At 37.8% G+C, this 249944-nt stretch overlaps 6 protein-coding genes, 1 long non-coding RNA gene and 1 pseudogene across 14 annotated transcripts in view; 5 read left to right on the top strand and 3 right to left on the bottom strand.

Annotated features, from left to right (window-relative positions):
• Nucleotides 1-6719: 6719 nt before the first annotated feature.
• Nucleotides 6720-21785, top strand: LOC117420420 (uncharacterized). The gene is made up of 14 exons (XM_059032659.1): nt 6720-6824; nt 10811-10900; nt 11968-12089; nt 12258-12398; nt 12500-12597; nt 12840-12988; nt 13436-13587; nt 14163-14262; nt 15402-15488; nt 19108-19226; nt 19470-19562; nt 19917-20082; nt 20508-20745; nt 20978-21785. The coding sequence occupies exons 2-14, from the start codon at nt 10825-10827 to the stop codon at nt 21075-21077; spliced, it is 1641 nt and encodes a 546-aa protein (XP_058888642.1). The 5' UTR covers nt 6720-6824; nt 10811-10824; the 3' UTR covers nt 21078-21785.
• LOC131739071 (uncharacterized) lies at nt 10638-12362 on the bottom strand. The gene is made up of 3 exons (XR_009330243.1): nt 12242-12362; nt 11073-11108; nt 10638-10760 (listed from the first exon to the last, which is right to left on the bottom strand). It is a non-coding gene; the product is annotated as an uncharacterized LOC131739071 (long non-coding RNA).
• A 335-nt stretch (nt 21786-22120) lies between the features above and the next one.
• Nucleotides 22121-31958, top strand: LOC117420421 (cyclic nucleotide-gated channel rod photoreceptor subunit alpha-like). 2 transcript variants are annotated; one of them, XM_034033873.3, is made up of 8 exons: nt 22121-22383; nt 24812-24942; nt 25622-25684; nt 27295-27330; nt 27434-27541; nt 27987-28094; nt 29224-29330; nt 29816-31952. In XM_034033873.3, the coding sequence occupies exons 2-8, from the start codon at nt 24839-24841 to the stop codon at nt 31222-31224; spliced, it is 1935 nt and encodes a 644-aa protein (XP_033889764.1). In that variant the 5' UTR covers nt 22121-22383; nt 24812-24838; the 3' UTR covers nt 31225-31952. The 2 variants fall into 2 exon arrangements, with proteins under 2 accessions (XP_033889764.1, XP_058888641.1); XM_059032658.1 differs by lacking the exon at nt 22121-22383 and adding an exon at nt 22866-23085 and having other exon boundaries at nt 29816-31958.
• Nucleotides 31959-36642: 4684 nt separating this feature from the next.
• On the top strand, nt 36643-53538 carry LOC117420422 (NF-X1-type zinc finger protein NFXL1-like; annotated as a pseudogene).
• A 38622-nt stretch (nt 53539-92160) lies between these two features.
• On the top strand, nt 92161-145181 carry LOC117421188 (atrial natriuretic peptide-converting enzyme-like). Its single transcript, XM_034035260.3, has 22 exons — nt 92161-92309; nt 96954-97098; nt 99302-99712; nt 108447-108657; nt 113902-114083; nt 119008-119121; nt 120397-120504; nt 121025-121135; nt 126405-126527; nt 127594-127701; nt 128724-128955; nt 129158-129303; nt 130038-130145; nt 136606-136719; nt 137160-137270; nt 138850-138973; nt 140524-140649; nt 142061-142110; nt 142463-142637; nt 143150-143421; nt 143515-143648; nt 144036-145181. Exons 1-22 carry the CDS (start codon nt 92238-92240, stop codon nt 144213-144215), a joined length of 3357 nt encoding a protein of 1118 aa, XP_033891151.2. The 5' UTR covers nt 92161-92237; the 3' UTR covers nt 144216-145181.
• Nucleotides 145117-177127, bottom strand: LOC117421187 (phospholipid-transporting ATPase VD-like). 6 transcript variants are annotated; one of them, XR_004547463.3, is made up of 23 exons: nt 176859-177127; nt 168687-169021; nt 168032-168226; nt 157906-158110; nt 157442-157527; nt 156948-157054; nt 156723-156854; nt 155791-156171; nt 155215-155441; nt 154364-154549; nt 153548-154175; nt 153132-153238; nt 152861-152987; nt 151682-151866; nt 150892-151156; nt 150654-150730; nt 150422-150547; nt 149867-150067; nt 149613-149693; nt 149170-149274; nt 148623-148810; nt 147852-148190; nt 145117-145667 (listed from the first exon to the last, which is right to left on the bottom strand). XR_004547463.3 is itself a non-coding variant. In XM_059032656.1 (22 exons), exons 2-22 carry the CDS (start codon nt 168962-168964, stop codon nt 148082-148084), a joined length of 3996 nt encoding a protein of 1331 aa, XP_058888639.1. In that variant the 5' UTR covers nt 168965-169021; nt 176678-176754; the 3' UTR covers nt 146328-148081. The 6 variants fall into 6 exon arrangements, 5 of the variants coding, with proteins under 5 accessions (XP_058888639.1, XP_058888640.1, XP_033891147.2 ...); XM_059032656.1 differs by lacking the exons at nt 145117-145667; nt 176859-177127 and adding an exon at nt 176678-176754 and having other exon boundaries at nt 146328-148190; XM_059032657.1 differs by lacking the exons at nt 145117-145667; nt 176859-177127 and adding an exon at nt 176674-176726 and having other exon boundaries at nt 146328-148190.
• Nucleotides 177128-180017: 2890 nt separating this feature from the next.
• On the top strand, nt 180018-212268 carry LOC117420964 (COMM domain-containing protein 8-like). Of its 2 annotated transcripts, XM_059032655.1 has the most exons (6): nt 180018-180160; nt 195195-195350; nt 200776-200928; nt 204783-204938; nt 211669-211696; nt 211776-211804. In XM_059032655.1, the coding sequence occupies exons 1-5, from the start codon at nt 180116-180118 to the stop codon at nt 211672-211674; spliced, it is 516 nt and encodes a 171-aa protein (XP_058888638.1). In that variant the 5' UTR covers nt 180018-180115; the 3' UTR covers nt 211675-211696; nt 211776-211804. The 2 variants fall into 2 exon arrangements, with proteins under 2 accessions (XP_058888638.1, XP_033890665.1); XM_034034774.2 differs by lacking the exon at nt 211669-211696 and having other exon boundaries at nt 211789-212268.
• Nucleotides 212269-245639: 33371 nt separating this feature from the next.
• Nucleotides 245640-249944, bottom strand: part of LOC117421383 (gamma-aminobutyric acid receptor subunit beta-1-like) — a 124509-nt gene continuing 120204 nt past the window's right edge. The window contains exon 9 of the mRNA XM_034035726.3: nt 245640-246412. Coding sequence (XP_033891617.2) covers nt 246065-246412 — 348 coding nt within the window. The 3' untranslated portion in view covers nt 245640-246064. The remainder of the gene's footprint in view (nt 246413-249944) is intronic.

Here is a 249944-nt window from a genome sequence, read left to right as displayed (position 1 = left end):
GTTGATTGTCTATGTTGTAACATGTAGCACTTCCAATACACACAGAATAATTATTATTATTATTATTATTATTATTATTATTATTTATTTCTTAGCTGACGCCCTTATCCAGGGCGACTTACAATTGTTACAAGATATCACATTATTTACATACAATTACCCATTTGTACAGTTGGGTTTTTACTGGAGCAATCTAGTTAAAGTACCTTGCTCAAGGGTACAGCAGCAGTGTCCCCACCGGGCATTGAACCCACAGCCTTCCGGTCAAGAGTCCAGAGCCCTAACCACTACTCCACACTGCTGCCCTAATAATGTACAGTATATTGACTTAAACGTCCAATTGTGACACTGGTAAACATACATAGTAATTTTGCAGTTTTCCTAAGCTTATGCTAAGCACTTAGCACAGTTTTTAATGTGTTACCACATATATATATTAATTCTCAGCACTTACACTTACCAAGTGTGCAAAGGTTCAAAACCTATAGATGGAAGACTAGGGCCCAGGTATTTGAAGCGATGCGCAATCCTCTCACAAAATGTGTGCCTCGCAAAAATTAGTGCTTTTGCACAAAAAATAATATTTTCCAACACGACACGTAACAGTTGCGCAAAGTTTGAAAATAGCAGTTTTTTGCTCAATTCGCAAATGTGTTTGTGCCTCACAAAACCAACTGCGCATTCATTACCAATATAGCAGAAATGCACAAGAGCTGCGTGTGAATGCGCAGAATTGGAATACTACACGACAATGGACTGTTAACAATACCCTGCCAAGCAGCTATCATAGGTGTACAGTCCGTACCAATATTCCTGAGACGAGTCTACACTCAAATGTAACCTGCACATGGAATGCAGAATCAAAGCTCAACAATCATCGGTAGCATTGACACCCCCGAAGTTGCATGCCCACCCCCACAAATATATATATAAGTTACTAAATGGAGAAATGAAACAATGGATCACAGGATAGTGTAAGCTATTCAACATATAACTTAAATAAAAAAATATATTGTACCGACTTGCTAACTGAATAAGTGTCAACATCAAGAAGACAGACAAAATATCTCTCTAACATCAAACTCGTCTCTTTATTTTACAGAAACATAGCCTGTCAGCCGGTGTGCTGAGTAGCTCCGACCCGTGCTCCTTACGCTATACATAACCATATTTATAGAAGTGTGGACAGTAAAGCAAACCCACAATGCTGAAAACACTAATATATAAGGAAGCCCTGAAGACGGGACTCTCAGCATGGAGCCGGCCAAGAACGCTGCCTGTGGATGCAGCCTGCACATGTGTATCCCTTACTCACACACGCACCCTGCTCCTACCACACCTGTATGGCATAGTCAATAGCATGGAATGCAGATCGTGGGTGTCAAAGTACGCTTCTGAAATCAATGAGAAATAAATAACAATACTTAAAAAAAAGAGTCAGCTGTGTCCTTAGTGTGGAATTACCATGTGAGTGGCATGAGAAGGAAAGGGAGCCTTTGGAGAATGCAACTACAGGGATATTTGACAGATTGAGCCCTTGGGCACTGCGGCCCTTTACCAATGTTGCTGAGTATAGGGCACTTAGCTAAACGCATGAAATGGAAACATTCTGCGCATTGCAAGAAAAGGGCTTGTAACCAGGAGGTCCCCGGTTCAAATCCCACCTCAGCCACTGACTCATTGTGTGACCCTGAACAAGTCACTTAACCTCCTTGTGCTCCGTCTTTCGGGTGAGACGTAGTTGTAAGTGACTCTGCAGCTGATGCATAGTTCACACATCCTAGTCTCTGTAAGTCGCCTTGGATAAAGGCGTCTGCTAAATAAATAAACAACAAATAAACAAGCCTGTCACGCTTATCGCAAAACTTAGCCATTTCCATTCAAATTTGGCCTTTGGAGCAATTCAAATCATTTTGTACTTAAGCATATTAAATTTGTGCACATGCATACATTTGTATCTAATGTTTATCATTATCACAGGTATTAGCATGGCTAATAAGCTAAATATTTAAAGGGCCATCACAGATTCTACGGAATTCAAACAGGTGTGTCTCCATAATTTTGACAGGTGTCACACAAATATGAGTACATGTTACCTATTCTAATTCATTTCCATTTTTTGATTTTACGAGGTGTCCGCTGGGCTGTGAGGATAGAGCAGAGGAAGCGGAAATGAGCTGTTAGTAAGACGGGCCGAGTGAGTGATGGTCGGCCAAGGATAGAGGCTCGATCCTGTAGCTCGGATTAGATGGGCCAGATAGGGACCGCTTAAATTAGGATAGAAAGAGATCCCGACCTCTCCTTTTGCCGAGTATGGAGCTTGGTCGAAGGTAGTGTTCCTGAGGATCTGAAAACATATAAAAGTTGCTCTGCTCGGCAGAGACGCCTCTCGGGGTGATAGGAATAGCCCGATCGTAGGGCTGAAAGGAGACTAGAAAAGGATTCCTTGACTGGTCTGGTGCTGCCCTAGCATGAGGTGAGGCTTGGTTCTCCAACGCAGGGAAAAATCTGCAAAAAAATATGGGTTAGTCTGGGACTGTGCACTAAGAAATTAAAGTGGGCCATGTCCCTAGAGAAGGAAGGACAGCGCCTCACATGGCGAGGTAGAAAAGTGCATGAGCTGCAAAAGAATAGTGTGGACGGGGGTCCTCTCTGACTCACTCAGTGATAACTCCCCTAGAGCGAGGTCAAGGTATCGTAGCAACCTGAGGTCGGGGGAGTGAATCCGCACTTACCTCCCCAAAGGATGGACCCCTGGCTCCCCGCAGAGACTCTCACCGTGAGACAAACAATAGAGTCGCGCCAGTGCATAACATAAAAGAAACAGCTAGGAAAGATGGGAAAGGAAGGGACATACGTGACAAACTGGAGAGGTTAAAATAGTGTTAGTGTGGTATGGTTATGTGATTACCTGCCGCTCAGTGGAGAGGACAAAATCCCTTCCTAGAAAGGGAAAACCTCTGGTGGCCCTGGCAGTCAGGTAGCCCCCACTCCAGGCATGCTAGCCAGTCTTTGGTGAGCTGCTGTTATGTCTGTAGGGGATGAACGGATGTAAGAGTTGACTGCTGAGGAGGACCAGCGTCCCATGTTTTTGATTACGTGGTATAACAGGGCAAGGAGCCCTGTACAGTTATGATTTGTTTATTTTTAGAACAGGGTCTCCCCCTCCGCCCCTGTGTTATTTTGTAATTTGTGTTTTATGATTTATTATTGTATTTATATATGACGGCAAAGCGCTGCTGCTTTTGTTGTTTTGTTTTTATTTTTAAAACGTGTTCTGGCAGAGGCGAGATTGGTGCTCGTCCTCTGCCAGGAATAATTTAAAAACCTCATGCAGAAGGTGACCTTCTCCCGAGTTTAATTAAGTGATTAATGTGTTGCTAATCGGGAGATGGTTACCTCCATAAAAGCCTGCAGCTCTCTGCACTCGGGGTGGGTGTATGAGGAGTGAGAGCGGAGAGAGCGAGTAGAGAGAAAATGAAACTTTAAAATTAAACTTGTACGGTCAGTGAAGGCTATTGCTCAGCATGACCTGGGTTTTGTTTATTTTGTGTTCGTGATTTTTTTTATTTAAAATATTTATTTTGCTCTGCGAGCACAGTTTTTTTTCTGTTTGAACTTTTTATTTATTTTTGTTATTTAAAAATAAAACGGTGCGCCTCGTCATTTATTTTGAACTGCAGTACTGCTTGGTGTCAGTTTCCTTCCTGCATCTGGCCTGACGTCACTGCTCAGCCAGCCTGCCACATGTGGATATTAATATTTGCTTTGGCTGCGGAGGTTGCTGCTCTGATCCGGAATGAATGGGGGGTATAGGATTGGGGGGAAAGGCTGATTCTGAGGACAAGAGTGATGAGATGGGAAGCGAACCATTGGCAGGTTATGACTGAGCAAGATGCATTGATAAATAGCTGGTCTGATGGAAGTATGGGTTGTTTCCGAGAAATGTACCTGGCCTTGGAGGAGTAGGGGCATATTGGAGAGTCAATTTTAGATAGCTGGATGGAATGGCCTTGATGGAGTTGATCAGTTTTGGAGGTCTGGAGCCAAATGAGGAAGTTTGAGTCTGGAAACTGAAGAAGGTTGCAAGAACGAATGCCGGATGTGGGAAACCTGGAAATTGATAGAACTGTAAATTCTGTACATCTTAGGAAGCCGAAGAAAGCAGATAGGCATACTTCCATACCGAGGTCCTCGAAAGGGGAAAAACAGCCTTTCCGAAGGGTCGTAATTAATGAGAGCAATATGTCTGTTGAGATAGGTAGTCGAGGGGAGATGATGGGAGGGGAGGTTTTGAGGATTCCTCAAAGTGTTAGGCAGACTGAGAGTATTAAAAGGAGAGTTGGGGAGGGGACTGAATTTAAACGATATGAATATTGAATGCCAGCGATATATGATTTAATTGTAGAGGGAGTTCGATGAACAGAGTCTCTTGCGTGAACGATGAAGGCTAAGATGTAGTCTTGATTGAAGGGGATAGGTTGCACGTGATTTTGAGCGCAGAACATTGAGAATGTTGTCCAAGCAGTGGTGTATGAAGATCTGGTAGATGGGGATAGAGCGGCTGTGATGTAGTGTCGGTCAGATTGCAAGAGATTGGAAATGTTTGCGGTCAGTCAAACAGGAGCAGATGGTGAGATAGAGTTTCCAGTGGAGATGGGGATGCTGAAGGGGCCAGTTGGTGGAAGCGAGGTATCTGTAAGCGAGAGAGAAAGTCGGCCGCGTTATTATGGGTACCAGGGAGATGGCGAGCTTGTATTTTGAAATATAGAGACCGAAATCCAGATTAGCCTTCGAAGTAGCTGCATAATAAGAGAGGACGAGGTGCATCCTTTGTTGATTATTTGGACTGTGGGTTTATTATCGGAATAGAAGAGAATTGACTTTCTGGACCACTGGTGCCCCCAGAGGTGGGCAGCTGCAACAACAGGATATATTTCGAGAGCTGTAGATTTGAGATGATTCTGAATTTTGTGGAGCCATTTGCTGGCGAACCACTGGGAGGCTAGAAAGCCACCGAATCCTATTAGAGAAGCGTCTGCAAAGAGAGAGAGATTGTGGGATGCTGAGATGTCGTAAAACAGAGAGAGACCATTCCAGTGGGAGAGTAATATAGTCCACATTTCCGAGCATCAGATGAAATGTTAATGTGAGAATTTAAAGTCTTGGCTGTAGTAGAGAGTGCGAGGAGATGAAAGATGAAGGTCCTGCCCTTGGGAATGATGCATAAAGTGAAGTTGAAATGGCCGAGCAGAGATAAAAGGTCTTGTTTCTTAATGGAAGAAGAGAGCTGGAATGCCGTGATGAGGGAGCGAATGTGTTGTAGTTTGGCAGGTGGAAGTCTGGCTTCAAACTTTGATGTATCGAGTGTTATGCCCAGGAATTCCAGAGAATGGACGGGACCGATGGTTTTGTCTTCGGAGAGCGGGACACAGAGGGAAGCGAATAGGTTTTTCAATTGGTTGACTGCTTGTAGGAAGGAAGTCATCCATTAAATTGAGCAGAAAGGGGACATGGCAGGAATTGAGGAGGATCCAACAGAAAGTATTTATTGTTCCAGCTAATTCCAAACATGTGGTGTAATTTGTGGTGAATGGGCATGACCTTGAATGCATCTGATATGTATGCTTTGGCTAGCCATGAACCTTGACCTAAGAGTTTAATGGCATCTGATATTTTGATATAGTGTAGTGAAAATTGATCATGAGGAATTAGAGAAATTATGCTGCTTGTGAGGCTTCCTGGAGGGGCTGAGAGGTCGATAATGAGGCACTTTTGTATTTGCAGGTGGTGATGCTATAGGGTTGATGCGAAAAGTGGGAATGGAGGGGCTGGAAATGGACTGCCCAGAAAACCTTTGTCGATTTCTGTTTGTATGAGAGAACTGACTATATTAGGTTCTATCAGAGCAGAGTGCAAATTTTTGCAGGTAAATGATGATGAAGGGATTTCAGAAAGTCCTGTGGAGAATCCATGTGAGAGCCCATTGATGAGATATGAGGTGAATGCTTTGTCTGGGTGAAGTTGAAGCGCTTGTGATAGAGCTGGAATTTTGTTTGGAGTGGAAACTATGAGCATCTTTGAATGTCATTTGGGACATACTGGACGGATAGACTTGGGGTGGGCGTCGCCACAAAAACTGCTGATGTGTAAGAATTTGCATGATGGTTGATAGCAAACTGAGGAGTTGAAGTTATTGCAAACCTGTTTGTTATCACGAGTTGAGGAATGATTTGGTGGAAATGTTGCGTGGATGGGATTTGGAACTGATGATCTAGAAGTGAAGTGTGGTGGGAAGGATCATGAGCGTGGTCTGAATGAAGTTGATGGCGCTTTTGGACAAAGGGAGGTAGAGTGAGCTGTAGATGCACAGACTCCGCAGGCGTTGGCTCTCATGCCGCTGAAGAGATCCAGATCTGGAGAAGACCAGTCAGTGATGTGATTGTTAGCTGATAGGATTGCGGCGGCTTTAGCTGAGAAAGCCTTGTGATATTCATAAAACATGGTCCCCCCATAGCGAACAGAGAGCTCTACTATGTAGAACAGATACTTATTCCATTCTGCACTATTTGCTAAAGTGTTCAGTACTGATACTGGCATTCTGCACTATTTGCTAAAGTGTTTGGTACTGGTACTGTTACTGGTACTGGTCCTGGAATCCGTAAAGTTGCTGGCAACTCTAGTTATAAATGAACTTGTTATAAATGAAAGAGCTATACAACAAAGTCGCAGCTGAGCTACTGTATTTTACTTTTAGTTGCCATGGTGCATTTTGTCAACAGAAAGTTTAAGAGTCAACAGTGAAGACATTTCAACTGAACACAGTGAGTACCTCTGATCTAAATAATGTTATATTCAGGTAAATGTAATATATATATATTATAATTCATGGATATATATATATATATATATATATATATATATATATATATATATATATATATATATATATATATCCATGAATTATAAAGAGAAATTTAGTTTAGCCAACAGTTTATGACACAGCCGTAACTTGCACTACCAGGTAACTATTTAAACTACCTTTAACATATGATCACATTTTCTTATTGTTCTGAAACAAATCTTTTCTTCAATCTGCCATAAAAACAAAAACATATTAGCTAATGGACATGATTTCTCACTGAACAGTGAACTTTACACATGACTGATATTAGCACAGATGACATCATAATTACAGAAAGAGAGGCCTTTGGAAATATTTAAGGTGAGGCAGACAAGAGAAAGAATAGTTTTCTAATGTCAGAATGTATGCTGCGGTACTGCTTTTGTCACAGGATTAACTTTGTTCAAATAAAAGTATATTACAGTACATTCCTGAAGCAGTTGGCATGTATGGATGTAGTGCATGGTGATCACAATTTATTGATGTTACTGTACAGTATGCACCAACTACAGTATGCATTCAGAAATATTTCACTGGGTCATCTTGCACTTACATCTGTTTAATTTATTTTATATTTAATTTAATCCTATTTTGAACATGTTATCACAGCCAGTGATGACTAATCATATATCTTCAAACTTGTGCATAATCTAGCTCTGGGAACCAGTAATACTAATGACGCTGCATCATATTATTATTATTATTATTATTATTATTATTATTATTATTATTATTATTATTATTATTATTTATTTCTTAGCAGACGCCCTTATCCAGGGTGACTTACAATCATAAGCAAATACATTTCAAGTGTTACAATACAAGTAATACAATAAGAGCGAGATAAATACAATAACTTTTGTTCAAGCAAAGTACAAGTGTGACAAAATACAATTCAATAATACAGCAGATAATAGTGATAGTTACATCAGGATATGATTAAATACAAAATACTACAGGTTAAACACTTGGCAGATTACAGTATTCTGAAGTACAGGATTAAATGCAGTAAAATACGGGGCAGATAAGAGCAAATAAAGCGCATTTAAATGAAGGGTGATAGTGTCCCAGGATAAAAACAGAGGAGTTCTACAGGTGCTGTTTGAAAAGGTGAGTCTTAAGGAGGTGCCGGAATGTGGTCAGGGACTGGGCAGTCCTGACATCTGTGGGAAGGTCATTCCACCACTGCGGAGCAAGGGTGGAGAAGGAGCGGGCTCTGGAGGCAGGGGAGCGTAGCGGAGGTTGAACTCTGGAAGCAATTAGGATTATAAAGGATATACAAATGGCCTAGGTCATTACAGACTTGTAATATAACTAAAATCATCTGGTACATAACATGAAACCATTTAAACAAGTAATTAAATGATGAGGTAGCACTTTAAGAACCTAAGGGGCATATTTTTAATTTACTCCAGTCTATGCCTCCAAACAGTTTAACGTGGAAAAACTGTGTCAACCTGGATAACAATTTTCAAATACGGCCCTGTGGAAGGGTGGTGGGCAATTCACTGACACACACGGGAGACAGAAGTTTTATTTGCAACACCGCACTGGTGCCCAGTTTTATTATTTTGCTGTTGTCTGTGGCCTGAATACCAACAACAGTAGTCAGGTCCACAGTAATACCAATACAGGTACTGGCAGGCGCACTCACAGGTGCTCAAAAATAATAATGAAAACCAAAGGCGAAACTAAAAAAGGGAAAATAAAACACAGTAATAAAACTACAAAACAAAGAGTACACTGGGGTGGCCAGAGTTCACCGTATAACTACGCACGTTCCCTCGGGTACGTAATTATTTCTTTTACTTTTTAGTTTATTTTAAGGCAGGTTGACTCCCTCAGCCGTGCTTGCCTGGTCTTTGTTTACACTGGCGTCTTCCGCCAGCGTCACTGTGTATTCCCAAACACGGCCACCCGTGCAGTACTTATGGGCTGAGCAATCCCCCAAGGCCCGCCTCTCAGCCACTCAGAGAGAGGGAAAGCCAACACACCCTCTTCCCCACCTCTCCGTGTCACTGCCATGACTGACAGGCGGATCTACAAGGCTGCTGCCCCCTTCCTGCAGTACCACGCATGCGCCAGATAGTCAGCACATATCTCCCCTGTTACAGGCCCCTTTTATGAACCCATTCAGAATCCAAGCATTAACAGAACATCAATAAAGCATTGTGCTGTCAGGGATACTTTAAATGATTAGTTCCATATCCCTACCCTTGGCATCCCCATCCTATCATAACTTTTAGCTATCATTTTTTAAATTCCATTCCTTATATTATTCCATCCAGGTACATTTCTTCATAACATCAAGAAAGCAGTTCACCTTAAGTTTAAATACATAGACTTATCATTAGCATAGTTGACACAATAGTATAACCCCGAGGTTCGGTGTATGATGGAGAAAGGGCTAGCTGTACTAATCTTCTATTCAAAACCATATACAAATAAGTGTCAATGTGTAATTAGACATATATTTCTCGTGTTAGTTAATTTGTTTATTGTACTATGGGCCCAATTGTGTTTTTGTGTACGGTAACATATACAAAATGCTAAATTTGGTTCCTCCAGGTAATATAATGCAGGCCAGCATGGATCAGAGAGCTTTTTTGTTTCCTTGTACCCAACATTTGTAATGTGTTTTCTTTTTCTAATATGCAATTGTGTATTGATTTATATGTAAACCTGTTGTACAACTCCTGCAATGGCTGGTATCATTGTAGCTGTCTCTGCTATTATATGCTTTCAAGCAGTACAAAAGTAGCACACATCTAATCTCAAGCTTACTATCATGTGACAAGATGTATAGAACAGCCATCCAAATGAGTAGCTTTAGCCACCCACAGTAGCTTTAGCCACCCACAATAGTTCATACTCGGGTACTCAAAACTTACAGTTTAAACTGCAACAATATGTCCTTGTCTGTAATGGTATTTCTTCATTACTCACATCAAGGTACACTATTGTATTATCTAGGGTTCACAAATAAAGACAACATTGACCTCCAGCAGAAAAATGGACCTCAGAGGATTTAGAATATTATGGGCAGCTTTATGAAGACTTAATGAAATCTAATTAAAAGAACTATGAGGCCTCATGCTAGGTACACCAATCAAGAGCAAAAACAAAGTTGGAGAAAGTCCTGTGAATTCTGAATGCAGTTTACACATTAAAAACTGTCGACAAGCTTTGTTTTGGTTCATTTGGTTAATCTCGACCAAAAAAAAAAAAAATCAAAATCCTTATACTGTATTTAAATAGACCAAGAACTGAACTAAATATTCTTGGTTAAACATTTTAGAATTTGTGTATTAAAGTTATGAAAATCAAATGCATAACAGTGCATGTGAGTCTGTAAAAATATGTAAAATGCAGAAAGGGTCTTATTTAAAGGACAATAGTATTAAGATCAACCATTAATGAACATATGCTGATTAAGATCATATTACTGCCACTCTAAACTGTATAGAACTGACAAACTTTGTTTCACAGCATTTTTAGTATAGTAATTTAATGTAGTAATGTAGCTAGTCAGTAAATCACACTGGGGGAAAGCCCCAGTTGGATTAATATACAATAAATAGAAGCAATATTTAAATAACACTTAAAAATACAGTAGACTATATCTACAGTTTTCTACAGTAGAAAATATATATGTTACTGATTCAAACAGAGATTAGGTTGGCATTTCTACTACAATGTGTATATGGTACACACCCTTTGAACCTCTACCATGTACAGTGAATTCCAGAAATGCTGAATGGTGGGTTGATACCACCCTATTATGCTCGCAAGTCAGGGTAGCCAGGCCAACCTCTACCAGTCTCTTTGAAACTTCACAAGGGCCACAAAGAGCATACTGTTGGAAAACAGAATTGAATTACATTTTAACCTTTTCTTTGTTATTAGTATTTCAGTGAAAAATGAAGAAAAGAGTTTTGATTGGTGATGGTGAAAGAGCTGTGTGCAGATGGGAGGTTGATGGATTTTACTATCCAGGTACAGATTGTCTTTAGAAAGTCCATGTGTACATGACACACTACACAGCATAGCATATTTTATTAATTTATTTCAAACTGGACCCTCTCACTTACTGAAGTAAACCACAATAAATACTGTACTGTAATCATATTAAAAGCATGTGAACTACAAAATTACTGTGTAAATTTACCTCTGAATTTTGCCGTGTTCTGTAGACAGATATTTTCTATAAAAACGATAAAAACATGTCAGATCATGTCATAGGTTTATTTGTAAAAGAAACTTGTTGCAAACATGTTTTGTTTTACATATAGTTACAACTGAATATACTGTACCAACAATTCCAAAATTATTATTATTATTATTATTTATTTCTTAGCAGACGCCCTTATCCAGGGCGACTTACAATCGCAAGCAAATACAAATACATTCAAGTGTTACAATATAAGTCATACAATAAGAACAAGAAATACAATAATTCTCAAGTGTGACAAACCACAATTCAATAATACAGCAGATAATAGTGAAAGTTACATCAGGATATGATTAAGTAGTGATAGTTACATCAGGATATGATTAAGTACAAAATACTACAGATTAAACACTTGGGAGATTACAATATTCTGAGGTACAGGATTAAATGCAGTAAAATAGGGGGCAGATAAGAGCAAAATAAAGCATATTTAAATGAAGGGTGATAGTGTCCCAGGATACAACAGAGGAGTTCTACAGGTGCTGTTTGAAGAGGTGAGTCTTAAGGAGGCGCCGGAATGTGGTCAGGGACTGGGCAGTCCTGACATCTGTAGGAAGGTCGTTCCACCACTGCGGAGCAAGGGTGGAGAAGGAGCGGGCTCGGGAGGCAGGGGAGCGTAGCGGAGGTAGAGCCAGTCTTCTAGTGCAGGCGGAGCGGAGAGGTCGAGTGGGGGTGTAGGGAGAGATGAGGGTCTGGAGGTAGCTGGGTGCAGTCTGATCAAGGCATCTGTAGGCTAGTACAAGAGTCTTGAACTGGGAGAGAAACAGCTTTTACATGAAATTCAGCAACTCCACTTAAAATGATAAAATGATTTAGTGAATTTGTTTTGTAGCAACGGTAACAACTCTAAACCAGCATGAAGTGTCTGTCTGCTTCAACATGGGAGTCAAGCAAGATACAGCAGTGTGCTTTGTCATTCCAGAGAGAGCGTGTCATCCATCTCCTCGTCTCAAGGCTGGTATTCATTTTATAACCAAAAAAATATTGTCTGTTTACATTTCATCTACCTGTGCATTGTGTTTAATTATTGCATTCTGTTAATGCATTATATAGCATAGTATATGTTATGTATTGGATATTATAACTGTGCTAAAATGATCACCTACCTATAATTTCCTGAAGGTTGGTGATTTTGTGCTTGTAAAAGAGATCTTTGGGACAAGACTGCAACACTTGCGTTTCATCCCTGGGTTTATTGTTGGAAAGAAGTTCAAAAGTGCATTGTCAGTCCTGTACCCTGTTATGACATACAATTACAAAAAGGTACCGTTATCTAAAACAATACATTTTAACACACTGTTAATAAAAATGCACGCACTGCACTATGATTTGTGTTGGCTGATTCTTTCTGCTATTATTTTCAGTACCATGTGGCTTGCAGTGACATCATTAAAATCAGTCAGAAATCATACAGATTTATTCTGAAACATATGAATGAAGCTCAAAAGCTGGATCATGAAATGTAAGTTGGCAGTGATGGTATGGCTTGCAGTCACCTACTATTTTATTGATACAAAAATGTATTATTCATTTAATCTTTCAGTAATAGGATCTTTCATTTCTTTTGTAAGATTAAAAGTGTCACCCCTGTATCTACTATACAGCTGTAGGTTAAGTTACCAACAAATTTCAAGTTATAAATTGTTGCCAATAATGTTTAAATTCTCAACTATAATTAACTTTTCTTTCTTAAAAAAACTACAGAATGTTTGGACCAACGCAATATATAGACAGACACGAGAGTAAAGCAAATAAAGGGAATGTGGAGCATGATGATGACTCTGAATTCAATGCTTACCCATCAGACAGTTGTGAAAACACGCCTCAGATGTCACAGACAACGGCTTTATCTGGTTAGTAAATTGGATTGCATGGAGATATGTTTGTATATAACGAAAAATAGAAATGAATACAAAACCGATGAAGACAAAAAATGAGCAAGAACTGTTTTAATTATTAAAGTCGTTTTTTTTATAAACATTCATTAATTTAAACAGTCCTTTGAAAAATAATAAAAAAGACAATAAACCTCTAAAAAAGTTGCTAAAGGTTTGCAATAAATCTCCTTCTTGCAGCTGATGAATTAATAATACAAACATCAGCATAAGAACTATACTTACCTCTCGTCTAGAGAGCTTGCTCTTCAGTTGAATGATAAGAATTTGAACCATATGGTTTGCAGTTTGTGTTCAGCCTCTGCCTCTTCATGCAGTTCAATTGGCTGAGATCCTAATGTATTACCAGTTTCATGAACTATATATATAACTATATTGCAAGACATATCTTTCTTTAATTTTCAGGTACCATTTATAGTGTTGAGAGTTCACCGGATTATGAAACAAGCTATTTTCCAACACCCTTACCCTCACCACCATCTTCACCTCCTCCTACACAAGATGGACCCACAGGATGTGAGCCACAAGACCATGAAGACTCTAAAGCTGAGATAAGGGTACTGCCCCATCTATTCAGAACAGTTGAAATGATTTAGGATTTAGCCAAGGTACACCAGGGTTAATATCTATCATCTAAAAAAAAAACTAATCTTAGCTTCTGATAGTAAATGAGATATGGCTGCAAAGTGACATGGCAATAAAACTATTTAATAAGCAACGAGGAGAAAGCTAAAATATGAATTCAAAACTGATTGCACATTCAAACTGTTTTTTTCTTTACTTCCTGCTTGAATTCGTCCACTGATTAATGGTTATTGATGTTAAATGTAGTTTCAATGAAAAAAGTACAGTATGTCACATCCTGATGCGACTGTATAGATTAAATTAGTATCAAACAGTTTTATTGATTATAACATTTTACATTGTACATTGTGGGCAGAGGTATCCATAAAGCCCTGATAGTAAGCAATGAAATAGACAATACCTTTTGCGGACTGACTACTATTGTTGCCAATTATGTTTACTGTTTAAAATAATAACACATTTTGTGGGAATTCCGCCCATTCATTTACTCCAAAGATAATTATTGTTTTTCATATTTGTGGATGACCTACTTATGATGACTCAACAGAACTATCTGCTAAATGTATTAGAAGAACAGAAGAAACTAGTGGAAGCACAGAAAGAAATGCTTAACAGACTGGAACAAGAAACCAGTCTCTGCCAAGCAGGTCAGACGTGTTGAGATGTCAACTGACTAGAAACTAATGAATAATGCTTTTTGTGCCCAATGACATCTTAGCAACCTCCTTTATATAGGGTGAATATTTCTGGATGAACAGAAATGAATACTATATTGTATTTGTAGACGTCATTGATGTGTGTTGTCATGAACCTTCTACATTGAAATTCTAAAGAAAGGCTCAAAATTCCAAATCTATTTCCACGTTATGTTTGTTCCACCCAATGCCTTTGAAGACATGTGGGTAATTGATTAATTGTTTGCTGCACCAGAGCAGATTTAAGATCTTTTAAGCATACTTTATTTACTTAAATGTATGGTTGTGGCAAAGTGGTTAACAGTGTGCAGGTGCAGGTGATCAATGAACAGACAGACAATTATAATCCAGGTGCAAAGTTGTTTAATGATTTGTATGTCCAGTGCCTGACGGCAAAACAAACAGTAAACAATAAATGATGCTAAGTAATACAGCGGCATGTATTACTTAGATTGTAATCCCTGGGTTTGTCCCGAAATAATAGTCCTGTTTATTATACACCCTCACAAAACACAAAACACATACACAAGTCCGGTTAGTGCATGAATTAGTGCTCGTGGTGCAAATACAGTTACTTCATGATACAAGTGCAGTGCTGTTCCGGGTTGGTGCTGGCCCTTGGCGACAGCTCCGGAACGTGTTAGCCGTCTACTAATAACAAGACACAATTAGACAAACAAACAAAACACTCACAATACGTATACACAAATCCCCAGGTCCTTCCTGGTTCTTTTTCGCTTCGACCCCTACTTATACCGTCACACATGACCCCTTGGTAAACAATTGCAGCTGCTCCTCCAATCCGCCGCTGCCACATCATTTCCCTTCCGGGTCGATGAGTTAACATACCGAAGCTCCACCCCTTTTCTAAATGACTGACTTCCTTTTAACCCTAGGAACGAAGTGTCAGGCTATGTAGTCCAGGGTACTCTGTACCCGTTACTTAGCGCCCTCATAGTTCGGGAGGGAGATTACCACCAAGAATCATTGTCTTTCTGTTACAATGGTGTAAGTCATATTAGTTACTTCAGGATTGTTTGTCATCGCTGCCATTCCACCAGTTAGGTAACGTCTCTTTAATATTTGCACAGGTCTGACTTTGGATCAACATACATTTCCACTTAGTCCTGGGATGCAAGTTCTGGTACAAAACCCTGAAGATGGCTGGTATTTAAAAGGTACATATAGGATGTATGCTTTGAATAAGTGTCTATAGTGGTCTTAAAGAGAAACTTGTTATCGGAATGCATTATCAGAGTTATCTTCTTTAATGCAACCTTGTAGTTTTAATTCACTTCATATTCTCTTTCAGTCATCACATCTTGGCTACTTTAAAAAAAAAACATTTTACAGCATTATTAAAAAAGAATGGGACTGTGACTGTATTGTTGATAACACTGTATATAATAGCCTGCCGTACTGGAATCTGAAAAATTGGAAAATAATGAGAAAAAAATAATGTCACAATGTCACAAATTTGACACTGCCCCTCTAGTATGTATATATATTTTTTAAAATATGTAACCATGTGGTTAAACACCCAGAAACCCACTGCCTTGTTTAACCCTGTGATTCCCTTTGAGAACATTTCCAAGGGCTATCTTTAATAGGATTAAGGAGAATTACAGAGAGCTGACATAGCAGTATGGGAGAAAAGATTAGAACTGGCCTAGTAAGAATAATCCATGCCGTTACACTGCTCAGCACTCAAGGTTACCCTGCTTAGAGATGGGGAACCATTAGAAACACCAACGAAGATAAAGCTAATGGGGGTGTGAGGATCTCTTATAAATGCTAGGGGATACTTTTCAGAAACATGCTAAACAGTCTTTGCAGCCCAATGGTCTGTGAATGATATGAAATACTGGGCCTTATTAACAAAGCTTTAAAGAATGTGTTCTTTTGTGAATAAAATACAGATTGATAGGGCAGCAGTGTGGAGTAGTGGTTAGGGCTCTGGACTCTAGACCGGAGGGTCGTGGGTTCAATCCCAAGTGGGGACACTGCTGCTGTACCCTTGAGCAAGGTACTTTACCTAGATTGCTCCAGTAAAAACCCAACTGCATAAATCGGTAATTGTATGTAAAAATAATGTGATATCTTGTAACAATTGTAAGTCGCCCTGGATAAGGGCGTCAGCTAAGAAATAAATAATAATAATAATAATAATTAGTCTGTGTGTATTGGAAGTGCTACATGTTACAACATAGACAATCAACCTGCCATCCATCACCACACCATATATACTAAAAAGCCTAGCCTGGTGTCTTTTTGCAGTCTCCTATGAACACATGTAGCATTTAAAACTTTTGTTGTATCTGGTAATAAGTTTGGTCTTTCTTCAGGAGTAATTTTATTGCAGCAGATATGTACAGGGGTATTTCTTTTTAGTACTGGGTGGTTAAATCATAATTACATTTTTGGTTTTGCACATTCCCAGAAGTAATTAATCTGTTCATTTTGAAATACGAGTATCCAGTTTAATGTTGCCTGACACTACAAAACATGTTTATCAACTTTGGTTATATTCTACTAATTTAAAGAGTAAGTAGCAGGGTTTTGAAACATTTAGACCTGCATGTCCCCACGTGTTGCTACAACTGTTTAAATAATGTACCTGTATTTTTTTTTCTTTTCATTGTTAACATCCTGACAACTTTTAACAAAATGGCCACACTAGTACACTGATAGTGTAAGGGTTATTGCCCACATTGTCAAACAGGTAACACAGCAGTAATGATCCATGATTATTATTATTATTATTATTTATTTCTTAGCAGATGCCCTTATCCAGGGCGACTTACAATTGTTACAAGATCGCCTGGACAAGGGCGTCTGCTAAGAAATAAATAATAATAATAATAATATTCCCAGACTGTCCTGTTGACGGCTTCTAACATCAATCTAGAGCTTTTTAATAGTTATGAAATTGTATTTTATTTATAGAAAGGACTTTGAAAAAAAACCCTGCTTTTGTTAAGATTTATTTTGGTTAGTTAATATATAACTTATGTATGTCTGTATTTATTTAAACTCTGCTTATCAGTTCTGTGAGTTGTGTATTTATAAACTATAAAAAAGTGCTGTTTTTAAAAATACCCATTTCACTAATAGTTCGGAATCATTAGGCAAAACGCCATTTTGTGCTTTACAAGTCACCAGGGGTCGGCAACTTGTCTGCACACGGACACGCACGTCTGTGGCAGTGAATACGTCTAACACACACACACACATGTAATTGTATAGGACTTACATTTTGTTTTTCCGTGGCCAAGCTGTTGTTGTTTTTTTTTTTTTAAATGTCCGTCACTACTCGACATATATATATATATATAGTCACTATATATTGTAGTGTGCAAATGTATTAGAACACACCAATGGTTACCATTGTTACCCTTTATATACCTCCTGTATGGAAACCTCAGGGTGTGAGACGTTACCATTTTACCATTGGTGGCTATCTGTACCTTTTTGCCAACTATTTTAAATTAATGTGACCTATTAAAGTCATCAGTTAAATTAGACCATCTTTAATTTGTCTATTTTAACAAATTATCCAAGATTTTCAGTTACAGTGGTTTGAATTTTTCTCATTCTGAGACTTCCATAACATTAAACATTCCCTTAAGTAATACGAAAAGAAAAGTCCTTATTCTGAGCTGTGATCAGCTGGAATAATGAGATCAGTGCTCACAGAACTCTTCTGTTCATACCTGTGGTGACTCATCTGAATTACGATCCGTTTAGATGGAGAGGTATCGCCACTAATTGACAGTTACAGAGCTGGGGGAGAGGGTGTTATATTGACAATATCAGCAGCTGTGGCCTTTTCTTATGCTTTTTTCAGGACACAGAACAATATTATTAGTAAGAATGTATTAGCTGAAACATGTTTTGGTCTGGTTTGTTAAGTAAAATTGTCTACAGATCAACAAAAAAGAAAAACATAATTCAACTAATAAACAGGCTGTTTTTTGTTTTAATAGTAATATACTTAAAGAGTTTGAGAGAGGTTAAACAGTGTTTTAAATCCATCTTTTGAAACAGCTTATTTGCAAAATTTCTTCAAAACAGGATGTTTTTTAAAGTATGAGCACAATGTAACAGTTGTGATGAGGTGACCCCGTGGTGCGGTATATCTTGTAATAAACACAGCCAGGAGACTTCAATTACAGTACAACAACACTTGTGGTGTTCTTTATTCCATTCATGGACGTTGTAATAAAACAAAATAAACAAAACAAAAAAGCTTATCTTCCTTAGAAGGTGCTAGCTATACTTTGTCACGCAGCACTAACTAAACATGGGAAGACTAAGCCATTTATCCGTAACAAAAACATTAATGTGTTCAAGTTCACACAGAACATAAACCGTCACACAGGCTACATATAACTTCTTCACAGTTTGGTGGTATCTTAAACATCTCTCTCTCTCTCTCTCTCGCTCTCGCTCTCTCTCTCTCTCTCTCTCTCTCTCTTTCTCTCTCTCCAGCCACATGTACTCTCCTTCTGTACCCCTTCCCTGATGGGTTCACCCCAATCACAATCAACCCAATTGTAGACACCTGTCAAAACAGTTAAACAATTAGGCCATCTAAGCTGGTCACGAAACCCAAGGCCTTCTGGGCAATGGCGTTCTCTTTCTGACTACCCTGTAGTCAGACTGATCCTTCCAGAGGAAGGAAGGTGAAGTACAGGGCATAAGGCTCTCTGCATTCTCAGGCTTACATAGTAGTCCTGACTGACTTTATTACATTATCTTTATAATTGAATACATTAGATTTGTTTTATGTTGTAGGAGCCATCATCAGTGAATTCAAACATGGTGAATATCTGGTAGAATGTAATGATAATACGACCATAAAAACATCCCGAGTGCATATAGAAATGGGCCAAAAGGAAGAAAATAATATAAAGGTAAGCTGCTTCAGGGAAGGTGTCTTTCAGAACAGAAACAAATTGGTTGAAACCCATCCACTGTGCAGTACAGGAAAATATGTACTGCCTGGTATTGTAGACCAGTGTGTTGTGAACATTAATTCACTTAACATGTTGTTGTGAGCTTGCTAAAGTCTATTTTGTTTTTAGCTTCCAGACCATGTTGGTCCTCACACATTTTTTTCATTCATAAATTGACTGGAAGTTTCTGTCCATATTCAGGAATGGGATCATGTGCTTTGTCTCTATCCCAGGGGTAGTGGAAGATATTGCCCTGCAGTTGTGCTCAAAGTCCTTTCACAGACAGAGGCTCAGGTAAACAATGCATATATACCAGCTACATACTGTATATGTGTATGGAACACCTGGATTTGTCTCTTTGGCTGAGCTGTAATCCTAAAAAAAATGGTCACAGCAGTATTGCAGTTAAAATTTGCATGTTCACTGTTCTGCACAGCTTGTTCACCGCCTGGTTGTTGATGCCTTTCAGTTGTCACAGACCTCTGGGTAGTTGTTTTCTGGGAGGTTTGCCATTGAGTAAAAACAGATGACACTACAGTACTGTAAGGCTTCATATCCCAGTTGCAGCCTGATAAAGACGCTATATTTGGGATTAATAGCATTAATATTTAATGAACAGACCTGATACTCCCTGTTGCTGTTTTTAAGGTTCTGTTTTATGATAAAACAGAGGGACTTATCCCTCAAGAGGAGATTTATAGAATTGATAACAAACAAATGGAGCGGACCGTGAGAGAAATCACTTCTCACGAGTGTGGAATGTTTGGTCGTACTGTAGTTGCAAGAAAGGACAGCTGTGGGGTGTACAATATAGGTAAGACATTACTTTTTGTGTTAAATTGCTGAAATTCTGTGCCAAGTCGAATGACTTGTTTGTACAAAAGTGAGTGTCCCAGAAAATAAACCAAGTTGTTTTATTCCTTAAATTAATTGTTGTTTTATTGCCAGGTGTTGTAGACAGCATCCACCATTACACAATCCATCACTGAGCTTATTGATGGACACATTTTGATCCAAATGGACAAGAGACAACTCCATATAACCAATGCAACAATGCACTTCCCATTAAGTATTTTGGGGGTGCAGGTACATCAATAAAGTTCATTGCTTAGGTCCTCAGACTGAGAACTGGAAATTGTCCAATCACTTTCAGGATAAAACTATTTCTTACAGCCCAGATTGCTGAATTGGTTTAAAAAAGGAATTGCCTTTAATACATTTTTTCTTTTCTTACTTCAGGTAAGATTGTCAGGAGTGACTGGCATGGCCCGCGATATCATCTAGAATGGACAGATGGATCTCAATCCATACAGGAAGCAGTCCATATCTTTGGTCAGTTTTCTCGACAACAAGAATTAAAACCAGGGAGCCATGTCCTGGCTCTGGCCAGTGCTGAACCGACATCTTTCACTTACCTGCCTGGAATGGTCATTGACAGGGGTGATAGGTTACTTGTCCAGTTTTGCAATGGTAAAAGGTATGTATAAAGTAACTTTTATTGGTTTCTGATTTTTTTTTACTAAATGTTGAGCCTAATGACTATAGGGGTCTAGTACCTTCATTTCACAATTTTCAGCCTATGCATCTCTGCATTTCCTCAGTACTTATAGTACACATTCTATATAATGAGTTGGCACAAACATATGAGGACATTACATTGGTGATAAAAGTAACTGTATGCTTGTTTTTTGTGTTTGTTTTGGTTTTAGATCTTTTCTGAACAACACCAAACTTTGCTACTGGCTATCTGAAGACTATTACAAATCCTCTGTTGATTTTTATAAAAGAAAGCAACACAAAATCCTTTGAGATCTCAATAGTTACTGCAAACTACACTGTTATATTGAATTGTATTTATTTTTGAAGAATTTGAAAGCGAAAAGGATTGTACATGAAATCTGTTTGAAATAGTATAAAGAATTTTTATTAGAATCATTTTGTCTGATGGATGTATCAACCAGCCTTCTTTATCTTGGGTTCTGGGGCCCAAGGACCCCATACAATATTGCAGTTGTGTGATTAATGTTAGAACTTATGGATTTGTTGTCTCGTGTCGTGCCATGTAGAGCACTTCAGCAAAATTCGACAACAACACCTTTTATGTAGAATAGCAAATCATAGTTTTTTTTTGTTATTTTGTCTCCTATGATTAGATATTTCATTTACCATAATTATTTTGGCATGGCTTGAACAGTCAGAGCTCTTCAGCTTTGCTGTGCAGTTCTCTTACCCAAACTGCACAAGATGATATCTGTTAAACAATCAGAGAAACTTTGCTGCACGCGGCATATTAAGTTATATAACTGGTCGTGTTATCTTGTTGTTTCGTGATTCAATAACTGTTGAAATTCAAGTTAATTTACTGTTAGGCCATGTTTCATTGTCTATAAAACTATTTATAACCCACAGTCTCCCTAAACTGAAGTGTTTTTTCATTTAAATTAAACTGCATTGTTAAAATTAATGGAAAGCTGTATAAACATGTTGATTAATTCTACACTCAAACAAATTAGGTAAATCCACTATATATATATATATATATATATATATATATATATATATATATATATATATATATATATATATAGTCCTTCCCGCTTTGAAAAGACAAACTTAAAAAGATATGTTTTTACAGCACTCGTGGCAAAAAAAGCTGCTGTTACATCCACAACAAGCAAGGTATGTACAGATGCACATAGCAAGTTGTAATAAACTTTATAATTATGAAACCCTGGAAGTGACTTCCTCTTCTTTGGCACACACAGCGAGTTAAATAGCAGTAATAAATCTCATTCATATTTATGAGCCTCTACTCAGGTAAGGGATAACAGTGACTTTGCCACTGTCATTTACATCAATCCCCAAATCCCCCAATCCTTTCACAGGGTCAAGGAAATCCTCAAACAGACAGGCAGAGCCATGCTGAAACCCAGGAACATTATGCTAAATTAGTAACAATTGACAATATTTGGGGTTGATTGTTAATGATTTGGAGGGCTGTGTGATTTTTGTCTGTGACAATGACATCTGCCCACAGTTGTTCTTGCCATTTGGAAATGGTTCTCAAGTCCTTGAATTACTAGGAGCAGTCGATAACACTGATTACTAACATTAGGTAAGTGAATTGTACTCTCTTTCTTTATTGTTTATTGTTCCAATTGCCATCAATTTGTTTGTGTATCTGGTTTTTAAATGCATTATCACATGTTTTTTCAACTAAATGTTAAAAATGATTAACACAATTTATACCACCATTCAATTAAAATTTTGTAAATTGTAACTTCAGTATAATATAAAAAGTTTTAATAACTCAGTTTTGAATTTCCAATTATTATACTAGAAAATTGAGACTTCATTTATTATATACTGCCTGTAATAAAAGTGACCAGATGGATCTTTAGAAGCCAGACACTAATCTTTAATACATTATCCCAGCATGTAATAAGACTCTCCTTTCATATCATACTTTGTACAGCATTATTCCAAAAGACCTTTGTGTTCCAGAAGACAATGCAACATAAAGAACAATATTTTATATGACATGCAGATTTTATATGACGTGCATTCTTTTCAGGGGGTGCCAGTCTTGCTAATAGGGTTCCCACCTACTCAAGATTCCACGCTTGCTTGATCTTGGATTTTCTAGGTTGACAATGAATTCCCTATTCCCTGTGCAAAACCTATTTTTACATTTTGAAAGGAGTAATACTGGAAGGAAATATAAAAATGCAATGTTTCTGATTTAAAGGTCTAAAACAGAATGAGTCCAAATAGCATGATTCCTAAAGACAATCCACATTTGTGAAACACTTTTTAGGTACGTTTTGTTTTTTCATAAACATCTTACTAGAATTGAATGTGCTTTGGCATGTAGGTAAATGGTGAAATCCCATTTGAAAATACCAGGATGGGTGTTGCATAGTTACCCAGTTCATTACCAATATTAGTGGCACTGTAAATTCCAGTCAAGTATAAATAGAACATAGATGTGTTTTCATTACAGTTACTATGGGGGTATCAGCACTTCAAAGAAACTCAAGCTCAAAGAAGTTCAAAGAAACAATTGCTCTGTCCGTATTAAATATTTAAACCAATGTTTAAAATCGGTTTAATTAATTTGTATGCATTGTATTTATGTGAATCTTTTCAATTATTAAACAAGGGTGTTAAGCTTTTTTTTTTTTACAGAGTAGGGGCTGTAGCTGTCTCCAATCATGTTATTCTTTAAGGACAGAGGAAGAAGTTACCAGGTTATGCTGTAGGATAATAACAAGTTGTTGGAAAAAGCTTTCTAAAATATACTATGTAAACGGCATGGTTCCAGTGTTTACATTTTAACCATTTAAAAAACTATTAGTTAGCTATATTAAAAAAAAACAAAAAACTAAAGTACATTTTTTGTTGACCAGTTACCTATACTGCAACCTACTGATTTGAATATTCAAAGTTGAAAATTTGCATCACACCTACACTGTAGGTTGCAATGATATCACACTGCAGTAAAAAGTACACATTTGGATTGTTATGAGTTTAAACAGACAACTCTGCATCTCTTTACCCTGGACACATGCTGCAGTGTTTTAGTTATCAAACTAATTACATTTAGTCTATTGTATATCCCCCTACTGGCAAGAATTTTACATTACCATGTACCATTATATATATATATATATATATATATATATATATATATATATATATATATATATATATATATATATATATACACTTTGACCCCACCTACTGGGCATTTAACACATTACACCTTAATTAAAACTTTTACCTTGAGTGGCCTTATAGTAACTAAACAGCTTTTGGTGATGTATATTCTCTGCATATAGTACCAAAAAGAAGCATAGTGAATTGTTTGCCAGATGCTTCAATGAGAAGTCTTTATCAATGTCTGCATGTTATATACAGTAGTGCTACAGTTCCATGTGACAAATGCCTTTTTATTAAATCTAAAAGTTTGTAACATGTTCTATCCACACCCTTAAATTTTAAAAGCTATTAAACTAAATTATGGAATTCCTTCATCGTTGCTGTCTATAACACCCCCATTATCTAAATAAAAACAATGTTAAGAAGTGGCAAATCACACCACTGTGTGAACACACATGATTATGCTCGTAGTCTATAAATAGCCAATGGGTGGGTTTTTAGGATGTTTGAGGGAAAGATGTAGCATAAGAATCTGTCTTTCTGTTTCGTTCCCCCATGATTATGAAGCTGTATGCAAATTATTAAATGAATCTCAACAAGGCATTTAGAAACTTTACACTTTCTTAGAAACAAACATCCAGACATGAATACATTTAAAAGAGTAATGATGATACACATTAGGTAACGTGTGCAGTAAAAACAAATTGCTATTAACACTGAAAAAACAAAACAGTACCAGTTAAAATAAAGCACAAAAAAAATAAAAATAGCATCTTCATTGTCTAAGTGTCAGGTCCGATCACAAGATGATCTAGTTCTGTGAACTGTACCTCAGCTGCTTCCCCTCTCATACAATACCACTGATGGTAAATTTGCTTTAGGACAGGACATTGGATACAGCCAGCAGAATGACCTCAGTAATTAACACCCATCAAACTTATCTGAGGCCTCCCAGGATAGTCCTACCAGGCATGGACGAGGAGCTGGAAAGGATGGAAAGTGGGGAATCCAGGTAGGCCTGAAGTTTACATCTTGGTAACAGAGGGTGGAAAATTAAGAATATATCAACAACACCCATGATAGGTCAGGACAGTACTGGTTCATCTGGAAATGTCTGGAAGGTGGTTCAGTCGGTTGTTCTGGAGGGATAACTGGCCCTTCCTCAGTGAGTTTACTCCAGCATGATCCACGTGAAAAATAAAAAATCTTAGATACATCTGCCACTGAGGTCCTACTATTAACAGTCTGACAGATCTGGAAAAAAAAATGTACCAGGTCTAATTTCATCCGTGAAATTTATGGGTCTATTTGAATCACTTGGAAGATTGTGTATTTGAGTGGGCGAGTTTTTGTGTGTCATCATCAAATCAGCAGAAAACATACCAAATACATTCACGGTATACAGATGCAGCTCATTTGTGGTGAGAATAGCATTGCAGAGCTGAGAGAAAAACAAATAGAGGTTTTTATTTTTATATAGTTGCTCAAATAATTTATTATTATTATTATTATTATTATTATTATTATTATTATTATTATTATTATTATTATTATTATTAATCTTTTGAATGAACTTCATTATTTCATCATTACTCTTACCGATACCTAGAAACTAGTTATATATTTATTATATATAAGACTATAAAGTATTTATTGTTTAATAAAGTGTATTTATATTTGTTATTTAACAGGGATCAATACCTACCTGGTTCGGTGGCTCAATATAACACTAACCGCAGCAATAACAAAGATGAGTAAGTACAATAAACAAAACCCATTGCTAAGTAATATAGGGAGCTTCAATAGCAGTGTTGTATTTTTCAGATGTACCTGTATCTGAATTTGTTTCAGTTTTAGTGCCTCTTAATTACAACTGGGGATACTGTTGGTCCCTACTTGAAATCAATTAAAAAAAAAAAAAAAATATATATATATATATATATATATATATATATATATATATATATATATATATATATATACATATATATATATCATATCGTTATGTGTTGAAAATACAAATACAATCCAGAAATGTTTCTGTTTATCATAATATTTTACATAACTATAGTGCAATTACATAAGTTACATTGTAAATACATAACCACATATGTAAATTGTGTAATTACAAAAGAAGCTAACTAGCAACCTTATTCATTTAGTAAGTAAACATGTTGCTACACAACCAAATGTCTGTTATGACAGTGTATTTTGAGATACCTAATGATTGTGTTACCAGTTTAACTGCGTAATCGTGCAGATTCTATGTAGTTAACTTGCGAGTATGTATTGATCTTTAGCTGTGTCAGCTAGAACCAAGCCACTCCCCAATAATAATCGATGGAACTGATCTTTATTTTGTCAGAGATTATTTGGATCATTGCTTCGTTGCCCTGTACATATGTAGTAAATTAGCTAGTGTTGTAAAGAAAGCAGACATAGTGAAAAGTAGCCACCACACAAAGCTGTGGCAATTCAGTGCGCAGGTGTAGGGGCGATGCAGTGCTTTAGACAAGGACAAACAACAAAGTACTGGTGAAATGATGATTTATTTATAATCCAAAGTCTGATGACAACAGTAAACAATAAAGAGAACAGGCAATACACAGCGATGCGTATGGCTCTGTTAAATCCACAGGTTGAGTCCTCAACTACTATACGCAGTATTTTTTTAAACACACACTAATACACAAAACACGGTCACAAGTCCAGAGTGAGTTCTGTAGTGCTTGTGGTGCAAATACAACTCATCGGGATCAAGGTGCAGTGTTGACCGGGTTTGTGCTGACCTGTAGCGACAGGTCCGGGTTGTGTTAGCCCTCTAATAATAACAAACAAGTAGATTTTAGACAAACAAAACACTCACGATATATATTTTACGTTCTCCTTCCGGTTCAGCATTTAATCATACAAAGGAACAGATCACCTCGCTATGTCCCCTTATATACCGTCAATCATGCCCCCTTGGTTAACAATTGCAACCGCTCCTCCAATGTGCGGCTGCCACATCGTTTCCCTTCCAGGTCGATGAATTTAGTGTACCGTAGCGCCACCTCCTTTCTAGATGGTCGGCTTCCGCCTAACCCGGAATTAATTGTCTGGCCATCCAGTCCAGGGCACTCTGTTCCCTTTACACAGCGCCCTCACAGGTCGGGTCTGTCTCTGTCACATGCTCATGTTTGATTCTGGAACTGTTTTCAACTGTTGTTAAGAAGTCAATAGCAGTCTGGAAAAGCTTCATAAATATCAAACTTTATTCATATAAACTGAACTCAATAAATTAAAGCATTACCGTACCTCTTAATACTTATATTGCATTTTTTGTTAATGAGAAGTGATCTATAACATGTTCTTTCTTCCTCAGAGAGGAGAAAAAGAAAAAGAAAAAAGATAAAAAGAGGTAAGCAAGTTCAGACCTTCTGGAATCACACATTTTCTCCATTACAAAAACCTTAATTCAAATACATTGCTGTGAGAATGTGAATTTGGTGTTTTGTTTTCAGAAAATTGGAAGGGAAAAAGGAAAAGAAAAAGGAAAAGAAAGATAAGAAAGAAAAGGAGGGGAAGGAAAAAGAGAAGGAGAAAGAAAAAGAGAAGGAGAAAAAGGAGGAGTAAGTGTTTTTTTTCTTTTTTTTAACCAAACTTCAATTGAGAGACATCACTGTGTTGTCTCTTAATCAAACCCTTTTAGTAGTGTTGGTAATATTTTCACTCACAATAATTTTCTAATGTGTCAAAAGTGACCTTGTTTCAAGCAAGTTTAAGTAAAGAATCTTTAATCTAGGGATGAGTGTGCGTTAACTCAATCAGTTCTTACTGTGCTTAAAATGCAAACTTAAACAATATTGTAACTTACACTTACAACAACCGAAATAACAATACCACAGTCGTTTGTTTTTTCTAATGATCTAGAAGGAAGAGGTTTTTGAAATTGTTTTATGAACATAAGTAAACACTCAATAGAAAGATTACATTTGACCTTGCTTCAGCACTATTGGAGTTATGTATTTGTATTATTACTCTTTATTTATGTTTTATCTTGTGTACATCTGGCAGGCCTAAGAAGGAAGTTTTCGTTATTGATCCAGCAGGAAATATATACTACAACTGGTTATTTGTTATAACAGTGCCTGTGATGTACAACTGGACCATGATCATAGCCAGGTAATGTAGCATGATATTGGGCAGGATTCCGGAATTAGCCTGGGAGAAAAGGGCCCTTTATTTAACAAAAAGTAAGAAAAAAATGATTTAAACACAACAGTTATATTGAAGGGTTCACATAACTGGTACACCAATAAAATAAAATGCAGACTTCCATGTTGTTTTTAAGATGCGCATGTGTACCGTCAGTCCATTTTTAACAGGAAAGCATTTTTCATAAAGGCAGCAAGGGTGCATATTATCTGGCTGTGAACCATACCTGCCTGTCCTCCCGATTTTCCATTGAGTCTCAAGACCATAATTAAATACCAGTCCCCATATTGCTAGCGCTATCATTGGCTGCTTCAAGGTTTTATAAAAAATAAATGGAACGATAGGTGGAAACTCCAGTTCGTAACATCAATGGTTTTCTTTTATTGGACACTTGAAGCTACCAATGATAGCAGTGATCTCAGTTTAGCTGTCCATTCATTGAAGAGGGATATGTAGTTACAGGGAGTGGCAGTGTGAAAGCTTGCTAATGCTTCGCTTTCCAAAATAAGCGCTGATGAGAGGAGGTGTCGAGACCCATTATATTTCAACTTGACTTTTTTTAAAACATTTACTTAAAGCATTTTACAAAAAATGATATTTCGCTTCCCACAGTAATATCCTTTTATAAATACCGTTATGCCGTCACGCTAACGTGTTCAACAACACTAATAAAGTAAAGACGTTTTTTGAATCCCCGGGGCTGTAATTTGGTGGTAGGCTATTGAAGTAAACAGAGAATGCGTGATGTTTGTTCGTTGTAATAACTAGCAATCCGGACCCATACTTAAACATCCATAAACTATTGTTGTTGTCTCTGACACAGTCATTAACCTTGAAGTCGTTTCCCAGTTCATCAGCCAGAAAACCTAATTCTTTACAGCTTGCTGAAAATGATTAAATGAAGGGCATTTGTAATCCAGTAGTCTCAAGAATTAAAGTCTTATCAGAAAAAAAAGAAAATCACATTGCATCCTAATATTTTTGTGGTTGGTGCATAATGTAGGCTTCCCAGCTAGCTGGCTTCTGTCAATCAGTCTTAATAGATGCCTTCTTAGACAATGGTATGTTTTGTTTTTGTTTTTTATTTTGTTTGCAGAGCATGTTTTGAGGAGCTACAGCATGACTACATAACCACTTGGTTCATAATAGACTATGTATCAGATGTCATTTACCTGGCTGATATGTTTTTCAGGACAAGAACAGGTGAGTGCATCCTCATAAGTTATTGTTTCAATCCTGTTATCAGCATGTCAAAAGAGCTTACAGTAAAACATAGAACGTTTAATAAATGACACGTAAGCCTGAGGGAAAAGTAGGACCTATTTAGATGTGTCTTGGTCAGATAAATATAGCTTTAACTTGTCATGTCATCACTAGTTGTAATTGCTACTGTATATGATTTATATCCGTGGTCCTCCTTTTATAAAATTGTGGAAGGACACATTAGTAAGTACAGAATAATTCCCCGGTTTATTGGTAATTGGGTTCAGCGGTAATGCAACATTATCCAAATTGAGCAGCGAAAGAAATAAAAATAAACAAATAAGAATTAAAACAAAAATGTACTTTAATAATCATATTTGCAAGTATAAGCTAATGCCTGATTTGTGCTCAATCAGTAGAGAAGAATAAGATATATTTAGCATTAAAACTAATTTTACTGTCTTCATGTATTTCTTTTGAAATAGGTTATCTGGAGCAAGGTTTGCTGGTCAAAGATGAGCAAAAGCTACGTCAGCGATACGTGACAAGTGTACAATTTAGACTGGATTTGGTGTCAATGATACCAACTGATTTTCTGTTCTTCAAAACTGGACTAAACTACCCGGAACTGAGATTAAATAAGCTCTTTCGAGTTCCCCGCATGTTTGAGTTCTTCTCAAGAACAGAAACGAGAACCAACTATCCCAACATCTTCAGAATCTCCAACCTGGTCATGTATATTGTGATTATCATTCACTGGAACGCGTGCCTTTACTTCTCCTTTTCCAAAGCTATCGGCTTTGGAGAAGATACCTGGGTCTACCCAAATGTGTCGGATCCAGAGTTTGGCCGACTTGTCCGGAAATATGCTTACAGCCTTTACTGGTCCACTCTGACCCTTACCACCATTGGAGAAACCCCTCCTCCAGTCCAAGACTCTGAGTACTTCTTTGTAGTCATTGACTTCTTGGTTGGAGTGTTGATTTTCGCTACCATTGTCGGCAATGTGGGTTCCATGATTTCCAACATGAACGCTGCCAGAGCAGATTTCCAGGCCAGGATTGATGCCATCAAGCAGTACATGCACTTTCGAAAGGTCGACAAAGATCTGGAAAAGAGAGTCATCAAATGGTTTGATTATTTGTGGACAAACAAGAAAGCAGTGGATGAAAGAGATGTCCTGAAATATCTCCCAGACAAGCTGCGTGCAGAGATCGCCATCAATGTCCACCTTGACACGCTAAAGAAAGTGCGTATCTTTGCAGATTGTGAGGCCGGACTACTGGTTGAGCTGGTGTTGAAGCTAAGGCCACAGGTCTTTAGCCCGAGTGATTACATCTGTCGCAAAGGGGACATTGGCAGGGAAATGTACATCATCAAGGAAGGAAAGCTTGCTGTTGTGGCAGATGATGGAATTACACAGTTTGTGGTCCTTAGTGATGGAAGCTACTTTGGGGAGATCAGTATCCTAAACATCAAGGGAAGTAAAGCTGGAAACCGCAGAACAGCTAACATTCGAAGTATAGGGTACTCTGACTTGTTCTGCCTGTCCAAGGATGACCTCATGGAAGCTCTCACAGAGTACCCAGATGCGAAGGCAATGCTGGAGGAGAAAGGAAGGCAGATTCTTATGAAGGATGGACTGTTAGATCTAGATGTGGCTGCACTCGGTCCTGACCCGAAAGATATGGAGGAAAAAGTCACCCGAATGTATTCATCCTTAGAGCTCATGCAGACTAAGTTTGCCAGGCTGTTGGCTGAGTATGATGTAAGCCAACAGAAGCTGAAGCAGAGAATCACCGGTATTGAGAAGAAGCTAACATTAAGTAGGGAATTCGTACTTTCTGAATTGGTGGATCCAGAAGCTGCCACAGCTGAAGGTGAAAAGGAGTAAAATAGTGCTGACAGCTATTTTCAGCACGACAATGAACATTTTGTGCTGCACTTTACAAAATATTTCAGAGTTTTTACTATGAATACATCTTCTTTTCATTATGTTTTTGAAACCCTCTCCTCCGTCAGAGACCCTATTTCACCGAAGAACTACACTCATAAATCTCTACAAGACTAATAATAATTTTACAAGAAATTCGCTAATGCAACTTAATTCCTGTCGTCAAACTTTTGCTTTCTTCATCTAGGTTCTATATTGTGTTGAGTCAAAATCCAACCTAAAATGAACAGGTTTCAGTTATTTCTGTAAAACCAAAAAAATTCTGTAAAACTTTGTATAATATTTCTTCAAAGTAATATTTTTGTAAATATTTACAAAGGGATATAGAATTGTTTAAATTGTAAGGTAGAAAGAAAGAGTGTGTTTTCAATGAAACCAGCACATGTTTTCTTTGGTATTTGGGGCTGTATGCATATTAAAGCATTTATGGGAGATAGTGCAGTTCCAATGAAAGAAATTTATTCCACTGTCTTGGTTGAGAAACAACAATCTAAGGGTAAAGTAATAATGTCTGAGGTCCTACTACAGGGTATGTCAAAATTAAAAAAAAATAAAATAAAATTATCTGTGCTTTTATCTTACAGCGCCGCTTCATAACCCATGCAGTTTCTTTTTTGTCCATTGGCATGTATTCAATTAAGGACTAATTGAGTGTTAAAGAGTAAGTAGCTTCAAATGTCCTTATTATTTCCTTTACTTTGCACTTTATATGATGTTTACATTCATTGTGAGTGGTTCTGAGTCCTGTTGCCTTGTAAACACCATAAAAAGGCAAGGTGGACACAAATAAAATGACATTTGCAGCTATTTACTAGCTACTTTTTAGCAGAAAGATGGCTCAGTCTTACATTATTGTGTTTGGGGCATATGTTCCTTAATATGAAAGCTGTAGGGATTGAAACCATCGTAAATGCATTATAGTCCTCTGCATTTGCTTAATGCCTACTTATGGACCTTGCTCTTGGTTAGTGTGGCATAGCGTCCCGGGCAAGGCTGGTCTGCACCCTTTGAAAACAGTAGACCCAGACACGGAAACTGCAGTTTAGCGCTATTCAAGCACTTTTATTAAATCAAAACAAACAAACACAGGAACAAAATAAAAGTTTGAACAAAACACTGCAAACACTACCAAAACGGAAACTCTTCAAATGAAACAAAATACCACACACAAGCTAATGGCTATCACAGTTCTCCGTCTCAGTGTCCGTGTCCGTGTCCGTGTCCTTGTCCTTGTCCTTGTCCTACACACAAACATCCTTTCTCTCCTTTTATAATATGTGGCCAGGGATTAATTGACAAATAGTTATTCAATAAATCACCACCTGGCCACATACCACACTTCTCATGCACTCTCAATCAAACAATGAATCATTAAATCTAACAATCAAAACCATGTGGCTGTGCAAATGGTGGCCAACTTGGTTCCAGGCTGTGCCTTCACCAAGATGGCCACCAGCCACCAGACTCTCACACACTCACACACATGACGTTCAAGCATTCCAAGAATTTAGAAATTGCAGAATGTACTGTAGTTGAAAAAAAGTCCAGTGCAAACAAACATCCCAGTATATTCAAATACATTTGTGTAGTGTTTGTGTTATGGGCTAAGTAACGTGTGTTGGAATTATTTTACTTAGAAGATACTTTTTTTTTTTTTTAAACTTGTAAAACTTTAAACATGAATTTACTAACTCAGATAGCATCAATGAGAAAAAAAGGTTCATAGCTACGACACAGTCAGTATGATGACTGAGAAAATGATATTTGAATGGAATGAGTAAGTAAACAATATACAAAGTCCTTTCTTTACATTTTTTTTACTGAATGCTTGCAGGGATTTAGGGGCCGTCCAAAATGTGCAGTGTACAGAGCGTGCTGTGCGGGGTTGTTTGAGGGCAGTGTTGACTTTCTGCTAAAAAAAAAGAGCTTCAAATATTCACATACCTACCTGCAAACGTACTACAGCCACCAGAAATGTAATTTTATTTTTTCCTTTCTTTTCTTTCTCTAGTTTCTTTTTTTTTTCTTCAAACCTGCAGTTCCTGGTCTGAGTCTCTAGGGGCGCTATGCTGCTGCTCACACCACGTGACAGGGTAGCGTCACTGGCAAGGCTGTTTCTACCACGAAGCAGATTCAGAGACAAGAAAGCTGCAGTGATGCGTTTTCGTGCACTTTAATCTTAAATAATAAAACAAACAAAACACTATAAACACTTTACGCACCCTGGTTTAACATTAAATCTAATCCACTAACATCCATGATCACCCTATTTATAGAGCACATCCCCATGTGTTTTTGTCACTGGATACTCCCCCCCCCCCCAACACACCCGTGTTTGGCCTCTCAAGTTCCTTTCTGATAAAATGTGTTTAGCAGTGTCAGTGTATACCATACCTTACCTATTTAATTTATATTACATCCTTCATGTGCAAGCATCCCAGCGCACTTTACAAAAAATCATTTGAATGGCAAATGGTACAGAAAGACAGCACCACACCATTAAATGAAATTGCAATTCATTGTTTAATGGCGGAAAATAATGTGTTCTTATTTGTTACTGTAGTCTCCTAGTATGCAAATGCATGCACAATTAATTGAAATACATGCAGTACAATAATATATCTAAAAGCACGACATCTTCAAAATGTTGATGAAATGACACAGTACACACCATACCATACAAAAAAAAGCTTCTGTAAACCAAAAATAAATACAAGTTGATTGGAAGATTCTGCCTGTCACACAATACTACTACTGGAAAGTAATAACATATAATTTACTTAAAATGACTTGAGCTGCCTAGATGGAATCATAAAAATACAAAAAATAATTTTTACCACTTTGGAAATCCGTGAGCCATAGAGAGAAAAAGATAATGATCACATTTTGGTACTGAAATTCTACAATGCCCAAGGGTTTGTAGGAAACAGTAAACCAGTCAAAGGTGTGTATTTTAACTTTCATTATAGTGAGTAATAATTACATTTTGGAAATCTAGGGCCAGCTTCTGAGGTCAGCATGTTCATGTACACTTTTGGGAGAGGGGGGGTCATGAATAAAGAGCAGGCTGTGAAATAAGTAATGATACTTTTGGACCCCTACAAAGGCTAGAAGTTGTTTTTTTCACCAATTAACACAAATATATAGGCCAATCAAGAATGCTGACACATACATCAAATAATAAACTAGTTTTAGTGCAATACAAGGCTATATAATGTTTAATGTACTGTGCTACTGATGTAGAGAAACAGTCAATACAACAGTTAATAACATGTACAGCTAATGGAAGCAATTCACAGCTAATCAACTGCTTTTCATCCTTTTTATTTTAATGTTTAATACAATTAAAAGAAAATGAAGGGCCTTGGCTAGATTTAAAAGTACATATATCTGTAATAGAGGAGAGTACTTTCAATATATATATATATATATATATATATATATATATATATATATATATATATATATATATATATATATATATATATCTGCAGGAATGCCAAGCTGTTGTAACAAATGCATCTAAAAAAAAATTACTTGCTGTATATAAATATTTATTTGACAACATGGCAAATACACATACACTTTTGATCATTGACAAACTGGGGAGAGCTTTCAGTTGGACTTGACTGAAAATACCTTTTCATTGAGCTCATTAGGATGCAGCAGCAAAGTTAGGTTTTGATTGATAGTCTTTTTTAAAAAAGGATATGGATTCAAATCCTTCCACACTTCAACCTTAGTTTTATGAATTCTATACTGAATATCTGAGAACAAATACATTTTTCACCATTGTTAATACCATGTTAACTAACTGCACTGCTTCATTGTCTTCTGCAGGTATCTTTACTGCTATTTCTAAAAACAATTCCTTACAAATAATTTGTATTAAAATACAGTAGCACCAACCTTTTGAAGAACATTTGTCTAACTCAATAGTAGTACGCTCTGAGCCCATTCATTGCAATACACTTTTGAGACAGGATTTATGTTAAACAAAGTGTATAGAACTAAAGATATTTTATTTGTCAGTGTCTCCATTCTGTCCTGGGAAAGAAATGCAGAAAAAGTACTGCATGAAGACAGTGTAAGTATATGTGCTGAAGTAGCATTACAAAAAACACTAACTGTATTAATGAACATAGAACACAGGAATGTACACCGTACACCTATAACTTAAACACTGTTGAACAGATAAACAAATACTTTTTTTTTTTTTTTTTTTTTTACTGTTTCCCAAGGAAAAATATCTAAAAGTAGAGGTTGTTTTGTTTCATTTCCTTTGGAAATTCAGAGGATACAATTATAGAACAAATAATGCAAAACAAGAAAGGCTTGATTAAAATAATGCAGATTAAGCTATGTATTTAAAATTAACTACAGTACCATCTAGTGGTTGACTACAAGAAATTAACATTTTATGAGGGAGCACAGTTTTAATTGTGCTGAGCTTTTACTACTGTATATCTATTCATTTTTCAGAAAATGTCATTCATTAAATTCCAGCTTACTCTGACACGTTGCATAAGTAGATGGAAAGCAGTGGTGCGTTGTAGTGCATGACGGGAGCTGTAAAAAAAAAAAAAAAAAAAGCAAATATATTAAATGATTACTTTTCACAAGTTTTAACAAAGGCGGATACGGACAACATGTCCCACATGTCGACCTGTTCCTATCCAGTTTTAAATAACTTTAGCATAACAGGCAGAAGTGTTAAAGGGACCAGGAACTCTTAAAATAAACAAATCCCCTGGACCGGATGAGATGCCCTTAATAGTACTCAAAGAAATGAAAGAAGTTATTTACAAACCGCTAACCAAGATCATGCAACAGTCTCTTGACACGGGTTCTACCGACAGACTGGAGAATTGCAAACGTAATACCGATCCACAAAAAGAGAGACAAAACCGAACCAGGTAACTACAGACCAATAAGCCTGACTTCTATTATATGTAAACTTATGGATATAATAAGATCCAAAATGGAAAATTACCTATGTGGTAACAGTTTCCTGGGAGACAGTCAGCATAGCTTTAGGAAAAGGAGATCCTGTCTAACTAACCTGCTTGATTTTTTTGAGGCTGCAACATCGACAATGGATAATTGCAAAGCATATGACATGGTTTATTTAGATTTCCAGAAAGCTTTTGACAAAGTGCAGCATAAAAAATTAATTCTCAAACTGAATGCAGTGAAGATTCAAAGAAATGCATGCACATGGATTAGGGAGTGGTTAACATGTAGAAAACTAGGGGCTCCCGAGTGGCGCATCCAGTAAAGGCATTCCACGTGGAGTGCAGGATGCGCTCTATAGTCTGGACGTCACGAGTTCAAGTCCAGGCTATTTCACAACCAACCATGGACGGGAGCTTCCAGGGCGCGGTACACAATTTGCTGAGCGTTGCCCTGGGGGAGGGAGGGTTAGGTCGGCCAGGGTGTCCTCGGCTCACCACGCACCAGCGACCCCTGTAGTCTGGCCAGGCGCCTGCGGTCTTGCCTGTAAGCTGCCCGAGAGCTGCGTTGTCCTCCGACGCTGTAGCTCTTGGGTGGCTGCATAGTGTGTCTGCAGTGTGAAATAAAGCGGTCGGCTGATGGCACACGCTTTGGAGTCAGCACAGGGGTGGTAGCGGTGAGTTGAGCTTAAAAAATAATTTGGCCATTCTAAAATTGGGAGAAAATAATAAAAATAATTGGCAAAGACTAAAATAAAAAAAAAATATATATGATAAAAAAAGAAAACAGAAAGTACTGATTAGAGGAGAAACCTCAAAATGGAGCGAGGTAACCAGTGGTGTGCCACAGGGATCAGTTTTAGGTCATCTGCTATTCCTAATCTACATTAATGATTTAGATTCTGGTATAGTAAGCAAACTTGTTAAATTTGCAGACAACAAAACTTAGAATAATACAAAAGTTTGCCCAAATGTATCATTAGGTAAGAATCAGAATTCTTAGAGCATTGCTGACATTGATTTACAGAACTTGCTGATCATGTCACGGAATTACATTAGGCTAATTATTTATTTATTTATTTATTTATTTTTAATTGGTGGGGTAGCAATTCAGCTTCCTTAGTTTAGGACATTGACATAGTGTATAATAATATAATGTATTCATCCAGAAGGTTAAACAGTAAATAATTGGAGCCTGCTTGGCGGCAAGCAGGCAAAGGAAGAGGCAGGGGGCGAGCCGGAGCAGGAAGTGGGCCACCAGAGCCTCCAGTTCTGCGGCCAGCGAGAGACAACCGGACCCCTGCTGCTGGTAGAGGTGGCGGTGGAAAGGGTAGAGGGGACGGGGATGTTGCCAGCTCAGGAGCAGTGGAAGAGCAGCAGTGTGGAGTAGTGGTTAGGGCTCTGGACTCTTGACCGGAGGGTTGGGGGTTCAATCCCAGGTGGGGACACTGCTGCTGTACCCTTGAGCAAGGTACTTTGCCTAGATTGCTCTAGTAAAAACCCAACTGTATAAATGGGTAATTGTATGTAAAAATAATGTGATATCTTGTAATAATTGTAAGTCGCCCTGGATAAGGGCGTCTGCTAAGAAATAAATAATAAAAGAATCAGATTGAAATAAATGTTTTGTTAAATTGTTTTTAGAGCAAGAAAAAGCTGTTGCTGTTTCATGTAACGTACCAGGAGATTGAGAATCTGTCATGTTCTTCAAGAGGTAAACTCGGAGTCCTGGAACCTACGGTATTTGCAGATAGGCTTGTTGTTAATTAGACTTTTAATATTACCCCACAAATTACAACATTTCACCTGTTTTTTTTTGTCTTTTTAAATTGCTAAATTGAAAGCAATGATTAAAGATGTTAAGCAATTAAGTGCCCCATAACAGGAAAGAAGAGTTACTTTAAAGCAAGCTGCCACAGTGTATGTGTATGTTTATGTAATTGCAGAAGGCATGTACACATTTGCTGCAAAAGAAGAACGGCTAGTGTACACGAGCAACACAAGCTAACACTGAGAAAGTGTTTCATTCCATTTAAAGGTGTGATTTATCCCAGCAATCATCTCAGAATAAGTCTGAAGAAATTTGAAAAGCCAATCAGGCCGCAGCTCCGAAATTCACAGACGTTCAGTACAGCTCTTCAGAAGAGGAGGAAGAAGGAGAAGACATTGATGGGAAACATGGGAAGACTTTGACTTCTACATTTACAGCATACACTGATCAGACAGCTATGCGCTTGGCTTTCGGAAATGCTTTTGGAGTGAATTGTGGTTGAAAAAGAACAAGCACTTAAAGAAGTGGGGATCATATTTTGAAGCTCTTTGAAGGCTGTACATTTTTCCATGCTTGTTAATCCCCTCAGGCTGTGTATTGATGTTACAGTTACTTGTATTACTGTAGTGGGCATTTATTATGTTGATTTTCTAATAAAAATCGACATTTAAATTGAGACATTTTTAACCCTGACTTTTCTTTGCCAATTTTTGCAGGAGGAGATGCCACAGGACTGGAACGTACCAGACAATACCTGAATGATGCATTTCAATCAGAGGCTATAAAATGCTTGATTTGTATTGCTTCTGTCCAAAGGAATCAGGCGGTAAAGCATTTAAATTACTTGAGTCACTAATACTCACCATAGGCATTGATGAGTAAAGTTAATTGTGACATGTTTCTTTTAATTTTGAACAAAGAAAATTTAATAAAGCACAGAAAATGTAATACATTTCTTTGTGTCTTTTACTGAAAAAATGTGATTAGTTTTCGGATCATATGTTTTAAGTGGAGTTATCTTTTGTAGACCTGTATACAGGTCTGTAATCAATACTGAGTTTATGCACAATTTTGTCTTGTTGGCATAATTTCATTTTAGCAGCTGACACTTGTTTATTTGTGTTTCCTTCAGATTTGGAGTTGTTCAGGGTGCTACTGTATGTTTCACAGGCCCTGTATTCAGAAATGGGCAAAGGACAGCATTTTTCTAGTATTTTCAATAACTGATGAAGACTTTGGTTAAAAAAAAATGTATTAGTTTAGCTTTTATATGCGCACTAGTTTTTTTAGGCATTTCATATTTTAACTATATTATTATTATTATTATTATTATTATTATTATTATTATTATTATTATTATTATTATTTTGTTTTATATTTGTATTCTTTTTCATTGCTTAGTCTAAAATGTCGGTATGAATACAAACAGTCTCAGATACTGAACTGATATAACTTCTATCCAAGTTATAGCAGTCTGTGGTAGAGATTTCATGCCTTCTGTGGACACAGGTGTTTGCTGTTGTGTCATCCAAGTTCTGTGTCAGCTGGAATCATATATCTCATATATTATTGCAGGGATGTGTAACAGATGGCTCTTGGGGCCAATATTGCTCTTTGAGCTCTAAAATAGAGCGCTTTTGATTTGAAAGGGAAGTACTGTGTCTCATTTCAGACTGTTAATGGGTATGAAAAGAATTCAAGGTCAAAGGTCTTTTGTAGAAGATACAGTGAAAACCCAGCAAAACAAACATGCTAATTACAAAAATACTAAAGCAGTGTTTTAGTTTAATCTGCTAAAACTGTGTTATTATTATTATTGGCTTCTGTTTGCGCAAGGTTTTAGTGATAGAAAGCTTAGTTCTTTAAGCAAAAAAGGCTGGCCAGCTCTGTATTATGGTAACTGCAGCTATTACCTTGCACAGACAACATGTTTTAGCGTCTGCGCTGTGTCTTGCAAAAGGTAGTGGTGAAAACCTCCATCCATCCAACATATTTCCTTGAAAATAGGAACCAAGTGGTTACTGTGACATGCTTCTGTAAAAAAGCTAAAGCTGTTCCCAGGCGGTGCGGTGCCAAAGCCTGGTCATGCCAGCAGTCATGTGGAGGGATGCTGCCTTGTGTACAAGTGCAATATTTTTTTTGTGAATGTCATGAAATACTACCTTTTTGTTCCTCGCTTTCCTTTTTTAGGGTATTGTCAACCTTGCCCTTGTGTGATCAAGCAGTGGTGCCTTTGTGGAAAGTGTCGGAAAGACTTTGTGCTAGCCCAGTTTGTCAATGCGAGAAGGTGCTTTTTATTTTGTTACATAACGTATATGGAAAATACAGTGCCTTGCAAAAGTATTCAAACCCGACCAATTCTCTCGTATTACTGAATTACAAATGGTACACTGAAATTTCGTTCTGTTTGATATTTTATTTTAAAACACTGAAACTCAAAATCAATTATTGTAAGGTGACATTGGTTTATGTTGGGAAATATTTTTAAGAAAAATAAAAAACTGAAATATCTTGCTTGCATAAGTATTCAACCCCTGTGCTGTGGAAGATCCCAGTTTACACCGATGAAAGAAATTGCCCTAATGAGGACACAATTACCTTACCATTGGCCTCCACCTGTGAACCATTAAAGTTGCTGTCACATTTTCTGGATAAAAACCCCACTGAATACATATGCAAACAAGATATTTCAGTTTTATATTTTTCTTAAAAATATTTCCCAACATAAAACCAATGTCACCTTACAATAATTGATTTTGAGTTTCAGTGTTTTAAAATAAAATATCAAACAGAACGAAATTTCAATGTACCATTTGTAATTCAGTAATACGAGAGAATTGGTCAGGGGTCTGAATACTTTTGCAAGGCACTGTATATATTGGGAACAAAACTGAAGTATTAGCATAGTTCTAAGAATGAAATGATGTGAATTGGCCTATCAAAACAGTTGAAGAAATCCAGAAATCTGAAAAAAAGCCATAATACCTACGTAGTGATGTCAAAATGTCATAATTCCTCTAGAGGAAAATATACTTGAACTTTGACCCATTCGACTCCTCGAGACCACTCTCAATTCAAACACAAAATGTCTTGTTTTCAATCACTCGACAACACCCACAGTAGAGAAATGTTCATTAATGATCAACAAAATGAGAATATGTTAAAAAAATAATAATAAATTGATGTAAAGCTGGTACATTCATACTTAATGTACGTTATTATTATTTAATCAATTCACTTGCAATTTGAACCCGTTTGTTGTCCTTTTTTTATTACAGATACTAATATCCATGTATTATAAAAAATAATAGATAGACTTCAGTGAGTTACATACAGTTAAAGGAAAATAATTCATCCCAGGTTTCTGTGACAGTTTATAAACTACACCTGTAACTCACTGAAACCCATCTATTCATTCTCTCTCTCTCTCTCTCTCTCTCTCTCTCTCTCTTTCTCTCTCTCTCTCTCTCTTTCTCTCTCACTATATATATTTATTTATTTATTTATTTGATTTTATTTTTCCCCAAGGTTTGTTTTGTGGAAGAACCCTGTCTTGTGGGAATCACACATGTGAGATAGTGTGCCATTCAGGTCACTGTGGAGGGTGCCCCCGATCAGGAAACAGGGCCCATGCAACAAATCCAGTGAGTAGATTTCAGCTTTGAATAATGTACTACTTTTAAAATCCAGTTTTAAATCAATTTTATTACCTTTTGTTAGGTTTTGTATTATATACTGGCTGAGAATGCTTTGGTTCTTCACTTGGTGCTTTTAAGCAAATATTTCAACATCAGTGATAAAGTGCTGAATCCTGGGAGCTTTGCTGTAGAAGATACAGTATGATTGCAGCTGGACCATTAGAGTGAGTTTGAACTACAATTTATACATGTTTTGGTATTCAGCAAACATATATGTGCTTGGCTTTCAACCGTAGGAAAATAGCTCACATCATACGTTTACTACTGAGTGGGCAATTTACTGGACCTGCAGTTTCCTCACAGTGGAAAATACTGACATCAACATGTCATCGTTTTGATTTCAGGGTACTCTCCCCTGCACTGAGGATTGCCAACACGTGGAGAGACCTGTGAGAAAGTGATGGAGCGCGGGCTTCACAAATGCTCAATGTACTGCCATCGAGGGCCCTGTAATGCAAATAATCACGAATCAGTTCTTCAGCTTAAACCTGAAGAAACCTGTTTCCTGTATCTTGTAATGTTCACAAATTGATTTTCCTCTATATCTCCACTAGAGGGAGATACAGCACTAAGCTGCAAATGTAAAATCACATGTTTGTGCAATGTAAAAGCACAATGGCATTTTTTGCATGTTATGTACATCATAGAGGCTTGAATAAAATTGATATTTTTCCCGAGGACATAACAGTTCAGAACTTTATTAAATACATTGGTACATTGGGCTAAATAGAACTTTCAGACAATTTTTATACAAACACAAAATAGACACAACATTTTTATTTTTTTACACAGACAGCATGCTTACTGACAGTCAATAAATACATTTTTTTGTCTTCAAATAAATACTGCTCATTGGCTGTAAAGATGCATAACAGACGAGCTTCCACTTGTTTACAATTCACGCATGGGATCGGGTGCACGCAGGTGACCGCAAAAGCACGTCGGGTCAGGTTGGAATGTGAACTTTTTCGCGGTTTGCGGTTCGGGTGCCGGTCAAAAAATGTAATTTTTGGGTCAGGCTCGGGTCTGAATTTGAATCACCAAAAATGTTTCTGTCCTTTCAGCGTACTCATCTGTAACCCTTTTCCCAAATAATGTACATTAGAAGGTAAATGTACCGGTATTTCCTGCACTAAAGCAGGAGGCGGTTAGGGAGGAGTCAGCTGACTAAGCAGTTTCTCGGTTTGTATTGCCGCTTGTTTGATACGTCGCAAGATCCTTTTATCATGTCTGCTTGGTGATATTAAAAATGTCTGTGGACGAGGTGAAACAAAGGATAGCGCAGGGTTTATATCATGTAGTGGATAATACTTTGAGAGGTAAATCAGAAGTGTGAAATTCTTTTGGAATCATACTAGCGAATTTAAATAATGAACATGTGACTGGATTCGTTGCTTGTAAAACCTGTCGCTATGTTTTTGATTTGTAGCTCCCTTTCAACTGGCGGCACGAAAGGAATAGACGGTTTGCGGGTTTGGGTTGGGTCCTGTAGTAGCGGGTCCGGGTCAGAAGCGGGTCAAAAAAATACGACCCAAGCAGGACTCTGACACTCATCAAAAATGAATTACACCACTAGCGTTTTCAAGCAGTACTGCAACTGGAGGACCAAGATCAAGCAAGGTACTGTAACATTTGTGAGCGAAATCATAAAAAAAAGAGGTTTATCATTAGAAAAAAAGCAGGACTTATTGATAAAAAATAGTTTAAAAAGACAAAAACAAAGAACACTAGGTATAACCTAGGTTCAAAACCCAATAGAAAGCTAGGTCACAAGTTTCTAAGTTGTTCAAAATTAGAGTCACTGTTAGTCGAGTACATATCTTGTAGGGTTTCTTTTTTCACACAGTATCACATTGTGACAGGATAGTGTCACGGCCCAGGCTGGCTACCAGCTGGAGACCCAGAGACAGAAAGTTTACATTTTAAAAGGGCATATGCACACGTTTATTTAACAAAATAACACAAAAAGCAGAAACAAAACGAACACGGCACAAGGGCCAAAATAAAGGTTCAAACAAAAGACTAACCAACTGTAGGCTGGGCAATCACCTTCACTACTCGTAGTCAAAATAATACGTCAAAACACTCCCCTAACTCCCTCCAAAACAAATATTTATACATGTGGCCTTTCCCCAATCAGCATCAATTACCTAATTGGGGAATGGCCACACATGTGATTGCTAGCAGGGACAGATTTAACTCCATCCCTGCCAACCTTACATTCCCCCACACAAACTATTTACACAGCAGGGCTTCTGCTGTGCCACAGATATTATTATTTCTTTCTTAGCAGACGCCCTTATCCAGGGCAACTTACAATTGTTACAAGATATCACATTATTTTTACATACAATTACATTATTTTTTCCATACAATTACCCATTTATACAGTTGGGTTTTTACTGGAGCAATCTAGGTAAAGTACCTTGCTCAAGGGTACAGCAGCAGTGTCTCCCACCTGGGATTGAACCCACAATCCACCTGGGATTGAACCCAAAGAGTCCAGAGCCCTAACCACTACTCCAGATATACAGGACATCATGGGTTTTAAATGTCTGTTTTATTCTGGTGTCTTGGCAGGAGGTGGAGAAGCATTGTCGCTGTGGGAAGTACACCATGCTCATGCCCTGTCACAAGGAGTACCTGTGTGAATCAAAGTATCCTAAAACAAAGAAACTGCCAGAGGCACCAGTGTAAAAGAAGGGTGAGCTTTTAGCATGAATGGCCAGTAGCTGTCATGGTTATGTATTTACTTTTTATTCTATAAGTTTGATGTGACACAATGGAATTTTCAACAATAAGGTTTACATCTACAGATCTTTTTTTATCCACCATAGTCTATTGTAGGATCTAACAACCATGGTAACTGAATTAAAAAAAATATGTTATCTACTTACTAAAAGCAGATTCCTTTTGCTTTGACAATTGTCAAACAAAGACAGTGGGCTTGTGTCCCTACTGCTAAACTACCATTAGGCAATGCAAACAAAGATTGTCTTTGAGGTCTGCTCACTGATAAAGTAGTGTAGAGAAGACCAAACTGTAGAAACAGACAGAGGAATTCAAATTTTGCTTGATCTGAATATTATTGAGAAACGACAGCTTTTAAATTCTATATTCCAAATTGAAGACTAATGTTTTAGTCAGAAAGGAGACAAAACTATGAAGCAAGGCTAAGAGAGGAATTGTATTTAACATGTATGTATTTCAGGGTTCTCACCAGGCGTCTTGCAGATGCTACTGTGCCTTTAACGATAAGGATGGATTGCGCTGCTAGCAGACTAGATCACGTGCATGCGCTGGGTTATGTCTCAACACTACATTTATCTATCAGAGCTGAAGCGGTGGGTTTTTCCGTTTTAAGCACTTAGAGAGTCTGAAACATTAAAATGACTGCTAAAAAAATAACCGATTTATTTTCGAAGCAAAAATAGTGACAATAAATGTGGAAATTACCAAATTGAAATGGATGATGAAAAAGAAAATGAAAAAGAGCAACCCGATACAGTCAATGAGAGCAACTTGTAGAAAGCAAATTGGAAGAACCGCAAGAGTGGCCAGTGTGTAAAAAAAGTAACATCGTGATAGTGGGTATGATGCTATGTGGGGTAACAAATGGAAATGGCTTTTTTACAGCAAGGAATTCGGTGGTATGGCGTGCAAGCTCCAAGTGATACAACACCCATCGACATGGAAACTAAAATTATTTTGTAAATAATTGGAATATATAAAACATATGTTAAAATGTAAACAATTTAAAATCACTAAAATCATAATTACAAACACTGGCATTTTTAGCTTGTGATGGGGGTTTGTTATACACATGGGTCATCACTAAAAAAGACTGAGGCAGACTCAGCATTGGGTGTTGACACGCTGCACAGGCGTATATATATATATATATATATATATATATATATATATATATATATATATATATATATATATATATATAATTATAAAAATTGCAAATCTAATACCGATCCACAAAAAGGGAGACAAAACTGAACCAGGTAACTACAGACCAATAAGCCTGACTTCTATTATATGTAAACTTATGGAAACTATAATAAGATCCAAAATGGAAAATTACCTATATGGTAACAATATCCTGGGAGACAGTCAGCATGGTTTTAGGAAAGGGAGATTGTGTCTAACTAACCTGCTTGATTTTTTTGAGGATGCAACATCGACAATGGATAATTGCAAAGCATACGACATGGTTTATTTAGTTTCCAGAAAGCTTTTGATAAAGTCCCGCATAAAAGATTAATTCTCAAACTGAACACAGTAGGGATTCAAGGAAATGCATGCACATGGATTAGGGAGTGGTTAACATGTAGAAATCGAAAGTACTGATTAGAGGAGAAACCTCAAAATGGAGCGAGGTAACCAGTGGTGTACCACAGGGATCAGTATTAGGTCCTCTGCTTTTCCTAATCTACATTAATGATTTAGATTCTGGTATAGTAAGCAAACTCGTTAAATTTGCAGATGACACAAAAATAGGAGGAGTGGCAAACACTGTTGCAGCAGCAAAGGTCATTCAAAATGATGTAGGCAGCATTCAGAACTGGGCAGACACATGGCTGTGGCAATGTGCCCCGTCCCTGTGTGCATTTGTGTGTATGCGTGCGTGTGTAAATGTTGGTGTATAGATTGGTACACGGGATATAAACGGGTCTGTGTTTCACGTGTATTTAAAAAGTGTAGATTTGTATTTAGGCACGAGGAGAGCACAAATCACTTCACGTGCTGGTTAAATGTAATATGTGAGCACGGGGTTGCACAGAATTAATTCACGTGCTGGGATTCAAGTGAATAATTAATTAGTAATTGAATCCCAGCACAACAGTATAAATAGGCACATTTTTAGTCAGTCAGGGTTAGGTGTTCGGGAGTGGAGAACGGGTGAGAGAGAGAGGAGTAATTGAAAGTAAGATCGTAAATATAATAGTTGTTTGTACTCACCGTGTTTGTTTGTCTCCGTGCACCGTTTGTTAAGTGTTTAGTCCGTTTTGTTTATATGTTTCTTTTGGCTACCAGTGCCGTGTCCTGTTTTTGTACTGTTAAACCTTTTTATTTGTTAATAAACGCTGAGTGCAGCCATTGCACTCAGCTCATCATCACCACCGTCTCTGTCTGTGTATTCCTTTTCTGGTCTGACGCCACCCACTCTGGCCGTCTTTGTGACAATGGCAAATGACATTTAATAGAGAAAAGTGTAAAGTATTGCACGCAGGCAATAAAAATGTGCATTATAAATGTCATATGGGAGATACTGAAATTGATGAAGGGATCTATGAAAAAGACCTAGGAATTTATGTTGACTCAGAAATGTCTTCATCTAGACAATGTGGGGAAGCTATAAATAAGGCCAACAAGATGCTCAGATATATTGTGAGAAGTGTTGAAAATAAATCAAGGGAAGTAATGTTAAAACTTTACAATGCATTAGTAAGACCTCACCTAGAATATTGTGTTCAGTTCTGGTCACCTCGTTACAAAAAGGATATTGCTGCTGTAGAAAGTGTGCAAAGAAGAGCAACCAGAATTATCCCAGGTTTAAAAGGCATGTCATATGCAGACAGGCTAAAATAATTGAATCTATTCAGTCTTGAATAAAGAAGACTACGTGGTGATCTGATTCAAGCATTCAAAATCCTAAAAGGTATAGACAGTGTCGACCCAGGGGACTTTCTTTTTTGACCTGAAAAAAGAAACAAGGACCAGGGGTCACAAATGGAGATTAGATAAAAGGGCATTCAGAACAGATAATAGGAGGCACTTTTTTACACAGAGAATTGTGAGGGTCTGGAACCAACTCCACAGTAATGTTGTTGAAGCTGACACCCTGGGATCCTTCAAGAAGCTGCTTGATGAGATTCTGGGATCAATAAGGTACTAACAACCAAATGAGCAAGATGGGCTGAATGGCCTCCTCTCATATGTAAACTTTCTTATGTTCTTATGTTTGCAATTCTCCAGTCTGTCGGTACAACCCCTGTGTCAAGAGACTGTTGCATGATCTTGGTTAGCGGTTTGTAAATAACTTCTTTCATTTCTTTGAGTACTATTGGGAGGATCTCATCCGGCCCATGGGATTTGTTTATTTTAAGAGCTCCTCGTCCCTTTAACACTTCTGCCTCTGTTATGCTAAAGTTATTTAAAACTGGATAGGAACAGGTCGACATGTAGGGCATGTGGGTCCGTATCCTCCTTTGTTAAAACCTCTGAAAAGTAATCATTTAATATATTTGTTGTTTTTTTTTTCTTCGTCTATGATTTTGCCATTTGTATCTCTTAGACATTTAACCTCCTCTTTGAATGTTCTCTTGCTGTCATAATATTGGAAAAACATTTTGGAATTGGTTTTAGCCCCCTTAGCAGTGTTCATTTCTATCTCTCTCTTGGCCTTTCTAACTTCCTTTTTGACTTGCGTTTGCAGTTCGAAGTACCCTTTCTGTGTACTTTGTTTTTGGCACCTTTTGAACGCTCTGTAAAGTGCCTTTTATTCACTGAATTTTTTTTTTTATTGATCTATTAAACCATTTTGGCCATTTTGTTTTAGATTTAGATTTGTCTTCATTTGGGATGTAATTGTTTTGCACCTCTAGTACTACATTTTTAAAAAACAGCCATCCTTTCTCCGTGGATGTTTTCTCTATTTTACTCCAATCTACTTCTGTTAGTCTCTGTTTCATACCTTCATAGTTTGCGTTTCTAAAATTGTAAACCTCAGCTTTAGTCATTACTTTTGGGGTTTAAAAAATCAATTCAAATAAGACCATGTTGTGGTCTGAGTTTGCCGATGGTTCTCTAACCTTTGTTTTAGTTATTCTGTCTTCTTTATTTGAAAAGACTAAATCAAGGCATGCCTCCCCTCTAGTCGTTTTCAAGACAAATTGCGTTAGGAAGCAGTCATTTGTCATTTCCACCATTTCAATTTCATCCGTCGTGCTCCCCACCTGGTTTTCCCATTTTATATGGGGGAAGTTGAAATCCCCCATTAGTATGACTTCTCCTTTGCTACACGCATGTCTAATGTCATTGTATAACAGATTATTTTGCTCAGCGTTTGAGTTTGGCGGTCTATAGCGTGCTCCTATTATTATGCACTTTTAATTTTTGTCCATTATTCTGACCCATATTGATTCAGCGTTGTTTTCTTCGTCCAGATTTAACACCTGGGCTTCAAGACTAATTCTTATGTATAGCGCTACCCCTCCACCTCTTCTGTCCTGCCTGTCTTTCCTATACAGTGTGTACCCACTAATATTATATTTGTCTCCATCACTCTCAGACAACCAAGCTTCTGTAACACCTATCACATCGTAGTTACTTGTTAGTGCAGTAGCTTCAAGTTCTAACATTTAGTTTCTGAGACTTCTAGCATTTAGATAAATACATTTAATGGCTGTCATTCCTGAGTTGTTACTAAATGTATAGGAAGTGGGACGTTGCATCATGTGATGCATTCTACCAATAAGCACTTGCCAGCATCCCCTAGTAATCCTATGATATTAACAAGCATTTTGTTAGTAGCTATTCAGAAATATTTACGATAGGTGTGTCAGTTGTAGATAGGCAGGTGATTATTCTGGAGTTTATGAAAATACTTAATCATATTGAAAGCAGAACTCATGATGTGTTAGTAGCCAATCAATGGCTTTTAACTCAATTTACATCACCAAAATCTATGCAGTAAAAATATTGAAGGTTTCTTCAAGCCTAGAGCTCAATATCAATGCTACAGCTCAGCTGGTTTGAAGTTAGTACAGCACTTCCTCTTTTGTGGTTTACAAGCTCTTGCAAAAAGGAGGGAACTGCAAGGCACTGCTTAACTGTGTATTTGCAAATGCTACATGGTTCACAAATTTGGGATTTACATTACACAAGAAAATCACACAATTTTTAGAGTCAGTCTCTCAATGATTTCTCACTCCTTCACCAAATAGGCACATAAGCAAAGGTGGCGTATTGGAAAGGAACACATGGCTTGTGCCATTTAACTGAAACAGAACCATGTGTACACTGCCCCACACAGGGTGTGTGTTTATCAAAAAAAGCCCACATGTTCAATTTTTATAGTGTGTTATTATTTCTTACAATACACTTTTTTAAAATTTTAATTTTTTGTACAATATTACCCAAAAATAATCGTAATATTTTTTAATAAAAGGAGCTAGCACAAATTTCCTTTTAGACGATGGGTCGCGCCGGTCGCCATCTTATTTTGAAAACCCTGAGTATCTGCTTCAACAACTCTGTCTGGGATTTTAAAAAATGGTTAACTGAAAATGTCATTATCGCCCAACCGTATCCAATATGTTTTATGTTATTTTTTCCTCTGTTTCCCAGGTATGACAGTGTATGGAATATACTGTATCACTACCAGTAATCTTGTCCTAGTTATTTATGAGGAGTAACGCATTTGTCTCATATAGTAAATGCTGTGTTAATCTAAAGGGGGAAAATAAATGTATATTTATAGCAAGTGATTTTAACCACCAAATAAACCTGTTTCACTGCTCTATATGTTAGTCTTGTAAATGGTTATATACTGTATGTAGGCTCAAGGAAGATATTTATAAGTATAATCGTTTTACATAACAGGTGCTATAGCTGAAATGGTAGCATCACCACTACGTTGAATGATTTGTATCTAATGTTTCAAAAAATTCTATCAAAACATAATGCCATAAGCAGGTTTCAATCTAGTTAAAATCTCTCTATTAAATTTGATCAAAAATACAAAGTCCAAGTGTATACAATACAACTGTATACAACTACAGTCATTGGCCTCTGTATTTAATTAATGGATGTTGTTTTAGAACATGTGGTATATGAGAAAACTCCCAGGTGAACTGTGTCAGGTGTCTGTTCCTGCTTCAATCCACAGTGCTGTTCAGGAAACTGCCCACCATGTGACCAGAGCTGCGGTCGAACCATGGGATACAGGAAACACAAGTGTCCTTCTGTCTGCCACAGAAGTAAAGTCAACTAGCAGACAGTGTCAGTGAAAGTGTATTGAAGAAATGGAGATCACATGTGGTATATCTTTTTACATGGAAAAGATAATTATTTTGTTTTAGCCACAGGACAGAAAACCTGGAAAAGTTAAACCTGGAAAAATGATACTCTTGTTTTATAGAGGCTTCAGAGAAAGTTAAAAAAATAATAATCCTGCCAACACAGGATCTATTGAGTCAAGAGTACAAGCCCTGCCAACACGCTGTGTAACAGGAACAGGCAATTCCAGCAGTGTGGACCGTCTCGAGGGCTGCTGTATTTTAAGTGTACATGTTCACAACGTCTTGTCCCTTTTATTAATCAGTTGACATGAAGTCGATGTGACTGGAGCATGTGTTGTTTTGTCATTATTTTAATAACACTGCTGCTATCTATGCATGTGTTGTTTTGAAAGTGACGTGACAGCAACTGATATCATTAGCTATGGGTGGGCTCACATATCCGATGCAGACATATGCTATATTTACTGGATACGACTTGCCTGCTTACCACTCTGATTGGCTGAATGGATTTTTGAGTTTTATACAGTGTTTGACACTCACCTTGTACCCTTAGAGCAGGAGTCTCCTGCCCTGGTCCTGGAGAGCTACAGGGTCTTCTGGTTTTCGTTTCAATCAAGCTCTCAGTTACTTAATTGAACCAATTATTGGCTTAATTAATCAAGATTAACATGTTCCAGATCTTTAGCCATTGATGACATAACGACACCTATAAAACCTGCAGGACTGGGGCTGTCCAGGACCAGGGTTGGAGACCATTCCTTAGAGTAAAGAAAAGTATGCATAGAGTGAAAACCCTGGTATTTGTTATATTAAAATCAAATGAAAGCATACATTTTCTCATGCCTAAATCATATTTAAATCAACATATTAATCCATACTGCAGATGAGAATGCAGAAGGGAACATGCAGCTGAATGTAATTATTGAATTATTTGTTACAGTATATCCACTGTACATCAATTTTCTAACTACATGTGTATAAAACTAGAGAAACTGGGATGTGTTATTTTACAGTTCTGTAGTAAAAGATATCAAAACATATTTATAGTGGATCACAGGGATATCTTTAAAAATCTATTGAACTACATAATTTGTATTTTTCAGTTTAACATGCAAATTAATGTAAACCTGATTTCAATACAAGTATACCTGCTTTATTCTTATTTGCTGTGATTTTTTCATTCGGTGACCTTTTCAATGTAGATTTCAGATTTTGATACCCAGGCGAGAGTGAAAAGGTTGTTTAGTACGGAGCTTTCTAGGTTATCAGTATTATGGAATTTGTTTAACAAGTCTGAATAATTTTAAATACAGCACAAAGATAGCAAAACTTTCAAATGGCATCTGTACTAAATGTCACCTTGACCTTCCCCTTTGAGCAAGTCTGTGAAAACCATTGGATTATAAAATGCCTTGTTGTTGTACACGACAAGCTGCATGGGTATGGTGATGCTTTAAGGAAATTAATGTCAGGAGAAAGTAAATGTTATCTGAATTAACCCTTGCTGTCTGAAATAGCCCTTCCTTATATTTTTACAGGAGACAAGAATCTTTTATGGAAAATAATGGAAGCATGATCAAGTAACCTCAAGTAACTGAATGACAATTCAATATAGTCACTCGCAGCGATTCAGCAAGTTTTTTACATTGGGTTTTCTGTATTCTAACTTCTTGGGTATTGTAACCCTGTAAGTAAGACTAGTGAACTTAATCCTGTTCTATACTGAAACACCTCTATAAAGGAGATTTAAAGTACTTGTTGGCTGGTGTAGAGAAATCCAGCATTTTATATACTGCACACGGGCTTTCAGACTAAGTTGGGTGCCTCTCATTTTTTTTTATTTCAGTGTTTTCAACATTTTACACTTTCACTTTGTAGATGTACTGTATATAACCACTTGATTGGATTGAAGGCTGTGTTTTTGTATCCATACCAACTTGTCCCTCTTTCCCTTTAAAATAACATCTTGGAGTTGCAGTTTTTACAGGCTTCATTGTAGAGATTGAAACTGGAAATTCAAATCAATCAAATATTTTTGGAACGGGATGTTGAATAATAAAAATATGAAGTTGTTACCATGTAGTTTGTCGTAGTTTCAAGGCTTTCATTTGCATTTTTTTTAAATATTATATTTAAAATAAAAAAATGAAATGTTATATTTGGATTGCCGGCAGTTGCTATCCATGTCCTGAGACAGTAGATTTGAAATGTAATTGCAGCACCACTTGTATAAAATACCTTGCGGAAGGGAGGAGACAACTGAACTACCTGTGCAAAGAGTCATATTTTTGAGCCCTAATGTCAGATACAATAAGCACTTAAAAAAAAAAAAAAAAAAAGTATTGCACTTTAAGTACTGCACATTAACTTTTGTGACGTGCAAGTCCTCTCATTCTTGTTCCACTGCTACGTGCTTTGACCAAAAGAAATGTTTGACTGTGGTTGATGTGTTTTTGATTGTCATATCTTTTTCATATTTATGGTGTCCAAGCTTAGAGTTGTTCAAGGACTTTAGTAGTCTTGTCGTCCTTAGCCCTGATTTGAGAAAGCTTTAGTACTGGCCTAAATTAGATAGTTCCAGCGCTGTTCTTGGATAACAGAAAATAAAAACACATTGGAAATGTCAGAAGCATTATTTTCAGAAGCCTGTATCTGTTTATGTCTAGGAATGCGCCGACAAGTCATCACACAAGTCGAGAGAGACATCGCTGCCACTTTGGCGCCTGCCCATTGTGCTGACAGCCTTGCCGGGGAGTGCTGAAGACATGCAGACACGTCTGTCCAGCTCCATGCCATGAAGAAGTGATGGTCAAACAGGCTGACAAAGCACAGAAACAGAAACACCATTTTGTATTTGGCAGCCATGCTACATTCTTGAATGTTTTTTCTCTCTCTTCTCTCTTTTTATATTCATTCACCCCCTCGATACATTGTGTATTTGACTTCTATTTAATTCATTCCATAAATATAACCAATTATCAATTTTCATATTTCTGGCATACATGTATTTGACAAATAGATACATAAATACTTTAATAATAGTGTTGTGATTGATATTTATTGAAAACATCCAGGGGCCCTATGTGCCACAGACCCATAGATCTTTGTTTGAGTCCCTTCAGTGTTTTTAACTATGGACTGTTTTTATATATGTGTACTTCAAGAAAATGTGAAAAACAGATTTGTTTTATAAATATGACTGAACTGTTCTATTAGGAAATACAAACACTAAATCTTAAAAAGCAACTTGGTATTTGCAGTAATTTCAGAGTTATATTAAATATTATATTATTCTTGTTGTTTCGATTCTCTTTGTATCCTTTCCTTTCTTCCACCACACCCCTGTGAATTTTTAAAACTAAGAAGTATAAAGCACAGTTGTGGCCTTAATAAAGGTGTCATGTCTAAGTACATGTGTCTCACCAGAGTGTAACCATTAACCTGTCCCCCAGTGAATGTAAGAAGTACCACATTTGTTCTATGTTATATTTCTTACTGGTGTATTGTATTGTATCTACTAGAGGCAGATTGTTGCAGAGGGACTGGTTAATGATTACATTGTGGTTGCGCCTTAAAGTGCTCATTTATCAAAGGATTAGCATATAAATTATAATTAGGGTTTCTGGTACTAAATGGGCTTTTTCATTTAAAAGGAGAAGCGACTAATCTTTATTAATGTAAATAGAGGTACGCATAGTGATTGTAATAACGTGTGTCCAGCATAATATTTTTTATTATAAATTTAATAAAAATGAGTCACTAATTAAAATGTTGCAATCTCGTTTGTACGTTCTGCTTGTAAATGAATAACTAAAGCTTGGCCGATTTTAAGACAATTTAGTTGTTTCAAAGCATAAACCCATAAATTAAAACAATTTTGCTAATACATTCCTCAGTTGTATTTGAGATACACAAATGTCTCAACAGGGAGCAATTACATTTTTAAAGGAGTGCAGAAAAGTTGGGGTAAAACACAGAAAACCACAAACCCTAATTATAATATACAAGTCTTATAGGTTTTTTTTTTTTTTTTTCTTTTTTTTTAATAAATGTGTTTAATTTTGTGTTTTAGCATCAGCTTGCAGGTCCTTGGGAACAGCCTTTTGACCCGGCCTTTGTTGAGACTGCTTATGCAGACCCTCGTATGCATATCTTTAAGTTTAATTTATCTAAAGAACTATACAGTAATCCTGCATTCACTTAACTTTTTAAACAACCTTGGATCACAATCATGGCTTAAAGTGCTGCATGATAATCATAGCCTCAGTCAATAAAGTGTCGGGTAAAATCTGCCAATCTCATTTAGACATTGCCAGAACTGTATAGATACTGTGTTCTTAAATAGTGCATTTAGTATTATTTTTATTATTTGTTTTGCAAAACAGAAACGTTATGTTTCACTTTCTTTGCATTTGCACTTTTATTAAGTCTGTAATACAATGATGCATTTACGAGGTTGTGCTTCAGTTCATTTGATTTCAGATCATGTATTTTTTTTTTAATTTTCTCTTTTACACAAAACCAGATTTGTGTAGGTTCATAATGGAATAAAAGAAAATGACGTTCACACAGATTTCTAGGTTGACGCTGCACAGCATATTGATATGTTTTTCCTGCGTCCATAATACATTTTCATTTTGGTAAATTTAAGTGGTATTAAGAAACAGAAAACTCTACAGTGCTTAAAAAACTTAGAACACGGCTTAAAGTAGTAAAGAGAAAGGCTTGTTAAAAGACAAATAATTACTTGTTTACCATGCTGACATTATTTATTCCTTATAGACTTAATGCAAAAGAAGAAGAAAAAAAAACTTGGTCTGCGATGGTTGCAGTTGGATTTGTGTGGGAGTGTGTTTACATTACAACCTAACTCGCTTCCAATTTCGTATTTTTACTATGATTGGCTGCAAAGACAACAGGGCTAACCAGTGACCCAATAATGTTTTGTTGGGTGGAAGTTTATTGTGCAATGTTCGAGTCCGAGTCCTCACACAAGGTCAAGTCTGAATAATATGCGGCCGTGACTCGAGTTCGAGTCATGAAAAATGCGACTTGAGCCCTACAAGTCTGATTTTTTTTATATATATATAAACGGCAAACGGGCCAAAACAAAACAAACAGAACACAGACAGAACGCAGAACAACTTAAATGAATAACCTTAAGGATGATGAACAGGCAGGTAGGATAGCAATCGTTACAGTCAGTCAGTCAGTCAGTCTCTCAGTCTCTCAGTCTCTCTCTCTCTCTCTCTCTCTCTCTCTCTCTCTCGACAGACAGACAGACAGACAGACAGACAGACAGACAGACAGACAGACAGACAGACAGACAGACAGACAGACAGACAGATCTCGGTTCTCCACTTCTGATACTCTCTACCCGCTCTGGTAGAGCCGGGTTTTTTTATATCCTGTGGCTAAGAGTTAATTTGATAATTAATTGATTAACTCCTAGCCACATTCTACCTGACTTTTAAATTAGTTTTTGTGACTGTCAGCTACTAATAACTACTTAGCTGACAGCTACACATTCTCACGAAAGGTACAATCACATATAATACAATATAATTGTTGACAGGTTTCTGCCCGTCATACATAAATCATAACACTAAAACAAATACAAAATAATATAGCGCACATCATATAAATGGGCAAGGCACCCCATCATATAAATATAATATTTACACCATACATTTAGTCCTCTGTGACTGGCAGTATTATAGCTCTCCAAATTCTTGTCTTTTAGTGTATTTCCTCTACAGTAGGTAAATGTTAAGAAGGGCTTGTCTATTCTAAAACATTTGATTATTCTTGCATGAAAGTATAGTTACCTTCATTTTATTTGATATTACAATTGAGGGGTTACAAGAGTGTAATGTAATGTAATGTAATTGCACAATTTCAAATTCAACCCATTTCCCTTAATATTACCACATATAATTATTTTCTGGAAAATTAAAAAAATGATGTGGTGGAACAACTTTACAACCCACACACATTTTAGTTTTCAGAATATTGCATTTGGTTGGTAAATTGAAGCAAGGATTATCTAATGAAAATGCAGGTGTGGGTTCTCAAGTTGTTCATTGCCCTGTTACAGTGCCTTGCATAAGTATTCACCCTGCTTGGACTTTTCCACATTTTGTAGTTGTTACAACCTGGAATTAAAATGGATTTAATTAGGATTTTTTGTCACTGATCTACATAAAATAGTCCATAATGTCGAAGTGGGGAAAAAAATCTACATATTTTTCAAAATTATTTACAAATAAAAAACTGAAAAGTCTTGATTGCATAAGTATTCACCCCCTTTGCTGTGACACCCCTAAATAAGCTCTGGTGCAACCAATTGCCTTCAGAAGTCACATAATTAGTTGAATGGAGTCCACCTGTGTGCAGTGAAAGTGTCACATGATCTCAGATTAAATACACCTGTGTCTGGAAGGCCCCAGAGTTTGTTAGAGAGCATATCTAAACAAACAGCATCATGAAGACCAAGGAGCTATCAAAACAAGTCCAGGATAAAGTTCTGGAGAAGCACCAATCAGGGTTGGGTTATAAAAAAATACCCCAAACTTTGAATATCCCCCAGAGCACTGTTAAATCCATTATTAAAAAATGGACAGAATATGGCACAACCGCGACTGCCTAGAGAAGGCCGTCCACCAAAACTCAGTGATCATGTAAGGAGGGCATTAGTCAGAGAAGCAACCAAGAGGCCAATGGTAACTCTGAAGGAGCTGGAGAGATCCACAGCTGAGATGGGAGAAACCGTCCATGGGACAACTATAACCCAGATGCTCCACAAAGCTGGGCTTTATGGAAGAGTGGCGAGAAGAAAGCCATTGCTGAAAAATACCCATATCAAATCCTGTTTGGATTTTGCCAAAAGGCATGTGGGAGATACAGCAAACATGTGGAGAAAGATTCTCTGGTCTTATGAGACCAAAATTGAACTTTTTGGCCTTGGCGCAAAACGCTATGTGTGGCGCAAAGCCAATACTGCTCATCACCCTGAGAACACCATCCCTACGGTGAAGCATGGTGGTGGCAGCATCATGTTATGGGGATGCTTTTCATCGGCAGGAACTGGGAAACGTCAGGATTGAAGGCAAGATGGATGGAGCCAAATACAGGGAAATTATAGAGGAAAACCTGTTTCAGTCTGCAAGAGACCTGGGACTGGGGCGGAGGTTCACCTTCCAGCAGGATAATGACCCTAAACACACAGCCAAAGCTACACTGGAGTGGTTTAAAAACAAGAACCTGAATGTCTTAGAATGGCCCAGTCAAAGCCCAGACCTCAATCCGATTGAGAATCTGTGGCAAGACTTGAAAATTGCTGTTCACCAACGGTCCCCATCCAACTTGACAGAGCTTGAGCAATTTTGCCAAGAAGAATGGGCAAAAATTGCAGGATCCAGATGTGCAAAGCTGATAGAGACTTACCCAAAAAGTCTCACAGCTGTAATTGCTGCCAAAGGTGCTTCTACCAAGTATTGACTCAGGGGGGTGAATACTTATGCAACCAACAAATGTCTTTTTTTTGTTTAATTAACTTTTGTGTCACAATAAAAAAGATTTTGCACCTTCAAAGTGTTAAATATGTTGTGTAAATCAAATGGTAAAAATCCCAATTAAATCCATTTTAATTCCAGGTTGTAACACTACAAAATGTGGAAAAGTCCAAGGGGGGTGAATTCTTATGCAAGGCAAGGCATAAGTCCTAATTATGGACCCCGACAACAGCATTATAACGTGGTAGCACTGTATATAGTACATAATCACCCCGGCCTAATACTTGAAATATCATTCTCTGTAAACTGTTTCTTGCATGCCTTAAATACCCTCCTCATTTGGGCAATGTGTGTCATCCAGAAGGATTATAAAAAGGCTGGATGGCTTAATGTATCTGAGTGGTGCCATGATGCACACGTCTGGCTCTCTGAATACTGCAGCTTGCATAGTAAAACTAAAAGTATAAGTGCTACATATCTCATTTGCTATTTCTTAGGGCACAGCAGACAAGAGTTGACTAGTTAATGTATGTTGTTGTTTAGTATTTTGAATACAAAATAAATAATATGGATAGAATTAAACTTTTCAAACTGATTAAAACCCATCAAGATTTGGCCTTTAAATACAAACAGATGATTGCAATGTAAGCACCAAAAGATACTTTATGAATGTAAATGTGTTATTGTGTATGTGTAGTGCAAATAAAAAGAGGTAGAAACATTCTAATAATAATAAGGTGTGCATCATAATAATGATAATACATGTATTGAAAATGTATTTTACATCAGATGTTTTCTGGCAGCTCAGATTAGGATCAACATCTCTTCCAGTTAAAATAGAATATGTGCTATTTTTTCTTATCCAGGATTGCCTGATTAAAGCATGAGCCAAAAGAATTTGGCTGAGGGCCTCCTACATGCTAGCAGATTATCAGTAGATACATGGATCCTCAAAGCAGAATACCCTTTTAAACTTTAATTCCACGGTTCCTCAGCTGTCGTGCCCGGTTTTCTGCCCAGACAAATTTTCCACCTAGTAAATGAAAGCGATATTTAGTAGCCATCTAAGTTTGATAGATTACATTACATGTTGCCTGTATGGAACTTTATTGGGCTGTTGTTAAAAAAAAAAAACTAAGAACATACTAGAAGCTTTTTAATAAATATCAACCTTTATACAACAAGCGTTAAGAGATCCAGCATCAAACAACTTTAATATTCAATGATGCTGTGTGAATATTTTTTCTTACTGGATTCTATTTTAGAATTAGTCTTGCATTCATTCAAAGCCATCCCTTATAAATGTTTAGCATTGTAAAGCCATAGCATGGTGTAATAAACCATAGTGGAAGTATAGTAAATCATACAGTTGGTAAGCATTGTAAAGAGTAGCGAGATGTGGTAAGCATATTAATAAACAAAACTGGGTGTGGTAAATGCATGGCAAAACTGAAAACATTCCATGGACAGCTTTTATAAAGGAAAAATAAACTGACCAGGCAAATCACACTTTTCCCAATCCTGCCACATTACTAAGCAGATGTGGAGCTTGATATAAGGAAAGTAATTCTCCAAATTAATCAATTTAAACATTTAGTTCTATATAATAAACAGAATACTCCATGAACATTCATAGTGTGTGTTTATTTCACTCATGAGGAGAGCCTTGACCGTGGAAGAGCTACAGTAGTCTGCACACATTTAAGGTATATCTTACCTCCTCTATGTATTCCATAAAAGTATATCGGTGACTCTTGATTATCAGTGCTGCTGGAAGAAAACAATGTAACCTTGGTTTCTACAATTTCTGGAACTTCTACCTGTTGATTTCCTGTAAGGGTATCTGACCCAGTAGTTTATGTTTAGTTGTTGTATTTCTATTGTATTTTATTGTGTTGTGTGTATTGCATTATACGTAGGGGTCCTGATTTATTAGATTTTTTTGGTTTTGTTAAATTAGGCATTCATTTTATGCACAGAAAAGCTTTACATTTTAGTAAACTTTAGTTAAACTTAATGAAAGGTAAACATGTCCATTAAACATACATTATAAAAGCTCTGTATACAAAATAATGAGATTAAATAAACACTTCCATCTGGCTGCCCTTTCCTATTAGGCCTACTTATTCTTGTATATGTTGAATATTCAGAGATATGTAGAACTAAAGGGGAGAGAGCAGTGCCCCATTGTTTCATTTTAATTTGCGGGAGACCTTTTATACCATAATAGACAAGGTGAAAGGTACAGCTTTGTGTGTCTTGCACATCGCTTTGATAGGAGAAAGGTCATCTTTTGTGCCATTGTTGAACAGTATTTAATGTCTGCAGTTGCTGTGATTTTTAATTAGCTTTTTTTGTTAAAAATGTCAGCTCCAAATGCTTTCCTGAAGAGGAACCCTGAAGTAGAGGTAGAAACAGCTTTTTGATGTATGTTGTTTTTATTCTGATTGAAACTCAAAAAGGTGTCTGTAGTCATATGGGGTTACAGTGAAGATGCTAATATCTTAAATAATATGAAATTACTGGTAATGATGGTTGACCGAAATTGAATCTCCATTCAACAGATAATAGATTTGTGTTAAAATTGAGGACAGTGAGAACGTTTACTTTTCCCCTAGTGCTAGATAACTTGTGAAAAAAGTAAAGATTAGGAAGTAGTTAGTATTTTCAGATAATAACAAAAAGCAGCGTGGTGTAATGGCGGGCGGTCAAGGCTGGTCCCTGGCAGAAATAGCAAACCCAGACATGGAATTGCAGTTAAAACGCCTTGGCGCACTTTTATTCAACAAAACAAATCAAACACAGGAACAAACAAAAAGTTTAAACAAAAACCTTACAAATCTCTTCAAATATATAAACCCCAAAACAACACCCAAACCAACACGGCTATCCTGGTGTTCTCTTACTTTCTTATGCTTTTTCCACGCTCTCTTCTTCCTCCGCTCTCTTCTCTCTCCTACACACTCTCTCCAAACAAACACTCCTTTGTTCCCTTTTATACGATGTGGCCAGGGGCTTGATTGATTCAATTAATCATCCAATCACCACCTGGCCACATTCCGGACTTTTCCATTCAAACATCAATCAAACAAGCAAACAATCAATGCCATGTGGTTGTGCAACTCTCCAGCTTCCTTCACCAAGATGGCCGCCAGCCACCAAACTCACACACACATGTGCAGAGCCTCTGCTTGGTCATATATCCTCCCCCTTGCGTTTTACACGCATGGCCATCCCAAGGCCAACTCTTCACCCCCCCCCCCCTTAAAACCCAACTACTTTTCCACAAGTCCAAAGTCTCCATCCTTTGACCTTGTTGCGGGTGGGTTGGAGGGTGGGTCAGTCTATATCCCTCCAGTAAGGGACTGAGAACCAGCGACAGGGGACCCAGGCGAAGTGGATAGGGCGCCGGGAGTGCAGGACGGTGACCGGGCGGCTGCAGCAGCTGGCAGAAGCGAAAGCCCCAACCACTGTGCAACAGGAGACCAGGCGAACGACTGTGCCTGGTGGTGCAGCAACCTGGGAAATTGGCCCAGTGACCAGAGGTCGAGACACAAAGGTTGGGTGTCTGGGAGCCCAGGTCGAGGGACCGTATTCACAGGGGTGGGGTCAGGGCTGTGGTGGAGATGGTCTCTTCACCTCCTCCTCCATTTCTGTATACAGGGTTGGCAACTCTTTTACTGGAGATGGAACCGGTTGCTCCCCCTTTGGCTCTGGAGATGGTAGCGGCTCCTCCCCCTGTGGCTCTGGCAATGACAGTGGTCCCTCCCTCTTTAGCTCTGGAGAAGACAGCGGCTCCTCCCCCTTTGGCTCTGTAGAAGACAGCAGCTCCTCCCTCTAGCTCTGGAGACGACTGTGGTGCTTCTCCCTCTGGTCCTGGAGACAGCAGTGCTTCTCCCTCTGGTTCTGGACATGGGCATCCTTGTCATCTGTGCCCAAACATTTCACAGCATCCACACCAGTCTGGCGGAACACTGGGGCAGTCTCTCCAGAGTTGGGCCTGTTCCCCACAATATTCACACCAGGGTGATCTGTGGAGAGGTGCTTTGGGCTGCTAGTGCTTCTCTTCCTGCAGCAGCCTCTGGTTTCGGCAGTGGCAACAACTCTGGTTCCAACGTAGGAAACTGTGGTTCTGTTTCTGGCACTGGAAGCAGTTCAGGGTGCTGGTAGTCAGGCCTCCAAAGTTGCCATCAGATGACGAGGCCGCTGATGCCTAATCTTGGCTTGCTTATGGATGGGCAGGCTAGAAAAGTCTAACACCATTCCCATATCTGTGGATGCAGGGAACACACAGTGGGCCCAGTCACTCTCCATTTTTGAGTTCCGAGCTGGGTCAGTAGGGGGCGCTATCCCACCACTGCCACCATATGCCCAAAATAACAAACCCAGACACGAACTGCAGTTAAAGTGCCTTGGCACACTTTTATTAAACAAAAGAAATCAAACACAGGAACAAACAACAGGTTCAAATAAAACCCTTACAAAACTTCAAATAAACAAACCCCAAAACAACACCCAAACTTCGGCTATCCCGGTGTTCTCTTACTTTTTCTCCACGCTCTTCTTTCTCCACGCTGTTCTCTCTCCACGCTCTCTTCTCTCTTCTCTCTTCTCTCTTCTACGCTCTCTTCTTTCTCCTTCACACTGTCTCCAAACAAACACTCCTTTGTTCCATTTTATACCACGTGGCTAGAGGTTTGATTGATTCAATCAATCATCCAATCACCACCTGGCCACATTCCACACTTTTCCATTCAATCATCAATCAAACAATTAAGCAAACAACCAATTCCATGTGGCTGTGCAAAGGATGGCCATCTTGGTTCCAGATTCCCTCAGATGGCTGCCATCCACCAAACTCTCACACACACCCACACACCCGTGCACACATGTGCAGAGGCTCTGCTCTGTCACAGCAGTTAACAAACCAATTAGTGTTGGATTGATATCAGCTAGATTTTTGTTTTACCAATCGTTGCACCTTTAGTTGAACAAGTTTAATTTAAATTCACCAGATGTGTTCTGATAAATTAAGAGAAATGTGACTATATAAAGATGGTGGTTGTGAGTGACAGAGCTTGAAATTGCACTCAAATTACAGAGAATTACTCAAATTCCCCTTCCCCTGGTCTGAAAGCAACACTTGCCTTTTAATTGGTCACTTGCTACTAGACTAGGTATAATGTTGCATCAGCAGGCACTGTGAACTTTGCTGCCATATTTGAAAGGCCAAGAACACAAAAGGTTCATATTGACTTTGCTTATGGGCATAAATAGTGCTGTTCTTGTGCATGAGAGATACCATAGTGGTGATGGTGACCGGTTGAGACTGTTCAAAGACTGTGCAGTCAGCAGGAACAATTGGCAAGGCTAAAGGCATCATAGATAGCCTAGCTGTAAATAACTTTCAGCCTTAAGCCAATCTAGATTTACTGCCAGATCATGTTTTCAGCAGAATTTGACACTGAATCTTGGAAGAAAAAAAATATATATGGTGCATCTATTCCTGAAGCCGTTTGCCTTTTCAACCTTGATTTGAGAAATATATGGACATTCCTTGCAAGTGATGTGGCGCGCAGATTAATTTGATAAAGTTAACTTCAGAAATAGATTAGCAATATGTGGCCATTTTCTTGCATTAGGGAATAATATCAGGACTCACTTTTGTAAGGTTCACCTTTTTTCATTCTTTCTGTTGGTACCGAAAAATATTCCCATAGTCTTATCCTAGCATTTCTAACTCAATTGAGAGAATGGTGGCTAAAGTATTTTTAAAAGTTAATAAAGTACAGCAGATTCAGTGTTTTGCTTCTTGGGAGGAATTTAATTATTCAAAGATAACAGCGAAAGGCAGTTACAGGAAAAGACAAATAAGTTGTTGGCATAATGGGATGAATTATGCACTTTTTGTTTATTTGAATCCCCCAAAAAAATGATTTATCTGTCAAAAGCAATAAGGTTCAACAGTAATAAATAATTGTCATGATAAAAACATTTGTTCTTGTACTTGTAACTGTTTGTTGACCTAATGTTTGGTTGGTATGCTGAGTTAATAAACCCTTGTATTTCTATTTCACTTTCACTGCACATGAATGAAAGACGATCCTGGCCTGAAATGCATTAATTTCCAAAGCTATGTTAAAACTATCCTGACAGATCAAGACCAGACTGAGAATTTGATAAATCTGGGATTAGGCCACCCTTAAAAAAAAAACTCATGTTCTTTAACCTTATCCAGGTTTCTAAAGTTGCTCAACAACTAATGTACAACAAAACAGTTTGCTGTTATAGAGATATTGGGGTTTATGTATTGAAAACTGTTCTTGAAGACTGTGATTGTAATAAAAACTTGGGGAAAATCTGTATATACTGCATGACTGACAGTTGGTGAATCATAGTGTGTATATACAGAAAGCCATTGTTTTTATCAGGTATTGTGCTCTCTGAAAACTTTTTAAATTAAATTGAGATATCGGTGAACCCTGTTTAATATTTTTAGGTAGGCTTTTTTTCTTTTTTTCCAATAAAAAAAGGAACCCATGGTTATGCATCATCCTTTGTATTTATATGCGGTTATAAGGTATAGCAAACACTAAGACGTATGCTATTAGATTTATGTCTGTAGTTTAAAGGACACTGCAAAAGTAAGCTTCCAGTGTTGTTACAAAATATTATGACACATCTGTACAAAAAAAATCACTTGGCTAAAAATATAGATACGTTTTTTAAACAAAAAACATGAAGCTATTTTAGTTTTTACTGGTTATGTAGTAGCCATAAGGAATATTGTCATGACGTAAAAGGAATGAGAGACTGAGGTAAATGCTACCCGCGTAGTGTCTCATATCCCCGTCACCGGGGACTTTATTTGCTGCAAGGGATAATAATAATATAATATCTTTATTTTTTTATATAGCGCCTTTCATAGTGGACCACTGTGGCAAAGTGGTAAGTGGTACGTGCAGGTGCAGGGGTGATGCAGTGCAGTAATGAAACACAGAGAGTTATAATCCGGTTTGGAAATAGTTTTTATTTATATCCAGGTCTGGTGACCAAATAATAATCCCCGGCAATACACAACAATGTGTAGTGCACAGAGTATAAAACAACAGGGTTGCAGTCCTAAATAATAAACATAAATATCCGTCCCACAATATACTAACACGGTCACCAGCCCTGGGTGCATGCAGTAGTGCTCGTGGTGGGTGATACAAGTTTATTTAGTGACAGTGGTGAAGTGATATTCCGGTTCACAGCTGGACCTTGGCGACAGCTCCGGAAACATGTTTTAGCCGTCTAACAATGTACAAGACAAGACGATTACAAACAAACAAAACACAACACTATTTATATAGTATTATTTTACTGTCCTTCTCGGTTCTACTCACAAAACTAAGCGAAGGAACTGATTCTCCATCCCCCTTTTATGCTGTCACTGCGGATGCTACATTATTTTCCTTACGGGTCAATACGTTCCTACAACGGAGTCTCGCCTTCTTCCAGGCTGACTGGCTTCCCGACCCAGGGAAAGAACTGTCAGGTCAGCCCGTCCAAAGAACTCGGTCCTCGTTGCTTAGCGCCCTCACAGGTCGGGAGGGAGATTTACAACCAAGATTCATTATATTTCTGTCACAACCACCATGTCACAGACGGTTCTGGCATGTCCCTTTTTTGCTATAAGTCATTAGATCCTTTTGCTTCGAAGGCCTCGGTTGTAAGGGTGTGCTTTTATTTGATGGACCCAGATTCAGTTAAAATGTGTTTGCACACTGACTATGGGAATAACAATATAGAGATGGGAGCCCAGCTAACAAAATTTAAGTTTTTGCAGGTATCAGGCTTTTAAAGACTGTCGTCCTCACCTGTGAGCGGAAACTGACCCAAGACTGTCACAGTTTCTGGAAGCAGGCTGATCTTAGGGATAAAAATTGAACATTTGTGAAACAGCAACAAATATTGTAATGACTGTAATGTGTTTTGAAGAATATACAACCATTAGAAAATATTATTAGCAGATCTGTGTAAGGCCTGTGAGAAGGAGTTCATTGCATTGAAAGTCAGACTGACCTGCTGAGTTCCAAACCTCTCTTATCAGGCAAAAGCATCTTTTTTGATTAAAGCAGAATGGTAGAATCTATGGAGCACAGTTAATATGCTAGAAGCAATCGAACTAGGTTTGATTATATTATGAAAAAACTAAAGTATTTAAATAAATAAGAAACCTAATATAATAACATTAAGTAAATGTATGAGCAGTTCTAAGTTTAAATATTCAATTAATATTAATATTAATATTAATAATAAAAAAAATAGCTTCTTGCCTTCTGTGTATATCAAAGAAGTAAAATAGAATTGCAGTTTATAAGAGATTGCTATATTGACATATCTGAATTAGAACTACGTTATAAAATCATTTAAAGTATAAACTGTAACTCTAACAGTAAACTTGCTGAAGGAATACAACTAGGAATGGGCAGCAGTGTGGCGTAGTGGTTAGGGCTCTGGACTCTTGACCGGAGGGTTGTGGGTTCAATCCCAGGTGGGGGACACTGCTGTTGTACCCTTGAGCAAGGTACTTTACCTAGATTGCTCCAGTAAAAACCCAACTGTATAAATGGGTAATTGTATGTAAAAATAATGTGATATCTGTATAATGTGAAATAATGTATAATGTGATATCTTGTAACAATTGTAAGTCGCCCTGGATAAGGGCGTCTGCTAAGAAATTAATAATAATAATAACTAATGTTGTAACCTCATTCTCACCTGCTTGTGGTACAGGCAGTGTTGAAGATGACTCATTGGTGTTAGCGGATGAAGCAAGGATTTTTGATGGTAAGCAATTTAAAAGCCAAGATCCTCTCTATAGTGAGCGATCTCATTAATATTAACGAATGGAAATAGCTTTCAGATAACAGAAGATAGGAGTTTATCTTACAATAATCATTTTCTATATATAACAGAAATGAATTAGAAACTAGCAGGAAGAGATGGGAATGGAAAGCGTAGGACGTGTTAATACATAAAGTTAGTTATTGGTTTGAAATAATGAGTATTGAAAAATGTTTGCGATAGTGTTTCATATTAATCAACCCTAAAGTTGGCAAAAAGCAAAGGTTGTCTTAAAACCTGCTTTGACTGGAATTTGTATGAACAGTGAAGAAGGTCAGACTTGGTTCAGTCACTGTAGCACAATGGCATTCTGGTATATTAATGGTAGCCTGCTGTGACGGGGGTGTAATAGGGTCCCACTGTAAACCGCACGGTCGCCGGGCTCGCTTTCTGCAGTCAGCTGTGCTGTGTCCGCCGGTTGGCTGAGGCGGGGGCATTAGCTGATTGCAGAGGTGGGGTTGGGCAGTATTTAGGCTGCGCTGTTTCTGCATTCGGGCTCTCTGTCCTGGGTTAGTAACAGGAGTTCGCTGGGCTGTTGTGTGTGTGTGGTGCTACTTTTCTCTGCTCCTATTCCAGACCCCTGAACAGTTCTTCTTCTCTTCTCGAGTGTGTGCTTTGGAAGTACCCGGAAGTCACATTTCCACTCAGGGCAGTGAGTGCTGGAGTATGCCGCAGCTAGTGTGGGAAGGAGCCAACTGCAGACACAGCGCCACCACCACTAACGTGGCCATTTAAAGAACGACAGCTACTATCTTTTGGGAGTACTACGTTATTATTGTGTGGGACTTGCTTGTTTACTCTTTTTATTTTAACCCGGTTCTACCATAGTTGATACTACCGGGGGTTGTTGTGTTTGTTTTTGTAATACCTGCTACTCTGCCTGGGTGCTGACTGTGGCTTTGGCCATGTTGCTTTCTTTATTAATCAATAAACCTCTACTCAGTCGCCAGGTGGCACTGAGGTTTGCCCACAAGCTTCCTGTGTGTGTGACGTCCTTTCTGGTCCTCCCAAAGACTACACCTACTACCCTCTAACACTTGCATTTAGACATCAATAACTGGGCCTTCCATTAAAATCTTGAAAGATTTATCAATGGAGTAAAATAATATTACAATTTCTAGGAGCAACTGTTATACTGAAGTAACTTAATTAGAAATACATCTTTTAAAGCCATTTAAAGATAAACTGTTGAAAGAACATAGTAGAAGTTTATTATAACAGAAGCATGGCGTTGAAAATATTGTAAATATATTAAGACACATTAGAGATAATGTTCCATTTAATTTAATTAATTTAAGAATTAGTTCAGTTTCTCCAATTAAACAAAAAGTCTATTAGACATTACAATATCAATTAAACTAAAGAATATAAATGTTTAGCTTATATAAAGGTTTTACTGCAGTAATAAACAGAGGTATTTATTTACCGGGAAACTGAAGAATCTAAAAGTGAAAGAATTCAATGTTTGTCTCAGACACACAGTATAATTCTGGAAGGGCATTAGACCTTCAAAAAATAAAGTTTAGTCTTTGGCATCTCAAAGCAGGATTCAGTGTTGACTCTTAAAAGCGGGATTTGCCAACCTTGAATGATAACCAACGGAAGGTGCTTTAAGAAAGACAGGAGTATGTATCTCATTATATTATAAGAAAATAATGAGAGCTGAGTTATAAAAATTAGGATGTAAGCGTTTTTTTGTATTATCTGAAAAGATACCTGTCCAGGTGTCTCTTGAATCGGCCAAAAAATGACTTAATGTGGTAAATTTGGAAAAGTGCTTACAGTGGAGTTTCATATTAATTAAAACACTAGCCTTGGCAAGTAAACAGGGTGTCTGAAACCTGCTTGTACAGGGGAATTTTAGAAACAGAGAGAGAGGTCAGACTTGGTCCAAGCATGGTGCCAGTTAATACAAGGCTATTATATTGAACATGATTTATTATATCTTGAATTTAAATGAAAATAACTGGACTTGCCACTGTATGCTTAGTGGTCTTATTCAAAGGTTTATGATAAAACCTTACACTCTTTGTCAAATACTTTGTTAACACACATTTGTATATGAAGTTAAACTGACCCATTGACAACACACTGAAAAGGTACCATAATATGCGGCTTGGAGGGTGTGGAAGGGTGGTGGGCAATTCACTGACACACACGGGGAGACATAAGTTTTATTTGAAAACACCGCACTGGTGCCCAGTTTTATTATTTTTGCTGTTTTGTCTTTTAGCCCGCAGAGGGCGCTGTTGTCCATGTCCTGAGTACCGACTATGGTGCACAGGACCACAGGAATACCAATACTGGTAAAAAGTAAAAACACTGATGCACTCACAGGTGCTCAAAATAATCATGAAAACAAAAGGCGAAATGAAAAGGGAAAATAAAATACTGTAATAAAACTACAAAATAAAGGTGCTGCTTACGCAGTGCCCCCACTGCCGCTAAGCCGGTCAGTACAGGCCTCCGACCTACGCTCAGCTATTTCTATACACTGGGCTGGCCAGAGTTCCCCATATACCTACACATGTCCCCTCGGGTATGTAATTATTTCTTTTTTATTTTTTAAATTATTTTAAGGCAGGCTGTCTCCCATAGCCGGGCTTGCCTGGTCCTTGTTTTACACTGGCGTCTTCTGTCAGCGTCATTGTATATTCTCGAACATGGCCACCCGAATGAACAACCAAGCGCAGTTCTTATGGACCGAGCAATCTCCCAAGGCCCGCCTCTCAGCCAGTCAGAAAGAGGGGAAGCCAACACACCCTCTTCCCCACCTCTCCGTGTCATTGCCATGACTGACAGGCGGATCTTACGAGACTGCTGCCCTCTTCGTGCAGTACCACGCATGTGCCAGATAGTCAGTCCAGATCTCCCCTGTTACAGAGGGACATATATTTTTTTGACCCAGGCTAATATCATTAAATAGATCTGGTGTTACATATTAAAATCACCTCTCATATATACATATATACTTGTATTGTATTTGGTAGCAGGGACCCTGTGGACTCCAGTTCACCTATTTTTTTAGGGAAAGGAGGGGGTGGAAGATAGTGAACCATGAGCTCACATTCAGTTAATTTTGAAAACAGACTTAACTGGATCCTTCTAGAATATATCATTAACTCAACAAGATCCTTCCTTATGGGAAATTAGATGGAACGTGTTTGTCACACAGACTAGTGTGTTTCCACGCGGAGGTAATATAGCTTATACAACGCTTCATTGGGCATGTGCCAGTAAATCTGACAGTACACACGGAAGTCAAGTTTATTGGCTCAGAAGAGATGCTCGAGAACAGTGATTTTGGACATAGCAGTGCGGCATTATGCAAATGTTTGGTCGCATACGGATTATTATACAATGACCAAATACATTCAGAACAGCAAAGTGGGATAGTTTATGTTTTATTTTTCATGTAGTGCTGATGTACCCTTTAAAGAAGCCCTTTTTTCTTGGTGAAGATACAATGTACCAGATAACTCTAGCCTTCTGCATGAGGTGTTACTACCACTTGACTTCTTCTTGCAGTACACAGTTTTTTCTTTGACATATCTGTAGTAATAATCTGAAACATGACTAAAAATAAAAAAGAAAAAAGGCTCCAGAGTGGCTCATCCGATAAAGGCGCTCCGCGTGGACTGCAGGATGCGCTCTATAGCCTGGACGTCGCCGGTTCAAGTCCAGGCTATTCCACTGCCGACCGTGGATGGAAGTTCCCAGGGGTGGCGCACAATTGGCCAAGCACTGCCCGGTGAGGTGAGGGTTTAGGTCGGCCAGGGTGTCCTCGGCTCACCGTGCACCAGTGATGCCTGTAGTCTGGCTGGATGCCCACGGGCTTGCTGTAAGCTGCCCGGAGATGCGTTGTCTTCCGACGAGGAGGCTGCACGGTGACTCCGCAGTGTGAAAAGAAGCGATCGGCTGATGACACACGGTTAGGAGGACATCGTGTGTTCCTCTTTGCCGCGCCCGAGTCAGCGCAGGGGTGGTAGCGGTGAGCCAAGCTTAAATAATAATTGGATATTTTAAATTGGGAAAAAATACTAAAAAATAATTGGCGACTACTAAATAAAAAAAAAAAATTCTGGGTTCCTGTAAAAACCAGTGTCCCAAACTGGTAAGTTTCACCTTCTTTAACATTTTAACAACCTATGCTTGTTAAAATGTTCAGGTTAGTTGAATTTCGCATCAATTCAAATATATTAAGTCTGCCACTGTTTTTTGAATTTATATTTAAGAACCTTAATTGGATTTTTAAAGAGATTATTGTATAAATGATTGCATAATTTACATTCACTGGAATGCAGTCTATACCCCCTTCAGTCATGACTTTTTAATTACATTTTTAGAAATTTTAAAACAGTTTGAAAAAAGAAATGATGCATTATAAATAGATGGTGCAATGAATACAACGAATTAAATAAGAATGATAGATAAAATACAAAATTTAGCAGATAAAAAGAGGTACCAGCAACTCTAAATTAGGCTAAAGAAGCTAATCTATAAAAGTGAGTCTTTTAATCTGGATTTAAACATGCCGACCGAAGCAGCGCCTCTAATAGAGGAAGGCAAAGAGTTCCACAGTCTGGGTGCATTAAAGCGAAACACACTTTCTCCTCTCCTTTTCAATTTGAATGTTGTTGTGTGGTGTCGTGCACAGTGCATTTCTATATGTCATGCTTCATTCCCCTTTTCAGAATCTGGGTAGGGTTTTTTTTCAGGACAGATATAGGGTGATATTATCAACCGACTGCAGCAAGTTACAGGAGCTGTGGTTACTTTCACTGTGAAAGGGTAGCTGGAGGTCATGGTGGCAGGAATAGCACACCCAGGAGTCAGGTACGTGCAGTTCAAAGCACTTTTTCTGTGCACTTTTATTTCACAGTACAAAATGAACAATTAAATGCACACGATAAAAGCAGCACAATCTAATGAGTACAACCTGCTGCTCCCTGTCCTTTCCCAAACTAATTCACCCTGGAGCTGTCTCCCAGGTCCTCGTTTATACCACGCGGCCAGGTCTAATTGACAGTCAGTAGTTCAATAAGAACCTGGCCATATTCTGGACATGCTTTTGCAATTATGGGATTTTAACCCCATCACAGCCAAATTTAAATTAAATTATAAAATAAAATACTGTTTGTTTGTTTACTGTCAAATTGTTGATATAGCAAAAATAAATTGGATATACTTTAGTCAGTCTTTTTGTGAAATGTAAGATTTCTGCCATCTTAGCTAACCCAACATTGCTCTCCTTTTCCATCTACTTTATATAGTTTACTCTTTTCAGCGTTATACCATTTTGCCAATGAAAATGTCAGAGCTCTGACTTAAGCCCTGGCCTGTTGGGGATTTGTCCTAGAACAGTGGTATTTATGTGTTTTAGCTAACAAAATTGAAAGTTATTACCTTTTTCCTCCAGAGCCATGGCAAGTGGGTTTATTGCATGAGGAAAGCAGAAAACAGAAAGACACAGAGCAATAGTAAATATTACTGGGTCATTTGTTTTCCTATAAGATTTTCACTGTTGCCAGTAAGGATATACTACTTTACTTTACCTTCCTTTTTTGAAATATATACAGTGCCTCTTAAAAGTATTCACCCTCCTTGGACTTTTCCACATTGTATTGTGTTACAACATGGAATCAAAATGGATTTAATTAGGACTTTTTGCCACTGATCAACTGGTCACTGATCATAAGGTTCTTCAAAAGCACCAATCAGGGGTAGGATATAAGAACATTTCCAAGGCATTGAATATCCCCCGGAGCACAGTAAAGTCCATTTGTAAGAAATGGAGAGAATATGACACAACTGTGAATCTGTCTAGAACAGGCCGTCCTCAAATACTGAGTATCTGGGCGAGAAGGGCACTAGTCAGGGACGCCACCAAGAGGCTTATGGCAACTCTAAAGGAGTTACAGTCTTCCACGGCTGAGCTGGGTGCTTCACAAAACTGGCCTTTATGGGAGAGTGGCAAAAATAAAGCCATTGTTGAAAAAAACTCACATCAAATCTCGGCTAGTTTGCCAGAAGGCATGTGGCAGACTCTGAGACCAAGTGGATTCTATGGTCTGATGAGACCAAAATAGAGCTTTATGTCCTCAACGCTAAGCGCTATGTTTGGCACAAGCCTAACACCGCACATCATCCTGAGAACACCATCCCTACTGTGAAGCATGGCGGTGGCAGCGTCATGCTATGGGGATGCTTCTCTGCATCAGGGCCTGGAATGCTCGTGACGATAGAGGGCAAAATGGATGCAGCAAAGTACAAAGAAATCCTGGAGGAAAACCTGCTGAAGTCTGCAAGAGACCTGGGACTTGGGAGAAGATTCATCTTCCAGCAGGACAATGACCCCAAACATACAGCCAAAGCCACACTGGAGTGGCTTAAAAGCAAAAAGGTCAGTGTCCCAGTCAAAGCCCGGACCTCAATCCAATTGAGAATATGTGGAAAGAGTTAAAAATTGCTGTTCACCAAAGGTCCCTGTGGAAATGTGGGGGTATTCACTGACACGGGAGACAGAAGATTTTATTTGCAAACACCGCACTTATACTTACTTATTTATTTTTTTATTTAGTTTAGCCTGCAGAGGGCGCTGTTGTCCGTGGTCTGGATACTGCCGACAGTAAACCAGGACCACGGGGTTACCAACACAGGTGTCCCAATCCGGGCACCTTCAAGTGCTCAAAAATAATAATGAAAACAGAAGGCGAAAGAAAAAGGGAAAATAAAACACAGTAATAAAACTACAAACAAAAGTGCTGCTTATGCAGTGACCCCACTGCCGCTAAGCCGGTCAGCACGGGTCTCTGTCCTACACTCAGCTGTGCCTATACACTGGGGTTGGCCAGGGTTCCCCATACCTCTACACACGTCCCCTCGGGTATGTATTTATTTATATTGCTCTGTGAAAATTAGTTTTTTTTTTTTTATGAAAGGCTGTCCCCTCAGCCGGGTTCGCCTGCTCCTTGTTTCACGCTGGCCTCTTCTGCCAGCGACACTGTATTTCCCCCAACACGGCCACCCGAGTGCACAACCAAGCCAGTTCTTATGGGCCGAGCAGTCTCCCAAGGCCGCCCCTCAGCCACTCAGAGAGAGGGAAAGCACACACACACTCTTCCCCACCTCTCCGTGTCATCGCCATGGCCGACAGGCGGATCCCACGAGACTGCTGCCCTCTACCTGCAGTAATACGAATGTGCCAGACAGTCAGTCCAGATCTCCCCTGTTACAGTCCTTGACGGAGCTTGAGCAATTTTGCAAAGAAGAATGGGCAAAAATTGCAGTGTCCAGATGTGCAAAGCTGGTAGAGACTTATCCAAATAGACTCATGGCTGTAATTGCTGCCAAAGGTGCTTCTACCAAATATTGACTCAAGGGGGTGAATACTTATGCAATCAATTATTTTCTGTTTTGTATTTGTAATTAATTCAGAACAATTTATAGGTTTTATTTTTCACTTTGACATTATGGACTTTTTTGTGTTGATCAGTGGCAAAAACTCCTAATTAAATCCATTTTGATTCCATGTTGTAATACAATAAAATGTGGAAAAGTCCAAGGGGGTGAATACTGATTAATAGTGTAGAATTTTATTTTTGTATAAAAAATAAAATCAACCAATAGAAGATCTGCATTTTCATCTCCATGGCAGTCCAATCATAAGTGAGCGGAGGTGGGACATAAACAGTTGAAAGTCTTTAGTAGGTTTAACCAATGGTAGAGTCAAAGATCTGCCTCTTGTTATACCAGTGTCCAATCATGTGTGAGCAGAGGCGTGACATAATTTGGAGTTTAACCAATGGAAAAGTCAAAGATCTGCTCTGTTTTTTAGTGAGCAGAGGCGGGACATAAATTTGCTAGGTTAGGATGTAAGAATAGCTGAATTTCGCGCAATATTGCTTATTACTTCAAAGCAATATTCTGAATTGCTTTTTACAAATTAAATAAGACAACAGAGACACTGGTTACAAATCAATTTTCAAGAAGAACTTTCTCAGATAAAATGGAGGTATACACCACAAATACCTGAACTGACACAGGAAGGGAAGGAATATACTCGCCACTTCCAAAAGGTATCTGTGGCTTACTGGTAGCTGTCAATTGATTCTGTTGTTACCTTGGCAAGCAAAAGCTGGCATTCATAGAGCACGATGAAGGCATCAATTCCTCAAATAGCGGTAATCATGTTGAATTACTTTCTCTGATTAGTGACTACGACAGCATATTAAGCAATCGCTTGTCAATAGCCACTATATTCTCGGGTACCTGTAACAAGATTCCAAATGGCTTCATTTCTTCGGTGCCTCAGGTGCTGCTAGATACAGAAGTACAGGAAGGAAGCCATTTACGTAGCTGTAATGGTAGATTAAACAACTGATGTTGGAAACGCAGCTCAGCTGTCTTGTGTTTTCAGGTATGTGACTGACAGTGGCCTGAAAGAACGGTTGTTCTGTGAAAATGTGTTACATTTACTAAAATAATAAAAATGCTTTTAAAAAGACCAAATTCCCACTGGGCTATTATTTTTTTTTATTTATTTTTTTTAGATTCTATTGATTTATTTGTATTACTATGCAGAACAGCGACTATAATATTGTTACCTTTATTAAAAACTAATGCCCATAAATTAACCGATGAAAAATTGTAATCGATTGACAGCCCCAATAGATATATGTGTGTGTGTATATATATATATATATATATATATATATATATATATATATATATATATATTGTTCAAGACACCGCTTTCATTCACTAGAGCAGGTGTTAACAGTACATATTTTGCTTTAAACTGTTTTTACATATTTCTTTTTGTTTACATATTTGTTTTGAAAATGCATTCAATATCACAGCAGATAGCTTAAATATTGTTAAGATTTGATGGATACAAATATGTCCAAATTTTGATGGATAAAAAACCAAAATCCATTTATTGATTTGTTAGGCAGTTTAGGAAATATTTAGCACACATAGCTGTAGGTTAGAATTTTGTTCATATTATCTTGTGTGTCATATTACCACTATGAACAACAGTAAAGCTAATTCTTAACTAATCACACAGACACACGTAATACAGATGGGAGGCTGCCTTAGGTCGGCTTTTGGAGCGCCCAGTTTGGACAACTTTTATTGTGAAAGTAAAGGCAACAACTTAGTTATACAGTTTTTCAAAACAGAAAGGCTTTTTTTTTATTTCTTTTTTTTAACAATCGGCGAGCCACACCAGCAGTAAAACCGTCAAGATGAAGTGAGGTGCACCTGTCCTATACAGCACTGTAAGATGAACAGGGATTTATCAGGCCATGTAACCTGTGAATTGAATGACAACAGAGGAAAATGATATATGATTAAGTGTTATGTTAGTCGTAAAAAAAAAAAAAAAAAAAAAAAAAAAAATGAACTAGGGTGGTCCGTTAGCTAAGATGACTGAACAGAACCCCTAGTTGCTGTGCCTTATAATATGCTTCAAAGAACACCTTGACATGCCTTAATACCCTCAGTTAGACTTACCACCTTTATCAACACCTGCAAACCATTAAGAATTAATTTACTGCACTATTCAAGCAGAACCGTCACTAAACATATTTGGAAAGTTAACATAAAATATATTGGATTTGTCTCGATGTCACATGAAATGGCTCTGAGCCTGCACAATCAGTATTTTTCCTGGCCCAATCTGAAATCTTTATGCCTGCATGAGAAACCCTGAAACTACAACTTTCTACTACAAATTAACTGCAGCAGTAATTGTGATGTTTTCAGTTTCTACAGTCTTGTTGTGCTGCCATACAGAATTGACTGTGAAACTGAAAAGGGAGAGAAGATTTTCCAAAATCCATCAAATCAAAGAGAAAACATATGTGCTTGTGTGTGTTTTGCATGGTGGGCATCACATCTGTTTTAAAAAGATTCTACAGGAGCGTTTGACAAATGAACACCAATTGTTTTACAAAAATCTATACATTTCTCATTTTACAATGCATATATTCACATGTGAGAGTTAAATTTTAGGGATTATGATCTATGTAAGTTAACTATTGAAAACACTATTAGCATCTGATGGTAGCACATGTTTTAAGCTGAATGTAAAGCATTATTTTGTATTATTTTTATACAAAAAAAATCCCTTTCAAATGCCAAATGTTTGATGTAGATACTCACAAAGCTTTACCATGGCACCAAATACATAAGACAATAATGCACATGAGTGCTTTATCTTGCATTAAAGGTTAGTGTTGAGTAGTCCTACAATCAAATACTTGCCCTCCCAAAGGGACAACTAAAATTGCTCTAATTAGTAGCATTTGGGATAGGTGGTTCCAGGAGCTACGGTTGTTTCATAAATGCAAAGCAGCCATTAAGATAAGGTTCAGATTATGTTGGCCTAGTGGGAAATTAACTTAGAGGTGACAAGTCCACAGAACCATCCCTTCTACAGCTAACCATACAGCTGTGCAAAAACATACTCTGAAAATTCCATATACGATAACATGACAATTACAGTCGTCACATTATTGGGTGAAACTTGAATTGTGTAACACAGTACTATGTACAGAAAAATAATACTAGTACAGTATGAGATCACGGTTGCATATACACTTAGCATTGTGTTAAGCTAATACGCTCTAATGTTTTGTTCTGAGTATTGCAGTAGATTGCTACGGTCCGCCCACTTTGATTCTTTGTTTTGGCTGAAGAACAAGCAAAAGAGGTCCAGATGGGCCCCTGCAGTTTGTTTGATTGGAAGTGCTATATTTACTTTTAATTGTACATTTCTTTCTGGTCGATTAAACAACGGAAGACATTAGTGCCGTGAGTGTGAGCCAGGTGAAAAATAAATATTTAAGAAATGATGGTTCTGCCTCCTTCAATGTTTGTGGTAACACGGAAAAGTTGGTATGTGCCATACAGTTTGTTGGAGAAGTACTCTGGAGAATTTCAGAATAGAGCTGGATTCCTCAGTTTATTTGATCAGTCATATTTTGTTTTAAATCTTTTTTTTTTTTTTTTTTTACACATACCATGGGTTACTACAATACAAATTACTATTGTATGATTCCTTGATAGCATTCCAGTATGCACATTTTACTGCTATGGGGAATAACCCCCTAGTTGAAAAATTATAAGAATAAAAATATAAAAATATTCAAATTATGTTTGGAAACTCATTTTTAACAATGCAGCAGGCAGAAACAATAAGTAGTGAACATGTTTAATAAAAGAAAAGTCACAATGTGTTCTGTAATGCTTTGGTGAAATACAGATGTATACCATCTGTTGGCATAGATCTGATCAGTTGACGATTACTTGAACAGGGTAATAACACAGAGAACTTGTTTACTGCTGGTGTTGGTAACCTTTCACAAATGTAACTTTTAAATACAGCCCCTTTTATTAATAGTTAATGAAGTTCACGGTCGTGTTCACCTCCACTCCTCTTCATTCCATTTAGCTGCCCTGTATTCATCGATGCTTTGAAAACAGTATTAAGAAATGAAGTGAATCATGTGGTTTCAAAGCAAGTTGATCAAACTTCGAGCAAATGTTTTAAAAATGCCACATACCTTGTAGGTAAAAGCAAAAACCAAAATGACCTACCGGTGACATGTTTTGAGAATAAAACAATTCATAACAGCATCCAGGAGTACAACTTAGTCTTATTTCCAGAAGTGTGTGAATGAGAATGATTGTCTGAGGTAACCTACAGGGGAGGGTCGTCCTCCCTCTTTGATGCGCTGATTGTCCTGTCTGCACAACTCTGCATGTTTTGTAAACAATGTGGGCAGAATGGACTTTTTGACTTGATTTGTTTTTTTACCTCTCCATTGTTCCAGTCTGCTGCTAAAACAAAACCAAACCAAAATAACATGTGTCCAGAACTAGAGGAATACATTTTAGTTATACATTGTAGTTATTCAAGAGATTTTATTTCCACTGTTGGACAATTAATTGTTTCTTAACTTCACAGACAAAAGTGATGTAATATTTAATTATGCTAATTTAATTTTAAAAAGCCAGTAAATCATAGAGCTTGGTGAATTATAGCCAGATATTCTCTAAAACATATTTGTAATAGTTTTATTGAATATTTAAGTTTAATATCCATATATATATAATGTATTCTTTTAAACAAATTGTTTATGTAAGAGTGTATTGGTAAATTAAAGCCTATACATAATTTATTTACACATGTGTTATCGTAAATAATATTGAAAAAAAACAACTTCCTTTTAAAATCTTGTTTTACGTGTACACAAGGATGTAAGGGCTAAATAAATGTCAGTCGCCATCTAGAGCATTCTGTTTATTGATCTGCTAATACGTACTTTGTAGTAACAGGATGACCAATTCAAATGGTTAAAGTAACGTGGGATGACTGCAGACAATACTGCAAACAACTCTTCGTACGAAAAACTTTGCTTGCAAATGAAAGTCTAATTCATACCCAAAACATAGATGAGTTTTCCCTTTAATGGTTCGTAACCCTCCTTTTTCTGTTTTCTCCAACTATCTCCACGTGATACTGTTTGTGTCGACTTTCCCAAATGTTAGTTACTTTGGTTTTAATCCTATAATGCCCAGACAGAAAAAAATAATCAGCTTCTGCATGATTTAATCATAAAAAAAAAAAAAAAATGAATCTGCGATCAACTCTTTAGTTGATTAATCGGTCTGATTAATCTGTTAATCAGAATGGCCCTATTAGAACGGACCTAATATACATGTGTGTGTGTGTGTGTGTGTGTGTGTGTGTGTGTGTGTGTGTGTGTGTGTGTCTACTTGCTGCTTACATTCCTAAAAAGTAGTTTACAAAGATTAGTTAAAAAAAGCAAATATCTAAATAGAAATCCAATATTTATAGAAAAGTGATTAGTTAGGATAAAATGAATAAGTACTATACGACCATAATAACATTATGGAAGTGGTATAAGCTATATTGCTGTACTCATCAGCTGACTTTTTGCATGGAGTTTTAACACTTCTGTTTTGCTACAGTATCTTGGCAAATCAGTTAGTGACATGCAAACACAGAATTTGCTAACTGTTTCTGCTCAGCACTGCAAATCCTGTAGAGGTCTAGAAAAAAAAAATACTAAAAATGACAGACTGCTAATGCAGCTTATAACTCCTTTCAGTACAGCAGATCACCTGACCCATCTCAGACTTGGGTATGCCCCCATATAATTTTCGCTGTATATTATTTCAATATAAGCAGTTCACTAGTTATAGTTAGGCTGACACTGCATAGTTAGAGAGTTTTGAAAGACATAATAATACAAATAATGTATGTTAAGTAATCTACAGTTGCATCAGTGTACATTGATTATATTTTGCAACAGGGCTTGTGGTGTGCAGAAGAATGTAGTTGTTTAATTTAGGTTTAAATACACATTATTTTTCATGCATAACTCCATGAACGTACATTAATGAGTATGTGAATTACAAAGAGATAACATTGCAGTATTTATGGCTATAATAGCGAGTTCAGAATTTATAGGCAACCATGCAAGAGAGACATGGTGCTTTACACATAAAGGCATCACTCTTAGTAGCCAGTGTGATGGTTTACATACAGTGTGGTCTAGGAATCATTAAGTAGTAAAATATGCCACCATTGATAGTAGCTGATGGTCACACATCAGCACTTTCTGGCACATCTAGAGGCCACAGGTTCACAAACGTATTTATAAATTTATGGTGGCCAATATTTATTTTTGAATGAGTAAACGGCATTGTATCCTGTACGTTTGTATCAGTAGTATGAAACAACAGACACTGTTTACACAGGAGGTACCCTGCTTCAAGGTACGTGAGAACCAGATCTCTGGAGTGTGATGAAGCATGCGAGGACATGAGAAAGACAGCTGCTGAGGTATCGTCTTTTTTTTCAACAGCAAAAAGTAATAAATAAACAAATCAAAAGTATCACCAGCCTTGAATTCACTATAGTTGTACACAAATAGAACCCCTGTTTAAAACACTGTCAATGGGCTAAGGGCAAGCTTTACTCTAAGTTTTGAATAATAAACAAGAGAATGAACAGGGTCACCTTGAAACAAGGCAGTTTTAATATCATTGTCCCTCGGTCAATCCTGCTGTAAACAGAGCTAACAAAGAGTCCTGTTGTAAAAGAACGGTTTCTGTCCACTCCTTCAGAATCCTTTTTTTTTTAGTGTGTGTGTTTGTTTTTTCAAGCTGTTGGCTATATTATACACTCGCTTTTGTAACTGACATGTTTTCTGGAATCTTTAATCAAAGCGAGTGCCCAATAATGTGGATCACTTCAGACATGCCACCTGAACTGCTGTGAAACATTTAGATGGTCTTGGTAGTCGTCCTCTTCTATATCTAAATATACCCACAGTAATCCACTTGGAATATTTCACATACCAAGATTTAAAACATCTACTTTTACTAAGACCTTAACTGCTTTTTTCTTTAGCTTAGTTCAGGTTTATCAGTTAAAAAGCTGGCTCCTACAGTGTACTGCAATTTGATTTGTCTGTGTGTAACGTCTTTGTCAAGATGTGCATGTATGTAATATTTCTTTCATTAATTAGCTTGTTCAAGTCCTTTCCTAAAGCTGCTATAAAATCATATGGGAATATGTAAGTTACCATGGTCCAAAGATGGCAGCAGGGAAATTAATGTTTTGTTTCCACTTTTTTCTTCATCTTCCCTAGAACTTTGCATAATGCTAATCATACACGGATCTAAATGTGTTTGTAAAATATAATACAGATTGTATTTACCAAGTTTCTGTTTAAAACTATTACTAAAAATGTTTGATAAACTGCATCATGTGCTTGTGAATTCAGGTGGTTACAGCTACTGTACAGTACTTCAGAATACACTTGCAAATAGCTTTCTAAACAACTGTCAAAACGACTTTATTGTAAAGTACTACTAAGTACTATGTTTAAATGTGTTTTGTTTTGTTTTATGATTTATTAGTGTATTTGTATTGACAGCGTAGCCAATTGTTTGTTTTGTTTAATAGTGTGGATGGGTAGCCCCATCCAAATTAAAAACCTCGTGCAGAAGGTGGCCATCTCCCAAATTAATTAAGTGATTAATTTGTTGCTAAACGGGAGATGGTCACCTGCATAAAAGCCTGCAGCTCTCTGCACTCAAGGGTGGGTGTATTAGGAGTGAGAGCGGAGAGAGCGAGGAGAGAGAAAACGAAACTTAAAAATTAAACGTAAATACAGGAACAGTGACAGCAGTTGCACAGCCTGACCTGTGTTGTTTTGTTTTATTTTGTGTTTGTGACTTGTTTTGTTTGATCTTTTATTTTGCTCTGCGAGCACAGTTTTTTTCTGTTTGAACTTTTTATTTATTTTTGTATTATTTAAATAAACGGCGCCACTGCGTCTTTATTTTGAATCTGCAGTACTGGTGTCAGTTTCCTTCCTGCTTCTGACCTGACGTCACCGTTACAGCCATCCTGTCACACGTGGTGTCCAGCGTGGGATCACCAGCGCCACCTGGACTCAGGCAGAAGAGGATACTGCAGTTTCTTTTGTTCGTTTTTTTTTCCCAATACGTGTGGAGTGAGTAAGGAGAGTGAGAAGGGAGGATGGGAGGAAGAAGGAGGAAGAGCTGCAGACAGCAGCAACAGCAGGCACAGGAGATCAGCTGGGAAGCCCTCCTCCACAGCATAAGCCCGGTGTACTGTTGCTGCATCTGTGGGGAGCGGGGGAATTTCCCAGTTAATTGCCCCCTCCCTGAAGACTGGGATTACAGCTGCAGGAGAAGAGACGACTGGGAGGAGCCCGAACGTCCTGCGCCTGAGTGGGAGGAGCCCGAACGTCCTGCGCCTGAGTGGGAGGAGCCCAAATGTCCACAGCCCAAGAGGGAGGAGTCGGTGCATCCACAGCCCAAGAGGGGCGAGTCGGTGCATCCACAGCCCAATAGGGGGGAGTCGGTGCGTCCACAGCCCAAGAGGGAGGAGTCGGTGCGTCCAAATCCCAAGAGGCGGGAGTCGGTGCGTCCAAATCCCAAGAGGCGGGAGTCGGTGCATCCACAGCCCAAGAGGGGGGGGGGTCGGTGCATCCACAGCCCAAGAGGGGAGAGTCGGTGCGTCCACAACCCAAGAGGGGGGAGTCGGTGCGTCCACAGCCCAAGAGGGAGGAGCCAGTGCATCCACAGCCCAAGATGGGGAAGGCCGAACTTCCACAGCCCAGGTATCCGCCAGCAGAGGGAGAGTTCCTGCTGGTTCCGCCTCCACTTCCATGGGAGGACTGTGTGTCGCTCCCACCTCCGCCAGCAGAGGGAGAGTTCCTGTTGGTTCCACCACCACCCGAGAGAGAGGAGCAGAAGCTGCCTCTCTCTTCAGGACAGGCCGGACCAGGACAAGATCCAGAGGGTCCGTTGCCGCCCTGTTGTGCATCGTCCCGGGATGCCAGTTCGCCACCACCTGGGGATGCCAGTTCGCCACCGCCTGGCGATGCCTGTTCGCCACCGCCCGAGGATGCCTGCCTTGCACCGCCCAGGGATGCCTGCCTTGCACCACTCAGGGATGCATGCCTTGCACCACTCAGGGATGCCACGCCCGCTCCGCTCAGGGATGCCACGCCTGGATTGCCTGGGGCTGCCTGCTGCTCCGCATCTCCTGGGGCTGCCTGCTGCTCCGCATCGCCTGGGGCTGCCTGTTGCTCTGCATCGCCTGGGGCTGCCTGTTGCTCCGCATCGCCTGGGGCTGCCTGTTGCTCCGCATCGCCTGGGGCTGCCTGTTGCGCTGCACCAGTTACAGAGTATGAGGGAGAAGTGGAGCTCCCGCTGCCGCCTCCATGGCCAGGGGCTCCCCTCCCGAGACCACCCCCAAAATTTCCTTGGCCGGAGGTACCGGCCTGTGCGTGGTCCACCGGGACGCTACAGCTGTTTGGGTGGAAGGAGGACATCCTGCTGTGGCCGCCCCCGGAGACACCTTGCTTGCCCTGTTCCTGGGCCGGGACTGCTAACCGGGACTTTGGGACTAAGGGGGAAGGTGGCCGTTGGGCCATGTGTGCTGCACACAAGGGGGGGGGGGGGGGGGGGGATATGTAACAGGGCGAGGATCCCTGTACGTATTTGTTTATTTATTTTTAGAACGGGGTCTCCCCCTCCGCCCCTGTGCAGTGTATTTTGTATTTGTTTTGTTTTATAATTTATTAGTGTATTTGTATTGACAGCGTAGCCGATTGTTTGTTTTGTTTAATAGTGTGGATGGGTAGCCCCATCCAAATTAAAAACCTCGTGGCCGTCACCTGCATAAAAGCCTGCAGCTCTCTGCACTCAGGGTGGGGTGTATTAGGAGTGAGAGCGGAGAGAGCGAGGAGAGAGAAAACGAAACTTAAAAATTAAACGTAAATACAGGAACAGTGACAGCAGTTGCCCAGCCTGACCTGTGTTGTTTTGTTTTATTTTGTGTTCGTGATTTGTTTTATTTAAAATATTTATTTTGCTCTGCGAGCACAGTTTTTTTCTGTTTGAACTTTTTATTTATTTTTGTATTATTTAAATAAACGGCGCCACTGCGTCTTTATTTTGAATCTGCAGTACTGGTGTCAGTTTCCTTCCTGCTTCTGACCTGACGTCACCGCACAGCCACCCTGTCACACAGTGATACAGACTTCCAATACTTTACAAAGTATTCCATTACATGGTTTGATTTTCTTAAAAAATTGTAAAAGTTGCAGAACTGTTATGTTCTACAGACTATCATCCCAGATTTTTACACTGATATTTTCTACATGGTAAATCATCTGTTTTACAGTACCAAGCTACTAAATATTTCTCCCTGAGACTAAATTAGAAAAATGTATTATAATAATACAAACCAAGCTTATGTCATTTTTCAAATTACATGTATCTCTTTCTCCCAGCACCTTAGGGTGAATAATATTATAATTTTGTCTTGGGGATTTTCCAGTAGTTTGGTATCACATAAAAACTAATGAGGTTTCACAGACACAATTAACTTTTAAGTATGATTAATGTAATGAAAACAAATTTGACGATAGTGAATGATGCATAACAATGAAGTTTTTACCACATTTCTGTTTCTTTATTATTATTATTATTATTATTATTATTATTATTATTATTATTATTATTATTATTATTGTTGTTGTTGTTATTGTTTTTTTCTCATTTAACTCAGTTCTTTTTGTTTTATTGAAGGATTTAATTTTTTTGGATTTAGAAATACAAAAATACACAAGCAATCAGGCATTTTTTGTATTAGAAAAGCGAAGAAAAAAAAGCACTGTACAGTAGTTAATTAAATCTAGTTCAGGACTGATTACATAAACATGCAAACATACAGTTAAACAGTCACACCATTCTTTAGTTAAATGAATATTGGTAACATGTGCCACACACACCTGTATTCACAGCAGGATGGCAAAGGGCAGTGTGAAAACACTGCAAAGAAATAAATAGCAGTGTTAATAAATATACATGTATCTCTAGATTGAACAACGTTGTTTTTTTCAGTACATAACATTGTATTTTACTAACCTCTCTTACATGTATTGCCCCCTGTGACTGCCATTAAAAACATTTCAGAAAATGTTTTTCAAATTAACTTGGTACAATTAACAGTGTACCATGCAGGGAAAATTACGTGAAAGTTCAAGCTGTGCTTTATGACTATAGCCATAAACCCCGACGGTGGAAACAACCAATTTAATTTCTTTCATGTGTTTCTAATGCAGGCGGAATTGAAGGCATATGAGAAGAGGCTGAAGGGCTATGCAAGAAGAACAAGAAAAAGGACAAAGCAGAAACTGAAGAGACCATTTGGCAGAAATATAAAAAGTACATCATGGTGCCAGTCTGCAAAATTGTGTTAGCAGTGACAACATTTTATTGAATGCAGGCTTGTTAATGTTTCATTTAGTACAGTGCACACTGTGTTGTAATTCTATACTAGGAACTGGAAACATACATCCTCATGTATCCTTTGTCTACTTTAGTAGTCATTTTTGTGTATATATATATATATATATATATATATATATTTCTAGCAATAGAAAGTTGCAATGGATGTGCTCACAATTTATTGCTACTGAAATGAGATTCAGATATTTTTTCGGATGGTTGCATAGCTCAGTACCATTGTCATGTAATTATATTCAATTAATCTGTTTATTCTGCATTTCTATGAATGAAAACAAAATGTCTATCAAATGTCTGCTGACTAACATTTAGAGCTTTTCAGGAGTATAGCATGGTATTATGAATTCATAAATATGAATATTATTTTATTTATTACTCCTTTAAAAAAAAGTTTTATGTTTGCAAGTTGTATGCCTTGTGCTTAAAATGCAGATGACTTGAAAAATGTAATTAGTTCTAACAAGTTTCATTTTGATCATAGTTATTTAAAGGGGAAGGGTGAGAGTAACTAGTCTAAGTTAGTTTTTCTAACCTAGGATCCATGGGTACCGACACCACTGTGTAGGTGTCTGTAAAAGGGTCACTTGATTAGCAAACGTTACCCTTCTCAGTGTTTTGGTCGGCTGGGGAGTCCTTGGCTCACAGCACTCCAGCGACCCCTGTGGCTGGCCGGGCGCCTGCAGGCCTGTCTGTGTGCAGTTCAGAACTACGTGGTCCTCCGACGCTGTAGTTCTGTAATGGCTTCACGGCCGGCTTGCAGTTTCGAAAAAAAGCGGATGGCTTCACGGCACACGTTTCGGGGGATGCAATTCCAAATTTAAAAAATAAATAAATAAAAATAAATAGGTAAATGGTCAAGTGTATTTCCAACTCCCATATACACCCTGATATTGATGTGAGACGTCACCTGAAATGTTTTTGTATCAGATAGAAATAACGTCATATTAAGAACTATACTGTTTAATTGCTCTTAGTTAACTGTATATTGTAAAATATAGTATAGTGCTGTAACATGCAACAATAATATCACAATAATATTTGTAGAGGACTGTAATTGTTATGCAATTAAGCAAGTAATTCCCCACATTGTCTAGATGAAGACATTTCTGAGTCAACATAAACTATTAGGTCTTTTTCATAGATCCCTTCTTGAATTTCAGTATCTCCCATATGATATTTATAATGCACATTTTTATTGCCTGTGTGCAGTACTTTACACTTTTCTCTATTAAATGTAATTTGCCATGTGTCTGCCCAAAAGTAGACAAATCTAAATCTAAAACAAAATGGCCAAAATGGTTTAATAGATCAATTAAAAAAAATATTCAGCGAAAAAAGGCACTTTACAGAGCGTTTAAAAGGGACCAAAAACAAAGTACACAGAAAGAGTACTTGGAACTGCAAACACAAGTCAAAAAGGAAGTTAGAAAGGCCAAGAGAGAGATAGAAATCAATATTGCTAAGGGGGCTAAAACCAATTCCAAAATGTTTTTCCAATATTATAACAGTAAGAGAACATTCGAAGAGGAGGTTAAATGTCTAAGAGACACAAATGGCTAAATCATAGACGAAGAAAAAAAAATAGCAAATATATTAAATGATTACTTTTCACAGGTTTTTACAAAGGAGGACACGGACAACATGCCCCACATGTCAAACTGTTCCTATCCAGTTTTAAATAACTTTAGCATAACAGAGGCAGAAGTGTTAAAGGGACTAGGAGCTCTTAAAATAAACAAATCCCCTGGGCCGGATGTAGTAGTACTCCCAGTAGTACTCAAAGAAATGAAAGAAGTTATTTACAAGCCGCTAACCAAGATCATGCAACAGTCTCTTGACACAGGGGTTGTACCGACAGACTGGAAAATTGCAAATGTAATACCGATCCACAAAAAGGGAGACAAAACCGAACCAGGTAACTACAGACCAATAAGCCTGACTTCTATTATATGTAAACTTATGGAAACTCTAATAAGATCCAAAATGGAAAATTACCTATATGTTAACAATATCCTGGGAGACAGTCAACATGGTTTTAGGAAAGGGAGATTGTGTCTAACTAACCTGCTTGATTTTTTTGAGGATGCAACATCGACAATGGATAATTGCAAAGCATACAACATGGTTTATTTAGATTTCCAGAAAGCGTTTGACAAAGTCCCACATAAAAGATTAATTCTTAAACTGAACGCAGTAGGGATTCAAGGAAATGCATGCACATGGATTAGGGAGTGGTTAACATGTAGAAAACAGAAAGTACTGATTAGAGGAGAAACCTCAAAGTGGAACTAGTGGTGTACCACAGGGATCAGTATTAGGTCCTCTGCTATTCCTAATCTACATTAATGTTTTAGTTTCTGGTATAGTAAGCAAACTCGTTAAATTTGCAGATGACACAAAAATAGGAGAAGTGGCAAACACTGTTGCAGCAACAAAGGTCATTCAAAATGATCTATACATCATTCAGAACTGGGCAGACACATGGCAAATGACATTTAATAGAGAAAAGTGTAAAGTACTGCACACAGGCAATAAAAATGTGCATTATAAATATCATATGGGAGATACTGAAATTCAAGAAGGGATCTATGAAAAAGACCTAATAGTTTATGTTGACTCAGAAATGTCTTCATCTAGACAATGTGGGGAAGCTATAAAAAAGGCCAACAAGATGCTCGGATATATTGTGAGAAGTGTTGAATTTAAATCAAGGGAAGTAATGTTAAAACTTTACAATGCATTAGTAAGACCTCACCTAGAATATTGTGTTCAATTCTGGTCACCTTGTTACAAAAAGGATATTGCTGCTCTAGAAAGAGTGCAAAGAAGAGCAACCAGAATTATCCCGGGTTTAAAAGGCATGTTGTAAAATAATTGAATCTATTCAGTCTTGAACAAAGAAGACTATGCGGTGATCTGATTCAAGCACTCAAAATCCTAAAAGGTATAGACAATGTCGACCCAGGGGACTTTTTTGACCTGAAAAAAGAAACAAGGACCAGGGGTCACAAATGGAGATTAGATAAAGGGGCATTCAGAACAGAAAATAGGAGGCACTTTTTTACACAGAAAATTGTGAGGGTCTGGAACCAACTCCCCAGTAATGTTGTTGAAGCTGACACCCTGGGATCCTTCAAGAAGCTGCTTGACGAGATTCTGGGATCAATAAGTTACTAACAACCAAATGAGCAAGATGGGCTGAATGGCCTCCTATCGTTTGTAAACTTTCTTATGTTCTTATGTTCTTAAATTGAAGTGCATAGAGCTAACAAAATAATTCCACAAAATTGTCATAACATGTTCAGCATTATCATTTTCATAGGTCTAACATTTTCATATATATATATATATATATATATATAAACATTATGGTAAAGTGTGTTTAATAAAAATGAATAAGATCAGAAACTACTTTTAGATATTACAAGATATTTCAATGCAGCACTTCTGCCAAGTCCATACATTTAATTAATGTTAATAATTGACATGTTTTCAAGATCTTTGCGTTACACTGAAGTAGAATGCAGGGATATGGTGCAAAAAAAAATCAACACGTTTACCATGATGTCTGTATCTTTTACATAGGGAAATGAAAGATAATAATTCATATTAGGTAAGATTTAATGGAATCATTTTAGCTCTATCTAATTGTAGAGGTTATTCCATGACTCGTACCTTTCATGCACTTCTGTTCTCAATATTTGTCTAACACTTTTTGAAGAAATGCATTGTAGTATTTTCACTTCCCAGTTTTTAACTTAATACAGCATGTTAAAAAAAAAACAAAAAACAAAACAAAAACCTGTTTGGATGCCTTACTTTTGGTAGTCCCACACACTCTTTAGTCATATCACAGGACTGATGATCTTCTCCGCCTCTTCAATGTCAGTGCTTCTGTCACTTATCAATAAGCTGTTTCGCCTAATGATGACAGCTAGTTAGAGCTTGTTACTTGCTTTGACTCTGGGGTGAAATGACCTACGAGATGAAACCGTAACAGTCTATCTGAAAGTAAGGCATGGAAAAAGTGCTTTTTTTTTTTTTAAAAACCTATTACGTTACTAGATACCATAAAATATATATATATATATATATATATATATATATATATATATATATATATATATATATATATATATATATATATATATATATATTGTAGCACAGTGGGGGGATGGGGTTGAAATCATCCCCGCAGTAAAATGTGTGGTTTTGTTTAAACGTAATTGTTTGATTGTATTGCTGTATTGTTTAATGGAGTTTGTTAATTGTTTTATTATTAATTATCCCCTGCACCTGGTAGCCATTGTTAAATTAGTACCAGGTGCAGGGTATTTAAGAGAGGCAGCTAGTCTGCTCCGGGCTGCTGAGAAGAAGGAGGCAGAAAGTTGTATTCTGCGTCCTGGCAGTCGTGAGGGAAAAGGTGCGGTATTAAACCTGTGTGGTTGTTGTTTATTGTTTAGTGGGGAAACAGCTTAGCTGTCCCACTTGTAGTCAGGGTGTTCCTGTGTGTTAGTTAGTGCTCGTACAGAGCTAGGTGTTTATTTTGTTTGTGGGTATTTTGTGTTTTGTTTTTGTTTTGTTCATTGGTTCTTTATTAAAAATTAGCGCAAAAGCGCTTTCAAACCCTCCATTTCTGTGTCTGGACGGTATTTTAAAGGGCAAAACGAACCCGAGCCGCAAGGCTCGTTTACAATATGTAAATGCACGTTTGCTATAACTTTCAAAACTGCACAAGATCTAGTATGTAGCAGATACAATTGTACAACAGTTCGGCTTTATGGAATTATCCACTGCTGTCATTAGCTTTAACCTCTTTAACTGTAGGTAGATACTAAGCAATTGTATTGGAGTTTTGGAAACCCTAATTTATGATTGAAGATCTATATGATCATGTATGACATACTCTGGAGTGCACAGCATATTTGTAATTTCTTTTTCGTCATCAATAAAAGTTCAAAATGTAGTTTTTTTGTTTTGCTAAGCCACAATCACAAAACGTGTGATAAATACCTACTGTCTCCTTCAGATAAGGGAGAGATAAAATCAGCAGTCACCATAATATCTAAGAGTTCAACGTGCATACATCAGTGTTATGTACAGCTTGTGTGTTATACACAAGGCATTCTATATGGTGTACAATGTTGTTTTATAATGAGGTTGCATAAGGTGCACACTATACAAAACGTGCAACACAAAGCAGCTCATTATTTACATTATACATGTACATTTGTACACTTTTTCTCAACGTTTGCTTGCAAATCTGTTTATATACAAAAAAGATATTGGTCTTTATGCGCAAAGGTCTATTGTGAGGCAGTGTGGTCAAGTGATTAAAGTCCAGGGCTTATAACGAAAAGGTCAGTGTTTCAAATCCCTCCTCTGCCACTGACTGACTCACTGTGTCACCCGGAGCTCCTTGTGCTCCATCCTGCAGATGAGATGTTAAATCAGTGTTCTATTGTAAGTGACTCTGCATATAATGCACAGTTCACAGCCTACCTCTGTAAAAGGCTTTGTGATGGTGGTCCACTATGAAAGGCACTATATAAATATATTATTATTATTAAACCAGCCAGGATATAATATTGCACTTAATTTCTATTATTTTAATGTTTTAGTGTTTTAAACTTCTAATTACCCGCAGTAATTGTACACTTTTATGCACTTACAGGTTTTTATTTATTTATTTATTTATTTATTTGTTGTTGTTGTTGCTTACTCTACATACCGTACTGGTACATCGTTCTTAACGATGCTTTTTCACTACGTTTGATTGTATTACTAATCTGTATTATATTTACATTTTTTAAAACTTGCCCATATACTATATTTTATACTCTTGTGTTTCGCTTGGTAGACTTTACTCACCTTTAATACAGTTATAACAATATATTGTGTTAAAAGCATAGATATTAAGAACGGAAATTATGATGATGATTATAATAATCGTCATTTTCTGACATCTTTTTTATTTCATCATACGGTGCTTGTAGAACTCTCAACATCTAGAAAAAAAAATTGAAGCCTGTTTTTGCTGGGGTGTTGAAGGTGGGGTTTGCAGCGCATAGTAAATGCTGAGAAAGAGACCCCCCGAACTCAGCATGCGCCTATAGAAATTGAGTACAAATGAGGCTCTATCGAATGACGAGGAGAGGGAAAGTGAGAGGAGATGTGTGGATGAGAACAGACTGAGCATGTTATCAATGCAACAGTTTACTTCAGTCAACCCAGGCGAACAGTACCAACAAATCGGCTCCAATAACGGGGTAAGCGCAAAATAATAACATTTGAGAACATTGTTTTATTAGGAAACAAAACAGTACGAGCTGTTGAGGAGTGTCAGTTATTTTATAGTGTGGTAACAATAGTTTTGAATACGTTAGCAAACAAGACGGAGCTGAATGTAAGCTTAAAGGAAATATCTGTATTTGTAATAACAGAAGAACATAGATCATGTTTAACTAACGTTAGCTTATTATACAGATTCCACCATCTGAGTTTATGTAGTGACTTTTAGTTGATCAAATGCAACAATGTATCGCGGGCAATAAATAAGTTTGGTGATATTCTGTAGCCTATTCTTTGAATATCTTATGAGAATTGTATTGCTGAAGCTTAACATTCCACTTCTTTATTCAAAATGTATTTGTAGAAAGTACTGCCATGCAATAATAAAGGGAGACAATTAGATTCTGAATGTGTAAAACTTTACAATATTGATGTTATGTGTGTATATATGTATATGCATTATTATTATTATTATTATTATTATTATTATTATTATTATTATTATTATTATTATTATTATGTTTTTAAACACTTGTTGCAATAACAGATACGAACAAGATCCGGTCACGCAATTTTGCATTATATATATATATATATATATATATATATATATATATATATATATATATATATATATATATATATATATATATATATACACTATAATGCCAGTTATACAATATGTTAGCCAGCGGTTTCATGAAGACTTGTTACAGTTTTACGGAAGATGTTTACATTGGTAGTTAAAGGTTATCTACTAACTCCCTGAAGACACGGGATCATATAACAATAAACCATTTAATTAGTTAAAGATGTCAAACAAATACACTCCAAAAACACGGAAAAATGAAAGCAGGTAGTATTTATTATTATTATTATTATTATTATTATTATTATTATTATTATTATTATTATTTATTATTATTATTATTAGTATTATTATTATTCTCGCCATAAACAGATAGAAGCCTTTTAGAAAAAAAAGCGAATTGACACCTGCGTTTACTGATGACATGTACAACCGAGATTAGTGATCAAATAACCCCATTCGTGTTTAAGTGAACAGATCATAAAAAAAATGATATGTCACCAAAGACACAGATAAATAGTATTTAATAGAGAGGGACGTACTGTAGCCTATATGCATCTTCATAATTATAACGGCAGGCTGATCTGTATATATTGTGTCACTTAGAGTTTGTCTCAAAAATGGATGTCACTTATAAATGTGTTTCAAAATCTAAATGTTGATTTAGTTATTCTGTACACATATATATGCTGTATCTGATATACAGTGGTAGAACATTGAACTGGATATGATTAAAATATTTAAAATCATGTCTCATTTACAGTATATACAACTGAGAGCAAAATCCTTACATTAAAATGAACAAAAAGGAACTAAATTCTAAATACAAGTGTGTTGCCATGGTATAACATAAAAAGTACACACCCCATTTTTATATTTATATATATATATATATATATATATATATATATATATATATATATATATATATATATATAATATATATTGTAGCGTGCACGGGGGAAGGCAGCAGTAGGGCTGGTAGGTGACATAATCACACACAAAGACATAAGCCCGATATACACTCCTTGCAAAGGAGACGGCTCTTTTGTACAGCGGTATTGGCGCTATGCTTTAGTGCAAGAGGTCCCGGGTTCGCGCCCGCCCTCCGCCTGTGTGTGGATTACCTCGCCCTGTGTGATGCACCTGCCTGCGGGAACCGAGATCGCTACAATATATATATATATATATATATATATATATATATATATATATATATATATATAGACATTAAATTTAAATTGCACCACTTTCAAACAGTATCTTATTGAAAACTCATTTTCAAATGGTCCATTTGGTCTGTTTTGATTCATACACCTGCAACTACACTTAACTGGCTGTCTTCAGATAATGAACTCTATGGAATTAGACCTGGACTTTTATAAACAAGTGCAATCTGAATAGAACATGCTACTTTTGACAAGTATGCCACTCTTAATTGTAAATGTCGATAAAGCGCCTGCTTGTTTGGATAATAGTTTTAATCCACTGGATTTCAAAAACATGGGGGTAAAGAATACCATTTGGTATTAGTATGCCCAATTGATCTCTTTCAATTATCACCCTCAATATTAATTATTTGGTATTGTATATAGCATAAGAACAACTAGTCTTTCTATAGACCTGCACTTATATCACATGCCTACAAATAATGGCTGTTTATTATTTACTTAAATTGTGTGAAACCCAAGCACACATAACACTAAAGCACGAATTTCATAAGCTATAAGCAATGGATATGTTCGACGTGTCCTTTAAAATGTATCATCCTATGCCTAACAGGTTCCACATTTTTGAACGTTTATGTAGGTGAATGTGTGGCCAATTGTCTCTTATCCTCTCCATATTGCGAACCACAAAGTGTGAAGTTTATTCCCTCTCCACCGACCACTTCATCTGTTTCTCACAACCCAAAAAAAGATATGAGATTTCTGCTCCTCCTCTTCAACAGCTAAAAATAAACATCTTGCCAAGATGAGATTTCAGATATCCCATTCTTTATAGAACGACTGCTGTTGGAATGGAAAGTCTGAGCACCAAAATACCTGGTTAAAAATAGGCAGACTGGAGGTCTGGTCGAGAGAAACAGTTAAGGCAAGGACGCTCTGGGTCCTAGCGCTGGAAGAGAATAAAGGGAAAAAGTCAAATGACAAATTTAGGACTTAATTTGCTAAAAATGTTGAAAGTTAGCGTTACAAAATAAAAAGGTGCAGTAGTAGCCCATCCATATGCATCAATTAAAAAAAAAACAAAGATGCCGTACAACCTTCAGACACTGTAGAATTGAAAACCTCTGGTTATACAGTTGCAAGTAAGTGTATTATGTAATTTTATTAGCATGGCATAGTACAGGGGTGGCCAATCCTTTTCTTAATTGAACCAATTGTTTTCTTAACTGGTCAACACTAATGTTTCCTAGGTCACTGGCCACTGATGATTTAAAGAGACCCAGAAAACCTGCAGGATTGTGGCTCTCCAGGAACAGAATTGGCCACCCCTGACATATTAGATAGATATCTTGTATCCCCTGGATATCTATGGAAAACGTGTTAGTTAGTACATGTTTCAAATATTTAGTACATGTTTTAATTAGATTTTAGTTGTAATTCTAATTATTATGCATACTAATTTGGCCAAAACGAAATGACAACCAATGAATTTAAAGAATATAGTAAGTGTAATAGATTATCCAATTAAAAGTCGCCTTACACCTGCCATTCCTGCCCAATTTGTGGCGGTATATGGACTTGGCATTGAGTAAAGTCTAGTAAAATATGAGTAAACTCGGAACCTCCAAGACAAGCATCAACTGATGGTAACTGATTGGCCCAAATTTGTATGTGTAGTAAAAATAATATGTGTAGTTAACAAAATAGACCGCGTAGTGTATCGCAGTACATCTAGTAATTTAGTTGAAACATGTACTAAGAGCAAACATTTTTGACCCGGATGACCTTCCATAGATATTGAGCATGTAGTTTGTAGGCTAATGTTGTTTAGGAAGAACTTACAGGTTCAATGACCCAGCGACTTGCCTCTGTCTAATGAGTGCTGATCCAGGATCCTCCGTAAACTCGTTATCAGAGGAAAATGGAGAGAGGCGTCAGTTTCTACCTCTGAAATTCACACTACGGTCATTAGAGTAGACTCTCATCAAATCCTACTTCAATGTAAGTTTTCTTCAACCTCCCCGTTTACGCGAGTATTTGGAGTGTAAAAGTTACTGATTGTTTGTGGTCTGTGGCGCTGACATTTCTTCCAGCTAAGAATACTGACATTTGTTTTCTTTGAACAATGAGCTATGTGTTATAATCCCATGTTTCATCACTCTTCAGTTCAAAGCAGGTGTTGGTCTTCATATCAGATACAATGTTCTGGTACTCAGACTCTCATATCAATAATTAACAAGCTTAATTTACTTAATTTAAATAATTAGGTATTGTTTAAAATGTACAATTTAAAACATGAGTCAATTGCTATTGCAGTTGTCCTATCACGCACAATTTAGCCCACTGTATGACTACCCAGACCGTCATATACAGATAAAGAAAGATAGTGCCACTGTGGGGGGGGAACACTATCTTCAGAACAACACAGCTTGAGGTGGAGGCTTCTAATGATGGGCAACAATATGTGTCTTATCGAAATTTAAAACAGCGGAATAAAGTCTTTCACAGAGACAAATAATATTGACAGATGGCATGCTTCGAGAATTGCAAAGTGTTCAACTAATTTTATAATCATCTTGCACATACAACTAGACTGAGTAGGTTACACTGACATTGAATGAGAAAAAAGTTGAAGCAGTGTTCAGCTATTTTTCAACGGTAGCTTCTCTATATCATTTTAAATATATACAATAAGCAAAGTGTCGTATTTGGACGGAATTATTAGGATCTGTTCCTTACCCTAAGTGATGAAAGTTTTTCATGTGGAATTGTCATAATGAAACTTTCAGTTATACCTGCAAATCCGTGCATTGACGTCATGGTACTCTACTGCACTTACGTTTTTGCTGCCTTCTCTTAAACAGGTGTTGGGGACAGATGAAGCCAATATGGGGGATGCTTGTTCTCAGAAAATTGGATCTGCCAAGTACCTCAGGCTTCTGCTGTTTATTTTGATTCCATGTATTTGTGCTCTCATCTGTTCACTGGTTATCCTTTTGGCTTTTGTAGGTAAGTTGCTGCGTGTCTAAAAATCCTACAACATAACTGTTAATCTTTGCTTGAATCATACTCCTCCTTATCTGAATTACTGTATTATGGCAAATCAAACATGGCAAAAAAAAAAAAAAGCTTTAGCATTGTTTTTAATTATTGTATAATTACTGCTGTATTATTATATTATGACACTGGTATACTGGCAGTATTGTGCAAACCTGGTTTAAGTCTCAAGTGCAGGTTTGAAGGGCTCAACTTGTAGTGGTCCTCAGTAGACAGCAGTCTACAAAACTACAAACAGCTTGGAACAGATACAGTAGTATAGATGGAAATAAGAGCTACATGCATACAAACAAGCACACAGACACCTTATTAAACCTGCAGTACTACTAGCTGTGGTTTAATACAAACATGCCTTTAAAAAGTCTATTTACTGGAAAGGCAGTAAAAGGGACCGCTTTAACAGTCCTGTCTATTTGCTATTGAAACTCATTCCTGCTGTGAGATGTGCATTCCTGTGCACAAAGAAACACATTCCTGTTTGTTTTACTTTGTTTTTACTTTGTTCCACCAATGTGTTGTATCTCAAAGTCTGAATACAGCAAATACTTGTTACACATTTATGTATGAATATATGTAGATTTAAGCATCTATAAAATGCCCAAAGCAATTATGACAATTGATTTTGGAAAATCATCTCTTCAGTTACAGATGATTCATGGTGAGTCGCTAGGTCAATTGTGGGCAACTATCAACAGTTTCAGATAAAATAAGATGGCACTTTGCAATATTCAGAAATGCTTCATGTGGGCATTATCATCATTGCCCTGACTTACGTGTGTGTATAACATTTCTTTCTATATTTTTAATGTCTCAAGATTAAATGGAATATACTGCTGTACTTCTGAATCAAATTGAAAAACAAAACAAAAAAAATCTGGTTTGGACCATGACAGCTTCCCTTCTAGCATTAATTATGTTCTTGTTCCAATATATTACTGCTGGATAAGGTACCTGGAAGCTGATACATACTGTAGGTGTTTCATGTCACAATCAAACCCAGTTTCCAAAGCCAAATATGGTAGTGAGTCTTCTCATCGCTACACCCACGTTGCTATTGTCACATTTTATTAAGTGATCTGGTAAAATCTGTCAAGAGTACTGCTATTGTTCAGCACTGCCACAGCTATTAGACTAAGAAGAAATGATATAATGTCTTAACAGGTAAAGTCTATAAAGGAAATCATTTCCACATTTGTGTGTGGGTCTAGTGATAGAGGTTTTCTGTTCTATACATGTACGTCTTGGACAGCGGTCAGCTGAAAAGGATACCCGCCAGCATCCCTCTTTAGATGTTTCCCACTTCCATAAAAACAGACCCCCCTTAGGTATCATGACATGCTCAGGTTTCTATTTTATTTTATTTTTTTATATTGCCAGTCAGGTCTGTTAAATTCTTCTTTTATTTCACTACAACAAAAACACCTGTAACTAGTTCAACAGATGCTGTGAGTCACTTTCCTTTTTTAGAGACGTGAGATGTTAAGAATAAAGCTAGTTTTGGTCACTGGGGTTTTCAGACACAGCTGCTAATATTTTATATATATATATTTACATATATTCAACATGTTAAAAGCTAATTTACACACATGGAAATTGACTTATTATATAATGTCCTCACATTATTAAGTGCTGATAGAAGCCAGGATAATATCTCCCTATATGTTTTATCAGCATGTCCTGTGGTTTCTCTTTCAGCAGTAAGTAAAAAGACATGACCACTATAACTAAATAAAAAGTTTTAGTGTCATATAGTACATTGTAATATACTGCAATGTAGTATACTGCAATGTTTTGGAGCATAAGGTATGACTGTCGTTTCAGTAAGTTGCTAATCCTTTTGTATTGTTATATTAAAAAAGAAACTGTGCATTAACTAGCCCATTTTATTTTAATATTAAAACAACGTTTTCACAACCCCCCCCCCCCCCCAGCAAAAAAAGCCTATTATAACAGAATTCAAAATCTGATACAGTATCAAAAAAAGAACAATGGATTATTTTTATAATTATACAGCAGAAATGTGCTCAGAATGCATCTAAAACCCCTTTACTATATTTCTAATTTAGTTTCCTGAAAAGTAAGTCATTTACTTGTAGAAATACATAAATACATTTAAAAATGTTCTAATCTTTTTTTCTTTCTTTTTTTTTAATAGGTATAATAGGAAAAGGCTTCTTTGAGTCAAGTGAGAATGACCTTCTGTCCACCAGTGACAGTGCCCGAACATCAAACATTCCTATCACAAACATTTCTGAAAGTTTCCCATTGGGGACTACTCCATACACTGACCTGGGCACCCAGTCTGTCTTCTCAACTAGCAGTGGTGACCAGAACCCTAAAGCAATGGATAATCTCACGCCACGCTCAGAAAACACATCTCCGAGACCCAGTCTTCTAACGAAAGAACCCACTAGGGAGGGCTCGAGGCTGCATAGCACAGGGCAAGGCAACAGGCTATGGTCCAGCAAGACATCTACTCTACCGGACTGGATGGCATCCCTTTCAACGCTTAGCCCTATTGTACAGGCTACTACGCAAGAGCCAGCAAAGCCCTATCCAGACAATGGTAAGATATGATAATAAAGCTATCCGGATTTTCTGTCTTTCTTTAGTTATCCATCATCGTAGTAATACTAAGCTGACAGAGGAAAATCAATTGCATTGGTTTGCCAAAATGTGCTGAATCAGAAGAAACTGTTGATAACCAACAGTGGGCCTGCTAGATAATCATCATTAACATTTTTTTTTAGAAAAGCAAAAATGCACACAATAAAATTAATAAACCAGAAATAACAACTAGAAATGAAATGTAAGGGCTTGTACATTTTTTTGTTTGTTTGTTTGTTTCTTTTAGAATTGTAAATTGTGTTTCTTCCTGACAGAGAAACTACTGTGCTAATGAAAATGTGGAGTAAATTCTAGCTCAATATGGCCATCTGCAAAATACTGTATATGGTTTAAAAATGTATATTTTTATTGAGGGTGTGTTGGTAATTTCAGATTACACCTGAGTTGTATTAGGTTTCAGCCAGTGAATTGGCCAGTGAGTAATGCAATCATATTAAGAATCTAAAAAGAAACTGAAGACTTGTGGTTCGCAAAATCACATGTGTTGGTTTAGCATCTTAATAAGCTTGGTTTTATGTAATCAAGACTACATTCATGTTAGGTACAATGCTATCTTATAATATTATTCTCTTAATAGCCAATCATAACATAATTATCAAGATGATTGATATTATTAAACATATTTCATTTTACTATCCTCTTCCGATCAGCATCTTAAATTGGAACCAGCTTTTTAAAACCAGCTTTGAAGAAATGTAACTGTAAACCTGTGGTATCGGTACAATGCTTCAAAGAAAATTACTGTTGGGGGAACACATCTGCTAACCTGACATTTGGCAGTCAGAGATGAAATAGTCCCTTGAACTTCTGAGGAATTTCAATAAATACTTCAGTACTAGCAACTAGTGTCAATAATACTACTGGCTAAAGTATTAGTCCAGTGGACCAGGCCATAATGGAGTCTTCTAGTAGCCAATTATATATTTCCCTTTCAATTCAAAGATGACCACCAAAACATTACATATGGGACATGTCTGCCTATTGGTCGGTATTTTCTGAGCTCTCTATACCAGAGCTGCCGATAGGCTCCTTCCTAGGATTACGCCCTCGGTCCCGCTACTGAGGGGTTAAAACCGTCATTCCATGGAAGCCATTTCTCTGTTTGCCTCTCAAGATGGTAAGGTAAGACCCTCTGTGTTGGTAACTGAGCGTATTGTGAAAAAGAGGTTTGAATCTACTGCATTTCCTTTGCCATCAGGCTGAAAGCTGACTTGCCACTTTCACGGAATCAGTGACTCCTGATTCAGCCTTTTTCTTTCTATCTTTCCTCAGCAACCTGCGCACGCTTGCGTTGCAGGCTGCTGCTTTCCTATCTGTGGTACGTGAGTCGACTGCCTGTGCAGTATTGATTTAAAGGAGTGTGTTGTTTTTCCAGCCTTCACTCGTGTGGGAGCATGACCTCCACCAGGCCTAGGCTTTGCCATACCCCTGCTGTCGAGCGACTAAGCTAGCTGCTGTGTGACAGTTTAAATATATATATATATATATATATATATATATATATATATATATATATATATATATATATATATATATATATTGTTGTTGTTGTTGACTAAATACCCTCGCTGGCACATCTGCAGTGCACACGCGGTACACCCGCTTGCCTGTGTTGTGCAGCAGCTAGGTAAAAAAAAACAAAAAAAACAGCAGGCCTTGTCCTCCATGGGGCTGTAATTTTACTAGACGCGCTGTAGACGGCTGCCTCAGCCCACTCAGTACGTTGGGCCTTCAAAAAAGAAAAAAAAAATCGAACAACAACAGCAGTGTGTTCCCAACTCCTATTTTTTGTATTGTGTTTATTGTACTCCATCCATAGATTCGCCCGCAGCAGCTTTGGCCTGTGTGTCCTCTGGTATACGCTACGGGTAGTGACACACCTGAGCAGTGTGACTACACGCGGCTAGGGTAGGCACCACTGTTTCAGCTGCCCCCTGGTGCTTCGGTACCTTGGTGCACGCTCAGCCCATGGTACTTCTGTGCACGTGGTGCACACGGTGCGCGACGGTGCTTAGTGTACTCGTTGCCCTCGGTGCGCAGAGCGCCTCGCTGCATACGGTACCCCTGTGCACGCGGTGCTCGGTGCACTTGGTGCACACAGTGCTTAGTGCACTTGTTGAGCACGCCGCTCGGTGGACACACCGCCTTGGTGCATATGGTACCCTGGTGCACACGGTGCTCGGTGCACTCGGGCGCTATACAATACCTGGTGCACACGGTGCTCGATACACGTGGTGTTCAGTGCATTTGGTTTGCAGAGTGCTTGGTGTGCACAGGGCTCAGTGCACTCAGCACGCATAGCACCTCGGTGCTTGTGCACTTGGTGCGCAGATTGCCCGATGCACTCGGTGTGCATAGCGCTCAGGTACACGTGCTACTCGGTGAAGGGCGCTCGGTGTGTTTCGCATGCACGGCACTTGGTGCACGCGGTGTACATAGTGTTTCCCGTGTATATGATACTCTGTGCACTAGGTACACTCCTCCAACTGTTGCAGAGCCCCTTGCAGGAGATCCCCTGTGCTCAGGCCCCTGCGCCGACACCCCCTAGTCGCTCCCCTTCTCCGCAAGCGAGAAGGGTGAAGAGCTCAAGGCAGGCGAGGGACATTATGGACCTCAAGGCGCAGATGGCCCAGGTCCCTGAGCTACTGTCTAGGCAGCAAGCTACTGCGGCACTGGCGGAGGTCCCGGGGGATTGCCTAGGGACCCAATGTGCCCAAACCCTCAGTGCAGGGTTACGGAGACACATCTGAAGAGGGCCTACACAGTGGAGGTGCAGGTGACCTGCCTGGCTAACACGGTGGGTATACTGACTGCATATGTGGATGGCGTGCTCACAGAGACCCCGCTCCCAGAGCCGGTGGCCACTGAGCTTCGCCTCCTTTCAAGAGTACTGCTCCAGATCTCCGGTCTTCAAGGGCAAGCCCTTGGCCGGAGCCTGGCAAGCCTGATGGTGGCTCACAGACAGCTGTAGTTTTCGCAGGCAAGGGTGCCTGATGCGGATAAGGTGGCGTTGCTGGACGCGCCGACATCTCTGGGACATACCTTCGGGCCAGCTGTGGAGGAGATCTTACACCACTCTCACAGAGAGCGTGAAGCATCTCGTCAAGTGGCTGCGCTGCTCCCTCCCCATGCTCCGGTGCGGGGTAGGTTGAGCCGATGGCAGGCCCCCCAGTCGCACACCTTCACAAGGATGGTCCCGGTGCCCACGGCTCCGCTGGGTGACCTAAGGCATCGCCTACAGGCCACAGTGGCACAAGGCAACCGAGTCCCTCCACAGGGCGCAGTGCGTCCGCGCAGTCGCGTTCCAGGAGGCAATTCCAGGGCCATCGCACTAGGCAGCCACGTCAGCGTGCTCTGCCCCAAGCTCAGCAGCCCCAGCAGGGGCCCTAAAGGCTTGCAGCCTCAGACCCATCACTTCTCCACACAACAGCTGCAATAATGGTGCGCTTGCACTTTGAACACCTGGGTGCTCGCTACCTTGCACAACGGTTACGCGCTGCAGTTCAGTTTGTGACATCCCCCCTTCTGAGGAGTCACGCACATATCCGCAACGGACCCTCTTCAGGTATCTGTGCTCCAGAAAGCAGTGTCTGCCTTGCTGTGCAAGCGAGCCATTCCTCTCGTAGACCCCACCTCCTGCTGAGAAGGGTTCTACTCGAGATATTTTCTGGTACACAAGAAGGACGTCGGCTTTCGCCCCAACCTAGACCTGAGATTCCTCAACAAGTTCTTGAAAGAGAGGAGGTTCCAAATGGTGACTCACTGTCGCATTCTCCAGTCAGTCCGGCCGGGCAACTGGTTTACTACCATGGACTTACGGGACGCGTATTTTCACTTTCCCATTCGTCCAGAGCACAGGAAGTACCTCCGCTTCGCCTTTCAGGAAAGTGTTTACGAGTTCTCCATGCTGCCGTTCGGCCTCTCCCTAGCCCCTCATATGTTCTCAAAGTGCGAGGGCGCTATCCTGGCCCCCTTGCTGTTGGAGGGGATCAGAGTATTAAACTATCTCGATGACGATAGTTTGAACGATGCGAAGCGTTGGTTTATACTGGTGCAATGCACGACGTACTTGGGGCTATGGCTGGACTCCAGTATGATGCGTGCATACCTGTCAGACGACAGGGTAGCAGCGATTATGGTTGGTGCGGTACCAAAAACTGTTGGGTCTGATGGCCGCAGTTGTATCAGCCATCAAGCTGGGTTTATTAAGCATGTGCCCACTCCAAGCGTGACTCAATGCGTTTCATTTACACCCCAAGCGCGACAGACACCGTCGGCTAATCACACGTGCCCTGCGATGGTGGAGGATGCCCTCTTACCTGCGCGAGGGCATGAGGATGGGAGTGGTGTTAACTCACCAAGTGGTGATGACAGATGCCTCCAACTTGGTTTGGGGGGCAGTCTGGGAAGGCAAAGGAGTCCGCGGTACCTGGTCGGGCCATTGGATAGCCCTGCACATAAAGTGCTGGAGCTGCACGCTGTTTTCCTGGCTCTCCAGGACACGTGCTGGTCTGAATGGACAACATGTCAGTGGTGGTTTATGTCAACCACCAGGGTGGCCTCTGGTCCCCGGGGTTGCATCGCATCACCTTCTGGCTCCTGAATTGGGCACAACGGAACCTGGAGTGGCGAACTGTACAGCGGACCTCCTGTTGAGGGAGGGTGCACATCCGTCAGAGTGTTGACTCCACCCACAGGTGGTGGAGCGCATTTGGGAATGGTTTGGGAAGGCGCAAGTCGATCTCTTCACCTCAGTGGACACGACGCATTGCCCCCTGTGGTATTCCCTCCACCGCTTAGGCAGTGCACTCGGCATCGATGCCCTAGCTTACGCGTTCCCGCCAGTACCGTTGCTCCCGGCATTCTTGGAGAAGGTCCAGTTAGAGAAAGCGACAGTTCTCCTAGTGGCCCCTTGGTGGCCGATGAGAACCTGGTTCTCAAACCTATGCCAGCTCTTATAAGGCCAGCCTGGAACTCCTCAGTCAGACGAGAGGCACTATCTTGCATACGGACTAGGCAGGTTCCAATTATAGGTCTGGCCCCTGAACGGGACCGCTGGACAACCCTAGGGCTATCAGACTCGGTTGTGGGTACTCTGCAGAGCGCTAGGGCAGACTCCACTAGGTCTCTGTACGCCTGTAAGCGGAAGTATTTTCAGAATTGGTGACTGACTAGAAGTCATGACCTAATTTCTTGCCCCATGCCAGTTATCTTGCAGTTTCTGTAAGAACTGCTTGATGCTGGTAGGTCACCTGCCACACTGAAGGTGTATTTAGCGGCTATCTTTGCATGTCATGCCCCCGTAGATTCAGTATCTCTGGGTGCACATTTTTTGGCTACCCGGTTTCTTAAAGGTGCTCGGTGGTTACGTCCTCCCAGGAGGGCCGTTCTCCTCGAATGGTACCTTGATGTTGTACTGGAGGCTCTCATGAAGGCCCCGTTTGAGCCTATACACTCCGTAGAGTTGAAGCATCTGTCTATGAAGACAGCCTTCGTCTTGGCTCTCACCTCCACAAAACGGGTCAGTGAGCTACAGGTGCTGTCTGTGCACAGCTCCTGTATGCGTATTTGGGACAATGGCAGCAGGGTGTCACTGCGTACAAACCTTGCTTTCTTCCACAAGGTGATCACAGCCTTCCACATGAGTCAGTCTGTGGAACTGGAGTCTTTCCATCCACCTTTTTTTGTTTTCTTCTGAGGAGAGTAGCTGCGCACTCTACTAGAGGGTTGACTACATCTTGGGCCCTTTTCAGAGGAGCCTCACTGTCCGTTATATGTACGGCGGCAAGTTGGGCTATGCAGCATACATTTTCTAGGTTCTACCGCTTGAATGTGGTAGATCCTTCTTTGCCTTCAATAGGCACGAGGGTCCTTGAGGTTGCACGCTTGCACCACTAACCTAGGGGTACGCGGTTCTGATGCGTCCCTCGTATGCTGCCGTTCCTTCTCCCTCGTGACGGCTCTGGTATGCATTTCCCATATGCAATATTTTGGTGGTCGTCTTCGAATTGAAAGGCACTGTTAGGCTACTTACCGTAACCCTGGTTCCCTGAAAGAGAAGATGACCACCAACCAGCGAGGTCGACACCAGTCTCCCTCATGGCTTAGATAAAAAAGAGACATGGCTTCCATGGAATGACGGTTTTAACCCCTCGGTAGGCGGGACCAAGGGCGTCATCCCAGGAAGGGCGCTATCGGCAGCTCTGGTATAGAGAGCTCAGAAAATACCTACCAATAGGCAGGCATATCCCATACGTAATATTTTGGTGGTCGTCTTCTCTTTCAGGGAAGGTTACAGTAAGTAACTGAACGATATATATATATATATATATATATATATATATATATATATATATATATATATATAATGTATATGTATATGTGTGTGTTAGGGTGCAGTAACTATTTGACATGAATATAACTGACAATTGTTAAACATTTAGGAATGATTCCAAACATTTAACACATACAAAACGTTTAAACTTTAAAAATCTAAAATTTTACCATCCCCAATAATACAGTAAAATATGCATCAGCGGCTAACTTCAACTGCTTATCTTAAAACCGAAACAATGATTCTGAAACAATGTGCCCTATTCCCAAAGCTTCAGCTAATATATTTTTAAAGACGTTTTTTTTCAATTTTGCCATTGCTGAAAAAATTTAAGTTATTTATTCATGAAAGTATTCCAGACTGAGCTGGGTTTCTTTTAACATCAGTAAAGAAAAGCTGAATATCAATTTTTTGGTAAAATATTTAATCATAAACAGACTAAATATGTATTTTGTATTTAAATATGTAAGTGGTAAAGATCATTATTATCTTTGCTGCTGCTGTTATTGAAAATGTTTTTAAGGCATTGCTAGATAATATGCCAAAGTAATTGAGATTACAGTGATTTACACGGGCCATTTAAAAAGTCACTCCGTTCAAATATAATGAGGCTGGCTTCATTCCACTCAGATCCTGAACTACTTATGTTTAACCTGACCTGGGTATACATATATAGCAAAAGATCTGTAACCAATTAGAAGCAGGCATCAGACCAATAGGGAATCTTGGGTAAAGCTGTTCAAATCCAATGCATTTAGACCCCGCTAGAAAGGTCTAACTACTCCCACAGAAAATGCTTAAGGGAACAAAAATATGATACCATTCAGAAATAAAGTCACAGCCTACTTTATTAAAATAGTAAAGCTAAATCTTAAGATAATAAATTTACGTGCCTGGTCAAATATACGTTTTTGCTGATTTTTCATTTGAATGTTTTTGTATGTTTATGTTAGGAATATTTCAGTTATATAACGTTACAATGAAAACGTACTTTCTGAGTTTCTCAGAGAGTGTAACCTTTACAAGTTAGTGAGGTAAATAAAGCAAAGTTAATCTGAACGTTCAGGAGGTTTTTAATAATTTAGACTATTTTTTTTCACTTCACAGAAGGTTAAACTTGGTTGATAAAAGAGACTATGAAAAAGCTTATTTCTAATTTGATTTCATGAAGACCTTGAGAAGAGAAGCATTTCATCATAAGGGTCACTACTAATAAAATAAACTCAGTTAGTCCCCTTTCAAGATTGAGTTGATAGGACAGTTTAAATGCTATCCAGATTTACCCTCTGTGAGTCTAATTTGCATTGTGAACAAACAGAAAAGGTATTCAAAAGGGATGAGATATTTGAGATATTGTAAGAACTGGGTTTTGTGTTTTTTAGTAAGTACCAAAAGCAGGAAGCAACAACATTGTAATGTGTCCCATATTTCACCGTCAAAGGTCAAAATCAGGTTTAAAAACATCTCATTCTTGTTGTGTCTCCTATGAAAATCACGCAGTTAGGGCTTGGGGGGGAAAAAAAGAGTTTACTAATATACTGTGGAAACATATGTCTTTTTTGAGTCACAAGGGGTCTTAATAACTGTAAATATTTCTGTACAGGTCTCTACAGTTTATTGTATTAACAAATAACCCTCCTGAAAGTCCATTATTTGTATACTGAGTTCTCTGAGAGTTTCATTGAGTTGACTAGTAACCATATTAATTATAAAACATTTTTCTGGATGTCAAATCATGCCAAATCTTACGTAATTACTGTATGCATTTATATAAGCAATCAAGGAGTGGGATAATGATGGGTAACTTAACCTTAAGCAGTAAGAGGGTTATATATTAGGAGGAAAACAATAAACCAAATAAAAGTCTTTGATCTTTGTGCTGTACAGAATACTGGTAATGTTTTCCACCTCTCATATCATTAGCTTGTTGCTTATTGACCTTTTTAATTGTTTATTTGACAACTATTGTATCACACTAGTAAACTTTTTTTTTACATTTTTGAACTGCAAGTACTCAAAGGCTGAGACCAGAATGTGTAGTTCAAGAGTCCCTTATCCCACATGAAAATGCTGTATTACACCACAGTACTTACAACAGGAAACTATTAAGACACTATAGTATTCTGATATGATTTATAACTGTATAAAGGTTTCCTACTTTTTTCTTAGTTTGAAACCTCAAGGCTATTCAGTGATTTGTAATTATTTAAATGTACAATATAAACAAAATCCTATCGATGGGTTCTCTCGTTGTTAACTTAAAGCCTCAAACTTAAATAAAGCAAACAAAGTAATTAATGAATCTTATTTCAAGTCTCAATTTTCTTAACCTTTTTAGGTGCCTGTACGGATATCAGTGTGAATCAGTGCCAAATACTTCCCTACAACCAGACCACTCTCACATCCCAACTTTCCATAGTCAAAGGTATTGAAGTTGAGATCTTCCTCAAGTTCTTCAGTTATCTGAACCGCCTCAACTGCTATCACCACATCATGCTGTTTGGCTGTAACTTGGCTCTTCCAGAATGCTGGAATGAAGGCGACAAAAGGTATGTGAAAGGCAGAAACACCAACGATAAGAACCCCTGACATTTACTGTCACAAACACATCTGAACCAACACTCTGACCTTGAGGCTCTTGACGTTCATTAGAATCCAGATAAAGAGGAACACCCAACCAAGAAGGTTCAGCATTACACAACAAGGGTTTAATGATAACTTGTTGAATATCCCTTTTGTATTTAAGGCTGCAGCTTGACTTTTTAGTACGCCACCTGACTGACTCCTCTATTTTTAAAGGATCTTTGCTAAGAATGATACCACATACTATAATCACTTAAACTAACCAAATTAAGATTTTATTGTTTGATTTGTTTTAAATGTACAGCACTTGTTAAATATAGATCACTGCTATTCTCCCCATGAAGACCTCCAGAAACAATACACCCTGGCTTTATAAGATAAAGACCCAGATTGTGCTTCTATCAGCAGGTCAGAACTGTTGACTATAGCAGGACTAGATTGCAATCAGAAATTTAGAAGCCTTATTCTTCTGACAGTTTGAAATTGGTAGTTCTGCTTATGGCTTATTGCTTAGGTAGAAGGACACTTTAAGACTTGCACAGTTCCATCTGCCATCTGCTTTTATAGCTTTACTGCATAGTTTTTTTTAAACATTCAAAACTCAAAGTTACTAGCTCATTTCCTCTGTCATTCACATAAAGATGTTAATCTGTTTCTTCTCCTTTCCCTCCAAATGAATGCGTATCTACTGATTTAACATCGTCTTTTGTTTTTTCTTGTGGTGCTTTATCTTTTGTTTTATCACCACATGCATCAAGACAGCATGGAGGTAATCGAAAGCCTGAGCCATTCTGTGTTATGCAGACACTCAACTACATCTGAACATTCAAACTATTGTCTGTCTTCATCCCCTCAGGAACCGCTGTCTTTATAAAAAAACAAACATTCATAACCATTCACAAGTTCTTACCTGTTTTTAACTTGTTTTTCTGTGTATGTGTTAATCCTTTTGTTAAAAAATATCTGGCATTTCTTACGGGGCGTTCCACTAAATTGACCAACTATTATAAGCATTTATGTATTTTAACATCTTTTTAAAAAAATGAAGTGGTGGAAAAGCATGGATAAAAAATACAAGTATATAAAATATTGATATAGTCGAGAGTGGTTTTCCTATTATAGATTAAATGGATACCTGCTTTTAAATGATTACCAGTGATGTTGATAAGAGGGCTTAAAATTACACAAAGTCAACCATGCATGACATTAGGGTAGTTAAAACAGCACACAGAAAATATGGAATTTGTCTGCTTCATTACCTCTTGCTTTTGTTTTATTTAAACAACAACAGGGTTTAATTAAAGTTGTTATTTCTATTGATAAGAGGTAAAATGAGGAGTGAACTATAACAAGTAAAACATTTTTTTTGTTGTTTTTAATCAAGTAGGATTATATTTCAGTGTTGCTTAAGCAACCCTGAGATCACTGTAACGTACAGTATTTGTATGCCCCACGTTAGGCATTTTATAAATTTAGATTTTATTTTTGTGCAAATATAGGTTTTAATGGTGATGTATTACAAATAACTGCCCATTTCTCAATACTTTTCTATTAAGTCAAGAGTCAATTCTGTCTTTAGAACCACAAAGTTAGTCGAGATTAGTAGATATGTGTGCATAAATGTCTGAGTGCATTTCTCAAATGAATGCTCTATGTTTAAGGTACCCCACAGATTAATATAATATTCTGTTAATATAACAGGTACAACAAATGGAAAAGAAAGTATGAATACATCTAAATCAAATGACTGAATTTATGAAATTACTTTGATAAAACACTTCATTTGTTTAGCAATTCCTAATTTGGAACAGTGTATTTCACCAAACGATTCTAGAACCGTTCTGTCATTGGATTTAAATAAATGCAAGAGAGACCCTGGAAAGAAGAAAAAAATTGAGATAGTTGCGATGAAAGTGGAAAAATAATTCAGCTTTCGATATGTCAACACTTGCTGTATATTTGTGTGAATATAGTAAATATGGACTGGAGAGGGCTATTATAGAAAATTATTGACCCAAGGGAAGACTATTGGTACCGACAGGGGGCTATAATGCCCGCCGCCGCAGCCGCAGGTAACAATAGTCTTCCAGAGGGGCATTTCATTTTCCACTGTGGCTGAGTCTGCAGTACATATTTAATATATGAATCAGTCAAGAAAATAAGTGAGGCAAGGTTGGATAGCAAATATGACTTTATATATTTTGTTTAAATATAGCTGATACAGCATACGTAAATGAATATTGACTTGTATATTTTGTTTAAATATAGCTCAAACAGCATAAGTAAATAAATAAATAAAGTAAAAGAATATGTTTTTGAAGTTCATACCGTATATCTCTGTCTCCGTCTGGTTTGAGACTTCTGCATAATCCAGTTTATGTCCCGTCCGTCATATTTGTTTTTGTTGAGTTGAATTTGATCAAGCAGGGGTGAAAGTACAGGCATTATTGCAGAGGGAGTATTTTAACATTAGTTAGATAGATTACGTTTACAATTAGACATGCTTAAAATTCAAAGGTAGAGCACAGCACACAGTCACTCTAAAGAATCAAGAAGTGCAGTTAACATTATTTAATGACTGGTGAAGTACAATTCAAACAGGATTCAATAAGATGTAACTGTACCCAGCTGTTATGTTCTGAATGGTCAGGAGGAGAAACAAATAGAATACTTTAGTCTGAAATCAAGAAGGCCAAATGGATTGCCATTTTTTCAGATACATTCGATTGGGTAATGACTCCAACAAAGTGTGCCGTTACTTCTTTAAGTGCCAGTATGGAAACTTCTAGTGTGGTTTTGTTTAAATCTTGCAGTTAGTCTGTGTAACAAGATGTAAAAACAGTGTAGCTCAATTTAAGTAATCGCCTATCTTCAGAGCATATTTTTTGCTGAAAATTTCAAGTTATTACTTTTTCAACCTTCCTTAGCTGATAGATTGAGATTCCAAAAAAAAAAAATGATGAAGGTAATGTGGAAAATGACATGTTTCTTGAAACTCAAGACCACTGTATAAAACATTCCAACTGGCACAGGAACAGAACACAGTCTAAAATAAACCGTACATGTTTTTCTTTGGAACCAGTTATTACTGCCAATTATACAATGACATATATATTGGCTAATGTCGTTAGATTCTGCTGACATTTTAGTTTACAGACAGGGTTATGGGTTCATCACTTTTGCAGTTAGATTCATTAAAACTTAAGGCAGGGTCATGACTTAAATAACAAATCACCCACGACCAAACACTAAACATGTCAAATTGCAAAAAAATAAATGCTGTCAGGGAGATTTAGGCTCTCTCTTTGACTATGGACAGGGAGAATAAATGATTTCAACACATAACATGAATATCTCGCATTCCCACTTAGAAACATTGCATTGTACAATAGGAAGTAAAATAAAGTGGTCCTAAGAGAGCCTGAAAGAAAACTGGTATTTAAAGTATTTTGGTATTCTCTATCTTTAAAGTTTAAAGTGTACCTTTGGGATAACATAATGGTAGCAGTAAAGGTAATGTATATGGAACAAGTACAGTATTATACATATGTTAATACACTGGTGCTGATATGGTGCAATGGGTTACCAGAGTGTGTTGGATTATACCTTTATGGTAATACTAGCCAAAATAAGTGGTATTATCCTACCAATGGATTAAACCTAGAAGCTGCTCTTATGATATGATATTTTAGTCTTTTTTTATTTTGTTATATTTTGCTTTGGTATATACTCTTTTCATTAAATCTAGTCTGAAAACATGAAAAGCTAAGTGTAGTAATTCAGAAAAAGCAGTTGTAAATAGCAGTCCCATTGCTTGAAAAAGGAGTTTACAGCCATTGATTCTGAATGTGAATGTTTGTTTTCTTTTCTTGTCACAGCTCTGCTATACTGTTATGGTACCTGACATTTTTTGGCCGACATTATAATGTTTTTTTTTCACTAGGAGTTGGCTGCTGTTCAGAGGAACAAACAAAGAACCTCAAGTTCTTGAGATGTTGATAAAATAAAATGAAATGACCCAAGTTCTTTCATAAACAATAAACACATTTATAGCCATCAATGTCACTTCAAGTCACAAATGTAAAATCAGTTCAAATTAGAATGCACTCAGCTAAAGTATTAAGAAACTAAATAAGTATAGAACCTCAAACACATTAATAAAGCTGTACATTTGCAAAATGTTTAAGAAACTCATAGATTCATGTCAAATAAACTCTTATTGAGCTTGTTCCTGGTCCACTTGAAACACAATGGACTATCCAGGCTCTGCTGTGGATATAGGGTGTATATATATCACCTGGTTAAGTGGCTGCTACATGCAGAACATTTTGAAGGGCGAAACAGTTCACGAGTGACTCAGAATAGTCAGAGCACCTCATAAATCAGCTGGCAGACTGGGGTTTGATTCCCAGTGGATTGTATGACTACTAGAACATGCAGTAAAACCTAGAATGCAGAAGATAGACAATGTCAACTACAGAGGTATATTGATGACTTCAGATAGCTGGCTAACTTATCCCCTACCTGTAAATATTCCCATGTAAACCATTTCTCATTCCTTAAGGGCAGATAAATGAGTTTAAAGAGGTAAACCGAACAAAAACTTAAATTGGGAAGATTTAAAACTCTAAAAATGTAAGCCATCTGTGCAAGTATTTTCTATAAACTGTGTCTGTGTAAGAACCTGCATTAAATATATGAACAGAGCATTATGCAGTGAGGAACAAAAAGCATTCAAATAAACATTTCAAATCTTAATCACATACAGTAGTTCTGGTCTGGTTCTCATGTCATGGGTATGCTGTACATTTTTGTTTTATTTTTAATTTGTTTATACTAGCCGTATTTAATCATCCCAAAAGCCTGTACATTTATGCTGTGCCTGTGATTTCTGAATTTATTTTAGCTTTTCATCAAAGGATACCAGGGTGCATAGTTCACATCAGATTGTGTTTTCTTGTGATGGGTCTTAAGACGCTGTTTTATTGAACCTCTACTGTCATCCTGTGCATTGGAATTTAAGAACATTAGAAAAGTGCCTGTCCTGGGGTCCAGTTCTGTCATACAAATGTTTGCAATTAAGAGAGCAAATTTGTATTGTTGTTACTGAAGTTTATAACTTGCTCTTGAATGATTTTTTACAAACAGAAATATATTTACACATTTTAAAGTGTTGGCAAAGTGGCTGACTTGTCCTCCTTCTCTGAAAGGAGAGTGATTCTTCCCTGCATGTCATTCTGCGAGGCTGCAAAGGAAGGATGTGAACCAGTTCTCCACATGGTGAACGCTTCCTGGCCAGCGTTCCTCAGGTGCTCTCAGTTCAGCAATGACACCATGGCAGGAAATGGCAGCCAAACCTGCTTCAGACCCCAGACGGAGAGAGGGGAGTCACGTGAGTCACTTTTTTTACTGTCTTATATACACGGTGATAGTGCCAGACCTGTGTTTAATAAGATTGACAGTGTATAATAAGGTTGTAACCTCCATTTTTAAAATGCAGTTTATGAACACAACAAAACACAGTCAATACCATAACAACAGTGGCCTGCAAATATGAAGTTTTATCCACAGAAGACTGTGTGAAATTTGTGGAAGCGCAGAATAACTCTTAGAAAAACAATAAGCAACGTAAATTTAGTAAGAAATTAGCTCAGCCACACACCCTCCATGGGATGTAAGGCAGTTTAAACTGATGGCCCTCAGAAAGCAGAGGCTCTTGAGTGACAAGAAAATCATCCAACTCCGCCCTCTAAAATAGCTAAGGAAAATTTCCACTCCGATTCTTCATAATAATACATAATACATTATACTTAGTGGACATATCTGTCTCAAAATCAGAAACAACAGAAATGGAACAAATCTCTCATAGTGGTTTCTGTAAGCTGAAAAACATTTGTTTGTTTTTAATGGTAATCAAATTAAATCCAGAGATGGGATTGTCTGTCATCATCATAAACAGCCCTCACCCTGCACAGTGAACAATAGGTACTATTGTGCAATATTTCTTTTTATCTTTGTTTGGTTGAGCATTTCTTATCCCTTAGGGGTGGAATGTGCTAATTCAAATGATTGAAGTATGGAATAATTTATTTTATTTTTATTTATTTATTTTTTTTAATAATATTTTCATATTGTCTTTGTTTGGAATGATTTGATAATCACATTGAACCACTTGATAATCACAAGCCTTGACACTGCACAAAACTCAGTTGACCAGATGGATTGCGTTAATAATGTACATTTAAAATAACACCTTCCATCATTTGAGAATCAGTGTGTATGTTTTGAATTATTTGTAATTATTCATGTGATTGCCATGTGGATGGGTTTAAACTCATTAACTGTAAGAATTAACTGACCCAGTACTTTAGACATTCATCCTGTGAGATCATTCAAGGAAAGTTGCACTAAGGCATTCTGCATACAAAAGAATCACATATGTTTTCCCTGTACTGTGAAAATACCAACAATGCAGGGTGAGGAAGATTATTCAGATACACATGCTTTCAACAAAGAAATATGAATAATTGTAATAAAATATTATTTTAATCAACTATTTTTATTTATTCATAAGCATTAATTTCTAACACATTCATGTTTTAGTACTTTATCCCACAAAACGGATCCAAAAACAACACAGCTTATAACTTGCACTCTTTTGCTATTAAAAAATGATACAACAATCACTAATATTCAAAATGGAAACAGCAAACTGAGGAAAAAAAGAGGAAAAAAAGGTTATCTTGTGAATTAACCAGAGGGCTAGTCTTAGATTTTGCAATTGCCTTGTCATTTCGACCTGTTTTTTACAGTGTTACCTTAAACTATTTTTTAAATAATGATTGTGATTTTTTTCAACCTAGATATTTATGTAACCCTTTCAAATATTGCAGTCAAAGCAACAATATTTTTGTTTATGAAAACCTGTCCCACCACAAAAGGACGCGATGGTCATTTGTGCCATTTAAAGTCCTGCAATACAGAAAAGATTTGAGTCAAAGGTATATCTATTTTAAGATTGGGTTAGCAATTAGTCTTTTTCATCACAAAATGGGAACATCCAGGGGCAGAGTTAAGGTGGGTTCTCAGTATGGGTCTGCCAGCAGGAGAGTCTTTTGTCTGCCTTAATCTGGCTAAGAAACATTTAATTGGAAATATCTCTGTACATTTTAAAACCGCTGAGTCCCCAGAACATTAGCGCTTTCAATAATATCCTACTGAGGTCTCTTTCATCTTTGTACGAGTAACAAACCCTCTTTGTTTAGCAAATAGCCTAGTATGTAATTACATACATTTGTTAACAGATTAACTCTTAAACATTACTTTAGAATAGTTTCCTGCAGTTTCTGCAAGTAGCTTGGATTATAAAATAATGTATAACTGTGGTCGAGCAGCTGTTGAGTGGCGTGTGTGGTGACGTCACGGACCAGGAAGTACCAGAAACAAAACAATGGATGGGCGGGTGAAGCTGAACGCTACTGCGCTCAGCGTATTTATTAAATAATAAAACAAAACAAAAGATTTAAACAAACAACAAAACCAAAGGGCACGTTGGCCAAACAAATAATCAAACAAATAAGCGTGCTGGTTTTTAGCACCAGCACGATACTTAGCAGTTGTTTTTAAATGTAGTTTCTCGTTTCTCTCTCCTCTCTCTCTCCGCTCCACGTACTCTCCGCTGTACACTCTCCCCTGAGCACGGACAGCTGCAGGTTCTTATATTCTGGCTGAGGGGTTAACTAGCTGTTAATTATATTATTACCCCAGATAGTTAGTTAAATAATCAGTAGCTGATCAGCCACGCATCCTCACAAGGTTTTTAAATTATAAAAACAACAACAAATATGCGGCGCTTTGATCTGTGCCGCAGACAAAAATACAAATAATAATAAATATATATATAGGGGCGGGACAATCTGCCACAATAACAAAACATGAATTTAGTGTGTATGTATAAGCATTCGGTTTCCTGATCGCAGCGCAGAACTCTCACAGAAGACGGGTTAGGTCTTTATAGCATCTTTTTAGTTTACAGTTTGTTGAAGCTGATCTTCAGAAAGCTGAGGAAACCTGCTTCCAGCATACTTTTTCTTTAGGATGTGAAAGGTGAGCACGTCAGTCTAGGTCAGGGCGGTTTGTATGAGAATATATACAGTTGCTATGGAATAATTAAAGTATATGCACTGTTTCTATGAATTTAGATCCTCATTAAGGGGGCTTCGGGGGCTATAGTGCAAAGTATAGTCACATCATGTTTTTTAACAAATTACAAGACAGATTTTAAAACAAAGATTTAATAATATACAAATACTGTATGGACTGGAGTTGAGGCATATAGTGGAAGACTACTGTCTTTGGCTTTGGGCAGTATCAGACACTGTATCAACCTGAGGGACAATAGGTGGTACAGAACCTGAAATATCCAGATACATACATGGCTTGCTTAATAACAACATACAGTGCATTGTATCCACCAACAGTTTAATTACATTACATTTCCATTGAATAAAACATGTTGTTATGCTAATATTTGTCAACTACCGGTACAAGAAAATGTGTCTTAAGGAGTGGAAAGTTGTGTCTAAAGCTTGGAAGTTGTGAGACCACACTGAATAATAAAATAGCCTGGTGATTTAAATGTTCCAGTCTCTTTTGGGTTTCCTGTTCCCTATTTGCAGCCAATTTACGTGTCACTGATAATAACAGTTGCGTGACTTGTGATTTTCCCAAATATGCTACTGTCTGGTTGAACGACTACCAGCTGGTGTTCATTCCAGGTAGTTATCGATGAAATGGCCCAAATTCAGAAGTAATAGCTTCTTTACGGCTGTTTCTCAGTCAGTGTGTCTGCCACTTTTGTTGCTTAACTGTGGAATCTCTGCCGCACTGTTAGTCCGATTTTCTAAGTAATTCCCTTTTAAACCATAGTTTGCAATCTACACATTTATTTCTAAGAACCTGCAGTGTGAAATGATAGAAAATGATCTAATAACTTGTCAGAACCTAATCTATTAAAACCACTTACGTTTGTTCTAACCTAACCCTAACCCTAACCAATTCAGCAGTTCAGTGCCTCATATTTAAAGCTTATGTCCAAAAAACTTTGAAAGTGTAGTAAACCTGCATTTATTTATAAGCAGACATTGCGGAATGTATTGAAGCACCCAATAAAACCTCTTGTTCACCACAGCCATATAACTTACAACAAAGATTATCTACAGTAACTAGTTAAACATGATGTCCTTGCAGCCTTCATTTTCAAGGTAGATAATGATAATGTCCTCTGATATATATTTTTTGTTTGACTTGTGGACCTTCCATGGTAAGTTTAAAAAAATGAAGCCTGTAGGCCTTGTTTCACAGAGGGAAAGCCCTTTAATTTCTTGACAGGTCTATTTATACTTTACACAGACTCTTAAACAGCTAAACTGGATAAATACAATTGAGGCAACTCATTACAAGGCACTTTTTAGTTGGAAAGCCAACATTTTATGGTGAATCAGTGTTTTCTATCTCAAGTTATACTTCTTAGTTTTCAACGAGACACCACAGGGGACTCTGACTCCCATATATTAAGGTTGTTTTCTTGCTTTTGTGAGAACTACAATAAAACGGGGAGAGCACTCCAAGCACCTCAGCATTCCAGTATTGTTTCCACCTCTTGTTAACTCAGCTCTTTCTTTTTATGGGTGACCACACATTGGACCACTTTCTTTGTCCAGCTGAGAGTGGAAAAGTATGTTTGCAAGATGATGTGCTTAATTGTTGGAATGTGAAAGAGAAATGGTCTAACAATGATCTTAACCACTTAATAACGCTTGAAATGTTTTTGCTTACGATTGTAAGTCGCCCTGGATAAGGGCGTCTGCTAAGAAATAAATAATAATAATAATAATAATAATAATAAAATCATAACTTGTTTCTACAGTTTCTATTTTCATTTATTCTCTTGATTTGTATTATTTAGTCAAATTGGAAACCCTCTCAGGTATATACATATTATTTTGTTCTGTGAAGTTTGGTGCCCAGTCTACAAAACAATGCCTCACTGAAACCAACGTTTCTTTTTTTTAAGTATGAATAGAAGTATTGTACATCATTTAATATACAGTACATTTACAGTTAGACCACATCTAGATATTTTTAGATTAATATTTTGTTTTTAACCCAACATTAGTGCCAAAAAATCTGTCCCCTATGCCCGTTTAAGGATCTTAAGAATTGGGGTCTACTGGTCTATTGATCTAAATTGGTTGTGAACAGCAAATCCCCAATGATTCCATGTATCAATTGATCCTCTTTTTCTCCTTTTCCAGTTATGTGTGGTGGACAGGAGAGCTTCCCGTGTGCCAGAGGCATCTGTATCCCCAAGAAGCTGCTGTGTAACGGCTACAATGACTGTGATGACTGGAGCGACGAGGCGCACTGCAGTATGTCACTTGGGAACCTTTTCATTCAAACACCCAGCCCCAGGACTGGGAACACTCACACTCTTCAGGGGTCATTGAGAAGTCAGCTATTGTAGCCTGGCCAACAGGGACATGCGTAGCATTTACGTCTTAGTGCCTCCTATGTTGCTTCTCTATAGGCCAAGAAAAATATTTGCACATTGCCAAACTGGCTTTAGAACATATTTGTGTACCTTTAGAGTGTAGTCCTGTTTTAAGTGTATCAGTGAGTCAGAGGTATTATGTGGTTAGTAAGACCGTTTTCCCCATGCTTAGCTGGCCAAGGCCTTCAGACATAAGATTAAAAAGGGTTTAACACAACATCTGAAAAAGTCAGTTCACATCAGGTGGTCTGGCAAGGCCTCAGGTACCCTCAGATCTTTTCACTTTGTAGTGTTTTTCACTGCGATATATCCGACTGACATGCCACTAAGGTCGTTTTTTCACAGTATTACAGACAACTGGGTCTGAGAGTCCAGGGAATATTGGAGGTCATATATCCCCAGAGTTTCACCATATGTCAAGAGGATAAGTTCTACTTTACTGCACTGCTTGCATGGACTTTTCTCAGTGAAAATACTATAGCAATAGTTTTGTGTGAACAGCAGGGACAACCTGTCCTTTAATAATAGGAACATTCTTAAGTTATGTTGGTTTAAGACAAGCTGTGCCAGACTGCATATATCAGCCCTGGCGCTGGCGAGTAAAGGTAAATACTGACAGAGGCTTGAAACACAAACCCAGCATGGTCTCCAGAAAGGCAGAGCCAGTAGAGAAATGACCTTTACAGCTGTGACTGTCATCACATGTATTCAGTTAGAGTGTGTGACATTGAAACAGCAATGTGGGTCACAGTCGAATCCTAACTTGTAAGTGTCATGCTGGTAGAGATAATAAAGGTTAACAATGGTTTTTACTGTTTTAGTCTTGTTAGCAAATGTTAAAGAAAAATATCCTTCCTCAATACACATACTTGCTTATCTCACGCATTTCAAAAAAAGTTGTCAATTTGTTTTAAAAATAAATAATAGATTTTATTTTTTAAAGTAACATGATAATCACAAAGTAATCACAGGTGTGTAAACCTGTGATTACACATAATAGACTGTTGGAATCAATCCCTGTTCAATTGCATACTTCTTTACACTCAAGCAACTTGAAGTGTTGTACTGTATAAATGTATGTTAAGGATAAGTATGATAATTGGGTTGAAAAAAGATGTAACAGAGTAACATACATGGTCATTCTTCTTTTCAGACTGCACTGAGGACCAGTATCAGTGTGGCACTGGGAAGTGCCTGAGCCACAGTTTTATATGCGATGGCTATGATGACTGTGGGGATCTTAGCGATGAGCGCAATTGTGGTGAGTCTGCTCTGTAGATATTCGTTATAGTTAAAGCTGCAGTGTCATCAATTCAGTTTGACTTTAGTAATAAGTGCTGTGTCTAAAGCCTTATTTCATAATTTAATCTTCTGTACACTTTACCAGTCAGGCTTGTTTACATTCCCCATATCTAGTTTTAGTTGAAGGGACATTATCTGCTTGATATTATTGAACTGATATGACAGAGATGTAGTATGCTGTCTTTAAGCACTTCAATCTAGGTTTAAGGACAGGCCTTATGAAAGCAGTTCATAGCTAACCGAGAAAGAATGGAGATTCACACGGAATGAATTATTTGGCCCATTTCGCAGAACTTTAAGGTCAAATTTGCAGTTCACAAACGTTTTTTCATTTGTTTAGAAGTTTATTCTCAGTTTTCAAATAACTTATTTAGAAAAGCAGTCCTTTTGTGAATAGGGCCCACAATGATGTAAGCTTCAAAATGTTATATCTGTAATACTAATATATGAGCACCAATGTCTGTGTGTAACCTTTGCAGAGTGTGATCCAAAGGAGGAGCACCGGTGTGGAGACGGGAGGTGCATCACCTCAGACTGGGTGTGTGACGGGGACCACGACTGTGTCGACAAGAGCGACGAGGTCAACTGCTGTAAGTTAGCCTAAAAGATAAGAGGCTACTGTAGATATTTGTCATTTTTGTCTGTTCTTCATTGCCGTGGCTAGGTTTATTTAGTTTTAAACTGGGCCAAATTCAGTTGAGGCAATGTGGAGGTGGGTTGTCGAGGATTTGTGGCACACCAAAACCCAGTTTCTCAGAGACGTCGGATTCAGTGGTCAACAGTTGCGACACATAGTGAAGAACTTATCTGAAGCAGCAGAGAGGAGCAGCAACTGGCTGTGACTGAGATGAAAAGATTCTGGTTGGGAAATTTGCAAAGAAGTTATTCACCAGGGAGAAAAATGGCACACTAAAAGCAACTAAGTCTGAACTGGAGAGATATCTCGAGGAAACGCACACAGATTCAACAAGGCAGGAGCCTATGTCGATTCCTTCAGACATCCCACCTATCAATCCATCAGAAAACCAAATGGAGGACTGCTCACCTAAGTTTCACCCGATTTCCCTGTTAAACGTGGAAGGCAAGATTTTCTTCAGCATTGTTGCTCACCTATTGAAGAACTGCTTCATTGACACTTCAGTACAGAAAGCCGGTATTTCAGCTTTTCCAGGATGCTTAGAGCACATCAGTGTGATCTGGCAGCAAATCCAAACAGATAAACTGGATTTAGCTAACGCATACGGTTCAGTACCACTTCGGGTGAACTACTTCAGGCAGCATTTGATTTTTTTAGTGTGCCGATGACAATAACACATTTAGTGAAAGCCTACTTTGGAGATTTGCAATTTTGTGTTTCAGCTTAAGAATTCACTACTACATGACAATGTCTAGTAATTGGAATAATGGCAGGATGCACCATTTCCCCGCTGGCTTTTACCATGGCAATGGAAGTAATTAGGGCGTCAAAATGGGTAGTGGGAGGAAAACGCTTGCCTTCTGGAATGCAACTGCCACCAATTAGAGCATACATGGATGCCATGACAATCATGATTACAACAGTAGCCTGCACTAATTGGTTATTGGGCAAACTAATCAATAACATTGAATGGGCACGAATGCAATTCAAGCCCACTAAGTCAAGGTGCATCTCTATAATTAAAGGTAAAGTAGTGGATAAGAGGTTCTACATTAACAGTGAGGCACTACCAACAGTGTCTGAGAAGCCTGTGAAAAGTCTATAGGAGATGGTATGATGGGGACCTAAAGGACACAGTTCGTGACGTGAGACAACAAGTAGTGCAAGGGTTGAAGAGCACAGACAGCAGCGCTTTACCAGGCAAACTTAAACTCTGGTACTTTCAGTTTGGTCTACTGCCAAGACTTCTGTGGCCACTCACTGTGTATGTTTCCTTGACAACAGTAGAGAAGCTGGAAGCGTTAATCAGTACATATGTCAGGAAATGGTTAGGAGTTACATGCTGCCTCAGCAGAGTGGGGCTGTATGGTAAAGGGATACTGCAGCTGCCAGTCTCAGCTCTAACTGAAGAGTTTAAGTGTGCCAAGGTTCGATTGGAAATTACATTGGTATAGTCATACGATGAATATATGAGGGAGGCAGTACCTGTGTTGAAAACTGGAAGAAAGTGGGCAGCAAAGAAAGCTGTGGAAGATGCAAAGGCTGCCCTTCGAATCGGTGATATCATGGGGCAAGTTCAGCATGGAAGAGGGGGTCTTGGTCTCAGTTCAGCTCCTGCTACATGGCAGAAGGAAGCCCCAGCTCGACAGAGGAAGCTGGTAGTCAACTAGGTGCAAAAGCAGGAGGAGAGGATAAAGTGCATAAAGGCCATTTCCCAGGCTAAGCAGGGACAATGGATGAGATGGGAGTGTGGAACAAGAAAAGATTGGCTGGCAAGACCTATGGACAGTGGAACAGAGCAGGATCAGTTTCCTCATCAGGTCAACATATGATGATCTCCCATCACCACAGAACCTTAATCTATGGATAGGAGAGGACCCGTGGTGTCCTTTGTGTTCATCGCCAGCTACATTAAGACAGATTTTGCCAGGATGTAAGGTGGGTCTTAGCCAAGGACGGTTTACTTGGCGTCATGACCAGTTGCATTGGAAGACAAGCGCAACATAACCAACAGGTTGCCAACAATTCCAGCTCCCTCTGTCCAGGGGAGCAACCACCAAGAAGAGGTATTAAAACCAAAACTCGTCTAGGACAACTGGAAGCTGATAGAGAAAATGCTGGCAGATGTTGGACAATGGCTTATTTTTCCACCTGAGATTGCCACCACTAACCTTCAACCTGATATTGTGTTGTGGTCTGGATCAGCACGTCTTGTTCACCTGGAAGAGTTAACAGTCCCATGGGAGGATGCTGTGGATGACACTTATGAAAGGAATAAACTTTGGTATGCTCAACTAGCTGCTGAAGCAGAACAGCAAGGATGGAGAGTCCATGTTTACACAGTGGAGGTGGGTTGTCGAGGATTTGTGGCACACTCCACAACCTGGTTTCTCAGAGACATCGGATTCAGTGGTCAAGAGTTGCGACGCATAGTGAAGAACTTATCTGAAGCAGCAGAGAGGAGCAGCAACTGGCTCTGGTTGAGACGAAAAGATTCTGGTTGGAGACCTCAAACACAGTAGAAAGAAAGCAAAATCGATGTAAAGTAAGGTAAGTAAGCTGGGCTTAGCTGAGTGGGGGACGGAGGGGGGTGATTCTGGGATGCCAGAATCACTGTCGAGCCATTGTGCTCTAGGGAGACTGCACTGTGATTGATCCCTGGAGCCGGCATTGCAGCCGTTGTGTGTGCTGATGCGCCAGGGATGCAAAATAGGTTGATCCCTGGAACCAGCATTACACTTCAGCCATTACACTTCAACACCAGGCAGAAGGATATCTACATCATCAGATGGAAGGAAACACAGATGGATTACATTAGTTTACAGTAAAAGAAGCTATGTCTTAGTTGGTGCTTATCTTGGCGAGAGCTGAGTCCAATATCAGCATGAAGTTTTAACACCTACTCTCATGTAATGGAAATCATAACCATTCAAGAGGGGGGCTATGCAGCTGCTAACAACCTTGGATTTGAATTCCTGACCTGATCTACTGAGTTACTGTGTGCCCTTGGACTTGACCTCCTAAGCTTCAGTTACACACAGCTGTTAGGCGTGGTGTAAGCAGATCCCTATAGGAAATCATGTGCTGCATCTCATTTTGGCAATGCTGAGTGAAATTATTTTACCTTTTTTACAGATTCTATGCCATCTTTATTCCACTTTGACCCTGCTATTATGCCTTCCGCTGTGTTGTTTTAAATGTCATGGGGATGTTATTAACTGATGCTGCTCAGGACACAATTGCTATGTTTACAACAAAAATAGTATGATGGAAATCCACTTGAGCCTGTCCTTTTTTTATTTTGACATGGATTTACAACAAACGTCTAAGCCCTGTGCCAGTGGGTATCATTGTATGATAATTAAGGAGGGCTACGCTAATATCTCGGATACCATGCATCATTAGAACGTACCAATAATTAAATGCACATTGAATTAAAAAGTGTGTTCACAGCGACTTTAGAAGATTTTAGAATGAAATCATTGAAACCTCCAGTTTTACTTCACTAATTGTGGCCATGCAGGGTTATAGTAGATGTACCTGGAGGATTATACTTGTCTTCTCTTCTTATTATTTTTAAGCTCTGAGGATGGTTAAATGTAATTATTTGTTAAATATTTCCATTAAGATTCCCTCAAAAAACAAAAGAGATTTTTTAATGTGCTGTGCTAAAGTTTTGCCAACAGGCTGCTACTATTATTTATTTCTTAGCAGACACCCTTATCCAGGGTGACTTACAATTGTTACAATATATCACATTATACATTATTCAGATATTGCATTATTTTTACATACATTTACCCAGTTGGGTTTTTACTGGAGCAATCTAGGTAAAGTACCTTGCTCAAGGGTACAACAGCAGTGTCTCCCACTGGGTATTGAACCCCCAACCCTCCGGTCAAGAGTCTAGAGCCCTAACCACTACTCCACACTGCTGCCCACACTGCTACTAATTCAGTTTATTTTTTTTATTTTAGAAGTTTATTTTGAAGTTTATTTTTTTAACTGTACTATTAATATATGCTTTGTTTTATGGTTACCCTCCTTACTCAGCAAAGAAAGGCTATGACTAATATGAATATTATACTATTTATATTTTGTATTCAAATACTTTCCAACAGTGGAATTTGAAGTTATGAAGTTAAGGAACGCAACCTAAGGGTTTATAAATTGAACTGCACAAAGAGTTTGGCTTGCTGCTGACATTTCAGTGGTTTTAGCAACAACTGGAGGTGTGTATATTTCGACTTTATACTTTTGTTGTAATTTTTATTTATAAATAATGTACAATAAAAAACAGATTAACATGTTTTGAACCTTTCCCTGGTTGGCATATATATTTTTTTATGTTTAGTTTCATTGTTCCTGCAAGTAGATAAGGATGTGTACTTCTGTCTCAGTAAGATGATAATTCTGAAATTTGTCCCTTGAATATGACACATTTTGACCCGTGGAACAATGTCAGTCATACCAAACTGGCACTAGCCTACGTGCATTTCCAAAATCTAGAAAAGTGTAGTACAATGACGGTATGGTGACATCAAAATTCTAGAAAAGGAACGATGCATTCTGGGGGCCACAATAGCCAATGATAGTTCAAACTTAAGTTAAAAAAGAGTAGAAAATAGCCTTCCTAAAATAGACTTCTATCACAGTCCATTCATGTTTTAACATGTTATATAATCCACTGTCTGAGATGAGTTAAACTCATTCATTTTTTTTTTCAAACTTTGTGAATACATTTCTTTCCTTCATAAATGCACGTCATATGATATTTTTTTTACATTGTAGACAAACCTGTTTATTTTGAGTTGCATTTTCTTATTGTAACAAAAGTGGAAACATATTCCATGTATATGATTCGTTTACATTGTTTAAAATGTTTTTGTGTTGTCTTTCTTCCTGCTGAACTACAAAGCTGTATATCCTCTGTTTTATTGAATGAACTACTATAACATTGTCTTAAAATAACTGCAGTGTTTGTAAGTTGTGGCCCTTTACTAAAAGACCAAATAAATAAAATGTCTTGAAATAATGTGAGATCCCCTGTATGTGGTACTGTATTTAAAGTGATACAGTATAAAGTTTGAAAAAAACATCTGAAGACTAGGGGTTTGCACTTTCTTGATGGGGACAGTGCACTGAACTGAACTGAAATGCTGATATTGTAACCTCGTGGTGTAATGAGAGATTGAGAGAGACTGTCTTTCTCGCCCCCCCAGCCTGTACCAGCCAGGGCCTCATGGAGTGCCGCAATGGGCAGTGCATTCCCAGTGCGTTCCGCTGCGACGGGGAGGAGGACTGCAAGGATGGCAGCGATGAGGAGCACTGCAGTACAGAGCAGAGTAAGGAAACACAGAGGAGGGAGGCCTGTTTTTGTTTGAGCACTGGGGCCACTTGTACTGCCAAGTAGAGAGTCAATGATCTGATCTTTGATCAACCGTACTGTCTAAACAACCGAACACACCTGTAATCACGTGATGAATTACGTGTGGTGTATTACACACACAGCTTCTGCTGCTAAAACGGCAACGAGATTTAGCTGCCAAAAAAAGGATCAGCAGACTGAGGCAAATGAAAGTTACAGAATTATTCAGACCACCAAAACCTTAGATGGAGCATTGTGTGCTTTAAATTGTTGCAGTTAAACAAATTAAAACAGTAACTTCGTTCTTGATTTTTCTTCTATTTCATCTATTTCAAGAGCTGGAGATCCTGTCTATGTTATTGTGCAGCTAAGAACTTGTATTTTATTCATTTCAATTGCATGTTATTATACTGCCTTAACAGAAATTATAAAAGTATTTAATGATTCCTAAAGTTCTGTAATGTGTCAGAGTTGTGCTGAATTGTTTTCGTTGATGATTTTCAAGGTTTGGTATATGGTACATATAATTACAGTATTTCATTACCTTAACTGTAGTGAATTGCATTAATTTAATGATTTGTAAAGCGCTGTAATTTTGTATTGATAGAATATGTTACTAGCTATATATCATCAGTAGGTACTTGTGTACTAAGTGCTGAGGCTGTGTGGTCCGGTGGTTAAAGAAAAGGGCTTGTAACCAGGAGGTCCCCAGTTCAAATCCCAGCTTACTCATTGACTCATTGTGTGACCTTGAGCAAGTCACTTAACCTCCTTGTGCTCCTTGTGCTCCTTGTGCCTCAGTCCCAATTAGTTCAGATAATTGACTCTCTACTGTACTCATATATAACTGCATAAAAATGTGTCATTAAAACATTTTTTTTAATTAATATCAGTCAACTGTTTTATTTTATTTTTGAAAAAATATCTACAGTATCTGCATAAACATATTTATTTTATCGAAAAAGCTGACAACATACAATGTTGAGATGTAAATGTATTTTTCTAACATTAAATAACGAAACCATGACTTCTATTCTGCACAGATCTGAGTCTGTGTGCAGCAGGAAACACTGACTGCAGGGACACCTTCTGCCCTGGTGGTTGCAGTGATAATATTGCCTGTGACAACCACAGTAACAGCATGAACTGTAGTAAGTATTGCACTAGACATTGAATCATGTAGCAAATCTCTTTAACCTGTTCTATCATGTACCTCCTTTCATTTAATTTGTTGTTGTATTTAGTGGCATTTACTGTATCAGGAGATCAACAAATCAAACATCAGTGGGATTAATATAGTTAATATAGTATTTCGTGTAGATTATATTTATTTCATAAACAATGGTACAGATTTAACTCTATCAACAGGCACAATAAATGTAGTTGTATTCACTTTATCCCACTACTCTGATATACACCATGGGTTTCCTGCTGGTATTTCTGCACCCTATTGTCTTATAGTGAAGTTAAATCTTAAACTTGGAGAAGTTCTATGTAAAGCAGGGTCAAAGCTAAGACATTTCCATGTCTCTCTCACTTTCATTCTGCATTATTGACTAGGATATTTCTACAACGTCTTTTTCCAGAGTGAAATTCAGCAAAGTGGCCACATTATAGTAGCCATATACGTTGTTTATATAATCAAATATGAAGTCTGCACCTGAAATGGTTTCTGATATACTGTATGGTGTGTTGAAAGTGCAGCCATGTCAGCTAATTAGAAGTACCACATTCAATTATCTCCCTACAAGTTACATAACATGCATATTCTTTCCACACATAGACACTTATACATGGTAAATATTACACTTATTTATAATTGACTTCAACCAAATAAAAGCTCTGTTTGTGACATGATGCCCAATAACTGCCTAGGCCTCAAATTAATGTTTTGTACTTAACATCCTTCATAGGTTAGTGGAAAGGACAAATTGTATTTACGATAATCTTGTTCACAGCTTTTTTGGTACTGGCACCTAAAATGCACCTGGAATGGCAGTAACACACAATCCTTGTCCTGTCAGCAAAAAAAAAAAAAAACCTGCTGTATCTAAATTATTATGGGCTCTAAAGAGGTTGTGGCTGTTAAAGATTTAAACTGTTCCAGTCTATTTCAATGTCCGTAGTTCCACCCTTTCAGTTTAGGTAACTTGTGCTTAACCCTGTTCCACAGGTCGCTGTGAACCCATTACTCTGGAGCTGTGCATGAATCTGCCCTACAACTTCACCAGCTACCCCAACTACCTGGGCCACCAGACTCAGAAGGAGACGTCTATCAGCTGGGAATCGTCCCTCTTCCCAGCCCTGGTCCAGACAAACTGTTACAAATACCTCATGTTCTTCGCCTGCACCGTCCTTGTGCCAAAGTGTGACCTGGAGACCCACAAGAGAGTGCCACCTTGCAGGTAACAGAGCTCAGAGCTTAGTCTGTATATATATGAAGTAAACAGACCAAGCTTGATACTTATTTTGCAACTATAAGGCAAAGGTTTTCATTAAGAATATCCTCTTTGTATTTTCCTGTTGATTTATCTGTGTTACTGCCTTATATGTGTATATTATTTATAATGTCAAACATTTAATCATAGATTATGTATGTCTTCTAAGGTCATTGTGTAAAAATTCCAAGGAGCTCTGTGAGTCAGTCCTGGCCATCGTTGGACTGCAGTGGCCGGAGGACACAGATTGCACTCAGTTTCCAGAGGAGAACTCCGGCAATGAAACATGTCTGATGCCTGACCAAGGTGTTGAGGGTTAGTGCTAATGTACCAGTTGATGAGCTGCACTAAATATCCTAGGGAACTAACGTTTTAACCTGCAGTGGTTATGAACAAACCAGTAGAGTACCTGGGATTTTTTTTTTTTTAAATGTTGTTTAAAATTGATGCAGGGAATGAGATGCTGGTGAAAAACTGAGAAGCTGACAGGAGTCAATGTCATTTAACAAGACTAACATTCTGCAGAGAGGCCTGTAAAGAATGCTTTCGGGAAAGTCTGTTTCAAATTTCAAGTTAAGTTCTTAAACAGATAAATAATTAATTGAACCAGATTTCCTTGACGTTTGTTCTAGGGTAAAAAAATGCATTACATTATATTAGTGGAAATAAAGTATTTGTCACTGCTGTAGTTGCTATGAAGAAATAATGTTGTTGCTAGGGCACTTTTATGTTGCTTCCACTGTAGAGAGTATAGAATAGAGGTATGCGCAGCAGATCTTTTTAAAAGATCTGTGGGAAGCTAAAATGTGAAAGTATAAAAACTTGCCAAGATGTAAACATTTGAAACAAAAAACGTCAACTTTGAAAGCTGGCAAAATAATACTTCCTTCCCACCAAGTGAACCCCAGATGTGGAACAGTCTCACAGGCTGAAAAGTTTTCCTCAGTAACCACAACAGTGCAGGCTTTTTTAATTCAGTGATGGACTACCATGGTTTTCAGCAGCAATATTCAACAATAATGAAACACATATGCTTGTGTCATTGACAGAGTGCTCACCAAGCCACTTCAAGTGTAATTCTGGAAGGTGCGTGTTAGCCTCGAGGAGGTGTGATGGACAAACGGACTGCGATGATGACAGTGATGAGGAAAACTGTGGTACGTAAAGACCTCTCTACCATCTCACATGATGTGCTGACAGACATTCAAATAGTTTTCATTGAGCTGCAAGCAAGAAGTAAAGAGTGTTAGGATTGGGGATGAAACCAGCATAGTTCCTAGTGTCACAAGTCCAAATTCAACAAAGCATAGAGAGAGAGAGAGAGAGAGAGAGAGAGAGAAGAGAGATGTATGTTGTTGTGTATGTAGGCATGTATGTATTATGTAAATACTTATTGTCCTGATACATGTTTATTGTTAGTAGTGATATGTTTTTTTTTTGTTTTTTTTTTTACTGTACTTTATAAATCAGTATGTTTATATATATTGTAAAAGAATTGCACTCACTTGAGTTCGTTGCCCCTTTAAGAATGGACCCGGCCCACAGAAATGGATTTTTTTAAAGCGCGTTTGCGCAACTTTTTTTTAATAAACAGGAACAAACAAAATACACCAAATCAAAATAACACCTAGCTCTTCTTGAGCACTAACTCGACTTACAGGAAACACCCTGACTAACGCGGGACAGCTAAGCTGTTTACCCGTCTTCACAAGCACACTGGTTTAAACAGCACTTACTTTCTCTTCTCTTGGCTACTCGGAGACAGCGCACCTACTGCCTCCTTCCACTCAGCAGCCTCGAGCAGACTGCCTGCTCTCTTTTTAAACCCCTAATAAAGCCCAGGTGTGGATAATCATTAATAATCAAACAATTAAACAAAACAATAAGCAAATCAATTAAACAAAAAGGTGCATTCCCACAAGTTTTTCTTTGCAGGGAGGTTTTAACCCCCTCCCTGCCGACTCTCACAACCCGCTATCTTACATATCCCCCCCCTTGTCTTTCCAAGACACCGGCCATGAGACGGCCCCCTCCTCCCCTAAAACACAACCACCCACCCTCGAGTCCATAAATGTCAATTTTCGCCCTCCTCCACTGGCGAACTCGAGGGTGGATCGGTCCACGTCCTGGGTCAGCCAGGTAGGGACCGCGCACCGGCGACGAGGGACCCCACCGGTTTGTCAGGGGCGACCGGCACGACGACCGGGGCACTGGAGGCTGCAGTAGCGGGCAGAGGTCTGCAGCTGGGACCCAGTGCAGCGACGTCCGGTCAGCAAGGGGGAGCGACGCAGCGACCAGGGGGAGCGTACGCGACGTCTGGGAGCAGCACAGCGACGTCTTAATGTCCGGGAGGAGCGGAGCAGGGGACCAGGTGGAGAACTGTGCCCGATCCTGCCGACTCCTGGGCTCCAGGTCAAGTGAAGGGAGGTCCAGGCTAACCGACAGGGTGTCCAGGAGCAAGGGGTGAGGGACTGGACGCAGCGACACCGGACTGGACCGTAGGGGTGGTGGTCGGGGCTGTGGTGGAGGTACGCTCGTCACCTCCTCCCTAGGCTCCGGAAGCGGCAGCTCCTCCCCTCTGGGCTCTGGCAGCGGCAGCTCCTCCCCTCTGGGCTCTGGCAGCGGCAGCTCCTCCCCTCTGGGCTCTGGCAGCGGCAGCTCCTCCCCTCTGGGCTCTGGCAGCGGCAGCTCCTCCCCTCTGGGCTCTGGCAGCGGCAGCTCCTCCCCTCTGGGCTCTGGCAGCGGCAGCTCCTCCCCTCTGGGCTCTGGCAGCGGCAGCTCCTCCCCTCTGGGCTCTGGCAGCGGCAGCTCCTCCCCTCTGGGCTCTGGCAGCGGCGGCTCCTCCCCTCTGGGCTCTGGAAGCGGCGGCTCCTCCCCTCTGGGCTCCGGCAGCGGCGGCTCCTCCCCTCTGGGCTCCGGCAGCGGCAACTCCTCCCCTCTGGGCTCTCGGGACGGCAGCTCCCACTTTTGTAGCAGCCGCTCCAGTTCCGTTGGCTCCCGCTCTTGTATTCTCAACGGGGCCCCGCCCAGCTCCTGTCTCTGCCTCTCCATCTTCTTAATCTGCTCCACCTGAGCAGCGGTGTTTTTATTGAACATCTCAATCAATTCTTTAAAATCCATTTGGGTCTCCAGGGGCGCCCACAATCGCTGCCACCAAATGTAAAAGAATTGCACTCACTTGAGTTCGTTGTCCCTTTAAGAATGGACCCGGCACACAGAAATGGATTTTTTTAAAGCGCGTTTGCGCAACTTTTTTTTAATAAACAGGAACAAACAAAATACACCAAATCAAAATAACACCTAGCTCTTCTTGAGCACTAACTCGACTTACAGGAAACACCCTGACTAACGTGGGACAGCTAAGCTGTTTACCCGTCTTCACAAGCACACTGGTTTAAACAGCACTTACTTTCTCTTCTCTTGGCTACTCGGAGACAGCGCACCTACTGCCTCCTTCCACTCAGCAGCCTCAAGCAGACTGCCTGCTCTCTTTTTAAACCCCTAATAAAGCCCAGGTGTGGATAATCATTAATAATCAAACAATTAAACAAAACAATAAGCAAATCAATTAAACAAAAAGGTGCATTCCCACAAGTTTTTCTTTGCAGGGAGGTTTTAACCCCCTCCCTGCCGACTCTCACAACCCGCTATCTTACAATATGTATTCATGATGCATTGTATATATACATGTCTGTATTGTATAATTGCTTTGGCAACACCTGCTATTGTAAGTCATGCCAATAAAGCACCATTCCATTGAATTGAATTGAATTGAGAGAGAGAGAGAGAGAGAGAGAGAGAGAGAGAGAGAGAGAGAGAGAGAGAGAGAGAGAGAGAGAGAGAGAGAGAGAGAGAGAGAGAGAGAGAGAGAGAGAGAGAGAGAGAGAGAGAGAGAGAGAGAGAGACATAAACATGGATGTTACTTTAAACACAGCCTGGAAAAATAACAAATTCTGATTAAACAGCATCACATGACCGTGTGTATATATAGAGTATACCATGGCATACTAATGAGCAGCTTCACACTGAATAAATCACTACACACCACTACATTCAAAATTCCATGACAAACTGCCATTTTATTTGTTATTAGTTACAAAACCACCAAAAATTTGTGACATTCCACCAATGTCCTTTAATATATTTGGGGATGAAAACAGATAACTGGTACAACACCAACTTGCTGGGTGAAGACAGCAGTCAACCTGGAAAAAATAAATTAATAAAATAAGTGCACCAGCAACTGTCAAGAGTAGACACACAACAGTAGATGAGGAAGAGCTAAATGAAATAGAAGAAAACAAAGATTGAAAAAACACACAAAAAAACGACAGCATAAGCTGTTAATGTACTTAGAGTGGCTTAAAGAAAAATAAATGGACATTCATTTTAAGGAAAGAAGTCCAAAAAATCTCAACAACATTAAAGGGGATTTTATGCCAGTGCAAGAAGTTCAACTGGTGACCAGTATGCAGTCTCCAGTTTTATAATGCTGAGAGCTGAACTAAATAGATATTTTAACAATAGAGGGTTAACATCTCTACTGACAGCGAGTTTAAAACCAGCAATAATGTACTCCTGTCAGTCATGAAAACTTTTATAAAAGCAAATAGACAAGGCCAAACACCACCCCCTGAATTACCGGCCTGGATTTGAAGTGTCTGCGGGAAACTGAGGCACTGTCCCCTGACACCGCTGTCGGATTGGTGCGTAAAGTCTGGTTCAATCTTGGCACAACGTGGACACAAGGGTGTTCGACAGCTACCAAAAACATCTTTTGAGATCCTAAAGGAAGAGAACAGATTTGAATATGTGTGCCTCTCATATAACGAGGTCACAAACTCACCTCAAGATCTGGCTTCAGCATCCATCTTAGCTGCTCTCCCGCCTTCCTCAGTGTTATTTGAAACTCAGACCATCAACATCATTAGCTTGTGCTCAGTCCTCTAGTTTCAAGATGCCACTTTTGATGCATAAATTCACAATAAATGGAGATGTGCAATTTATTTTAATAAGTGAACAATAAATTAAATTAAATTAAATGTGGGACTATATTACACTGCGGATGTATTACACAATATAAGTTTCTGGTTTTATCCTAATTTAAAATGTGTTTTAATTATTTTAATTCCCCCAAATAAACGGTATAAACTACTTCGGTCCGTGTGGTTCTGATGATATATACCACTTCTGGGGTGGTTAAAGGCAGTATGCACCTGACAAATATAGAAAAGTATTAAATGGTAATAAGAACATAAGAACATAAGAAAGTTTACAAACCAGAGGAGGCCATTCAGCCCATCTTGCTCATTTGGTTGTTAGTAGCTTATTGATCCCAGAATCTCATCTCATGGTTGTTAGTAGCTTATTGATCCCAGAATCTCATCAAGCAGCTTCTTGAAGGATCTCAGGGTGTCAGCTTCAACAACATTACCGGGGAGCTGGTTCCAGACCCTCACAATTCTCTGTGTAAAAAAGTGCCTCCTATTTTCTGTTCTGAATGCCCCTTTATCTAATCTCCATTTGTGATCCCTGGTCCTTGTTTCTTTTTTCAGGTCAAAAAAGTCCCCTGGGTCGACATTGTCTATACCTTTTAGGATTTTGAATTCTTGAATCAGATCACCGCGTAGTCTTCTTTGTTCAAGACTGAATAGATTCAATTCTTTTAGCCTGTCTGCATACAAGAGTCTGTTAATCTGAAGCTCTTTTAAATTCAAGTAATTCTGTTTGTAAAAACTATTATATAAAAGAATATCCATGCAATTTCCATAAGAGTAAGTACTTCTCCGAATCGCAGCTCCCTGTGTAGATGATGACCAGATGGAATAAATGGTTGTTAAAAAAGAAAAGGCTGAGAGTTCAACAAATTGTTCATTTTGATTTACAGATTATAATTTGACATTAATATGGGCTCCTGGCATTTTTTGAAGTATGTGTAACATTACAAGAAGTGAAACAGAGCCCTGGTCTTTATGTAAAAATGGCCATTTTATTTATTGATTTATCAGCAATAAACAGATTACGCAGTCAAATTGGAAAACAACGTATGGCCTTCTATGTTATCTTACTCTGGGTAATTGATAACTTTTTTCATCATAATGAAATACAGCTACTGATGAGTTATAAACAAGTTTTTCAGTCAGCCACACACTGCATGACATTGGCCATGGAATGAATCGACCCAGACAAATAATATTACTGAACCAAAGAACATCCAGTGCTCTCTGAATTCTAACTGATGTATTTAGTAGTGGTATCCTGTTGCTGATATGCAGGACAGCAGTCAATACTTAATTTGCCTGATGTCCGCAGAGGACTTTACTGTTGCAAGGGGACATATGTTATCATTAAACAGACAGAATTACAACAGTTGAAGGAAGGTTCTGCTTTTTGAGACGTGAACAGCAGACCACGGATGATCAGATGGCAACGTCTTTGTTGCTACTGTAGACGTCCTGGCTCAGACAGGCTTTAAAACCCAGATTCAGGCTCAATGAGTGCAGGTCTGTCTGCTCTTGAACCACTTGGCACAGAATTTTTGGAACTCAGCACAGTTTAATAGGATGGATTGAGATCATAATGCCGGCCATTAACAGTAATGCAAAGCTATAATTTATTTACATTTATTTGTAAAGAACAAATGCACCACATAATTCCGATATTAAGAAACAGTACATACATTGTGTTGGAAGAACATTGAATGGGCTGCACAACACAAAGTCACTTTTAGCTAAGCTTTTTAATAAAGTCAACATGACACTTTCACTATCACAGTTTTACTTTTCAATTCTGCTTGCAAATGAGTGTGCATTTGTTAAAGAAATCGTGTTTGAATGTACACCAAACCAAAGTGCTCTTCAGAACTAGCCTAAAACCTGCTTGTTTGACCAGGGCTACTCAGGTGTATTATTTTCTGTTCTGTACCAGAGGTACAGTATAATGCAATGACAAAAGAAACGTTGTCCAGTTTGAAGATTTTAAATATACTAGTTTATTTTGTAGCATTTAAATGGCGGCACTGAGCAATTTGAAGCTGCTTAACTAACCCTGTTTATCAATTCCCAATTATAGATGTCAATCTTTTGAAGACATTCAACCCAATCATTATTGAGAATGTAGGTTAATAACCCCTATTAGTTGCTGAAACCCTGCCGATAAAACAAAGAGAGGCTATGGCTGATGTGTAAAACTTTCATAAAAGCAATGCTGATCAATTCCCCTAATAGTTATGCCCTAAGTTTGTGTTACCACACATACAAATAGGGACATTTTGTAGTTTTTCCATGGTTATACAATGCTTCATTACACTATGGGGGACTTTTATAAGGACACAAATTAGCAAACCTTGCAGCCCAGTCCAGGAGAATTTTTACCGGGAAAGGTTTCATATTGTTCAATACAGAGCAACCATCTTTAAAGTAGCTTTAAAAACCCCCGATGCCAGATTGTAACCCAGTTCCTGCTCAGTTGGTGGATCACATCTGTTTTTGAGGAAAGACCTGCAGAACAATGGTGTTGGTAATGTTTAACTAACACTGATGCTTTAAAGAAAGGCTTTCAAAATAAATGAGTGGAATAAACCTGTTTGATGGAAATTGCTGCCCTTTCTGTTACCAGGTTGTACTGAGCGGGGGCTGTGGGAATGCCCGTCGAACAAAGGGTGCATCAAACATACAATGATCTGTGATGGATTCCCTGACTGCCCAGACCTGGCAGATGAAAAGAATTGCTGTAAGTCATCATCACTCCTTTTTAACCAACTTGACGATTTCATGTATTTATTGTAGGCCATAAGGTATACTGGAACAAATAGGACTATGTGTATATTTAAGTGTCAACCCCCAATGCTTTTTTGTATGGACCCTACAGAAGAATATCAGACTTACCTTGACTGCCATGCGTTTGCCCCCAAGAGATATGTGTTGATCTCTTTGACTTTGTCCACCAGACAATGATGCTACATCCTGATGTTTTATTACACACTGGCATCATCTACTGGAACAATGCTTCAGTGTGGATGTGGTGAACCTATTTCTTGTAGTTCAAATGGTACTCTTGCACATTTGCAAGTCAAAACTGGGCATTTGCAATTCACTCTATATCAATTAACCACCAGCTCATATCCATAATAAAGTGTGTAAATTGATAATATTTGATTATTTTTTTAACAGCTTTCTGTAAAGACAATGAGAACGTGTGTAACAATCATGAGTGTGTGCACCGCAGCATATGGTGCGATGGCAAAACAGACTGTTCTGACAGCTCAGACGAATGGGATTGTGGTAAGTTCTGCTTTTCAGTTGCACTATATTGTTGTATTTCATTGTATTTGTAGTTGTTTCTAGCACTTTGGGTTGTGACCTGTTTAGATTCCCTTCAGTTGGTTAATCATTTCTAGAAAATAATTGAATTGCTGGTCAGCTATTCTTGGTGTTGCATTGAGATAAAATTGGATTTTAGTGAAATGTTAGTCTATTAGTCAGACTTTAAGCGGTACTTTATATCACCTACAATTTGATAATACTTAATTTCTTACTTTTTCAATGTCCTATCGTGTGCATTATCTATTATTGTACTTTTTAGTTGGATCATTATTTTCCATTCTTACTATTTCGGTAAAAATGTTATTTTTATCACTTGTAAAATCTGAGTTTCTGCATAGTGCAACTGTCATTCCTGTCCCCTCTGAAACTGTGATTTTTTTTATATAGAGATATTTCATTTACTAAGTTTCTAAAACCACCTGACTTTAGAAATTCAGCATTTCAGATGCATTCAAGTAGTTTTTTTTCTTCTTGAATTGTTAGTAAACCAGATCAATAATCATCTAAGCAGAAACAGCAGTAGAAAGTGTTAAGAGAACACATAATATGATACTAAACACGGAAGAATATACTACAAATAAAGATGGTATAAAGAATTCCTTTAACTGCAATCTGAAACTCAAACAGTATGTTACTGGAATCTGTATTGTGTGTACCACAATAGAACCATGTCAGGTGTGAGATTACAAGGCTGTTTGCCAGTTGAGGGAATTTGATGATAGTTGAACCATGAAAGTGATTCTCAAAACAATTTTGTGAAAATGATCACAACCCTTGAGATTTGAATACAACCTTGTATTCAATTTCATGCTATCTTCTCTTGCATTTACAATATACTGCCTAATGAAAAGAGGTGGGAACTGATGTTTTCAGAGGATAAAGTCAGTTAATTGGCTTTGCTGGTTATAAAAAAAAAAAGCTAAGAAGTGTGGCAAAAAATAAGCAAAGATCTAAGACTAAAGCTAGATAGGATTAAATGAAGTGTGACAGAAATAGATGAGGATTACAAGGTTGTCACTTGCAGTGTTCTACAAGGAAGTAATGTGTTTATACATAGGGGTCTTATCAGAAGATACAGACTTACTGTGAATTCTTTACTAGCGTCACTGCATGCTCTGTCATTTTATTAAGTCATTGAAACAAGCTTTACTGGTTTACAAAAACTGAAATAACCTAAAGGTGTAGTGTGCCATTCTGTTTGTAAAATAGGTTTGCATATTTAAAAAGGCTGTTATCTAATATATGCCCATGTCGAAAACTACCTCTTTACCAGCTGAAGGCTCTTCTATGGATGAATGTAGTGAGTAGTCACCAAAAAGTAGATTTTAACATCGAACTGGAGGACCAGGGAACACTTAAATTCAGAAGTACAGGACAAACCCTCAACACGGAAAACGTGTCTATTTATTTTTCGTTGACAGGCTGGAATTGGGTAAAGTAATATGTGTAGGGGTCAGTCTTACTGCCCAAACTAACTTATAAACTTCATACAGTCCTAATTGGTAAACTGCTTGAGAGCTGTCCTTTTTTTGTGTAGTGACTCTGTCAAAGACACCCTCATCCCTGCTGACCATCCATAAGTCTGCCTCGGACTATCAGGTGTGTGCTGACAACTGGCAAGAAGAGCTGAGCATGCTGGCCTGCAAGCAGATGGGTTTAGGGTAAGGTCAGTAGCGTGTAGCAGAGTCTCTGACTATAGTCAATTAGAGATCTGCTATACAGAAGCAGACATATTCCTGTTGTCAGACAATGTGAAACATCTGACATTTATGTCCCCACATGTTTTAGCCAGAAACATTACTTTTGTATGTATTATTAGGAGGCTGTGTGGCCCAGTGGTTAAAGAAAAGGGCTTACAACCAGGAGGTCCCCGGTTCAAATCCCACCTCAGCCACTGACTCATTGTGTGACCCTGAGCAAGTCACTTAACCTCCTTGTGTTCCGTCTTTCGGGTGAGACGTAGTTGTAAGTGACTCTGCAGCTGATGCATAGTTCACACACCCTAGTCTCTGTAAGTTGCCTTGGATAAAGGCATCTGCTAAATAAACAAATAATAATAATTATTGTGTGCAGCTCAGGCACAGCAAAAAATAAATAAATAACACACTGTGTTTGTAGTAGGGCCTATTGAGGGAAAGTAGAACTCTTTTTTTCTTGATGCCAGTTGATATTATAAAGCATCTGTAAATAAGTCTAGTACTACCTGTACATTTCTTTAGAGCAAACAAACAAACAAATAAATAAATAAATAAGTAAATAGCAGAACTGCCAGAAGGGATAGGCCAGCTGTACTGATGCGTCTTATTGGAGGTTCACCTAAGGAGGTGCAGTTTGAGGCTGGCTAATGATTATAAAATAATCCTGACTTGGGGTCTGACCCTGAGCAGTAACCTTTTTATCTTGCAAATAAAGCTCCTGAAAATAAGCATGGAGGCTGGAGAGAAGAAAACATGATGAGAGAAAGAACCTTCATTTCACAAGTTCCCGTTTGTGAAAAAAATCCATACATCTCATTTACAATAGAGCAGGGAGCATTGGTGTCTGTTAAAAATAACTCCTTCGCCAAAAAGAAAACAAGAACACAACCATGGAACCTTGTTAACTGTGCTGGTTTTCCATATGGAAAGGATATACATACAGGAAATGCAACCATTTGTTTTTTTATTCAGTGAAATGTAGCGCCACATTTGTTAGGGGCCAAGGGAGTGCTCAGAGGTCTGCACAGCTTATTAGCTGTCAGTGCAAGCAGTGCTCTGTCATGTGTGAGCTGACAGTGAAGAGTTTACAATGGCAAAGCACACTGTGTTCAAAACCTGATTTGGCAGAGTGGAGAGGGGAGGGAAATGAGGATTTGTTTCAGTTAATCAGTGGAGGTTGAATGGGCATTCCTCTTTTTAGGTTTAATTTGTAAATCCAGGAGTTTTTGTGACAATTTCCAGCAGTCTTTGTGAACAGAAAAATAAAAACTTGCTTTTTGTGGTATACTGTGGTAAAAGATTAGCCAAGTTCGGTAAAGCAGAGTAAAATCATTTATAACCCTGGTGTAGAGCAATGTAATTGCATTTTGAAAAAGTATGTAAACATGTATCATGGTCATTGAGCACAGGCACATTTAGATAAACAGTCTGAATTATTTACCTTTTATCCCACTTAAAAATAGGAAGATGGTTTTGTCGGGTTCTTACCTGTTCTTGTCTTTTGCTTTGAACAGGGATCTGCCCACCACCCACATTGTACAAGACCAACATGACCAACCAGGCCGCAGGAAGTGGCTGCACCTGAGCTCTGATTGGAGACACAAGAACGGCTCCACCCTCCAAGCACTTCTGGTGAAAGGGTGAGAAATAGCTTGGACACAACAATGGGAAATGCAAAGCTATTACACTGAAGTACTCTTTCTTTGTATTGTATCACAAGGAACCTTTCTTTCACAAAGCTACAACAACAACAATACTTCTAAGTGCACACTCTTTATTTATAGTACTTTTCTACTGCTGACCATACAGAACACCTTTGAAACATGTAATCTATTATCGGGAATGGATTTGACTTACTGTACATTATCCAATGGTGTATTTCCATCTTTTACCACTGAGTGTCACTGTCTATACTTTGCAGCATGACACTGTCTTGGTTTTTCCTGACTTTCTGCATGCAAAAGTGGTTGCCACTTGGAAAAGAGGAACAGAAAAAAAAACAAAAAAAAAACATGATATCTTGTTTTAAATGCTCTTTCTAACAATGCAGGAAAACCCCTCACATGTAAATAGTGTTTATTCTTGTGAGAAATAGCTTATTTATTTTGTACTGGTACTTGTTTTCATTCATTTACCAGTACATTTTCTACACAGAATAACACCAACTACATGAAGAACAGTAGTATCTTTACTTTCATATTTCTTTACTTTATTTTCAATATAAATGTTTAATTATGTTTTTGTTATATGTGTGTATGTTAAATGAACCTAGGAAATGGTTAAGTTAGAACCTTAAATACCCATTTTCATGTGAATAGAATGGAGAAAACTGTGGGACGTGATAGGTGATCCAATTATTCTATTTAGTTTAAATGAGGCAGGTGTATGTAAAAGGCTGCAACTAACCTGTATGTTCAGTTTTGTAGAGGCTGGGGCTTAAGAAGGAGTGCCAGTGGGGTGCTGCCAAAAAGGCACCCAAAAGTGTGAGGTGGAATACAGAGAGTCATTATTTTCCTCTTTATGGCCACATCACAGCTGCAGGAGTGATTCTGTTGCCATGGAGAAGTTTACGTACTTTCATACAAAGAATAATCAAGTGCAATATATCATAGCTTTATTTCCCTGTACTGTACTTGAGGCAAATATGTGGTCTCATGTTTAAATGTCCCTGCTAGTAGTCTAGATATACAGTACTGTGTTTGCTAACATGTCCTGGAGTGCCTATGGGGCCAGTGTGCTGTTAGGTCTGTCTTGCCCATATGACACCACTTACCAAAGGAAGGCATTGGGAATTACCCCAGTTTCCTTGACAATTAGCTCCAGGAAGTTTCAGACGCCTGCCAGCATACAGCAGCTCCTAGGTAATGAACATGTTCTGTTTAGTCACGGAAATTACTTTAAGTGGCGAACAACCACCAGACTGCTCCCATTAAAAAAATTCAAAACAGCTGCCAGCCTGACATTGTAGGTGTTTCATTACTTGTGCTCATAATCTGCTCCTTTCTGTTCTCACAGTTGCATTGAAATAATGTGTTTTCTTTCTGCATGCAGGCATGTCTGTTGGAGCCGAAGCAAAGTGTCACTCCATTGTGTCAAAGAAGGTACTACCAAATGCTTCAATTATACTTGTTTTTAAATTATTTAATTTTTTTTATCTGATAGTCCAAGTGAAAAAAGTGATTTCACTCCTCACCTGTTAGGTGAACACCTTCTGAACATCATACAAAAAAAAATCTCCCTTCCACCTCAAACATACACGCTTGCTCACTAAATATCTTGCTATCGCTGAACAGATAATTGTCTCCTCTTCAAAGATTGTGAAAAGGTTTTAAATATGCAAGGTGTCTTACAAGTGGAGTGGGACTCTAAATGTTATCTATTTACTGCAGAATGTTATTTATTCATTTTACTCCCCAAAAATGGATAACATTTTTTCCCCTGTATTCCTGTCAGACTGCGGCCGTAGACCTGCAGCTCGAATGACCAAGAGAATTCTGGGAGGCAGGACAAGTCGGCCTGGCCGCTGGCCCTGGCAGTGCTCCATGCAGAGTGATCCCAGCGGCCACATCTGCGGCTGCGTCCTCATTGGCAAGAAATGGTTGCTGACAGTGGCACACTGCTTTGAAGGGTGAGTATAGCAAATACTGTAGGAGGCAGGGGGTTAGGATGGAATGTGGAATATAACCAGCTTGTCTGGACAGATACAACTAAAGAGAGAGATATACATTTGCTAACCAGAATGGTACTGTATTTCCTAGGAAGTGTCTGGGCTGGGATAAAAGGCATGCTTTCAGGTGGTAAGATGTGATGCTTGACCTGACCATGAGCCAATAAAAGACCCCAACAGTACTGCATCATACTTTAAGTGATCAGTAGAAACTAAGACTTTACATGCAGTGTCATATGATAGCAAACAAGTAATACCAATACCAAATTGTTACCTGTTATTTGTAAAGTTTTACCTGCAGAATTATCAGCACTGAGTAAAAGAATTGTTGAGCAAAGAAAAAAGGATTGCAATACAGAAGCATTATAGAAGGTCCATGGTTTTGTTTGCCAAAGTGCAGACCCATAACTATGTATTTATCAAACGATTGATATTTGGTTACATTTTGGCACTCTGTTTCTCTCTATGTGAAGCCGGGATAACGCTGATGTTTGGAAAGTGGTGTTCGGTATCAACAACCTGGACCACCCATCACCCTTCATGCAGACCAGGAAGGTGAAGAGAATTATTCTCCACCCAAGGTACAACAGAGCAGTGGTGGATTATGACATCAGCATAGTGGAACTGGATGAGGAGATTAATGAGACCAGCTATGTGAGGCCTGTGTGTCTACCCAACAAAGACCAGCATGCACAGCCAGATACATACTGTTACATCACGGGATGGGGCCACATGGGCAACAGGAGTAAGTTTCATTTGTTCTCCAAGTACCTTAGAAAGCTTCTTGATGAGAGCGGGTAAACAAACCTACTGTGTTTCTCTTTTTTTTTTTTATCAGTGCCCTTTAAGTTGCAAGAAGGAGAGGTTCGGATTATTTCAATGGATCAGTGTCAATCTTACTTTGATATGAAAACCATCACGTCTCGTATGTTATGTGCAGGATACGAATCTGGAACAGTGGATTCTTGTATGGTGAGTCATGCAAGCTATTTCTAAAGAAGATGTACATTTCTGTCAGGATAGAAAGAAAAAGGTTGCTCTTAAGACTTAAGCTATTGACATTACAAATGTGTTGCAATTCTAGAACGCCCTGCAGTTTAAAAATAATATGCTAAAATAGATGCTGTAGATTTTTTTTGTTGAAATGCAGTGTACATATTATTTTGCAAACATTTCATGTAGCAAGAACTCAAATTGAACTCATCAGTAAAAAATAAGGGTCATCAATTTTATTCTTTAGAATTGTACTAAACAAATTAGACAAAAATAAATGAGTGTTTCTGTTTGTTCTCTTCAAATGATCTGGCCCCATGTGTAGGATTATAAGTGACTCTTAAGACCTGGATTTCTGTCTTCCAGGGTGACAGTGGCGGGCCGTTAGTCTGTGAAGAGTCTGCAGGACGCTGGACCTTGTATGGGCTGACATCCTGGGGATCTGTTTGTTTTTCCCAAGTCTTGGGACCTGGCGTTTACAGCAATGTAACTCATTTTGTGGAATGGATCGAGAGACAGATATATCTCCACACGTTTCTCCTCTAGTAGCCTGTGACACGGTAGAGATGGGAGGGGCTCTTTAAAACAAATTGAGACAAAAGCTTTGGCAGCTAGAGATTAAAAAACTGTGAAGATGATTCCTGGGAATCATAGGATCTTCCGGATCACAAAATATTTACATTTGATGGAGGGTGAAGGTATTATTTTACCCTAGACTCCAGTGAAGAATTGTCAGATGCTTCTAGCATTTTCTCTGAATTTGTATTCACTTTGCTGTTTTACCATTCCATGGGAACAGGTCACTTGGCTTTGAGCCTCTTAGGCTGGGCTGATTTTGATGCTGTCATTTATTTGTAGAGCTGCATTGGCGCTTTGATCATAACCGTGAACAATGCGTTTAGCATCTTGTTGTACAAGTCACAGTAGTATTTCTGTTTCTATATTCAAGACTGCAACCTGCTTGTTTAACAGTTTCGTAAGTCCTGTCACTAACATCGTTTTAACAAGAACATTACCCAAGCTTACCACTGCTCTAAAGAAAAGATCATAATCTAGTATACATGCAGGGTTTTCTTAAACTTCTGTACAGTCTAAACATACTACAATTATCTGTACTTGATTATCACAGTTTGTTTTGAACTTTCTACACTTTAATAGAAGGGAAGAAAAATACTATTGTATTGTTGAATTCCTAGTGTGAAACAGGCATCAGATGAGATTATGTGTAAGAGTCAACAGGGATACAGGAGAAATGGCTTGGAGCCAAGTGGACCAGATCCCCATTCCAAATGTAAAGACTACTTCAAGGTATTCTCAAGGGTTTTGACATAGAATATGTCTCTCTGAATGACTTCAAAATACTTCTGTAAGCATTATATGTAAAAATAGGAACGCAACAAACTGGTAAATATATGTATGCACAAGGCAACACTTGATATGTCCTGTATTTTGCCAAAAAAAAAAAAAAAACCCAGAAAAGCCATCTCTCCTATTTTGTCACAACAGAGATGCCATTCTATATGGCTTGAATCATTAATCATTTTGTCTCAGATATGCAGTATTAAAAAAAAAAAAGAAAATCTAAATCACTACTAACACACACACACACACACACACAACGAATGGGGATAATTTGACTTGTTTAGAGGGTCTCCACCCTGACCTCTCAAAACACACTGCATGCATTACTCTTGACAAACACACATGGATTTGTGAAGTTGTACTTTTATAGTTGTACTTTTCTATTATAAATACAATCACGACTTTAAAACGTGTCAGGCATTTGTACTGTTAGTTAAAATACAATGCTATACAACTGCAGAACATGCAAGCAAACGTGAGTTTGTGATTAGGGACTAAGGGTTGGGAATTATTGCAGTTTGATCGATACAGTGGATTGTTAATTGTAGAAATAGACACAGGAAACCGAATTACTTAAGGCCAAAGTCTCTGTCTCGTCTCTTCTCTAAGATCTTTGTGGCAGATAGTTTTTCAAGTCTGTGGGAGTAAAAAAAAATAAATTTCAATGTCTTTTCTCTTCTGTCGTATAAATATAATATATACATTGTGTAACCAAGCTTTGTACCTTACTGTTGAAAAGACATTTTTTTTTTGTTTCTGCTGCAGTGTGTAATTGTAACATTCCATGTAAAGATTACTTATGTTTGTAATTTTATAAAGTATTTTTATACTGCTTTTCTATGTGCACACATGAAATACAATGTATCGTGTCTTGACCATGAATCTTATTTTTACAATTAATTGTTCCATTGTAAATGACAATCTGACTTTGACCATTTCTAAGCAGATGTAATGATGGTAAACATGCCAGAAGATTTGGGGATATGCTGCTAGCATTAAAAAAAACAAAAACAAACACACCTTTGTCAAGTATACAATTCTCCAAATGATTAAGGTTGCTATACGATTATAAAAAATAAAAAATATATAAAAGTGTACTCTTGTATCTGGGTCAGTTTGTCTAAGGAATATGTAAACATTAAATAATTTTGTTGATATTTAAATTCCATACCTTTACCAGGAGCAAGAACAATGAAACAGGAAATATGAAATAGGACATTGAGACACCCACCAATGAGAAATATGCGGAATAAGAACATATGGAAAAGGCCACAGGAAAACCAGGGACACAAATGATAACATTCACGAGTATTTCCTTTATTTTCTTAATAAATGAACACATTTCAAAATTTAAAATGAGTTAAAAAAAAAAAAAAAAAAAGCAAAACAAAAACACACACAACAGAAAATTACTTAAATATACTTCATTTGCAAAAATCACGTAACCTGTGATGCTCATCCTTACAAGACAGGTATACCACATACCCGTGTGCAGCTTTTCATATCACACTGACATGGCCAATAAAAGCCAGTCAGGCTCTCACCCGAGACACTACTCTATTTTTAATCAAAGTAACAGTATGGAAACCCTAAAATGACATTCAATTGAAAATACAATATTAAGAGTGAAAATCAGGCTACTGCAAGGTCACCAAGAATAGATAATAGTTCAATTACAGCCCATGGTGCTGTCATAAAGGTGCATCTTTAACCTTTGATTACTTTCACTTGTTTTAAATGTGCTGAAGGATGACTACTGCTGATCGTTGATGAGAAAAACAAGACAAAAAAGTATATACAGTCAAGTAGACGTGATAATGCCTACTACATATTAGTGGTAGTCTATTAATACTGCAAATAAACAAGCCAGATTAAAGCCCTTCGACAGAAAAAAAAAACAACTAGCAGGTAGGTAGTTCACATTCGCAACTGTGAATACATGCATTTTACATCTCTTCACTTTTCCTACAGTATTTATCCACTTTTGTTTGTATGAAGTCTGAAAGACTAACAGTTCTTGTAATAGATGGGATTGATTGACGTCAGGGTAGGCGGGGACATGAAAGCCCACATCAACGTGGACAGAGTTGACAGCGGAGTCAGACAACCTGCTGTGTGAATGTGCAAGACTGTTTGATGTTTTTGGTGTGGCCCAGGCTGACGGGCTAGGAATAAATCATCCCAATAAACTGTGGATTTGAGTACCTGCAAAATTGTGTGTGTCTCCAATATGGACCCCGACAACCATGTTTCAACAGGGTAGTGCTGTATCTTTATAATTAAAAAAATACTGAAACCTTTTTGGGACAGAGAAGTTCCAAACCATCAGGTATTTGTTCCTACTTCTCAGAACTCTGCCAGTGAGGCTACATCATTTATTCATTTTTTTTTTTTTTTTTTTTATTAAAACGAAGCTGTATGAGTTCAAATTGATATTCTGTATAAAAACGTTAAAAAAAAAAAAAAAAAGAATCATATACTTCTGTTTGCTCTAAGGCTTGCAAGCACCTTATAAAACACACCTCCTCGATCATACTATTTAAGTTTAAAAAGTATTTGTGCAAATATTAAGGGCTGCAAACAAAGGCCAATATGGGTCAACCACTATTGGCTGCTTAATTTCTATTTTAACTCTTTCACTTCAACTTCAGTAAAGTGGAACCCAATCGTTTACTCCATAAACTTGGGTGCCGATTCAGGGGTGTTGGCTTGAAGCAGTATTTCCTGCACACTGCAGCTACAAGCCATTCTATTCAAAGATTCATGTTACGTTTCTCATCTTCAAAAGCACAATTCAAGGTCCCAGGTAATGATATATACCTTGGCAGGATGGGTGTTACCGTCATGTCACTGGCAGGCACTCTATTGTTCTGATGTGTCTTCGCCACCTGATTTGGTCCCAGGTAAAGCTCCTGATTCCATTACATGACTTGCAGGTCCAGTGCAGCCAGTTAATGGTGAGCTGCATTCTCTTAAAAAGGGTCATCAGTAGTGTTGGCCCTGATGGGGTTTATGTGCCCATACAGATTGCAGACGACTTGGGCATCTTTCTAGGCTTTAAATTCACGACTGCACTCTTCTGGGGCCATCTTATCAAACTGTGCAGCCTTACAGGTGGGTGTGGGGAATAAAATGCTTTGAACATAGCGATACACAAACCTGGAATAGAGGAGCACCATTTAAAATTACAAAATTTATCATGCTAGCCTTACAATATAAATGAAATGGACATGTTTTGAGGTCACCAAGTCACAAATGTCTGACAGCCTTAACTAAAACCAACACCTCCTCTTCTGAGGCTTTAGAGCACTTGCCTCAATTTATGCTCATGTTTTACCATCCCTACAATATTGACAGCAAAATTAGCATTCATGTTAAAACCAGGAAGTATCAATGGATATTACAAGGGGTTAAAATAGTGGCTTTTTTAACATAGGGAATTAGTGGACATAAAACTGTAATACTCCACGATCATAACAGGAAAATACATTTGTGAAAGTGATCATTGTGTGAGTTTAGTTGGTATGGAGATATGAAACACTGGCAAGGCTTTACAGGTAGACATCATTATTATTGTGTGCTTGTATTTACCTGGGCAAAAGTGCTACGATGGTAGTCAGAACACAGACCAAGTAGAAGACTGGATCAGACATGTATTGCTCCATGATCCCGAAAGGGTTGGCTGGAGAGTTGCAGGTTACGCAAGTGGCACTGAAGATCAGAGCGAACACAAAGTAAAATAGCCCACTTCCAATTAGGATAACCACATGTATCCAAGTCTGAAATAAAAATACAAAACATTCAAAATTTAAAATGCTCTAGGGAAGCTTACCCATTGCTTGTCGTTAAACTATCATTTAGTAAGGCGTGGCAGAACAATCCTCGCCTCCAGGAAAGGCAGTTCTCAGATACTGTGGACAGATGTTCTATACTGCAATGATATTATCATTCAGCCACTTTGGGTATAAAAACATATGTCACCAGTTTCAATTATCCACTTAATATTTTCAAGAAACCAATGCTGGCAAAAATGTTGCTCTGTGAAATCTTCAGGTGAACTCTTATTGGTTCATTGTAACATTTTTTTCTCAAACTTTTAATATTTAGTAAGATAATATTAGCCAGGTGTGATACTTACCAAGGTTTTGCTTTCTAAAACAAGATGCAGGAGAATGATTAAGAGAGCAGATGTGTTAACAGGCGTTCCAAAAGAGAAGACACTAATATCAGAATCTGCGTACACCTGTAATAATAATAATAATTACATTATATATATATATATATATATATATATATAAAAAAAACACAAACAAACACTAATAAACAATATGAAAGTTTACATTTAGCAGTTTTAAGGCTGCGATCATTTAGATTTACAGTATGCAACAGCCGTCAATGGAATTCACCACACTTGCAGTGAAAATCAATTCCTGAGTGTACTGGGTCTGCTCTGATCTCTAGTGCAACCAAAAACATTACTGGTATTGGTAAGGGCTATATGGCAAGGGCTCATATATTGGTTATATTGGTTGTCCCCACTTTTTGAAAAATTATGTAAGCATCTTACCAAAATATACTTACAAAATATGGAAGGAAGAAGCACACAATGCTTTGATAAAATGCATCCAACATTGTTAACCAGAAAGTTGATGGCAAATAGGCCTGTAAGAAAAACATGAGCAGAACAGTTTACTCTCAAGTCAATGAAACACAAGGTAATTTTCAGGCATCTTGAAAAATGTCACGTTCAAACAGTTTTATAGAATTTGTACTGCTGATATGATCTTGTTTATTAATGATATTTTGCCATCATCATCATCATCGTATTTCTTTACCTCAGAGCTTTGGACACTTTTGTAAAGCTCTGGCAGCCGTGTGAGTGTCTCTGCAGGAAGATCTTTGTCCAGGATCCCATATATTACAGGTGGTGCCGACGTGAAGAGGAGGTTAAAGAAAATGAGAATCCAATAGTTTGTCATTGTGTTGCCAGAAAACCCGCAAAAGAACTGATACCAGAAGAGCAGGTTCACATAGGCCTAGAAAAGGAACAGAATGTACAAGACGGTTGATATTAAAGTAATCTGAAATACTGTATATGATAGAAAGAAGTATAAAAAATACACATGGTGTCTGCTGGCTGTAGCAGTTGTAAGTTTTTCCCCAGATTCTGATACTGTCATAAAACTTCTCAAAAGAATATCTCAACTAAGTTTCATCACTATCACATAAGCATTTCTCTTTTTATGAATAACTCTAAAGTGACATGCATACGGATGCATGGACACACATCCACAATACCTCTTTTATCAGAGAAATCCACCCCAGTAAGGGAACATTACTGAAAGAGTCATTCAATTCCAAGTAGGTCAGGTATGCCACTTTATACTTACAACATTTTTATAGAAGAAATAAAGGACCATATTGGCTAATCTTGTGTAACACCAATGACCATGGACAAGCAGCAACTTGCTTAAATGTTTAAATCTTGATATAGCAAAGTCACTAGACATCACAGCCTGAAAGAAAGAGAGAACAACGTAAATTCCTAATTACATGACACTTGGCAAATTGTGTAATTACTGTATGTTTAAATTAAAGAGAATTCAGATTGTGTCAGAATACCTGCATGCCTTCCTGGCCTGAAATTCCTATCCCAACATCAGCAACCTGGATCATGCTGACATCATTGGCACCATCACCTACAGAGAATGACAAGGTTTTAAATACATTTTTTAAAAGCATGTTTTAAGTCTGGCTACATTCTCCTACAGATATACAGACACAAGATACTGTTTATTAGGGTTATACTAAAGGACAAAGTGTTGTTTTAATGAAAAAGGGGTATGTTGTAAATATTTACCTATAGCAAGAGCCAGGACTTCAAGTTTTTCTCGCACTAGCTTGACCACTTGACTCTTCTGCAGTGGAGTTGATCTACAACACACGACTGCTCGGCACTGCTTGGTTAGTTCCAGGAACGTTTTCTCCAGGCTCTCGTGCAAAGCATACTCCAGTGTCTTTCCATCGATCACCAAGCTGAATCCGGACACTGGCCCTCCACTGGGTCCAGGGACACTCTCTCCGATTTCTTTTATAAGCGTATTAAGCAATGCCTCACAACAATCCTTTAAAACAATGGAAATAATGAGATATAATCAAAGTTAGAATTCATGACAGGTAGGGGTTTAAGATACAAGCACATTTGCCCATTAAAAGTTAGGGAAATAAAACAGTTAATGGCATTACGCTTGCATATCTGATAAAGCTGCTACAATACAGTATAACTATAAAAATAAATAAATAAATAAAAAATGAACTCATTTTCAGTTGGTGTATTGCAGCAGAGGGTATCAATTTACATTACAAATTGCATTATGTGGCAAATGGATTTTATTGCATTGACAAAAAATGTTACATTTCTTTTATTCAGTTGCTATTATTATTTTTGAATACATTTTACTGTGTTTTTCTAACCATTTTGATGCAACTTACCTGGAGGACAGGCCCCTCCTAGCTAGTCTGGGGTCACTGAAGCACTATGAAATATCTCCAGTTGTAGTTAACTGATTTCCAAGTGTTTAAATAATACAATTTATACAATTATTCAAATGTTGCTATAATTACCTGAATCCCCACCACCTCCCACTAACCTTGCTGTTGCAGTTTGCAGTAAAAACTTTATCAGTAGGCCTCAGCAGCTTACAGGAACAGGCAATGTTGATGGCTGTCTCTTGTTTGTCCCCAGTCAGAACCCAGATCTTTATCCCCGCTTTCTGTAATGCTTCGATGGTCTCTGGAACACCTTCCTGGAGGCGATCCACTATACCAGTGGCACCTTACATAAAAGAGGATCAAGAAAAGGCTTATACAGAAGATATGGAAAAGTAGATAAACTAATAGAAGAGAAACCTTCTCCAAGAATTAGTGGAGCAATGGTGTTAATGTAGGATCACATTGTGAGTTTCCGACCCTGCTACATCCAGCTAGGGCTAGATGTATCATGTCAGGCTCATAAGCAACCCCAATCCAATGCTGTCTTTGATAGTTACTAAGCTCTTTGATGCCCAGGAATGGTCCCCGATTTCTATTAGCTTAAAAATATTTTTGTTTAATAAAGCAATTACCTATTTAGAAGCATCATTAAAAAGTTTATTAGGGAAGACAATTTTCAATGTGTAATATTACAACTGATCTAAAAATGTAAATAAATAGAAAATTTAAAGTATAAAAAATTGGGAAAAATTTCAATTTCGCTAGAAAATAGAATTAAAAATGCTGTTATTACCAGTGCTAAAAAAACATTTTTGTTCTACCTACAGTACTTACTTCTAATCCAAGTGGCACTATCTTGCCACATTCCTGTCTCTGTCCTCTCCTGCTTATTTTCTTTTCACACTTTCCAACTGTGCCTGCAATCATACAGTCTTCCCCCTTCCTGTCTCTTTCATGGTGTTTATCCAGTCTCAAGCAAAGCTTCTCTTTGCTCTCTTTCTGTATACTTCTCCTGACAACCCTGCCTTCTAAAACAGACTCCAGCAGCTGTAAGATACTCTACTGTGTTCTTCAAATAAATCACCCCAAAGCCAGCACCTTATTAATGGAAAGGCGAAGCCCTGCTACCTGTATTGTATAATGTCATATTCCAGATAAAAATAAAATTAAAACATTAATGCATTTTCAAGGACAAATACTGTAACTACACACCTAGTTTAAAATAATAAAATAACCTAGTTTGAATCCATTGAACAAATATTTTAATAAAATATTTGACTATTAACTATAACTTTTTGGTATCCAATAATTGTGGTGAAAAATGAATTACAACATACCCAACAAGATTAGGTTGGCTTCCAGTTTAACTGCAGATTCCAGCAAAAGCTCTTCTCTGTTATCAATACTGGTCTCTGCTAAGAAATGTAGTTTCAACCACTCTTCATATTCAGCATCACTCAGTACCTTCCAATAACAAAGGCAAAAGTAAAAAAAAAATAGCTAATATTCCATAAACAGAATGGTAGAAATAATATTTAATAGTAAGTATTATTCAGCTGTTAAACAATTTTCGGTCTTTATGTAGAATATATAGAAAACTGAAAGTACCTTATAGGCTATGCATAAAGTGCGTAGTCCTTCTCTGGCATAGTCATCTAAATGTTTTTGTGTTTGCTCTTTAATTTTGCTTAGTATTTTTTCTAATTGGATATCATCTGCAAAATAAAAGGAGGTAGAGTTAAAAGTCACCATTTTAGAGTAGAAACAGAATATGCTGTTCCTCAATAACTATCCTGGAGTACTGGAACCATTCCAAACCTAGAACAATTCAGTGAAGCAGTCTTTTCGACGAGAAACTGGTGGGGATGTTATAAAATGGCACCAAAGTTTTATAGAGTTACAGAAAGAACAATAAGAACATAAACCACCACCACCCAACAGTCTAGTTCAGCTACAGGGAGAGACTGCCCATTAGTGTATAATGCTTATGTTTTCCCCAAGCTAAGGAGCTGTAAAAACTCTACCTTTGGGTGAGCTGTCCAAAAGATCCATTACAACTGAATCTGCACCCTTGGAGTAAACAACAACTTGACCGGTGACTGGATGCCGGACAACTACAGACATCCTTTTCCTCACAGAGTCAAAGGGCAAAATGTGTAAAAGTTGAAAGTTCAAGTCTCCAAAAGCAGCTAGGTGGACTGTGAGCTGGTCAGGAGTCCGAGCTCGTAAAGTGCATTTGTAGGCTCTAGCAGCGTGGACTAAAGCAGCTTCGTCAGGGCTCTCGGCCTCGTAGTTCAGCTCACCAGCACCGGGCTGCATAGCGGTAGATTCACTTTTGGAAGGTAAGCTGCCAGCAGCTTCCTCTACCTCTGGCTGGTACTCTGTGTTACAAGGAGACTGGTTCTCACAAGGCTGGTCATTCTGAGAAGATCCAGAAACATGTTCTTCCTTTCCTTTGACCAAGGTGGGTGTTTTTGTCCTTGTTTTGAAAATATTAAGTCTGCTTTTAAAACTGCTGGGACTGTCTGATGGAGAGTCTGTGCCATTTAGGGTGGAAGGAGTGCTAAAGCGACGAACAGAGAACCTCTGAAATAACTGCTTGATCTCTTCCAAGGATTTCAGCGGCATTCGGCCAGTGTCTGGGAATCGGGCCTAAAAAGAGTGGAGCAGGAAGGTGGTTAGTGTGGGGTTTTGACTTTTAGATCCTCACAAACGGTTTACTTTTATTTACTTGTATACATTGTTTTTGTATCACTTACAAAAATCCCCAATTTGTATAAACCTGAAATTATACATTTCAATTGCATTATGCATACTGTATGCCAAACTGGAAAACATACCCGTTGTCTTGGCTGGTTAGGGTAAGACACCACAACAGTATTGCAGACAGCCAGAGCAAGAAAGAAGTCTATGATGTATGTTGTTTCTAGACAGCCACTTTCAGAAGATTCACCCAGCATGAAGGAAGGTGAGGAGATCAGGTTGTACTTCCTCAGGAGCTGAGGGTCAGGCACTACATCCCGCTCCTGTTGAGAAAGAAAATGAGAACATGATTTGGATTATTCTCTGTATAAATGGTGTAGTGTCCTCATGCCATGTTCATATTTAAATACTGACATATCATCACATTCATCACATAGTTGTTAACGTCTGGATTTATCCAAACTCCTATTCTCTGTCCCATATGACAGAGGTCTGTGTAAACAGTCTGCAAGATGACTGGAGGTCACCCAAGTGTTTTCCAGAAGTGTACTTGGAGTAGTGGACTATGCTGTCCTTCTGCCTTGAGTAAAGGCATTTCTGGTTTTTGTCCATAACTGCGGGGTACACTACAAATATTACCAGTTGCCATTTTGTCAACTAATACCCCAAAACCCACTTACACGTTTTTAAAGACATGTAAAACGCACAATTTTGCTACAGAAAATCGATAAAAAATGTGCTTCTTATTTGTAAAAAAATATACCGCTCATTAATAGTGACCTGAATGAAAGGCTGCAAAATTACAACTTGTCTTCAGGAGAAAGGATCAGTGAGCAGAGAGTAACTCAGTAGGTACTGCAGCTGCAACTGAACCGTGAATATAAATGCGACTTGTCTAGAAGATTTATGAGATTCCTATAATGATAAAAATCAGAATGCATATTTTCCTCATCTGAGAAAATTCCAGTCTAAAAACAGCAAAACTAACCATTCTGCTACTGAAAGCCATATGACGAGGGCTGTGGGTGTCTGTCTGAGCATCTCCCACAGGCAGAGATGGACAGCGGTCAGTAAGGGTGTTCAGGGAGGAAGAGCTCCGGGGCCTAGTCAGGGTCTTGCAGCTCTGTGCCTTCAGATCTGACTTGGTGTTCAGAGTTCCAGTCTGATATTCCTCATCATCAGAGTCAACATCCTGGTACAGCTCCAGCCTTTTTCCTGTTATAAAATGTAACCAACTGTTGAAACTTCAGCAAGGGATTCTTAACAGTGCTTATTTACTTTTTAAATCAGAAAAAAGCATGAAGATGTCTAGCATACTTATTTATAATTCAATATATACAAAAAAAACACTGTAAAACAATTATAAAGCACCTTTCACACAAGCCGCAAATTTACTCAACAGTACAGTAGCTTAATTCCCTAGCACAGCATTGTATGACATTAGTGTTCAAGAAGAATTGGAGAATGTGGCTGTGGCACCAAGCACTCATTTTGAACATCTCATGTTTCTGGGGAAAATAAAAACCTAACAAAAAACAGAGTCTATACTTCTTTCTGAGCCTACCGTTGTCTTCATGAGAATACTCCACACCCGCGATGCTGCACCTGCGGAAAACCATCTTGTTCTCAGTGAGGGTACCGGTTTTGTCAGAGAAAATGTACTGGATCTGGCCGAGGTCCTCTGTGATATTGAGAGCTCTACACTGGATGGTTGAATCCAATTTTTTATTGTACAGGTCAACATCATTTTGAATAAAAAAAATCTGCCCAAGTTTGACTATTTCAATAGACACGTAGAGGGAAATTGGAATTAAAACCTGTAGCACAATGATCATTGTCCAAAACATGTAAAAGCCTGCCAATGCTGGATGAGTTTGTTTCCCATTAGGCTCTGGCACAACAAATGGAGGGTCCTCTGCAAAGTTGTTCAACCATATCCCATGTCCTTAAGTAAGACACACACAAAAAAAATTACATCTTAGATTGCTACTCATTCAGTGAATGTAAAAAAAAAATAATAGAAATGCACAAGTGCTAATAAAATCAGGACCACTTAGATGATTGTTAATGAACCCCTACTGAACCTCCACCTCAAAATGTAAATCCATGTTGCCCAGTATTTAAGATTCACCTTTTTTAGTTACTATAAAAAGGCTCTCCTTTGATTTAACATCATGCATTTCATCCACATATAAAGTACATTGTGTGTGCCTCACTGTTTCAGACAGGTACACATTACTTATTTATTCATCCATTTATTTTTTAATCTGTGTTTTAAGGGTACAATTACAGTTGCAACATTAAACCGGACAGTATTCTCAAAAGTCAGGGCTGGTCAAATGTATGTATTTGTTTCTTCAGTTCCAAGGAGATTTATTTTTCAATGAAGCATGCTGCCTCCTGGTGTGCCATTATTGGTAAATGCACTGACCAGTATGGATTTATCTGCCCACACCTCCCAACAGGGCACATATGCAGTACTTCATTTACAGTTACCTATAGCTGTGGTCAAGCACATCAGGAGAAGTAGAACAACACTCCATAGGACATCAACATTCAGCCTCCTTTCCAATTTGCTGCGCTTGTAACGGGGCCCACTGTTGTTCAGCATCGCTTTGGTCTCATGTCCTTTAAAATAGGGAACACATGTCTACAATGGCTATGGTGTACAGCTAACTGTAGAATACAATATATATATATATTATATATATGAAATCTTACCAGCATAGACAACAATGCCAACAACAGCTTCTGTATTTCGTATTGTGCACCCCCGTAACAACAGGCTCTCTTTATACAAGCCAACGCGTTCTTTATTAGGATGTTCCCTAAAACAAATTCAGCAAACACAGTTTCATGACTGAGTATCGTTTTATTTACAAAATAGCGAACTAGAAACTGTGTTCTTCCCCAGGCAACATCACGTAAACCAGCACACAATTTGCCATCTCATACGTTACTCTACAATGCCTCTTTCAAATACATTCCAGAAGTGATATGTACTCTTGGGTTAAAGAGTTTCACTTTGATCAAAGAACAAGCTCATTTCCATATTGTTGCATAAATAGAATATATAAAAAATGTCACACTAGATTGAATGCTATACACATGCATTTATATAAAATAACTTTAATAACAAAAACTATAACTACATGTCATTTCAGTCAATCAGTAATAATAAGAAGTTAGAATGCTAATGCAACAAATCTACTTACATGAAGCCTCTAAACCGATTCAGGTCATTGTTGGGACTTTCACATTCAATTCTACTGTTAAACTTTTCAGGATTCACTTCAAAGCCCTGAAAGCAAATCATCTCAATATATTTGTAACAGAACATAGTGTTTTTCCTAGAGTCAATCGACTCAGATTTAAAATAACAAATACTAAATAAATCCAAATAAAACTGGTCCACATTTTTAACTGGTAGAGGACAAACATTTACACATGGTACGCATAAGCAAATGTTTTGTGTTTTAAGTGGTTCCCTATTAATATTTTCCTAACTTAAACAACTAAAAAACAACAATCATAAAAGGTAAATCTGCATGCCCTACAATGCATCCACAGTAATGTATGCACATGTACAAATGTATATGGCTGTGGCACCAATGCCTTCTCTATATCTCTATTGCCAGGGAAATCCATTATAAATCCACTTGTATTCCTGCTGTCTTACCTGCTCTGGAAATCCTTTGACTACTTGTCTTTGCTTAAGATTGGTTTCTCCATCCAGATTTGCAGTTTCAATGTGACAGATACCGTCTGGATCAGAAGAGTAGATAAGAACCATGTCTGCAGGAATGATCTCATTGCAGGAGAGTCGGATGAAGTCTCCAACATGGACCTCCTTCCAGCATTTATCAACATATTGCCGATGTTTCCTGGAATAATATTACAAGTGCATCAAGATAAAGTAGTGTACCATGAAACCAATACACAAAAATGTCAACCAAATACTGTATATTCCCTACAATGCAACCATGGAGTGTTACTACACTGCAAATTAGACACATATTCTAGTTTTATATGTTTTTTTTTTCAGATTCAACGGTGTCAATATCTGAAGATTTGCAGTACCTGTTATACAGTATTATTGAAGGGGTTTGGATTTTATGTTTTTATTTTTTTTAAATATACGGCATTACCCAGCCTCTTCTTCTATCCTGTATGTCCCTCTTTCACAACCTAAACCCACCGATGGATTCTTCTCAAGATACTGGATATTAAAAGGAAGGAACAAGGGATGTTTTCAATACAGCATAACAAGGAGATGTCAAAAGTTAAAGCTATTATCACACATGCAAAAAAAAATGTCCCGTTGTAGCAACTGGACTAGCGGGTTTCTAGATACATGTATGCAAACCTCAAAAGTATGACATATGTGCGTGGACCCCCCTCCACTATATCCCCTGGAAGGGATATGCATCTGGTATCCTGTCTCTCTATACAGCGCTTCCTACAGCCACTGATGGACTCAATGCAAACAAACATTTTGTTGCCATGCAGGGTTGCCACCTTTTCCACAGACCAAACCCTGACATATTTCTCAGCCATGTAATACAGTTTAACACAATACCACCAGGTCTCGGTACAAATCAATAAGAGTGCAATATACACAGGATTGTGCTGTTGATATTTGTAACAATCGAACTTGCAAGTCAGAAAAATAGTAGCACTGAAACAATTCTCTGAAAATTCATCAAATTGGGGACTAGCAACCAAGGCCCTCTACATGCAGCTTTCAAAATGCTGGGATAGTGTTCAGACCTTGTTTCACAAGGAAGCAGTTTCGTTTTTTTTACAGGCTTTCAATAAACTATAATACCATGTACAGTGTATTCCAAGAAAAAGCTACTGTAGTCATATTCATTATTTCAATTATTATAATATTAGCATTTACTCGATTTGAATTGTGTTGCACATTAAAATTTCACTACTCGAAACCAAGAGGTTGAATAAGGTGATGCTAAACAGAGGGCTGCTTATTGAAGGTGCCTATCATTCACTTGTATAGTATTAAAACATGTAATCCTTTCCTTTCTAAAGTTGAATTGCTGGAAAGAGAAACCGATACAGTTCACGTAACCATAAAACAACAACAAAGTTTGTAGTATAAATTATATTCAGTTTGATTTATCTAGAGAAAATTACATTTGTATATAGATGGCTCACCTGGTGGGTAAGTAAATGAATCATGGTTAGTAAAACAATCTCACCATGGGGAAGACAGCCCGGCACTCAACCCATAGCTCTCAGCTTAATTAGGATATGGCAACTCAGCATGGGGACACCAAGTTGTGTGTGAGCACATATTCTACGGCAACAAGAATAGCTGCTTAAATGCAACTGCATATTATTTAAACTGTGACAGAGAATCACTTCCTTTGTGGTTAGAACAGTTATGCAAGCACTAGTTTCCCCACACAAGGCCATACATTTTTACTGAAGTTGTTAAACTGTATTACTTAGCATAAAGACGGCGACCTAAAAAGGCCATTTGTATTATCACCATTTATTCAGTGCTAAATCAATAAAGTACTATGAAGCTAAACGAAATACCAAACATATTATACAGTACCTGCTGTATACCTAACAGAGTGTTATTGATCTTTCTATCCGAGCTGAGTCTCTGGTTATCCTCCCAGACAGTAATCAGGAGAAGAGCGACTATGGGAATGACTGCAATTTTAGGTTGGAAGGTATTCACGACTGGCACAAAATTCAAAGCAGCAATAAAAATAAATGTTCACAAATCTGTGAAGCTGTTCAAAAAGATTTGTTTGGAAGAAAATACTAAACAGTGTACTTGTTAGTCCAAATCTCGTTTACAGAATAAATCATCTTCACCCATTTGGAGGAATCTTTGTTCAATGGAAGCTTACTAGTTCCTTCACTGCCATTGTAAGAACTAATATTTGGTTTATAGTCAGTTTGAACAACATTGTGCTACCATCTATCACCTTGGACTTTGAACTGTGGCTGTTTCCATACCTTGACTGATGGTTTCAGTAGTGTTTCAGTCTGTTAATATACCACTGGAAGAAATATTATTCCACCTCTTACAAACAGCTTGTAGACACATGGCCACGAACAACAGATTTGTGACACATGTGATGTAAAAATAAATAAATAAATTAGCTTCCCTGTGCTGGTTTAGATATTGAGAGCTAGCAAATCTATCATATTTGTAATGAAATTGCCATGTCTTATTTCCTTGTTTATCTCTATACAGAAAACCAATGAGTGCTAACCAAGGTTGATACATTAGCGATATTATCAACTTGAAATATGTCGATATTTGAAAGAAACGGTTAGATGTGAAAAGGAAAAGTTGATGCCGATTCCTGGTATAAAATATCTTCCTGTGGTGCAGCACAGTTTCACTCCAATGATCTAGTTGCAATAAGGCCATGTGATCAACACTAAAGCACAGACATGATTATATACAGAAACAGTTTGACTTCTATTGCATTGAACTTAGAAAACCTGTAAACCATGAGGGAAGAAAAAAAAAAAAAAAAATCAATAACCTTCATAACTAAGTTTTTTTTTTTTGCGAACACCAAAGCATACCCTTTGCCACAACAAAGTGCATGTACTGTGTGTAACCTAATATGATTTATAGACGCATCATCTTGTGAAGCAATCAAGTTTAATACTGACGTATGATGGACATTTCATTACCAGTAGTCCAGACAGGAACTAGAAGTAGTTGTAACGAACAATTCTATATCTCTGTTGTGCGCTTTCATTTCTCATGTAGGCTCACACATTGGTTTCCATCCACATGTTCCTTGGGACTGCAGTAGGCATGGTAACTTCTGCCCCAAGCCGCCAGTTAAAAAGCTACCTTGAATCCCTGGAGCAAATACCTCCGATGGGATTCTGTGACTGCGAGAAGTTTAGTCTGCACAATATTTGATTAAAAATATGTAATTGTCATCAGCGCAGCACAGAAAACAAACAGCAAAAGTGGTCAGTCTTTTAGATCAATTCAACAGCTGTAGCAAAACACATTTTTTTAAAGAATTAAACCAAATATAAAATCAGAAATATAGATTGTTTAAATTGAATATGCACAATAGAAACATGATTTGTAAAGCTATTATAAATAATAAAAATAAATCAGCAGTTATGAAAAAATGTCAAGTTGCAAACTTAACACTTTCATCAGTTTTTTATTTTGTTTTAATTGAGTAAATAGTTGGGGTTACTATTTGTAATTGTTTTTATTTATGTATTCCATTTCTGTGTGTTTGTTTAATATTAATGTCACCCAAAATTAACACAAGAGATTTGTAATCTACCTGCCCAGAATGGGAGAGCTGCAAGTGTAAAATAAAAATACAAAAATATACATAAATATTTATATTGTAAGTTTAAAAGACAACATGTTATGCAAGAAGAACATGTAAAACACCAGCATAGTACTATTTCTCTAGCCTGAACAGATGCTGGAGTTGCAACAGTATGTTTGTAATAGTGTCCCGGATACAGCAAACAGGTTTTGCAAATATATGAAAATGAGTGTCTGTGCAAGGTATGCTTTGATTTGTTTTTGTTGGTTTTATGTTAGAGGCACCATGTTGGGGGTCAGCCAATAATAGTGGCGGCCAGATTCACAGTTATGGGTTGAAATTGGCTAGCGTTTTCATAATATCAGGTATAATATCTTGGGGTTAAATACAGAAATATTTTAAAGAGGGACAATGATCTATACCAGGGATACCAAGATATTTAGTGAGCAAGTCGTCTGAGTGACGTTATCCAGTAATCCTGTACTGCTTTCCTAGAAAAAGGAGAACATTTTCGGGTACCATTCTACTTGTGATATGTCTTGCTCATTAGAATATTTTGCATATCTATCTATCTATCTATCTATCTATCTATATATATATATATATATATATATATATATATACACAGTACTGTGCAAAAGTTTTAGGCAGGTGTGAAAAAATGCTGTAAAGTAAGAATGCTTTCAAAAATAGACATGTTAATAGTTTATATTTATCAATTAACTAAATGCAAAGTGAGTGAACAGAAGAAAAACCTACATCAAATCAATATTTGGTGTGACCACCCTTGACCTTCAAAACAGCATCAATTCTTCTAGGTACACTTGCACAGTTTTTGAAGGAACTCGGCAGGTAGGTTGGCCCAAACATCTTGGAGAACTAACCACAGTTCTTCTGTGGATTTAGGCAGCCTCAGTTGCTTCTCTCTCTTCATGTAATCCCAGACAGACTCGATGATGTTGAAATCAGGGCTCTGTGGGGGCCATACCATCACTTCCAGGACTCCTTCTTGTTCTTTAAGCTGAAGATAGTTCTTAATGACTTTCGCTGTATGTTTGGGGTCGTTGTCATGCTGCAGAATAAATTTGGGGCCAATCAGATGCCTCCCTGATGGTATTGCATGATGGATAAGTATCTGCCTGTACTTCTCAGCATTGAGGAGACCATTAATTCTGACCAAATCCCCAACTCCATTTGCAGAAATGCAGCCCCAAACTTGCAAGGAACCTCCACCATGCTTCACTGTTGCCTGCAGACACTCATTCGTGTACCGCTCTCCAGCCCTTCGGCAAACAAAATGCCTTCTGCTACAGCCAAATATTTCAAATTTTGACTCATCAGTCCAGAGCACCTGCTGCCATTTTTCTGCACCCCAGTTCCTGTGTTTTTAGTGCATAGTTTCGCTGGCCTTGTTTCCACATCGGAGGTATGGCTTTTTGGCCGCAAGTCTTCCATGAAGGCCACTTCTGACCAGACTTCTCCGGACAGTAGATGGGTGTACCAGGGTGCCACTGTTTTCTGCCAATGCTGAGCTGATGGCACTGCTGGACATCTTCCGATTGCGAAGGGAAGTAAGCATGATGTGTCTTTCATCTGCTGCAGTAAGTTTCCTTGGCCGACCACTGCGTCTACGGTCCTCAACGTTGCCCGTTTCTTTGTGCTTCTTCAAAAGAGCTTGGACAGCACATCTGGAAACCCCTGTCTGCCTTGAAATTTCTGCCTGGGAGAGACCTTGCTGATGCAGTATAACTACCTTGTGTCTTGTTGCTGTGCTCAATCTTGCCATGGTGTATGACTTTTGACAGTAAACTGTCTTCAGCAACCTCACCTTGTTAGCTGAGTTTGGCTGTTCCTCACCCAGTTTTATTCCTCCTACACAGCTGTTTCTGTTTCAGTTAATGATTGTGTTTCAACCTACATATTGAATTGATGATCATTAGCACCTGTTTGGTATAATTGTTCAATCATACACCTGACTATATGCCTACAAAATCCCTGACTTTGTGCAAGTGTACCTAGAAGAATTGATGCTGTTTTGAAGGCAAAGGGTGGTCACACCAAATATGGATTTTTGAAAGCATTCTTGCTTTACAGCATTTTTTCACACCTGCCTAAAACTTTTGCACAGTACTGTATATATATATATATATATATATATATATATATATATATGTATTCTTTTTTAAAGAGGAGACTATTATCTATTCAGAGATACCAAGATATTTAGTAAGTAAAGGGTCTGAGTGAAGAAAAATGGGCAATACAATCCCCACCACTATCGATAGCCTATCAGCATGGCACAGATGTAAGGAAAAAAAAAAATCACAATCGACTGTCTGCAGTTTTTGTTATTTTAGGCGATAATGTACACCGATATTCATGCTTGAATTTCTTCCAGCACAGAATTTAATTTTTGGTTTGGCAGGCCTACTAATAACGCAAGAAACTGAGCATCATTTTCCTTGCTGTACTGTGTAACATGCGACTAACCTGCAGTAAACATGTCTCAGAAGAGCGTGTTTGGAACAAGAATAGGATAGCTGAGTTGTGTGCAGCAAAACAGACTTTATGCTACATTAAATCAAACAATGAACTGCGAGTAGAATATTATTCTGATGCTTTTTATTTATTTATTTGTTTGGTTGAATCCTAAATACCATTTATGTTTTAAGTTATTATTATTATTATTATTATTATTATTATTATTATTATTATTATTATTATTATTATTATACAATGCACTTCAAAATCACCTTTTGTAATTTTTGTTGATCTTGTTTAATCTGCATTGGTTGCAGGTGTATTGGGTGGTATTTTGAAAAAGAAATTGATTATTGTGCTGTCTTTTGTTAGTAACAAATTTGAATTTGAATGTCATATTTATATTTTTTGATTAAGTGAACAATTTGTTGTGCTGCATTTTTAAGCAGTTATGCTTAAAATACGAATTTAACAAAAGTTGTTGTAGTTGACATTGCGTAGGATTCATTTTTGTTTTTTACTGTACAGTATAGGTAGAAGTTATAATACGCAATGTTTGACAGCAAGTGGCTATAAAAGTTAATATCACATATTTTTCTACAGAAGTGTTTTACTAGTACAAATGCAAACTGTTATTTTTGTGTGATTGTTGTAAAACAAATGTACAAATTGCTGTCCAGCACACAATAAAATACTAAGTTATTCTTTGTATTTATTTTCTGAGGTAAATGCAACAAGTAAACAATACCTGTTAATTTTTTGTCAAAAATACAACAAATAAACGATATCTGTCTTCTGTATCATCATCTATTATTATCAGTATCCAATCGCGTTGGCCGATACAGAACGATAATCACCAGCTATCGGTACATTAATCTGCCAAAAATCCAAACAGGTGGAATGATTAACCCTTTATAGGGCACACATAGACTCTGTCATGCTAGATTTTTGTACACACATTTTCTGAGAGACTGCTGAAAATATGGTAGATTGCATATTTCATTTTTCCATTTTGCAAAAAAATTACAAAAATAAAATTAGGTGCCAAATGTGTCCCCTTGCTCAAAAAGGGTTAAGAACCTACAATATTTTCATTGCCAAAATTAAAATAAATATACATACAACAGCAACTGTTTATTTCATGTTTGTGTTCATTGTGTAATGTTCGCTGCAGAAAATCATGTTATTGAACTATAAACATATTTCTTCTGTTCTTTTGGTTGTCAATGCAGATTGAAAGATTCTCATTGTATTCTCATTATCTTTTCTTATGTACACGATGTATATGTATTATTATTATTATTATTATTATTATTATTATTATTATTATTATTATAATACTGTCATTTGTAATACTAAATTATTTATTACTGCAGTATTTAGTATGTGTATGTGTGTATAATATATATATATATATATATATATATATATATATATATATATATATATATATATATATAACACACACACAACATATTGCAGAATAATTAAAAAATAATAAAAGATCATATATAATTTTGTAGCATAATCCAAAAGAATAAATCCACGAAAATCAAGTGTACAATGCTGTATTCATAGAACTGCAAAGATAAACTTAACCCTTACGCAGCCGAGACAGATTTGCTCCCTACATACTACGAAATATTGTATACAATTAGCTTAACTTATCATCATTACAGACTATACACTTTTTTTATCTTCATTACCTGCTTCAACATGTATGTAAAGAACGATTCAGTGCCACCCACATTGAAAGTTTTCGCAATGCCCGGGAAATGGCGGAGATCAAAATGTGAGCGTCTTTATTTTGCAAAGTGTCGCCATCTACGGGTGCCTTATGGGAACAATCTTCTAAGACAGATACGGCATTTGGCCTCTGAAAACAAGGTGCCATATCTGTCCCCTAAACTGGAATTCACTATAATAATAATCATCATTTCTGTTTTTGCCATTTATTAGGAAAAAAGCCTTTACAAAATATTCTCTAGTTTTCCAGATTCACTCAAGGAAAGACATTTTTCCTGCCACCACAATATGAATTACTTTCCTGTGCAATAGCTTCAGTGGACACCTCAGTGGACTATCTAGACTGATAGTGTGGCTCTGGTGTGCTCCTAGTTCATGCTTCACAAGAACTGAATGTTAAGTTTGGCAACTGGTAAACTTCACCAAAAGTAAAAATAAATTATTGTTTTATACTACATAACCATAAAGCAGTTAGTTTTTTTTTTTTTTTTACCTGAAAAAAGAAACAAGAACCAGGAGTCACAAATGGAGATTAGATAAAGGGGCATTCAGAACAGAAAATAGGAGGTACTTTTTTACACAGAGAATTGTGAGGGTCTGGAACCAACTCCCCAGTAATGTTGTTGAAGCTGACACCCTGGGATCCTTCAAGAAGCTGCTTGATGAGATTCTGGGATCAATAAGCTGCTAACAACCAAACGAGCAAGATGGGCTGAATGGCCTCCTCTGGTTTGTAAACTTTCTTATGTTCTTATGTTCTAGTTTATCTCAAATCTCTATGCTAATTATAATACTTGTAAAACAGAATCGACTAAGTTTCATAAGCCAGGTCTACCTGCACCTATCTCTTGCTTTTCGAACAATGAACTCAAGCAGATGATATGTAACAGGTTTTAGGTTTTGACTGATTGTACTGTATACCGATAAAACAAATGGGGAAACAAAGTTCAGAGACTCATGTCAATCATTCAGCAGTGCATGCAGTTAACTTATTGTTAATACAGTACAATAACACTCATACCGTATAATGGGACATTTTGACAGGGAATTTAATTTTGGCTTTATTGGTGGTCTTCCACCAATCAGTGTGGCATACAGTGAGTAATCCCGGCCTCTAACAGACTGGTATGCAGCACAGGTTAAAGAAGCGCTGGGCAAGGGAAAGAATGGCAGTGTCATGAAGCCAATTTGCTTGAAAAAATTAAATGCAGAGCTGACATTTACATCAATGGATTTAGAAAATCTGGAATTTATGATGCGATCAGGAACTCTGAGGCAGTGTAAACTGTGCCTGCAGCTGCGGTACCTGTATGACTGTTCTTTTTTATGTTAAGCAATTTTGTGTTATTTATTTTTTTTTTTTACAAGGGGTTAATTAAGTACTGTAACAGCCAAAATAGTTTATTACAGAAAAATTTGCTTTGGATTGTTATTGTCGATTCATTGTAGGTATTACTATTAAGACACCCACCGTGCAGGTATCTCAAAGTCCCTAAACAATATGTTAAAATTAATTAGTTCTGCACCGTATAAAAAATTGTTGATTTTGCCAGTGTTTGTTAGTCTATTAACTATTTTTAAATTTAAAGCATTTTTGTTTCGGCTTTATTGTTAAAGTTTTCACACGTGGCAATACTGTCCTACAATTACTAAATGATATTGTGATCATTCTGCTGTGTTACGTTAGTGAACCAGAGCCACGTTTTAAAACTGAGTTAGCAAATGCCTGTTAAAGTGTACTGCAGCTACCAATCCTTTCCATTTACTGGTATCTTAAAATTAATCACTATATAACGATATGCTGTAACTCATTTTTAGAAGGCCTTCTTTGTTGTTCTCCAAGTTGCTGCAGTGACATTTTAGATGCTATAACGAGTTAATGTAAATGACATGCTGTTTTAGAAGATCGCTTTCGTTAAGTAAACATGTATTTGAATGTTTTTTAAATTAAAAGTAGAAATACAAAACTGTGGCATTTTTCTTAGTGAACGTGCCAAGTGAAAAATGGCAATTCAAAAATCTACCAAGGCAGCAAATCCGCCGAATTTAATACCAGACAAAATTTCCCGTTATACGGTATTAGTTATTTATTTACTATAGCCAATATAATATTATAATCTGAACTATGCCTAAACTTACTTTAATTGTAAAACAAAAATCTCCAGCTCCAATGGCATCTCATTTGGTTGTCTTGTAGCTCCATGGGCATTGTGTTTTGCACAGAAAACATAGAATCCATAATTAGTTAACAAATTAAATTGTGTTTGAACCACTTACTTGCTATATACTTTGGTTAAAATGTTGTTTATCTGCTTATCAAAGTTGTATCGTCTGTAGTCTTCAAGTCCATCTTTAAAGGCAATGATTGTCAAAACAACTACCAGAGGAATCACTGTAATCTCTTTCTGAAAGGCTTCTACCAGAGGAACCCAGTTGAGGACCACAATGAAGAGAAAATAAAGGTTGGCAACCCTGAAATAAACACATGTTAGTAACATATATCCCCCTTCACGGCTGGAAATGATTCAAGATAATTTAGAAGCATACATACAGCTAGACAGACAGGTTCCAATCAAAACACAGGCAAGCTTAACATGTATACAATGAAAAGCTCCCAGTTTCTCAACATCATATAAATCAGTATTATTACAAGTTTAAACTGTGAACTAGTTAATTGCCAATATACCTTGCATTAATTTCCTACATTTTAAACTTCAAACAGGGTTAAAACTTATGCAGTAATAAATTTCCTGCAAGATGCTGCCATTTAGTAAGCTGTAGGAAGTGTATCTGACACATCTATGTACAAAAGACATAAATTGCGTTACATACGGTGGTACTGTTCAACAATTAAGAAAAACAAAATTACATGATGGGTGCTAAATGTTAACACAGCCACCATGAACAGCAATGCAATTTGTTGTTACTATACCTGTGAAACTGTTCAAACAAGTTCATAGGAATGAAGTTCAGGAGCGTGTATTTTGTTGTTCGTATGCTGTTGTTCATGTAAGACTTTGATACTTTCTCGTAGTCCTCATCGAACCGCGCAAGACAGGGGATTACAGTCCTGTGTTTGCCTCCACTTTTGGATGGCTGGTAAGTTGTGCTGCATCTTGCGGAGGAAAATGTATCTTCTCTGCTGTAACTGGCTTCAGCAGATACTAGTCTCTGCCATCGAAACCTGGCCCATCGCATCCGGTCCTCCATGGTACTCTTTTACCTGTCCAGCAGGTTTGCGTAGGTAAAACAAGAGCTCAGCTTCAGCTATGTAAAGAATGTGAAACATGTTAATCCTTCAAAACACCTCAAACAAAAGCATTTTATTAGGTTAAACAGTGCTTTGGGAAAACAGAATAAACAAAACATTCCTTAAACTAGTCCTTAAAATTGTATGAATAGCGCACAAAACAAGTATGGATTTTTAACCTTTGTGTTTCTTCCCCCCCCCAATTGGAGACCTTGAAGATAACAACTCTAATCCAAAAAGGTGTACAATAGTACATCACGAGAACTATTTTAGAAAAAACCTGTTCGTATTTGGGGGTGGGGGCTTGCGACACCAATGAGTGAAAAACCTGTGGACGTACACGAAATATATAAACACTTCAAACAAGATATTCTGACAAATGCAGTTCAGCTAGCAATACAGCAGAGTGCAGTAGTGCTCTTCTTGTGCAATAATCACATCCCAGTCTTTATATTGAAGCTCTGATTGAAGATCCTCACTTCCAGATAATGAAAACATGTTATTTTTTTATCTGCATTAATGGCATATTTCTTTGGGCGGAGAAGGAAGAGAGATCCACAGATAACTAGACCTGAGTGATAACTAAAATGTTCTACATCAAATGTCTCAGTGCATCTTGGGAATAAGAAATCAAAGAGACCCTTGTGCATGTACTGTAAACCAGGCCTTAATCCTGCTGTTAGGTAAAACTGATTTTTTTTTTTTTTCACAGTAGTAGCCTTAGTTAATCACTCAGTAGAGTTTCTCTCCCAGCACTAAAGCCCTAAAATGAAATCAGAAAACAAACAAACAAACAAAAATATGTTCGGTATGCCACAGACAATTATATAAGAGGGTCTAATTGTAACAGCATGATGCACAATGGAAGATATTTGTATACAGCATAGTTGAATAAAGATGCACTTCTTCAAAAAGTATGCTAGAACAGAACATACCCTCAGGGTCTTGCTGACATTTGTGAACAGCTTGAGAATTGCTCTTGCAGTTCACAGATGTCAGCTGATCCCCTCAGGCAAAAATCACTGTTCCTATCTCACTTACTGATGCAAGTTAACTTCCTTAGAGTATTGACAACAATAAGTGAGTATTCACAAATCTGACTGAAACATTAATACCACTGGAGACTGTGCCCATGAGCATTGGATTTATTTATTTATTTGTATTTAAGGAAAGTGAAATAACAAACCATGAAGCAGTTAAAGGCCCTTACTGTAGTGTAAAGTACTGTCCATGTTCAATTTGCTGTCAACACAGCCTATTATTATGTATTTCTTAGCCGACGGCCTTATCCAGGGCGACTTACAATTGTTACAAGATATCACATTATTTTTACATTGCTCAAGGGTACAGCAGCAATGTCCCCCACCTGGGATCGATCCCGCGACCCTCCGGTCAAGAGTCCAGAGCCCTGACCACTACTCCACACTGCACTGAATTAAACCAAAACGAGGCAGCACTGTATTATATTATTTTTCTAAACTGCAGATGCTATTTTTTCAAATGTGGCTTTTTTTTCATTTAAGTTAAAAAACGGATCCTGTTAACGAGCAAGTAGCAGGGTTCTGAAAGATATAGCGTTATATTGTTGCTACAACTGTTTAAATACCTGTCATTTTTCTTTTCATTGTTAGCACCCTGACAACTTTTTACACATAACTTTAACGTCTGTTTCAAAGCTCCTTTCAAAATGGTCAAAATGCTCTAGTGCATAAAAGTGCATAAATTGTGCTTTTTTTGTTTTTGTTTTACAAAATATAATTGTAATATATAATAAATATAGTATTGCAGACCATTTGGGACTTTATCTATTTAGCTAGCATAACTTTATTTTTGATAACCAAATACCCACTTGATTATGCATCTTGAAGAGGCCTGTTGCATATTATATGCTACATCCTATGCTCATTGTAGTTCACCAAATGGTTCTTGAAAGAAGAATGAGAACATTAATGTTTTACACAGTAGTTGGTATGAATACATACATACTCTCGCTAACCCATTCATTTGTAACCTTTATGTCGTTATATGTATCATATTGTGACATTTGTGTATGGTTACATTACCTCAAGATCAGCTCTACCTCCAGGATGCATGCATGCTACATACAGTATGCTCATTTAGAAAACATCTGCTTTCCATTTATGCAAACTCGTTTATTGCATATTAAAATAAGCTTTGCTTTTATGACATGCAGTCTATTTAGTTTAACTTGCAGTTCTGTGTGCAGTACATCCAGTCATGCTCTTTGTATATGCACTGTATCCACCTAAGGATGCTTCCTACAAAATATGTATAGTTGTTCTTACATATAATGTTACCCTTTGAGCCTGTGGTAAATACATACATGGTTTTAATAAGGCCGTCACACAGATGCAGTTGCAATTTTCTAGGAATATAGAACGACCAGGGGTCGGACGTTTATTGCCCATTAACCCCACTCGGACTCCATTACATAAACATGTTGTTTGAGAATTAAAGCTCTGTAGACTGTTAGTAGTGTTTTAATGGAAGGGCACACTATGCTGATGGTTACTGTGACAGGCCCACCTCGAAGTATGATCTAGACATCGTATCGGAGTACCAAAGATGCAAAATGTATCAACACAGTATTAAATCAGGTACAATTCTATTATATATTTAAACCCCAAGTAAGAATTTATGTTTGCTTTTACTTCAGTAGCCCAGTGAGTAGTTTAGTTAGTGCATAACACAAGTTAATTAGCAGCAACCTGAGAAATATAGCACTCACTTGGGAGCACCAGCCTCTGGACTGCTCGGTATGGGGATCAAGCACAAGTCAAAATGTTCATGTGAAGATAATAATAATTCAATACCCTTCTTCCTTAAAACAAGTTAATACAAGGAAACTTGCACATAGAGTGTGACTTATTAGGTTTGTATTATTGTGAAAAGCTGCTTTATTGTAAACCAGCTAACCAATCACCAAAAACATGTTATGATCAATTTGGGAGAACAACCGGTGTAATTGAATACCAAATGACATGGAAGAAAAGTACAGATATTCAGTGTCTGAAAATTCTGTACACATGCCCTGTCAATCATTCTGGCTCAAATCCACAGGGCTCACATAAAACTAGACCTAATCCATCTACTGAGTTGTGTGTTTGTGCTGTGTGGAAAGAAATATGGAAATGAAGGCACCAATCTGTTTTGCAGACATTCTCTTGGAAGTTTTTGGCTGCAGGTAAGAAACCAAGATAAGCAGACAAAAACAAATAATGTGTATTACTAAATAATGCTTGTCACACTACATCCCTTTCTTACCGACATGTGGGCTTGATCTTAATTGAATAATGTAATTCAGTCAAATGCTGGCCTGTGCACCAATTCACAGTATGATGACGTGTTTATAAATGCATTTCTTTATATTACAAGAAAAAAAAAAAAGTAGTACCGTATTTCCTTAACACAGTTTGACTCCACAATTCTTTTATAGAAATGTGTGCTCTTAAGCCCCTTTCACACTGGCATGATCTACCCGGGTCAGAACCTAGCTGGGCAGGACCCGCTGTCACACAGGTCGGGTACACGATTTCACACTGCTTTTGATAAAGCAGGGTTGACCTGGGTGACAGACGCAAGTAAACAATGTGCTTACCAATGCCCCGGAATCAGCTTGTTACAGATGCTTCCATCCCAGCGTCTCTGGATTGAACAGTTTGCCCACATGTTGATTAGAGAAAATGTTTCTTCATCCCTGCTGCAATCTGGCTCATGGTGTGTCTCAAGCAACAAAAATATAGCTAAACAGAACAGAAATGTTCCTTGCAGAAGTGAAACTTTCACACAGGCGTGGCTGTTTGTTATTGCGTCAGCTGAAGGAACGGCTGTCAAGCATTTTGTCTCGCTCAACCGGGTCAAAACGTGTCAACCCACATCCTGAGGTGGGTCACTGGGACCTGGGTTAACCCGGGTCCGACCCAGGTATGTAGTTTCACAATACGCGGGATTGTGACCCAGATAGTCAGGACCCAGGTCCAGACTCGGGTAGGAGTGCCATTGTGAAAGGGGCTTTAGATACAAAGGCATCATTCTCATCCTATCTGCCTTCTTGATTGCTATGATCATGTAATGTGAAATGATAAAACCTTCTGCATGTTCAAATTTTGCTAGATACAGACCAACAGCTCCATATTTCCAAAATTCTGATATTACCATGACAGGGGAAATGATTAATTAATGAGTAAAGCCGATTTACACAAATGTAAACTTCATATCAGAAGGGTCGGTCTATGTGTGCTGCATCTATTTGGTTCTTTCAATTTGTAGTTCCTCATATACAGCATATCAGAGCCAAGAGGAAGGTAATGAATACTTGTAATGCCTGAGTGGTAAACAAAAACATGCCACTGTTTTTGTTCCTTAAAAAATGTTTATATCTCTGCATAATATTTTTTATCTGTTTATTATCCCAACATCAAGGCCAAACTGCAATTAATTGAATTAAAAAAAAATATATACTAGCTTATTTCCTTTTATGTCTACGCGGATTTTGAAAATAACACATTTTTGAAGCAACAAAAAGACTTGCATACAATTATAATCACTGAAAAAAGGTACTTTTTTATTTTTTTTAAGCAATTCAGTCTCCACGTCAAAGCTGATAACTATTCAAACCATATGCTTTTAAAGCTAATTTAAAGTCTAGCCACATTCCAGAAAGAGACTACATTTATCTGGACAGGTACATTAATTAAATATTCATGAAGTGCAAATCTATTGCATTAATATCTTTATTGTCTGAGAAAATGTAAGCTTTCATCACATAAAAAGGGGGATTTGTTGTGGGTATATCGTATGTAGGACATTACAGCACAGCCACAACAGTTAGTACTCCTAATGTAAAAAATAAAAGAAATAAAACACACCAACCACATTTCACTATAACCTTGTGCTTATTAGGCCTACAGCACAGTGATCACCCTCTGTAGCCTGCAATGGGTTTGTTTCAACCAGGTATGACAAGTAAATAAACAGTACTGTTTTGCTAATCTGCAGTTTTCCACAGTGTAACACGACAGTACTTACCAAGAAGACAGGGAACTGGTTCATTAAAAAAAAAAAATAGACAATTGAGTTGGAGAAGCCTGCTGTAACAATAATGTAAAATAAATATTATAACGCAACACTGGCAGTGGGAATATGGAACTGAAAGACAATTTACTGTGAAAACAACCACGTTCCTTGCAGCCAAATTTGGAAACAGATCAAAACAACTGAAAACAAATCAAATTAAAAGGGGAAGAATATTGTAAACTAAGCAATGATGTTAACCAAATCGATCAGACTACAGCAATTTTCTGACCACAACATTGTACTGCTGTACCATTTTTAATTAAACAAACAAAGAAACTTTATTAAAAGTCGAGGCTTGTGGGATTTCTAACTCTGACTGTTGGTGCAGCAGTAAACTGGCAATGACACAGACACATAACATGGCATGACCCTTGCATTTTACAACTGGAAGAGGCAGCTTTCAGATCCAGTCTAAATGGATCAAAATACCCTATATAACTGTGCTGTCTATGTGTAATGATGAAATTCATGTTCTTTATAGCCATACAAAAGCCCTAACTATCTAGTCCTGCTCCACACTACACAAGTCATCTCCTGTCCATGACAGATACTTTGTAAAACAAAACAACACAGAAAAATAGAAGTATGTACATCCTGTTCTGTGTTATGTGGGGAAGCTATAAAAAGGCCAACAAGATGCTCAGATATATTGTGAGAAGTGTTGAATTTAAATCAAGGGAAGTAATGTTAAAACTTTACAATGCATTAGTAAGACCTCACCTAGAATATTGTGTTCAGTTCTGGTCACCTCGTTACAAAAAGGATATTGCTGCTCTAGAAAGAGTGCAAAGAAGAGTGAGCAGAATTATCCCGGGTTTAAAAGGCATGTCGTATGCAGACAGGCTAAAAGAATTGAATCTATTCAGTCTTGAACAAAGAAGACTACGCGGTGATCTGATTCAAGCATTCAAAATTCTAAAAGGTATTGACAGTGTCATGTCAACCCAGGGGACTTTTTCGACCTGAAAAAAGAAACAAGGACCAGGGGTCACAAATGGAGATTAGATAAAGGGGCATTCAGAACAGAAAATAGGAGGCACTTTTTTACACAGAGAATTGTGAGGGTCTGGAACCAACTCCCCAGTAATGTTGTTGAAGCTGACAACCTGGGATCCTTCAAGAAGCTGCTTGATGAGATTCTGGGATCAATAAACTACTAACAACCAAACAAGCAAGATGGGCTGAATGGGCTCCTCTCGTTTGTAAACGTTCTTATGTTCTTATGTGAAGTCAGCATGTATCTTGATACAACAAACTCACAATATCATATTAGTACAAAAACAAAACCATAGATACAACACAAGGCAGATTTCTGATTAGTGTTGCATTTTTCAACAGTTTCCTTCAAATCATCACTCTCTTCTATTGTTCTTAAGTACAGCAAACCTTTGATAAAATGACAGTGTTTACATACATGTTTTTGACACATGTGAGACTGCATGGTTTAATATGTGATAACATTTCTCTCATTAGTTTGGACGGCCCAATGGCAAAAGAGGCAAAGCCCCAATTTTGTTATGACAGGTTATCCCCACACATGGTAAAAATTATCACACAGCATGTACCTATTGCATCTACTGCATATTACCAAGAGAAGCCACCATTTCACTGCATAATTAAATGTCAAGAGAATTCCACAACCACTTACAGTTTAGAATATGGTATAAATTCACCAAGCTTTACCTCCTGCCTTGTTTTAACAGATCCAGTGCATTAACAGAAACAGTTTAATTACTATAAAACAAGTATGTATTAATAAATATATAAATAAACTTTTAAAATACCTCTTAAAACTTCACATGTCAATTTGAATGAAAGGACAGCAGCAGAAACTTTGTTTTGTTTTGTTTGAATGCAGTCTACGGCTAAATGTAAAACAAGGCAAGGTAGGGTTCCAGGATTAACCATGTATGCCCTGGTTTTAAAAAAAGTGTTAACAGCAGTTCGATTTGATAGGTAGGTGACTATATTTCACATTTCCCAAGGTGGTTTCGCAACATATTTTCATGTTCACACTATGTGCATTATCTTTTCCTATATATAGAAAAAAATCACCCTGCATTAAAACAATAACCACGACAGGTAATGAAACATTAAGTAACATTAAAGTATCTAAATAGAAAACTATTCTTCAAAATACACTGTGGATAATTCCTGATGATTTAAAAAAAAAAACTATAAATGTCTAATTTCAGTTATAGCAACAATATCACACTAGTTATTATAGTACATCTAGTGTCCTTGCATTGCGTATATTAAAGTGTCACTTCAAAACAGAAATTCTGACTTTACAGATGAGTTTATAAAGAATAGGCATATAACAATTCGTTTTGCTTGCTTCAAGAAAGTATTTTAAGGGCGTTCAAAAACAAAATCACTAGTCAAGCGATAGCAAGTCTCGGTCATGTTTAACTGTATGTTGATAACACTAACTACATTGTTAATCAACAATAACTACAGCTTCAAACTCACGATTTACAACTATTATTATTTGTTTATTTAGAAGACGCCTTTATCCAAGGCGACTTACAAACACTAGAATGTGTGAACTCTGCATTAAAGACAGACTCACTCACAACAACGTCTCACCCACGGAGCACAAGGACATGACTTGCTCAGGCTCACAATGAGTCAGTGAGTGAGCCGAGATTTGAACTGGGGGACCTCCTGCTACAAGCCCTTTTCTTTAACCACTGGACCACACAGCCTTCTCTATGTCCACACCCTTTAGTATTAATGTGTTATGAGTTTACTGACCTGAATAGGGAAAAAATGCAAAACTACTATCTTCATCCACATAAAATCCTGCAAAAAACCCCCCCAAAAAAACAGACGTGTCGCTCAACTGTAAAAAGTCGGTTTAAAACTCTCGAGTTCTAGCTTATTCGGTCATTTAAGGCCGGGAGCAACAGAAATGTCCAGATTGTTCACACAACAAACTAATCCATTTCACCTCACTGCAGCTCAATCTTCCCTACTTCTTTCTAGTTAGGATTTGTTGACGCATGCCCTCTAAACGGAGATGATGAGCGCCCTCTACCTTTATGTATATGTATCTATTGAAGTTCTTCCCTGATATTTTCTCCCATTTCCTTATGCTTTTTATACATTTGAATATGCATTTGTTTCTCCATTTGTTTTTCTCTCCCTTCTACCTTCAAAATATCATTTACTGTTGTTACTTCAATTTCTATTTCCCTTAACGTTCTGTTTAATATGTTTCTTTGCTGAATATATGTATTGCATTTCCTGAATATCTGTTCCACTGTTTCTTGTTCTCCACAATTACTACATAACCCATTCTCACGGCTCCCAGTCCTATATAAATGATGATTTAATGCTGTATGTCCTAACCTTAGTCTATTAATATTAGTTTCTTCCTCCCTGTATTTCCCTACTTTTGAGTGATTTTTATAATAACATCTTCCCTTTCCACTGTTTTCCCATTGTTCTTGCCATACATCCATTATGTTTGTTTTAGCCACAGCATTCACCTCTGCAGGACTCAAAGTATTATTAAATCCACTATTTAATTTGTGTATATCTGTAACATCTCTTCCTTATTTTTTTAACATATTCTTGTCCTTTTGTCTTTCCATTTTATTTCCTTTCTTGGTAATTATTGTGGTTAACAGTTTACATAAATATCCATTTTGGCATCAATATTTTATCTCTATTTTCTATTATTTTTATTTCCTCAATCTTAATCTCTTTTGCCCAATTTGTCATATGAAATGCAAATGTTCCACCAGCTTTTTCCCATTTTCCTTTTTTTGACCAATTTGTCCCAATACTCCCCCTCTCTAGCTGTTCTTCACTAAAAGATTGAATCTTATTCCAATACCTTATATGAAGTAATTTTCTCCTTAATCTTAGTCACCTTCCCTACTTCCCCAATAGTCGTAAAGAATTACCAAAATGCTGACCAACCCATTACATAAAGCATGCACGGGGAAGACCAGGCTGCTAAATCAAATGCTGAGCCTGCAATCCTTATGTAACCAAGCAAGTGCAAGTCTACAGGTCTTTTGGGGCCTCTTTGCATCCACATAAACAGCAGTGCTTGCATTACAATTAACATGCCAAGTCAGTAAGAATGAAAATGTTATTGTTTAAAACATTTTTAAATTATGAAATCTGAAGATATATGCACTTCAGTCACAAATTTTTAATTACATTTTTTAGAACTTTTAAAACAGTTTGTGTGAACTCGCTGGCGTTCGAGAAGTTGCCCTGCCATAACTTTGAAAAAACAAAACAAAACATATATGCATTATGAAATAGATCTAGATAGGCAACATAGAATGGTACAATTGTGGACACAATGACTCAAGGGGATATATCTCTGAAGTATTTCCAATCAGAAGCTTAAGGCTGGCATGGGTGCAAAAAGGAAGTTTGGTCAAGTGGCTTGAGAAAAGTTTTGTCTATTTCTCATAAAGATAACCCATATTATGGATATATTAACCACATACATAAAGCATATTAGATGGGCTAGACTGCCGTGATTTCAATTCTACCTTTTACTAGGTTGACTGTGATGTCAGGACAGTGCATAATTACTTTTTTTACAGGCTTTCAGGTACAGTTCTATCCATATTACATACAACTTGATCAGCTGAACAGAAATATAAATAATATACACAATGCCACTTGCTGGACATATCAGCTTCTACACACAGACACAGGTGGATTTGTTTGATCTAATATACTGTAGGTGGCAATACAAGCAATATTTTAACATGTTTCATAAAACAAGTTTCTGGAACTATTGTGATAATAATGACACCTATTATAAACATGTATGAACCCAAAATCAGTACCACAATTCCTAATTTAATTATACAATGTTTTTTTTGTTTTTTTTTTTATAGCTACTATGATTTCATAATCTGTATGGTTCTATAAACAAGAATGTTGTTGTTATAGCATTGAGGGAGGTATCAATAATAATTGGTAAGTATAGCCTACTGTTGAATTGGACAAACATGTACAGTATCATCCTTATATATAGGAGAAGCAGGTTTTGGTGCATTTCATGTTGCACTAAATAATTTTAGACAGTGGTCAGCGGTCCAAGAGGTTATTACAATTTAAGCTATACAGAATATCAAATCGCTTTTTTAACAATGTTATTATATTTTCTGTTCATACTGCACCACACTCCTGCTTTTGCAACTCACTGTTGGACCATGTTGATAATTACCATCCCTGCTGAAATTCACCAAAGTAAAACCCTGGAGGATATAGTGTACATGCTTACATCACACTTTAGAGTTTTGCATATATCTAGTGAACCACTGCTTCCATTTTGATGAAACTTGCCAAGGACCTTCTTTGGCACAAGTTCTTGCAACATATCACAATCTCAAAGCAGAGTTAATATCTGTCCTACTGTCTTTGTATGTCATTTAAATATAATCTGGAGAGACACTTGTCCAATTGTGCTAAGGACATTAGCACAAACTATTGATTGTATCATCATCTCAGGGTATATGGAGGTTTTTTTTTGTCTGTGTCCGTGTCTTTCTGCATGTAATACAGAGTTTTGAATATACAGCTTTTTTATTATTATTCTACTACTACCCCTACCTATCACACACAGAAAACACAGAGGAAAGTACTTAGGGGAGGGACGAGAGTGTGGTTTCAACCGAGCGACTGCTGTGATACAAGCGAGTACAGTATGTTCTCAAACACCCCCCCCACCCACCAAAAAAAGAAAACAGACATAACTAACTCCGAGACAACTTTGCCTCTAGTCCACCAAGTGCTTTTAACGACAAACCGATTAGTTTTAAAAGATTACGTAAAAAGATACTTTTTTTTAATCCAATCACAAAAGAGTATCGTTTGAAACCACACCCTCGTCCCGCCCCTAGGTAATTTCCTCGCAGTAGTAATGTATGTCATGTGGTCAGTCATATGACAACGAGTCTGTCAGCTGACCCACTCAGTGTCGTTTACTGGCACTGTTGCTGAAATTGAAAAAGGAAGACAAGTAAGAGACAGTTATGGTAAAGTTACTTGAAAAACTGCCAGCCCAGGAATGCCCCAAAGTAAGTAAAAAATATAGAAAAATGCACGTAGTACAGTATAGCAGTATTATTTTCCACCTGCCGTGCAGTAGCGAAGACAATTCTGAAAATTCTGTGTGTTAAATAAATGGCCATCATGTAAAATTATCAGACGTTCGTTAAATAAATAGAAATATAAAAATGTAGTCTATAGTTATGGTCTCGATTGAACAGAATAAACGATATCTGACAATAGCAGTGGCTTAAATAGCTCTTTGTACAGTGCAGTACATACAGTACTTACAGTATGTATCAGCAAAGTAAACCCACACCACTTCCATAATCGAGGAATAGGGATTTTCCCCATTCTTAAGTTAGGGGCGCACAGAATACCCCACAACTTCCAAGGAAGGATGGCACAGAGAATGTGTGTTCAACCGTCATTGCATACAGTATGTGCTTACTTTATAAGGACAAACACGCTTCTGCATTTTTTGCATTTAAAGTACCGTCTAGAGTACTACAGTTGTTCATGATTTTAACAAATTAGCGGCTATCCTATAGTCAGGGCCTTGTGTTTTACACGCCTTGTCTTTTAACGTATAATTTAGTCCTACAGCCACAGTACTGTATGCGGATACATACTGTAAGTACTGAATGTACCGCACTGTACATGAAGAGCTATTTACACCACCGCTGTTCTCCTAGTAATTGTGTTCAGTATAGAGGTTAGGTTAAGGTTGGCGTGGCTTTTTTTTTATAGTTTTCTTCGATTTCATTAAGTTGTTGACTTTATTATTTTTTCAACGGAGGTTTTGGTCCTTGTAATTCTAGCCATTTGTCTACTGTAATGCCTCTGGAAAGATCAAATGTGACGAAGGGAATGTCACTCATTTTTAAAAACTTTAAAACATCTCACAGCAATGTGTATTTATTCCAAGTTTAATATGTTATGTATTGATAATGTATTAATTGAACTGTGCTTCGGCAAAAATAAGTTCAGCCATGCATTGTGCTATTTAACTGGGGCAGCAGTGTGGAGGGTCGTGGGTTCAATCCCAGGTGGGGGACACTGCTGCTGTACCCTTGAGCAAGGTACTTTACCTAGATTGCTCCAGTAAAAACCCAGCTGTATAAATGGGTAATTGTATGTAAAAATAATGTGATATCTTGTAACAATTGTAAGTCGCCCTGGATAAGGGTGTCTGCTAAAAAATAAATAATAATAACTGAAGGGTAAAAGCTAATCAGCATGCAGCATCCAAACATTATATGTAAACTTATGGAAACCATAATAAGATCTAAAATGGAAAATTACCTATATGGTAACAATATCCTGGGAGACAGTCAGCATGGTTTTAGGAAAGGGAGATCGTGTCTAACTAACCTGCTTGATTTTTTCTGAGGATGCAACATCGACAATGGATAATTGCAAAGCATACAACATGGTTTATTTAGATTCCCAGAAAGCTTTTGACAAAGACCCGCATAAAAGATTAATTCTCAAACTGAACGCAGTAGGGATTCAAGGAAATGCATGCACATGGATTAGGGAGTGGTTCACATGTTGAAAACAGAAAGTACTGATTAGAGGAGAAACCTCAAAATGGAGCGAGGTAACCAGTGGTGTACCACAGGGATCAGTATTAGGTCCTCTGCTATTCCTAATCTACATTAATGATTTAGATTCTGGTATAGTAAGCAAACTTGTTAAATTTGCAGATGACACAAAAATAGGAGGAGTGGCAAACAGCAGCAAAGGTCATTCAAAATGATCTAGACGGCATTCAGAACTGGGCAGACACATGGCAAATGACATTTAATAGTGAAAAGTGTAAAGTACTGCACGCAGGCAATAAAAATGTGCATTATAAATATCATATGGGAGATACTGAAATTGAAGAAGGAATCTATGGAAAGACCTAGGAGTTTATGTTGACTCAGAAATGTCTTCATCTAGACAATGTGGGGAAGCTATAAAAAAGACCAACAAGATTCTCAGATATATTGTGAGAAGTGTTGAATTTAAATCAAGGGAAGTAATGTTAAAACTTTACAATGCATTAGTAAGACCTCACCTAGAATATTGTGTTCAGTTCTGGTCACCTCGTTACAAAAACGATATTGCTGCTCTAGAAAGAGTGCAAAGAAGAGCAACCAGAATTATCCCGGGTTTAAAAGGCATGTCGTATGCAGACAGGCTAAAATAATTTAATCTATTCAGTCTTGAACAAAGAAGACTACGCGGTTATCTGATTCAAGCATTCAAAATCCTAAAAGGTATAGACATTGTCGACCCAGGGGACTTTTTTGACCTGAAAAAAGAAACAAGGACCAGGGGTCACAAATAGAGATTAGATAAAGGGGCATTCAGAACAGAAAATAGGAGGCACTTTTTTACACAGAGAATTGTGAGGGTCTGGAACCAACTCCCCAGTAATGTTGTTGAAGCTGACACCCTGGGATCATTCAAGAAGCTGCTTGATGAGATTCTGGGATCAATAAGCTACTAACAACCAAATGAGCAGGAAACTCATTTGTAAACTTTCTTATGTTCTTATTCCGTTTTATAAATAAAGATAAACACTGCAGATCCATAGCTCTGACTGTGCTGGTAACTCAACCTCATGGATGTATTGTAACTTCACAGATTATTATTTCACATAGAATTTTTGCTGTAATTATCAATTTAAACTAGAACCGTTCTTTAAAATAACTTGCTCACAGAAACAGACCCACCCATCACATTAAAACAAGGGAGGGTAAATCTATGGTTATTCTTAGTATTCTAATGATTTTTTTTATTTTTTATGTGCTTATTTTTCAGTCAGCTATACTGTTTATTGTGTGGTCCGCCAAGATCAAAAAAACAATTTAGGTGGTCCACAAACAAACAAGTTTGAGAACCACTGCATTAAAAAATCATCCCATTACGTTACTTTAACCATTTGAATGGGTCAACCCATTCCTACAAAGAATGTGTTAGAGATTAGTAAACAGAACGCTGTAGGTGGCTACTGGCATTTATTTAACCCTTACGTCCCCGTGAATACGTATAACAAGATTTTAGAGAACTCATAAGTGTAAATATATTATTTATAGGTTTTAATTTACCAGTACAAATTAATTACATTTTCTTTATCACCAGTCACAAATATAGGCCTATATTTCGTCAACAGAAGAGAAGATACTGTTTTTTTTAAATGTTTTTAATGGATTTCCTGTTTCTGGCGCCGATCCCTGAACACTATATACACACACACACACACATATATATATGCAGTGTTTATTTATTTATTTATTTATTTATTTATTTTTCTTTGTTTTGTTTTGTTCTTTGAATATAATATACAAACAGAAGGTTGTTCATAAGAAGCCCATTATATTTTGCTATTAAATTTAAGCATCGTCAGTTACTTAACCCGGTCTTCTTTCAGAATTGGTAACAACTCACAAATATATTTGAGCCTTTTTTGCTAAATTGGGAAATAGTTCTTCAGCATTTGTCTAAAATTCAGTCAAAGAAATTACACTACCGTTTTCTTTTGCATATAGTTGATATCCCTCCATTTCTGATTTACAGTGAGCATCAAACCCTGGAATACAATCTAACGGGAGTTGTTCTTTATCCAAACTACAAACATGTTGTGGGTCTAAAATCCTTACTGCCTTCAGAATCCAGTGAGCTGGTTAAATAAAACATGGTTGTATTGTGCATTGATCAGGGTTGGAGTAACTTGTCAATTTTTTAGAAACCTAGTGGAAAGTTTTAACAGTTTGTTTAGTCTGCCATCTGTGCTGTGCAACTCTTATGCCAGTGCTCGGTATGTATTTAGTGATTATGCAACTTTATTATACATTTGAATTCTAATGTTACTTACAGCTTTCAGAATAAGTTATATCCATCACACCAGGTGGATATTGCTGCGTGCAATCTCTGATAAAAATGTTTTTTGAGTTTGTTGGTGCATCTATTTGTTCTAAAACAGCAAATATCGAGGTAAGCTTTTTTTTTAAACGCATCAATTTGTAGAATGGCAATAATTGTCAAAACATTGGGGTGTTTTGTAATTAGCAAGAGTTTAATGGGTTGATTACTTAATTCTTTGTTTGATCATTTTAGCTGGAGTGGCTGTACAGACATCTTGAGGTTTAGGACTGAATTGCAGGTTAGCCATGTCGTTCTAATTCTCCCATGAATTTCACAGATCCTTAGGTTCATTTTCTCAAAGATTTAACTTCTGAGTTATCATCTAAAGAAAATTGTGTAGGGTGCAATTTAGAGCGTTATTCATGATCTGGGGGTAGGTAGACACCTGCCCTTCTGTCTGCACTTTTACATGTAGTAGCGTATAGCTTTTCATGCAGGGATACCTATTTTTGTATTTACTGTAGTCATGGCATTCTTGTTTAAGTACTTGTTTAAGCTTGTCTGTTTTTATAATTAAAAATACACAACCCATATCTTGCATTGTAAAAGCACTGCAATACTGTAATCCTACCAAAAAAGTTTAAAAACATGTTTGAGTAATTGCCTACTAGTGATCAATTTAACTATTTTTATTACAATATATCTATTTTTATTAAATGTGCCCTGTCAATTATTCATTATGGAAGGACAGAGGGGTTATGCATATACAGAAATATAAACATTTTAATTGCAGTTGTTGGACTACTGGTAGTGCAGGTTTTTAATTAAGGGGGCTTTAAACGAGAGTTGCTACAAGGGTAAATTTAAACCCTTTTTATTTAGTTGTGCTTACCACGGGTTTGTTTGTTTGCTGTAGGGTGAATTTGTTTCTATGAATTATAGTAATAAGGCAATTGATGTGTTCTTGAAGTATTTGTGCACTGTTCTTTCATTATATCCACTCCATATAGAATACATAAATCTGTCAACATAACCTTCTAACATTTATGCCTAGTGACATGTGGCTATTTTGTTTTCTGTAAACACACGCCATAAAAGGGGGAGTGGAGACTGAACAAACACTGCTTACTGTAAATTGAGATGAGTATAGTAAACCGACTGCATTCCTCTGCTGTGTGTTGAAAGCCAGGGCAAGAATCCCAATTAATTCCCAACGCCTTCAAACCTGGAGCTCAATTCAGATGCCATTGAGTTTTGTGATTTTGCTGGACCATAAACCTGAATGGGGATCCATTACTCCAGAGATCAAAACAGACACACGTATTTCTGGTGTACAGGCTATGGAGCTGTGGAGTCATTGAAAAATGGCTTGCAGGCATTTTTCTGCAGTGTTTGTTACAAATCTGTTCAGAGTGTGGCAGAAGGGCAGATGTACTGAATCAGGCAGCTGTCAAGGAGTATCCCTAAGTAGGGTTTTTCATATCTTATTTATTTCAAAGTTTCACTGGAATAGTCTCTCTTGACTTTCTCTTTATTGAGGGGATTTCACAGTTGTAGTGTTTCCCAAGTTTGCTTTCAAATTATGTTACGAATGGAACCATGAAGTACCTGTGAAGTGTGATGTTTGACAGCTTAAGCCAACACACCCTGTTTTAAATATTACTATCTTCATTCCAGAACAATTCTATTTTCCTTTTGGCAGCCATGGCCCAGTGTGACTGAAAGTCGTCTTATATTATTCTATATTGTTGTTATAATCCAAATATATTTTATGTGGTCATTTTGTGCTGGATGTATTCTTTGAAAAGAAGGCACACTTGTTCTATATGTTTTATCTGCACGTTATTTAAAATTACTGTCACTCGATTTGAATGTTACTTACTGTACAGTGTACTTTACAAATGCTTAAATGAGGGGTAGTGTAACTCATGGGTCTCAGTGTCTTACTTTGAGAAATACATAAAACAACATCCATCAAAAAAGGAGGCCATTATACTTTCCTAGTAATACTGTTAGTCAGGCAGTAATGCAGAATTTGACTCACCTGACTACTGAGTGCAGTAACAGCAACATTGCACTACAGTAACCATTAGGTTCCAGGCATGCAGGGCTACAGTACCTCTTTCCTACAGTAGCTTCAGTTTGGTTATTTTAACTTCACTTTGAAGTAGACACAAAGCAAAGCAGACATATATATGACTAGATGGGCTTCAGTGAGTTGCATGAAAATAATTCCATCTGGGGTTTATGTGACATCATACACTTTTTTTGTATTTGTTTATAATGTTGTGTTACTGTTTACATAAAGTGTCTATGGTTTCTAATCGTGGAATTCTATTTTTTATTTTATTTATTAGCTTGTCAGGTCATCTTTCTGCCAGGTCATATGAAAATGATATTGCAATCTTCATGTGTACCGGGTTAAACAACTAATCCTCGTACCGGGTAGGTCTTGCATATTTTATGTTTCTCTGAGGGTTTTCTCAGGCTCCTCAGCAGCATTGCATCTAAACTTCTTTTTGCATGCCACAATCCGTTTTGTGCTGTGCCGACAACTTGCGAGATCCTGCCATATTCAAAACTATGCGCCAAGCACAAAACCAGTTTTGCGAGGCACAAAATAATGCTTTTAAAAAAGCAAGACTTAACTCTGCGCACATCACTCCAGCACTCACTCACCCAATCCCTGAAGTGAAATGCAGGCGCTTTCCGAGGTACTACAACAATAGAAAACACCCAGAGATCATACAAGGTTCTGTCCACATCTAATGATTATATTCAAAAGAACGATTGTGATAGCAACATCACTAGTTTTAATACATGTTTAAAAAATAAATAGGGAAGCTGCAATCATGATCATTCTTTCGGACTGAAAGAAAACTAATCACTTTCCCAAGCACGCTTTCTTGGCACGGAAAGAATAACTCCCAAAACAGAATCAAGAGTACCGCATAGTATCACAGTACATATCGTCGGTATGTAACATGGACTAAGCCGGCAGATACTCAACAACTACCTGTATAATGCAGGAAAGCTTTACTTTAATAGACACATACAGCAGTATATCAACCCTAGATCGATCCAGCAACAGTTTGCACCTCCTTACCTTGCATTCACATAGATTTCAATATCAAAGACGATGCTTATACAGTAGTAGGCTAGGCTACTGATTACTGGATTGGTAAATTGTCGGCGTTTTGAATGTAAAATTACAAAAGGCGCTCCTTTCTTATTCCACTGCCCATTCAGCCCGTTTTATTTAAGTTGAATGAATTGCCCCCCATTAGTTATTGTTGTTTGTTGTTGTTGTTTATGTATGTATGTATGTATGTATGTATGTATGTATGTATGTATGTATGTATTTTCTCATAACAAACGTCCTTATCCAGTGCGACTTACAGTTCTTACAAAAAAACACATTACAAAAATCAGATCAGTCCAGACAGGGAGCAGTAGCGGTTTGATAAGCAAGATCACAGCTAATACTGAGAAAAAAAGAAAAAAAAATTATGGAAGTCTTGCAGTTCCTCTAAGGGGAATGATTTCTAGTTGGTAAGCCGTGCAGAACAAATTGGCAGTGTATGGTCATGCATTTTTAAAGTTGTCTATCTATAAATATCTGGTAGGTTTCTGGTAAGTATGGGTTGTGATCTTCTGGGTTATTTCTAAGTTCAAAACTCTCACTACAACAGTGGCTTAATTCCAAGAAGCCTAGTGTAAAATAGAATTGCACCAAAGTATATGTTCCTTCATACCGAGGTGGACCAATGGCATTTTTGGCTTTGGTGAAGTGCTATTCCCTCCATCTGCTCTACACTTGGCAAAAAAAGTGAAAGGGATTGCTGCTAAAAAAGGCATGTTCTTGTCACATTCAATAGTAATCTACATGGCACAGTTTTACACAAAGATGAAATATGCCAGCACTTTTTGGCAAGCTCCTAAAACTACTTCAGCTTTCTTGGCTGCATTAAAGCCAGTAAACCATGGGCCTGGAGTAAGCTCTACATGTACTGCAAATTTGTCTCATGCTAAGTGATAAAATAAAATGACCATCAATGGACATTCCTTATGAAGCAAAGACTAATATTATGTGTACAATTTTGTAAAAGTGTATTTTTATTTCTGTTGCTTGGCAACAAACGGAAGATATTTGATTAAGAATCAATGCAGTACACACAAACACTGTAACAAATAACGATGAAAATGTGTATTTCAGATACAACCCATGTGGTTCACTGATTTACTGTACAGTGTCCGTTTTGTACCCTTCATAATTGCAGATATTATCATTGTGAATGTAGTGTAAAAGCAAACAAATACATCTAGTTTATGTATAGTTAACACAGATACATAAAGATACATTATATATTGATTTTGAGAGGTTTTATGTATCTGGCAACAAACAATAATCTAACCATCGGAAATTAATGAAAGTGAGATTTGAAAATGAATGCGGCTTTTCTACTTGTAGCATGTGCTTCTTAGTAGTTTTGTTGCTGCTAGGTAAAGCTAATTGAATACAGTGCCTTATTAAATAGAAAAAAAGATCAAAACAACAATAGAAATCTGAAATTATTTTAATTTTTTTTTTTTTTAAGTTGTTATAAAACATGTTTTTTGTTTGAAATACTGAACCACAGCTCCATCCTGAATTTCAGCAGTACACCATTAGATTGGAATGTAAGCAAAGGCATGTTCGAAACTAGTCCCTGTAAGCATGTTATTCCAAATAAGTGGGATTACAAAAATGTATCCCATGCTAGATATATACAGTAGAAGTTACGAACACCAAACTTCTGAACTGACCGGTCAAACGAACACCCCACTTTCAGGCAGCAGTATGCAATCACTCAACAATGCAGCTTTCACTCACCCAGTGATACAGACTTTGACTGCCCAGTGTTTAGGTTGTGTTGATGAACCACAATTATACAATGGCAAGAGAAATTCCTGAGCTCTGATTTGCTTAGCCTTACACTAGACCTGTGATGTTATCCGAGCATAACATCACTAATCTAGTACCAGCAACCTCCTCACTGAAAACCTAGACAGACATATCAATCCACCACAACTGTCAATAACACAGAATAAATTACACAATTCCTGAAGTGAATTTTACTCTAAACAACATGACAACTGTGGAAACCTCGTTTGGCAAAGGGCCTTCAAACACAGAGCATCCCAGAGATCAACTCTGAGGGACTAGACAAGATAGAGTCTGACAGAAATTAAGCATCCACGAAACGACCAACCAACTGGGCAGTCAAAGTTTTTTATGACTGGGTGAGTGAGAGAAACTCACATATAGACTTAAACTGTCACAATAGAACACCGTAATATAGTTTTACGACAATTGTATGCCTCTTGTCAGAAATAGCTCCGGAGAGCCGTATGGCATAAGCAGTTACGTGGGGCTCGGAGCAGGCTTAAACAGACACTTAATGAACCACCCTTGAGGCGTAACTTTAATATACTGTTAGAACGTCATAGTTATTACTTTACTACAATTGTAAATGGAAAACAAGAACTTTTATGAGGTGGAATGTTATTTCCACATTTGTCTAATTTAAAGTCAGTTTTAAACATATGAAATGAATCTTATTTGCTAATTCTTTCAGTGAGCCATTGTATAATATGAATAATGCACTCCAGGTTGTGTGTTGTGCTTGGATAAGATCACTTCTCGGGTGTTGTTGGACCAGAGGCGTGATGTTATCCCAGCACAACACACGCCCTGTCGTGCATTATTCCTTTAATGTAACCTGCCTTATTTGGCCACCAAAAAAAAAGTGAGGGAAACAAAACAGAAAGGCATTCTGATAGAGTACTTTTACTCGTTTCAGCTTTTTAAAACAGTATATATAGGATGGCGAACGTCTTAGTAATATCGGCATGCGTACTGTAGAAGTGAACAGACAGAGGCTGAACGCCGAGGTATGATTCTATACTGCGAGTGCCGATATAATACGTATACAGATGCTCGCAATCCGTTTTAAATGTATTATATACTGCTTTATTATTAGTATACAAGTTAAATGCAGCTACATTTGCTTTCTAATTATTACCAACCTTAATTTAGTCCGTTGTCAGTTTCATTGAAGAGAGGGAAAAGGCTGAAGAGAATACCGTTAAGTGGCTGAGGTACATGGTCGATTGTGATGTCACTGTTTTGAATGGACTTTGCTGTTGAATGGAATTCGAAAATGTGCCTCAGGTATGACTTTTTTAATATAAAGCAGGTGATGTGAACCATGCAGTACAGTAAAAGGTGAAAGTGGTACGGTTTGTCATGACTAGGGTTTCTCTGTGATGGAATATAGAAGGCAAGACGTGCTCTCTGATTGGCTGAATGATCCTGAGCAGTTTGTAATCTTTTAATGTGCTACTACAGCTTAAAAAGCCTTTCCAAAAAAAAAATTGCAATGAAAAGAACATAACTGTATATGTTTATAGTAAATACTAAAACAATTGCCAAATTAACTTTTTAGAAAAGTAGAAAATTCAGTTATCCAAATACTGAAGTAAATTCAGTTAATTTGTCTGGCTATAGCACACTTTTAAAGCACTAGAGGGAGCAAGGAACCTTTAAAATAATATGCTTCAAAAGGAGCGATGCTATATGGCTGCACTGGAGGAAATAGTTCTAAAAAGATTATTAAGATGTACACAGGAATGGCCATTAGGAGAGAGAAAATAAAAGTTTCTGATTTCTCTTGCGTTATATCTTGATTCAGGATAACACTGAGAAACAAAACAACACATGTCACAGTTAAACCATTTATTAGGCTATTTCTGTGAAAAATATGCTTTTAGTAAACAAGTGAAAACAAATTCTACCTAATACATTATTTTAAAGTCCCTCTTGTAAACTAGGTAGTCCGTAGTTCTCTCAAAGACTTGAAGGTGAATAGGCCAAAATGCAGAGTTAAAGTAGAGTTAAAGTAGTCCTTATTTTTTAAACTTGTAAATTAAGTAATGTAAAATTATGTAGAAAAAAAGTGCAGGCAAAGCACAGCCAGTTGAATAATTTTTGGAACATTTTTCATTGCCAGTATGTGCATTTTACCCGATTTTTGCAACCATTTATCCACAGAGAAAGCACTGAGAAAATGTCAAGCTAAACAAGATGAAAAATTGTGCTTTGGGGAGCTACATTATTTGGTGAAACAGTCTTATTTACATGGTGCTGTAGCCAGCGCTCCAGATAAGGTTTTGGGTCTGGGAGTAACTTACCATCTAATTTTAATACTGAGAGAGTCAAATGTATTTTCAGGGGGTGAAATGCAACATTACTTTGAAAACATGAATAATCTTGATAAACACTGTAAAGTCTTTAATGGTAATGGGGTAGTCATTAAAAAAGAGCCTTCCATTTTAACTGCAATGTTATGTTGCACCCTTGAAAATACTAAGTATTAAAATGTTGAATGTTAAATACTAAAAGTTAATATCCTTAAAATTAGTTAAAATAGCCAAAACATTCTTTATTATTATGCTAGTTTGGTTGCATTTGTTGTACTAGAATTAGACATATAATGATGCATTGTAATGGAGCACTGTGCCTTTAAGAAATTAATAATTTGGATATAAAGGAGGCGAAAGGTCAGAGATTAAGACTGGGACCAAATCTAAAACTTTGACAACCCGCTAATCGCACTTAACAAAACTGTACTTAATAGCGTTTTCTTTTTATGAATAGATACTTACAAAAAATAAAGAAAACACTATTAAATACAGTTTTGTTAAGTGCGATTAAAAAGTTTTGATTTGGTCCCAACCTAAGTCGAGTCAAAGGGAGTGTACGGAAGTTTTAAGAGACTGCAGAATAAAAGAAAATATAGCTAAAATACAAACGCTTTACCGTCACTGAAAGGGACACTGCTCCATAGTAAGCTCTCAGTGAGTAGGAAAAAAGATGCTGTTTGGATGTAAAGAAATGATACGCCTTGATTAATTAAAGTTAACTCGAAACGAGGCAAAATAAAGTTGAGCATTTCTTTTAAGGGTGCAACAGTTACTTTGAACTACGCGTGCATTCTACAAGGTTCTTTATCGGTTAATTTTTTTCATGGTGTCACACTCTCTGCAAATTAATTACGTTAGCCTACTATTTTAACATTAAATTCTTAAACTCGGTGAACATCTTAACTTATTATTATTGTTATTATTATTATTATTATTTATTTATTGTCATACGCCCTTATCCAGGGCGACTTACAATTGTTACAAGATATCATGTTATTTTTACATACAATTACCCATTTACACAGTTGGCTTTTTACTGGAGCAATATAGGTAAAGTACCTTGCTCAAGGGTACAGCAGCAGTGTCCCCCACCTGGGATTGAACCCACGACCCTCCGGTCAAAAGTCCAGAGCCCTAACCACTACTCCACACTGCTGCCCTAACTTACATAAAGCCATACAGATAAATAAAATAAGGAAATGCATTAATACGTTATAAAACAGTTTGTTTAATATTATAGGCACCTTTTTTTAGCGGTTGCCTCGGATGATGGTTCCAGTTGGATTTGTAGCTGGACTGGGGTGTTTACGCTTCAACCTGTGTTAGCTTTGAATTTTTCTTATTCTTACTGTGATTGGCTGCAAAGATAACAGGGCTAGCCAGAGATTGGATAATGTTTTTCTTCTGTACAGTTTCCTAGTAACAGAAGACATTGTATTCTGGGAGATGTAGTTAGTGGAAGTTTTAGGGGAGGCGGGAGGGGAGGCAGACAAGCCGTGCAGCAAAATTGCTATGCATGTTTTAACGCATTCATTTTTTTTTTTTTTTTTTTTTTTTTTTGCGTATTTCGGATTTTTGAATGGGTAAAAGCGGCAGGTACGTAACGTATCTGGACCGATGACTGTAGCTTTCCTTTGCCTCCTGGGTCTGGGGCTTGGATTCCAATCAGGTTCAGGCCACAAGTGAAATGAACTACAACTCGTTTTGGCAGTTTTTCCTAGGGAGGGGCCCAGGATGAATGGGATTTCAATTCAAGATTGAGATGCTCTCACAGAGATACTGTTTCAGCGGGACTTTCGATTAAACTTCTTTTTTGCCTAAAATAGTCTGTGGCCTTTATACACAGTATTCATATTAGCATACACTATAGTGGGCACAAATAGTTATTAAAGAAAGGTTCTTCATAAGTCTTAAAAAAATTCCTTTAATGGAATGAATGGTAGACTGCTCGCCTTCCTGAATATTATGTACAAAAAAAAAAATCTTTAATCCTATATACAACTGGTTCTGATTTATGTGCTCATGAAAAAAAAAAAAAAATGCATTAGCCATACTGTACTGGTCCTTCAAATGTACAGTGTAGCAATTAATGCAGGGTATCAGTAAGAGACTATGCAAAAGCAAGGCAGAGATTTCCCCTTTACTGTTATAAAAGCTATCCATTTTTCATATGTGTCCATTACTGAAGGAAAACGTCTTAAACACTGCTGAAAATAAAAACCTTTACATGCTTTAATAGATAAGTACATCAAAATCTAAAAGGTAAGTATTTGCGGACTGTATTTTAATACTACCCCTTGCGTGTTATTGTTGTCCAATACAGAATAAATCTCCTTTGCATAAATGTGTACATTTAAGAAGTAATTGTGGTAAGGTTTTATCAGCATACTGATAAAACCTTACCACTTATTGTATTATTATTATTATTATTATTATTTATTTCTTAGCAGACACCCTTATCCAGGGCGACTTACAATCGTAAGCAAATACATTTCAAGTATCGCAGTACAAGTAATAATACAATTAAGAGCAAGATAAATACAATGACTTTGGTTCAAGTGTGACAAAATACAATTGAAAAATAGGTATGGTCATGATGTGTATCATTTTAATCAGGCTGAAATCTAACCTATTTTTCAAGTTGTAGGTCTGACAAGATCAGCTAATATTTCTTCTTAATTATTATTGTATTTGTTTTGCTTCCTCTTTGGGGTCACAGTAAACACCTTGTTACAAATAAAGGCAATACGTATACTGATCCTTTATTGGATCCAGTGTTCTATTTTTGTATACATCTTTTTGTCTTTATAGGGAGGTATCACACATTCTTGCTCTAAGTGCAATATTATCAGCAGCCATCCATCAATCTAACCATGAATTTAGGTTTGGAAAATCCAGCATGATTTAGAAATACTGAAACCGAACACCCTAAAAAAGCCAATGACCTAACCTTAAGTGCTTGCAAGAAAATCTTTCACGTGGGTGTATGTTAAGTTCTCAAATGGAGCATCAATTTTATAACTGTCTTTCTATTTTATAACTGTGTTTTTCTATTTTCAGTGACACTTTGGGGTAAAGGCTTTGTGAATTTGCCCTTTGACTCAGATAATTGTGCTTAGTAGTTACATGTCCTGCTTCAGTTATGCATTTTCTAAGGCTTACCCAGTGTATCAACCAGTGTTGCATTTCAATTTGAATTTAAATGTCTCCAAGCCAGTAACACATTGGCCAATTAAAACAAGCACAGGAACTTTTGGCTTGAAAACAAAGGGGATATTTAATCAACCTGGGGCACAAAACAAAACTTTTGTAAAATACAGTAAGCTACAGGTATCTGATTTATTTTACCACATAATGTTCTGTATAAAAACAGCAAACATGGCTGTAACAGAGTGAGTTTTAATGGGATGTGTTGCTACTCATATTTTCTGAGTACATTTAAGAAGTTCTAAGTAGTTAGGTAATTGAAAACAAAAATAACAAGTTGATTACTTCACACAAAACAAATATTCTCGCGGTGTCCCTTGTTTACACAGTTAATGAGAAGCAATCAATAACAATCTGACAGTGTGATTTAATATAGAACCTGTTGTGATAAAAACTAATCAAATTTTAAATGAGTTTATATGTCTTGCCTTTCGTTTATCCGTTTGATTTCAAATAAGTTTAATTTCACTTTGCTTGTTTCCTTAGAAATGTGTCCTCGGCAGTGAACGGTGAAGTTGTAGTCCTGGGCAAGATGTCATCTTTGATTAAACTCAACAAAACAAATACATTTCCCATTTGGAACAGCTGTAGCTCTTGCTTGCACCTGAAATGCAAAATCAAAAGACCTCTTTTTTTTATTTGCTGTGACCTAATTGATAGATATAAAATATATGTTTGAGATTTGGAAGGCTAACATTCAGGATCAAAACTGTTTTAGTGTAATTAAGGGAGCATTGTATTTCTTTTTCTCAGCTGCTCCACAGATTGATAGATGGTGTCTGTGGACGTGATCTCCCTCGGTTTCAGGACTATGGTAGCTTCTGGAGCCTGACCGAATGGATGGAAATGATTGACACTCTTACTTGTGTTTTTAAGACAGCTGTTGGAAAACAACTATCCAGTGAAGAGGTAAGAGTAGCGTGTTAGAGTGTTATATTAACATACAATGCTACTTTGTTCATTCTTAATTTTGTTGTTATTGCTATTGGGGTCATTTCAGACCAGTTACTTCAAAATGTCTTGTTAAGACACTCCTAGAAGCAGTTTGGTCATGCCTGAGAATCAGCAATGACCTAGAGATTGCAATGCGGGAGGCAAGGTTTCCATTGCAATACTATTACTGTCCGGTTAAACCTTTGGCCAGTAATAATCTGCTAAAAACTGTCTTTTTGCTGATCTGAAAGTGAAACATTATGCTTCTCTATGCAGTATCTATGCTATGAAAGAAAGAAAAAACATTACTGGCCATTGGCAAACCAGCGTGACAGATGTTGTCAAAACGACTTCTAGAACTTGCCATTGTTCCAATAAAAACCTAATTGTGTCCGTGCATAATGTAGCCTGGAAACACATGCATCGTTTTTTGTCAATGCTGACACACCTACTGTAGCAGCTACTCTAGTCTGATGATATAATAAAAGGGTGATGAATATTATTCTATAAATAGTGTTGAAAGCTTATTGTATTTTAAATTCAGTGAGGATATGACATTTTTTACAAATTGTGAAGTCACCTTTCATCCCTGAAAGGGACATGGCTGGCAGATGCAGCTGCTATGCAGATTGCAGTGGCAGTGTGAAGGTTTTTGTAATCACTAAATACCAGCGAAGAACAAACCTGGGCAGAATGCTGTTTTTCTCTCTTCGTCTCATTTTTGTTATTAAAATATTACAAATAAGGTGACATTAGTTCTTCAGTAACTATTCAAATGATTCATGTTTTTACAAACTTTAGCTTTGAACTATGGTATCTATCAACATTTATATTTTTTGGTTCTAAATGTAGTTACCCAAATTAGCTCCATATTGTGAGTGCATATGTTAATGGTTTTAAATGTGGCTGGTGCCCAAGTTTTACATTAGATGGAGCAGAAGCTCTTTTACCTTTCAAAGGTCCTTAGTCTTAGTTGTATTACTTCACAACTAGATAATCACAGATAATTAAGTCAAGTAGACAAACCAGTACTGAACACTGAAGGCACTAGTTTAAACTGTTATCTACTTGACCTAGTTTGTTATAGTAGTCCTTAGAATTCTGACTGTTTTAATGTTTTATGGATAAATATAAATATGTAAACTGTGCTGAAACAGGAGTGCTTGTATAACTTCAATTTAATTGTAAATTAGACAAAACTTTAACGGAGTGAAAGGAATGCCCCAATTTTTTTTTTTTTTTTACCTGAGGCCCACCTGTTCAGCTGTATTAGGCACTGTGGCTCACTATTAGCACTCCTTGGGAACATGTCAAATTAAAAACCTTTCATATGTTTAAACCTGTAACATTATAAATAAGCCTAATCTAAACTGTCCTTTATTCATTTGAATAAACATTGTGAAAGATGGAAATCACATAGAATATGCACAGAGTGAAAATAATTTTTCAAACACTTCAATTTTAGTAAATAAAATAAATTGCAAAAACTAAACAGACGTTTTTATCAAATCTTTAAATTAGGCACCTTTGTATAATTGAAAATTTTAGAAATGCAGTTATTTTTCTTGGTCATCAAACAAGAAATAAGTGCATGTCTCTTATTATTCCCATTCATAAATACCTGAACAGGAATCCCTTTGAGTAAAACCAGTACAACGTGCACAAAAACATTACTCTTAAATCCTAATTAATCAACACTGTAACTAAAACGTCCAGCCGTTACCTCTCACGCTGAACTGTCATGCACAAAAAAGACTAATGCACACAATACAGAAGGAAACGAGAACATTGCATAAGTTACTTTTTTTGCCACTCCACCAAATACAACTTGCAACCCCCCCCCCCCCCACTTAACCACAAGAAAACTTATGAAAATACACCCATCTGCAGCGAAATTTGAATCAGTCAAAAAACGTTTTTCTTTAATTATTATTTTCCAGCAAATCATATTCTGGCATTATTTTAAGACGACTGTGAACGAGCCAGTAATCAATAAAATAGCAGTATATCCAAACATGTTAATAAATCGGTACAAGATTTATCAGTTTGATTTAATAACTTGATTTAGTTGATATTGAAACATCAAAGTACTAAATATTTTTAATGTTAATAGCTAATTAGTCACAAAAATATATTCACCACCGTCAATTGAATTTTTAAATGAATGTTATCAAGTACAAAAGTTAGTATGAAAACATTTCTACAAAAGAAAAAAAAAACAACATTCCAGTACCGTACCTCAAAATGGACCCCACGGCACAAATGCATTCAAACTCTTGTAGATGCCTTTTTTGTTATTTATACTTTGCAAAACGTATTCAACATATTGTAATTTTATTAATACTAAACACACTTTTTACATCTGCCAGCAGAGCGAATAAATGACCTTAACACTGCCCTATTGTTAGAGCTCTCTCTTTACATCCCGCCTACAGGTAGGCAATCTGTTAGCTCTGATTTGTGAATTTCTGCTTTGATTGACAGTCCGCCAATACTGCCTTGCTGCACTTTATTTTTCTACATTTACAGCTGCCGTCGGTGTTACAGACTAATTCTCACCCCGGGTGAGTTCTGCCCTAGGCTAATCCTCACCCTGTCAGGCCAATTGTCACCCCAGTACTCTTCTGGAAGGGTGAACATTAGCCCGAAGCAATTCTCACCCCAGAACAAAAATGTTTCATACACTACAAACCAATAATCTTGTTTAGAGCAAGCCTGGACACGTACGTGTGTGTGTGCGGGTGTGTGCGTGTGTGTGTGTGTGGAGAGAGAGATATTAATTCCTAAATAATGGAAAAGCACTCTGCATATTCCATGCAAAGACAGACACGCCCAAGAAGACTGCAAGTTCATTGATACAGAGCATATAATGGAAATACGCAATAAAAAGTTCAATACTGTCTAGTATACTGTGTTCAGCCCACTGCCCTTCTACAATCCAATGGCCCTAGTACTTATGTACTTAAGTTGTTATGGTCTGCAACCTACATGGAAAAGATGATATAAAGACCTACTCACACTCTGACAGGGAACTAGGTTGTGTACATTTATTAGTAGTATCATGTCACACCTCTCCAAAAAACACCCTGCAAATTATATGATAAGATCCTGCACTTTTGCAATCAAGAAGGAAGATAAGAACTTGCAATTACAACCAGAAGAATCTGTCTACTGCTTTTGAGCTTATGGCGACATGAAGTATGATTTATTAAAACTTTTTTTTATTATTTTTTGATTTTGTAATTTTATTGTCAAAAAACAAATTCATTGCAGCCCATTGAATTCTTAAAAGCTCTCTGTCACACTCTGCTGGAAGAAGAAAGTATTGGTTTTACACTTCAAGCTGCTCCTCACGATAATCGCGGTGTACTGCGACGTGCTTCGACGTACTGCAAGTTTACGGTGGTACTGGGGGCATTCTCCATGGAACCCAGTGTATGTACCGAATCCTTCGTATCTGAAAAGGGTCCATCTTTTTTTTAAATCTGTAAGTCTATGGATTAGCAAATATGATTTTAAAAATAGCAGCTCAATTACTCCACATTTTAAGCAATTCTTTTTTTTTTTATTTTTTTTTTTTTTATTTGTCTGGTGACATTCTTCCTCAGATTGTAACATGCACAAGGAACTATTGGCCTCGCACTGTTTTACCTGTGTTGGCAAAAACTATTGGAAAGAAACTCGTCCTTAGGCATTTTCGATTAAGCCACTGAGCATTACCTTGTTAGTGCACATTTGTAAGCATTCAAAGGGCCTCATTTACGAAAGGGCACTAAATGTAGCTGTCCCATTTACTAACGGAGAACACATTAATTTTAAATGCACACTATTTGGCTATTTACATACCATAGAGTGCACACTACATGTATTGTGAGCAATAATTTAATGTGTACAATACTGTCCAAGACTTACCCATGACCACCGTGATATCAAAAGCCCCAGCAGTCCAGGCGTATCTTTTGGTCAGTGGCTCATTGTGAAAAGTGGAAGTGGCTTACATTGACCGAAAAGGAGCGATCAACAGACACAGCCCTCCGCAGGGGACAGGCAGAGGCAACTGAAACTACACTCAGAGGAGTTAGAAATTCCAGTGGAGGAGGTTGTTTTAAATTATAATACATTGTTTGGTCCAGTGTTTTATTTAACCACTCTATTATTTCTACCAATGTAATGAACTATAAAATAGAATCTAAGAAATTATAACATTCATCCATGTTTATTCACCCTTGATATAACCTGTAATTTTCACAGCTCTATATGAAAACTTTAATGCAAGTAATGCCTCCATGATGCCAGATAGATTTCAGCCCAGAAAAATGGGTCTAAATAGTACCCCTATCAGTGGTTAAAGCCTGGTTTCTAAGCAAACTAATTATCGCTCACTTTAAGGTGCACACTACGATTATCGTCTTTTAGTAAATACGGTGTGAATAAAGCTCATCTCATTATTCAGAGTGGCCGGGTGCCTCATTTAAATACATTACCATACAAATCACATATTCATTCTGATTACCACAGTGTGGCACAATAAAAGCAGTGGGCGCTATAATATGCCCACTATTTCGCGTGGTAATGAATAAAATTGCAATAGTAAGTACGGAAATCATGAACGTGCACACTAATTGCAATTGTGGTGCACCATAATGTTTAGCGCCCTTTCTTAAATGAGGCCCAGTGTTCCACTCTACATAAATCATTGTTTGACTTGATTAGCCTTGTGGCCTCAGTTTTATTAGACTTAATGAACACTTATGGTATTCTAGATCACAGTATTTTGTCCGGTTGTCAGCCATTTAAGAAGTGAAAGACTTTAAATCAAATTGGACTTGTTTAAGATTAGCTGAACAAAATCTAAAGTCATTTACCAGGGATATACCCCCCCATTGATTATGGTGATCTGATTATCTAACATGCTTCAAACAAGCTTTTAAATAAAGGTCACACAATACACAGGACAGGTTAAATTGAAAATTGTGCATAGCTTAACAGAATTAACTGTTATTTCTAAAGAAACCACAATCTTTGTTGGGATTGCAGTTAAGGGAAATAAGTGTTGTCTCAAAGTGAAACAAATGGCAAGGAAGAGAACATTACCAGGAGAACTGGCCTTGTAAATCATGTCTTCCACTTTATATAGAGGGTGAACAGAAAGTAAGTTTACTTTATAATCACCCTGTAAATCCAGTAACATAATACTCCTGCCCTCCATCAGCTTCAAGCGTGGGTTCCTTGAAATCAGTTTGAGCATACTGTACATTCAGTTTGGTGACCAACATACTAAACAATGTTGTTTTACAATATTATATAATATATATATATATATATATATATATATATATATATATATATAATCACCGTGTATGTGTTTTGATAATTGAATTGTATTAATCATATTTTTTAGGTGATACAATCCCTAACTGGACTCAGCTCCAGTTATCAAGACGTAGTATTGAAATGCCTGAAGGGCAGAAAAGAGGAAATCAGACAGGCACTGGTTGAAAAAACTAACACAGTTTCATCGGCTCAGTTGCAGGACTTTGACTGGCAGTTAAAGGTACGGTATGAAAGCTTGAATTGGCCTTTGTAAATGGAATATATGTTATAGGTTGAATGTTGGCATGGACTAAATAGGGTTAAAAGTCAAATTTTTCTGGGGGGGGTGGGGGGGGGGGGGTTCTTTGGAAAAATAAATGGTATCTACTGAACTAGCAACCAAGACTTTCTGCAATGCTGTACCAGTGTTTGCGGTGACCAGTAACCAAACACGTGTTCAGTCATTATTCTAATTACTGGTATAAAAATCTGCTAAATTTTACCAAAAATAAACATAAAAATGTAGAGTTGTTAGTTTATTAATTACAAATTTTACTTCCGTACTTGGCCTCATTGAGATGGCATCTTGTTCAAGGCATACATAAACAATGTTAAATGAAACTGTACACACAAATAGTATCCAGTGCATTTAAACAACAAAGACTATCGGGAGATTTTTTTTTTTTTCAAATACGCATGCTGTACATGTAAAGCAGCATAATGAAAAGGAGTGCCATGGATGAGTATGAAATGTACTTTTCGGATGCATACTAGTAACATGTTTAGTGGATGTGATCATGCTGCTACTTTGGTGTTGATTGTCACAGTCTGTTTGACATGCAGAGATGGGTTGCAAAATGTAGCATTATATAGGTTTGCTTGCTGAATTAAAAAAAATAAATAAATGGGACAGTGGTCTGTCTATTTCAGGTGATCCTGTCACTTCCATGTGGAAGAAGGCCCTTTTCTTATAAGGTGGTTGGGCAATATACTATAATGCTAAAAGAGTCAAGTAACATTTTTTCTCCTGAGATATTTCTCTTTGAGAATGTAAACTCTTCAATGTACAGCCATACGCGCCACCTCCATGACTTGCAGGCCTGTCAAGAAAAGGCTCATGAAGGCTCTTGAGTGAAGCTGAGCATTAATGTTGTTGTTGTTGTTGTGTTAGAAGGATTTTGACAGTGGAGCATTGGTGAAAGATTATGAGCAGGAAATTTGTGTTCCACATTAGTCATACATTATTTTAAAATATTTTGGAATTGTACAGTGGTGTCATTTTTTGGCTGTGTTAACGTGGGATAATTTAATTAATGTCACGTTTACTGTTTTTATTTATTTATTTTTTTTAATTTAGCCTTATGATATCAACAACACGCAGAATGGTTATACACATTTCTTTTTGTCAGGCAGTTTAGGTTGCACGAGGCTAAGCTCAACAATATGGTTTCTCAGTGGAAAATTGTCCTGGAGCCATATGCCAGCCTTTTGGAAATGTTACAATAGTCAGCCTCTTTTATTATAACCCTGCCTCCAATGAATTATGTCCTACTGCGATTGATTTTTCTGCTAGTAAACAGAAACAATGTTATAAAACAAATAAAAAAAGCAAGAGCATTTAAAGCTGCCATTGAGGTTTCCTACTATCATTTCTATTGCTATAGAGCCTATAATATAATGATTTTTTTTTCCTTTTTTGTCTAGTTTTTGTGTAGCTAGAAATTAAATGTTTTGGAGTTTTATGGGTAGTATAAGGTAGATGACAACTGAATTAAGGACCTGTAGAATGAACCAACCGCGAGAAAAATCCTGTAATGGCGGACAACAGATTTTATCTTTTTATTTATTTATTTATTTATTTTTTTTATATATAACCACATTGTAGTACTTTGCGACTTAGCAATCGAATTAACAGTGTTGAATCTCCTTTCAAATAAAACCACAGCCGTACTGGTGTATGTTTCCTTTCTGTTGGGCGAGGTTAACTATAAACACCCAACCGGCTGCTGACAGCGAGTGAGCGTTGAGCACACATGACTAAATTACATATTTAAACAGCAGGGCGGTGGTTCTACAGTCTGTAGGCTAAAAAGAAAAAAAAAGAAAATCATTGTATGATGTTGCTTCTTTTAAAAATGTGTAGTATTTACTAGGTACGTTTACTTTCTGGAGTTTTAAATGTTCAGTGTTTGTAGTTCAGTGTGTTTTATCTAAGGTTATGTTTTTAAATAACAGTATTATTGAGTTGAGCAGGCAGCTGTGCCGCCCTACTTAGACTGTGCTGGAGCGACACGACTGTGTTCTCTTTACTTCCAATGCTTTATGTGTTTTCTCACTATGACTAATTCATTGAAGAGCTCCTTTGTCGTGTGATTGCATTACCCTACGCATGTGCACCGCTAATTATTAGGCTAATAAAAGCAAAAGCACAGTATTATTATTACAAAAATGGAATCGCAGGATTAAAAATAAATAAATAAATAAATAAATAAATAAAAAATCAATCCCTAACTCCTGGGATTGGGAAGTGTCTGGAATTGGATTTGCTACTCCAGACCTATTGAGTGTGTTCATATCATATAGTGAGTGCCCATCAACAAGCTGTCTGGCAGCTGATTAACATGAACAGACGACTGCACTAAACACTAACATGTAAGCATTTTGGCTGGATTCGATATTGCACAAGACACACTGCATTTTAAATGCCCAGCTCAAGTGTGAAAAGATAACATTCAAGTTAAATAAATAAAATAAAAAACACATATTCAATGTGTTTTCCAATGTTCACACAGTTCCACATGCTACCTGATGCTTTTAAAAAATGCCTGTATTTGTAAATTTTAAATTGTTTTTATGCAAAATGCCCCTGTCTGTTTTCTCTCTACACTTCTGCATTTGTTGGAAGAAATGCATGACTTTTGAGAATTGCTTTCTGATTTTGTTTTAAATTAGAACCCTAGATTTTGTTTTTCAAAAGCATAACCTGTTTTGGGACTCGTTTTGCCATACTTATTGGTCTGGATTTTGAAATAATTTTACATAGCATTTTAATTTAATTTAATTTTATTAGTTTAACAGCAGTTTTCCATGAACAGTAATGGTTGAACTCGAGCCCCTCCTCCATTCCTGTTTACCTTCTGAGCCAGCAAATCGAGGCTTGTTTTTTTTTTTTTTTTAATGACCCGCTTAAATTTTTTTGTAACTTGAAGTCCTATTCATTCATTTTAAAATACAGAATAACATACCCTTGTGTATGGGCTGCATTGTTTATTAATCAGGGTGTAGTTTTACTGAAATCAGTGATAAAAAGCAGACACGTCCATCACATTGGTAGGTAAGCATTTAAAAAAATATATATATTTCCAGTTAACATCAATAAGTACTTAAGCCTAGTAATTAGAAGATATCATTTTTTTCTGTTTTCATAGGTATATTATGAGTACGCGGTAGACAAGATTTTTTGGAAAGGGGTACGGGGCCTAAAAAGTTTGAAAACCCTAGTGTTACTGCAAAGCAAGAGAAAAATAATTTACAAAATCGATTTCACCACAAGGGTGTTCCCTTAGGCGAAGTGTTCTCTTACGAGGTGTTCCTATACGCGGAGACTACTGTATTTAAACAAGATCTAACTATTCAACATGACATTAATTTTGTTGCAAACCGCATTTCTTGCTATATTTGTTTACAATTCTGTAAGTCATTTTCCAGATTCTAGATGTGAAGTCGTATGTTAGAAACATGATGTTATTATAAAGCAGTGACACAGATTGAACATGTAAACATTATGCGAAATACAATATGGATAAATCATCATAATGAACAAACATATTTAACATGTTAAGATAGTTATTAACATGTAATAAACATAAACACCTTAAACATTCTTTCATGCACAAAATTTTAGTTGTTAAAATATTGCTTTTGTTAAAACCAGTGCCAAAACAAATGGGTAACACTCACTGTAACAGTTTGATTTCTGTTTGATTTAAACAAAACAAAACAAAAAAAAAAATGTTGGTTATTGCTTGGCTTTCACTGTGTTTTAAATCCTTTTTTTTTTGTGGATCACATTGTTCTGCTTTCTGTCTCTCTCAGCTGGCTTTGTCGAGCGATAAGATCTCTTCACTTCAGACGCCACTGTTGAACCTTGACTTGGATGTCAAAGAAAATGGAACACTTAAGCCCGTGTCCATAGAAATGAACAGGGAAGAGCTGCACAGTCTGATAAACACATTAGAGGCAGCAAATAAGGTACATTTTCTTCAATAAGAGTAAACTAATTTACTGTGCACAAAGATCTAATTTACTTCTGAAGGTTTAATTGATTTCTGGGGCATCTTTTTTCCATCTATTGCTTTCTTCCTAATACCTTTTAATGCATAAGGAACTGTAAACTATTAAGGTGTGTTTTTGTTTTTTCCCTCTTGGTGTTCGACATATGCATGATGTATAGTTTGGAAATACTGTAATCTAGTGGTGACATATCGTAATACTGTTGTCATTTAAATCATTAAAATAGGCTCACCAGTTCATATATTGCCCCTCTACAGCCTTTCTTGCAAGGCTAATCAGTATCTGAGCTTTAAAGCCAAATTCAGACTATCATTAAGCCATTCTAAAGGACCATGGTAACAGACCCAGAACAGGCTTTAAAGGTGAGATCCATGTGTATACAATACATCTTATGTGAACCAATTGGCAGATTGCACCCATTGCGCCTTTCTGGTTCACTCATGTGACCCGATTTGTTTCCTCATTTCCTTAACAGCTTATTCTCCATCCTTTACCATTACAAATGGCGACACTGCCCTATCATTGTTCATGTGCAGCACACTTTATGTTGAACGAATACTGTATCTTGATTTTTTGTTTACCAGCTTATCTATACGTTAGATGTTCTTGTAATGAAGAGCCAAAGACTCTATTGTGAATGTGACTAATGCCTATCGATTTAGAAACACAGACTGCCTTTCAAGTACCATAGCAGGTGGCAATCAGCTGGGGCTGATGCCTAACGGAAAAACAAAAGAAACACTCATTAGTTGCTTTACATAGCCTCCCTCCATATACTTTAGTACTAGCTATTGTAGCTGTATAATTATGCTGAGGCTGCACAGCTTCTCTCTGCAGCTCTACAAACTGTTTATTTGCATTACAGTTTCTTCAAATATGCTATTAATATATTATAACCTTAACAGTTATTTTAGTTGCTAACCCCAGACTAAGAAGGATAATTGGGTGATGCATATTTCTCGGTAGTATTGTCTGATACAGATTATTTAGTTGGTTCTGGGTCCTGTTAAAGGCTAACAGTTTAATATAAAACTGTATTTTGTTCTTAAAATAACAAAAGATTTATACAATGATGGCTTGTCTTATGATTGTCCAAAGTAGCTGAAATACTCTTGACCTGTTAGATCAATAACTTTAAACTTTCAGTCATAAGAATTATTTTAGTATAGAACAAAATTTCTATAGATAAACATTTGCCCTTGAAGTATGAATATGTTCTAGAGATTCATGTTTAGCATTTACTTTATAAATGTGAGCATACATTGATTTTTAGGGAATGCATAGCAAGACTGCGGGAGTTTAAATAAAAAGTTGTACTGTTTTATATGGCACTGTTATGCATTACATAAGCAAGCAGTAAACAGCCGCTAGATATTCAACCACATAGCAGGGCAACAATTACTTGAGCAGAATCCACAGCCTCCTTGCAGGAGTGGTCACCGCAGGATTCTGGACAGTCACTGCCATAGATAAAGATCATTCAGCCATGAGTATGGGGCAGCATCTGTTGCTTGTCTCTTACCAGACTCTGCCTCAGATGTGCTGAACTATTTGGCCGCGCTCACTAAATTGCTTCTGCAGTGCGGCAAAGAATTACTGCACTTTGAGTTTAAAAATGTCCTTCTCCTTTTCTTTACTATGAGTACTCTAAATGTGTTTTTATTTATTTATTTATTTATTTATTTATTTATTTATTTATTTATTTATTCGTTTGTTTGTTTATGTGTTTATTTATTTTTGTTTGTGTTTTGAACCAATAAATTGATCATAATTAGAATTAAAATACAATATTTTTATATAGAAACAAAAAAAATAATCTAATTTTGTTTAGGTACAGTCAAACTCAGCATTTGCTCTATTCATAGTACTTTTTGGAATCTCAAGCTGTACCAAACACATACTTTTTAATGATATCTACCACTGTACTACGGTAAATTAAGCAGATTTACCACAAGGCAATCGGTTACACTTGCACATCGTATTGTAGGTCTTTTCCATCAAGCAGTCTTTTTGGATCAAAGCAGGTCATGTCAGTCATTTGGAGAAGCAGCTGCTTGGTTAATGACAGGAAAGATGGCATTGAAAGAATAGAGAAATCGTCACTCCCCAGATGATGACCTAGGAAGTGTAAGTATAGAAGTAGTAAAACTTGTTTCTAGCCAAACTGAAGAATGCCAATAATCATTTGTGCACCTCTATAATCTGTATGTGAAATTCCTCTTTTCACCAAACAGTGGCCACTTAGTCAGGCAATCCAATAAAACATTTAGTCCTGTGAAGATTGTCCAAAAATGTTGTTGTTCATCTGTGTGTTTTCACTTTCCGTTATTAATTTTGTTCAAAATTCCAGTTGTTTAGGACAATATGGAAAACATTTTATTTAAGAATAAAGAACAATTTGAAAATGGTTATTACAAAGAGTAATTATAGCATCATCAAGCTTACTAAATGAAAGGAGTCGTTCTTTATCAATAAATAGTGAAACAAAAGGGTTTTTTTGTTTTTGTTTTAAACTACAGCAGAGCAGAGTATCCAAGGAATTTGTAACCACCCAGTAAAGCAATTAGAAAACTTTATTATGGGAAGAATAATATGTCATCTATGGTTGCTTCTTGCCTTGTCAGTAAAAAGAAAATGGTTCTCTTAGTTTGTTTAAACTTTATTATTTATCTTTTTTCATAAATGGAGAAAGAATTTCGATGTACAGTATATCTGACAGTGTCAGATGGAAGCTTTTTTATACTGTACTCGGTGAGGTTCTGAAATTAAGGCTTCCTTTTTATCTATATTTAATTATTTCCAAAACCAGCCAGGAGCCCTTTTTATCTGTGGTGTTCCAGCTCACTCTCACAGTCCAGCCATTTAAAAGCAGTCCCAGATGCATGCTGCTTTTTGATGGCGCTGCACACATGGAGGCACGCAACACAAAGGTTTAAACCTCATTTTGGCCTTCGGTGCCCTCACACTGCTGCAAGAAACCTAGGGGCCTAGTTTCAGCTTCTGTTCAAAACAGGCTGGTGTAAATAGTGTGTGGGATAATGTAAGGTTGGCAGGGACTGGGTTAAATCTGTCTCTGTCAACAATCACAGGTGTGGCAATTCTCCAATTAGGTGAAGCAGGGAGAAATCCTTTTTTAGGGCAAGGGAGTTTGGTGAGTGTGAAACTGTTTTGTTTGTGAACTTCGTAGTGAAGGCGAATGCGCAGCCTACGTTTGTGTATTTTGTTTAACCCTTTTATTTTGGCCCTTGTGTCGTGTTTTTTGTTTGTTCCTGTTTTATTTCTGTTTGTGCAGCAGTGCTTCACTGCAGCTTCTGTCTCAGAGTCTCTTTAATTCCTGCCGGTAACAGCTTGGGCCGTGATGCTACCCTGCCACAAGGCGATAAGCACGGTGCATCTTATTTTACAAAACTTTCAGATAGTCACTTAGACCCAGGTTTGGCCTTAAGCTTCTGCTCAATAAATAATTAGACAACTCGAATTGGTGAAAAAGGAGGTGTTTCCATGGTTTTCCATGGAGTTACCTGAGTTATCTGAGTTGGGCAGAGGAAATATGTGCGAGTTAAAGGTCAAGACGTGCATTTGCTGCAGATGGTATCACAGTCAAATTGTCAATGATTTACAAGATAAATCCATCTAGATATTCTTTTGCATTTGTTTCATGCAATACATATACCTCTGGTAGAATGGTATGCAGAACAGGGAAAGAAGCGCTGGCCAAGGGAAATAATGTGTCCGATGTCAAAGTGGATATGAGAATGGCAGTGATGACGCCAATTTGCTTGAAAACATAAAAAGTAGACCGGCCATTTCCATCAATGGATTTAAAAAATCTGGAATTGATCTGATGCGATCAGAAACAGAGAGGCACTGTAGTAGGACTGTTCTTTTTTTCTGTTAAGCATTTTTGTGTTCTCTTTTTTTTTTTTACAAGGGTTTAATTAACAGCCAAAATAATTTATGCCAGACTTGTTAGAAAGTCGATACATTGTGCTGTAGATATTACTGGACACCCACCGTGCAGGTATCGCAAAGTCCATAAACAAAACAAAAAACGTTAAAATAAATTAGTTCTGCACTGTATAAAACGGAGCTGATTTTACCAGTGCTTGCTAGTCTAACTGATTAGAAGGCCTTTTTTGTTCTCCAGTAACATTGTAGATGCTAGTATAACAATTACTGTAAATGAGATACTGTTTTAGCAGATACATTTCATTAAGTAAACATTTCTTTGAATCTTTTTGGAATTAAAAGTATGAATGCAAAACTGTGTTACATTTTTCTTTGTGACCATACAAAGTGACAAACGGCAATTCAAAATCCGTCAAAATCCCCCAAGGTAGCAAATCCACTGAATTTAATACCAGACAAAATGTTCCGTTATACGGTATGTTCAGCCCCCTACAACATTTTTGATTAACATTTAGTGATGTAATTTCCTCCCAGGCTGAATTCAGACTTTAGAATTTAGGCCAGCCCGAGGAGTGAAATCGGACCAGAGAATTCGGGCTCCCTTCCGAATTGGGAGCCAACTCGAGTAATTTAAAAACATGGAAACTGTGGTGTTGGGGGGCAACCCGAGCACGTACCCGAGTTATGTCATTCATGGAAACGTGGTATTAGTTTCACAGGTAAATTATCAATTTGTGAGGTAGTTGAGCTCTATAAGAAATGGAAACATCTGTGAACAGCTGTGTGGTGGCCAAACTCACATTTGTAATCTTAGGGTGAGTTTCAGGTGGCAGGAGCTAGGGTTCCCCCCCGTCCCCGTTCTGCTCCTGGTTAATCTCCATTGTTCCTGTTGGTCTACTCTATCAATCTTCATTCCCTTCTCAAATCTCCTATTTAAACCCTGGTTTAACCCCGTTTTCTTTTCGGTTTTTTTTGTTTAGTCTTTTTTTTTTTTATACTCCGTGTACAGACCCAAGCTTTAATGCAATATGGACAATAAATCAAACAAATCCACTGCCCTATGAGTATTTTTTGCTACTAAAAATAGTAATAAAATGGATACCTACATCTCCCTTCTTATTCGGAGCCAAAGTCTCTGTCGCCAGTGTCATCCCTCTATAATCCGCTGAGATCATCCATCTCTCTCCTACATTGGACGTTGCAGCTGAACCTGTCGTTTCAGCTGCCGCTGAACAATAAAACAACCCCTTATTAAAAGAATGGGCAGCTGGTGTTCTACGGCTGTGGAAATCTACATCTGCTCCTCCCAACCTGATATTTCCCAGTCTATCGCTAGTATGCATGGAGTGGGAGCCACTTTTCATGTCCCAGTCTTCCCCTCAGGTGATATATGCTGTCGTTCTGAGCTTGGGGGTGACGGGTATGGGTATGACTCCAGGTACCTTTTTCTTTCTACTTTTCCAGGCTGTTTTTTGGAACAAGTTTTCATAAAAACAAACAGTAAACTACATTGGGAGCAACTCAATTTGGCCAAGTGAGCCTAACCCTTTGCGGTCCATTCCTCACAGGTCCTTTGTCGGACTGGGTCCGACATCATTATAGCAACGCAATAAACGGGTGTCTAGTCGTTTTTTCTCCGGAAAAAGCCGAGAAAACCATTCAATTGCCGAGTGGGAGCGACAGGAGCCGAGACAAGTCGGGAAAAATAAATAAATAAATTAAAAAAAAGGCGTATCTCATGATTAGTCATACATGGTATCAGGTATCAGATAACGGGGGCGGTCGTAAGTAAACAAGTTGGCTGACTGAATCAGCGCACAGAAAACACAGACATTTGCAGAGCTTTTTTGAGATGTTATAGTAATAAAATAATGACTTGGATCGCATTATTGAGGAGTTTGGTGATAAAACGAGTGATCCGGAGATGATCGATCGGTATGCACGACTATTATTATTATTATTATTATTATTATTATTTATTTCTTACATAGGTGAACGCTATAGCAAACGAAAGGGTGGGGCGGGGCTGGAGATGCCTAGTGAGTGCTTTGTTGATATGCAGGGCCATTTAAACCCGTTTGACTGAAAAAAAATACTTTTAAACAGCGCGTCTAAAATTAACTGCGCGTGTGAAAATTAATTAGACGTGGCGTGCCTGACGCGCAATTAATAAATGGACCGCAAAGGGCTAATGTTGTTGACGACGATACTGGTGACACAAGGTGCCCCTTTTATATGTATGTTACGCTTGCATATTTAGAGAACCGTCTGTCTGTGCTAAAATCTGGAAATAACATTACATTAATCTTGTGTAATTACAAGTTATTGATAGATGAACAGAGAAGAGGTAAGTCAGCAGCAGCCTGTTTTAGAAAAGAGGCAGTGCAAATGGAGAACATCACCAAGAAGGATCTGCTGACACTTTCAAATAGGTGTGAGGAGAGGTATTGAGTAAGGCTAATCTTACTGTACCCTTAATGCAGGGATGTTCTTTTATAGGAATAGAATTTTACCACCTTCCCCACCTTGTTCTTATTCCTTTATACCATAATCACAAAGCTGCCAACCAATTGTCATTTCAAGCAATTTCATGATGGCTGTCTCTACAAAGCTGTACTTCGGTTATTAGCCTGTAAAAGCCTGGCCGTATTACTCATCTTTGTTACCTTCCTGCTGTTTACACAAGTCTTCTTCTTCTAACTCTTTCCGGGAGACGGCTAAAAAAGGCAATTTTAGGATGCATTCCTTGAGCCAAGTTTTTATTTTATTTTTTCCCCAGGGCTGATATTTCTAAAAAAAATGGGGCTGAGTGTTGGCTTGCGAGCTGCACACATCCTTGTCTCATTTAGTTTATCTTGGTCCTATTTTTTTTTAACCAATTCCTCTTTAAATCTGACAGGTCGTCCTACAGCTGAAATGAGTGGAGATTAAGGTAATCAACAGCATGCGACATTTCAAATTGAGATTGTGAGAAGAAAAAAGTCAAGCACTGACAGTGAAGCAAGAGGAGAGTAATGACACCATCAAGGCCCAGTCAGCTGAGACCCAAAGATCTTATTGCTATTGACTTTTGACACATTATGCATGAGCAAAAAAATAAAAAATAAAATGAGAAGCATCATAACGAACTATAGAATTTTTTTCGAACAGAACATGCATGACATGTCATTTGATATTAGTGTAGCCTTTATTTTCCTCCAAAGTCTGTCCTGTAAATGGAGTGTGCTTTTAATCCACTAAAATTGTTGTTGTAATCAAGGAGAAATTACTTTCTTAGAATTTTTTTTTACAGAATTATTTAATTGTATGTATTCCCATGTTGTGTAAGCCAAGTATTTTGTATTAATCTTTCATTATTAAAGAGAATGTCTTGAAATTATATGCTAAGGTGTTATTTTGTGTTTTTATTTAAACCACTGCTGTACCTTTTTTTTATTATGTTTACAATCAGTGATTGGTTCTTTTATATTAATATGACTTAGTGGGGTAATTGCATTAAAATAACATATTTTACAGAGGAATTGTGCTTGAAAATAATTAACCCTTTTCTATGCTTGTGGTTATGGAGGCTGTGTGGTCCAGTGGTTAAAGAAAAGGGCTTGTAACCAGGAGGTCCTTGGTTCAAATCCCACCTCAACCACTGACTCATTGTGTGACCCTGAGCAAGTCACTTAACTTCCTTGTGCTCCGTCTTTCGGGTGAGACGCACTTGTAAGTGACTCTGCAGCTGATGCATAGTTCACACACCCTAGTCTTTGTAAGTCACCTTGGATAAAGGTGTCTGCTAAATAAACAAATAATAATTATGAATGAGATTTATTAACTTGTTTTAATCATTTGTAATCTTACAGAATGTTTGTTGTATTGCTAAAATGATATACCGTTATTTGTACCCAGTGTATTGTTCTAGAAATTATCAATGCAACTGTATCCTGAAGTCGTACATTATATGATAACTGACCTGTACTGTAGATTTTATTTGAATTATACAAATGAAAACCATAGAGTAAATAATGAAATTGTGGTATAGACAGCATACTATGTATTACAATACAGTTTCCTTACAGGCAACAGATCATTGACATGGATTTTGCCTAAATATATTTGTAATGTTGTCAGACTCCCCCCACACTTTATGTACAATTTACACTTTCACCTTCACACGTCTGCATGCATATAAAATGTTCTTATAATCAGGGTTAGAAACTAACAGTATTGTGCTACTAGTCCAAAGGACTAGTACCTTTTGAAACTTGGTAGTCCTGATGTAAACCTACTAGTCCTTATGTGAAGTGTTACATACATGGTATACATGTATAACAACTAACAACTACTAACAAAAATGGCACTTCAAACATATTTATTTATAGCCTACAATCGACACACTAAAATACATACAAAAGGAGATGTCAACATAAGAAAAGAAATTCCAACCAAGCCTACATAGATGGCTTACCCCATCCAAAAAAGGTGTATTTTTTTTCTTCTTTTTAACCAAAAGAAGATTGCAAATTGCACATTTAAAAGAGTTGTATATAGTAAGCTGTGTCAAAATATCCTCCCGAATGAGGGTAAATGACTAGTGTGGTTTAATTTTTATTTTTTAAATTTTTTCTGTGCTGTCCAATTTTTACCGACACGCCAGATAATCGTAAATCAGCATTTTATATGTGAAGTGTTCTACCTAAATGTACATTCTGAATGAAAAAATGCACAATTTTAAATTAAGTTCACAAATTATACACAAAATAGATATTCCCATTATTTCTTTATTTCCACTTGGCTTTTGCTTGCTGGTGAGAGAGCCGTCTCCCTGTACACTAGTTTCCATAACAGCAAATTATGCTTTCATTGATTTCTTGATCTTGTTAACATGCATTTTGATTAACGAGTTCACCTTAGTCGTTGAGGCAGGAAGTGATGTACGTGACCTGCAACAATTACACTTTAACGAGAAATGTGTTCATTAACGGATTGAACAGATTTAGTTTGAAAATAACTTTGCTACTAAAGCTGTCATTACTATACCGCGAGTTCAATACAATAGCACTGGTTAGTCTTCAGGACAGAAACAGTCAATTGGATTTTGCTATTATTTATTTCTTAGCAGATGTCCTTATCCAGGGCGACTTACAATTGTTACAAGATATCACATTATTTTTACAGTTGGGTTTTTACTGGAGCAATCTAGATAAAGTACCTTGCTCAAGGGTACAACAGCAGTGTCCCCGACCGGGGATTGAACCCCCAACCCTCCGGTCAAGAGTCCGGAGCCCTAACCACTACTCCACACTGCTACCCAGTTATGCTATGTGTTTATGTTATTCTAGCCACCATCACAATATTGTTGGCATTGGGTCATAAGGTTAAAAAACAAATATTCAGTCACAAGCAGGTATAAATTAACAAGAGGAATCTATAATCTTGTGTGATTACATTATGAAGAGCCTATCAATAAATGCATTTTGTATTGCTGCACAGATTTAAATGCCTCCTGACAGACAATGGAATTCCTTAAACTTTTATACACAACACAGAGATATAATTACCACATCTTAACATTAATCTAACTGCTCCATTTACACAGATTTGCAAATCCTTAATGTAACATTTTCTGACAGCAATGACAGAAAACCAATTAACTTAGAAAGCTGATATTTGGAGATATAACTATTTCACATTATCAACATAAGCAATACAAGCTATAATATATTTACTATATACACGGTTGTTAAAGCCAACCATGTTTTCTTATTTTTTTCCACTTTTGTTAGTAAGGCCAGTCTGTATCACAGTATTAAGGTAAAGGTCTGAGCCCATTAAGAACAGCATACAGGTGACGTAAAAAACAGAATTAAATGAGTTTTTATGAGCACCACCTCACCTAAATACCAGAACATTGTGATCTAGGGGGGGTTGAAACAGAGGTGTACTTCCTGTTATCGTGCTCAAAATACATAGAAATATGGGGGAAATATATTCCTAAATCTGAGAGCCAAATACCAGAATTTAAACTCCTCTCGGACTGCATTAAAGTCCCTATCCTACTGGGAGAGGAGGAGTGGACTGCAAATCTAGCAGCCAAATATGTATCTGCCTGCCACAGCCTAAGAGACAGTGTGTAGACACACTGCAGCAACACGTGACCTGTGTTACTGTCAGTGGTGAGGGAGGGGGCAGTTCTACTGTTCTTGGGGAAGGGAACTGTTCTGTTTTGCTCATAGATGTTTAATGTTTAGTAATGTTTATTTCTTGTGTTAAAAATTGCTTTGGCAATACTGTACTTGTAATATAGTCATGCCAATAAAGAACATTTGAATTTGAGTGTTGGACCAATGGGTGAGGAAGGGAGAGGGACTTGGGTGTGTGTATGTGTGGAGATGATAGTTTGAAAGAGAGAAGCCGGATCTGCCAGTGGGAGAATTGAGAGAGGGAGTTGAGATGCTGAGTTTGTGAGTGAGAGGAGAGGAATTAGAGCTATTGTTAATATCTTTATATATTTTTATATAGCACCTTTCATAGTGGACCACCATCACAAAGCACTTTACAGAGGTAGGCTGTGAACTGTGCATTATATGCAGAGTCACTTACAATAGAACATTGATTTAACATCTCATCCGAAGGACGGAGCACAAGAAGGTTAAGTGACTTGCTCAAGGTCACACAGTGAATCAGTCAGTGGCAGAGGTGGGATTTGAACCAGTGACCTTCTGGTTACAAGCCCTGGACTTTAATCACCGGACCACACTGTCTCCCCATTGTTCACTAAAAGCTTAAAAAAAAAAAAAATACAGCGGTTTCCGACTGCTTTGAATCGCAACTGTTGTCTGTCTCATTATATCCTGGACACCCCGCAGCTCAGCACTACAATAAGAAAATAAATTCTGTTTGCCAGTGGGGCGTATCAACTTCAACCTCTGTCTTGCTCTCCTGCCTGTCATTCAGCACTGAATGCACGCATCCACACTGCAGGCGGCTACTCTGTTACAAGCATTAATACCCTGTATCTTTCTAAACAAGGGATTTAGGGGAGTTCCCTAATAAAAGCTGAATCTCAAAACAATACTTGTGTGAATATAGTAATTGTTACAGCTGTGTATAATGGTATTTAAAACAAGATTCATTTATCCGCCTTTTTATATATCTGCCCCTTACTCTGGTCCCATCACAGTCGGATATGTGACGGATCACTGTGCTTTTTATTACGTTCATAGGCAGCAGTGTGCAGTAGTGGTTAGGGCTCTGGACTCCTGACTGGAGGGTCGTGGGTTCAATCCCAGGTGGGGGACACTGCTGCTGTACCCTTGAGCAAGGTGCTTTACCTAGATTGCTCCAGTAAAAACCCAACTGTATAATTGGGTAATTGTAAGTAAAAATAATGTGCAAAAAAGAAAGATAATATAATTGTATGTAAAAAATAATGTGATATCTTGTAACAATTGTAAGTCGCCCTGGGTAAGGGCATCTGCTAAGAAATAAATAATAATAATAATAGGTGTTAATACATCTTTTTTATTAGTGTAATGAGTGTCTTAATAAAGATTTTTAACCGCATGCACACTTGTTTATTTTGATTACTGTACTGGTGATTGGGGGACATTTTAAATGTCAGGTTATTGTGTGGGAGTTTATAGCGCTTACTGCGGGTGAATCATGTTAACACAAATGCGCCCGTTCTAAGTGGTGGCGACTGTAACATGGATAATACGCATCGGTAATTCGTTTTGATGAATCAACTTTTTTTTTTTGTTTTTGTTTTTTAATGATTCATAATTGAACCACACAGTCTCCTACTACCCATAATGTATTTCTGAAAATCTGACATTCATTTTAAGAGAAGTGTACAAATCGTATTTGATTCTGCAGCATGCAACACCTTAACCCTCATAACTCATATTTTACAGAGGAAATGTGCTAAATGTCTTCATGTGGCAGAGATCCAAACCTTTTAAATGTATCTCCACTTCACCTCAATTACACTATTGTATCAATCATTCAGAAGTGGTCAAATGTAGGGGCTCCCGAGTGGCGCATCCAGTAAAAGCACTCGCTAGAGTGCAGGATGCGCTCTATGGTCTGGACGTCGCCGGTTCGAGTCCAGGCTATTCCACAGCTGACCGTGGACGGGAGCTCCCAGGGGGCGGCGCTCAATTGGCCGAGCGTCGTCCGGAGGGAGGGAGGGTTAGGTCGGCCAGGGTGTCCTCGGCTCACCACGCACCAGCGACCCCTGTAGTCTGGCCAGGCGCCTGTGGGCTTGCCTGTAAGCTGCCCAGAGCTGCGTTGTCCTCCGACGCTGTAGCTCTAAGGCAGCTGCATGGTGAGTCTGCAGAGTGTAAAGAAGCGGGCAGCTGACGGCACACACTTCGGAGGACAGCATGTGTTCATCTTCGCCCCTCCCGAGTCAGCGCAGGGGTGGTAGCTGTGAGCTGAGCCTAAAAATAATTGGGCATTTCAAATTGGGGAGAAAATAATAATAATAATGGAGCACAAGGAGGTTAAGTGACTTGCTCAGGGTCACACAATGAGTCTGTGGCTGAGGTGGGATTTGAACCGGGGACCTCCTGGTTACAAGACCTTTTCTTTAACCACTGGACCACAATGACTATGATTAAAAGAAAGCTGTCCTAGGGGGAAATACCACAATATAACAATAATAGTAACTTTAACAACAACAATAACAATAATAATAATAATAATAATAATAATAATAATAATAATAATAATATTATGCACTTCATCTCACTCAAGCAACTGTGCCACTTTATCGGCAGCAGTATCCCATGCTGCCATCGTGTTAGCAGTGGTTAAGTGTAGCCGAGCCGTGGTTCTTTCCAAAAGAATGATGTCATGTAAATAGTTTAACCAGATAGAACTAAAGGAGATAGACTGCTCCTCCCAACCCTTCAGGATAGGCTTCTTGGCTGCTTGGCTACTTCCCTGTCAGGAAAAGCCCCCTGGATTGTAATGGCAATGTTAACTGAGAGTCATCAGCCAGCAAAAGCACCTCAGGAGAGAAGGGCACAACCACCCCCACTGGAGAGCCCATAGCAGCTACCACAACCTTCCAAAAGTTAACTCCCAGAACATATGCAAGTATGTGCCCGTCACTCCCAAGGTACAAGACTCGCATAGAATTTGTGAGCCATTTTATAATGAATAAGCTGATGTGCCAGATTTTTGGACAATATAAACATATTCTCCCAAATAGTATTCCAGTCAGGGGTGACAGCAAGCTTACTCAACTACATATCCCAAATGGTAGTAATTGGAAGGGTCTTAACATTGTAGGATCCCTACCCTAGGTGGAGAGCTGTAAAATAGATTTATCAGTGGATGAGGGCTTAACGGGGCACCCAAGGGAACCCCATATGCACGAAGGGATGACCGTAGCCTGAGATATAGAAAGAAAGAACAGCCAAGAAGAGAGTATTGTTCTTACAAATCCTGAAAAGGACGGAGGCCACAGTCATTAAAGATATCACTCAGTGTGTGTATATTGCATAAGGATCTTTCCCCTTTTTCAAAACGAAGGGAGATCAACGCAGGCTTCAGGTCTCAGTGAAAGGAGCCGATCCTAACAAATAGTTCATTGACTTTAGGAGTCTTTAGGGGGCCAATCTGTATCCATAGTAATAGTAGAAGTTCCGGCGGTGAACCCGTCCAATCCCGGGGCTTATTCATTGCACGTAAAGCTTCCTCCAGCTCCTGTAACATCAGAGCCGTGTCTAGCATTGAAGCTTGATGAGGAGATAGTTCGGGTAATTTCAGGGTGTTCAAAAAATCATCAACAATACTGATGTCTACAGTTGTCTCAGATGTGTAAAGCTGAGAGTAAAATATCTTTAAGACCTTGCTTACTTGCTCTGGGCAGGTAACCACCCTTCCCATTGTATCTTTGATTGCATCCATAGAGGTAAATTGTTTTGCTTGTTTTAAGCACAAAGTCAATAATCTACTTGGGCATTCAGCATGTTCATAATAAAGCTGTTTACATTTATGCAAAAGAAATTCCACTTTATTTCTAGACATCTTTTTATGTCTGGCTTTCAAAGCACATAGGCAATCCATCTTCGAGTTACAAAAATTAAGCTTCAATTGCGATTCAACGTGTCTAACATCCTGCTCTAGGCTAGTAATCTGCTGTAGTGTGGCTTTGTTCAAATGTGAAGCATATGAAATCGTACAACTTTGAATATTACACTTCGTTACCTCCCATATAGTATGGGGGGTCACCTCTGAGGATAAGTTAAGTGCCAGAAAGTCTTCTAAACTTCCCATTAAATGTTTAACAAAAGCTTTATCCTGCAGCAGGAAAGTATTAATCTTCCAACGTTTGGCCCATTTTATCTCAGGAATAAAGTTGGAAGCATATGATATAGGAGCATGGTCCGAGATTGATATATTCTGGATCTCTATGGACTTCACAAACCGCAAAATATTACAGGATACTAGAATAGCATTGATTCTGCTATAAATTTGATGCCTGCCTGGGAAAATGTAGTGGGGTTCTGAATCCGCCATAGGTCACAAATTGACAGATCTTTAATAAATTGGTTTAATAATTCAGTAGTTTTAGGATATTCCCCAGTGAAGCCAATGTATGCTTCATCTGGTCGAAAAACTGTGCATCGAAAATATTTGGTGCATAGAGAGCGGCGATACAGACCTCTACATTATTCAACAGAGTAGTCACATAGCAGAATCTCCCCTACGAAGTATTACCTTGGATATAAATTTTAAGGTTCAGCAGTCTCTTTACAAGAGTAAGGACACCCCTATGTTTATTCTGAGCAGAGGAATGCACAATTACCTTGTAATCTAAGCACTGTGCTCTCTTTACAGGATGTTTGGCCCCTCGTAAATTCCAGGAATTAATGATAACACTAGCCATGTTCAAAGATAGGAATACAGATCAGAGAGCGTGAACTAATAAAAGACCTAGCACTCAGAAAGCAAGGATATGCGACATAAAGAAAGACCATCGACTCGGCACTCATCATATAGCAATATCTTATAGGTAATGTTCTGCGGTTCTTATCTTTAAAAAAAAAATTGCCAGGAGTTTTTCAGAGTTTATTTTACATTTATTAAAATAGGGGATAAATCTCAGTCTACACACTTTACATGTGGAATATGATGTGTAGCAGCACTGGTTTCTGATTACGTTTAATGCCCCTGGCATGTCTGATAAAGCACAATCTGAGCAAGTCGAAGCCACACGTTCCCAAGTTAACTTGTACTTTGCGAACGTTTGGGCAGTTGCTGTGCTGATGGAAAAAGTATCTACAGAAGGTATGAACATGACATCAGCACAAAACAAGCCAGGTTTATTCACCCTGAAATCATAAAAATAAAATAAAATTGACAGAACTGGGTGGTGCAAGCCATCGGAAGACACGTCAAAAATCACACTGGACATTTCCATCAATGCGTTCCATGTAAGTTTACCAACTAAAGCATCACCATTTTCTATCAGATTTTTACGATTAAGCAGTGTTTTAGCTGATGGACAGAAAGTACTGTCGCACAAAGTCATCAATACATACCTCTGCAATAAACAGTGGCTGTCCAGCAAAGCACAGCGCTCTGACAAACTCAATAACACAGTCATTCTGCGCTTTATTTTTATTAAAGCGTGTGTAAAAGCCGCATAAATGGCTTGCTTGTCTCTCAGTTAAATTTCTAGTTTTAGTTTAATGTTCTTTTATTGTCAACGCAAACATGTACCTCAATGCAGCAGTCTGCTATTTTTGCTTTTTGTATACTTCGAAACATTCATTTTCTTTTGAATATTCATAAACTGATTTACGTTTTCTCCCCATTCCTCATCCACTAAAAATATTATATTTTCGTGTAAGTATTTCAATTTAGTTTTTGATCAAGCTAGTAGTTACTACGCCCAGCAATTGCCACAATAACCAGACTTTGATTGGCCAACATAATCAGGTGATAGTGTGTTTGTGAAGTGACAGACAACCACAGTTGAACGTTATTTGATCCTCTGACGTCTAAACATCTGCTGTATCCTAGGATACTGTGTAGGGCTGCTTATTACATTGTCGGAGTCAAAATAAAACAGAATTTTAATCAAGTTATTGTGTATTTCCTAGAAAATAGTAAAAACCGACGTCCAGTTAAAAAAATAATAATAATTTTCGGTAAAATTTGGAATAAACCAGAAATGCGGAACACTACTTATAGGGCAGTAGCATAGTAATGTCAAAAACACAGCCTTTAGCCCCCTCAGGAAGCCCCACCAGTCTAACGTTACAACGATGATTTCTGTCCTCAAGGTCCGCCATCGTATCCTGCATGGCATCAATACGAACATTGCATTGATTAATCTCGTCTTTCTGTTGGCGAAGATCAACTCTGGTAATATCCTGCCTGGCAGTTAGCTGCTTCATAGAGGAAGCAATATCAACAACCTCATGATTAAGAGTGTTGAGGGTAGTCGCTGTTTCGGTTACGCTTTGAATCACAGGCAGCAAAGCTGCGTCAATTGCTTCTTGAACTGATCCACAGAAAGGGCGTGCAACCTCTGCCAAGAGGATGTCCCAATCATTGGTGCCCAGTGACGTCTTCATCCAAATCCAATTCCGTCTTCATCCAATCCAAAATGGCGAGTAGACCATTTTTATATATAAAATAAATAAAAAAAATAATATAAGCAGCCCAAGTTGTTCAATTACAAATGAAAATTGCGAAGTGGTAGCAGAAGCTTTAACGGCAAGCAGCCATCCCAGTGATAGGGTCACGTGATCTCCTTAAGACAGGTTGTTGTTGTCATCATGTCTCGTGACTAATTGCAACTTGCAGTTATCTCGGGGAGGGGGGCACTGTGAGAGGATAAGAAATAAATATACAACAGAGACATAAGATTAGAACTAAAATCGATTTGTGTCTTGATTTATTGTTCTTGGTATTTCTGGTCTTATTTTCATGATTCCTTATTCTAGCTGTCTAATTTTGTGTCAGTCAGTCACATGACTGCATGTCTCGCACACTTTTTTCCCATACCCCTGTTTCATCATGATTTACTACTCAATAAGTCCTTGGTCTCTGACCCTTGTGATAAGCAGTTCATAACTTATAGTTTCTTTCATCAAATAACGCCTACATTCTTTCCCTATGCCAGAAACATGTGCAAACCTGTCACTCTGAGGCCAACACTTTGGGATTTGTGTAATGGGATTGACTCCATAAAGTATGGGATCCATTAAAAACAGTCTGAAGTGCCAACTATGTATTAAAGGTTTTATACAGACATGCACTTGAAATATTAAAATGAAGAGACTGGGCTGTTAAATGTTAAGTGCCAGTCTACCTGTGGGATAAGGAGCTGGAAACACCCTGCTGCAACCATAATCATTAGTACAATGGTACAATTCTGCACAATTGGACTGTGACTAGAAATGCCAGTACATTATATTGAATGTAGAACAAAATATATGGTCCTATAACCTATAATGAATTGCCTTGCAGACCCAATCTTGGGCACCAGCTGTTCCTAAAGTCCTATTGTTTTATGTTAAAAGCTGAATTTAGCAGTTTTTCCAATACAAATAAGTGTCGAGAACTGCTTTGACTCCTTTATCTTATTTAGGCCTCTCTGACATTTTGCACAACACAAGCAGCTGTCTTTATATTCTGTTTGCCAGCTCCAATTTAGCAGTGGCTATCAAAAGCAGGGCTGTTCCTATTGTGATGTCACACACAATCATTTTCCAGACTGGCAGTTAATACTCCTTTGCTTTGATTTTATATACTGTGGCACAGCAAATTGGTTTCACAACTGTCCCCAATCATGGCCAGTTACCGGAGTATCTGCACAGGTTTGTCATGCATAATCCTTGATATATCATGATTCCTCTTTGCCATTGTGAGAGGGAAGATATTTAGAAGTTTAAAAAGAGGTTAATCTTATTCATAGAGTGTAAGCTACCCTGTATAGATGCTTTAAAATGAAGCTAATCCCTGACGCAGCATGCTCCAAGTGTCTTGTATAGTGGGGCTGTGGAAAACCTGCATAATTCACCTCCATTTAGCTAAATTGATCCTGTTGCTAAGGTAACCCACCCACCTGTATTTTTCTTTTAGCATCTGACTATGTTACCATCTTTTATCTACATCTTCTGAGTATATGCTACTCTGTGTGTGTGTGTGTGTGTGTGTGTGTGTGTGTGTGTGTGTGTGTGTGTGTGTGTGTGTGTGTGTGTGTGTGTGTGTGTGTGTGTGTGTGTGTGTGTGTGTGTGTGTGTGTGTGTGTGTGTGTGTGTGTGTGTGTGTGTGTGTGTGTGTGTGTGTGTGTGTGTGTGTGTGTGTGTGTGTGTGTGTGTGTGTGTGTGTGTGTGTGTGTGTGTGTGTGGCAGTGTGGAGTAGTGGTTACAGCTCTTGACTCTTGACCAGAGGGTCGTGGGTTCAATCCCAGGTGAGGAACACTGCTGCTGTACCCTTGAGCAAGGTACTTTACCTAGATTGCTCCAGTATAAATCCAACTGTATAAATGGGTAATTGTACAAAGAATGTGATATCTTGTAACAATTGTAAGTCACCCTGGATAAGGGCGTCTGCTAAAAAATAAATAATAATAATAAATAATATGGACTGGGGAGGAGGGCTATAGTGGAAAATTATTGACTCGAGGGAAGACTACTGTTAACGACAGGGCTATAATGCCCGAAGCCGCACCTTGGAGGTGATAATAGTTTTGCCGAGGGGCATTTAAATTTTCACCATTCAGCCATTTTAGCTTGTTGTTGGAGTGGAGGTGGAGGGCGTTCCTTTGAAAAGGGGGGGCAGGGACTGACAGGGCCTGATTAACCTATACGCAAATTACACTATAGCCTCGGGCCCCCAGCAGAAGTTGGCCCCCGCAAGGTCGACGTTCGACAAAAACTGCATGCAGGCGGAGAGAAGCTTGCTTTCGGTTAATTTTGTTCTTTGATGATGTCTATGCATTTCTTTCTTGATTACAATACCTGGTCTCTGAGTCTGTCACGCAAGCAGCTTCCTGCTAATGTACAATACCAAATACCCCACACCCTCTACCTCCTGGGAAAGAGCCGTCGCTAGTTCTACTACGTCAGAGGCATCAGTCTGCAGGTTAAAATGTATGAACCAGGCTCAATTTACGTATTCATTTATTTCAGTTTTAGGGCCAATTTAAAAACCTGTCCTGTCTTAATGTGCATAGTATGATACTTTCCTTTTTCATTTGGGGGTTGGAATTTTAGAAAAAAAGGCAGGTAAAGGTAAACGTGTACAATGTGGGAGGCTGAAGGAAATTCAAATGAAGATTTCTTCTTGCTTCAAAAAAAAAGAAAAAAAACTAAAAAATTTAAGAACAGAAAAGTTATTCCCTTTTCTTGTTAAACTGCATTGTTTTGTTCTATTGAATGCAATGCTACTGCTGGTCTGTTCTGCAGAAGGAATCTACAAACAGGTTTTGAAGAAAAAAGTTTTTGTTTTGCTAGCTGCTGGACTTTCTGGTAAACTAACAAAACCACTGACCCATTAACCTCAGTACATGTTATATTATTCACTTGCTAATGCTTTTGTACTTTACTGCTGAGACTGAAGCTTTTTTTAAGTCTGTGATCCATATTGCATCATTTTGTGTTCTATGTTCCCACGGATGTTTGAATGTTAATTAAAATGATCATTAACAGATTTAATTATTTATTATTAATTAATTATTATCACTTGCATGTGATTTCTGTTGAATGGTACAAGGCATACACAGTTTAACAAGCCTCATGCCCAGCTATGATTAGCAAAGAAAAAAATCCTGCGTAAAGTTTTCAGATTCAAGTTATCTAATTCAATTTCACTGGTTGCCTACGAGGGCTTGAGAGGAGGCGAAATTGGGAGTGAGATATTAAGAATGAGACAAGATGAGAGGATTTTTCCAGTTGCTTAGGAGGCTTGAGAGGGGTGAGACATTTGAGAGTTTAAGAGTGAGACGAGTTTGAGGGATGGCGAGATTGAGGGCTGGAGTTTGGGAATGGTGCTTAGTCACATTGAGGTTAGATACTGATAGCAGGACGAGATAGGGGGGCAAAGAGTTTTCCCTTCTCGTCGGGTCAGGCAGCATCCTCTGGCTGCTGGGCGACGTAGAGAGGGAGACATGAGAAGAGCAAAGGATTAGATATAAACACTTTTCGTCGGGTCAGACAGCATCCTCCAACTGCTGGGTGACGTAAAAGTGAGAGAGAGAGAGCAAAGTTTAGACATATAACATACAACAAACTGACTCTCGCTCCCGACGGGTCAGGCAGCATCCTCTGGCTGCTGGGCGTTTAGTGGAGCAAGAGACAGGAAGGGGACGAACAGGACAAAAGGACAGATCCTTCGCAACTCAGTGCCGCATCCTCAGGCAGCTAAGCTGGCAGCTGGGCGGCGTGGAGAGCTTAGGAAAAAGTGTCTCGGGTCCGTTTAGGAGAGACGAAGACAGAGAAACCCCCCCCCCCCCCTCGGTCGGGGCCCGCTCGGCAAGTGGAGGCTCGGCCCACTGCATGAGGGGGCTGAAATGGTCCTGGACCTGAAATAGAAGAGAGGAGATGGGACAGCAAGATTGAGGCCTGGAAGGCTTAGCGCATAAGCAGCAGAAGAATAGGATGTGGCCGGGGGTCCCCTCAGGCCGGCGAGGAACAGCCGGGTGGCAGTGGTTGAGAGGAGAGGCCGTAAGACTCACTTCCCCCCAAAAGAGGACCCCCGGCTCCCCGCAAGAACCACACCGTGGGATAGAAAAGAGATTGCAGAGCCGCACACATAGACAAAAGCTAGAAGAAAAGAGAAAAGACAAGAGATGTTAGTAGACAACCTATGCCGTCCGCACTGTGGAGAGGAAAAACCCCCCTGCAGGGAGGAAACCTCTAGACCCATAGACTTAATCAAGTGTTGATTGATTCCTGCCCTAGCCGTGGAGGCAGCTGCTCCGATCCAGAATGAATGGGGGGAGAAATAGTTAGAAGAATGTCCGATCCGTGACAAGAGGGTGCATAAACGGGATGAGAACCAGTGTCTCGTAAGTATAGATCTGGAGCTGTCGATGAAGAGGGGATCTGACGGAAGATACTGAATCCTTGGCTTAATTGGACCGTTTTTGAAGATCTGATGTGGAGGATAAAGTGGTTTCCGGGGATTTGAGAGAGATCTGAGCACTTGAGGCCTAGAGCTGGGAAGCTGGAAGTTGATGGAGTTGAGAATTCTGCACAGCGGAGAAATCCAAAGGCGGCGGTCAGGCACAGGGTTTCCATGACGATGTCGTTGAATAGGTTGAAGCATCCTTGCCGGAGAGCAGTGATGAGACAAAGGAGAAGGTCTGTAGAGATTGATTAACTTGATGGAGAGGAGGGGAGCAGGCTTTTCTCCATACCTCTGAGCGTTCTCTCTAGAGATCCGCCATCTCTAGAGATCCGCCATCTCTAGAATGGACGAGAGGAGAAAGATTGGAGGCGAAATTGATACTGAATGCCCGCTAGGTATCATCTAAATAGAGGAGGGGGCTAAACGTAGAGACAGCCTGAGGTGAGTGATGAAGGCGAGGAGGTGCTGTAGGTTGAAAGAGGTATGAGAGATCCGTTTTATTTTGTTTTTTTTTATTTTTTTATTTTTTACTCGCAAAAGTGAGTAAATGAAGACCAGGCAGTCGAGTAGGAGGAACGGGTAGATGGGGCGAGAGCGTTCTCCATGAATCCACATGCTGATTGAAGGAGGCCGGAGAGAGAGTTATTCAGTTGAATATTGTTTTGCTGAAGGGTAGTACGAGACGAAGGTTGGGGTCTGCTCCTGGGACCAGGTTGCAGAACTTCTGGATCTTGATGTAACTGTCTGTTTTGAAGTCCTGATGAATAGGAGGAAGTTATTTCCGGGGACTTGAGTGAGGTCAAAGTGCCGCAGGCTGATGGCTGGGAAACTGGAGATTCCGATGAGATTGGTTGTCTTGATGGAGAGGAAGATGCGAGACTCTCAGGTGGACCTCCGGGACCTCCGGGATTGAAAGGGGGGAGTGGGGAACGGAGGAGGAACTGGTGCTGTATACCTGAGAGATAATTCCTGATGGAGGAAGGGGCCAGGTTAAGGGATAGCCTGAGGTCTGGCATAAAGGCAAGGAGGTGCTGAAGGTTATAGGTGGTGAGAGAGATACTAATCTGGGCACAGAATGTGGTGAAGGAAGACCAGGCAGTAGAATAAGAAGAGCGAGTGGAAAGGGCGAAGGCAATTCTCCCTGAAGCTGCAGGCCGACTTGGGGAGGCTGAAGAGTGTGGAGTTTAGTGGAACACCAGCTGATTGAAAGAAGGAACTTGTCGCGGGTTGGGGTCTGCTTCTGGGACCGGGCTGTAAAACTTGCGGACCATCACACAACCTCCACCATGTTTAACACTGGGCATGGTTAACTTTTCCTTTTTTTTTTTTTTTTACTGCAAGGTGTAGTATTATGTAGTAAAATTACTACAGCTGGCCAAAGTCCAGTATCTGGGTGTGCGGAATGGTTCACAAGACCTCATGGTTGAAATGGCTTGACGCTCAGAGTCTATCCATTGTATTCCCCTTGATGTCCTGGTACTCTTGCTTTTTTTTTTTTTTTTTTTTTTTTTTTTAAACCGGTAAATCACAGGTGTTGTCACGGTAAGTTCACAGGGTGCACTCTGTTCCTTCAGGAATCCTGCAGAGGAAGTGCTTCATAAGAGCAGTTAGACATAGTACTTCCAAGGTTAGGTCATTGCATAGACAGAGCAGCTTTTTCTGAGGGTAGAGATTAAAGAGTGAAGGATGTCTATTGATATAGGGAGCCAGGAGGGAGCAGCGGGGGGGGGGCTCTTGAGGATCTCTGAGTGTCAGCAAACTGATGGGATGGATAGGAGTGTTGAAGAAGGGACGGAGATGAGGCGGCAGAAATACTGAATTCCGGAGATGTAGGCTTTAACGGTAGTGGGGGCTAAGTGAAGAGAATCCCCTTGCATGGGCGATGGAGGCTAGAATCCGTTGCTCATTAAATCAGAATGGGATGTATTTTGTTTTGAGTGCAGAAAGTTGAGCAGATTGCAGAAGGTTGGAGAGTGTTGTATTTAGTTGAACGGCAGATGTTGGTGTTGCAGAGTTTGATGAGGGCTGAGGTGGCAGCTGGACCTGAACAAATATATGAAATCGACTGCCGAGATGTTTTTAAAAACGAAGGCAGAGAGATGAGATGCCGACCATCCTGTGTTAGTTAATACGGGATTGATCAGTGGTTTGCTACCATCTTGGTCTGTTTGGAATGGAAAAGGTGAACTCATAAATCAGAGATTTGGGTTTCACAACTCCAGTCATTCTCCAAATAGTGGAACTCCTTCATTCATAAATCAAACAGATTTCCAGTCTCGTACCATATATTAAAGAGGGAGCCGAGATTTGCTGTAATGAGGAGATATTAACAGTAGAGGCAAGATCTGCTGAACGGGCAGAGATCTAAGGGAGTAAACGATGGAATGCTGTCAGTAGTCTGCAGTGGCCTGCTGTAGAGAGCAGAGAGCTGCTGAATGCGGTGAAAATTGGTATTTGAGAGTTAAGGCGTTTTTAGATGATGTCGGCGATGGGGCTGCCTTTAGGCAGAAATGAAGAATGCATAGATCTAAGGCCGCTGCAGAACCTGAGAGAATGGGAATGCGTTGCTCGGAGGCTGCTGCAAAACCTATTGATTTGATCAGGAGCAGTCTAAGAGTATATTGTCTATTGCGGGATAGGAGGACGCTTGACTGAAATGTTAATCGTAGCACATAGTTTCCGTATGTGACTGGTAGCTCAAATTGAATGAAATGGACTTTGAAAGTTATATTAAATGCCTTGATGAAGTTGGGGGCAAATGAGGAAGTGCAAATCTGGGAACAAGAAGGTTGCAGGAATGGCCTGATGCAGGGAAGCTGTAAATTAATGTGACGGTGGATTCTTAACATCTCAGAAAGCTGATAAGCATGGCTTCATGACAAGGTCCTCAAGGGGAGGGGTTTGGATTTGAAAAATTCAAGTTAATATATGTAGCAAAAGAGGCTGAGGCAGGAGGGTACTGAGAATCCCTCAGAAAGACAACGAACTGCAGGAATTGATAGAAAGTTTGGAGAGTGCGAGATTCGCAGCGATAGCAAATCATCTTAAATTATGTAGAGCTTGTGGTGTTATGCTGCCATCTAGAGGTTTTGATTGGAATTGAAACTATTGGCTTCAGTGAAGCAGGGTAGCATATATTTGGTTAATGCGATTAAAATCCTTGTCTATGTATAAAACATTTGCTTTAGAACAGTTAGTGATGATATAAGTAAGTTAACGTAGGTCTAGAAGAGGAGCCTGCAGTATTTAGATGTCACAATTCAGCGAGTTGAAGCTCTCATGTTGCAAAAGCGCAGCAGCAGGAGCCAGAAGATTGCAGTCGTGAGGCACAGGCTCGCATTGCCTGTTAAAGCTGCCTGGTCGCCGTAGCAACTTACCACTCCCAGTAGTCACTCGCTGAGGCGTTGCCGTGGTAACCATGGTCTGTGAGGCGCCGGTGTAAAAGAATTGCAGTACAGCGGTGATGTTGGAACAGTCTTTCTGATGAAAACGCAGACCAAGTTGAGAATGTCACTGTGCTTTGAACGGCGCAGACTGAGCAGGTAGGAAAATAGCTGATACTATCTTGCGAGCGCTGAGCAGAGAAACGGCTTGCAGTGAAAGAAACGAACAACAAAAAACAAACACAGACAAGGAAGCGGAAATAGTGCTGGGTTAAAGTAGAAAAAGAGAGCGAGATAGACAGGAGGGGCAGCCAATAACACATACGTGGAGCAGCGCTGGCCATGCCCTAATAATTGACGAGGCGAGCGCTGCATTGTGTGATTGGCTAGAAATACTAAATGAGGCTGAACTGGGATCAGCTTCCACCCGGAAGAGATCGCGGACGCTACCGGGCAGGATGCCACGGAGGGAAGGTAAGACAGGCTAAAGAAAAGGAAATAGGATAAGAAAAGAAAAGCAGCGCAAAGCGGGAGAGAGCCCTCTACGGCATCCCCCGAATTACGCCTAAAGGCTAACATTTAAAGACACTTCCTCATTATTATTGATTGGTCCTAAAAAAAATGCATAACATGAAAATAAAGTAAAAGTTAGGAAATCTCATTCTGCAATAAACAGGGTTTTAAAAGGTTCCTGTGATGTCGTATACTGTACACTCACATACACTCAAACTTTGCATATGATTCGTATCAAATTAGCTTTATACTGGGCTTGTTTGTATCCAAATATCTTATAGGGAGCTCAATGCAACCCACGAACACATATGAGTCTCAACAGGGCTGATGGACAACCCTGTAGTGAATGAATTATTATTTTCAAGTCTGCAAAACATAAAAGTGCCTCATTTTTGTTTGAAACTGGAAAATTAATGGTTACCATGCACAGGCATGATGGAAAATACTGTAAAGTGACTGCATCTGTGTTTGTCACCTTTTTTAATTTTCTGTGCAAACTCCATGGCCGAATATGTATTTAAGAATAAAACCATGCTCAGTTCTTCCAGTGCTGTGAAAGAGCGGACTAGAAATGGCTCCTCCCCACTCCCCGCTCCCCCGCTCCATGCTCCGCTCCCCCGCTCTCCGCTCCACTCCCCGCTCCGCTCTCACACTCTGTGTCCCCATCCAATATGCCAAAAACACCATTTGCCATAATATGCATAAGGCCCACAAAATATGGGTTTGCGTAGGGCCCCCATATCGCTTAATCCGGCCCTGGGGACTGAGAGTGATGTGAACCAATCACATGACAGATGGAGACTATTGCCCGGTGGTGTAAAGATGTTATGGCAATAGTTTAATCTATTTTACCTCCTATGATGAGGTTTTAACCAATCATAGGCCAGAATGTACAAACACTGACTATATATATATATATATATATATATATATATATATATATATATATATATATATATATATATATATATATGGGTCTAATGGATTTAATCAAATATTTTAAACATAGATATCAAACAAAATCACTGAAAATGTGAACAAAAGTACAGATCAAAGAATCACAGAACACACTGTCAAAATGAAAACATTGCAAAGTTAGTATTGGGTATGACCGCCCTGAGCGTTAACGCAGCATTGACGCATAGACCTGATCAGCCTCTGGATAGACTGCTGTGGGATGTTCTGCCACTTTTCCTGTGCAGCTGCAGCCAGCTGGTGAAGGTTGGCTGGTCATGGTTGTCTCCTGTGGATGGCACTGGCGATCTGGTCCAACAGATGTTCTGTTGGACTCAGGTCAGGAGAAAAAGCTGGCCACGGCAAGACCTCGACATTTTTTTCTTGAAGTCGTGCAATTGTAGTCCCAGCACTGTGTGGTCTTGCATTGTCCTGCTGGAAAATCGACATTTCTGAAATGGCTATGTTAACTCAACTCAAATATCAAACATTGAGCACCTGGCGTTTTTATGAAATCACATGACTTGATTCAGTATTTTGTTATCCCAAGGAAAAATACTACTCAAACAATCAACAAAGCTATCTGCTCACTATTTAAAATCTAAATAACATTATGTATGTGCCCAATGAGCTGTTGTTGTAAAACTTGTAAGACTGCTGCTTTTTCATTGTGCATCAGTATATATCAAAATCAGATCTCCTTTTCTTCCCCCTCTTCCTCCCCCACCGCTGATCTCTCTATCTCTATTCCGCTTGAATCCACCACCCTCTGTCCCTCCTCATCCACCAAAAACCTTGGTGTCACCCTCGACCCCTCCCTCTCCTACTCTCAGCACATCTCTATTCTGGCATGCTCCTGTCGCTTTTTCCTCAGCAACATACGCAGAATTTACATCCACTCTCGCCCTCTCCGCTCCTCCACCTCTGGCAGACTAGCTGTACCCCCCCTCCGCTTCCCTACCTCCAGAGCCCGCTCTTTCTCGACCCTTGCCCCTCAGTGGTGGAACGACCTACCCACGGATATCAGGACTGCTGAGTCCCTGACCACCTTCCAGCGCCTCCTCAAGACACACCTGTTCAGACAGCATCTGTAAACACTACAACTCTCGACCATGCTGGACTATATGGCACCCACTTGTACCAGTACTTGCATCAGCTTGTACCTGCACTGAACTGCTCCATACCTTGCTGCATTCAACTATTGCTACTACCTATAACTACTTACTATATCTTGTATTTGATTTCACTGTTATAGGTATCTGTACTCATGTTTTCTGTAATTGCTCTTATTTGAAATCATTCTCATCCATTTATCATACTTACTATGTGTTCTTACTGAACTTTACTCATATAAGCAAATAGTTACTATAAGGTTTAACTGCACTTAGTCGAATTCGCTCTTACTTAAATTTATTTTATTGTATTATTATTATTATTATTATTGTTATTATTGTTTATTTCTTAGCAGATGCCCTTATCCAGGGCAACTTACAGTCGTAAACAAAAATGCATTTCAAGAATCACAGTACAAGTATTAATATAATTAAGAGCAAGATAAAATACAATGACTTCGGTTCTAGCAAGTACAAGTATATGACAAAATACGATATGAATTGTACTTTCATATCTGTTCTTATCTGTATTATGTTATACTGTAATGTGATATTTTATAATGTGATAACCTGTAATGTAATATTTTATAATGCAATACTTTGTACTGTGATAACTTGTAACAATTGTAAGTTGCCCTGGATAAGGGTGTCTGCTAATAAATAATAAAAATAATAATAATAATAATAATAATAATAATAATAATAATAATAATAATAATGAATGGTACCGAGATTGTTGTAGGATTGAAATAAATGAAATACTTCATAATACATGGCTGGCATCAAGTCGCTTGGGGTATATATACATGTAGCTTATCAAGCCAAAGCTGACTGATGAGTTTTAGTACTAGCACAGAACAAACCATGGGGAACCCAATTGGGATGCTGTTGAAGATTACAGGTTTTCTCTTTCTTCAAGAGATTTGTTTTTCCATTTAAAAAACGTACCTGTGACTAGCTGGCAAAATCTTACCTTCAGGCTATTTTGATTACGTCTTTTACTCTTACATCCCCAGGTATGTTTGTCCCTGGCAAATCAGTAATCACAAAATAGTAAACTTTCATTTCTAAATAAGACCTTATTCTGAAGCTGTGGTTCCAAAGTGTTTTGCTCTTCTTCCTGTCCATTGGCTCTGTTGTTACCTGTCATGCATGCATGCATCCAAAAAAATGTGGATTATTATCGTGCAATTGAATATTCATGAGCTGTAAGGTGCTTACAAATGCTGGAAGGGTCACATTTTGTGATATCTTCAATTAATGTGAGCCAGGCTTTAATTCTGTGACATCAAGCGATGGGTTAGGTCCCTGCTTGATAGTTTTCTTTTTTCACAAACCCACACAGACACTGTAGAATTAGCTGATTTAAATGTAGAACTCCAAAATGATACATTTTGTGTAATTAAAGCCAAATGAAAATGTAGTTAATTAAAGGCCAATTAACCGTATGTCTAGCACAGCGAACATTACATTGGGTAGTCCAGGTGGTGTATTTTTGATTAAGAGCAAGTAAAGGTTGTAATGAATCTCCTCCAAGTGGCTCATGAGTTGATAATGTTAACAGCAGCATAAGACACCTACTTACCTCTCGACTACAGAGCATGCTCTTTAGATGAATGGTAAGGCACTCATCTTTTAACCGTATGGTTTGCGTTTCGCACCCAGCCCTTGCCTTTCCATTCAATTCCATTCAGTGTTACAAACTTTCATTTTCATGAACATGTTGATGAAAGTTTTCAATCTGCAGTATGGAAAAACAAGGGTTATATAAAATTGAAATTAGTTTTAGATGTATTTAAATACTATACAGACATGTTTACAAGCCTGTTTCTTACTTTGGCCATATACTTAAATACAAGTTACATTATCTAATTATATACATTCAATTCGAGCTTCATGACATTATAGAACACAGGGAAAGTGTTTAATTTGTATAATCCATGCATAACTAGTACTGTAAGTACATACGCAAAGTTTTAATTCCATACCATAATTGTATTTCCATTAAAACAAAACAGATATTTCTTGCTCTTATTGTATTACTTGTATTGTAACACTTGAATGTATTTGTATTTGCTTGCGATTGTAAGTCGCCCTGGATAAGGGCGTCTGCTAAGAAATAAATAATAATAATAATAATAAGATATAGGTAATAATTATATAATCAATAATTATAAAAATTGGAGGCAAGTCCAATTTTTGGTTGTTACCATGGGAACCGGTTTGTAATTAAATGCATTTACACGTTATACAATCATCATTTTAACGTACGTGATAAAAAATAAAGTGGGTTGCACATTGTTGTACCACTTCTAGACTGATCTATGCCACTGTACTATTAGTCCATATAATTTTAAATTCTGGCACATTATCAATAAGCTTAAATATTCTTGAATCAAGAAAATAATTGAATTGTGATGAGTAATTACTCTGCTCACACACAAACTCTCTCTCTCTCTCTCTCTCTCTCTCTCTCTCTCTCTCTCTCTCTCATAAACAACATAAATATTGGTTTTAGATATTGTTAGAAAAAAAGAGAATAACATAGTTGTTCTAGATGTGTGGAATAGTGCAGTCACACTCTGCAGTCCCCAGTGGTCTTCAATCCCTGTGATTTATGAATACAAGGTGGTTAAGAGATGCCGGAGTAAAAGCATTAAAAACTGTGTCAGAAGACCATGCCCTTCTGAAAGTAACAGCTTGAACAGTAACAGTGCATGTCATGCAACAGCAAGTACAAATAATTTGTTTGAACTTAGTGATCAGAAACAGCTGGGACAACTGAACCTTTCAAAGTTTAATTGTTTGAATAGTCTCTAGACAACTGTCTAGTTGTTTTAAGAGATTCCCAGGGGTTCACATTCCTTTTTTATGTTTGTGAAACTGTTTCTACTTTCTATTTGAAAAACCTACTCCAAACTACATGTCATTAAATCTGTCAGAGATGCAGCTTCCAGGTTTTCATGAAATTAGGAGAACTGAAGAAATGCAGCTTCAGAGAATTCTTTTTGAGAGACATAGCACCTGCACCCAGAGCTACTAAGATAGCTTTATGAAGTTTTAGTTGCTCCAAAAAAAGATCTGCACGTGTCTGCACATGTTTCTCCTGTTACTGCGATTAAACAATTAACTAATAAGGAGACTATAGACCACAGCTCAGCACAATGGAGAGAGTCTCTGGAAATGTCAAAGTGCAGGACCTGACATTGTAGGTCAGCTAGCATCTGCTGCCAGGTACAGTACAGAAAGAAGGAATGAGTGTGATTTCTCCGGTGATGATATTTTCAAAAGCAGCAACTAAACCATGAAACAACCACTGTGCTAGTTCTAACAACCATGCTGTTGGCTTTGTCATCTCCTACCTGGAAGGGCACACATATTGTAGTTGTCTTTACTGAATATGCTTGTATCTACATAAAGTAATAGTAATTGGTTCCTTCCCCTTTCCTATATCCAAAAATGTATTTTCCTGACATGACTTTTAACCAAATAAATAAACGTATTAATAAAGGCTTAGGGTCGGGGAACTGTCAGCATTGTGTCCCCAGAGGATTCCTCTACTCATTGATCTGAAATAGAGGCACATACTTGTAGCAGGGTAGCGTTGTATATTTGTAGCAGGGTAGCGTTGAGTCAAGGCTGGTCAGCAGCAGGAAAACAGACCCAGAGACAGAAGCTGCATTTTAAGCGCTGTGCACACTTTTATTTAACACAAAACAGAAAGAAAACAAGGCTCAAGGGCCAAAATAAACAGGTCAACAAAATAACCCTGGGCATAAATACTACTGTTTAGGGTGGGCCTAAACATAATTGGGGAATGGCCACACCTGTGATTGTTGGCAGGTATAAATTTAACCCCATCCCTGCCAAACTTACATTTACAGAAGTGTCTCCCCCCTCTGTCCTAAGTCAGTTTTCACTATATTTTCAGCATTGAGTCCACTGGTCCTGATCCCCTATAAATAGATTATTAAATATCTAATAACTAGTAACACAAAATGAACAACATTTGTAAACATGCATGTAAGCTAACTATGAAATCTTATTTATATACTTGTTTGTTAACTATCTGCGACAACAACATACATTTAAATATTACAATAAACCGATGACATTCTAGTAAATAAATAAATAAATAAATAAATAAATAGAGTCTACTTGCATAAGGAATGATGGGTAAAAATCAGTATTCTGGTTACAACCATAGTGATGCTACCAAATACATTCAGCTAATAGCCAAAGTGAAATACTGTTTTTTTTTTTTTTTTTTTTTTTTTTTTTTTTTAAGATTTATGGTTTGGAGTCTGCATTATTTATCTTTCCATGGCAAAAATATCAATAACAAGCTACAAAAGAAATGACAACTGTCATTTGTCGCCTAACACAGGGGTTCCAAAAGGTGAGCCGCGACACCGTCCCCGGTGGAATCAATTACATTCTATGTATTTTTTTCTATTAATAGCGAAAAGGTCATCTCCAACTGTAGAAAAATAAAGTGTAGCAAGGCAGTATTGGCGGCCTGTCAATCAAAGCAAAAATTCACAAATCAAAGCTAACAGATTGTCTACCTGTAGGCGGGATGTAGAATGAGAGCTCTGACATTTGGACAGTGTTAAGGTCATGTGATCGGTCTGCTGGCAAATGTATTAATAAAATTACAATATGTCGAATCCGCTACCAAAGAAGACGTATTGCAAAGTAGAACAAAAAAGGCTGCTACAAGTTGGAATGCATTTGTACCGTGGGCTCAATTTTGAGATGCTGAAATTGTTTTTTTCTTTTGTAGAAACGTTTTCATACTAACTTTTGTACTTGATAACATTCGTTGAATTCAGTTGATGCCTATGATGAATACGTTTTTGTGGCTAATTAATTAACATTGAAAATATTGAGTACTATGATGTATGTTTCAATATTAACTAAATCAAGTTGTTTATCAAACTGATATATCTTATTACATACCGGTAATTGATTTATTAAAATGTTTGGATACTGCTACGTTATTGATTACTGGCTCGTTCACAGTCATCTTATAATAAAGCTAGAATATGTTTTGTTGGTAAATAAAAATAAAACAAAATCGTTTTTTGACTGATTCAAATTTCGCTGCAGATTTATTTTCAAGCCAACTGAATATGATTTTGCAAGTTGTAGTTGGTTGTACAGTGCAGTGGTGAAAAAAGTAACTTATGAGAGGCTCCCGTTTTCTTCAGTATTGTATTTTTCTGTGCATGACAGTTCAGCGTGAGAGGTACCGGCTGGACTTTACACAGTGTTCAGAAATTAGGATTTAAGAGTTATGTTTTTGTGCACGTTGTACTGGTTTTACTCAAAAGTGATTCCTGTTCAGGTGTTTATGAATGGGAATAATAAGAGACAAGAACTTTCTTGTTTGATGACCAAGAAAAATAACTGCATTTCTAAAATGTTCAATTATACAAAGATAATTTAAAGGTTAGTTTTTGCAGTTTAGTTTTTGCAATTTATTTTATTTTTAAGTTTAAAAAAATATATATTTTCGCTCAATGCATATTCTATGTGATTTCCATCTTTCACAATATTTATTCAAATGAATAAAGGACAGTTTAGATTTGGTTTATTTAAAATGTTACAGGTTTAAATGTATGAAATGTTTTTAATTTGACGTTTTCCCAAGGAGTGCTAATAGTGGGCCGCAGTGCCTAATGCAGCTGAGCAGCTGGGCCTCAGGTAAAAAAAAGTTTGGGAACCCCTGGCCTAACAGAAAACAGCTGTCAGAAACCATGCATTTCAGTTGCTTTGTAAAGCGCTCCAAATGATTAAAAACAGGTTGATTTGTAAGTTGTCAAACACGTCATTTTGGGATGTTGCTTGGTGACAGCAGAATGAGGTAATGATAAACGGGTAAGTGTTAAATGTGTTTTTTTCCTGTTGCATTGTGACAGAGAGCGAATTAATTCTAGTCAATAATCCCCCTCCCGACCTGTGAGGGCGCTGTATAACATGAACCGTGTGCCTCGTACAGGATGGTGTGGCAGTTCATTCCAGGGTCAGTCAGAAGCCAGTCATCCAGGAAGGGGGCAGGGTCACAATGCCCAAAGTCATCGCCCTAATGCGGTATGCAATGTGTCAGTCATGGATTGGAGGAGATGTGATTGAACTAGCTATCTCAGGGGGCGTGACTAAGGGTATAACAGGATGTGACGATGTAATCTGTTCCTTTGTTATGGTTATCGAAAGGACCGGTAAAGGAAATGGAGAGTTGAGAAATGTATCATGTGTGTTTAAGTGTTTTGTTTGTTTGTCAAAACTAACTGTCTGTGTTCGTCATTGTTAGATGGCTAACACAATCCGGGTGCTGTCGCTACAGGCCAGCATCAAGCCCGGACTACACTGCACCACTGTCACTATTATTGCCTTGCACCACACCTGCACTAAGAGCACTCACTATCAGGAGAAGTGACCGTGTCTGGTTTGTGTGTTATTCTTGTATTATTTCGGGACATCGTTGTGTAGAGCCAGTACTATTATTTAACCGGTTGCAAAGTGAAAGAAAGAAATAAAAGAACTGTTTGAACCGTGAACTTTGTGTCTATCGTTGTTTGGAGCGCTTGCATCACCTGTACACCTGCGCACTGCAAACCACTCGATCACATGCATATGGAACTTCGTGTCTGTCTGTCAAAACCAAGTATAATGAGGACCTTCAGAAAAGACATACCAAGGGTTCATCTCACGTCATATTTGCCTATTTTAGAAGCTTAGTATATCAAGACACACAATAATTGGCAATATAAAGCAAATAATTAATTGATCCTGATACCTCTGGATATGGATCACTAGACATGGCAGCGATTGTCTAGCAAAGGTTCTAGCCCTCTGGGAAAATATATTGATATACTGACAGGGTCTGCCGATAGAGAGCTAAACAATGGCAATGCAAGATGAGGTCAATATCAACACGTGTTACATTTAAACTGCTGTATTTTTTAATCCTTCAACCTTTTTAGAATAGTTTTGATTTGCAGCAGGTAGTCAGCCATATTCATGTCATTTACAGGTATGACTAACCAAAAAGTTCTCATCTTTCTTAATCAGAATAGTGTCTTTTTTATTATAATTATTGACTGAGATTTAGTTGTGCAGTTTGAAACAAGCAAGTGTTGTAGAAAATGGTACCATGCTATGTTAAAGAAAGCTCTCAGTTCATGGAAAACTTACTTTTAGGTAATCTAATACTCTTTCACCTCCTAGGTCATTTTGCCTCAGCAGTGTCAAAACATGTTACTGCAAAGAGTATAATTCAGCTAAACCCCCTTTAAACATATCCAAAGGTAATACTTATCCAGAGGAAATTAGAAATGTTCATAATGATGGCTTTTACTAAACCTGCAAACATGACTGTATTTTAAACTACTAAACATTTTATATGTATTCATGTTTAGCTTAACAACAAGTCAAAACACGTCATTTCTTTAACAAGCCATTTCCCTTACTGTATCAATGGAGTGTACCAAATGTCCTATTAAAAAAAAAAAAAAAAAAAAAATCCAGGCTATGTGCAGTTGCCAAGGACTTTATTTTACCCACCAGACCACTGTACTTAAAGTAGCTGTAGCTTGTAAATATTTAAATATGTACAATATATGCATGCTAAAAGATGTGTTATTTCAACACTGCACATTTGAGACCTATATAGTGAATGGAAATGCACCCCAATTATTTTTCTCAACTCTGAATCTTACATTTATTTCAAACAAATGATAGATAAACTATTTCCAATTGACATAATGTATAGCTACATGGAGTTGTGCACATAGTTTAATTACAAAATTGTCATTATGGTTAAAAATATAGAGTTGAGGGAAAATACCAGTAGGTGGTGCACAGTGCAGGCTGACCAACATCTTGTGCTTGGTGCTTTCATTACACTCCGCTCTTTAGGATTCTGTAAATTGGCTCCTATGACTGTATACATAACATTTTAATTGCTTGCCATTACTCATAATATTTTAACACTGTTTTTCCTGCTATATTTACTCCAGCTCACCCCACAGCCCAAGCTATAAAGATGTGGAACATTAAAACATAGACCTTTGAGGTTTTATGATCTCTTTCCAATTCTATTTTTTTTTTTTTTTTTACGTGATTAAAGATTTTAATAAATTTAAACAACCACACTCTAATGCACTAGCCCTAGGACAAAAGGTATTCAGTTCACAGACAAATAATTTAATAATATTGCACAGATTACAGAAAATTAGAAACTACTTAATACCATTTCCTTTTTTAACCAAAAACCTGCCTTAGAGATTATGGCACAGTGCAATTTAACTGCTAGTGATATTGAAGTGGAATATAAAAGAGTGAAAAGAGTTAAACGCCATTTCCTACTGTTATGTTTGATTCCGCTAATGCAATGAGGTTCAGCTGCAGTGCTGACAACAAATAATAGAAAATACACTTGAAATCATTCAATTGTTTGCACAGAGTCGTCTGCAAATGCCGCCCCCTCATCCTCCATAAAAGAATGTTGTGTCTGACATCAAGGAAAATATGAGATTATCCAAGACTGGCACATCTTTGATGCTCAGTGAAAAACAAAACCACAGCTGTTCTATTTTTTCTAAGTCCTATATTGCATGACAGATTTCCGACTCCTGAATGTATATATTTAATTTAAAAAAAAAGTAAAGCCTGCTCAAATTTATCAGAGGATTCAAAACAAAACATGATCTGACATTGTAATGTCACCAAGATATAGTCTGACACCAAGGTACAGACCTTTACATGATCAATAAAGACCTAGTTTTAATCCATCTGTAGTGTGGACGTAACTATAGTAGATTTGATCATCACCAGCAAAGGGTCACTGGTTTTGACAAGCTAATTTAATTAAACATTCTGTTATAATAGCCTAAATAGGATGTCTTGTCTGTAATCTAACAACAAAGATGTGAAAAGATTAGAGAAAAAGGGCTATCAGTCACTATAGTCAGATACATTCCATATTCCACGTCAATATAACCAGCAGTGACTTACGGACCACGCTTGCATCAAAGAAAACGAACATAGATGCTGAATGGCCTTTTCTCATTTTAAAATGTCTTATGTTTGTATGTTCTTATATCTTTATTTAACTGTGTTTGACTTTAACCCCATGTGCTGCTTTCACTTTCACTGAATTTAAACAACTTTTACTCATGAGCAGAGCTATGGTAAATTTGTAGGCATTTTATAGACCCTTGTCCTTTGGGGCTATGTGCAGTCTATGGGAGTTCACTCTACTCATCTGGAATGTTAAAATAATTAATATAGTCAACAGTACTTCAAGCTGGGGTATTTTCAACACCAAGAATATGTTATACTGTACACTTTCAAAATTATCTTAAGGCAACAAATACAATAAATACATTCATTTTGAATTTAAGTTTATTATTCTTTTTTTTTATGCAAGTCAGAAATACCTACATTAAGATATAAAGGCTTAAAGAAATGCTTAGATGGTCTCAGATGTAAACAACATTTTTCATGATGAAATGATTTTTTTTTTTAATAAGATGGCACTTTGTGTAGTCATAAAAAAAAAACACCAATATTCAAATTAAAATTTCAGTGCAAAATTAAATTTTGAAAAAAATACCATACGAAACTTCTTACATTTCAGTGCACATACATTAATAAGCTTGCTGTATTAAAGATCTGGAGAGTTAATGAGATTGTAAAAGCATTTTAATTTCCATCTTTTCTTTTTCTTTCAAGGTTTACCATCCTACATTCGTAGTATAAGTGGCAACTATAAACTACGTGCTTTAATCTTATAACTTCTCAGAAATAAAATACTACTAGTGTTATAGGGACGTTTATTGTTCTTCCAACCTATTGCTGTGGCTTCACTGTTAAACTGCTTTTTGCATCCATTGTATACATCAACTATATTTTGTTGTGGTATTAGAATCCTACCAGGTACAACGAATCACATTCCCTTCTATAGTTAATATAGAATTTTCGTCAGCAAACCTTGGTGAGACAACCACAAAGGATAAAGATTGCATTAAATTGGTACAAACAGTAATGTATAGTTATACTGCAGCTTGGTGGCACAACAACTACATTCTAACTGCAATTTGAAATCATTATAACATAACTGCAGCTGTAGTGCAATTAAACTGCAGTGTCAGTAATTTAATAGCAATCTTAACTACTGTACACTACACGATTTGTTCCAAATTACTTGCACTGCATTTCATCTGCAGCTATTTATCATATACATAGGTAACCACCCAAATAGGGTGCCCCCCCCCCCCCCACAACTTTTAAGGCAGGTTTCTGACATTGGTAAGAAGGTTGAGAGGTAAAAGAACAGTTACGGATGTGATGTGATTTGTTCTGTTTTATATAATGTAATACATTTTGTTCAACAACTAAAGTCATGCATACTGGAATTACATTTTTGTAGGTTCTAGAACGGCAGTTACATATTTTTTTTCTACAGAAAAGGTGTAAATTAAAGATACCTCTCAGAACCTCCTTTTACTTAACTGCAGTTTTCAACCTACAAAGTGAATAAGTGCGAGCAACAGTTTACCTTTAAAATACAGACCAACAATGCTTTTCGCAATAGAGAGATCATATAATTACAAGAATATATTCAGAATAGTCACTAAAGCTACACATGTTCAATGAATGCATGGTATACATTGATTTTGGTTACAGCAACAGTGTTTAACAAAGTTCTTACTTACTTGAATTGTTTATTTACAGAAAGTTGGACTCAAACAAATACAAAATATAAAGTAATGCAGTAAACATTGCATGATATAATATATTTGTTTTCGTAAAATATTTACAGTATTTACACAAATCTCTACAGCTGCATTAGGAATTACTGCCTCTTAACCTTTCGCTATGGAATTACATTTTACTAAGTAGAAAATACTTGAAAAGTGCTGTATATGAAAGGTGCTGAACTGGCTGTCAGGGAACTATTACCAGGCATTTTTATTTAGGCGAGAAAATATCCCTGCTTGTGTAAGGAGAATGGCATATGGACCATTGTACATAAAACAGAACCCAAACAACAACAGCTTTGGTGTGCAAGTCAAAAGAAGAAGAAAGAAAAAAGAAATTCCCATTTCTGTTTTACTCGCATTCTTCAATTTACAGAACTGCTTTTCTATATAAAAAGGGTTTTTGAAGTAATGAAACTTGGACACCAAAACGGACAGTATTATTATGTACAATGGCCGTCAAGATTGTATAATACAAATTACCAGTATAGAACCAAGATAGATACTTAAACCATACAATATTGAGGTGATATACATATAAAAAAAAGTGTATTTATGTAAACATTGTAAACATTTTGGTGCCAAATCTCCACCATCAAAAATATTGTACAGTATATTAAATTCCTTAAGAGCAATTTTACATGCATTAATTGGGTTATGCTTTTGAAATCCCTGTTTAATCTTGTAAATTAGACACCTGCTGCAACATTCGACCACCATGAGAAACACATCTCTGATTGTACAGGCACTTCTCCCAACCTTCACTACTCAAGCACTTACATAAATGTGTGCCTGTTCACACACAAACTCTCTCTCTCTCACACACACGATGTGTGCCTGTTCACACACAAACTCTCTCTCACACACACGTGTGCCTGTTCACACACAAACTCTCCCTCTCTCCCTCTCTCTCTCTCTCTCTCTCTCTCGCTCTCTCTCTCACACACACAAACGGAAGCAATACCCATCCCTACAGCACCTTGAATTACTCAATAAACTAAAGCTCTCCATAGTCCCCTTGATGCCCACAAAAACCATTGATAAGTCTCGCCAACAATGCAACGTGGTTTATGGTTGCATTAAAGGTTGCTGGCTTCTGGTAATTTAAAAATTTTATTCCGGTCTGGATTTAAACAAACATATCAAGCCTTCTGGCACAAATGTACAATGTCACATGAGTTATCTGCTCTTGATTCCTTTCTGGTTGAAAACATGGAACTTGCAAAGAGGTCTGTCACTCTACTTACAGATTGTCATCATAATGCTGGAATGTATGATAATAACTACATAGAACATTAAAGTTGTTCTTAACAACTTTCTTTAAAAATGTGCATTCTTTAAATTCTACATACTAGTTTAACCCTGTGAAAATATTTAGATTATTGTTTAAAGGCACAATATTCAGCCATGAGAAACAGAGCAAACAGTAGAGTGTCTTGTGAAAAAAACCTATATCTGTTTTCTTGCTGTTGAATTTATTATTACCTGATAACACATACACCGGTCATTATAACATTCACACATTACAAAACTGGTTGTAACGTAGTATGCTATTGACCCTCAAATTGTTACTGTATTCAACCTTCTTAATTTCTGGCTCATGGTTTTATTTTGGCACGTGATAACCCATGAACAAGTCCATGAAATATAATGCCCTTTTGCATGTGGGTGAAGGGTTTGGAGGGGATATCCCTAGTGGAAAGGGCATGGCAGGGTTGAACTAATCATTAATCTAGCGCATCACAGTCGTTTTTAGTCAATAAATGCAACTGAGGTGCAGCGTGCTAGATGATAAAAAGCAATGTTTGACATAACACTCATTTTGTTACTCAAAAGGGGTGCAAACTAAGCTGAACTGAACTGGGCTCATTCTGTATGGGCCAGGTAATATTGGATTGTGTGATGCATGAATGTTATGGATATTCTTGCTGGGAACAGTAAGGTTTGAGGCCAGTATAGGTCTGTTACATTCACACTATGAAAACTCATTTTTCACCTGCCTTCAACTGTCAACTGCTTGAAGTTATTTTTGATCACTGATATGCAATATCTAGAATAATGCAATACATACCCAGGTTATGGAAATATAATACAATATAATTCAGGGGAATTTTGATCTTTTAATTGTGACAATATTCCAGCAAGTTACTGGAAATAGTTAATGCAATTCTGAATCGTAATTGTTTTATTTTGAGCTATGCCCTAAATTCAATTAGGTCCCCATTGTAGTTACCCAGTCTTAGCTTCCTTCATCCTAACACATGCCTTTGTAATTAAATAATTCTACTCAGAAATGAGACATGTCTAATCAATAGCAGGGGACTCACATTTCTAAAAATATTTTAATATTAAGTAGCTTGTTTCAACTGCCGTAAATCTAAAGGGATATCTGAGGTATTTGCCAGCAACCCTACTTTAATCATAATTAATCACCTTGGAGGCCTGGGGGTTTAAAGTCTGAATATTCAAGAGTCTTGAAGATACCAATAGCTTTAGAAGGTTCTTGAACATTAGCACTAGAAATACAATGTAGTCCTGAGTTATGCATCACTCTGGCCATAGTTTGTGTAGTGGTATAAGCGGGGGTCAATTTCAAAGGTGCATGTGTTAAAAGGATTTTATATATATATATAGTATTGAAAGCATGGTGAAGTCATAAGTCACTGTATACCTGATTCACAGACTGGGATTTATTACAAATTAGATTTATTTTGTATATTTCCAATTCAAGTGACTCTAACTTACTTTTTCCTTTATTTTTAAGTAGTGAAGCCAATGGCTTTTATTCAAATCAGTCCAAAGAACAAACAGTCCTAATCTTATGAGCTTTAGAATGGAAAAAAAAAGATTCAGGTTCAATAGTTGAAAAGCGTGTGTTTTGTTGGCACGTATACTCTTGGATATATATATATATATATATATATATATATATATATATATATTCTCTTGTCACAAGGGACATACAAGGCCGAATCTAAACTTCACTGGGTTGGGCACAGGAAGGATTCAGTGTCTTCCTGCTCTGTGTTTATAATTATTATTTCACAGCTCATCAAATGCAAAATGGGTGTCTCTTCTGGAGCATGGACAGTGCTCGAAGCCATAACAAATTAAATCCCTGTAGGAATTCTCACACATTTTATATGAAAGTTAAAGTCATTAAAAAGATGTTATTAGGGTCTGGATAAAATGGATAAAAAACATTAGATACATACAGGTACACGGACACAAAAACAAAATGGTGAACACCTTACCTTGACCTTGCAAGTATATATTGCAGTTCTTTACGTGTTAATAAATACAAGTAACTTCATCAATAAACACATACAGTGCAGAACAAACAAATGACCAACCTAATGCACGTAATAAAGCCAGTAGACAACATTAAAAAATGTAAATGTGATAGGAAAAATGATTCTGGACCACTTGTCTATGGCATTAACATCAGTCAAATCAGGAATCTTGATTTTGAGTTGCGAAGTCCTTCTCCGTAAGCGACCCTTCTTATGAACCACGTGTCTGTCTGCTGCATTCCTCCCATAGACATCTCGACTTGTCATTGGCTTTCTGTACTGGATGCTGGCACTATCGTAAGAAAACATAGTGGCTCTGGGGTCATTTACGCTTGTCAAAACCTCAGAGCCACTGACTTCGTTTCTGATTTCCAGGGTGGTTAGAAGGATGTTTCCATGGGCGTCAACCTGTGCCAAGAACCAACGTGACAATAAATAAGAGCTTTTAACAGGCTGAAAATATGTCAGTTAATATGGGAAGCAGCCGGTTGGTTAATGACAGGAAAGAAGGTGCTATCTCCAAGTGAAATGACAAAAGAAGTGAAGCACTACCTGAGATAAAGAGGATTTCTTTAATCTAGAGCTGTTCCCAGCATCAGGTTTTTGAAATGAATACAATCTGTGCAAAAACATGGGTTTATTTAAAAAATGCACAATTGAGACTTATGTTGAGAATGGAAGTGCATGACAGGTAAAATGTATGGAATTGTTGTGTCAGTTACAACCACTTCAAGCTATCAGGAATAACTGACACAATACTATACTATACAATATTATACTATACTATACTATACCATAATAGATTAAAATATGTTCCCCATGTATTTATTGTTAAAAAAGAAATGGTAAATAAATGAGTAAATAGATACTGTAAAGTAAAAACAGAGGTATTTCAATCAAAACATGCTTTTCAACAAAATCACACACAGGAAACATGCATTTTAGCACAGGCTTGCACACTTTTCTAAATAACACAGTACAGACAAAATAGAAATCAAAAGTATCATATACTGTACCAATACAGATAGCTATCACTGTCTCAAAGTAAAGCACACACGTATCTTTTTTCCTGGATTCAAAAATGGATTTTAAATCCAGGGTTCACTTTTGTTTATGCACTACTTTAAGAAACAGACAGCCGTCTGCGCTGATCATGTCTGTCTATCTCTATAGGGTGACATTTTGGATTGCATTTGGTTTTAATCTTATAAACTTGTGATTTTATACGATACAGATACTTTAAACCTTTTATGTACTGTGTGATTATATTAGCCGCTTATGTAGACCCTCTGTATACGTGTGCACTGGATTACATTCTGTTTCAAACCTTGAAATAAATACAAACAAACGTATTACTGCCGTTATTCTGCATGTGATAACTGTTGTGTGCGATTCCATACAGCCAGTTTCACTTTTCTTTTTTGAGGTGTGGGTGGGGGGTGGGGCGCTGAATCACAATAAGGATGAAAATTATGAAGCAGCTGCAATGAGAAATGCAATTAAATATTAAACAGAATAAAACATGCTTCTTTTTTCCTAGCTTCCTATCGACTTACATCTTACATCTGCCAGACATATAAGCTGTAAGCCTCCATTTAATGAAACCCGCTCATTTGTATACTCTGATCAATCTATTATTATTATTATTATTATTATTTATTTCTTAGCAGACGCCCTTATCCAGGGCGACTTACAATTGTTACAAGATATCACTTTATACATTATTTCACATTATACAGATATCACATTATTTTACATACAATTACCCATTTATACAGTTGGGTTTTTACTGGAGCAATCTAGGTAAAGTACCTTGCTCAAGGGTACAACAGCAGTGTCCCCCACTGGGGATTGAACCCACAACCCTCCGGTCAAGAGTCCAGAGCCCTGACCACTACTCCACACTGCTGCCCTATCTATCTATCTATCTATCTATCTATCTATCTATCTATCTGTCTATTTGTAGCAGAGCGTTTCAGATGATTGACCTATATCTTTTGGTATGCTATGGAATCCATTTGACCATGTATTAGAACTAAATTTCCTGTGCCATTAGAGGAAAAACTGCTCCATAAAAGGATATTACCACCTCCATGCTTGACCGTAGGGATGGCGTTCTTTTCTTTGTATGCCTCACCAGACTTTCTGCATGACTATCAGCATGACCAAATAGCTTAATTTTTGTTTCATCACTCCACAAAACCTTTGACCAGAACTCATATCCATCATTCAAATGCCGTTTTGCAAACTTTAAGCAATTGTCTTTGTGACGTTTTCATAAGAGTGACTTCTTCCTTGGCCTGCAACCATTGAGACCTTCACCATGCAATACTCGACCTATGGTTGAAATGGAAACCCCAGTCCCACCTGCAGCCAATTCACTTTAAATATCTTTAGCAGTCAATCTCAGATTGCTATTAACCTTTCTCACAATTCTTCTACTTGTTCTTGGTGAAACAGCCTATGTCTTCCAGACCGTGAGAGTGTTGTGACAGTACCATGAGTCTTGTACTTCTTGATAATAGAAACAAGATGAAATTGGGATACTCACATGCTTGAAAAAACCTTTTATAAAAATCTGTTACAAAATCCTTAATTTTGTTCTCATCAAAACATATACCATTGTTTATACTGAGACGTTCCTGTATAATTTCTTTTTTCTAGACCAAAATAATAAGCTGAGTTGACTTCATTGTTCCATCCATTTTGCTAGGGATCAGACAAAGGCTCCTTTTGCTTTAGATTTATAGATATAATCTAATTTACACTGTAGCTCTGATCATTTTGCGTTACCGTTATCTGATATAGATACCTTTTCAGAAAGATGATTAATTTCTCTCACGATGTTAATGGGGTCACGTTGTTGTTTAGATATATGTTTTGCTGAACGGTATAGCATGACTTCTAATTTGGTATTTAATCATCTCCCACACCGTAGATGGCGATTCTGCATCTGCCACCTTAGTCAAATAGTCCTTAATAATGGTTTCAGTTTTAGAACAAAATTCATCTCTCTAGTAAATCATTTTTGAGCTTCCAATGCCCTTTAGATCGTGATGAATCATTTGTGCTCCCTAATTTGAGTAAAATAGCTGAATTGTCTGTTAGAATGGAGGTACTTGTTTCTGTTTCCACACAAAATATTATCATGTTAGATGAAACTAACCAAAAATCAATATGGGAAGTAAGGGTTTAGTTATTATTTACCCATGTATATTTTATATCATTATTGTGAAGGTATCTCCATATATCGGTTAGTGAAAGATCATCAAAAAAACACATTAAGAACAGGATTAGAATCAGTGTTTCTGTTGGAATCTACAGAGGGTGATGGGACTTCATTAAAGTCCCCCCCAATAATCAATTCAGCGCTAGGAAATTTAGACTTGTTATTAAGAATTTTGTCGGCTGCCTCTCTGAATAAGAAAATGTTCTGACTGGATGAATTAGAGGCATATATATTTCCTAAAATAAAAATAAAATCGTCTCTTTTACCAACAATGAAAAACCAATGTCCCAAATGACTTTTCGCATTGAGCCATTATTATTATTAATAATAATAATAATAATAATAATAATAATAATAATAATAATAATAATATAGCCACTCCATCTGAGCAGTTAGAACCATGAGAGAAATAACCCCCCTGCCCCGCCCCGCCCCGCCCCATTCAGCCTTCAAGAATTTTTCATCTGACTGACATGAAAGAGTTTTCCTGCAGTAACATAAAATTTGCTTTCTGATCTTTACAAAATAAAAGCATTGCTTTTCTTTTAACTATTGTCATATACATCTGGTGTTTAAAGAAAGAACAGATACATCCTTAAACATAACAATAAACAAACAACAATAAACAATTATACAGCTCAAAACAGATGTTTCGTCTGTCGATATAAGCTGTATGTATAGACAGAGTGTAGCATAAAGAAAATAGTTTCA

Source organism: Acipenser ruthenus, chromosome 1 (genome assembly GCF_902713425.1).
Source record: "Acipenser ruthenus chromosome 1, fAciRut3.2 maternal haplotype, whole genome shotgun sequence".
Classification (NCBI taxonomy): domain Eukaryota; kingdom Metazoa; phylum Chordata; class Actinopteri; order Acipenseriformes; family Acipenseridae; genus Acipenser; species Acipenser ruthenus.
The sequence above is the reverse complement of the archived record's forward strand: the minus strand, read 5'-3'. Positions and strand labels throughout refer to the sequence as shown.

Excerpts from the sequence above, each read along its gene's own strand:
- LOC117420964 (XM_034034774.2), top strand. The coding sequence starts at position 180,116 with ATGGTAAAGTTACTTGAAAAACTGCCAGCCCAGGAATGCCCCAAA. Across the intron at positions 180,161-195,194 it reads CAGCCCAGGAATGCCCCAAA|CTGCTCCACAGATTGATAGA; the intron begins GTAAGTAAAAAA and ends TCTTTTTCTCAG. Across the intron at positions 195,351-200,775 it reads AACAACTATCCAGTGAAGAG|GTGATACAATCCCTAACTGG; the intron begins GTAAGAGTAGCG and ends CATATTTTTTAG.
- LOC117420420 (XM_059032659.1), top strand. The coding sequence starts at position 10,825 with ATGAAGAAAAGAGTTTTGATTGGTGATGGTGAAAGAGCTGTGTGCAGA. Across the intron at positions 12,090-12,257 it reads ATCCATCTCCTCGTCTCAAG|GTTGGTGATTTTGTGCTTGT; the intron begins GCTGGTATTCAT and ends AATTTCCTGAAG. Across the intron at positions 15,489-19,107 it reads AGATGGCTGGTATTTAAAAG|GAGCCATCATCAGTGAATTC; the intron begins GTACATATAGGA and ends TTTATGTTGTAG.
- LOC117421187 (XM_059032656.1), bottom strand. The coding sequence starts at position 168,964 with ATGGAGGACCGGATGCGATGGGCCAGGTTTCGATGGCAGAGACTAGTA. Across the intron at positions 168,227-168,686 it reads TTGTTTGAACAGTTTCACAG|GGTTGCCAACCTTTATTTTC; the intron begins GTATAGTAACAA and ends TGTTTATTTCAG. Across the intron at positions 152,988-153,131 it reads CTTTATGCATAGCCTATAAG|GTACTGAGTGATGCTGAATA; the intron begins GTACTTTCAGTT and ends TGTTATTGGAAG.
- LOC117421188 (XM_034035260.3), top strand. The coding sequence starts at position 92,238 with ATGTTATCAATGCAACAGTTTACTTCAGTCAACCCAGGCGAACAGTAC. Across the intron at positions 97,099-99,301 it reads TATCCTTTTGGCTTTTGTAG|GTATAATAGGAAAAGGCTTC; the intron begins GTAAGTTGCTGC and ends TTTTTTTAATAG. Across the intron at positions 120,505-121,024 it reads TAGCGATGAGCGCAATTGTG|AGTGTGATCCAAAGGAGGAG; the intron begins GTGAGTCTGCTC and ends TAACCTTTGCAG.
- LOC117420421 (XM_059032658.1), top strand. The coding sequence starts at position 24,839 with ATGACCTCAGTAATTAACACCCATCAAACTTATCTGAGGCCTCCCAGG. Across the intron at positions 28,095-29,223 it reads TGGACCATGATCATAGCCAG|AGCATGTTTTGAGGAGCTAC; the intron begins GTAATGTAGCAT and ends TTTTGTTTGCAG. Across the intron at positions 29,331-29,815 it reads GTTTTTCAGGACAAGAACAG|GTTATCTGGAGCAAGGTTTG; the intron begins GTGAGTGCATCC and ends CTTTTGAAATAG.